Source organism: Pyrus communis, chromosome 14 (genome assembly GCF_041283825.1).
Source record: "Pyrus communis isolate YQ-2024b chromosome 14, ASM4128382v1, whole genome shotgun sequence".
NCBI lineage: Eukaryota > Viridiplantae > Streptophyta > Magnoliopsida > Rosales > Rosaceae > Pyrus > Pyrus communis.
The window spans coordinates 3,378,426-3,612,003 of record NC_142578.1 but is presented as its reverse complement, the minus strand read 5'-3'; the positions used below and the strand labels follow the sequence as shown (position 1 = coordinate 3,612,003).

Genomic DNA, 233,578 nt, shown 5'->3' with positions numbered 1-233,578 from the left:
GGTGCATGTTTTTAGTTCTTTGATGTCCTGATTGAACTTGGTTGCCATGAGGCAAGATACTTGACAAAATACTTAATAAAACTGGAAATAATCAACACAGTGTCGTACCAATTATACACAAGATCAACACTTCATATTGAGAAATTAGGATAACATTGTTGAAGTTGAATTATACGTGATGATTAAGAAGATGATTGATCAAAATTGTAGAGTGAACCTACCTTAAAAGTTTGTAACCTACGGGATCCCATCCCTATCCGTCATATATGCAGTGAAGACGTCGAACAAGACATTTAATATTGATGTCGATCAAAATATTTAAGATTTTAAAAAATACATTGCATAATAAAATAAGAATAATTTTACACTTAACATCTATTTGTTTAATCTTTAATAGAGATAAGACTCGTAAACACATAAAAATCTCATTTTTACTAATGAGACGATATAAATAATTGGTAAAAATAATATTTTTGATAAATAGCCGGCATTGAGTTGAGAGAGTCTTTTGACCAGTGGTAGTAGGCATAATTTTCCCCAATTCCAGGATGTTCGAGCTTTTGCTAGCTTGTTGCCTATTACAACGTGAATCAAAATTTCATATTTAAGGAAGGAAAAAAATATATTAAAAATGGCTTAAAAATTTTAAGTTTTAACGAAAATGATAAAATAAAGGGTAAAGTGAATAGTACCATGATTGATTTTTTTAGTGTAAAAATATGATTTTTCGTTAATGTAAACAGTATCGGAAACTTCTCGTTAAAGTTCAAAAAAAAAAAAAAAAAAAAAAAGGGAAGGGACATAGTAGCACTTTTGGAAGGAAAGAGATCCTCTCCGAATCTCTTCCACCAAATTTCACGAATTAAGTGATTTAGACCCTTGAAATTTGATTTAACGGCTAAAATTATTATAATTTTTAAAAAGGGCATCTGTTTCTAACCGTTAGATCAAATTTTAAGAATCCGGATCACTTAATCTGTGAACTTTGATGGAAGAGATTCGGAGATGATCTCTTTCTCTTTTGGAATAATCAATCACAAAAACAAATTTACAAATTGTTTTAAGTAATGGCTCAAAAAGTGTAAATATTGAAATAAAAGAAATACGAAGGAGTTTTTTAAAGTGAGTTCCTTCCCGTTAAGTTTTCCGACAGAATATCTGTTAATTAATGACGTGGCGCTTACCTGGACAATAACTTGGCGCCACGTGACCCACTTAAATCCTAAAAAATTATAAACTTCAAAAAAAAAAAAAAAAAAAAAACTTTTCTGGGCATCTTGCCTCCCTTCCCGATCCTTCTCCCTCCCTTCTCTTCCCTGCACCCACCTCCCCGCACACTAACCCATCTACCCCGCTCCCTCCCTTCCATCTTTTGCACCTACCAAGTACCCACCCCCAACCTCTGTACGGTACCCACCTCCACCCTAGCTATCAGTCCCCAAAACTTTTTTTTTTTTTGGGGGCCGCTGCTCACCCCCACGACCCCCTCCCTCCCTTCTCTCCTTTCTCTCCTCTGCACACACCTCGTGGACCCAGAGATCCGGGTCGTCGGAGACAGAGTCGGCGCTGCTGACACTGCTGGTCCGCTCCTCCGTCGACTCTTCTTCTTGTGATGAATATCGCAGAGGGTGCGTCTGGTGGATTTGAGCCTGGTGAAGAGCGAAAGTGAACAGAGCTCCGGCGGTGTACCGCTGCGTCGTCGTCAGATACGACGGCGTGGCCATGAGCGATGCCCCCATGGGTGAGATGATTGGATTGCTAGAGTTTGGGGGTGGAGCAGCGGATTCTAGCAAGGGAGAGGGGCGGTTGTTAACCTGAGCAAGGGGGGAGGGCGGATGCGCTGGAGGCGAGAGCTGATCTGGGGCTTGGGCTAGTGGACGGGCGGCGGGGCATGTGGCGCCAAGTCATTGTCTACGTAGGCGCCTCATCAGGGTTTAGGGTTTAGGGTTTAGGGAAGGCTCATGTAGTCTCTTTCCTTTTCACACACTTTTCATCCTCACAAACACACTACGATAGTTGCTGTTTCTTTGAGATTGGTTTGGTGTCATTCTGGATCTACATGGATTCGTGGTACAGGAAAAGCTTGTTGATGCAGTTTAGTCGAGATTGGCATTGCCTGGGTCTTCTTTGAGCTACAAAATTAAGACTTGAGGTATGACTATAGGATGAAAAAAAACTTCATGTAACAAATGTAAAAAATCATTAAATTTCAGAATAGTAAACTGAGATTAACCCTAAATATTTTGTCACATTCATTCAGTTTAACATTAACTTATACTGTAATATCATAAACTAAACTATTGTATAAAAAATAAGAGGTAGCAGAGAGCTCGTATAAACTCTCATTTTGAAAGTCATGGACATGCATACCACCCACAACACCAATCCCATCGTCGCCCTTCACCATTTCAACGTTCTCATACCACCCACAACCCCGATATCGCAACCCATGGCCACCATCGGCCACCACCACATCTCTCCGGTTCTCTTTGCCACCCAAAAAGTACCCAGCCACCGAATCCCACGGAAAACCCAGATCTGTCCTTTTCTCTCTCTTTCTTTCTTTCTTCTGATTTGGTTTTGAGAAAATGGGTTTGGGGTGCGGGGTTTGCTGGGCAAGGTTTCTGGGGGTGGTGACTGGGGAAGGAGGGGAGATGGTAGCGGTGAGCGAGCGAACGGGCTTGAGGGGTTGATGAGAGTGGGGTTTTTAATAATTAATAATAGGGTTAGGCTGCCGGCGGTGAGGGGAGCGAGGAAAGGCCGCCGTCGGCCGGTATTGGGTGGTTAGCACGACTGTTAGAGAAATTGGGCGTGGTCGCGCTCCGTCTCTTGTTCTGCGCTTTGTGTGAGTTCTTTAAAGAGTAATCCTTGGGCTGGGCTTTTTTTTAAGATTTTGATTGGCCCAAACTTTAAGCAAGTTTTCTAAATCTTTGGATGGGAAAATTCTTGGGGCCCCAAAAACAAATTTTGGGTCAATAAAATCATGACCCAAAAAAAAAAAAAAAATCCCTTTGAATTCAAGTCAAATTAATTTTGTTTGGTTTAGATCAACCTGTTGAATTGTCCCTGTCCTATTAGTTCACCTCTCCATTTCAAATCCAACCACAAAATTATGCTGTCAACCCAGCCAACAAGTTGAAGGCAATTTTGGGCATGTGTATGCATCTCATTGTGTAGGGTTCTATGAGTAGTTAGATCTGATGTTGAAGGCCAAAAGTTAGGGAAAATGAAGTTTGGACTACCACACCTAGCAATCTTGTGGTCCTCAAATGTTGACCATGGCCAAATCCCAAATTACATGAAGTGACTAAAAAACAAAAACATTAAACTTTTGTGCTAAAGATAATGTTTAGACTTGATACCATTAGAGCCATAAATTTGGGTGAGATTGTCGGGATTAGTCGCTCACGCATTGTTTTATCAGATGTATATCATTGATGGAGTTAGTTGCTCACATATTGTTTTATCAATGAGTGAGTTAGATTGTTAATTGGTCACCGACACGCTATTTTATCTAATCACTTATCCATTAAACCAAACAAGTGGGTTTTGTTTAACCTACATATCGAAACCTAAGAATTGCTTAGAAATGAAGAAAATAATTTAACTCCATTACTCCAAAGATGGTGTATTTAGTACACTATTTTCTAGTAAAATTCTTCTCTATTTGTAAGTTGAAGGTTTTAGATTTAATTTATGTGAATGGCACATTGGACTCAAATTATTGTGGTTCGCTCATTCGTATAATTTAGCGCTCACTCGTATGATTTAACCCAAATTCTTTAACTCTTAGTGTGCATATATCAATGTATTAAAAAAAAAAAATAGTGCATTTTGGGACCAAATTCGTGCATTAATGTATATGGAGGAGATGCATCTACTCAACTACCTGTAAAAGAGTAATCGTAAGATCACGTTGGTACCGATGGGATAGAAACCAAGACTTTGTGGCGGTCAAGTCAATAAGCAATTTAAGACTCAAGCAATGGGCATGATATAGAATCCGTATTAAACCGAGAGAATCCCGGAAGATATGTAGGAGTAGATATTGCATCCTCTTAGGAGTGTGATTATTTGGGCGCATGCCAATCACTAAACTATAAGAATCTCCAAAAATATATGAAACTTATCTGATCTCAATCAGATAAGGTCTCTGTACCTTGCAAAATAAGAATGATCAATCTCAACAAAGTCCACATACTTCGCCTACCTTTCCAGAACATAGGATGATGGTGGCATCGTTGATCCATTTGTGCATCTCAATCTGATAAGAATTGTTGATTCCATGACCGAATTTATGAGATGTTTGTATTCTGATCCGTTTTACTCCTGCTCTTAAAATCATGGTCCCACAGTACCAAATACATTTGCTTTTTTCTTTTAATTCCTTCTCTTTGAAAGCCAAAGGCCACCACCTAATTGTCCTCTTCCTTTGCATGTGGAATTATGAGGAGTGATGATAACCTTATGTAAAAGCACCTTATATAAACAAGGCATGAATGATGATACATCATATACAGGGTACACAATAATTTTAAATTTTAATATTAATTGCTATAATGCCACTCAAGCTAATTTTAAGTCCACATCCCATGTGGGAATACAACACATTGCAAACCCTATACTTCAAATTAAACTCTTTTTCTTTATTTTTAAGTCACCCATCTATATCTAAAAACAATATGATACTACTTCAACGAAATTCCCAACTCGATTTTTCTTTCTTACGTCTTCGCTAAATTGTCTCGTTCTTGAGTTTTATGATATTATAAATTCTCGCGTTCTATGCGAAGAAATTAAGAAAGAAGTTAACTTATGAAGAATAAATTCTTCCGTAAGTTATCGACTAATCTTCCCACGTATTTTCAAAGACGTGATGGAAAAAATTTCTTCTTGGCAAAAAACCATGATCCATACGATATCATTGTTCTTCGACTTGTTAATATATGTTGTGATTTAAGGTTGAAATAATGATCAAAAATCAAATTTATAATCCTCCCAAACTGCGACTTGGTACGATGAAATTGTGAATTCTTCAACTTAACTTCCTCTTAAGCTTGTGGCATCAAAAAACTAATGATTATGTATGTGGTCTAATATTTTAGTAGATAGAATATTGAGTTTTCATTCATACGTTATGGGTTTAAAACTTTCTCTTTTAAATTATAATAGTTTTGAATCCCCCCTCCGTTCTCTTAATAATAATGAATTTAAAAACAAAATTTACATGAAAATTTAGATATATAAATTATGACGTGCCAAACAAGCATAGCAGCATGCAGTACCCTAACTAAAAGAATGTTTTTATCTTGGCAGTATCTACTACATTCTCTGTATATATACTGTTATATTATTATATTATATTGTGTCTATATTACTCCTTGAATACTTAAACGACATATGTATTGAGCTTGGAAACTTCACGTTATGTGTCGTACCACATACAAAGCAAATTGCACATGGCCTGCCCCCTGCAAATAGGACCGAATTGAGTCCAGACCAAGTTCTCATTCTCTGTGCATGAGACATTTGGAATAAGGCTTAATTGTTCTCACCTTCAATACATATATGAGGAAAACTTGATAACGTCGGTTTCATGCACCAGTTATATGTTGCGGAAGGCAGACATATTTGACGTATAAAATTGGGAAGGCAGACATATTTGACATATAAAATTAGGAAGATAGACATATTTAGCGTATAAAACTGAGATAAGACATCTCTTTTACATGTATGAAGGTCGGTTTAGAGTTTCTTGAAAGTTGAAATTCATATGTCATCGTGTTGGTTTCTGTTTTTTATTCTAGCAAGGGTGATTATATATTATTTCACATAAATTTTCTCGTTACAACACCTTTTTTTCTTTTCAAAATACGATTAGAGCATTAATATTATTAATATTGTCAATACTTATACCTGACAACTGTCGATACGTCATTGATATAGTTGTCAGTATGATCTTGATGAATGTGATGACCATGTAACCAAATTTCACATGGCCAACATGCCAAATTTGCTTCACTTTGGTACATGATTCAATCAAATTGGAGTTGTCATTACAATTGCCCTTATTTTCTGTATGAATTTTGCTTCTTCCTTGTCCACAATCATTGCCGTTCATCGAATTGAGGTAAGCAATTATTTAACTTCAGAAACCATTTAGCTTTCCTTTGAGGTGTGAAGTGTAAGCAGATTGGTAAGGAGAGGTTGAGAGCTGAGACGACCCACATTTTTAGTACGGTTCTAATTCTAAAACATACATTTCTTGGCCCACAATTAATTAACAAATTGCATTTCTGATTTGATTTTGTTGGTCGACTAACAGTTTTCAAGAACTAGTAAGTCAGATATTTCACGTTCAGCTCATGTGGATGATGATGAGTTTATTGTGTGACGCAGTCTAATTTCGCTCCTTCTAAAGTAGAATCTCGTTGTATAAAAAAAATACCAAAACTATAAATATTATAGTTGAATTAGGGTTAGTTTGGAAGTGTTTTTAAAATGATAGAAAATACTTTTAGTGAAAATGTTCTTCAATTCCAAAAGTACTTGAAATGCTTTATGCAAGAAGCAATTCAAGTGCTATTCAGTTGCATTTTTACTAAGAATTAATTCTAAAAACGCTCTCATAAAAAAACGTTTGCAACTATTTTAAAAGCAATTTCAAACGAACCCTTAAAAATCGACACCCTCTTATAAATTATCTGATGCACATGGTCAGAAATTTTATAATTTTGTATCCATTAGCATGCCAATACGCTAACATATTAAATCTTTAATTAGTTCAACCCCTCCTATTGGTAGGTGCAACAAACAAAGGATTAATCGAAAATTTAGTTTAATAATCTTTAATTAATTAGTTCTTAAACATGATCAAGTAAACCACTACGTATTATGTTATGATTTACTTGCATATCAAATGTATTACCAGATCTCTTTCACTACAAGTGTAATCATTTATTACTAGAACTATTTCATTTAGTACTACGGTCTAGTGATATTCTTCTTTATTTGTAAGTAACAGGTCATAGGTTCGATTCTCGTCAAAAACGAATTTGAACCATATTATTGCTATCCGATTCTTGTCAAAAACGAATTTGAACCACATTATTGCTATCATATTGTGAGGTTAAGTCTATCATCTCACTCTTTGTATAGATAATATCGTTTATTTAAAAAAAAAAAAAAAAAAAAAAAATTTGTAGGCACAACGGTCACGTGACCACCTTAATGCTAGGCCCAAAATTAACCCACCCACGTACCAACCATAACAATTTACTGCCGGCGTTATAATTATTCACGTGCTATCTTGTCCCCTAAATCTAATTCACTTCCCCCGAATTCAGGTCCTCGGATCCTTTTTGGAAGGATCTAGAGAACCTTTTAATCGTGTTTGTTCATCATAAATTGTGTGATCAATTTTTATCAAATATTATTTGTATTCAATTTTAAATATAAGATTTAAAATAATTTCTAATTGTATAATGTACGATAAATAGATACGATTATATGATCTCCAGAATCCTTACAATGAAGATCCGAAGAGGATCCTCGTTCACTTCTCCCTCCATCCTTTTCTTGAAGTTACCCAATTGGACCAATCCGATTCTAGCATGGTGTCGAGCTCACGTGAACCACTCCCTATCAGATGGAGAAATTTTTCAGTTTGTCGTAAATAAGACCCAATGCACCAAATGTTATAATACAAGTTGTTGTAAAGTTTTTTTCAAGTATCCAACCACTTGTGTTATTACATTTAATCTATCAGATCGCGATCCAACACATTGAAAAATCTCTTCATTTACTTGAATAATATTTTGTAAACCACATGATGTGACCGTTGATGGTTGAACTCATTTTGTAAATTATAAAAAATAATTTAACCATCGACCGTCACATCATATAATCTATTAAAATAAATCGATTTCACAGTTTGATTTCTTTCTTGTGTTCTTTTATTTCTTTTGTCTTTTATTTACTTAGAGAATGCGGAAATAAATAAATATATGATACTCATAATATAATCCGTAATCTGATACATAAATAAAAATCCGATTTCAGATTAATTCGTAAAGTTAGTTAATCACGTTCCCATTCTTTGTCCCCTAAATTCACGACTTTTTGTTTCCCTTGTTGCAAGTAAACATACTGATTGAAGGTGATTTGGAAATCCAGCAAGGTTTAATGACTAAATTATCCTTGAGTGAAGTAAAAAACTGGTAATCCTTCACCCTGCCAGTCATTAATCATAATCACTCTCTTAAACAGGAAATTAACGAATAACGACTTCATCCCCTTACCGAAACGACACCGTCATCATTACCCTCCTGAAAACTTCCGCGCACCGACTCCTTTTTCTCTTTCAGTTTAAAAAGCGTAAAGCCTCGAACCACCTTTCTCTCCAAAAACACACCGACAGAACCACCATCAGCTCCACCGGCAATGCTGCTGGAGATTCCGGAAGCTCCGCCGCCGGAACCGTAAACTCGACTCGACTCCACCAAACTGGCTTCATCCACAATGCCTCCCGCCCAGAACCTCAAGCACCGGGTCTTTATCTGCCTGAATAAGCTCTCCGACCGTGACACGTACTCCCTCGCAGCTTCCGAACTCGAATCCATCGCCCGAACCCTCGACCCGACGTCCGTACCCGTTTTCCTCTCCTGCATCCAGGCCACCGACGCCTCCGACAAGTCTCCTGTCCGCCGACAATGCGTCCACATGATCACCGTCCTTTCCGAAACCCACGGCGACTCGCTGTCCCCGCACCTCACCAAAATGCTCAACAGCATCACCAAGCGCCTCCGCGACCCGGACTCCGCTGTCCGATCTGCCTGCCAAACCGCCGTCGCTTCCCTCTCCTGCCATGTCACCAAGCCCTCTTCTTTCGGCTCTTTTCTGAAGCCGTTAACAGACGCGCTTTTCACGGAGCAGGACCCGAACTCGCAGATCGGGTCGGCCCTCTGCCTGGCGTCGGGAATCGACTCCGCCCCTGACCCGGAACCCGCGAAGCTGTCGAGGCTGCTGCCTAGGCTCGAGAAACTGGTAAAGTGCGACGGGTATAAAGCGAAGCCGGCGGTGCTGACGTTGATCGGGTCGGTGATCGGGTCGGGCGGGGCGTCGGGTCACGGAGCTTTGAGGAGCTTGGTTCCTTGCCTCGTCGGGTTCCTGAGCAGCGAGGACTGGGCCGCGAGGAAGGCCGCGGCGGAAGCGCTGGCCAAGCTGGCGGTTGTGGAGAGAGACGAGTTGTCGGAGTTCAAAGCTGGGTCTTTGAGAACGTTCGAGGCTCGGAAGTTCGATAAGGTAATTTTAATTCCTTTGTTTTCATAAATAATTATTTAATTATTGAGTTTCTAGCGTACTTAATTTTGTTTAATTTGCTAATGTGGGTGATTTGGAAATGGCTTGCAATAGGTGAAGGGTGTTAGGGAGGTTATGAATCAGATGATGGAAGCATGGAAGCAGATTCCTGATCTCTCCGATGAGGCTTCGCCGCCGCCGCAATCGATTGCTTCCTCCAAAGGTATTACTAGATTTGAATCATTGATTGCTCATACCAATGGATGATTAATCGATCTAAGTTTTATGTAAATTCATTGGATTAGTAGGTATTATAGTCTTTGATATGATTTTATCTGATGTTCTTTTGTTTATTGGATTCGGGTTCTTTGATGAATCCAGAGAATGCAGGTGATGGACGCCAGCCGGCTAGGTCCAGAAACTGCAACGTTCCTGGTTCCGGTGCTCGCCAATTGAAGAAGAAACCTACTCCGGCTAGTATATCAACTCCGCCTGATAGTTCTTATGCTACCACTGCTAGGAACAGAAGTACTTTGATGAGTAATGACAAGAAAGTGAATCCAGGAATGTTTCGGAAACCAGGTCATAAGAAGCCTTCAGATTGGGAAGCTGAGATTAGTGTGCTTAGCGCTCCCTCATCGGCTGGGGCTTTTAATGACGGTTTTAAGGAGACAGATGAGAATATCCCAGAAAGAAGGATCGACGGGAACACAAAACGGGCCTTGTTCCATAGGAGTTCTGATAACAAAGTGCACAAATTTGGTGGGTCAAGGTCAGGATCTCGTGTGGCTCCATATCATGAGGAGAGAGCGGAATCTCCCGTTGTAGTCAGTAATGTTACCGAGAATAGTCATAAGAACCGCAGAGAATGCGAGGATTTATCCCTGATCCGCAATCAACTTCTTCAGATTGAAAAGCAGCAGTCCAGTTTACTTGATCTCGTGCAGGTTTGTTTCCACGGCTTGAAATCGAGTTTACTCTTAAGTAATTTGTGTTATTTTCCTGGATAATTGCAGCACTAAATATGCCTATATTATATTTAATCTGTTGTTAACAAGTATAACCAACTCTTGTAGTGCATTTTGGTGTAGGGCTTATTCTAATCATTTTCTTCATTTCACTTCTTACATTAGAAATTCATGGGTAGCTCGCAAACTGGAATGCGTTCGTTGGAGACCCGTGTGCATGGGCTAGAGCTAGCACTGGATGGGATCTCATATGATTTGGCCTTGTCAAGTGGAAGGATGACCAAAGTTGACTCACGCCGCAGCTCATGTTGCCTGCTACCTGGTGCCGATTTTTGGAGTTCCAAGTTCTGGAGGAAAACAGAAGGCAGGTACTCAACCTCAAGGTATCCTAATTCCAGTGGCATTGCTCCGGCAGCAGCTATGCGCTACAGAGCCGATGACAATGGCAATGCTGAAACATCGGAGAGCCTTAGGTTTCCGCTCCAGGATAGGAGTGGATTCATTGTAAACCCTTTGGCAGAGATTCGGAGTGGCTCAAGGGGTGTATCTGAAGGAGCACGTCGCTAGCCAGTCAAATCAGCAGGTACTGCACAAATGTTTCCGCACGTAATAACTCGTTTCTTGTACTGCTAGGCATTAACTTAATTCGCATTTCCCTTCTCCAGATTATGTTTACCAGTCCCTGCAGCATAATTTCAGCCGGAAAGTTTGAGTTTGTCACCGGCCTGGTGTGATCGATGCATGAATCCATGATCAAGGCAAAGTGAAGGTAATAGGTTTGTGCTATATTCTCGCCTTCTCGGTTTATCATAAGAGCAGCCTCCAGGAAAATTTGCAACCGTCGTACTCTTGAGTATACCGACGATAGTAGTCTTTCATACGATTAAACGAAGATACAGAAAGGAATATATTGCGTGCTATTCGGTAAGTGCACCTCTTATTGTTCTTTGCAGTAAGATTTCAAAGGAGTGTGATATATCAACAAATGCCATTTTTCTTGGTAGTTGGTACAGAGAATGTATTGTGTACAGAGGAGTAGAGTATCATTTTGTAGCTTTCTTCTCACTGATTACTACTTGCTCTTAAAGAGTTTTAAGATATGATGATGATGAATTCTATACTTTTCGAGTACCGTTGTTTGTTTCGTTACAAATTTATACAGTTCCAAGTAAAAACCATAGTTCATAAGTGCTCTCAATCGTCTACTCGTTTCGGAATTGGACAACGCCAACTCAACCCGACCCGAGCCGACCTTTAATTTGATGTACGCAACTATGTTTCATCATTAGGGCTATAATTCTTGAAAGGCCAGGTATATGCGAAAATTCTTGAATGGACCGGCCTGAATCGAAGATCCAATGGCTAAGGATCCAACGGCCACGAATCCCGATCAATGCCGGTCCATTCTGAACAAACTCAGGGCATATGAAAAGGTCTGGCTTGTCACCAAAGGAATTCCAAGAACATACGAATCGATGAATTTCCAATTCAGAAAAGTTTATTTAGTAAATATTGAAAAACAGTTACATATTCGAGTTATCGAAATCACATAGAAATAAAACGCGTCATCCGAATCACAAATATCTCCATAGCATTTGGAAGTAAAGCCAACTGATGGCTCTACTGGTTCAAAATCTAATTCCATTACTTAAAACGCGAAGGACAAAGACCAACACTGTAATGTTCATAGAGGATAAGGTTCCCGGACGCACCTGACTGCCGTGAAAACTCAAAATTAAGGGGCTTGCTCAGCAGTAGCACCCTCTTTCTCGATTTTCTGCGCAGAAAAAGAAACTCGGTTGGGGAGCTACTGAAAAAGGGTTAAACAAGAAGCCTACGAAAGCATTATATACGACGCCATTTTCTGCTAGAAACACAAAAGACACGGATTTAACTAGTAACTGTATCGTCATCTTTTTTACAGTTTTGATGACAAGATAGATAACACTCAACAGATTTGAATAGCATCTTAAGCACTTGATCAAAACTCCGAAAATCTATACTATGAAAACTGCGGCCTTATTGCATATTTCCGTCGAAAGGATTCGCGTATGTATAATCGTGCTAGGTTGTGGTTTTCTCGGGTACTTATATTATAGAAGCAGTTGTACCATTTTGTTAAGGGATTGGTATAACAATCACACCAATCGCACTGGAGCCAAACAAAAGCGACGGCACATACCAGCACTCACATATTTCCAATTTGCAGTCATTCACATTGATCAATCCTTACTCTAACAAAGCAACGGGAATAGCTACTGTTCATTAGGGCGCGCGGTTAGGGGTTCAAAAGCTTTTCACTATCGAAATGTGGGAATAATAACCCGCCCTGAATACAGGAAATCGGCCCCTGCAACGATTTTCGCAAAATATCCGGTTATCTAACATAGTCGGGGATGCATAAACTTCATCAAACAGATACATTTCTGGTTCCAAATCTACCCAAGTGCTTATTTTGGATCAGTTAAGCTGAGGTTCATCATCCTCTCAAGTTATAATTCCCAATAAACCCTATCATTCTATTCTGCTAGAGCTCCCATCAGAATTCAATTCACACATACCTACCCAGAGCCAGAGATGCAATTTGTGTAATGTTAATCCAATAATTAAACTGCTAATACAACCTAACATCTTATAAATTTATGTAATTACAGAAAAATTAGGGTAGGTTTAAACGAAAAGGGACGATCTTTCATGCTTCATACGAGATCACAGAGCATAGAAATTATCCCCAATAATTGAACGCATAAAGGAAACCCTAGCTGGAGAGAGAGAGAGAGAGAGAGAGAGAGAGAGAGAGAGAGAGAGGTGTTAGAGTTACCGATTGAGCTTTGTGCCAGGCGAGGCCTTTGTAGACATTGGCGGAGAAGGTGGCGGTGAGGTATAAAGTGGTGACGCCGAGCCCCGCCGTGAACGCCTTGAATGCCCAATCCCCTGCCTTGCTCACTATCCCCATTTCTCTCTCAGTCTCTCTCTCTCTCTGCGAGTTTTTTTGGTATCGTCTGTGTGTGGGGGGAGTGTGCTGCGCGCAAGCTCCGACTGCTTGAGGTCTTCAATAAGCTCCACAACTAATTCAAAGCCTCTTTTTCTATATTTTACTATTTAAACCCCAAATTTTGTCCCTTCATATTGAAGGTGAAATAGCGTGAGTTTGTAACTAAACAAGTAATTAAGGTGTGTGATAGAGCTGAATTCAAGTAAGTAAGGGTATTTTTGGAATTGGATTTGAGATGACTAAAAACATTATGTGACAATAAAAAACGTTTCTGACTATGTTTGACATAAAAACTTAAATGTTTACAAGTCGGGAAATGTTTTTAGGAGAAACACCTGTTGCGAACTTCCTTTGGAAAAATCCATCTTTTTATTGTATATTGTTACGTGTTTATAATAAAAAGCACTTCTAGCAGAAAACGCTTATGAATAGAAGTACTTTTGATATAAAGAGCCAAAAACACTTTGTAAAAGTGCTATCCTCTATTGACAACCGTTTGACCTATGAGGTGAATTATGTACGCCCTAAATTACTCGGGTTAGTAAGCCACTATTTCATCAAGGATGCATAGCAAATGAGTGAATTCCAAAATCTATTTACCCAAAAGGAACAAGAGAGGAGGTAAATTCCCAATTAAAACTAGTAATTACCAGCTATGATAATCAGTTTCATTCATAATTTAGTGACTCACTAAGTGAGATTTGAGCAGCATTTACAAATACACAAAAAGAAGCATTCTGAATGAAAAAAAAATTGCAATTTAATCATTTAGTATATGCTGCAATTTGGAAAACATTGCCAATTTGTTACTACTAATTCGAACAATGGAACTGTCCATTCTTCTGATTCTCTTATACCAGATGCAGTTCATCTGGCATTCTTTCTAATTCGACTTCAATATCCTCGCCATTACTCTGCAAAGTCCGTCAAGAGCTCTATCACCTCCACTTCTTCTCCGACAAAGATATAAGCTGTGCAACAGAAAACGCACAAGGCATCGTAAGTAACGTTATTCGATTCTCATCCAACTTCCCAACAGGTAAAGTTGTTCAAAGCGACAAGATTGTTGACTGTTAACATTCATTTCTAAACAAAGAAAACTTCAGGCTGCTCAATCCCTCGGCTGAGGAAATTAGGGATAAACCAAAAACAAGTTGAAAGTAATGCAGGCTCCTATTAAGGTGAAAGAAAGAGTTGATGAATAGGTAAGCACAATGCCCTAGGATATCCAAAAAAAAGACGGAGGCAAATCACTCCGAGGCATCTGAAACTTCAGTGAAACAGACAAACAAGAACGACAACGGGACAAGTGTAATGCAATAAAAGTTGATCTTCAAGAATCTGAAAAACACAATGAAAAACTTGATAGAAGGAGATTTTACATGGCAATTGATCATTTTTGGAAAGATATAAATCTCTTGGCGAATGTTATGAATCTTTTAGGGTCGTGATCAGGGCGAATGACAATCTTACACAACTATGGTCATTGGCATCCTATTCCAGGTTATTGATATGGCAACACCAAACAGCATTTCAACATCGAACCAGCTTGAGTTCGGCTCAAATTCACAATATTTTTCAGGGTAATACAGACATACTTAATCTTTTGCGGGGAAGAACAGAAGACAAACTAGGCAAACACTCAGATTGACCTTCTCAGTATTCACCACTAAAAAGTTACTCTTGCTTCTTGCATAACTTTTACTAATTCTACCAGTAGTTTTCATATACAACAATGTAAGCCAGAGGTGACACAAGCACACTTACATGCAAAGAAACACACATGACAAGAAGTAAACACTAATATCATGATTATCCCTACCTGACGAGCAACCTGTGCTAGTCGTCGACTTTCCCGGGATGATTCAATCAACAAGCTCGATTTCTGTGGCTCTATAGAACCATTTTGTTCCTCGCCTGTGTTCCTTTCCAAAGTGTCATTGTCAAGAAGAGACTTGCTTTCATGGTTGCTCAACGTGTCCTTCTTGCGCTTTCTGCAGAATGTATATTTGAGAAATTTATTGTTTTCAGGTTGACTGGCAGTGCCATCATCTAAATCGGATACTTTCGTATCTGACTTATCTAATGGATAATCTTTTTCAACATCTGTTTTGCATGCCAGAACCTTCAAGCTCTCAGCAGATATACACGCCTGTCCGGTCAATCTGGATTCTTCAATAAACGTCTTGTCATCATTCGTTGCCTTATGAACACTATCATTTTCAGTAACATTACCACATTCCGACTGTATACTCGTTTCAGTTTTATCCGGGAGTATTTTTGAGGTTGAAATGGATGATGTGACTTTTTGAATTTCATCTTCAGACTTCTTGGAAGCATTATCTGCGAGAACACTGTTATTGAGTGAAGAAGCAGAAGTTCTAGTGCATGATAAATCAGATACTTGGCGCATTTCCATCAACTGATGAGGATCAAGATACCTGCATGAGGGAGCTTTACTTCTCCTAAATCTAGCTGCTCTCTTTCTCTTCTTCTGAAAGGACGTAAAGGCAGGTGCTTGAATATGGCTACCATCTGCCTGCATCACTTTCAGTTCTTCCAGGTTCTCCTCTACCCCATTCGTATTATCACCGTTTATTTTAGGGGTTTTACACAGTTGTTCATCATCTCCTCCGATGAGTGTTACATTCTTCCCATCATCAAGTCCAGAAAGAGAGAATTTTTCATCCAACAGGTTTCTTTCAAATGCACGAATTCTCTGAGTGCATCCATTTCTGTATAACTCAGGATCTTTACTTCTCATTACTAACGAGGCGAAATCAGGATTTTGAACATAGTAATTATCCTTAAGAGAATCATTTCCACCGTAACACCCTTTCCTCTCATATGTCCCATTCGAAATTGAATTCGTTTCTTGAGTTGCAATTGCATCTAGCTGCAAATTCAATTGCGATGTTATTGACCCTCGAGCTGCAGTATCACTCTCTAAATTTTGCCCATCCGGCTGTCTTGGATTGCTTCTCGCCTTCTCCAGTTGAGCCTGCACTTCACTCAACTCTTCCCTAAGCTCCTTCACTATATCCTCAGCTTCCTGCAGCTGCGCTTCGAGTTCGTCAATCTTTTCTTGTTGACTCAAGGACATCATCTTTGCCTCACCAGCCTGAACACACGGCGAAATCAATCAAACCCTCATTCATTTCATCAGTAAATTAACAACAAGCATGTCTTTTTCTCCAAGAAATCCCCTTTCAAATGAAAACAAATATATCCTTAACCAAACAACTGATCATAAAACACAACCTTAACCAAACAAAAATTACACTAACTTAGTTCACAAAACACAGCCTTGACCAATCCAAACTGCAAAAACCACATTACTGAATCCACAAAAAATCAAGGACAGTTAAACCCAACATCCAAACATACAAAAGCGCAATCCCATATTTCCCATTTGAGACAAAAACAGGTTACCGTCGAATCCAACATTTGTTTGAGCCTAAGAAGCATCCGAAAGGCTTCGTCTTTCGCCGTAAAGAGCTCCCTCTGGAACCGCAGAGCTTTCCTCTCCGACACCACAATTCGAGCCGCCGCCTCTTTCGCCGTGTTGAGGATTATCTCGGCGTACGCCTTCTTCAGCGCCGTCAATTTCTGATACAAAACCCAAAACCCACCAAGCAAAGTCAAACAAAATTCGACAGCAAACCGAACACAATACAAGATCATAGACCCCCAAAAAAAAAGTAGTTAGTTGGTGGGAGAGTTCAGAGTTCAAGGGGAAGAGTCGAAATTACAACCTCGGACTCGTCCATTTCCACCAATGCATTCAATCCCGACGCCGTCGCAGGTTTAAAACGAAGTCGTTTTTGGGTCTGAGTAAAAAGAAGAAAGAAGGGGAGGAATAAGAAGAAGCAGACGCGAGACGCGGAGGTTTTTCAGTTTGCCCCCCTCACTTCGCAGCAGCTGTCTGTTAGGAACTGAATGTTTTTATCGTATTACCGATTTACCCTTGTTGCCCTCCTTGAATTGCGATGTTTGCCACGGACCCTGACGAGCCGCAGACCCCGGTGCGGTTTTTTTGTTTTTTTTGCGTTTTCAGTTAACTGTATTGAGGTTTGTGGGTCTCGATCCATAATCACGGTCCCACTTTTGGTGACGTGGACGTCTATTAGGCGCGTACGTGGTGAGCAAACACGTGGCTCGATGACATGCATTTGGGCTTGTTGCGGGAGGAAAGAGATTTTCCCCAGATTTCTTTCATCAAAATTATTGCTTCAAATGATTCGGGTTTTTTAAATTTCATTCAACGGTTTATTTGTTTTGATTTCTTAAAAGTTATGATAATTTTTTACCATTAAATGAAATTTAAAAAATCTGAATCACTTGATTTAGTGATTTTAATAGAACGAGATCCAGAGAAGATTTATTTACATTGTGGGAAAAGTGAGCTTTCAAATGCGTGGTGCGACAGTTGGGTTGGGTGGCGGCGATTGCGGGCCTGCTTACTTACTTACTGTGGGCGCGGTTCGGGTGGATAACCGGTTATAATTGGACCCGACCCACTATCTGTACACGCCTTCTTCCCCCTGTTATCCACAACCGCTTCCACGTGTCCTTCTTCAAGCTCAGTCTTCTCCCACCCGCTCTCCCCTTCTGTTATCTCCTGTAACTTTCTCGAGAATTTCACAGAGAAAATCCAATCCGAAGCTCCGAGAGGCTCATGCGAGCCTACTTACCGAAATGTCCTTCTCCCCCACGCTCTCCATTTCCAGCTCTTCGCCTCTCTCCACCTCAATTTCCAAAATTAACCCCAAGTCCCACCACCTCACCGTTCTCACCAACTCATCAACCCACCGGAGATTCCTCTCCGGCCGCACGACCTTCCTCTCCGGCGACCGCCGGCTGGAGTTCTTGTCCAGGGCGAAGCCGAAGGACCTCATCCTCGGGAACCCGTCGGTGACGGTGGAGAAGGGGAAGTACAGCTACGACGTCGAAACCCTAATCAACAAGCTCAGCAGCCTCCCTCCGCGCGGCAGCATCGCTCGGTGCCTCGACATCTTCAAGAACAAGCTGTCACTAAACGACTTCGCTTTGGTGTTCAAGGAGTTCGCGGCGCGCGGCGATTGGCAGCGGTCGCTTCGCCTCTTCAAGTATATGCAGCGCCAGATATGGTGCAAGCCGAACGAGCACATATACACGATAATGATCAGCTTGCTCGGCCGCGAGGGGCTGCTGGATAAGTGCGCCGAGGTGTTCGACGAAATGCCTAGCCAGGGCGTGGTCCGCAGCGTCTTCAGCTACACCGCATTGATCAATGCCTACGGGCGTAACGGTCAGTATGAAACATCCCTTGAATTTCTTGATCGAATGAAGAAAGATAAGGTTCCGCCGAGTATTTTGACTTACAATACTGTGCTCAATGCCTGTGCTAGAGGTGGGCTGGATTGGGAAGGGTTATTAGGATTGTTTGCCGAAATGCGGCACGAAGGAATACAGCCTGACCTTGTTACTTATAATACTTTGCTTAGTGCTTGTGCTGGTAGAGGGTTAGGCGATGAGGCAGAGATGGTGTTCAGGACTATGAATGAGGGTGGGATTGTTCCAGATATGACCACGTATCGTTACCTTGTTGAAACTTTTGGTAAATTGGACAAGCTCGAGAAAGTCTCGGAGCTTCTTAAAGAGATGGAAGCTGAAGGGAATTTGCCTGATATTACGTCGTATAATGTGTTACTGGAGGCATATGCTGAATTGGGGTCGATTAGAGAGTCAATGGGTGTGTTTAGGCAGATGCAGGCTGCGGGGTGTATGCCGAATGCTGCTACTTATAGTATTTTGCTGAATTTGTATGGGAGGCATGGAAGGTATGATGATGTTCGAGAGCTTTTTCTTGAGATGAAAGTGAGCAATACGGAGCCAGATGCAGCTACATATAACATTCTTATACAGGTGTTTGGGGAGGGTGGGTATTTTAAGGAAGTAGTGACTTTGTTTCATGATATGGTGGAGGAGAAAATCGAGCCGAATATGGAGACGTATGAAGGGTTGATATATGCTTGTGGAAAGGGAGGACTCCATGAGGATTCCAAGAAAATTTTACATCACATGCACGAGAATGGAATAGTGCCTAGTACCAAGGCTTATACAGGGGTTATTGAAGCATATGGGCAAGCGGCATTGTATGACGAAGCTCTTGTTGCCTTCAACACAATGAATGAAGTGGGAAGCAAACCATCCGTTGAAAGCTACAACTCACTGATATATGCATTTGCAAGAGGCGGACTATACAGGGAGACTGAAGCAGTCTTGTTAATAATGGGCAAGGCTGGTGTTGCCCGGAATGTCCATACAGTCAATGGCATGATAGAAGCTTTTAGGCAAGGAGGTCAATTTGAAGAAGCTATCAAGGCATACGTTGAGATGGAAAAGACAAGATGCGATCCCGATGAGTGGACCCTTGAGGCAGTTTTAAGCGTTTACTGCGTTGCAGGTCTTGTTAATGAGTGTGAGGAGCACTTCCAAGAGATTAAAGCCTCAGGAATATTACCCAGTGTCATGTGCTACTGCATGATGCTTGCTGTTTATGCAAGGAGTGACAGGTCAGTATTCATTCAATAGTTTCACAGTTTTTTTGCTTTCATTTGTTATAGTAAACCATCAATTTTTAAGCTAATGGTTACGCTTACAATTATCCAACATCATATGTTCCCTGGAGCACATAAGATATGTATTTGCTAAGAGGAGTGGCAATGAAGGATTTAGGATTACTGAGCTTCAGTAACTAACCTACCAGTCTTATTATGTTCATAAATTCTTAATTTATGTTACATTAGTATCGTAAAATCTGTCTTCCTAAACTCTTAATTCTTAATAAGTCCATGTTATATTAGTTGCTTGCACTGCTCCAGACAATACATACTCTCTATCACAGAATCCAACAACTAAGAGAACTGGCAATAAATATGTGCAGTATGGCCTCTGCAACCTTAAAGATGTACCCGTCATTCTCCATTCACTACATTGTTAATCTTATAGCCTTTAGCAATTGGTCACAGGAGAACTTCAAATCAAGGGTACTTTGATTACTCTTGAAGCTTTCATGAGTATCATTGGTCCATGGGATTTTGAAAGTTTTGAAAGTCTTCTTCTTGCTTTCAGGTGGGATGATGCCAATGTGTTGCTGAATGAGATGCTTACAAACAGGGCATCGAATATTCATCAAGTGATTGGGCAGATGATCAAGGGAGATTATGATGATGACTCTAACTGGCAGATGGTAGAGTATGTTTTTGACAAATTAAAATCCGAAGGATGCGGCTTGGGAATGAGGTTCTACAACACGCTACTAGAAGCACTTTGGTGGTTGGGTCAGAAACAAAGAGCTGCGCGAGTTCTTAATGAAGCAACACAGCGGGGGCTTTTTCCTGAACTTTTTCGTAAAAATAAACTTGTGGTGTCTGTTGATGTGCACAGGTATTTGGAGAATTTGTTTCTTTCTAGCCATGTTCTTTGTCAGCTTTATTTCAATCTTGACGTTGGCCATTTTGCAGAATGTGGCAAGGCGGTGCATATACAGCAATGTCAGTTTGGCTAAACAATATGTATGAGATGTTCCTCAATGGCGAGGATCTACCCCATCTTGCAACTGTTGTTGTAGTGTAAGCTGCTCTTTTCATTCTACATTTCTTTTCTGATGTTCTTGTTCTGAAAGCCTCTTGATTAAATAGTAGGGTTTATATGGTCTGGGTATGCTAGGATTTATGTAAAAATTACATATTCCCAGTTTCTCGTTGTTAGGTCTATTGTTGAATGCTGCATATATCGCTGCTTGTGTGCATTTGACGATATTGATGACGTGCTGTTACTCCTTAACAAAAAAAATTCCGCTTTGACTTTAACATAACAAGCATGAGAAATAAAAGTTAAAACTCGAAACATAATCTATACATGGGCAGGTCTGACGTATGTTTTTTTCTTTCAGCAAAATAGGCTATACTTAAACATGCCATTAGGTGTCATTTGGCGTATTCTTAAACTTGCATAAATACAGCTATTTTATATTGCATTAGAATTCACAGATCAAAGTATTTTGTTGGGGACGGATACAAAAGGGGGAAAAACAAAAGGAGAAAAAAGCACGAAATGCTATTTTTAAAATTACGACACATTACATTCCAGAAATAGAATTTGAAGTGTTTCTAACGCTGTTATTGGTATTGCATTCATCAACTTGTCTGACTGCGGTTGATCTGTTTTTTATCTATCAGACGAGGGAAGATGGAGAAAAGCTCAATAACACAAGATCTACCGATCGCAAAGTCTGCTTATACATTTCTGCAGGATAATATGCCAGCTTCCTTTTCTTTCCCAAAATGGAACAATGGTCGAATTCTCTGTCAGCGCCCTCAGCTCAAGCGGATCCTATCAAGCATCGAACCATACACAGATGAGTCCGAAAGGAATAATATTATCACGTTAAGTAACTCCCCGTTTCCTCCTCCCGGAACAAAGACATCCTCCAGTGCTGTCAATAGCGGACGGTATAATGATGCCGGTTCTGATGAAAGAATTAGGACAAGAACGGAGGTTTTGACAAGCATGGTTTAAACACACACTAGATATATCCGTCACTTACTAGGGTTCGAAAGTTTTTGCTCACTTATTTCCCAAATCAGTGGAAGAATGGGAATGCTGCTGCTCCAGTTTTGTGGAGAATGATTTTCGGGTCATTACCAATACAAGTGTTGGCTAATAGCTTGCCGGAGAAGGCAGCTTCGGTCGCACTGCAAAAAGCTCTGTTCGACGTTGTTTGCAGCTTTTTTTTAGGAAGGCGTCGAGGATAGTGGTTTTGTAGCCGTAGGTTATTCTTTTTCATGTGTAAATGGACGATAGAATTTTGCGTCGAAATATTTGTAGACGAGTTAACAGATTTGCTTTTAGTTCACAAAGTAAATGACCTGCAAATGCTTATGTATTAAGGGGTGTTCATGCATCTATTTCTGGGGAGTCTTGAATTATTGATCTTAACAAACGAAAAACATAAATTGGGACCGTTTGAAATGCTTTTTCAAAAAGAACTTTGGCTCAAAAACGTTTTACCGAAAGCTCTTCTGTAGCATATCAAAAGTTATAATAAAAATGCAAGTTCTTATTGAAAGAAGCACGAGGCTGATTCATCTATCTCTCTTTGGAGACTTATAGACATCTATCTCGGTTTCTCCATCATTTTTTTTGAGACTAAGAAGACACTCACGGGAATACAAAGAGATATCACATGGTCCCAACAGTACGCCATATACCTACTTGCTAGGATTGAGATTCTTTCCGGAGATCAAATTCCGAACCCTACAGATTTCGACAGTTCAATTTAAATCACGCAGTTTCATTAGTATATTCTCACTGACCCACCACACACACACACAATCTGTCTCAAACGCTGAAGTATCTCTCTCTTGAATAGTTAGAATTACTCAATCCTTGAGCTCAAGAGCGTGAGATCCGAAGAGGATCTCAAGGGTTGAAGTGATAAAGTACCAAGAAAAGATGGACATTGCCGTATCGATTCGAATAATAAAAGCAAAAGCAGATTTAAATTCAACCACGTTTATCTAAAAGCCATAAAGTAAAAAAAAAAAAAAAAAAAGGGTCCCAAGTTAGAAGTAGAGACACTTGCTTCCGTTGGAAGTGCATTCTTTGATGGGATCCCTCACTTGCTGCCTGACATTTTTAATCCATGGGCTCTAGAGCTGGAGATCCGAAGAGGATCTCAAGGTTGAAGTGATAGAGTACCAAAAAAAGAGAGACATTGTTGTATCAATGAGAATAATAAAAGCAAACGCAGATTTAAATTCAACCACGCTTATCTAGAGCCATAAAGTCAAAAAAGTTATGTCCAAGTTAGAAGTAGAGACATTTGCTTCCATTGGAAGTGCTTTCTTTGATGGGATCCATCACTTGCTACCTGGCATTTTTAACCAATTCCCCTTTTATTCCAAAATAAGCAGTTGAGGTGATGGCTTCTAATTTCATCCAATGATACATCCTTATGACGCGTGAAGGAAAATTCTGTCGTATAACATTACACATTGTAAAATGTAAATATTAGTTTGTTTTAACTATTGTTATCAGAAATAGCCTTCAACATATATACCGATACTAAATAGATAAGGAGGGCCTTGTGCACCATTTGAGTGCATGTGTGGAATTAAAATTTAACATGATATCGTCTTTGGATCTCTACCTCTATAGCAGACAGACTCAAAAATTCGGATCATTCAATTTAAATTTTGCAACCTCCATTGTTTATTTAACATGCTCATCTTATACACAAAATCACACCCTCATCTCTTCATCTCCCTCGAATGATCCAGATTTTCAAGTCCATCTACTCCCAAGATAGAGATCCAAAGAATGAGGCCAAGAAGAAGAAGATAGAGTGCAGCAAATAGATGATGGAGCCCCACAAAAACCTTATCTTTGGTGTTATCCTAGCTGCTCACAGAAGCACTCTTACCCCACTATCAAAGTGATTAGTTTATCTATACATATAATTTATAAACGCATATGCATCTATATATGAAATCAACACTAAAGGTGAACAATGTTTTTGGTGTCACCAAACTTCAACAAAAAAAAAAAATTGAACAAAAATGTCTGCAAAACAAAAAAACTTTAAAAGCATCCCAAAATAATGTATCAAATAATGTAGGGGCATTTTCGTCGTTTTAACAATGTTTTTGAAATAATTAATTTTTTTTGTACTTTTATTTGTTTATTAGTACCTCACAATGGGCTAGCAAAATGTGATTCAAGCAGCTGTTCATTCAATATTATTTTCTCTATTTTTAAATACATTCAAAACATCTTAAGAGGCGTGTAATGCCAGTTATAAAAAAAAGTCTTTCACACACAGATAATAATGTGATTAAATTAGTTGTCAAATGATTGGTTTATTTTTTTTATTTTTTTACAAACGATATTATCTACACTAAGGGAGAGGGGATGAGCTTAACCTCACAATGAAAATAATGTGATTCAATCAATTGTTTATTAAATATTATTTTCTCTATTCTTAATGTAACTTTATAGAGACCGATTTCATTATGTGGATTTAACTGTTTTAATTGGTTTATGAAGGGTTTTTTCTAGCATGATCTAAGATTATTCATTTACTTTGTCAATTTACTCATATAAATATATTTAAAACGTGTAAATCGTACATGTTGTGATTCAAAAAATACATTATGCGTGTTCATGAAGGCTTGTATATAATAAAGTGTACGAGCTTAAGGGATAACGAAAAAAAATCTACCCCTTATTTTCAATGGACTAAAAGCGAATATGCCAACTGGAAGGTCCATATAGCATCTCTTAATATTTTAATTAACTTTATAATACATCCAAGATATATAAGTTAAATAATCATAGATTGATAACTACTATAAGCATAAAGATTAGCATTGAGCTGGTTTAATTAATAACTAATTGCAATTTGCAAGTAAGTTAAGATTTGGAAAGTGGGGTGTCACTCCTTCGGGTTATTGAATTAATACTCCGTCACTTAAAGCACTAAATTTTAATTTTTAATCTAATAGATGTTCTATTTTTGTTTTGACAACCATTGAATTTGACCAAAAAGTTTTAAGTTACAACAAATTTACAGAGTAATATAAAATTTTAGTTCATTTTGAGATTGCTTTTCAACAATAACATTGAATAATACGAGAAATATTGATTGAGATTAAGAATAAGTGATTAAAAAAATCTGTTGTTTTGACTACCTTGAACTCGTTTGGGAGTTGTTTTTAAAATAACTGAAAGCACTTGTGAAAATATTTTTGGAATTAATTCTCAATAAAAATGCAAGTGAACGTTGTGCAAGAATGATATAACTGAAACTTCTTGCAAGAAATACTTAAATTACTTTGAAAACCCAAAAAACTTTCTCTAAAAATACTTTTAATCATTTAAAAAATACTTACAAACGAACCTATAATACCGTGACAACTCTCTTGTGCATGCGTGTGAGGTTTAGGATGTGGATAATTAAAAATGTAATTATTTGTGTTATCTCCACTGCTTTGGATAACAAGTTGGGTTCGACCGGATAAAGAAAAGGGGTGCAGAAAACATATAATATTTTGTGACAGCATGAATGGGTGGTTGAGTGGGGTCCCATTGCCGAGTGAGGATTCTGATCAGATTCTTTTTGTGAGAATTCTGAAAATCTTTTAATCACATCCGTTCATTATATATTATACGATTAATTTTTGTCAAGTAATGTTTATATTCAATTTTAAATAAAAAATTTACAATAATTTTTTATTATACGATATACAATGAACGGATGTGATTGGATGATTTCTAAAATCTTCACAAAGAGGATCATGCGAGGATCCTTCGGGCTCATTGCCTCTCTCTAGTAATTTCTTATTCCCTTTTTAACTTTTTCTAATTTTTAATAGCTAGGGTGGCAAGTAACCCATATGGCATTAGATGATTCGGATTGTGAAAAAAATCCAATGAAATGTGGAATCTTTGTGTACAAATTTATCACCAAGCAACATTTGGTTGTCACGTCCCTTCCATCCCATTTTCATGTATATAATATTATCCATAACTGTTTGGAAAAATCGGATCACGTTTTTCAGATAATAAAATAAATAAATATTAACTCACATCAAACGGCGTATGTAAGATCCCACATCGGCGACGCGAGGGCTGATCTTGAGCCTTATATGTCCATGCCCAGGGCTTTAACTTCAAGGAGGCCTTTTGGGGCTGCGGCCTGCAAAAACAAACCAGTGAGTAGCCTGGGGTCCGCGACATAGTCCGGCCCAGGAATGCAAAGCGGACAATATCCTTGGAGGAGGAGACCGGGATGTGACAATTTGGTATCAGAGCCAGACTCGCGGCCGTTCGGTGTGCCGACGAGGACGTCGGTCTCCCTAAGGGGGGTGGATTGTAAGATCCCACATCGGCGATGCGAGGGCTGATCTTGAGCCTTATATGTCCATGCCCAGGGCTTTAACTTCAAGGAGGCCTTTTGGGGCTGCGGCCTGCAAAAACAAACCCGTGAGTAGCCTGGGGTCCGCGACATAGTCCGGCCCAGGAATGCAAAGCGGATAATATCCTTGGAGGAGACTGAGATGTGACAGCGTAGCTAGAATTTTGATAATTTGACAAAAGATTGAGATGGTGATCAGTTAAAAATAAAAGCATTATATATTGAAGGGCAATATTTAGTCATACAAATATCCTCATGTTTCATGTGACTAAGTTTCTTTCTTGGTTCATTTTAACATTGTAAGATAAATGCTAATATTCCTAATTATAATATGGTCTATTAATTCTCAAAATTATCATCACTAACACTACGCATATCCACTTACTAATGTTGAAATGCACGAGTCAATAATTCCTAATTTTTCAAATATTAGATTACAAAATACAACGTCAGAGCTAGATAAGATACGTGTTAATAGATTTAAAAACATAGAAAGCCAAAATAACTCCAACTCCATACTATATAAGTAGTGTTTAAATATCAATATGCATGTTTATAAAAACGTCAAGGAATATACTAGTATTAATACATGTTGCCGTTGATGAAAATTATGAAAATTTACAATAAATGGATATATCAATTCATTAAGATTTAATCGAAATTAAAGAAATATTTAAAAAAAAAAAATTAAAAGTTCGAAATCTGATGCTCATGAATTAATTAAAATTTGCAAGGAAGGAGAAAATGTGGATGCGGAGGTGGAAAGCATTACTAGGGCTATAGGCTATAGCCAATGAAGTTGGCACGGTAGGGCCATAGGCTATAGGTTATAGCCAATGAAGTTGGCACGGTAAGGAGGGCAATCAAGGGGCGCATTCCGAGGCGTTTATTAAAAACATAGAGGTTCTTTTAGTTGGGATCATATTAGTCCCGAATTCTTCTTTAATATATTAGTGGAAGACGGAAATATTTCAATTAGAATAAAGTTTATCTCTAGACAAATAAGAAAAAAAAAAAAAAACTTGGTTTAAATAAGTAAGAGTAATTTGTAACAATAGTCACTCAATTTTAATCAAATTAAAGCGATGATCTCTCAACTAAAAATTCATTACCATTTGTCTCTCAACTCATCAAAATGTGTAGTTATAGTCATTTTCATCAACTTCGTCAAAATTTGTCAGAATAAGTTATGTTGGAAGGACCATTGCTACAATTAGGATCCCTCAACTCATCAAAATATGTAATCAAAATATGTAATTATGGTCATTTTCGTCAACTTCGTCATAATTTTGTCAAAACGAGTTATGTTGAAAGGACAATTGCTACAATTATAGTTAAAGTTAAGGGATCATTGCTCGAATTTGGTTGAAGTTGAGGGACCATTTCTCTAGTTTGATTAAAGTTGAGGGACCAATGATAATTGATTTTTAGTTAAGAGACCATAACTGCACGTTTTGATGAGTTGAGGGACCAATGATAATGAATTTTTAGTTGATGAATTATTGCTCTAATTGAGTTAAAATTAAGTAACGTAGCAACAATTTACTCAATAAGTAAAGATGTCCGTTCGACGATCCACATGGTGCCACCTCATCCCCGTCGTCTCCCACGTATATAGATAAACCTTTCCCGCACATAACTCTTCGCTCCATCTTTTTTATTCGCTCTCTTTTTCTTCTCCGAATCGTACGGCCCCAGATCCATCGTCGCCGAAGAAACAGAGACTGATCGACCGGAAACGTCGTCGTCGCGGTCGGTGAAGATGTCGTCCGGCACGTGCTCCACCGTCGAGCCCGCGGGCGCGGGAGAGATCATGCTGTTCGGCGTGCGCTTGGTGGTCGATTCCATGAGGAAGAGCGTCAGTTTGAACAATCTCTCGCAGTACGAGCAGCCTCAGGAGGCCGCCTCTAACAACGGCAATAACGGCACCGCCGCCGGAAAGGATGACGCGGCGCCCGGTTACGCCTCCGAGAACGACGTCGTTCACAATTCTGGCGGGAATCGCGAGCGCGAACGCAAGCGAGGTCAGTCTCTCTATCCTTCTCCCCGAAATCTCGGATCAGTGATTCTAAACTCATCAATCATTCAGTCAATTATATTTGTTGTATTGGATTCATAAAAAACTGGAACAAATTTGAATAGTGTTTTGGTCGTCGGTAACAAAATTTGCGTTTTTTGTACATAACATTTGAATTTTGCATGTTCTAAATTAATCAAATTGCTAATTTTGTTTATCTGTGTTAATCGATCATTTTCGATATCGGAAAAAGAAGAAATTTCACTTGAATTTAGTTAATTTTGGTTGAAGAATGTGTATTTATTGTATATTGTTCTGATCAGGGGTTCCATGGACGGAGGAAGAGCACAAGCTTTTCTTGTTTGGATTGCAGAAAGTAGGGAAGGGAGATTGGAGAGGGATCTCAAGAAACTTCGTGAAGACTCGCACCCCGACTCAGGTTGCCAGCCACGCACAGAAATACTTTCTGCGCCGGAGCAACCTCAATCGCCGGCGCCGCAGGTCTAGCCTCTTCGACATCACCACTGATACGGTAACGATTTAATACCCTCTAGTTCTGTAACAATTTAATCCAATTCAATTCATGTATTTTGAGTTTTGTTGGAGCTCAATATGTTCATATGGATCTTAAAAGTAGTTGGTTTGCAGTCATTTGAATTGGCGGACCTTGTTTATAAGTGCTTTAGTGCATAAAATGGGTATGCAATTAGTGAAATTTCGATGCGATTTTCTCCCTGATGAGTTTCTAGTGTGAGCATAAGATTATTTACATTTTGGCAGTTCAAGATTCGGATTGCTTTTGCTAGCTCAACAAAGTTAAGAAAACGAAATCAGATTGTGGATTTGTTATTCTGCTGAGTGGATGATATAATTTCGTTTGTCTAATCAGTTGTTTTCGACAGTTTTTCACCACCACCAATGGAAAAAGTAAGCTTATCATGATAACTTCTTTTTCTTGTGTGTTAGGTCGCTCCAACTCCAATGGTTGAAGAGCAAGTACAGCATCAAGATAACATATCTCAGTCTCAGTTGCATCCGTTGCCACCCCCGCCACCATCCGAGTCTCGCAATACTGGTGGTTTTTCGATGGTGCCAAATTTTCCAATGACTGTAGGTCCAGCTGTCTTGCCAGTTCACATTGAGAACCCAATGGGAAATCTAGCTCTTCGACAAGCAAATCCCGAGAATAGTACTTCGGCCAAGCTCGTCCATCCAGTTGCCCTTCATTTGGCCCCTCATGCAACCGCAATATCTGACCTAAACTTGAACTCAACAACATCGACCCTAACTCTCAACCTCTCCTTGTCAGTGGACTCGAGCGAACCATCGTCAAGGCATTCGGCTTTCCAGACAATGCCAGGATTCAGCAACGGGGATAGCATGATCAGTGTCGCTTGAGAGTGTCGATTTGGGGGAATAGTTTATAATTTAGGCATGGTAAATTAGGTGACTGAACTGTTTTTCTTCTTCTAGATTGTTGTACAGACCCTTCAAGATAATATTATGTCCTTTTCTTGCTGTTTTTCTGCTGTTATTATTCAGATTCTTGGTTTCATTTGGGTGTTTTTGTTACTGGTGTGTTGGTCCCCTCCCCTTGCTGGGGCCTTGTCTAACTAGTGGCTTTCATAGCTTTTTAAGGTGGGAAAAAAAAAAAAATGTGAAGTTTGGAAAGCATCGTTTGGTATACCAAGTGTTTTAATACAGGTGGTTGGATATTTAAAATTTTTTAGCTTGTATTATAATACTTAGTGTATTGAGTCGCACCAAAAATTTTCTCCTCCGGCACCCCATGGTGATGTCACCAAAATGTATTGGACTCACGGGGATGTCACTGCATCGAGAACAACTTACGTAGTATAGGTATACTGTCTCTCCGGTGTTGTATGTCAACGAAATAGGAATTACATGGACAAAAATTTATACGTCTTGTACAGGATGTCACTATGGTGATGTACCCCAACTATGTAAGTCGTCTATCATAGCGTTATGAACTAGTACAAAAACGTGTCTTAATAATCACGTGCTAATGATACGACATTTGTCTAGTATAACATTCGCTTGGGATACTACCACAACGTTCCGTCTCATGTAGGTCTTTCTTCGTGAGTGGAGAGCATTCTCTTATCCCTTACTTATTTTGGATGGACAAATTTAATTTTGCGATTGTGGATTGAATGTGGCATGGCCGTCAATAATGGATGATGGTGGTTGTGTATAGAAACGTGCATGCGACATTGGCGAATGCCTTATCAAAACGAAATGTCTCAGATGAATTCAAGGTGTCAACTTTAATGAGTTAGGTCGGCTTTTGGCACCATTGGATTAGGCAGAAAAATGGTTGCTTTCACCGCCACTGTTTGAATAGGCGGAAAGCACTTTTTCGAATGCTTTTAAAACGTTTCTATCAAATTTTAATAAAAATAACCGAATATATTTTTGAATTTTAAAACTACTTTTTATTCTTGATGCTATATGGAGAAGCATTTCCAAGTGTCTCGAGGATTATTTTGATAATAATCCTTGTGAATCGTAATATTGATACATAATTCGTTTGGAAATATTTTTAAAATGAATAAAAGCGCTTTTAATTAAAATTTGAAACCAATTCTTATTAAAAATTCAAGTAGATCTTGAAAAGCACTACAAGTGCTTCCTACAAAAGCAAATATCTAGTGCTTCTTTCAAAAAATATTTAAAGTGCTTTTAGGACCCAAAATCCATTTCACCAAAAACACTTTAATTTTCAATCACTTTAAAAGTAATTTCAAACGAGCCCAAACATATTTTACTTTTTCGGGTCAAAAAAGGGATTCACTGTGACCAGAATTCATGGTATCCACCGAAGAATTTGATATCAAGTGTCCTTTCCTCAAACCATAAGGACTATTGAAAGTGGAATAAAATGTGCATGTTAAACACACTCTGAAAGTCAAAACTTCCACCGAGTTTTCCTTCCTGTCCTTTGACTCTCCAGTTTTCCGCTTTCGAGCAGAGCCTTCAGGTCGGTTTATACAGACGAAAGCCGCGGTTTAGGTGCCACGAAAGTATATCCGCGGAAGTGCTCACCCGCGGTCGGTGTCGGAGCGGGTGAGTCGTCCAGAGTCATTGCAGTCCGGCACCGGTCAAAGTTGGGAGCACTTCTCTGGCCTCCAACTTCTTCCAGTTGATCGATCGAATAATGGATCAATGCTCAAGAGCCTACAAGTATACACAATGAAATTCACATAGAACGGTTCACAGGGTAAGCAGTCAAAAGGCAGTCACTAAATTTCTAACTACATATAATTTCTAAAGGAAAGCAAAGACAGGATCTTTGGCATTAACGCCTCGTTTCGCGTCTCTACTCGGATAAGATTAGATAACTCACTAGATTCAATATTCGTCAAATGAAAATATGGACCAACCGTGAAGCAGACTCCCTTACAATTGTAACAATTCTACCGTTTTTCTCGGGATTCGAAGGGCTAAGTTTCCTTAACAACTAATGCATCTATTACATTTAACTGGGACGAACTTTCGAAGTGGCATTCATTTCTTTGTTCAATACACGAGTTATCCGATCCAATCCTAAACACCAAACAAGGCCATAAAGACTGAGATTTAAAATCCCAGCAAGTTTTTTCTAGCAATTTTCAATTTAAATTCACTAAAATAAATTAAAAGAAAATAAAAATCACAAAAAAAGTACTGCAAGTTTCTTCTAGCAATTTAATTTGACAAATGATGTGGAACATGAACGATTCAACGGTCTAGATCACAACATATGAATCAAAGAAAGCTTTCAATATAATTTGTTCCTTTATCAAAGCATCGGTAACCAATTGAAAAAACCTCCGAAACCTAAACAATGCAACTGTCTGGATTACAAAATACTGAAGCTTTCAATATAATTTGTACAACCACTGACCACCGCCGCCGCCACCACCACAGCTTCCGATATCTGACGACATGAAAGGACGGAATACTCCTAAAGAATGCCTAAATTTTTCTTTCCTTCAGTAATCTACAACTCTATACCCATGCCATCCTACCCCAAAAAATGACAATGCCAAGGAAACCAACCACTCATACAGAAACCGGCCGCTCTCTTCGATCCTTGTGTAGGGCATTGAATCTCCTTAAAAATTGGAGAATCAAAGTAAAACACTGAAACAATATGAGAAAAATACACAGTAGACAACTCATTTGACCGTCGACAGGCAAGGCATTGGCAAAATGGCCACTCTAGGATGACTAATCTCTCCTTCACGATACAGGTGCTATGCTCAACTCAAGTGGCCTCAATGATTGTTGAACAATCTCCGTAACTGTTCTATTACGGCGGCAAACATCCGATAGGTCCTCAATTGGAACAGATAGAGCATTAAAGTTAGACCCAGACGCAGCATCTGACAATGCTTTCAAGAATCTCGAACGCTCAACTTCTGTCACAGCCGTCAAAGGAATTAAAGAAACACTCTCCTTGGCCCACTCTACTGACTGTGGCCCATAAGCTCGAGATAAAGATAGTAGTGTGTAGGTTACCTGTACGATGGGAAAGCACAGTGAAATTCCAGACATGTATCGAAACACATACGATCAATACTCATGCAGTTAACAGTGAGCGTAACAGTCGATGTTGATAATACAAGTGAAAAATTACCAGTTCTAGTCGGGAGCTTGGCAGTGCTCCTGTTAGTGAAGCAATTAAGATTCTTGTGATGCTGGACCCTCGAGGAATAATGACAGAATTCCTGATTGGTAAGTATTGTTTTCTCTCGGCAGAGTTTGCAAGATCAAATATATCGGATAAAAACGTTAATATTGACTTTGATGCCTCTCTGCAAAGAAGAGAATGAAAAGGTAAATAGCCATGCTCAACCAAAAAGATAATTGATATCAAACACGGAAAGAAAATGTCTCTGACGTTTAAGGACATAGTAACACCATGTACCAAAGATCACTTGATACATGCAGAATCAGAAATCTAACAAGGCTAAGTAGGAAGCTTCGACAGAGAAAAACTTCTAAATAAATAACAACAAACTTGAGATACAAAAACGGGAAGGCAAAGTTGTTGTGAAACAACAATAATTTCTTCAAAAAAGATCTCAGACTCAACTGCAACCAGATATTTAACTGAACATGGTAAAAACTAATTTTACTGAAAAAGTTGAGGTTGAGTTGAAATTACTACACATACAGTGATCTCTTGGAAATTGTTTGAATTTTCAAACTTCTATTTACATGGAGAGAGAGAGAGAGAGAGAGAGAGAGAGAGAGAGAGAGAGTACCTGTGCTGCACTGTAATCCCAATCAGCGAGCAATCTACTAATGATGGAAATACAGCAGATGGAATAAATAATTGAGGACAATAGCGAATGCATCTTGATGCCAACAGAAAACAATCATCTGCTATATCAGGTCTTGCAGTAAATTCCTGCAATATTTGTGCAAGTTAACTACAAGAAAGATAATATTTGAAAGAAAAAACAATTGCAGGCTCCAGCTCAATGAAAACTTACCTGAATGCTAGTGAGAAGATGTGTGGTGTGCACAAAAAGTGCTTCAATCAAACTTTTCAAATAATTTGCACAAGATGGGTCAGAACCAAATATCTGCAGCATAAGAAGCAACAAATGCACCAATTTTAATTTAAAAAAAAACAACAAAAAAGAAAAGGAAACAAAAATTCAGGTTTTTGGGTTTTAGCGGATGGCTTGCCTTTATAACTTCACTAGATAAATAGAGGAAGCATGGTTGGTGATGCTGTTGATATAAACCTTGAATCTCCTCCAGCATTGCTCCAATTGTAAATTTCATGTACCTTCCAGAAGTCCTCACCTATAGAAGGACAATGAGTAAGACAAGAAAGATTTCAATAATACACTACCAGACAATCAAATTAATATGGCTCACACAAGCCGCTAATGATAGAAAAAAGGGACACTCTCTAGATTAACTCTTCATCACATCATGTAAGGCAATGGAAAAAATTTTAAAGACCCACACACGAGGCGGCAGGCAAAAAGACAGGTACCATAGTTGAATCACATAACGCAATGCATTCAATGTATACAGTAGCAGGCAAAAATTCAAGTCTACAATAGCTTTAGTGAATTAAGTTTTAACATTTTAGAAGCTGGATCAATGAACTCACAGCATATTTGCAAGCTCGGCACAGAGACTCCATTGTCGGCATATCCCAAGCACGACTTCACCATAAACATTCAAAACATGCATAAGAATAAATAGAGATTAAGATATCAATACTGTAATGTGTTACACTACTAGGAATGTAGAAATACTTACATATCAAATATGGCTTTAAAAAGTGGCCATAGTCTTTGAATTGCATCTGCCACAGCTTCTGCATGATTCACATACCTAACGATGTATCCAAATCGATCGATGTGAACGGTTAAATCACGAGCAGGTTTGCTATTTAGCGTGTCTGGGCCTTGGCGGACAGCTTCCTGGTTATTGACAGCAGTAAATCAGCATATCACCAACACAAGGATTCATACGTAGATTTCCTTCTAAAACTGAAACACACCTGTAAAGGAGTAACAACAGGCAAGCACAAGGCCTCCAAAGCCCTCTTAGCTTGATCTGGGGGAAGTTCAGTAATGACCTTGCTGCATGCGATAGTCAAATAGACACTTGGATCAGCTGTATCATGCAAAACTACATAGATCATGCAACATTGGACGATGCAAAAAATAGTTACCTTAAGGCTTCAACTAGATGTAGTGAATCATCAGCAGAGACCTTAAAACTGCCTTCACCATTCACTGCCCTATGGTATATATGGAAGAGTCCATCCAAACATCCAGAGAGCTTTAACCGGCAATCTGCATCCAAATATAAAGCATCCATAGAGATAGAATTATCAACTATGAGGCTGACTAGGTTAGACAAAAAACTAAGGAAATTTTTTCTATTGGACTTATTCGATTTAGTACCATCACAAATCTGTCTAAATGCTACAGCTGCAGCTGCTGCAGAATCTTCAGATATACCCATGCCACTCATGAGGATATGTAGAACTGAAGGCAGTATGGACAGTCCGCCGGATGCAGCATCAAGCCACTTTGAATATGCTCCAATAGTTAAGCAAACTGCAACACTCTCCACGTGCAGGTAAAATGAATTTAGCACACCATATTAGACAGACTGGTGAAATATAACTTCTATAAAACATAACCACTCACGACAGATGGGACTATAACTAATAAAAATACATTACCTGTCTGAAGTAGTTGAGGATGCTGAGGTAGTTTTAGCAGCCTATCCATAACCTGTGCACATCAAAGAAAGCAAAATAGAAGTGAGTTTATGAGATCATAACTTTGGCATTAATTCAGTTTCAACTTCTATAGGACAATGGTGAAACTAGAAAAGATGTAGACATGAATTTGCACAACATCATACCTTGGGCATTACTTCAGCTTCTACTGTTGAAACATAAGTTGATATAGCCCGGATGCCGAACAAAGCAGCTTCCGCTGGGCGCCATTCACTTTGCTCATTGTGACAGCAAGCTGCAGCCTTAATAAAATGAAAATATCATGTCCAAAATGTAGCAGAAAAATAAAAAACGAATCTTACACAAAGAAACTAAAACAGCTAAAGCAGTAAAGGACCACTACGTCAGAGAGAAGACTAAGCATTCTTCAATGTATTAAATATTTTCCAAACATACCAGTTCTTTACAAGTTAATAAAATTTCAATGAACCCACATATAATTGATGTTTCAACAGAATATTTAATGAACTTTACATAAAATTGGAGTTACAATTAGAAAAAATCAAAACACACCTCATCAAGCTTCATGTAAAGAATTCTAAGTGTTGCATCACCCCCTAAAACTGATGCTGCATCAATTAAGACATCTGCAACAGCTGGGAACAATACAGATTCAGTCATGCTACATTCGAGGTCTCATCAAGAAGAGTATGAATGTGGAAGAGGCAAATAAACTGACATTCACATAAAATTAAAATTTAATATAAACAAAAACAAAAGACCAACTTTCTAGTGGGACTGTGATCTCCAACACCAGTGGTTTGGAAGAGGTTCAACATGAACATGCCTTTAATATATTTATAAGAAATTCACACATGGATGCACATTTTATCGGCTAGAAGTTGCCTTGCTTAAGGTTCCCAACAACAAAAATATATACTGCTATCCGATGCAAAATTAGGCAAGAAGTTGTGTTGCTTTCTATGCACTTCAATAATGAGAACAACTGCATAAAACTTTAGGCCAATTTTTTAGGGAAACTATAAGACAATGTCACACACCAAACAGAACAACTAGGAATTACCATATCTAGTCTGCTTAAACTCCTTAAGATCTTCATATGAAAGGTCCCGATAATCTTGAGGATATTGAATCCGAAAGCTTACCTGTCAATAGTTTCAGTTTCTCAAAGTTTAGTACAATAAAAGAATGTCAAAATGCATGTAATGTGGTATTTCATTAAGTTGAAGCTCAGTTTTAGGATAATTGACCATTTTCCCATAATGTACTTTTTATGATATATGAGAATCTTAATTCTCCAATATCTGCACACCCATTTAATTTATGTGACAAACGGTAATCACCCTGTATCAGATAATCATTTCTTTGGAGAACCACTAAGCAGAACACAGATACAAATATCAACACTAAAGAACAAATGTGGTTCTCTTTAGATGAATCCTAGGTTAACAAACTAAACTATTAGCTTGGTAAAATCACTTAATTATCATGAGAACAATTCAACACATAGTGGTATCATTACATTCAGAAAACAACACACATTACATTCAGATATTATCAATAGGTGTTTGAAACTAATGCCACAAATTACAATTTTAAAGCTTCTAAGAAAAAGAACTTACTAAGGATACAAGTGACTCATAAGCTGGACGAAAAACTTGCAGCCTTCTATTTCTCTCAGCTTCAATGGAAGATTCATTCACAAACGAAATATACGATTCCCTGGAAGGTTAGAGTTCTTATATTGAATGTCTTTTTAGTTTTAGACACAACCAAGTAGACTGTGATTCTAAAATGACTCACCTTCTGGTCAAGTTTACCTGGAGACTCTGCCAAAAGTTGAATGTCATGGAAGCAATATAGTACTCTGGGTGTGAAGCAACTTCCAATAATGCATGTACAATCAACATTGATTCATGTGAGCCTGAAGAAAAGATGTTATCAACCAAAAAGAAACAGATCAGACAAAGTTCAAAAAATTCAGGGCTCATAAGAGACGAAAAACATCCAACAATTCCTCGGAGAAGTTTTTGATAGCTGCTAAATATGTATACCAGTTGCAATAAGTTCAACATATGAATCACCCATGTCCGAAAATAAGCGAGCAATGGCCTTCACATCTTCCTCATCCTGAAAACAAGAATCGAGATAGGGGCAAAATAACCATCAATGAAGTTACTATTTTGCACTTAATTTTAATGATTAAGGGGTTGTTTGTTGAGCCTTATTTGTATTTTGTAGGTAAAAAAACACTTTTTAACCCAACTCCACACATGAAATACCTTTGAAGAATCTCTTAGCTGTCCCTTAAGATTCATTACTTGAGGGACAAGCACTTGAATTAAGGGCATCTGCACAGAAACACCACCAGAGCTTCCAGCTGCTGTATAGTGTATCAATTCAGATATAACTGCAATGAAAAAGAAACCAAGAGGGGAAGCAAAATAAGAAAATCCACCCGAGGGTAAGGCAGAAATTGATGAACACACACAGTAACTGAATAAAATTTACAATATGGCTTTGACAGAGAAGCAATGTGAAGGACATAAACTAGAGAGCTGAGTAAACAGATTTCGATACTACACCATCCATGCAGAGACAAATGCTAAAACATTGACAAGAAATAATTTGACGATAATATTGAACTGAATGTCAGAACATAACAAGGATTATAGACGACTTAAAAAGAAACATCGTTAAGCACATTCTATTCAAGGAAATGTAATATATTTACAATAGTACTTTCAGTCCCATATTTGCCACATCTTTGATGTAAGAAAATTTAACATGCAATCAGAACAATGCCCATTACTAACATTCTGCATTACCTACAAATTGATTGGCAACTTTCTAGATAATACCTACTTCAAAAAATTGACATACTAAGCAACAAAAAAATTCAAACTACCCTTTTAAATATCTTTAGATATAGAACCTCCAAATGTTGAAATTGAAACACTTTACAGAGCCAAATCGATCCAAAAAAAGTCTGTTGGAAGTTCTACCACGAAATTTACACCTCAACAAATTATAGAACTACATCATAAAAAAGAACTATAACACTATTAAAAAAAGAGCAAGATGTTATGAAAGCATATTCAAAATTCAAACAAGTTGGATTTATTGGGTGCTTGTATCACTGCTATAAAATTGTCATAGTAAAACAAGCTGAAAACACAAAAGTATCATACAGTTTTCATCAGCTTATCAAACTTGTTTTTACCATTTACTGCGGCCTCTGAAAGTAGCTCAGAATTCAAGCTTGAGAGGGCTGTGAGCACCAATGGATGGGATGCAAGCACAGATCCAGGGATCCTGAAACCCACAATAGTTCATTTAAGTACCATGAATTTCTATCAGTCACCCTGTAAGAGGAGAAGTCATACCACAACACAAGATGAAATTTGGGACTATCATATCAACAGCCACAAACTATACCAATTTTATAAGAACAACAATTACACTGATGTGACATGTGTAGATCTATGGATATTGAAGAACAGGCTTCAACTATAACAAGCATTGCATAAATCTCAACTTGCAAAATGTACTGCAGTATGTGCCACTACAAAAATGATTTCCAATTTCAGTATTATAACCAACACGTGCAGGGAAGTACAATGCATGTTTGATACCATATGGAAATAAGCGCACACATGCAAGAACTTGAAAGGACTTCTTCTCAAGTTTAATGCCTGAATTGTACAACCAATTATGCACTCATATACACTAGAAGGATGTAATATATGATCCACAAATTGGCTATTGGTGAATCCACAGATTCAAGGCACTCCACATACAAATGCCCACAGTAAAACTTCACATCGCAGATCATTGAGGTATATTCAAGTGAGATCTTTGTAATAAGGCAGTAAGATCCTAGCAAGTGATCTTTTCCATGGAAGAGACCTCCAACCTCCACATTACAAGACGTTTGGAATCATCTCTCCAAACAACCGCTCAAACCAAAATTGTTTTGTCACTTGGGTGTCACTGTGATGCCTTAATTAATATTCCAATAGACTATACAGCCTCTAGACACGACTCCTATAGGAAACCACATTATCTCAGATATGCAAAGCCTTGATATGTTAAAAATGACAAAGCTCTAACATATCTAATTACATTCCTTACACAAAAGGTTATATATCTATATATGTTATACATACACATATATAAAAGGCGGGAGAGAGAGAGAGAGTGAGAGAGAGAGTTCATACCCATGCTTCAGTCGAAGCCAAGAAGCAAATGCCTCAAGAACCTGAAAAACCAACCAGCAAAACGATTAAAAAAAGGCACTCTACCAGCCATTAGAAGCAAGTCTCAAATATCAGCAAAGTGTAACTTATACAATTCTGAATAAATAATTACCTGCTCCTTAAGCTCATTAATATTCAAACAGGCTGTCAGGATGTTTAGAGCAATCTCCATTTGTGAAGTAAGCTCTTTTTCAAATTGGCGGCGTCTTTCCGGGCGAGCTGCAATTTTGTAATTGAATACTTCCTGATTTTAAATCCCAGAAGAAAACAAACATGGTGAAAAGGTAGGCATCTGTCAATCAACTAAAGTTTTAAGAAAACATACATTGTTTGGACTAATATATGAGACCACTACATGAATTCTCCCCAGCAAAAAGTAATGAAAAGACAGAAGAGCATGATGCTGAACATCATAGGAATCATTACGAAGGGAACGGTATGCTTTAGAAAGGACATCCATTATTTCTGGAAGTGTACAAAACACTTTCATCATATTACACACAGAAGGTTTAAATCAGCCTTGTCACACACGGTTGCACACTACAGTGCAAATATAAAGTCAGCAAGCATCATATTTATATAGTTATATACCTCAGGCAAAACTGTTAGTAACTCCAAAAATCCTGGTATAAACTCTGGATGCAAATTCATCTCCTCACGAAGCCACTTCACAATACCACCATCCCCCCAATCTTCAGTGCTAACATGTACAGCCAAAGCAGCCACAGCAATGCTAATCTACAAAGACAGATAGTTGAGCTTAATATCCTCTTGGGATCATAAAATCTGATGAAACAGCATCAGAGAGAGTTCTAGATGGTACCTGAGTTCTGACTTTAGGGGGGCCTTTGTGGAATTTTCTCAATAAGTTCTGCATTCAAAACATTTGAAACTTTCAATACTGTAAACAAACAATTGAACCATTTTTCATATAGATAAAACAGGTCCATGACACCGACAAAAGACACAATCGAACCATTCTTCATATAGACAAGCAATCAAACCATAGCTTACTCAATTCTCACTGAAATTGTCAATGGATAGTGGATACTCACTCACATTTAACGAATCACGTAATGGGCAAAAAGCTTCAGACTGTAGTTCTTCAAAATCTTGTTGTACCTAGACACGATACAAAATGAACTAAGAATCTATACATACGCAACCAATACAACATAAACAAGGTGTACACATTTTGAACATAAGATCTTTTAAGCATCTATGGAAACAGGACCCAATAAAGCATGTGCATGAACATTGACAGGCAACTCTAAGGAGAAGAGAAATACCTTGCTTCTAAGGGTCTGCGAACAAAATATTAAAGTTTCTAGATTGCTAGTTGCATCATGAAGCAAGTTATCAGCAACCTAAGAAAAAGAAGCACAGTAATGTTCAGAAAACTCAACAGTAGCAAATTCAGCTAACAAAACCCATATACAAAAAAATAAAAAATAAAGAGAATAAATTCAACTTTTGTTTTGGCCTCAAGTAATTAATTCAACTTAGAGAGCAAAATTTCGTATAATCTAACAGGTACAAGGATAGAATTGAAACACCAATAACCATTAAAACAGTAATTTGTGCAAGAAACTTTACATGGAAACCACAAAATTAAAAGAAAATAAGGACTTAGGGAAATAAATTTAATATATCTAGTTGCATAAAAGAAAAAAAGACTAAACTGCTGGTTTACCTTTACCCTCATATACAAAAAGTGAAAATTTTGAAAGAGATATTTATCATTGATTAAGAAAAAGGTTAAGGGTATAGATTTAAAGCTTACTAGCTGTGTACAATAAATGATCAGTTCACTGTTCAAATATACTTGTAAACTCACATCATCTTTGTTTCTTAAGCTCAGTATTTGAGTATATTTCGTTTTACGTTGTTCTCAGGCTCATAGATGAGCTTCCCATTATAGATATAAAGAGATGCCACAACCAAAATCGATCGATTCTGCAAGGTAAAACCTTTCGGATCAAAATTTTCTCACAAACCAACGAGAGCAACAAATTGCTTCCCTCTCGCATATTAAAAATGAAATACATAAGAAAATAAGTAATGCTTCTGACCCAAAGCATACCCCTCAACTCAGATGATTGACCAAAACCCTAAAATTGAACTCATTTAATTCAAATGGAACGAACTAGGGATTCCAAACTACTCAAAATCCAATCCCATCACGAGTGACAAAAACACCAAACTAATCACAGAAATTCCAGCATATACTAAGCGAAAATCGAAACGAGAACCGAACATCAAACTCTCACAAGCTACAGCCACCGATCAAAAACTTCAAAAAGCCGAAAGGAGAATTCAAATCAACAAAAACAGAAAGTGAACGGAAAAGCACCTGCCAGGCGTCGAGCGTCCGCTGGAAGTCCTGCAGCCAGCGATCGGCCTGCAGGCGGACGCCGTCGTCGGGGTGATGGTAGAGTGCGTTGAGGGCGTCTTTCACTGTGTTCTGGAGCTCCATGGTTCGTCGTCGCACCTGCTCTCCGAGCTCCCTCTTCGCACTTGTTCGATTCGTTCCTCTTTCTTGTCTTTTTTCTACCCCCCCAAAAAAAGTGAGAAGTCGAGGGGTTTTTTGGAGCTGCCTTGGCCGTCGGATCTGCGTGCCGATGTTTGACTCTTGGTCAATACGATTAATCGGGTAGAGGGCTGTGTGTGTAAATATGTGTTTTTTGGGTCAATTTGTGTAAATATATTATTAGCTTGTTTGAATTAAAAGAGATGTTTGGTCGATGGGGACACGTGTCGCGTGATTCGGATGTAACTAGGAGATCAAGATCCTCTCCTGATCTAAGGATGAGGATCTTCCTGACCAATAAGTGTGGGCAGTTGGATGAAAATCCAACGGCTACAAGCAGGGGGTTCCTTTAAAGTTATAATAATTATAACCGTTGGATTTTCATCCAACGGCCCACATTTCTTGATCAGGAGGATCATCATCCTTAGATCAGGAGAGGATCCTGATCCGTAACTAAGTGATCGGATTTGGGTCCCATTGGTCAGATCACAGATTGGTCCATGTGAAAAATCAACAACAATAATCAAACTTTATTCCACTAAATTCCTCAATGGTTTAGAACCGAACAACAACCAAACCGCACCAGTTTGAATATTTTGCGGTGGCTAAAAACGAACATAAAATTGCTCATCAAATATTATAATATATTGTTATTTCTCTTTCTTGTAAATAAAAAATTGTATGTTCGGATATCATTAATGGTATTTAAAACCTAAAACTCAAGAAACCTAAACGTAGTTGAGTTGGTTCGAGTTGTATATTATTTTTATGCATTCGAATATTCATTTGTCTCAATAGACTCATCTATTAGTAACATCTAAGTAATAATATCCTACCTTTGCTAAAGGGTCACAAAACAATATTTTAGGAGAAATTTTTCTATATGGTTGTCTGTATGCTACACCTTTTATATAGGTGAGACCACGAGGACGAAATTATGTGCTTAAATTAACGAGGAGATTCCTAGTTTGTGAATACGGACGATGGCGAAAACGTAATTTACTTAAATATAACAAAAAAAAAATTAAATGCATTCGATCACATAAAATGCATGAATGATTGTCTCCAATGCGTTTTGTATGAAATTTTAGAAGAATTTCTGTAAAATTATATGTGCAAAACAATAATCTTTTTTTTAGTAAAATAGTTTTTAATAGCAGTAGGCCTGTTTGCTGAGGAGGAGGCCCAATATGTGACTCAGGTCAGGCCTTCTCTGCTACAGTCTTTTTGGGCTTCGGCTGTTCGGCCCACCGACTGTCCAACCCGAAAATGAATCCGAACCGGAATCACGGGTCAAACCAAGTAAAATGCTTTTTTATCCGTTTGGAAAATTAACGAAACCAGCATGCGCCGTAGCAATTTTGCCTCCAACCCGCTCTTCTTCTGCTCCAGAGCAACACAGTAGAGAGAGAGAGAGAGAGAGAGAGAGAGAGAGAGAGTTAGAGAGAGAAAAAGAGAGAGGAATGGCTTCGCCGACCGAAACTCCATCGGCGAACATCTACATATCGCCGGAGTGGTCCGAGGCAGTAGACTGTATAGCGTACGATTCAGTCACTTCGCGGCCTCCCATTGCCTTAGTATGTGGTGCCAAAAACTGCGGAAAATCCACCTTTTCCCGCCACCTCCTCAACATTCTTCTCCGGAGGTCAGTCAGCTGCTCAGCTCCCTTCCCCCTCTTTGTACTCGTTGATTAAATTCACGGCTCAGATGATCAGTTTTTAGTAAAAGTTGATTTCTTTGTGTTTGTTTTCGTGTTAGCTGAATTGGGTCACCTTATTTACCTGAATTTTATCTAATTTGGAAGCAAAATTTACTGAAAGTTTTCATCTTTTTTTACTGAGTTTGTTCTGAATTTGAATTTTGATTGGGGCATTTTTACCATGTTTTTTTCTGTAATTTTGTTTTCAGGTATAAAAAAGTTGGTTACTTGGATACAGATGTTGGTCAACCTGAGTTCAGTCCTCCTGGTTTTTTGTCTCTCACTGTAGTAGATGAAGTCACTCCAGGCAATTGCTTATTTTCTGCACTTATTGTGAATAATTTGCTCTGGAATTTAAAAGGATTGTTAATCATGTATTCATGTTAGATGAGCGGTTTTGTTCGGTTTGATTGCTAATCGAGTGTCCTTTTCTTTTTTGGTTAAAATTAGATTTGACAATCCCGCATCTGAAGACACCGAAGAGGTATGAACAGTTTTCTGCCTTGTTATGGTTTTGAACTTGTTAGAAGAAGTGGTTATAGTACTTACCATGTAGTAGATGACAATTATATAGGGCTGAATACTTGTTATTTGAGACTGCATGAATATGACCTTCCTTTGGAGCAAGGTTACTTTGTTTTTTGCTAGTTTCAAGCTGAGAAAAGGGTTTGTCATATTCTTTACCATAAAGATTTCAATTTAGCTCATCAGTGTTGTAGCAGATTTTGGTTCTTTATATAGTATTTGGAATAGTAGTGTAGAAGCTTGAGAAAAATTGAGGAATTTAGGAGCAAGACAATTGGTATGAAAATTAGGACTTACTAAGGGTTCAGTGAAGAGTTTAGTTGCTCTATAGTCAAAGCTGTATGCATTCGTAAAGATCACAAAGTATCAACTAGACTTGGAGTTAAAATTATAATTACAAAGCTGGAAAGGTTCTGTTCACGAAATTTGAAATGGGAAGTAGCTGCAACAACTACGAATCTGTTATCAACATTCCATGTAACTAGGATTAGTTAGCCTGAGTTCAGTCCTCCTGGTTTTGTATCTCTCTCTCTCTCTCTCTCTCTCTCTCTCTCTTTCTCCCCCCCCCCCAACTGCTATGCACGGATTTTGTGATGCTAGGTCTGATGTAATGGACGAAAGGAATCTTGGAATCTGATGACTTATCATTTCTTCCTTTTTCTCAGATGTCTTTTCTTTGGTGATGTTTCTTCGAAGACGAATCCTACAACATACTTGAATTCTATATTCGCTTTATATGATTATTATAAGAAGGAATACTGCTTGTTTAACCAGAGTGATAGACCTACCAAGAAGATCGGATTGCCTCTTGTTGTGAATACACCTGGCTGGGTGAAAGGTATGCTCTTTTACTTGGCCAATTACTCCTCTTTTTTAATTGTCATTGAACACGTTCTCCCAATCTGTAGTTTTGTTTGCTTGTTTGTTTGTCTTTCGCTTGGTCAATTGCCCCCCTCTTTGGTTCTTTCGGTAGATTATATTATGAACTAAGATTTGTGCAAGTTCCACCCTAGCCATGTACCATTTGAGGCAAAGGCCAAGTGGCTATTTTATGAATCTTCTTTTGATGATTATTGCCTGGTTGGATATGAATATTATATATGATTTTCTTATTCCTCTTGTGTACTAGGTGTTGGTTATGATATATTGGTGGATATGTTGAGGTATATTGCCCCTACCCATGTTGTTAAAATAAACATATCGGCCGAGAGTAAGAATCTACCAAGTGGGGTATTCTGGTTAGATGAGGATCATGACGCTATGCTCAAGCTGATAGAGATCAATTCAGCTCGTCAGGACTCTTTCAATAGATCGTAAGTTCTTAGCGTCTTCAAGAATATCTGGAAACTTTTATTTTTGATGCTGCTTATTTGTACTGTTTTTTTTAATTTCTTTTCCACGATTCCAGTGCATTGATTAATTTTAATTTCATTATCATTATTATTATTTTTTTAATTCGAGAATCATTTATCGATTGATTAATTTTACTTTCATTATTATTATATCTAAATTCTCATTAGTTTCAGATCAAGTACCAAATCTCTTTAGTATGTTCCTTAACGTATTTGTAGGAGGTGATCACTTATAGTTAAGCTTAGAAGAATTCCTCTTTTATACAAGATCATTGAATCAAGTTATCAAGTGTCAGTCATTTGCATAAATTATTTTGCTTCTTAAGTAGCATATGCTGGCTAGAAGACATGGGATTGTATGGATGTGCTGGACGTCTCTGTGACATATTAGCTTTGTTGTGCTGCAGGATTCTAGTACAAAAGGATGCACACCTGTTGCGTGATGTACGAATAATGGCTTATTTCAGGCAGTGCTTTTCAAGTGGCCTGAACATTACTACAATCAAAGAACTTGCTAATGCTTTGGCCTCTCAACCTCCTTATGAAGTTCCAATATCTAGCATTAAGATTAGACATCTCCATTGTCAGGTCAGTTCTAAGTTCTGACTGTTGATCTGCTCACTGCAGATTTTAGAAATTTTAAAATCTTGGTTTCTTTTCCGTGTACTAGTAAATTTTGCATTTATACCTGTTTTCTGTAAGGTTGTTTAGAACATTTAAGAGAGAGCCTTACTGGTGATTACTTTTATACCTTGTATCCTTGATTTTTGTATCAACAACCAAGGGAATTACTGTTAATTGTTATTATTATTATTTTCAATTAAGGCTTGTAATAATTAGTTCTTTTATGCTAGGTCCCAGGTGCTGAGATCTTCTACAGTTTGAACGCAACCATTGTTGGGTTGGCAGTTAGCTCTGAAGGATCAAAGGATTTACCTTGGTGTGTTGGTCTTGGTAGGTTTCTTTGTTTTGCAACATTTTGTCAATTATATTTCATCTAATATATAGGTGTGGATTTAATTGCAAATTTGCAGAAAAATTAAGAAACTTGGTTTAGTGGTGGCAGTAAAGTCCATCCTGTAGGTTTTTATGTTTATGTTATTAGAGATCCAGGTTTGTATTGTTGGTGCGATGCAGATATATAGATAGGTCGAAGCAATCAATGTGAACTAAGGTTCTTATGCATTTCAGTTGATGCCCTTCTTAATTAGGAATTGTGAGAGGCATTGACACTTTCAAAGGCTTGCTATATGTGATAACACCGGTTCCAAGAGGCACTCTGGAGAAGGTCGATCTATTTCTGCAAGGTTATATCCAAATTCCTATGGTGTTGTTGCAGGTAACTGAACCCCTCCCATGTAATAGATGTTTTAGACGTTTGCTTCTTTGTAGTCTCTCACATGCATTAAAATTTGGATTCTTTTCCCTTTTCCCAGTACAATATGATCTTATAGCAGGATGAAACGTTCTTGTTACATGGATAGTCAATCAATCAGTTTCCCACTATTAGAGGGGATGCTATGAGCATAGGAAAACACCGACTGGCGTGTACCATACCCTTCACAGAATTTCACTGGGACAATATTGCTATATTGATTAGCATCATGTTAGGGGAGTTTATACAAACAGCTAGGAGAATGTTATGGGCATGTCCTCAGTAGTATACACATAAGCACTCACAGTCTCACACACACTGAACAAAATCAGAATCCTTTCGTTGGCCAGCTACATTTTGCTTTATTGGAAATCTAACGAAAAACTTGATTTCTGATATTATCTGAACCGTAAAAGACTCAATGACCTTCTAACTTCCTTGACCTGCATTCATATCTCCAAATGAAAGGTATCCCTTACATTCAATGAAACAGGACTGGCGTAAGGCCTCACCTAACACATATATCTTCTATCTCATCCAATCTTATCGAAGTGCTAATTCTGTAAAAATCTTCGGAGGAGCAAGATTCATAAAAGTTGATCTGTTCCTCTTGTTGAATCAACTGAATTTTCAGGTCCAGGGATGCATATCGCCTTATATGTCTGCGAATGTTCTGTCTACAAGCTAAAGCTCATCCACAGTTCACAGTTGATTGGGGTTATAACAATTAAGCGAAGTAGTTGCCCACTGTGCAAGCGACGTCAAGCAACAGGGCAGCTTCCTGCATTATGTAATTCCAAATTGATGCTTACACAATTAAACAAATGTATAACAAACTTAAAGTATCTGTTGAAACTCTTACACTTACCTAAAAACATTCTCATTATCGATACTTGACTTGTAATGTTGTTGCTGTGAGTTGCCGAATTGCAATTTCAAATTTACTGTCGTTATACTCTTCTGTACAGTTCGGTTAGCAAATTACTGGGCGGTACAGAAAGGCAACGTAAATGCCGAATGGGTCGGTTGAAGTTTCATCATCGACATTCTACATTTCTACTGGAGTAAGTAGCATGGCTGTATTGTATAGAAGCCATGTTTCGTAGATGACAAATCTATAAGCAATTTGCAGTAGGGTGTGAATGAATGTATGTCTGATCTCTAATGTTTTGGTGGAGCTATGTATGGAGTAGAAGCTACATACGGGAATTTAACATGTTTTTCTGATCCCTAATTTTTCCCGTTAATGTGAAGAGAATAACGAATCTGGCTATAATACTTGCATATTTATATTCTTCGATTTTGTTTACTTTTTATTTCCATATAATTCTTAATTTCGAGGCTAAATTGCATTGGTAGTCTGCGTATGAGAAACTTAAAAAACACATTGTATTATTGGTCTGGAATGCCACATCGAACATTTTGAAATTCGAGAAATGGCCCAAGGCTTTAGGATAGACTTACATCCCTAACACCCCAAGATTTCTTTCTGGAACACAGAGCATTCCAAGTTGGACAAATCAGTGGCTCAAAACTCCCTTCCCAGAAAACGCTGATGTTTAAGACAAATCCAGTTGGTTGGAAAGTGCATGATAGACCGTTATTTCAGGTACACGCTAAGCCTAAGAACCGCCATTTTTGTCAAATCCAAATTTTCTTGTATTTTTCTATGTATAGGCAGCAAAATTCCACCACCCAAAATTTAAAACCTTGATTTGGAAAACCTAGCCCTCTCCTTCTTTTAGACACTTTACACACAGACAGAGAGAGAGAGGTCATGATCTCGGAACGCTTTCGTGCTCCGCCAAGGTCATGATCTTCCATCTCGCCACCGCCCAATAAGCACTTTTGAGAGGAAGCACTTTTGACACCATTTTCGCATTCTCCTTCTAGCTTCCAAACGAATTCAGATACGGATTAGGCCAGCATTTGTTTGGTTTTATGGTTGTTTTCGTGTTTGAAGAGCGCGAAAGCAACATGACAAAGCGATCTTTTACTCGTTATGTTGAGCAAGAGCTGGGCAGGCTGCCACATTTCGTGGTCTACGCTTTGCTCGAATGGACGCTGATCATTCTGCTCTTCGTTGACGGGTTCCTTGCGTTTGCTGCCAATGAATTCTCCAAGTTCTTCGAGCTGCAAATCCCCTGCTGGCTCTGCACCAGAATCGATCACATTCTCGTACATAGAGACCAAGATTTCTATTACAATGACTCCATTTGTGAGGCTCATAGGAAAGATGTTTCGTATCTTGCTTATTGCCACAACCACAAGAAACTGTCTGATATAAGAAAAATGTGCGAGGCGTGCCTTCTTTCGTTTGCTACGGAGAAAGAATCTGACTGCGATACGTACAAGTCCTTAGTTGGGATCTTGCACAAGGATCTTGAGTGCTTCGTCGAGGATGATCACCACCAAATTCAGCTGAGTGTGCCTGCGGCAAGGACGTGGGAGGAGGGGGCAGGGCAGGTTGAGAAGAGCAACAGCATTGTTTGCATTTCATGTTCGTGTTGTGGCGTGCCATTGAAGATGAGCTCCACTTCCAACTCCTACCCGAAGGGGAAAAATGGCAGCGCATTAGCACAAGCTCCCGCGCCTTCTCCACGAGCACCCTTGAGAAGTGATGATCGCAGCTTGGACTTGCCCCACATTCGGTACACTGAACTCAAACTCATGTCGGACAATGAGTCCGAGCTTCCAGAGGACGAGTATGAATCACAACCACCTAATCGTGTCTCTCAGTGTGAGTTAAACGTAAAAACTTGACATACATTATCTGCTCAAGTCCTTGTAAATTTATTTATATGCCTTCATTCTCTTTTGATTTATTCAGTCGAAAGGCCATATTCATTTTCTTTTGATTTATTCAGTCGAAAGGCCATATACAAGCATAGCCGTGCAAAAATTACTTCCCAAACTTGTTTAAGTGTCGTTTTTTTCTTTTCTTTTTTTCTGATTTTCGCAACCATGAACTGATTCGGAGGATGGAATTTGTGCAGCAGTCAAGGAAGATCCCAAAGCTGCAACAGTGCCATTGTTGACAGAAGGTGAAGATTTGGCTGATGATGCAAACAGGACTCCTCTTTTTGGTAAAGGAAATAGGTTTTTCGGAATCCCACTTACAGATTCAGCTACAAACAGTCCTAGGGTGGCAATGAGGATTTCAAGGAAATCGCCACTTGAAAAAACCGGCGAGTATGCCTTAGAATCTGTCGAGGGAAGCACTTCAAATGAGGCAGAGTGTGATTCCATTTTGCACCGGTTGAAGAGGCAGGTCCGGTTAGATAGGAAGTCGCTGATAGCATTGTACATGGAGCTAGACGAAGAAAGAAGCGCTTCGGCTGTGGCAGCGAACAATGCAATGGCTATGATCACCCGGCTACAAGCAGAGAAGGCTGCTGTTCAGATGGAAGCCTTGCAGTATCAAAGAATGATGGAGGAACAGGCGGAGTACGACCAAGAAGCACTGGAAGCGACGTATGATCTGCTTGCCAAGAGAGAGGAGGAGCTCAGACTTATAGAAGCTGAAGTAGAGGCGTATAGAGAAAAATACGGATTGCTGAAGGAATTCACCTACGAATCTGGTGATGAGGGCAGAGGGAAAAATGACTGCGGCAGTTCTCCCGGCGAGCCTAATGGCGAAAACACACAAAATGATCAATCAAAGGAGGAGAACTTAGAGGGAGCCCTTGCTGAATCTTTGAAGCCTCTGAAGGGGGAGAAAACCTACCTCCTGGGTCGGTTGAAGAAACTCGATAAGAAAACCAACTCCGCTAAGGGGTTCTATTCTTTGCAGGGCCCTGACGGTCTGAATCATACGGATGATGAGATAGGTAACATATTCGAACATACACACATGAGGTCACGCGTACACATTACATACATATTTATGTACACGCACACGCTTACACGCGCAGAAGTACAATACGAGCATGTCATCTCTTTTGTATTTCGAACAAATGACCGATTTATGCTTCGAATATGGCAGGAAATGGAAGTAAAGCTGCTCTAACAAGGCAATTGTCGTTGTTGTCTCATCTTAGTGAAAGGGTGAAGGCCCTTGAGTCAGACACAGGATTCCTAGAGCATGCAGCTAAGACACTTGAGAAACATAGTGAAGGAACAAAACTTTTGACAGAGATAACTCAAAACTTACAGAAGCTTCGGCATCTCGTCATGATGCCCCCGGAGGAAAACAGCGGGTTACCGTAAATATTTCGTCGTCCTAATAGTCCCGAACTTCCGATGGTAAAATTGCTTATAATCCTCTTACCAATTCTACTACTTCTACATGGTTTACAGGATAGCATTTTTCTCTTTGATCGGATAGCTTGAAATTTCAACTCATTTGTAATTGTTTTGCGTTTATAAGGATGCAAGGATATTGTTGGCCATGCCAGAGAAGGTAGAAAAGGTGAGGCCAAAACGTCACAGCTGAGGAGCAAACCCCGCCGCGGAGGACCAGGCGAACCTCCGCAGACGGATCGCTCGAAGTATACATGTTTCTTGTCCACCAGAGAGTTTTTCTGTTACACTAGAGTTGTTGCTTCATGTATGGATCCCAAAGCATATGAATTTTCTGTGCTCGTATTCTCTTTCTAAATAGAGTTTTTCTCTCTCCATGGAGCCACGTCGGTATCCCGACAAGTAAATCTTGAAAAAACACTTGGATAACCACCTAATTCGACAGCTTAAGAACATAATTGAAAATGGAAACAATCTTTCCGTTCACCCAAAACTGAAAGCATCTCATAAAGAATATGTTATTGCTGTTTCCGTCGTTCGTTTCAACTATTTTGGTACATGACACAAGTCTTACTTGAAATAATCCTATAACTCACATGAATTAAGCAGCAGGAACAACTTTAACCAAAAGAATGATATGTTTTCTTTCCGTCTCTTTCTCAACTAAACATCAAAACTCATCTTCTTTGTGAGACAAATCTACAAAAAGCAACACGACACGAGAAGATTGCTAATAGGCGGTAAGCTATGAGGATTACAAAAAATAATCTGGAGTTCTGCGTGTTGTATCAGGTTCGACCTGACGCGGTGCTGGGTCAAACTGAAGGAAATTCTGGTCCATATTCTCTCCTATCTCAAGAATTGCAGCCATATTTCCACAGCGATAGCAGTAATTTGGAGCACTAAACACCGTCACAACGTTCTTTTCCTAAAATAGTTAAACAACAATCAGAACATATCTTTGAAAGCATAATTTGATACGAGACTTCTGCTTCTTAGGCACTAACCTGGCACCAATTGTAACCCTCCATAACAAGCTGGTGAGCTCTAGAAATAAGACTTAGCCCATTAGTGTGGTTAAATTGGGCTGCTATATCTTGTCCAAATGTATACCCTGCACCCCGAGGAGATATTCCCCACCCACATCGATCATCCGGGTCAGACCACAACAGATCACACATTGGACCCTCGTGAGGAACCTGCTCCATTCAGACGAGGGAAGACTAGAATTACCACAAATCTTCTAAACATATACCATGAAATAAAAATGCCACACCAGTATACAAGAGATGCCTATGCCAGCAGTAGGTACATTAATATCTTGAAAAATGTCTTACATGGAAGACTTTAATACAAGCCTAGAGTAAGTGACGTGCTACTTGAATATGTTCGAGCAGAGTTTAGTAGGCAATTTCTCTCCACACTAATAGTGTTCAATGCACTTAATATTGCACGACTCACAGACAAGTGAGTTCAATATTGGAAAATCAGGACCACTCGAGTCTTATTTCATAAACAAGTTAACAGGCAAGTGGATCCCAAGAACCAAAGTGACCTAGAACATGCAGAACGAAAACAGGAATGGGGCAATTTTTCCCTTCAAGAAAAAAATATTAGAGAATATGAAGATGAAATTGGATTTTAATCAGGTGGAAACCTTAGAGTACCTCTTGTATCCGGTCCAGAGCACGAATATTGTCTAATGTATCTAATGAAGGAGAGAGTCCGCCGTGTAAGCAAAAGATCTAGGAGGAGGAAACAACGCTTGTTAAACGAGATAATGGGGATAACAAGTTAAGATAACGATGTAGGACATAAGATCTTCAAAATTCAAACCTGACTCTCAATCAAGGCTGTGAGCGGCAAATAATCAAAAAGGTCAGTGAAAAACTTCCAGACATTAGCATTTCCATATTTCCTCAAGCACTCATCATAGAAACCATACCTGAAAAGGCAACAGTGTACAGATATAAATAAGGATTTGAAGTTTAAGAATCACTATTAAAAACACTTGAAGCAAATAAAAGTTATCTACAACATATAAATGGCTTCTTTTACGTGACTAATTGAAACCTCCTTCGAATCAGTGGAAAAATTCCACGACTTTGTTTTCACTATCAATACTTGTAAGGTTGCACCTTAGGAGTTTGGAATGAAAACATTTGAGAAGAATGTCTTACACTTGAGTTATTTGCCGACTCTCATGATTTCCTCTAAGAATTGTAATTCTATCTCTGTAACGTACTTTCAGGGCCACTAGAAGTGTGACAGTCTCCACAGAGTAGTATCCTCGATCTGTATAAGAAAAAGGAAACAAGACAATTACTGAAAAAAGGTTGCACAGGCAAATTCTGGTCAAACAAAATGATTTAACAGTCTAAAATAGTGGAACAGTAAGTTACATCTCTGGCAACTACATCGTCAGAGAGCAAATGGCTTTCAATTACAGGTTATATGCAAACATGTCTAATTATCATCTTCATCAACCAGAAAAAATTGATAGCATGCTCATTGCTGACACTACTCATAAATTCCAAAAAAACAAAGATACAATGAAGAGAAAGAGCAAAAACTATGAACATATTATAGAAAATGGCGTGCTCAGTCAAATGATCTAAACCTAAGTTTTAGGTTTGCATTGTAAAAATATATGAAAGTCACTGGGTTAGACAGAGGAACTAGAAAAGACATTAAATTTAGCCTAGTCTGGTTGAAAACTACTTGTGCCTACTCTGCTCCTTCCAGTAGACCGAAAACAAGTAAAATCTAGCGACCCAAACAAGCACCCTCGAAACTCATCCTTAATAGCGTAAAGCACTCACGAATCTCATATTCTACTGAAACAGCTCGTGGACTGCCCAAATCCCTAGACTACCATAAATAACCAGCTAAAAACTCCTCTTTGTTAAAACCCACCAGCCTGCTGCACCTTACTGCATTTGCAAATTAACTAACTTCTTAACCATATCAACTAAATACTTAAAATTCACTGAAAGGAACATATCCATGTTCCCAAACAAACCACATTATCCAAAAATTCAATAAATTTCTAAATCTCAACAACACATAAACTAAATTAGTTATTTAATTACTTGATTAAACAGCAAGGTTATGTGAAAATGCTCGAACTGACCTACATAATCGCCCATGAAGAGGTAATTGGTATCGGGGGCGTGGCCGCCGATCCGAAAGAGCTCGACGAGGTCGTGGAACTGGCCATGGATGTCTCCGCAAACCGTGACGGGGCACTTCACCGGCTGCACGTTCCACTCCTCGACCAAGATCGTCCTCGCCTGCTCGCACAGCGTCTTCACCTCCGCCTCCTGCAGAGGCTTGCACTGCATCAGGTGCTCAATCTGACGGTCCAGATCGGCGTGTGGTGGCATCGTCGCGGATTTTGTTCGGTGCTCGTTGATTGGTGCACGGTCTGAGCTAAACTCGCCGGGAATGGAGGGGTATCTAGGTCATATCGTCGAAGCGCGGTGGTGGAAATTAGGGTTAGGGTTAGAGGGAGAGAGAGAGGGGATTTGGGGATTGGGTGCTGAAGCTCAATTTTTGTTGCTGGTGACTGCTGCGTACATTGTGTCAGAGATTGACAGTTGGGAGCTTCCCGGTGGCGGTCCCTATGGTTTCGTGTATTTACGTAGTTGTCTTCTATTTTTGGGGGTCTTTGGATTATGGCCAACACTGTAGCCATTAATTCCAGATGTACCATTTACATATTTCATTTTGTTAGCCCTCCAAAGTAGAAGAGATTTTTCATTATGCCGGAACACGAGACAGTACAAGTGCCTATACAAGTGGTGAGATAATCCCCATGGTTATCTCTTGTCACTACTTCTCTAGGTGTCAAGGGTTTATTAGACGTATGGTGCATTTTTTGAACATATGGCAAGCATCTATTAAATGAATGTCACTAGGACTGTATTTCAGTTTTCAAGAGAGAATTTCTTCTTTTCATAATATATATGATATTTGTGAAAAACATGCTGATGCGAAAAATGAATAGTATACATCGAAGGATATAATGCATTTATATAGGAATCGATTAAAACTTTGTTAGAATTTTCAATCTAGTCGAAGAGGAAAAGTGTTATGGGCCAATTTTACATATAATGGCTATGCTCATGATATATGACATTGAGATTTTTCCTTGTAACTTTGATGACGATGACGACGATAATAACGACTATGATGAGGAGGAGCAATGATGGGTATGATGATGGATATTATGATCACGATGAGGAGAATGACGAAAACGATGACGATGATGAGGAGTGGGACAACGACGGTCCCAATGCCAAGGAGGAAGAGGGTTTATCACCATCCAACGGCCTGTATAACACTACTAAAATCTCTAGATTGTCTGATCCTAATTGATCATTCCTATCATGGTCGCACACCACAGCAAATTCTATGTTCCATGTCAGAAAAGTAGAAGAACGTCGGCCAATCCGTCGGCCAACCCTTTGCGAGGTTTTTTATTCCGATACTCGATTGGGGAACGTTCATCCAAATCCCCAAATTTGCCCATGTTTCTTTAGGTGGTACTTATGTCTCTCGTCGACACATTGCATGGGGCTGCATGCTCGCTGTTTTCTCCTTGGAGGAGAAATTGTACATTTTCGACACTTGTGAAGATGAATGGGAGGATGCAAACTCCCTACAGATCAATGTAACTATAAGTACACTAGTAATGCTAGAAAGGAATAATTTTCAATCGACTCTCATCAGTCGTGTCATACATAATGTTCGGCTTGTAAAGTTCGGTTTCTTTTGCTTGATAAAAACAAAAACTTCAGTACTGAGCTAACCAAGATTTTTTTCAATGTCGCCTCTTCCTAAAATGAAAAAAATGAAAATGTAGGAAAAAGGAAACAACAACCGACAAATATGAGATAAAAATTTGACCATAAACAATCCATCCATCTCTTCACGACTCGCTTAATTCCTTGAGTTATAATCCAAAGCAAATCTTTGGTTACACGACAACTGAGTAAATCTCTGGATCCTCAACTCCATCGCTAGCATGGTTTAAATAATAAGTCTCGACAGCCGCCTCTCTCCTTGCATAGATCCTCCATCCATCTTTTTCAGACTCGTCTGTGAAAATTCGGAACAACCCTACACTTAGTCGCACCCCACGTGATCCACCAATACCATAATAGATAAAGCACATGAGGCCATCACCACCGACATTGATGGTGAAGATTGGCTCAAAGATTTCCTCAAACTCATAAGCATGATAGAACATGTCATCACGCTCGGTGAGCACCCGATACAAATTGGGGATACCATTTGAATCCAGTTCATAAGCAACAAGTTGTAGGCACTTATAACAGCTTGCAGACATTAACACGCCAATTAGAAAGTCCCTGTATTGTGCAAAACCATTGACATTGCCGATGTCCCGTTCCAGGTACTGTGTGTACTCCCACTTCTTTTTGCGAGTGTCAAAGATACACGGTTCACGATCATCTCGGCCTAACAGGTAAACGACGAGCTTGTGGCCACAAGCAAGATGGAGGTTGATATACAAACCATCTAAATGACCACAGGCGAAGGGGGGATTTGGAAGAACATTCCACAATCGGGTGTTAGGATTGAAAACCTCAAAAAGAGTCGGCCAGTATACTTGTACGTCTCCACGATGCCCTTGAGAAAGGACATAGATTTTGTCCCCGAGGGTGAGCACAATAGGATCGATCTTGGGACCAGACAAACTAGGAATGGTACTACTCTTGCAGAGGCGGATGGACGATAATGGTGATGGACCCTCTTCCTCTGCCTCCGCCTTTGCCTCCTCTTCCTCAGCCTTTGGAGTACCATCACCATCACCATCACCTTCGATGGGTTCACATGCATAGACATCTAGGTTAGCCCACCCAGCTGCAGTCTCATTAACGTGCATATTCTTCCAATAACCCCCAACCATATGCAGTTTTGAATCCACCAGCATACATTTCATTCCGAAGGGCAAACGTCCCCTGGGACCTTCTGGATGTCCTTCATGATATTGATAATTACACAAAAATTCAAACTCGGGCCTCGGCCACGGAGTCTCTTCTTTTGGCCTTGGAGTTGGCGGCCGCTGCAATAATTTACAAACATCCAGACTCCATAGTTGATCTGGCATCTGTACATACACAAGGCCATGATTCTCCTCACCATAGCTTATCAATAGTCAGGATATATATTGGCAGGCACCAAAGCAATCCAACGTGTCCCAGTGTGCGTCAATACTCAAGAGATGATCAGATTGGTTTGGTTATACAAGCCAGATGGATCCATGTGTTTAAAACCTAGAGGAATAATATGAGCAAATCAGATCAGTAAGAAAGTCGATCGTCGAAAACTCAAATCAAGACCGAGGAGAGAGGTTTGCGTTTGAGAGGCTGGGTGTGGGAGGGTTAAAAAAAAAATAAAAAAAAAAAAAAAAAAAAAAAAAAGGTTTTTACAAAAAGTCACAGTATTGTTTACTTTAACAAAAAAAACCACATTTTAGAGACTAAGGTCAACGGTTTCTGTTCTGGATTTGGGCTTGGATTTGTAGGTCAGTTATTTCATTTTTGAACTTAAAATTAGAATTATAGTTGCCTATGTTTTAAGCAAAAATAGTACTCTTGCCATCTATTAACATCATGGAATCCATATGTGTTGGCAGACTCTATCTTTATTAGAAAGATGATATCATATCCTATCGTACATTATACGGTCAGCTTTGGTTATGTATTATGTTTAATTTTAGATGAAAAATTTCAAATAATTTATGACCGCATGAATGTAATCAAATAATTTTAGCAACAACAAAACACAGAGTTATCCCTTAAACGTGAATGAAGATACAGTACAGTCTTTTGACCTTTTTATATTTGATACTTTTTTTTTTCATACCTATAGTGATACAAGGAAAGAGATCCTTTCCATATCTCTTCCACCAAGGTCATCGGATCAAGTGATCAGGACCCTTGAAATTTGATCCAACAACTAAAAACAGGAGACCCCTTTAAAAGTTATAATAACTTTAGCCGTTAGATCAAATTTCAAGGGTCCGGATTACTTGATTCGGTGGCTTTGGTGGAAGAGATCCGGAGATGATCTCTTTCCGTGATACAATTGGTTAAATGTGATATGACATATGATTTCTGTTTCGTAGATATTAGTGGGAGTTTATGAAATTATTGAGTATGAGATCGAAAATAATTATGCTTTCTACTTCACTATCTGAATTTGTTGTGAAAGTAACAAAAGATTGACGGTGCCTTTTTTTAAATTTGCGAATGAAACTTTTTTCCGAACTTCTAAATGCAGTCATTTAAGGATCCTAAAGCCTTACTTTGTCACCTATAGTGAGCTTAAAAATATCCAAATAATTTGCTATGAGTGGTTTGGTAACCTTCTAGCTAGGTTCTAAAAAGTTTAAAAGGATACAAGTATTAACAAATTAAAGATATGCAATTATGCATTAGTGGTGGCGAAATGCTAGTATATTACATAAAAATGCAGAATTGCATACTTTTATTAATATTTGTATCCCTTCAGTCTTTTCATAACCTAGAAGATGATCAAAGTCACTCAAATTATCCAAATGTCCAAATATTTTTAGGGTTTAGTAGGTGACAAAGTATTGACTTTCGAATACTTAAATGACTGTTTAGAAGTTTGGAAAAAAGTTATTTGCGAGTATTTCATTTGCAAATTTAAAAAAATGACCTTCAATCTTTTGTTATCCTCAGACAATGAAGTAGAAACAAGAATCGTCTTCGATCTCATACTCAATTATCTCATAACATCTCACTAATATGTGCGAAATAGAAATCATATATCATAGTCAACCAATTTATCATTATAAGTATGAAAAGAAAAGAAAATTACATCAAACATAAAAAAGGCAAATACCGTATTATTTCTTCACTCATGTTTATGGGATAACTTTGTGTTTTGTAATCCCTCACTCAACCTTTTTTTGGATTTCTAACAATCTCCTTGAATCAAACATGGTAAGAACTCAATATTTTTATACTGTTAAGAAGGATTCAAACAAATACTTTGAATTTGGTGTGTGTGTGTGTGTGTGAGCTTTAGGTTGGGGGAGATTATATTTACACACTCCAAATTACTTCTCTCACACATTTTTTATTTTTTAATTTTTTTTATCTAGTGTTAGTGGTGTGTAAAAAATATTAAAAACTTAAAAGGGTGTGAGAGAAGTAAATGGAGGTGCTTGAATATAATCTCTCTTAGGTTGGATGTAGGGTTTACATATAGAAAAAGGGGGGTGCTATTCACACACCCCATTTTACTTCTCACACACCCCTTGATAATTTCTGTCTGTTGATCTTCTTCAATTCATCTGATCCGATAGCCGAAAATTAAAAAAATGTGTGAGAAGTAAAATGGGATGTGTAGATATCACATCCCTAGAAAAAAGATAGGATGATGTTGTGCATAATGCCACGTGATGTGGTGTGATTGGTTGAAAATCTCATTGAAAATCTATTCGTAAGTATTCTGAACGGATAATGACACATGGAGCAACCAAATTGGTTAAAAATCTTATTTGAAATATATCCATAAAATTATTACCTGATCATAACATGTGACGCTAGGAGATTGGTTAGAAATCTTATTGAAATTTTATCTATAAAAATCTTATAGGATCACACCACGGTAGTGAGGTTGTACTAGCACATGAGAGTTAATCTCCACCAAGTAAATATGAGAAATAATCTCCACCATGTAAAAATGTGGTGTGTGAGAAAAGCCAAGTAGATAGATTTTTCCTATAAAGGAAAAGCTACCCTTGTAAAAAGAAAACAATATCTCTCTCCAATATGAAAATACAAACAGGTTTTGAGGGATAGCGAAGAGCACCTCTTTACCAAATTGTCAAAATATTTCTTCTTCTCTTGTTGCCTAAATTCTAACAACAACGACCTCTGGGACGCTATCTGCATTAGAATCCTTACTAATTTTGATTTCTCTGACCCTCATGACAGCGCCACCGCCTCCATTCTCGCGCGCCACCGCTTCCATCCTCGTTGTAATGTTTTTTTAAGTGTTTTATACTAAATAGTTTTTTGAAAAATTAGAGCATAAATATATTGAATTGAAATATTTCATTTTACTGAAAATTCTGAACTTTGTAGTGAATTTGTATTGTTATAAAGTCGTTTTTTTAACAATACTTTGAAAGTTCCTCTTCTAAACATAGCTTAAGAACATTGTGTGTTGTTAATCGGGTTCGTAGTTTTCCCAAATCCTTAACTTTTATAATATAGCCATCGAATTTGCAGTGTCTAAATTATATATTTCCCATATTCCTAAATACAAAAGTTAAAAGCATTAAGAACACACATGGTTCCTTAACCTATGTTTGGAAGACGGACTTTCAAAGTATTGTTAAAAATCGACTCTATAACAATACAAATTCACTATTAAGTTCAAAACTTTCAGTAAAATGAAATATTTCAATTCAATCTATTTATCCTCTAATTTTTTGAAAAACCATCCAATATAAAACACTAAAAAAAATTACAGCGAGGATGGAAGCAGCGGCACGCTAGGATCGAGGCGGCGGCACTAACATGAGGGTTGGAGAAGTCAAGATTAGTAAAGATTCCGATGCAGACGGCATCCCAGAGGTCGCAGTTAATGGAATTTAGAGAACAAGAAATATTTTGACAATTTGGTATTCTTCAAACCTGTTTGTATTTTCATATTGGAGATAAACATTGTTTTCTCTCTCAGGTTTTATACGGGTAGCTTTTCCTTTATAGGAAAAATCTATCTACTTGGCTTTTCTCACACACCACATTTTTACATGGTGGAGATTAGCTCTCATATTTACTTGTTGCTTGTTGCTGTCTTTGTAGCTTGCCTTCTGTTGTCTTCTTTGTTCGTTTGGCTTCGGCCGTGGTTCTATGATATCCAGTTCTTCTTCAAAAAAAAAGAAGAAGATTAGCTCTCGTATTTACTTGGTGGAGATTAACTCTCACATGCTAGTACAACTTCACTACTGTGGCGTGATCCTATAAGATTTTTATAAATAGATTTTCGATAAGATTTTTAACCAATTTCGTAACGTCACGTGTTATAATCAGGTAATAGTTTCACGGATATATTTCAAATAAGATTTTTAACCAATTCGGTTGCTTCATGTGTCATTATCTGTTCGGAATACTTACGAATAGATTTTCAATGAGATTTTCAACCAATCACACCACATAGCATTATGCTTCTAGCCTTCTAACTTAGCCTTCGAATTTGCAGTATCCAATTATGCTAGGGCAGCACTCCATTTTACATATTTCGCATAACCCTAAATAAAAAAGTTAAAACCATTAACAACACACATTGTTTCTTAAGCTATGTTTGGAAGAGGGACTTTCAAAGTCTCAAGAAACTTTGGACTCTATTGTTACAAAAATGCTACTAGTGAACCACAAAGCAATTCTATAACAATACAAAGACACTAAGCCAAAGACTTTCAACCTTAAAACGTGTCATTTGAGAGTTCTCTCAAACGTGTACGTAGCATATATAGTCATTTTTAAAGTCCCTCCTAATTTTTGTAGTGCATTCCAAACTAATTTCGGCCTAGGAATCCAACTTCAATTATTTTAAAATCTTTAGAGCTCACCAAAGATTGAAAGCATGCGATAAAACGACACTACAACTAGCCGTAATGCGAAGAAGTTTAACATCATTAAGGTCAGTAAATCTGAAAATGTGATGAATTTGGAGCGCTGGTATTTCTTATAGCAGCAAATTCTAAAACCAGTATCAACGCTACCATGGTGATGTCCACGTTTAATCATCCCCCCTCAGAATCCAGTAGCTTAACAGTGGCAGAAAACTCTTTATTTGGTATTTGCTCACGCAAATAAATTGTCATCAGCTCCTTCAAATCAATTCAAAATTTGTACACTCTTTACATATCAAATCCTTTATCGGTGTAATTTCGAAGTAGAAGGCAAACGTAAACTTCAAGAATTTTAAATATTCACTTTTCTTGAAACAAAAAACCGATGTTTGTGGTTGTGACTCACACTCTTCTTTGCTCGGCGCAAAGAACCATTTCCACCATACTGAACAAGGGCAATGTCACCTGACATGCGATTGCAGGTACCAAGCTCGTGAGCTAGCGGATTCAAGTTACCAAGCTTTTCCAGTGTACGGTTGTTGAGTGTATATGGTTATCCTTTTCTGCTCACAGGACTAGCATTTGATAGATTTCGAAGTTTGAATCATGAATCCTCTGTCACTTCATGGCTAAACGTTACTTCTCGTGCCAATATTATTAAAGAAAAATTAAAGAAAATAGTTTGAAAACTTTGAGTTTTAACGATAAAGATAAAATCAAGGGTAAAGTGAATACTACTAGGATTGACTTTTTAGTATAAAAATATGATTTTTCGTTAAAATGAATAGTACCGAGAAATTTTCGATTAAATTTCCTATTATTAAACATTGTGTCTAATGCATGAGATGACAGAGAGTACCACTTTTGAGTCTCCTTAGCATTTTTTTTTTTTTTTACAAATCATGTTTGATTCATGTGTGGATGGATCCTGAGATTATGCATTACGAGGCCCTAGGTTTGAATCAAGGATCTGGGTCTCGGGTCTCGGATCCCGGACCAATACCCTTCCCCAATCCTACGAAAAACTAACAACAAGGGCCTAGAGAAACATGAAATAAAACACGTCGGGCCCTCCAACTCAAAGCCCAACCCACAAAATGTCGGGGCTGGTACGGCTTCTTTTCATAAACACGATCGTTGGCGAGCCGGCGATTCCAACCAGCTGAACCAGTTGAACCGCCCCACCATTCCCAATTTCTTCCTCACACGCTGAAACCAAATTCTACTGGCTCAATTCGAACTCTCTCTCTAACTCTCAAATGTCCGAAGTTCCCAAATCCTAACGAACATCATCAGAACGACGAAGTTGATCTCATATGGACATATTCTTCGCCCAGAGTCAAGAGGACCTCTGCTCCAACGACTAAAAACATAAGATCCCTTTAAAAGTTATAATAACTTTAACCGTTAGATCAAATTTCAAGAGTCCGGATTACTTGATCCGGTGACTTTGGTGGAAGAGATCCGGAGATGATCTCTTTCTGTGATACAATTGGTTAAATATGATATGACATGATTTTTGTTTCATAGATATTAGCGGGAGTTTATGAAATTATTGAGTATGAGATCAAAAATAATTATGGTTTCTACTTCACTATCTGAATTTGTTGTGAAAATAACAAAAGATTGACGGTCCTTTTTTTTTTTAATTTGCGAATGAAATTTTTTCCCGAACTTCTAAATGCAGTCATTTAAAGATCCTAAAGCCTTACTTTGTCACCTATAGTGAGCCTAAAAATATCCAAATAATTTGCTATGAGTGGTTTGGTAACCTTCTGGCTAGGTTCTAAAAAGTTTAAAAGGATACAAGTATTAACAAATTAAAGATATGCAATTATGCATTAGTGGTGGCGAAATGCTAGTATATTACATAAAAAATGCAGAATTGCATATTTTTATTAATACTTGTATCCTTTCAGTCTTTTCATAACCTAGAAGATGATCAAAGTCACTCAAATTATCCAAATATCCAAATAATTTTAGGGTTTAGTAGGTGACAAAGTATGACTTTCGATGACTGTGTTTAGAAGTTTGGAAAAAAGTTATTTGCGAGTATTTTATTCGTAGATTTTAAAAAATGACCTTCAATATTTTGTTATCCTCATAACGAATTATGACAGTGAAGTAGAAACAAGAATCGTCTTCGATCTCATACTCACACTGGCGGAGCCAGGTTAAGGGTTGTCATGGGCTATAGCCCAGGTGGCTTATGGAGAAAAAATAAAATTTTACATGTAATTTTGATTGATTTTCGAATGTAACCCACCATATATTTAGTCACTAATTCAAATTCTCTAGGTTTAACTATATAAAATTATATAATATAGTTTACAAACCCTTTTTTTTCTTAAATTATTTTTCTCATCGCTTCTTGTACATGTATAAGTTTGGATTTGTTTAATTTTAACACATATTTGTTTAATTACAAAATTTTTTTACTCACCTTGTGATATTTTTTTAAGCTAGCTGATACTATGAAAAATACGGTATCAAATTTCTTTATTTATAAAGATTTAAATTTTTAAGTTAGCCCATCTGATAAAAATTTTCAAACTCTGCTATTACATACTCAATTACCTCATAACATCTCACTAATATATGCGAAATAGAAATCATATATCATGGTTAACCAATTTATCATTATAAGTATGAAAAGAAAATAAAAGTATATCAAACATTAAAAAGGCAAATTCCGTATTATTTCTTCACTCATGTTTATGGGATAACTTTGTGTTTTGTTATCCCTCACTCAACCTTTTTTTGGATTTCTAACAATCTCCTTGAATCAAATATTGTAAGAACTCAATATTTTCATATTGTTAAGAAGGATTCAAACAAATACTTTGAATTTGGTGTGTGTGTGAGCTTTAGGTTGGGGGAGATTATATTCATACATACCAAATTACTTTTCTCACACTTTTTTAATTTTTTAATATTTTTTATCTAGTGTTGTGGTGTGTAAAAAATATTAAAAACTTAAATGGGCATGGGAGAAGTAAATTGGGGTGCGTGAATATAATCTCTCTTAGGTTGGATGTAGGGTTTATATATAGAAAAAAGATAGGATGATGTTGTGCATAATGCCACGTGATGTGGTGTGAATGGTTGAAAATCTCATTGAAAATCTATTCGTAAGTATTCTGAATGGATAATGACACATGGAACAACCGAATTGGTTAAAAATCTTATTTGAAATATATCCATAAAATTATTACCTGATCATAACACGTGATGCTATGAGATTGGTTAAAAATTTTATTGAAAATTTATCTATAAAAATCTTATAGAATCACGCCACGGTAGTGAGGTTGTACTAGCATGTGAGAGTTAATCCCACCAAGTAAATATGAGAGATAATCTCCACCATGTAAAAATGTTGTGTGTGAGAAAAGCCAAGTAGATAGATTTTTCCTATAAAGGAAAAGCTACCCGGGTAAAACCTAAGAGAGAAAACAATGTCTCTCTCCAATATGAAAATACAAACAGGTTTGAGGGATAGCGAAGAGCACCTCCTTACCAAATTGTCAAAATATTTCTTCTTCTCTTGTTGCCTAAATTCTAACAACAGCGATCTTTGGGACGATATCTGCACTGGAATCCTTACTAATCTTGATTTCTCTAACCCTCATGACAGCGCCACCGCCTCCATCCTCGCGTGCCGTCGCTTCCATCCTCGCTGTAAATTTTTTTTTAAGTTTTTTATACTGAATAGTTTTTTGAAAAATTAGAGCATAAATAGATTGAATTGTAATATTTCATTTTACTGAAATTTCTGAACTTGATAGTGAATTTGTACTATTATAAAGTCACTTTTTTAACAATACCTTGAAAATCCCTCTTCTAAACATAGCTTAAGAAACAATATGTGTTGTTAATCGGGTTCGTAGTTTTCCCAAATCCTTAACTTTTATAATATAGCCATCGAATTTGCAGTCTCTAAATTACTGTAGGGCTGCACTCCATTTTATATATTTCCCATATTCCTAAATACAAAAGTTAAAAGCATTAAGAACACACATGGTTCCTTAACCTATGTTTGGAAGATGGACTTTCAAAGTATGGTTAAAAAATCAACTCTATAACAATACAAATTCACTATCAAGTTCAGAACTTTCAGTAAAATGAAATATTTCAATTCAATCTATTTATGCTCTAAGTTTTCAAAAAAACCATCCAATATAAAACACTTAAAAAAAAATTACAGCGAGGATGGAAGCAGCAGCGCGCTAAAAAAATCTATCTACTTGACTTTTCTCACACACCACATTTTTACATGGTGGAGATTAGCTCTCATATTTACTTGGTGGAGATTAACTCTCACATGCTAGTACAACCTCATTGTCGTGGTGTGATCCTATAAGATTTTTAACCAATTCGGTTGCTCCATGTGTCATTATCTGTTCGGAATACTTACGAATAGATTTTCAATGAGATTTTCAACCAATCACACTACGTAACATTATGCTTCTAACTTAGCCTCGAATTTGCAGTATCCAATTATGCTAGGGCAGCACTCCATTTTACATATTTTGCATAACCCTAAATAAAAAAGTTAAAACCATTAACAACACACATTGTTTCTTAAGCTATGTTTGGAAGGGGGACTTTCAAAGTCTCAAGAAACTTTGGACTCTATTGTTACAAAAATGCTACTAGTGAACCACAGAGCAATTCTATAACAATACAAAGACACTAAGCCAAAGACTTTCAACCTTAAAACGTGTCATTTGAGAGTTCTTTCAAACGTGTAAGTAGCATATATAGTAATTTTCAAAGTCCCTCCTAATTTTTGTAGTGCATTCCAAACTAATTTTAGCCTAGGAATCCAACTTCAATTTTTTAACAGTGGCAGAAAACTCTTTATTTGGTATTTGCTCGCGCAAATAAATTGTCTTCAGCTCCTTCAAATCAATTCAAAATCTGTACAGTCTTTACATATCAAATCCTTTATTGGTGTAATTTCGTAGTAGAATCCAAACGTAAACTTCAAGAATTTTAAATATTCACTTTTCTTGAAACAAAAAGCTGATGTTTGTGGTTGTGACTCACACTCTTCCTTGCTCGGCGCAAAGAACCATTTCCACCAGACTGAACAAGGACAATATCACCCGACTCGAGATTGCAAGTACCAAGCTCGTGAGCTAGCGGATTCAAGTTACCAATATCCTTTTCTGCTCATAGGACTAGCATTTGACAGATTTTGAAGTTTGAATCATAGACTTTATGTCACCTCATAGTTAAACGTTAATTCTCGTGCCAATATTATTAAATATTCTATCAAACACGTAAAGTGGTAAAGAGTCCCACTTTTGAATTTCTTTAGCATTTTTCTTTTACAAATCATGTTTGATTCATGGGTTGACGGATCCTGAGATCCTAGGATTGAATCAAGAGTCTGGGTCTCGGATCCCGGACCAATACCCTTCCCGAATCCTACGAAAAACTAACAAGAAGGGCCTAGAGAAACAAGCCCAACCCACAAAATGTTGGGGCTGGTTCGGCTTCTTTTCAAAAAACTCGACCGTTGGCGACCCGGCGATTCCAACCAACTGAACCAGTTGAACCGCCAAGCCTGACATTTGACTAGGGGTGGAAAAAATTCCCAAAAATCCCGAACCGAACCGAAAAAATCCCGATCCCAAACCAAAAATTTCCCAAACCGAAATTCCCGAAATTTTCGGGATGCTATCCCGAACCGATTCCAAAATTTCGGTATGAGATTCGGGATTGGCTTCTCAATATTTCGGGAATCCCATACCGAACCGAAAATATATAATGTTAATTATTATATATATATTTATACATATATATATATATTATTCTTTTATAATTGATGCTAGTAGTTTCTAATTCATGCTCTGCAACCTGGAATGCCCTACACCTTGCATATTTTTCATGTTCTGTTTGATATTCATGTGGATTTTATTATTGCTGCTGCCATGGCTGATGATTTCAGAAGACTTGATTCTTTTGTCTCTCAACAGATTGCAAAAAGGGTTTAATTAATTTGAATTTTGACTATGATAAAAACAGTCAGGCATGCCAGTGTTCAATTAAATGGTAGTGTGAATAAAATGAAATTCCTAGTTCATGAATGTGTTCTTGAATTATATATTTGAAGAACAATTCATAATTTTATATTTCAATTTGGGATTCCCGATTTGTCCCAAAATCCCGAAAATATTTCGGGATTCCCGAAATTTGGGATTCCCGAAAATTTGGTTTGGGATTGGTCTTCAAATTCCCTTCCCAAAAAATTTTGGTTTGGGATTCGGGATACTAGTTTCGGTATGGTATCCCATACCGAACCGCCCCTACATTTGACCACCATCCCCATTTTCTACTTGACTCTCTCTCTCTAACTCTCAAATGTCCGAAGTTCCCAAATCCTAACGAACATCATCAGAAAGACGAGGTTGATCTTAAATGGATATACTCTTCGCCCAGATTCAAGCGGACCTCCGCTCCAACGACGCCCTCCGCCAGTCCGGCGCACTTCTCCAGGCTCTCCAGCAATCCGCCGCCGGCCGCGACATCTCCGTCATCGCCAAGACCGCCGTCGAAGAGATCGTCGCCTCCCCCTCCTCCGCCGTCTCCAAAAAACTCGCCTTTGACCTCATTCGTTCCACCCGCCTCACTGCCGACCTCTGGGACACCGTCTGCACGGGAGTTCTCACCGATCTCGACTTCCCCGATCCCGACGTCAGCGCTGCCGCTGTCTCCATCCTCGCCGCAATCCCTTCCTACCGCCTCTCCAAGCTCATTACCGACGCTCAGAAGGAAATCAACAGTTGCTTCGATTCGCCTAGCGACAATCTCCGGTTCTCCATTACTGAAACTCTCGGATGCATTCTGGCGCGCGATGACCTCGTCACGCTCTGTGAAAACAATGTCAATTTGCTCGACAAGGTGTCGAATTGGTGGTCCCGCATTGGCCAGAACATGCTCGACGGATCCGACGCCGTTTCAAAGGTCGCGTTCGAGTCGGTGGGGCGGTTGTTTCAGGAGTTCGATTCCAAGAGGATGAGCAGACTGGCTGGTGATAAGTTAGTGGACAGTGAGAACTCGCTGGCGATTCGATCCAATTGGGTATCGTCGATGGTCGACTTCGTGTGGAAGAAGCGGAGTGCGTTAATGGCCAGGTCGTTGGTTCTGCCAGTGGAGAGCATCCGGGCCACAGTGTTTCCGATCGTGTACGCGGTCAAGGCCATGGCTTCAGGTTCAGTGGAGGTCATAAGGAAGCTGTCAAAGTCGTCCAAGGGCTCCAATGGGACGGTTGTGGATACCAATGCGGAGAGGTTGGTGGGAGTTTCGGATGTGGTCACGCATTTGGTGCCATTCTTGGCCTCGTCATTGGATCCGGCTTTGATTTTCGAAGTTGGGATTGATATGCTGTATCTGGCTGATGTGCCTGGTGGGAAGCCTGAGTGGGCTTCACAGTCGATGATCGCAATTCTCACACTTTGGGATAGGCAAGAGTTTGCTTCTGCAAGAGAGAGTATTGTTAGAGCTGTGGTTACCAATCTGCACCTGCTTGATCTTCATATGCAGGTAAATATGGTTACTTCCTTTTAGCTTGCTATAACGTGCAGTATGCATCATTTGGTTCGTTATTTTAATTCGCCTGAGTTCTAGTTTTAAGGAAAGGAATTGTTCGTATTTAGGTTTCGTTGTTTAAGAGGCTGCTTCTTATGGTGAGAAATTTGAGGGCAGAATCAGATCGTATGCATGCTTTAGCTTGTATTTGTCGAACAGCGCTTTGTGTTGATCTCTTTGCAAAGGAGAGCGTCCGAAGAGGCCAGAAACCTCTTGCCGGAACTGATATAGCTTCACTTTTTGAGGATGCAAGAATCAAAGATGATCTTAATAGTGTTACAAGCAAGACCTTATTTAGGGAGGAGTTAGTGGCATCATTAGTTGAAAGTTGTTTTCAGTTGTCTCTGCCTTTGCCTGAACAAAAGAACACAGGGATGGAGAGCAGGGTTATAGGAGCCTTGGCTTATGGAACTGGTTATGGTGCACTAAATTGGACAGAGCCTGCTTTGGAAGTGGTGGAGGTTTGCCGGCCTTGTGTCAAATGGGATTGTGATGGCCGGACCTATGCAATTGATTGCTATTTGAAGTTGCTTGTGAGGCTTTGTCATATTTATGATACTAGGGGAGGTGTAAAAAGAGTTAAAGATGGGGCTTCACAGGACCAAATTTTAAATGAGACAAGATTGCAGAATTTGCAACGTGAACTTGTGAAAGATCTACGCGAGGTATGCACACTCTTCTTTTATTAATATGGTTTAACATGTTGGCTATGCATATACATTGTAGGCAAGGACAGTTACTGAATCATATTATACATTATGCTGGAACTGTTTATGTAGACCATTTATGAGTTTCATTGCATTGATATGATTTTTTTTTTTTGGTCAAGCGTTGCATTAATATGATATGTTAATAGAATTTGATAGTTGGTAGCACTAGAAGTATCAAAGGAACTTTCAATATGTTACTGAATATTTGAACCTTTGGAAATGGACTTCTAGACAGCTAGCTGTTGAATCGGAACTTCAATATAGAAAAAGGCTTCTGGTGGTGGATAAACATAAAATCCGAAGTAGTTTTCTTCTTCCTTTCATAGACCTCACAAACTCGAACATAGTTATTTCTAGAAACAAGTCGATTTTCATTGCACTAGGGTGCATTATATAGCATAGCATTCCACTGCTGAAGGAATGAAGTTATAAAGTAACAAGAAACTGAGGCAATCTGGTATCAGCAAATGGACATTTTAATGTCAGCAGATTGTTTACATCTCAGTGAATTGAATGTATAAATTTGACAATTTCTACATCTGAATTCCTCTATCCAAGTGATATTTGGGACTGGAAAGAGACTGCAATATATGTTCTTTTTTTGAGCTAGAGAACAGTGAAAACTCCCTACCTTTCACATAACCAGTATTTTGTGCCAGCTGAGGAAAAAAGAAGAAAAACACTGTATTTGATATTGTCTCACACAGACTCCAAGTTTTGAAAGATCATAACAAATGGGCTAGACACCAACCTTTCTATATCCTGATTACCAGCAGTTACTATGGAAGTTTCCAAGTTTCATTCTTTTATGACTACTGCCTCCCATATTATTTTCTTGCTTGTTTTCTCGTTTTTCACTTCTTTATTTCTTTGTAGTACTAGAACTTCCAAGGTTCCAAGCTAATTATGCTCTTTTATCTCTTGTTTTGACAACTGGCTGAATTCGTGTTTTTTTTTCTCCTACTTGTTATCTTGCACCTCTGTCAATTTTACAGGTACATACCCCAAGAATATGTGCTCGCCTTATTTGGGCTATTTCAGAGCACATAGATCTAGAAGGTCTGGACCCACTTCTTGCTGATGATCCTGAGGATCCATTGAACATGATTATTTCGAACATCCACAAGGTTTTGTTCAATATAGATTCATCTGCTGATTCAGCAAACAGGCTTCTAGATGTTCAGGCAATTCTTTTATGTGCTCAGCGGTTGGGATCACGCAACCCAAGGGCTGGGCAATTACTGACTAAAGAACTTGAAGAGTTCAGGAATGGTAGTACTGCGGACTCTGTTAACAAGCATCAGTGCCGTTTGATATTGCAGAGAATCAAGTATGTTACAAGTCATCCAGAAAGCAGGTGAGCATATTATATATTTTTGTGAACCTGTGATGGTCAGCCATGTGTCATAGAGTTTGGGTGGTCTGGATCGAATTTTTAATGAAATTTCTTGTTACACCAATATATGCTTATAGTAATTTACATCCATGTTGTCTACTTTCAAGAGGTGTTCTTCCCCCCATGTGGTCTGATGCTATTTTATGTGGTGATTACCGTGATTTGCATTCTATGATGGGTTATCTTATCTTTTCTATATCTTCATCTGTGTTGACTTATATCGAATATCCACAAGGTTCTGATTGCTGGATCCAGATATTAGAAAGAAATCTGTGTAGATATAGATTTTCAGCCTATGTCAAAAGACTCAAAACTTACTTCATCAGGAAGGAGAGAATGACTTAGATCAAAGTGGAAGCACGTCTCTTCAGTACGAAATTACACACCATTGTCGAATGCATATATATGCATGAACAAATATATACATCACATATGCGTGGCATATATAACAACATGACATGAATATTGAATTGTGTTTTTATGTTTTCCTCGCTTTAAAGAAACATGTTATTACTGCAGAGGTGATTATGCATTTGTACACACGAAGTAAAACAGTGATAATTGTTTTACAGGTGGGCAGGGGTGAGTGAAGCCAGAGGTGATTACCCATTTAGCCACCATAAACTAACTGTCCAGTTCTACGAAGCAGCTGCAGCTCAGGATAGAAAGTTAGAAGGATTGGTTCATAAGGCTATTCTAGAACTTTGGAGGCCGGATCCTAGTGAACTAACCCTTCTTCTGACTAAAGGAGTTGACTCCACCTTACTCAAAGTTCCTCCCAGTGCAATTACTTTGACTGGTAGCAGTGATCCCTGCTACATCGAAGCATATCATTTGGCAGATTCTAGTGATGGAAGGATATCTCTCCACTTGAAGGTTAAATTTGCATCTTACTTTTTTTACGTGCCCATTAAATGGCCTCTATGTTCTTGGCAGACTCCAGTTTCCTGTTTCTGTTAATAGTTCTTATTCCTTATTGATGAACGCGCAGGTCTTAAATTTAACCGAGCTTGAGCTCAACCGGGTTGATATTCGAGTTGGGTTATCTGGTGCATTATATTTTATGGATGGGTCTCCTCAAGCAGTACGGCAGTTGCGTAGCCTTGTTTCACAGGTTTCCTTTCTACCTCTATAATGAATTCATTCTTTGTCCTCTTTTCCTTGTCTTCTTTTGCAATGCATCTTGTTTTTGGTTGTAATCTGCTAGTCAAGAATCACCATTCTTCTAAAATTGCATTCTAGAGTCAGTAATTGCCTTTAGAAAGTTAAACTGTTAGTCTGTTAGTGTTTCTGGGAGGAGGATCTATAGCTTCTTGTATACAAATGTTTATCAGTTTATGTCTCAAAGAGTGAAATTGATATCCTTATCTTGCCCTTTGTCTTGGTATATTGCTTGACTCAGTGGGATGCCCTTTTTCTTCAGTCACCCTTGCTAATGTTTTCCCTAATTTCTGTCAATCTATGAAGCTTTGTTATGTATAGTATGTGCTCTCTGCCATCTCTCCCCCTCTCCTGTTTCTGGACAAATATTTCGGGCTGGAGAATGGCTTTAGGATGTTAATATTCATGTGATGTAGTACATAGGTGAACACGATATGCTGTTTGACATTAGTGTTCAAGCATCATTGGGCTCTCGTTGTTTTTTCTTTAATTTTATGTATTTTGTTTGCACTTTTGTCTTCCGTGTTATAATTTTCTCTTTGACAATCAGATGTTCTGATTTTACTTGTTTTTCTTGTTGCTAGGATCCAGTACTTTGCAGCGTAACTGTGGGTGTTTCCCATTTTGAAAGGTGTGCCCTTTGGGTTCAAGTCTTATACTACCCCTTTTATGGAAGTGCTGCTATAGAATATGAAGGTGACTACACTGAAGAAGATCCGCAAATCATGAGACAAAAGAGAAGTTTAAGGCCAGAACTGGGAGAACCTGTCATTTTAAGGTGTCAACCTTACAAAATTCCGCTGACCGAGCTTCTTTTGCCTCATAAGATCTCCCCCGTTGAATTTTTCCGCCTATGGCCCAGTTTACCAGCCATAGTAGAGTACACTGGTACATATACTTATGAAGGAAGTGGCTTCAAGGCTACCGCTGCACAGCAGTATGGGGCATCTCCTTTCCTGAGTGGGCTAAAATCCTTGTCATCCAAGCCATTCCACAGAGTTTGTTCACATGTTATCCGAACGGTGGCAGGATTTCAGGTATTGTCTCTCGCTCTCTATTACTATTTTATTTGCATCTCTCTTTTGTTATTCGTTGTTTGCTTCTATTATGGAAATTCTATAGACTGATTGCGAATGTAACCGGTAAGCCAAACTTGGCAAATCATGGCCTTACTTTTCCTGCTTGGAAAAGTAGAATTGGCAATCAAATTCGAGTAGAAATTATTTTCAAGTATCCTTGATTTTTATCGAAATTAAGCTACCGGTATTTGGCTAGATGTTATTTTGGTAAAATTATTCAATGGTAGTGCTTTTGACCTTCTAATCAACCACACAATATCATGTTGAATTCTTTGTCCCGAGACAGCTGTGCTTTGCTGCAAAAACCTGGTATGGTGGCTTCTTGGGCCTGATGATCTTTGGAGCCAGTGAAGTGAGCCGAAACGTTGACCTGGGCGATGAGACTACGACCATGATATGCAAATTTGTGGTTCGAGCTTCTGATGCATCGATTACAAAGGAGATAGGATCAGATCTACAGGGCTGGTTGGATGACCTCACAGATGGGGGTGTTGAGTACATGCCTGAAGACGAAGTGAAGGTGGCGGCTGCCGAGAGGCTTAGGATCTCGATGGAACGGATAGCTTTGCTAAAGGCAGCCCAACCTAAGAAAAAGATTCCGAAATCTGATGATGACGACGACGAAGAAGAAGAAGAGGACGACGAAAGCGATGAAGGCGAGGAGGATAAAATGAAGAAAAAGAAGGAAAAGAAAAAAGATGGCGAGGAAAATGGGAAACCAAAGGGACCTACAACCCTGTCAAAGTTGACAGCAGAGGAGGCTGAACACCGTGCTCTTCAAACAGCAGTGCTTCAAGAGTGGCATGTGTTGTGTAAGGATAGAAGTGCTAAAGTTAATTGACGGACCGACACAATCTTTTTCCAAGTGAAACCAACAGCCGGGAATTTCCTTCGCATTTCGCGGCTCAACGCGTATGGGATATCAATCAACAGAGTTAACTTTCCTCCATGCGGATTGCATCCAAATCCACCAGAGTCATGCGCTTGCACAAGTGAGTCTGGAGTGGTTAGCGAAGGGGGAGCTACTTGCGGGGGTTGTGACAACTAACCATGTGTGTAACTCCAAGGTTTTTGAGTGCTTGGCAGACGCTTGCGATTTCCACGGGATTTCTTCGCCTTCGACTAAATTCAATGGTCACTTGGCCAGGTCTTGTGTGCTTCATCACACCTTCAATCCCGGCCCGAGCATTAACAGAGGCATTCAAGTAGATGTAGATGTTAAATTTTAGGAAATCAATTGGTTTTTGTGTGAAAATTGTAACTATTAAACCGGGGTTTGTCTCTCTTCCCCCCTAATCTGTTGTTTTATTTTATTTTTTTCTGTTTCTTGGCCCATTACTCATATCGAATTATACAGGAGAGGAGAGAGGTTGAGTTCTTCATATTGTAAAACGACGTTTGTAAAATTTGAGAATTATGTATTTTCGTTCATACCATGCATTCTAATTGATTCTTGATTCCGTTGTAAATCGAGATTTGAAGTAAATTGAAAATCCCAAAATATAATTTATAAATCGTTGGACTCTGCGAGGTTCTTGTAAATAAAACGAGAACCACCAAAACTTTCAGTGTATTGAGACATATTAATCTCATCGTTTGCATATATATATAACACGATGAATGGTTACACCACGTAGAGATGTTTATGATACCAAAATATTGCCAAGAACCACGCACATTTTGGAATAAAATGCAAATGAAACTATTTGGGTTTGGGGAACATTAAATAATGGGCCGAAACAAAAACCTAACGGTCGGCCTGGTTTGATTTAATGCAAATAAGCCCAATAACAAAGTTGGCACGATGGTTTCTCATTTTCAGCAAGGTTTAAAGCTTTAAATTAAGGAAATTTTAACAAAAAGTTTCAAATTAATGAAAAGTTTTGCACCTGTTACTTTAACGAAAAATCACATTTTTACATTAAAATGTTAATCTTGGTACTATTCATTATCCTTTATTTTATCCTTATCGTTAAACTCAAAGTTTTCAAATTATTCTTATTAGTTTTCTTTTAAATTAAAGCAAAGGTGGATGCATACTGTGACGATGACTGATTCAACTGTGACGATGACTGATACATATGCATCTTTCATTTTTGGCCGAGTCAATGCTTACGAGTCATGAGGAGAAAATAGAGATAAAGGGAGGAGCTTTGTCAAAGTTTTAACCAGTCAAGTAGCGCGAGTTTTCAACCACTGCAGCCTTGTTTGGCGGGCTGGATGATACGTTGCTCGCTATGAGCATTAAAATAGATTTAAGTTCAGTTCATTGTTTATTTTGTTTATATTTGAGGCGAACAAAACTAGACATAGTGAGTTACGAGTCCACAATAGTGTTTTCTTTAACATATTTTTATAGATGGGTTACAAGTCCTATTTGACAAGTCTCTGTTAATTCAATCATATTCCTAAAGTTCAATCTTATCCAGCTCACCAAACCAGCCATACAAGATCACAATTCCAAAAGAAAAATAAAAAATTACAAGACGTGCCACAAAACAATGCATCCACTCTTTGCGCTCAAATTTGAATGATTTTTTGCGTACATTAAAGTCGTTTAAAATATTGCATTGTTAGAAAAAATAAAATAGCTATTCAAAATTGTACCAAGTACCAACACCGTTTATGGTACTGGGGTGAGCAGTGTGCAAGTACGAAGAGATTTATTGAATTAGTTAGAAGTGTACTACAAACATTTGGTAGGGAGATTTGAAATGGACAAAAGGGTTGTCTGCCCTCCACTTCCGGTGGCCTTTCTGTACTTTTCTGTTTGTGTGGTCACACGTCAACATTTTATATTATTATTCATTTTTATCTTATTATATCTATAAAAAAAAAATATAAAATGTTGACATGACTTAACCGTGACCACATAAAATAAGAAGGCACAAGAAGGACACCGAAAGTGGAGGGCAGACAATCCTTGTCCATTTGAGATGACCAAACACAACACCGTCATCTGTGAATCATTTGTTTATATATTTATATTGCTCTTGAGCTGCATTTCAACTCCCCGTCTAATTCGTTTCTAACTAATTTATTCTAAAACCCTTAGTATTTGCAAATCTCCCTTACATGTGGTGGACAGGATGAGATATGTTGTGATAAATTAAAAATGGACTTATCCGGTTCGTTGTTTGTTGTGTCAAATATGAGATAAACATAATTAAACATGATGAGTTATAAGTCCACAATAGAGTATTTTATCTAATATATTCTCATACATAGGTTACCAGTTTTGTCTTACAAGTGCCTACTAATCTAATTATATCGTAAACCCTAATCTCATCCAGCCTACTAAACAAAACCCACTTGTGGGATTGGATGATGCTGGTTCACCAAGAAAAAGATTGACAAGGAATTAATGTTGCTATCAGGGTAATCATTTTCAAACCCAACTAACATCCACCAGCAATGCAATTATGATTGTGGTCAATACAAAGACTATCAGTTTTTGAACATTCCAACCCCCCTCCCCTTCTTCCAAGCTGCTGCTGCTTTTGTAGTTTTTTGATGAATTCAACAACAAAAGCCATCATTTTTAATACAGTGCCTCAGCATATAGTGAAAAGATAAATAGAACCAAAATCTACAACTCCAACAGCTTGCTTTGTTTTGAACATAACAAAAGTCTACTATTCCAGCCATGAACATTATCAGCCTCATACTCTGCCTCGTTGTTTTGACGCTCCTTTTTCCCTTACCCTCCAATTCTGCTGATCCTGATCCATTACAAGACTTCTGCGTGGCGGATTTGAGCGCGTCCGAGGCAGTTAACGGCTTTCCCTGCAAACCCGTCTCGAAAGCTACTTCAGATGACTTTTTCTTTGATGGACTGAGCAAAAAAGGGAACACAAGCAATGTCTTTGGGGCGAAGGTAACATCTGCGAATGTCCTTACATTTCCTGGCCTCAATACTCTTGGGCTATCAATGAACAGGGTTGACTTTGCCCGCGGCGGTCTTAATCCGCCTCACTGGCACCCTCGTGCGAGTGAGTCGGGCGTGGTCATCAAGGGGAAGCTCCTCGTAGGGTTTGTGACAACGAGAAACGTGTACTACTCCAAGGTTTTGAGTGCTGGGCAGATGTTTGTGATTCCACGAGGACTCGTTCACTTTCAGCTCAATGTTGGAGAAGGTAAGGCTCTGGCCTTCACAGCTTTCAACAGTCACTTGCCCGGTTCTGCTGTACTGCCTTTAAATCTGTTCGCTTCGACGCCTTTGGTCCCCGACCAAGTGTTAACTAAGGCCTTCCAAGTAGATGAAGATGTCATCAACGGCATTCGATCCAAGTTCGGGGTTTAAAATACTGTGAAGTTAATTTGGTATTGGTTTTTGTTTTGGTTCTCTCTTCCCCTGCTTTCTGCTTTCTTTGTTGTTGTATATGTGCATCGATATGTTTCTAGGTCAGTTGGTCACCAACGGATCATACAGTAACTGGTTTCACTTGTTCATATTCTACTTAAACTGAATACTAAAACTTTCACTTTCGTTCGAGGTATGCCACCGATGGGTGTAATTAGGCGTCTCCGGCCATGACACCATGAGCCGAGGGAGGCGAAGGAGCTGAGTTTTTTTTCTTTCGAGTTTTTAAGATACAAAATTAAACCTGAATTTTTCCTTTGAATCTGAACCAAAAGTTCGTGAAACGAAGAAATATCATGTAAAAACAATCGGATATATTATAAATAAAATCTCGAAAGCAAGCACAAGACTTCTGTTACACGTTTGAACGAAGCTGTTCTAATATATTTTCTACGGGACTAATACAACAAAGTAGAGTATAATATTATCTAGTCAGATGATAAGTACGACAATTAGATGCATCTCCTACGGAATAGTCACATCTGCCACCAGTTACGACTTGAAGAATTATCCCCTGAAGTTACGTTGCTCTTTCGAAACTACCACCAACCTGCATATGTAGCCATTCGGGCTGTGAGCTTTGGGCGTATTCCCTTGGTGTGTGCAAGCTGAACAACAACCCCGCAGCATCAAATGGCTGTGCACCAAGCTGAAACACCAGGTCAACCCGTAAGAAACTCATATAGCATATACCTAGAACATAGTTATCGTTCCGTGCATGGAAAGAAATTTTATTCATCAATGACCAACTTATTCAAGCGATGAGATAGTAAATCATTGCAATATGAGTTAAAGGGATGATAATATACAGAAAAGGGACTGTGATCCGGAGAATTAGGAGGCAGCATAATGGTGATAGCCTTTATATTCGAAATGGGAAACGAAATCAGTACTTTATACTTCAAGGGAAATCAAGGAGTAAGAAAATATGTCATCACAAATAATACAAGAGATTTCCTGGAATCTTTATGCATATAGCATGGGTTAGGTTATGGAAAACGATGAGCCTAGAAGTGCCTTGCTCTCTGTTCATTCCCTTAGCAATGCAATAAGAAACGCACAAATACAAATCTTGGAAAACCAAGAGCAACACTGGTGTCCAGTGGCCAACTTTACGACAAGCACACTCCTTGGTTGACAGACATTTACATTCCTAGATGCATCCCTACGATTGATTGATAAGTTGTACAAAAATAATTCCCTAGGCAAAGGTTTAAGATTGACAAGTTGTACCAAAAAATCCCGAGACAAAGGTTTACATTCTAAAAAGCAGTAGTGTCTTCAGAAATCTATTGAACCGGAAATAACAAAGCATCTCAAGGATTATATATTGGAAAATAGTTCCAAAAAGAGTAGGTCCATGGGTTTTATGAAGGTAATAGAAGTGCAGAGTACTTACATCTTTTGGAGGAAATGCTTCAATTGTGGGATTCATGTTCATCCTTGAATTGACTGCTTCCAGCTTCATCGAAAGGAACTACAGAGTAGAATAACCAGATTACAGTCTTAGGTTAATCAGTTTAAAGCAAAACCGTGTAACCAAGTAGCACAAGATAGAGTCAGAAGGAATAGATACCTCGACCTGGTGCTGCAGTGATTGGATGTAATTAATAATCTCATCAAGGACGAGTGCTTTCCCAATAACCTTTTCAGAAGAAAAGTACAACATGCGTAAGGGAAACATACTTGGTGAAACAAAATTGATTTCAGAATTCAGATCACTAGATAATTACCCAAGATGTTTAGAATAAATCTAGTAATGAAATTGGAAACAACACATTACATAAGAAAGATTTCCTATACTAACTACGTCGATCATATGCTAAGTAAATATTATGACTAACATAAAGACAACTAAACAACATCGAATACCTTATTGCATCCGGGAACCAAATCTTGGAGAACTTTCATCCTTTCGCTGATCTTCTCTCTCCTAGCCTGCCAAAACAGGTGTGGTACGCACACGTTGAAAGAGTGAATGAATCACACTGATTTACCGAACATGTCAATAAAACAGAAACCTATTCCCTATTGAGATCTACAGAGCTTGAATAAGAACATGTAAACCGTAATTGATGTTCTAGATTCTCATATTGTAAATTCAAAAGGACCAAAAGGGCATTACTCTCTCGGCTAGACTGTGGCTATCTGTAGCTTGGCCCCTTCTTGCCCTCACATGGATATAGTCTTGCTTGGGTGGCTCGGAAGGTTTAGTGCTTTCTTCAGCTGGCTTGTTGTCGCCAGCAGCTGAACTTTCTTCAACTTCAGCCTTCAAATTGTCATTTTCGTTTCTGGATACCGCTAATTTCATCCGTTTACCCAAATCTTTCTGTTCGATAAACAACAACACAAAAATTCAAGAACAAGCAAACGACATACAGGCAGGCATCATTAACTGAAAATCATGCAGCTTAACTCGCTTAACGACACACATCACGCCACTTTCGGATGCTTTAACATCCAAAACCAAGTCTTTACAGTTTACAGATTGCTGAGATAGCACAATCGCAATTACACAAACTAACCGCTTCACTCAATTATTTGCAACAAAATTTTCACTAAATTAAGTTCAAATATAAGGACCCTTGACTTAAAATTCGTTCTTTTTCTTATTATTTCCATCCATTTTCCACAATCCAGCTAATTTATAAAAGCCCACAAATAAAGTTCATTGCTTTAGCATTAATTTGCAACATTTTCTCAGAAACCAAACATAAAATCGAGCCAAGCAATCAAATTTCACGTAAAAGAGTGAAAATTACGAACCAAGCCATTGCCACTACGAGTGGAAACCCGCTTCGAAGACTCGTCCTCAAAGTTCACATCCCTTCTCTTCCTTCTACCACCGCCGCCGCCGCTTTGCTCAGTCACTGTCGATTCCTCCAACGACCCATCTCTGTTCACAGAGCTATCTCCAAGCCCACCCATACTCTGACCCAAGTTACCCACTCGGAGCCCCAACCCTCCACCACTGCCACCCGGTTCGCCGCTGAAGGGCCAACTCTCTGCCAGGCTGTAGGATGCTGGGTTAGCTACTGAGGAGGAAGACTCGTTGATCAGTGGAGGATCCATTTTCTCAACAACCCGAACTCATCCGACCCGAACCCGAACCCAAATCCAAAACCGAAACTTGAGATACCAAACGAGAGAGAGAGAGTAGCGAGTGAGTGAGCTTTTGAAGAGCTAGTGGGTTTAGTGAACTGATGGGTTATTTAACAAGTGATTTTAATTAGAGAAAGGTTTTTAGAGAGAGAGAGAGAGAGAGAGAGAGAGAGAGAGAAAGAGGAAGAGCATTAATGGAGGATGAAGAAAGTTAGAGAGAGAAAGGGAGGGGAGTGGCAGCAGAGGGTGATCCTTTTGGCTGGACCGGTATAGTGCGCAGTGCGCCCACTGTGCATTTTAACCCGACAGCAGGACACTGAAAGCTGTAGCCTTTAGAGAGAGAGAGAGAGAGAGGCGGCTGCGTAGCCGGATATCCAGAAAGAGTAATGCTATGCTACCACGGCGTGTTAGGCTACTCGCTCTTCTGCAAGAGACACGTGGCACTGAGCATTGTTCTGGGTTTTCATTAATTTGTTATTTAATTTTTTGTGCGAGTTACTTAATTGGTTGATCTAAACCATACATTATTACAACGGATAAATTTTTAGCTATGAAGGGAACATAAGTGAGTGGTGAAAAATTTTATTTTTTAAGTTATTAATTTTTTAGCACACATATCTCATTATTTGTATAATTACACGTGATGTATCATTTCGTGTATCGATTACACTGAAAAATCTCTCATTACAAAAAATGGTTGATCTAAACCATACATTTTTTGTATGAGTTGCTTAATTTTTTTGTGGGATCAAGTGCCTAACCAATACCTTATTACGAGGAAAGTGGAGATCAGGGGATCCAAACCCACCTGTACTTCAAATAACTTAATATTCCATTGGCTATATTTCTTCATTTTCGAAAAAAATGATATTTTAATATAATTATGATTTACAGTGAAAATAAATTATCTTAGTGTAACAGAGTGCAAACACTATTATGACCACGTTGATCAGATTAATTAACCTAATTTATATATGCATATTTAAAGACATCACTAATTAGATTTTTATTGTTTCAATCTATTCTAATTGACGTTAATCAGGAATCAAATTTCAATGCACGTTGTTTTGACCAGTTGACCTAATTTTACATTTGAGCAATTTACAACCATGTTGAAGTAACGTGCCAAATTTCCGTAGTAAATGGAAATTACCCTATGTAGACTTGTGGCTAGAAAGTGAAAGCAACTGTTCATGTGTGGAAATTTTCAAATTGGGGTATCATATTCTCTTCAATAGAGAGATTGGGTGGTAAAAAGCAAGGGTTGGTGGGGTACTTGCAATAGTGAACAACACAAACCCTCCAAATTTATTGCTCAAAGAATTTTTATGTTGGGGAAAAAATGCTTTTCCCTTTCTAATTTCCTTTATTTTAAGAGCTAAGTATCTTGGATAATTGGAAATATGGCACCATCAATACCTAACCATTCTTTTTCTCATTTTTCACAAGTATTAATGGTGGTGTCTAACTTTCTTAGCAAAAAAAATGGTAGCAAGAATAGTTACACTTGAGAAAGTGTTTTTGAGATTATGCTCAAGATAGTTTTGTACTTTGCCAAACTCATGTGCCTTTGTGGAATCTTGGGCATTTGCCAAAAGTTGACTTGAGTGGCTTAGGGTTGGTTGGAATTACTTTTAAAATGACTGAAAACGCTTTTAGAGAAAATACTTTTGCGTTTTGAAAGCATTTCAAGTGCTTTTTCAAGATTTATTTGCGTTTTTGTTAAGGATTGGTTTAAAAAAAATTTCCACTAAAAACGCTTTCAGTTATTTTAAAAGCACTTCCAAACAAGTTAATTTCCCTCTTAAAGGCTCCTACTCCTAATTTGGTTATCAAAACGTGATGCATTATCATGGATTTGCCCATTTCATTTTCATGTCCACCTCATATAATGTTGTACCTGCCTCACTTCAAAACCGATGTCTATTCCTCGAGAGATTTACATACACACTCTCTAAAATCATTTTAGCATTTCAGGCCAATAATATAATATTATGTGTTTTAATTTCACATGGCATCGCTCCATTGTTCTGAAATGCTACGGTGGTGTACCGAGAGGTGCAATGAAGCCGTCATCCAAATTGCCATGAAGCAACAAACTTGGCTGTTTTGAAGTTGTTGCTGGATAATATTTGGGTTGCTTGAAATTGAAGTGCCTTCATAATTTTGAACAGGAAAGATAAACGTAGACAAAGAAGAAAACAGTACAAACTGTACCATGCCAACTATTTTGTGTAAGAACTTCAACTTCCTGTTGGGTTGGGAAATTACCAGGTCAACTTTATTCTGCAGTCCCTAGTACATGGAACTGTTACAAATTATGTTCTGCTACCTTTGCTATACATGTGGCTACTTTTTCAATGCTCTCGAACAAAATCTCTGCCCTTCTGCATGTGATTGCCGTAAAATCCACCGCACTCAATTTCTTCTTCTCAATCATTGTTCCTTCTACATTTTGGGGTTTTTTTAGTATGAATCGGAACATAGTATGGAACGAAAATCTTTAATTGTTGAATTTTCAACCGCACAATCCGTCATTCGTTCACCTGGTGAGCTTGGTCTACTCTAAATTTTTTGCTCCATCCTTACTAAGAGTAGAAGGGTTTATTTGCATAATTATCATTATCGAAATTTCCATTTGTGACCATCAAGATTAATAAGTGGAGGATAAAGAACGCCTAAATGAGGTTTTTTTTTCTTTTTGACAAGGGCGGTAATCTAAACTACTCTAATTCATAGGAAGAGAAATTCAAACTTAGGAGCAAGGGACCGGAAATCCATTCTTAATCAGCTGACCTAACCTATATGTACACAAAAACGGGATTTCAATTTTATTCCAATACAAAGTAGTTTAAGTATTTCAGTTTGTGTTGATGTTCATTCGGAAATCAAACGCTCGGATTTGCTTGGATGCAGAATGGGCCAGTTACTCACTCACTGCTATCAGAAATTAATTTTGGGCTGGGTATGGCATGCCCGAATTTGAAGTCCAAACTGATAGAGATGAAAAGACAATTTTGGTCAAGCCAAATTATTCAGGACTCCCTTTTACAACGGTCCCATGTCTCCACTTCAAACTCCTGTCAAGTTGATATTCCTCTTTGATTGTAAATAAAATGTCTTAAGTTCGATTCTCGCTCAAAGCAAATTTAAACTACATTATTACTAGCCAATTGTGAGTTCAGTTGTGAGGCTGAACTCATTCCCCACCCCCATATCGTTTGTTCCAAAAAAAAAAAAAAAAAAAAAAAAAAAAAAAGTCCATGTCCTACTGTTTGCTGGAACAAAAGTCCCCAATTTACAAGCAAGAGTAAATGATTTGGGGGGTAGGGGGGCCGTTCTCTGAGTCTCAGACCAAGCTACCAATAATATAGGATGAGATACAAATATAATACAAGTTTGGAAAACAGAACACATTTTTGGATATGATGGATTGAGTACTACTTTCCATACTTCTGTAATCATAATGCACTAAAGATCCGATGAGCGAAATCTGTTTTGTCACCGGTTGTACAATTATGCGTTGTACCTCATGTGATGAGAGAGAGATACGTGATTGTTTAAACCGGTAACACCTAAGAACAAAACGAACACAGAAAGCGAAAAATGTAACAGATATATTTATGGTTTTATAAGAGTGATGATTACACTGGAAAGAAGAAGAATGCAGAGACTTAATTCTTGAGCTTTCCAGAACTTTCTTCCTAACCTAAAAAAAGTCTTAAACTTTTCAGATTTTCAGTCCGCTCTTTGTACAGTGGTCTTAAACAAGAGGATGTACAACTTTTGATCCATTGAGAAATACAGAAACCCACTTACAGAGTGTGTCACAAAAGACCCAAAACTTGTTCCTACAATGCAGTGCCATGCTGGCCCATATACCCCATCAAATTCCTGCATAACAATTACCCAACCCTGTCAATATTTGCACATAACGACTCACTACGGTTTTATCACAAAAGAACTCGATGCCATTAATGGTAGAACCATTTATTATATCTTGTGGTTTTGAAGTGGGACTTTTTGAGTTCTTTAAACCCCACAAAAATAATTACCACCTAATCATAAAACTCACAAAACCCACATCACATAATCACCAAAATCCTAAGCAAAATCAAAAGTTAACATCCTAATCATGATAATTAAGCTCATAATTAAGTTACCTTCTTGAGAGTCAAAGCAAGAGTCTTGGAGGTGAACTTTTCCAGGCTATCATGTGTCTTTCTTGCATACTCCACAGCATGGATCTGCATAAACGGCGGCATATCAGCTGAAACAACTCTCACCCCATTACTTGCTAACACATCCGCCAACTGCACCTGCGGCTCAGACAGGGATCTCCTCCTTCCTCCGCCGCCGCTTGCGGCGAACGAAACCGACAGCCTTCTCCCGCTATCCAACTCCTTCTCTTTCTCAAAATCCACCAAGCCCTTTTGAGCTTCCTTCTTCTTCACCACGACGACGACATCCTTATTGGGTTTTCTAGATTTTTCTGATTCCTTTGTTTTCTTGCTCTGTTTTTCGATTCTGGGGTCGAATGATTTGAGCTGAGGATTCGATTTGAGGGAAGACTTGGAGGAAGCCATGGACGCCGACATCGATTTGGCCTGCAAACGACTGTCAACGAGGCTCTGAGAAGTGCGGGGTCGTTGACTTGCGATGACTCTTGAGGTGGGGTTGGAGGTGGAAGAGGGTTTAGCGGGCAGGGAAGGAGGATCTAGGTAAGTGGAGGGCTTGGAGTGTTTTGGCTCTGTCGCTGCTAGCATGCGCCGGTGGGTGGCACCGTTGGACATGGCGGTGTTTTATGGGCGGTTTAGGGCAGTGGTGGGTAGATGAATGGGAGGAAATGGGAGGGGAGGTATGGATTTTGTGTTGATATGTTTTTGGGTCAGTGGTGGGGTTGGGGTGAATTGGGACTTGTGTGGTGAGATCTAGTCACTTTTGAGTTCTAAAATGCGCCGTTGGCGGAGGAAAAGGGAGGGAGGGTCCCTGGTGATGTTTTGACCGTTGACTCACCCAACCATATAAATCCGTATGGGCTTTTAGTGTTAAGTTGCCTAGCTAGGGCAAACATTTTTGGGATCTTGTCTCGCAATTTTAGCATAGGGGAAGGAATTTGGGTTGCTACCCTACAAATTCTATTTTTTTGTTGAAGGATGTCTCAAGTTTAACTTATAGGGTGCGAGAATGATTTATATTTGTAGTGAGTTCGATACTAAGTTGTGGTTAGTATAACTTTGTTGTAAGTAAGTTAACGCTCCAGTAAAAGTATTGTTGAGTCACTTTAACGCACAAGATATGACCTCATACAAAATTAGTTAATCAAGATTGATTTTTACTTGAAACTTAATAATAATACTAACGGAAACAATAAACAACATTAAGTAGTCTTTTTTTTTTTTAATACATCAATATTTTTACAGTAAAGGGAAGAAGAGTTCGGCTAAATCACACAGTTGGAAGCGGTATTAAGTTTAGCTTGGTAAATGCTATGTCGGTATATACTTGTGATGAATTCGATTTATAACTGTGGCTGTACTTGTCAAGAGTTAAATAACTCATTTATTACAGCTAGTCCATTCTAGCGTCCAAGTTTTGTTGTGAAATACACTATAGTTTCTCAAGAATGTGTTCCATAAATTCACCAAAATTATCCGTACGCATGTTGCAGGCTAAAGAAATTCAATACAGCTTTAATTGGACAAGCTTTACTAATTTACAAAGATACAAGGAGACAAGACAATTTGGCCGTGCCAGGGACGAGGAGGAAGAGGAAAACCGAAAAGAGATGCCAACTGAGACAGTTTTCTGATCCTTGAAAGCCACCCGGATTTGAATACGAGGGCGATAGGGCCACACATATCAAATATCGATCCACCAGACACTGGTGTTCAGAACAGAGTCCCATTGTAAACAAAGGGAGTACACAGCCCGAATCTAATTCCATGGACTTGGCAATCGAGCGTCTCTGAAAGCAGAAGTGCCGCCAGATGTTGCAGGGGATGGAGAGGATGCCATGTAATTTGTTCCTGATACGGATAACGTGGGTAGATTTGCAGGATGCCCCAGTTGCCCTATGGGAGCAAAGCGTGATGGACTAGTACCGGTTGCCCCTAAACTTGCTCGAGAGGGGTGTGGAACCTGCACAGAAATTTGATAACTGAAAATGAGTTCACGAAATAATAGCAAAGCAAAGAGACATCAATTGCAAAATAGTTCCTCGTATTTCTAATCTCTCACGAAAACTGCTTTTGCTAGTCCAACACTTGAAATTCAAAAGATTCTTAATTTATATGCTCCCACAAGATAATCGAAAACCATCAACACAGTAGTCGACACCAATGAAAACAAAAACGATATGTAGAAGCAGAAGCAGTAACCAAAATGCATTACCACATTGTGCTGAATATGAGCTGGCCTTCTGAGAGGAGACTCTGAAGATGGGGATGTGCTGTTCATCCGGAACATATGGCGAGATTGAATGTTATGATTTGAAAGCTCATCGCCCTCAACCCCTTCCATCTCAAGGTTTGCCTCCGAGCCCAACCTAGCAGCAGCGTGCCTAGTCATTGAACCGGAGTCATTTGTTACATCCACTTGAAGTGATACAGACGGGCGAACCACCACTCCTTGCATGGAATTTCGTCTCTTTATCTCCTCCTCTGCATTTAAGATCTGTAAACCAACACGAAAGAACTCCCTAGTATCGATCCCTCCCAATGTAACATAAACAAACACACAAATCGACTATGGACCCAAAACTTACCTGCTTCAACACTTGAACTAGATTATGTTTCTTTTGATCCAAAACCTGCAGCTTCTCCTCAACTTCTCTTTTCCTCTTTTGATTGTCACTTAACTCCTCCTCATCTTTGTTGCATCTCTATCATATAAACAAACAATTTCAGTTACTAAACACGAATCGAAACTACGCTAAACAGTTCAGCAAATCAAAATGCATGCTTGTGCTGTATACATTTAAGTTGTTCTTTCTCCACACATTACAGTTTAAAATCCAATTTTCATACTTCAATTTAAGAACACAAACCCATAAAAATGCCCAATTCAAAAACAAAACTTTCCAAACCAATTCAGAATCCAATTGAAAAGAAGATATAAATACACATATAGATATAGATATACCTCAGAATTAGGGTTTGCCACTTCATCCAATTTATCAGCATTCACAGCCAGTGAACTCGCACCAACATCCGCAACATCCGACTCTTTCTCGATCAAATCGGGCTTAAGAGCAGGCAGCGAATCGAACGCACCGCCGGATTTCACCGCAGAATCAGCACCGTCCGATTGCTTCCCATCCTTCTTCTCCCCGGACGGCCCAGCTTCGCAATCAGCATCAACATTCTCCGGCGCTTCAAATTTAATCGTGGGGTGAGACAAATTTCCCGCCTTTGGAGCTTCGTTGAGCTGGTCGCGGACAAAATCAGTGTCAGGGTTAGAGGAGGCGGCGTCGGGGAGGGCGGAGCGGAGGCGGGAGAGAGCTACAGAGCGGCGGGTTAAAAGGGATTTGAAGTCCTTGAGGGAAATTTTAGGGGTTGGCATAAGCCACCGACGCGGTACGTCGGGAACTCTGTGGAGGTTTCCTCTGTACAACGAAATCGCCACCATTTTTGTAGGATTTTTTATCTTCTTCGGCAATTTCTCTGTTGCTCTCTGCTCTTTGTTTTTTGAATTAATGATGAGTTATCAGAATTAATAAATAAGTAAAAAAATAAACGACTTGTAGTGAAAAGCAAACAAGGACCACTCACTAATCGAGAGGTGAAGTTAATTACTTGAGGCTTATGGTCGACTGTCCTTAATTATAGATTACTAATTTTGATTAAGATAGAATAGTTATTTCTTTTTTAAGTAACGCGTATTTGAGCGGTACTCACATGTCATAATATAAGTAAATAAAATAATATTTTTTTCATCTTTCTCTATTTATTTTATGGCATTGTGAAGTATCTGTTTGAATACCGATCTCTTAAAAAAGTTTCCCATTGAAGTTGGTGTATGCTAAAAAGGAAAAAAGACAAAACTTCAGATACCTAACTTGGCTCTATTTCTGCAAAAGCGGTTAAATTAACACAAATATCTTGAAAGCAATTTCATTGTTAACCAAACAATGTTTTTTATGTGTGGCCTAACGTTTATTGTTAGTTATCAATTAGTATTACAAGAATTGAGATTCTTTTTGAATCTTTATATCTAGAATACTAGTCTCAATGATCAGGAGATTTAAACCATTCATTTTAAATTATGCGGGAGGAAACACAGAAATTCGAAGAGAATCTTAATTCGTATTATAAATCTCATGTTTGACTTAGATACAAATATAATTACTTTTGGTTATTCAATGCAATTAAAACTATATTTTCGAAGCACAAGTATTAGTTAACAGTCAAATCACCACCAAATGAGAAAATCAAGGAAACTGAGTGTGTTATTGAAACGTAATTAAGGAAACAAACAAAATCTTCATTAACTAGTTTAATTGTATCATGCAAGGCATAAAGTTCCAACACAAGGCCCTATATATAAGCTAGTTCTTATGACTTTCATCTTATACAAAGAATCTTATTGTTTGCAAAATTAGTACCATAACTTTGGAGTAAATTTTAACTCAGTAGTAGAATGGTTCTTCCATGAGTTCAGGAAACTCCAAGAACATCTCATTCTCTCTAGCTACCATGGCTTCCACAAACGAACCGTCACATGCCGCCGATGTAGCTTCAACTTCGTTTGTTGAGATTGCATAATCCACGTCGATTTGGCTTTGTTGTATTGCTACTTGTGCTTGGTCCTTCGATGAATACTCAGCCTTGTTTTCGTGTTCTTGGGTGTCACCAATTGGCATAAACGCGTCTTCAAGGAGAAAATCGCTCCAGCTAAACGCCTGCAGGGTTGCCTGCTCTTGTGTTGCAGATGAAGTAGAAGACGATGATGACAATGTTCCTTCGTGACTGTAAAAATTTGGTGCAGAAGATTGGGATTCGGTGGATTTGAAGGCTTCTGTCACCAATTTTATGGCCTGCAGCTGTGTGAGAAGATCCGGGGGTTGGCTGCCAGGTTGAGTGTGGCCCAAGAAACTGTCTAGAATTGGCTCCGCTTTGGTTGGTATCATTGTAATTGGCATCAAATGGCTGTTGATGTTGGAAAACCCTTGTGCTGGCAATGAGTATGGCTCTGCTGGCTTCATCAGCATAAAGTTCCTCAAGTCCTTGTTGAGGGAACCTATCCCGATTCTCATTCCAACTTTCGGGAGGCCACCGATGTTTCCATAATCCGCTAAGATTTGAGAGAAGGGCTTATGAGTAACATGATCAATTCCCATTTCTGAGAGCTTCTTCTTCAGCTTAGTGTTCCAGTAGTTCTTTACATCATTGTCTGTTCTCCCAGGAAGGTGTTGAGCTATTGTTGGCCATCTGCACCACAGAAATCATAAGCTTATACTTCTTCTAACTTAGGCACTTTTGGTTGTCAAAAAGCGCTTTTAGCTCTTCCATGAGATCTACAAACTCTGGTAGTTGAAACGGAAGACATCACAGATCGGTTCGGATACAATAAAACCAAGACTAATGCAGTGAAAATTTTCTTCTTCCAAGATCAGCTAGAAATTTGCATAAATACTAACCTGCTACCTATTGTGGCATGAAGCCTGACAATCAATTCCTCCTCATGGGGCGTGAAGGATTCATGCTTCAGATTAGACTTGAGGTGATTAGTCCACCTAAGCTTGCAGCTCCTTCCACATCTTGTAACTCCTGTAAACACTCTTACATTAGGTTAATTAATTATTCTGGAAATGCACTATTTAATCCAACACTACCCCCGGAAACCCAATAACGAAAGAATTCAGAGAAGAAAGCATCCGAATTAACCTGTTTTTTTGGGAACAGAAGTCCAGTTACTGGGGCCATGCTTCGACACATGCGCAAGTATCTTTGCATCTTCCTCCGCAGTACAAAGAGTGCCCCTTTTCACATGCAGCTTGTCACAACAAGCAGGTCTCACCATCCTTATTAATTATCTGTGTGATTCAAAACTTGCACATGAAATCATAAAAAGGAAAAAGATTGAAAAGAAAACAAAAAGGAAATGATAAACAAAAGTTGTCGGATTTAAAAGAGAGATGAAACCGATTCACCTTCGTTTAATTAGTTCTGCTTATGCAGATGCTCATTGAGAGAGGTATGAGATGAGATGAGGAAAGGTACTGGTTAAAAGTATGACAAGCGTGGAAAGGCAAGAAAAACATGAGGGTTTTGCTTCCATTTAACTAAGTTGCATGATGAATGACATCTTCACGTACATTAACGGTAATAAAAATCAGTCTTTCCGTATGCTCACATGCTTGGCTCCTAGGGACCCTTCTGAATCTGGTTCAAATTGGGTGAATTATTTGGTTAAACTTAGATTCAATCCAAGTAAAATAGCATAGTTAATTGATTATTTAAATTAATTTGCCTTTGTGTAAAAGGCAATGACTACTGACTACTGTTTGATGATCACAAGTTTGATGATTCTAACTATTTTAAACAAAAAGCTCAACTAATTAAGAAACTTCAGACTCGATGAGGCAGAAAATTATAGAATATATAGCAAAAATATGTTTCTTCTTGAATTTACGTTGAAATCAATAAGCTAGTAGCGCTTTATGTAATTATTTCTTCAGATGGTCAATCAGAACTATTTTTGGGAGTTATGTCATTAATTTGAATCATTTGTGTGTATTTAAAGGGGTTTAGGGATGTGGTGTGGTGTTTTATTTTTGTTAAAATGTGATTTTATAGAAGAAAAAAAACTCCGCCTTACACTACCGGTCCCAAGCCTGGATAAATGGGGAGGGAGAGGGCATCAGATAGTTGACAAACGACACTCCGTTTTTACGTCGAATTCTTATGTGCTTTTATAGAAAGTAGAAGGCAAATCCAAAAGGAGCCAAACTAGGTCTCCCGATCCCGCCATATGAGGAAAAATACAGAGGTTCCTTTACATCAATGATGGTACTCGGGTCTGTGTTGTTATTGGTAGAGACTCGCATCCCAGCTCCTTCAACATCGACCTGCAACAAAATATTGGCAGGTGCAGTGCAACCACCACCTCCTCATGATGTTGATGAAGAACTTGAGCCTCACAAACCAGTAAGATTGGACATGCATAGAAATGCCAAGCCGCTTCACTCTTTTGAGTTGCACTTTGAAAATTAAGGTCTCGTTTGGCATGCCATATAAAGTATCAGATAAGATAAATTGTACAAAACCAATTGTTAGGTGTATTTTTGTATTAAATAGCCACCTGACTAATAATTCGGACCCATTTTGTTTTATCTAGTTCACACCTGCTAACTAATACAGTTTGTAAAGCATTTAGTAAATTACGATTGAAGTACTGAAATCCTTGTCTTGGTAGTAGCTCACCTTCCTTAGAGGGATGTCAAAGAAATAACGGATTAGTCTTCCCGTAACTTGCAAGCTTACCTATACTCTTGTGACAATTCTAACCCATCTAACATAAACTCCAATAATATGTTAGCCAAAATTAACAACTCTAACAAATATATATGTTGACCAGAGAAAAAAAAAAAAAAAATTCTCTAACCATATGACAACACTTCTATCCGGAAACCAGGAGTTAGTGACAGACTTTGATTTATTGGTGATGATGATGATGCTGATGATCGCTGAAGTTTAAATTTTTTTGTGATTCTGAATCCATCTTTGTTGCCGGTGGCCTGTCTTAATTCATCAAACATCTATATCTAGGTCGACTAATCGATTTCAATATCTACATTTATGTTACGAAAGTTGCTTTACTGTTCGTGGCCTATTTTAGCTTAGTCAAACATTACCATACTTAAACTTGTTGCGCTTGTATTATGAAGGTTGCTTTATTACCTGTTGCCTATCTTAACTTAGTCAAGCATCATCATACTTAAACTGGTTGCGCTTGTGTTATGAAAGTTGCTCTGCTGCCAATAATCAAACATCGCCATACTTAAGCGGGTTACACTTGTGTTATGAAAGTTGCTCTACTGCCCGTGACCTATCTTAACTTAGTCAAAAATCACCATACTTAAACTGGTTAAACACAAAATAAAATCAGAAAACTAATATATAATTGTCGGTGAAGCATTTTCCTCTTTCAAAGTGTCGATGAAAAAAATGTTAACAAAAGAAATATGAAAGCAAAAGGACAAGCTAAATTATGATCAAAGATACCGTTCAGCTAAATTATGATCAAAGCCAAATTAGAATCGCAATATCGCATAAAGATAATTGTAACGTTTTTTAATCATCCGGTTTGTTCTCTTTTCAGCAAAAACCTGCAAACATGTGCAACACAGCTAATAGCGGCTTTTGGATTTTGGCCTCAAATTTAGAAGTCACGCTTTCCAGAGTAAGAGAGACTCAAGAGAAAGTTATTGGTATCGCCGACCAACTTAAGGTTCATGTAATCGTACTTTGAATTTTTTGATTGCTTTGCTCCAAAAACTCTCTCTATAATGGAAGATGAACAACTAGGTCTATGCTGAAAGATGGTCAAAGTTCGAATCGCCTTCTCTATTAATACAAACTAACAAAGTGTGTGAGAAAATTTTTTATTTTTGTTTTTGAAATAAAAGGAGAGAGGAAGAGGGTGATAGAGAATGTGGGGGTGGGAAATTTTTTTTTTATTTTAATGAGAGATATGTTAGGATTACATGTATGATGTTTTGAAGAAAGAAAAAAACAGTAAAATTTGATTATGTGAAATTACATTTTTGCCTCATATTTTTTATTCATGTTCTGTTTTAATTAGAAGGTTAAACTGGTAATTTCATAAAATTTTAGTTGATAATGAGTGTTTTATTAATTAATAAAGATAAAGGACGAAAACTGAATTTATAATGAAAAAGTGTTTAAGTTCGAATTGCCTTATGTGATGTCGATTTCTTGATCACCTTTTTCTTTTCCCTGGATCAATTTCTTTTCAGCTTGATAAAGTACTTCATCACTTTATTTTTTTTATTTTATTTTTATCAAAGTTAGTGGTGCTCCAACGTAAACCTAGCTAACTTTTGTGCTGGCTAATGGAGGAGATCGACCCTCATTTTAAGAGCTGTTACAACGCATGCAGTATGCGAGTGACATAAACTGAAACAGAAAAGTTTGACCCAAAAAAATAAACAGAGAAGAGGGGTGGGGTGCGGTGGGGTGGGTCTGAAATAGTCAAAATGTCATTCCATGCATGGTGTCACACTTATGCGTTGTCAAACTTTAAATGTGCCATGCAAGCATTCATGCATGTTCAACTTTTGCACTCACTTTTGTGTTGACGTTCCTCTGTAAATATTTCAGCTATAAATATTAAAGAAAACTAATAAAAAAAATTTGAAAATTTTGAGTTTTAACGATAGAGGTAAAATAAATGGCAAAGTGAATAGTATCATGATTAATTTTTTAGTATAAAAATATAATTTTTCGTTAAAGTGAATAATACTGAGAGTTTTTCATTTAAATTCCTTAAATATTATCGGTCAAATTTATAATATTTAGTGGTATCAATAAATATCATATTGGATTGTAAAGGTTAAAGTTTGGTGATTTGTTTTGGACAAAAGATAAAAAATTTACCATCATGGTTTTACGAAAAGTCAGTACCCCAACAATATCACAAAACCCTAATCAAAACTAAATATTTAGTTTTGATGTCGGTTTTTAGCATAGTAAACAAGGGACTTTGACGGGATCAAAGTCAGAGAGCAGGACTTTGAAGGGGTCGAAGTCAGAAAGATGAGCTCGTCAATAGGCCGAGGTGAGGTGAGCTTTTGCGGCTGGCAGACGTTCATTTATCACTCAAAGCTCTGCTAGCTAGTGATTAAAAAGGTAAGGTCAGGTCAGTAGTTGTGGTAACCGACCTGATCTGGGCATGTAAAGCTCTCTTCCTTGTTTCCCCAAGCTGACACATAAATGTTATCAGATCGGTAGTGGTTGTGTAGGGTTCCTCAATCTTAAGATATTACGTGATGTGGAGTAGAGGACCTTTTATCTGAGGTGTGCCATTTAATTTTAACGTGATTGTTTTCTATTGATGCATTCAGCTTGAAAAGATACAGGTGTAAACATTGGTGATATTTGAATATCATAATAGTGCAATGTTTTCTTTATGAAGGATAAGAAAATAACAGATGAAGGGGATAACGTGCATTTTTCCCTTCATTTTTCTTTTCTTTTTATTTTTTTTATTTTTTAAATAAGAGGACTAGCTAATAGCTTCTCATGAAAGTTCATCATTCTAGGAGTCGGGAAGACTCACAAAAACATTTCAACCTCCTCTTGACCACCATCGTGCAATTCATCAATGCCAGAAATCAAACTCAGAATGTACCGTGTGGAATACGAATATGAAATTCATCTGCAATCACTAATATTTTAACTTTGTCAAAATTGTAATAAATCTGTCCTTGACAGAGAGAAAAAAATATACCTTGAAAGCGAAATTGTCGAATTATCAAACCACTTGAAAGGGACCATCGAATTCCATAACATAATATATCATGTGTGATGGAAATACTTCACCTCATCTCTTGTCTGTGATAGGTGTATTTAAGCACATTTTTATATATGTTGAAGGAGTGCTTCAACTTCAAGTTTTGAATTGAGTTAGTTTAACGTACCGAAATGTGATCTTTGCTACTCTGCATGCGATCTCTACAAAGCTTTCAATGATACTTAAGTTGTCCCTCGTTGCCGTGTCAAATCATTTGACATCACTGTCTTCAATTAACCCAAGGGCCTTTGCAAAACCTAGTCTTTGACACTCTCGAATCTCTATATTTGGAGGAGTAATGTTATTCATAGCATGTTTTTGTACCACATTTTCATATCATCTTATGTGACATTTGACGTGGACAATTCATATCATTTGAATTAATCAGATTTTTAAATTTAGTTCATTATTTAATAAAATAATAATTAAGAAAAACTAGTTAATTAAATGATGATTATGGTATACGAGGTGTCTTTCTCCTTCATTTCCTTGGGTTTTGCAAATTTTTCAAATGATGTGGCTGTCCACATCAGATGTCACCTAATGTGGTATAAAAATATGGTATAAAAACATGGTATAGAATTACTCATATTTGGAGGGACTTGCTAGTTCCTTTCACTATGGTTGGGAATAGGATTTATCATTTGCAAAAGCAACCTTTTTCCAAAGCACCTTGCCAAATACACAAACATTTGTGGCCTCTTTTCAATGAGATAGTATCAATGTAGAATCGTAGTGGCAACACCATTAACGAGTGCGTATCACCTATTTGAAAATTAAAAATGAGATAATACAAAGTCGATACTAGAAAGACACTGCGTGATCCTTAAATGAGCAATAAGTTGATAGTAGATAGATACTAGAAAGCGCTATGTGGGGTAGTGATTATAGACAAAGATGGTATCTTCCATTTTGAAAATTGGACGATTTGGTGGTTTCGCTACGACATTCCAACATTTTTTTTTTAAGGGGGGGTGGGGTGGTCAGGAAGATTTATAGAGGCATTTCCGCCTATCTCTAGTCACCATTATGTGATTCACCAACGCCGAAAATCAAACTCATGACATAACGTGTGAAATACGAACGTATAATTCATCACCAACCATTGGCTATCCCGTGATGGTTACCAAGATGGTATCTTAATTACAATACAAATTTTGCCATATTCACTTGGTAATTAGTTACATTAGACAAACCTTGACCTAGATAGTGAATGTATATTCTCTTCATCTAAAACATGACCCCAAGTTTTTTAGTTTGGTATCTACAACTCCTTTGTTCATAAAATTAAAGTAACTTCATACATTTTCTTTTATTATTTAACTAATACATTTAAAAGATAAATAGTATGATGAGTTTTGCATTCAAATTAGTGGTCCATTCAAATTAATTAGATTAAGAAACCATGCGTTCTTGTGGAGGGCAAAAAACAAACAACTCCGGTAAATTAATGTTCGTTTCGAGATTTTAGCACTGAAGAATAGGTATAACATTTATTCTTTTAGTGCACATAATCTTCCCAATAATCCCAATATTAGAAGAAAGAGGTGGATTTTCTGATTATTTTATTACCAATAATCTCAATATCTTTTGTAGGTTTGATAATTTTAATAGTTTGTTTTGAGAAGTGAATTCGAACTTAGAACCTTTATTGTAATAAATAATAATCTTATTTAACTGAATTTTTTTTTTTTTTACAAGAAACGATTCATTAATCAACACTAACAATTATAAGGGTGTCATTGGGTACAAAGCTCCAGTGACCAATAAATTGGTATGGAGTGAATTTGCGCAAATAGATAAATAAGAGTAAACCCTTAGCAGACTACCACAAGCGCGAACACACAATCGCCAAAAGCACAAGTGCCACCATTACAGATCTGTCACAATGAACTATAGCGGCAACAGGCAGCCACAATGGTCATCGTTGAGTAACAAGGCCACATAAAGTCATCGCGATAGAGCGAGACTACATCAAGTCATTGTTGACAGATAAGACTACATAACGCATCGCACAAAGGCGAAGACCAATCTAGCCAAAATAAATAGCTCCACCATGGTGCACATAAGGTGAGTGAAAAACAACTACACTACTCCGAGAAGGGATTCGCATAAGCCGAGCCGCTAGATCAAGCCGAGTTGCCAGAACAAGCCGAGCCACCAGATCAGAGTGCACATGTCAGTGTAGCCAACAAACCTAGGCTAGGAAGGTGACACCACCATGGAAACAAGTTGACGAAGGTGGATCCATCCTACCTGCAACACGAGTCCACCCTACACCAAGAAAATCGAGTGCCAAATCAAAGGAATTTTTGAAAAGGGCATGGCCCAAATCAAGGTATTAGGCAAAATCCAAGGAACGCTGCACACAAAATGGTGGGAGAGAAGCACGAGAGGGGAGATGAGGTAGGTGAAGGCCGGGGATGAGTAGTCGGTTTAAGGTCGAGGGGGCGGGGGGGTGAGGGAAGAAGGTCGTGTATGGTGAGGGGGGAGAAAACTGGGATGGGGAAGAAGGGGAAGGGCTAGGAGGGAAGCTACCATCGGCCCTTAGTTATAGCCAGAGGCTGGCGACGATGGAGGTAGCCGGCTAGGGTTAGGGTTTTGTAGAGGGAGAGAGCTTTTTGAGAGAGAGGAGAAAGGTGCATTTAGAATTAGAGTTTTTAACTGAACTATAAATTCCTCACGTAATCTTAAAAAATGGGTATAAAATTCAAGGCTTAAATGTCAAATGGTTTTTGTATTTTACCGTATCAGTCAATTTTAATTTTTGTGTTTTTAATTTGGCCAAATTAATTTCCATGTTCACCTATGTTAGCCAATCCAAACAATCCATTAAAGGACCATTAAAATTGACATGTGCCTTACACGGGAGATCGTCATCGTTGATCATTTGATCTTGTCTAGGTTTAAGAGGTTTACAATGAAGTTACATTTTTGTCCTCTCACTTGCAAGACACATGTCAATTTGAATGATCCTTTAATTGATTGTCTAAGATTGACTAACGAAAGTAAATACGGAGATCAAATTGAATAAAATACAGAGACTATTTTAACGTTTAAGCCAAAATTCAGTACACAATCATTACACTACATAAGGACTATAAATTGTTATAGGACTTAATTCTGATGATGGAAATTAAATAGAGGGATTTTAGAAATCTTGGAGATGCATCATAGCACAGGTTATGAAATTCAAACACACCTGGCTATGGCCATGCTTGCCAAATGCCACCTAATCGCAATGAGTTCATGCAAGGGAAAGGTATTCAAAATTCAAAGGCGGACCACTCAACAGCATTTCTCTCCCAACACCTTTCATTAATCTAATCCAAAATTAACCTTTTAATCTTTTAGATTAACCTTTTAATCTCTCTCTCTCTCTCTCATCCTTTGCAACGGTCGCTTTTCTGTTCCTCTTCCACCCATTTCCTGATTATAACCTTTTAATATTATTTCTATCTTTTAAATATGTTGGTGGGTGACGTTATAAAAGTTGTTGTTTATATTTTTTTATTAATTAAAGGTAAAGATGGGAGTGAATAAGTTCAAAGAGAAATGAATATAAATCCACTACTAAAATTATAGTTCTCATGACAAGTATTTTTAATTGTTTATTAATACACAAATAAAACATAAAAATATTAATATGTAAATTTGTGAAAATATTGATGGATTTATCGATACTAATTTGATGGAAATGATGAAAGTCTACTAAAAAAACGCATAAATTTAAAATGAAAATATTTTATGACAGTTTGTCAAGATTTAAGTATCAGAAATATGAATGAAATATGTCAATTTTGGTCGAAATTTGAGAAATTCTTCCATATGGAGTGATGTTTAACCTTCTACCCCCTTTCCATATCTTCTTATGACTTTTGATATATTCGCAAAAATATCGACCATATTAAGAAAATTTCAAACATTGTGGTTTGGAGAAGGTTTTTCTTCTCCCACTTAGTAATGGTTTAATAGTATTTTTCACCTGATTTTGCCAACTCTCATTTAATTGCAGATAATTGCTCCACAAGATAGAATTTACTCCCAGTAAAAGTAAATGGGTAAACAGTAACAGTCAGTTCTCCTCACCGGCGAAGTGGCGGGTTGGGTAGTGTTTGATTACCGGATCCCAACCCCACCCACAACATTTTTATTCAATAATTTCCGCTCCAAACCAATAAAACGTCTCTTTTTATTTCAAGTTCACTTCTTTCCAAATTTTCCATTTGAAAAACGAGAGAAAACAAAATCGAAAACGAAAATCGGAAAACGAAATTATTTTCTCATCTTCCAGGAAAAAGCTCGCGCACACCGACCTCGATTGGAATCAAGTTTCACTTTTTCTTTTTCCCAAAACTTCTGGACGTGTCGGTGGGTTCAAGTTGCCGACTCGTTCTCCAACTTCGTGTATTTGAATCAAAGACTCGATTTTTCGCAAAACCCAGGATTCAAATTTACATTCTTCGCAAAACCCAGAATTCAAGTTATTATTTTTTTGTGTGGTTGATCTCTGCTTACTGGTAAATTCTGTAGTTTTGAATTTTTTTACGAAATTGGGGATGAGGAGGGCCAAATTGGATAGATTGGGCACCTTCTTCTCTGTCAATAGGAAAAGATCGATTCAGATTCTGATCGCTATCGGACTTCTGTATCTACTTTTAGTTACGGTTGAAATCCCCTTCGTGTTCAAAACTGGGTTCAGTACAATCTCGCCGGACTCGTTGTCTCGACCCAACAGGCTCCATAGCAAGGAAGACGTGGAGGAAAAGGACGCCCCAAGTCGCCCTCTTGAGCAAGTTTCGCATAACTCGTACCAGCCGACTCAGAGTCGGCGACCCAGGGAGCCCAATTTTGTTTCGGGTTTAGTTTTCGACCCGAAAACTTTTGATTCGGAGCTTTACAAGCCAGCGAAGGTTGCCTGGGAAGTGGGAAGGAAGTTCTGGGGAGAGGTGGAATCTGGAAAGGTGCAGATAGATGCTGGAAAGGTGGAGAACCGATCCGAGGCATGCAAGCATTCGATTTCGGTATCTGGGTCGGAGTTTTCGGCACAGGGGAGGGTGATAGTGCTGCCGTGTGGGCTGACATTGGGTTCGCACGTAACGCTTGTGGGGAGGCCGAGGGCGGCGCACGAGGAGTTTCAGCCCAAGATTGCCCTGCTGAGGGACGGTGAGTCGGCGATGGTTTCACAGTTTAAGGTGGAGTTGCTGGGGTTGAAGACTGTGGAGGGTGAGGAGCCACCGAGACTTTTGCATTTCAATCCAAGGTTGATGGGGGATTGGAGTGGAAGGCCTGTGATTGAACTCAACACTTGTTACAGGATGCAGTGGGGCTCGGCGCTTCGATGCGAGGGCTGGAAATCTAAGGCTGATGAAGAAACTGGTGAGTGATTATCAATGTCCTATAACATTAGATATGAAACTTGTAAATTGTTCTGTTTATGTTGGTTTGGTGCATTAGTTTCTGTTTTGAGCTTTTCGCATTCATTGGATTTGGAGCATTGCAAGTAAGCTACTGAAATGGGAATAAAAACAGCATTTGAATTTGTATGAAGTGTGGTATTGTGCCAGCTTGATATGCAGAATGCGGTGTCGATTTTGAAAGTTCAAAGTGTGTTTGAGCTGTTATGTTAATAGTGCTTAACTGCTCATTGATAATATGTTCCAGAAGAATGATATGAAAATGATACTTCGTTTTCCTATTCAGGAAGAAATTTATTGTTTTGGGTTGTTGGCTCGTTATCTTGCATGTTTCGATTTTGGCCATTTTTCTCATTATTCCCCGAGTTAATTCATCTTTGATGCCGCACCACCAAGTTGTGTAATTCTTTAGACTGGTTTTAGTTGATGGTCAGGTGAAGTGCGAGAAATGGATTCGTGATGACGACAATCACTCAGCGGAGACCAAGGCAACATGGTGGTTGAGCCGGTTAGTAGGCAGAACTAAAAGGGTACCTGTTGACTGGCCATACCCGTTTGCAGAGGAGAAATTGTTTGTTTTAACTCTTAGTGCTGGCTTGGAGGGTTATCATGTTAATGTTGATGGGAGGCATATCGCTTCTTTTCCTTATCATAATGTGAGTAATATTCTGGTACCTCTACCGCGTGATGATTGAGGATTCTTTGCTAAGCATTTAGTTGTGATGTCGACAGGGATTTTCTCTTGAGGACGCCACTGGGCTGTCTCTGAGTGGGGATGTTGATCTGCACTCGGTATTTGCCGCTTCTTTGCCCTCATCCCATCCTAGTTTTGCTCCACAGAAGCATCTTGAGATGTCAACCAGATGGCGGGCCCCGCCTCTTTCTGGTAGCGGTGTTGAACTCTTCATTGGTATCCTTTCTGCAGGCAACCATTTTGCCGAGAGGATGGCGGTAAGGAAGTCTTGGATGCAGCACAATCTTATCAGATCATCAAAAGTGGTCGCTCGTTTCTTTGTAGCATTGGTAAGCAATAGCAATATGACACTTGAAAATTTGTAGTTGGTTGTTGTACAATGTTTAAGTGGGAGACTCTCAATCTTTTCTATTGATACTTGGACAGCATGCTAAAAAGGAAGTGAATGTTGAGCTAAAGAAAGAAGCGGAGTTTTTTGGCGATATTGTTGTAGTGCCGTACATGGATAACTACGACTTGGTCGTCTTGAAAACTGTTGCTATCTGCGAGTATGGGGTGAGTTTTGGAATAAACGCATAAATGAAGATTCGATACTGTACAGTATTTTCCCGGAAATGGTTTTGTAATAATGGTGTTGCTTCTGTTTCAGGTTCGTACCATGGCCGCTAAGTACATTATGAAGTGCGATGATGACACTTTTGTTAGAGTAGGTGCCGTTATCAGAGAGGCACATAAAGTACCAGAGGGAAGGAGCTTGTATGTGGGGAACATAAATTACTACCATAAGCCTCTGCGCTATGGTAAATGGGCTGTCACATATGAGGTACATACAAACTTATTGTTTCTGATACCTGCTGGGTAGTGAGATTGTCGACCCTACTTCTACACGTAGTCAGTTCTCATTTTCTTCAGTTTACCGACATTCTTTTCGCTTTGGATTTTTGGGCGGGGGATTAAAATTATATCAGATTTATAGTCTGTGATATTGACTTGTAAGAATCTTTCTTTTGTTGAAATCTTGTTAAAGAGCGTCAATGTTGTACTATGTTCAATTTCTTGCATTGTTTTGCGCCGATGCTTGCTTTTGATATTAGTATTCATAGCCATTTGTTCTCTGTTTTCTTGCTTCAGGAGTGGCCAGAAGAAGACTATCCACCTTACGCAAATGGACCAGGTTACATCTTGTCATCTGACATTGCAAAGTTCATTGTATCCGAGTTCGAAGGGCGTCAATTAAGGGTAAGTAACATCCACGCCCTCTCTCTACTGATAATGTAATGGGTGGTTGATTCTAAATAATTTGATCTTTGTGCAGTTGTTTAAGATGGAAGATGTGAGCATGGGAATGTGGGTTGAGAAATTCAACAGCTCAAAACCAGTCGAGTACAGGCACAGCTTGAAGTTCTGCCAATTCGGGTGCATCGAAGATTATTACACCGCCCATTACCAGTCTCCGAGACAGATGATGTGCATGTGGGGCAAATTGAAACAACTCGGACGACCGCAGTGCTGCAGCATGAGATAGTATATGCGGTATTTCATGACCCCATCTCGAGAATCTAGGACATTGAAGCTTTTTGCAGTTATAGCACCGTATGATCTGGTCCCTGTACAAAAAGAAATGGCCTGTATAAAAAGAAATTTGAGTTTCCATATTCATTCATTGGTACTGCTCTTCGTCATTCATCGTCGTTTTCCTCCCGAGATTCTTTCATCGGTACTGCTCTTAGTTTCTTTCTTTTTTGACCTGATGTTCCGGACTCCCGGGAGGAAGACGACGATGAAAGACGAAGAGGTCGAGGTCGATGTCGACCGGATGTGTGTGCAGGGAGCATTTCCAGACAAAGAGCTAGACATGTGCCAACTGAAAAGTATATTTGCTTCACATGGACATGGATCTTCAAACGACAAATCGTACTGGTGTTTTTGGCTGTCAACGAGTTTGGTACCAGTGCTTGACAACCTTGGTCGTCAAGTTTCTCCAACCAGTTTAATTAACAAAAACACAAGTTGGTTTCATATTTTTATTGCTTATGGAGTCACCAACTGTTTATAATATGATCTGTCTTTTATTCTTTGGTATTATACTGTTAACGTTTGATGGCGATTTCGTGTTCGAACCCGCATATCGGGCATTTTATATAAAGTCCATTGGGCTGCACACTCCATTTTTAGGAGGGAATTCCGTTCGTGTACAATTAAGGCTAATCACCTGAGGAGAGAGATAAAAATTGTAATTAGATGTAACTGGTGACACCAAATACTGAAACTCTAGGGTTTATTATAAGAAGAAATAAATGGAAATCTTGGATACTTTTCCCAGTTTTAATTACCATCAATGAACAATACTAAGAAATCTGAATTATCTCCCTCTTCCTTTTGTATTGTACTGAGAGTTTTTTGTTAAAATTTTCTTATTAGGGAAAACTAATGAAAATGACTTTAACATTTTGAGTTTTAACAATAAGCACAAAATAAATGATAAAGTGAATAGTATCATGATTAACTTTTTAGTATAAAAGTATGGTTTTTCGTTAAAGTAAATAGTACATGAGCTTTTCGTTAAAGTTCCCTTACTATTATGTACTTGTTTTTTTTTGGGTCAATATAATTATGTACTTACTAATCGTATAACATATATTCAATTATTTATTATTATTATTATTATTATTATCAAACTCAATACTATTGTCTATTGGTATTCATCTTCGCTTAGAAGTCGATACTAAATTAAGCTGACCATTATGTGATTTAGCCGAATTCTTCCTCTTTAATATGAAAATATCGATATACTAAAAAAATTGAATATATAACATTAAATCCGATGTGACGTGTCAAATATATATATATTTTTTCCGGACAACAGACCCTAGATCCTTATATGCCAGATCAACCTTTTTTTTTTTTTTTTTTGGTATCTTTTGAGAAACTCTAGAATTATTTTTGTTGATAACAACGTACTAGAAGGGGAGTGAAATATTGAAAAATCCGAAATAATCCTGTCACATGACTTATTTTGTATGAAAATTTTAACAAATTGAAGGTGTGATGACAGATTAATAAATTCATAAAGTTGATACAACAAATCATTTAAATTTTTGTCATATAACAAATTAATATATATATATATATAAATTCAAATAACATTTCAAAAATTCTCCGAATCAGATATGCAATTAAATTCCGTATCCAAATCCTTATTCCAGCTAATTTGTTCATTGAACCTACCCCCATCAAATCCAAAATAAACCCCTACCCCCTATCCAAACATTAAATTTGTTGGATAAAGTTGCAAAAAAAAAAAAAAAAAAAATTAAATAAATAAAAGCCATCCCTAAAATTACCACATACACCTCTCCTTCCTCCTCCTTCCCCTCCAAACGTCTATAAAAACCCTCCCCTTACCGCTCAAGATTTACAGTTTCACAGCAAACAAAAGAATTTGAAAAATCATAACGGTCTGAAGGGCTCCGACAAAACAAAAATCCTTAAAAAATCGAAAAAAATAACGTTGTTTTGGTGGAGTTATGTCGGACACGTTTTGCCGCGACTGTAATAGTCTGACGGAGGTTGTCTTCGACCACAGAGCGGGCGATGCGATATGCTCCGAGTGCGGCCTCGTACTGGAGGCGCATACCGTCGACGAGACCGCTGAGTGGCGCTCCTTCGCAGACGATTCCAACGACAACGACCCGAACCGTGTCGGGGGACCTGTTAACCCGCTTTTGTCAGAAGCTGGGCTTTCCACCGTCATCGCCAGGCCCAGAAATGGCGGCTCCTCCTCCGAAGCCTTACCCCCCTCCGTCGGGAAGTGGCAAGGCCGCGCCTCTAAGCCCGACCGTAATCTTCTCGACGTCTTCGGTGCAATTGCCGTGATGGCCGACAGGTTTGGTATTTTTGATTTGCATGCTCTAATTTTACTATTTTTTGTTAATTAACTTAATTTGTATTTGTTTGGTTGCTCGGAAAGTGAAAGGAAAAAGGAAGAAATTTTTTGTTTGGATTGTATTTTCGAAAGGAGGAGGATTCTCTCTTCCTTTCCCTCATTTCTTATTTAAACTGTTATAATCGAAGAAAAATTAACAAAAAATCCAAAAAAATTCCATTTTAATGAAAAATCATTTTTAAAGATATAATAAATAGTACCAGGGAAAGTATTGTTAATCCTAAAAATTACAAAGCCTACGTGCCAACTTGTCGGCCGAGCTCGGTTGAGGAGTAAAATTTGTTGATGTTGCGTTGAGCGCGTTGCTGATTTCTTTATCTTGCGACTGCGGCCGAGGAAGGAACAAATCTCGGCCTTTGGATTCTCGAGCCTGAAGACAAGGCTGCTAGTTCTGCGATGTTCACAAATTGTCGGTGCCGGATTCGGTCATAGTGATTATATTCTTGAGAGTATAAGCACTTCGAATTGACACCAGACTGTACGAACACAAGTATTCAAAGGTGATGTATGTCTTGATGGTGAATATGGTTCGGCCGTCAGAATGCGAACTCTGAAACTCACTTATGAGCATCTAATCATAAAATTACTCGACGCTCAATGCGTCGAATGTCGTAACTTGTAACATCTTACTTCTCTGAGAAGGCTAATAAGATGATCTCTGCCAATAAGGATTCGGAAACCCTTCTCGACCGAGACTTGGATAGGTAACCAGTTAGCCTCGACGCAGTGCTGTTTATCCAAATTGAAGGTGCTTCTCAATTAGCTGATTCTATGGCAACATTGCTGTTTATCCAAACCGAAGGTGTTCGCCGGTTGCCTTCACAGTGCTGTTTATCCAAACTAAAGATATGTCGGCGGAAAAAAGAAAGTAAAAAATCTCAAAATGTTTGAGAGGTTCCCTTGGAGGTCCTTGAATTGCACCCTCATTTCTCTATTTATAGCAGCAAATCCTCCTTGAGGTCGAGTCAAAATCGTATCTGGATTGGGACTTCTCATTCTGTTTCAACTCCACTTCGACCAATCCTACCCCTATTAGAACTTTCAACTCACCCCTTTTTTGAGGCCATATTCATTGTTAGTCGAGAATCCAAATCGCACTAGGACTTCTTTGACCCCTTTGCTCATCCGACCTACTCCTTCTTGCGATAGGACTCGACCATCCTTGTTGAATGGCCCGGGACCACTAGACAGCCCATAGTGTATTTGAAACAGCTTTGGGCCGAACATAAACCTGCACTCGGCCCAACACTATTATTTTGGGCCCAAACAGGTATAAATGTAATTTTTCGTTAAAAATGAATAGTACCAAAAGTGTTTTTATTAAAATTTCCAATAATTAAGTCACGTCAACATATTTTGAACTTTTTATATAAAGAAAGACAAAAAAAGTGTGAAAGAAGAAAAAAAAGAAGAGAATGATAATAAGAGGGAAAAAAATCCTACTCATTTTTTAAAAGCATTGCGTCACTATCATGTCATCAATAGTGGGCCCATGTGGGATTGTGTTCCTAGAAAACACTTACGCTCAAAAGTGCTTTTATGATAAACATGTTGACTTGTTTTAAAAAAAATCTAGAGTTTTGTTAAAAGGCATTTGAAAGTACTTTTTAGCATGTGCTTCTTTATAGAGCACTTCTACGAGTGATAAGTATTTACATTTAAATTTTTTTAACAAACATAGTTAAAAGCGTTTTTGGCTTGTAGGATGTACTTGCTCTTCTGGCTGTCAATTGGGAACATAATTTGATTCAATGTGTTGGGTTTTCACTGCAGGTTGGGACTTGTTACAACCATAAAGGTACATCAGTTAATATTTTAGCATCATTTTCTTTGCGTTTTGGTTTTGTCAATTGATTTATTTTCAACTGGAAATGTGTAAAATGCATTTTTGGTCACTGTCCCATTTTGTGGCTAATTACAAGGATGTTAGGTAATGAATGGTTTGTTCTTTCAGTTTATGATTGGTTGAGGCTAGTTGATGGGTTGAAACAATGAAAAATGGCAACTCTTATAATGATTTACGATCTGAGTTGAACGAAAAGCTATCGTTTTTGTCCAGCTATTTCATCAAGTTTTGAAAAGATATCGTTTTTGTCGTGCTATTTCATCAAAATTTCCCTTATCATCCCTTAGTCGTATCCTGCATTTGACTAAATGCAGTATATATAAAGCTAATTCCTTGATGTAATTATGTTAGTGTTGTATGATGAAGAATTTCATTTCATTTTGAATCGATGGGATGAATCTATATTTACCATTTTCATGGTTTAGTGACCTGTCTGTGACTTCTTTGTGCATGTCCGAGGACCTCGTTTTGAGATTGATTGCGCACAATTTCTTGAATCTATTTAGTATTTGGTCATTAGTTTTTGCTTGGTAACTCGGTATTCCAACACATTCATTGAAGTTGCAATTTTTCAGTGTTTCTGATGTAGAATTATTGTGTGATCTCACATATTAGTTTCAACTTCTTAATAGGGGGTTTATGCTCACAGCATTTGAAATTAATATTTATTTGACTAAAAGTCTAAAGCCTTCTGTTTCGGATTGGTAATCTTTATGGCTTTCTAATTCTGACTACCAGGATCGAGCCAATGAAATATACAAGAAGGTAGAAGATCAAAAACCTCTCCGAGGGAGAAATCAAGATGCAGTTGTGGCTGCTTGCCTTTACATTGCCTGTAGACAAGAAAATAAGGCTCGTACTATGAAAGGTAGAAGCGCATGTTTATGTTCGTAATGATTTAAATTGGTTTGCTTATGTTTATTCGCACGGGATTTACTAAACTTGTGTTCCGACCAGAAATATGCACTGCAGTCAGTGGAGCTACCAAGAAGGAAATTGGACGGGCAAAAGAGTTCATTTTGAAACACCTGGAGGCCGAGCTTGGTCAGGAAATGGGAACTATCCATGCTGGAGATTATTTGGTGAGTTTTTTATTTTATTTATTTTTTATATTACCCGTCTCTTCGCGTTTCAATATTTTATTTTCTTGTTGGAATGTGTTTTGCTTGAGAACATAATTATCGCATTTTCTCTGCAGAGACGCTTTTGTTCCAATCTTGGAATGCAGAATCGAGATGTCAAGGCTGCCCAAGAAATGGTGCAGAACATTGAAGAGCTTGTTATAAGGTTGTCCTCCGCCAGTTCACAACAATCTTGTTACATAATTCATGATTTTTTAGCTTGAACCTTTTGTCATAAATCTGACAAGAGGAGAGTCCTTACATATTTCGCAGTAACGAATTTTCTTAGACCGAGTCTAAGAATTTCCTCCTTCGGATACAATTTTGGATATGAAGTATTGCGAATACTTCAATCCAATGGAAATTGTACCCAACCAAAATCCCTGGATTTCAAAACTTTCAACCGAATCGAAGCATTAACAGCATTAGATGGCTTCTTTTCAACTTCATAGAAGTAATTGAGGTCCTGTCTTCTGCAGGAGGAGCCCCATATCGGTGGCAGCTGCCGTTATTTATACCATTAATCAACTATCAGATGAGAAAATGTCTCTTAAAGGTTAGGAATCTATGTGACCTATCGATTATTCTCCTGGAAAAGCCTGTATTAATTTTGTTTTGTTGCAGAGATCTCGGTTGCTACTCAAGTTGCTGAAGCGACGATCAAGAACTCCTACAAAGACCTGCATCCTCATCTAGCAAGGATAATACCGAACTGGTTCGCCAACGAGGAATGTGTCAAGAATCTGCAGCCCTAGAACTTGAAGGTGGTGATCATAGACTCATACTTAAATTAAGTAGGAACAATTTGAAATCAATAATATATGCAGGAAGCATCAGAAAGTGTAGTATTTTTAATATTTCGTTGTATGAAGCGGTTAGGAATTCGTTCTTTCTGCCTTTTCCTTGTACTGTTTTTTCATTTCTTTGTGAGTAGAATGAAGTAGGGTTTTCCTTGATGAGTTTTATAGCTAGCTGCCCAAATTAGGCTCCAAATTTTACTTCATGACCAGGAGATTTACATTTCTCTCCTTGCGTCCTTTGCCTCTTACAGAATTCAAAGGCATATGATCAAAAAGTAAATGTAACAGTCTCAAAGGCATTCTTTAAGAAGCTTTTGGAAAGGGATCCTCTCCGGATCTCTTCTACCAAGTCCTCGTCATCAATTAATTCGAGCTTTTGAAATTTGATTCAACGGTTACAAACAGAGGTTCACTTTAAAAGTTATAATAATTTTAACCGTTGGATCAAATTTCAAGAGTTTGAATTGTTTGATGGGAAATACTTGATGGAAGGGATCTAGAAAGGATCCCCTTCCGAAGCTTTTAAGTATGACGGTCATACTGAAAAAAATTAGAAAAACTAATGAAAAAGATTTGAAAACTTTGAGTTTTAATGGAAAAAAAACAAAATAAAAGGTAAAATGAATATTATCAAAATTGATTTTTTAGTGTAAAAACTTGATTTATAAAATGAACACTATCAAAAAAATTTCAGTTAAAGTTCTAAAAAAAAATTTTGTGCGAACGAGAGTTCAATGTTTTTGTTCTATTGTGAGTTATTATGTTACAAAGACGTACCGTCATGGCCAGTCCAATAATTTCAAATTTTGGGGGAATCAATCATGGCAGTTGTTGGCAAATTTCTGCGAATCCATATCATGCAATGTTGCCACGTGAGTGACGTGATTTGTGACCTGAAAGTCTGTAACTACTTGTCTTCTTCTTTCTCCTTCACCAACCATGTGAGAAGGCTTAACAAATGCCACATAAATATTTTCCTTGGAGTTCTGATGTGAACGATAGAGTTTTAAGAGCACTTCCAATGTAGGAGGGTTTTTTTTGGCAATAGACAACTTAATCTCTTTAAATGAATGATATTATTTATAATAAACAGTAATTGCTCAAGCATATTTTTACTCTTAAATTGAATAGCTCAGATAATTTGTATAAAATATTAGTATTTTTTTATTTTATAAAATAATAAAAATTAACTTTATTCTTAATTATGGACAATAATAAAAGATTAGTTGAAAGTACTCAAAAATATTGAAATGTAATGTAATGTGAGAGAACATGGTTACGTATTTATGGAAAATAAATTATAAACTTTTATATTTTTAATTAGTTTTTTTTTATAATTTTTAATAATTTAAATCGTGGCATCATGATAACATTAGTCTTACGTCACATAGGCAGAGTGCTGGACTAGCCGATTATTGCCTGAATTTTCCATCGGACTTGCCTTGGGTCCAATTGCTCGAGTGGGCTGGAGTGTTTTGAAGAGGGAGAATAGTGGATTTGATTGCCTATCCCCAAAATCTAATTAGTAAAAAGATGATTTTCCACAAAAGAAGGTGTAAGGCTAAGCTAAAAGAAGAAACATTAAGAAGACAGGGACCCCACAATCCTTTTCAAAAGAAAGTGTATGGCCTGATACACTAAGGGCCAGTTTGGGATTATTGTGCTTTTTTAAAAAACTATTTCTACTGTGTTTTAAGAATAATCAGCTATAAAATAAAGCTGACGAGCGTTTGGCTCAGTGTTCTAAAAAATGCCCTTGGCGGCCCCTTAGGCGCTAGGCACCTTGGAACCCAGGCGATTTTGTGCAAAACGGCTGGAAAAATCGGGGTGGCTCTAGGCGGCTGGGTGGTTTTTTTTTTTTATTTTATTTTTTTTTTTATGTAAAATTTGTTTAAAGTCTAAGTTCTAATTATACCTTGAAATTTTAATTTTATACAATAGGTGTGTTGTGTATCAACTTAAATTCCAGGATGCTAAAGATAAGTATCTTACATTACTAAATTTCCTTATTTTCCTCTTATTTTCCATTTTATGTTGTTTTAAATTGTAAACTTGTTGTACATGTGTCATCCTACAATACTTCTCATTATGGTTATATGGCATATATGCTTAATGTGTTTTTAAATTTTGGACTTGTTGGATACTCTTTTTGCATTTTATCATTCTTTTATTATCTTATCCATGGATTTCATACAAGTATAATTTTTTGTAAGTGTCAATATGCACTTATTTACAAGATATACAAGAAATTTACCTAAATCCGCCTAGGCCGCCTAAGAACTAGCCCACCGCCCGACTAGCGCCTAGCGTTTTTTAGAACCTTGGTTTGGCTAATTGAATTTTAAAAGTGCTGCGAGTATAAAAAGCAACGTAAAAGCGTTTGGTAAAATTTAATGTAAAAGTGATATAATTGTATACAATAACAAATGGACATAGTAGTAGGAGTGGGGATGACAACATCAGTGGTGGTAATGATGGTGGTGGTTGTGGTGGAGGTGTAGTGGTGATGCTAATAGTGGGATGTTTTGGTTGGGATGGAGAGGTAACAATGGTGGTAAGGCGGTGGTAGCACCGATAATGGTGGTTATGGTGGTAGTGGCAGTGGCGATGGCGGCAATGATTGTGGTAGTGGCGGCTGCGAAAATGATGGTGGTAGTGGCAGTTATGGCTGTGGTGGTTGTTGCAATAATGATGCATGGTGGTGGCAGTGGCGATGGCAACATCGATGGTGGTAACAATGGTGGCAGTAGTGGCGGCAACAATGGTGGCGGTGGAGGTAATAATGGTGGTGACAGTGGTGGAGGTTGTGGTTATGGCGGCCGTGATGGCAAAAATGGTGGTTGTAATGGTGGTGATGGTGTAAGGTTAGTATTTGAAGTGGTAGGAGGTATCGTTTACTTTTCTTACTAAAGGAAAAAATGTGTGTGGAAAGCTAAATAATGTCACTTAAAAAGAATTAATGAAGGTCTACAACAATTGAATATATTTATTAAAAACTCAACTCTAATTTTTATTAAAGTAGCTTTTAAAAGCAACCTACATATTGTTTTTAAAAGCTACTGTATGGAGCTCGTTGTTATTAAAATAAGCAGGATATATTAATTTTACCAAACATTTTTTTTACTATATACTATTTTTAGCAAACATTTTTTTTACTATTTAACTTTAAAGTGAAACAGTTTTTAGTAAAAAAAAAAAAAACAATACCAAACGTGGCCTAAGTGTCATACTGTAAATAGTTAGATTTTTTTTTTTTATATACATCTAACTACTTGTATTGTGATACGTGATGTATTGGGTCGTGTTTTTAATACACTAAAAAAATCTCCTTATGAAGTTATCATTTTGTTTCATAAACAATTGATCAAAGTCCCTCCAATATTTCTAATCCCATTCGGAGACCCACTTTCTTTCGTCTGAGTGTCTTATGTGCGTGACACGTGTTCAATAATTGACTCCTTTTAGCGTTGGATTAGTCACCTCCCATCCCATGCAGGTACTTTAATTAATTTGGTGCACACTGCACGTAGACCCACCAAACAATGAGTGTAATCCTCAAATTTGAGATTGTTCTAATCCTCATCTCCCCCATCTCTCTTTGCGAACTTGTTCTTTGCCAATTTGTTTACATTATTTTGCTTGCTTTCTGTCACTTGTTTATACAAAAATGTTTAAAAGGTTCACATTGTGACCATCCATTAAAACATAATATTTTAAACTATTCTAATTTAAGATGGTAGCCACACAAAATTAAGACCTCTATGTACTTCTGTATCATTTAAGCCTATAGGTGGCCCCACTTGTGTAAATTCGGACTTGTGTGCAAACAGGGTGACATATTAACCTGATCAACTTATCTAACGTACATAATTCGCACCTGACACATTTTGACCATATTCGTTCACGAGTAATGTAAGTTGGTTCACGAGTAATGTAAGATACCTAGTTGTTTAATCATATTGCCTGGACGCCAATTGTTGAATGAAAGAAGGAAGTGATTTTAACAAATCACTTTTTGCTTATTATACATCCTTCTTTATTTATGGTCACCAGATTGAATAAATCAAACGAAATCAATAGTTGAGATTATACTAAGATGTGTGAGAAGCTAAAAAAAATATGTTAAAATCACTTCTCTAAGAAAAATCTAATAGTCACATACAAATCACATTCTAACATAGTGTTTTTTACTGTAATATTAAATTAAATTTTTTTCATTCTATATATGTCAAATTATAATTGGCAAATACGTAAAAAGCCAGTAATCACGTTGTGAATGTGATTTTTTTCAAAAAGGAGGTTCCTCGTAGGACTAGCTGATCTTGTTTATAACCTCCACCATCATCTCATTATCCACCTACCCCTTTGTATTCACAGTCCCCATTCTGATCATCAACACAAAAACCATGAAAATTAAAGGTGCAGAGTTTAGCCAGTGAAACCCTAGACAGCCCCATCCCAAACTCTAAAACAAGACCTAGCAAGCTTCAGAAATGTTGCCACCAACAATGATGAGCCAGCAGATGTGGGCAACAATGGGCTCAACCCTAGCAAGCTTCATGTTCATCTGGGCAATCATCCGCCAGTACTGTCCGTACGAACTCCGCCACTTCCTGGAGCGATACTCCCACAGAGTCACCGGCTACTTCTACCCCTACATCGAAATTTCCATCCACGAGTTCACCGGCGACCGCCTCAAGCGAAGCGAGGCCTACTCCGCTGTGGAGGCCTACCTCAGCTCCAACACCTCCAAGAGCGCCAAGCGGCTCAAGGCGGAGATGGTGAAGGACAGCGGCAACCTCATCCTCAGCATGGACGAGTACGAGAGAGCGACGGATGATTTCAAGGGGACCAAAGTCTGGTGGGTTTTGTTCAAATCCGTGTCCCCTGGCGGGAGTTCTATGTCCATGGCCTATTATCCCGACCAGGAGAAACGATTTTACAAGTTGACTTTTCACAAAAAGTACCGGGACATAATCACGGTGGACTATTTAAACCATGTCGTTAATGAAGGGAAGGAGATCCGTGTAAGAAATCGGCAGAGGAAGCTGTACACAAATAGTCCGGGGTACAAATGGCCGAGCTACAAGCAGACGATGTGGAGCCACATTGTGTTCGAGCACCCGGCAACGTTTGAGACAATGGCGTTGGATCCGGAGAAGAAGAAGGAGATCATCGAAGATCTGGTGACTTTCAGCAAAAGCAAGGACTTTTATGCAAGGATTGGGAAAGCTTGGAAGAGGGGTTACTTGCTGTACGGTCCTCCGGGGACCGGGAAGTCCACGATGATAGCCGCGATGGCGAATCTGTTGGGGTACGATATTTATGACTTGGAGCTCACCGCGGTGAAGGACAATACGGAGCTGAGGAAGCTTTTGATTGAGACGACGAGTAAGAGTATTATTGTGATCGAGGACATAGACTGTTCGCTTGATTTGACAGGGCAGATGAAGAAGAGGGGGGCGGCGGAGAAGGGTTTTCTGGAGGAGGAGGTGAAAGGTGGAGGAGCCTGGAAGGAGCGGATTAAGGAGCCGAAAGAGGAAGTGTACGGCGGCAGCAGCAAGGTGACGCTTTCGGGGCTGTTGAACTTCATTGATGGGTTATGGTCTGCTTGCGGAGGTGAGAGGCTGGTTGTTTTTACTACTAATTATGTTGAGAAGCTTGATCCGGCATTGATTCGGAGGGGTAGAATGGACAAACACATTGCCCTTTCTTACTGTACTTTTGATGGGTTTAGGGTTTTGGCCAAGAATTACTTGAGGATTGAGAGGCATGAGACGTTTGATGAGATAGAAAAGCTGATTGGAGTGACGAAAATGACCCCGGCCGACGTTGCTGAGAATCTCATGCCAAAGTCACCAAATGATGATCCGGAGAAATGTCTTTTGAATTTTATCCAAGCTCTTGAGGAAGTGAAGGGGGAAGCTGCAAAGAAAAAGTATGAGGAGATCAAAGAGATTGATACAAGCAAGGAGGAGGAGGTGGCGGTCGAGGAGGAGGAGGGAGGAGGAAACAAAGAGGTTGAAGGTAAGAGAGATCTGGTTGCCAATATAATTAGGGCAGCTAGGGCAAGTGGGTGATTATTTGGGGTTTTTGAGTTTGATGATGTCAATTAAGATTACTAATCTCATTATTTGGATAAAAAAAGTTGAGAGTTCAAGCAAAAAGATTCTAATTAGAGTTGATCTAACCCAAAGCCTTTTCGCTTATTTTTTTCATTTGGTTGATCTAATCCAAACACCCTTTATTGTTAATTTCTATTCTTTCATCTTCTTCAAATCATTCGATCCGATGATCAGAAATTTTTTTTCTTTGATCTTCTTTGAAGATGCATACTTTACTAAAATGGTGATTATAAAACTTAGTCTTTTGAGGTTATTCGGATGCGATGGCAAAAGCATTGTCAGGGGCTACCACCACTTTTAGCAATTTGTCACTATATACTCATACTTCAATGAGGAAAAAAAAAATAGTCAGATCAAAATTTATTTTTTACCAACGATAGCGTTAATGAATTAAATTATTAAATGTTTGGAGGGAGGGATCAGAGTTAATTAGATCAAACAAAAAGATTGTAACTAGAGTTGATCTAATCCAAAACTTTTGCTCACTTTTAATTTGGGTGATATAATAATAAGTAAAGTTGTTTTTGTTAACAATAACAAGTACATAAAGTTTTGTAGGAGTGCTCTAACACATTTTGACTCCCATTGGTACGACTTAAAAATATATTTTTCCTTTTCGTCCAACCAAAATATGTGGCGGACACTCCAAAAGACTCCCTCTCTCCATCAAAAAGCTTTGGTACCGCTCCAAAATTACCTCCGCCGGTTCGAGAGTTGTGAGCATGCTTTCTCGACGCTTATCGTCGTTTTTCCGGGCGTCTTTCGACGTCTCTCCTGTTCTTATGCCCTCCATCCTTCTCCTCTTACTTTGTTGGTGTGGAATTGGACCTCCCACTGTTTGTCTTGAGCCGTTGTGAGACTTTGTAATAGGTTTTAAGTTTAATGAATTTCAGCTTTTCGATCAAACATGGGGACGATACACAAAGCTAATGAGACACTACCAAATACAAAACTTAAAAAAGGCATGATGGATGGACGAGTGAAAGGACAAAAGACCACGTGGTGAGTGATGTGGAGTTTCCATGGATTGGTTGCTTGATGATCGTTTTGGATTTTCTTGTTTCACCGGGCGAACGAAAGTGAACCCAAAACTCATCCATTTCGAAAGAAATTAAGCCACTTTATGCAGTGGCCACACAATTACACCACTTTTGTCTCACCAAAGTGATCCGATCCAATCTATACTATACTCTAACACAGGGCTGGTCCTGAGAATTTGGGGGCCCTAGGCGAGCTTTCGAAGTGGGACCTTAAAATTCTCGGATTTCCGATTCTTTGTATATTGATTTGTATAAAAAAGAATTCGCTAAATACGTAAAAAGTTTTATTTTCACATCAAATATCATTAAAAATTAATATCAAAAGAAGATAAATATAAAAACATTATTTAAACATTACATGATTCACGTTTTTAGACACAAATGTACTAAATGTTTGCAGTCAACAATCTAAGATTGAGAGTGAAGAACGATAAAACTTGATGATCAAGAGAGTAAATAACAATAAAACTTGATTGACGAGTATAATAAATTCAACGCCAATTGTTTGTCTTGTGTTTTTTTTTTTTCGTTTAAATTCAACGTCACACTAACGAATTGAATATTAAAATAATCCATTGAATAAAAAGTTATTGAAAAGAAAAATATAAATTCAAAGTTTTGATTACCTTAAAGTACAATCTTTAAGACCATATGATAGTTGGTTTAAACATTCAATAGAAATAGAGAGAATGAGAAGTTGGTTTGAACATTCGATAGAAATGGAGATAATGAGAAGTTGAAAAAAAAAATTGCAAAGAGACTTGAGTTTTATAACTTTATATGCATTTGGACAGATGAATTGGAAGTAAATTTGAAAAACAAGAAAAATCTAGTGATTGAAAGATAGTTTCGTGTTTTGAACTCAACACCCTAAAAGAAAAATGAAGCCAACATTTCTACTGCACTAACAAATGAATTATGATATTTCTTACTTTTTTTTTTTTTTTTTTTTGTATTTATATGTTAATTACATAATATAAATTTTTTTTAGGGGCCCTTCCGAAGTGGGGGCCCTAGGCAGGCGCTTACTTGGGCTACCCTTAAGGTCGGCCCTGCTCTAACTCTATTATCGTAAATAACTTATATAACACGAGTACATTGTTATTATTACACGTTTTTGTTATATTATTAACACATGATGCTACAGTTGCGACCGCAATGTACATGTACGAGTACAAGTCGTTTTCCAATCTCACTGACTCGCTGACTTGCTGAGTTGTGATGCAACAGTTTAGACCAATTCATCAGATAAAACCCAAAAAAGTACCATAAAAAAATCAGATGGTTTAAAGCAATCGAAGCCCACCACGGGCCTATGCCAACCGGAATCCAGGAAAACTTTTTTTGTTGTTTTTCGGAGTGGAATATTTCAAAGCGTCTAGGATTCAAGCGAGTACTTTACTTGTTATAAAATAAATAGAGGGATACAGAAAAATATGTTATTTTCTTCATTTGTATTATAATATGTGAAGTATCACTTGAATACTTGGTACTTGAAAAAATCTCTCATTAAATAGTGGTGGTTAGGGATGATTTTTGTTCGGCTCAAATCTGAAACAAGCATTCCAATACCAATTAAAAAAGTTACGAAATCAAATATTAGTTCCAATTTCGGAGTTTTAGATTATCAAAAATTTCGAAATCAATTTTAGGTTAGAGTTTTTGAAACATAATTCTAATCTCTTATATTTTGCCAGACTTTGAAATCTTCAAACTTTTGTAATGGCATTCAATATTTTTTCTCAATTTTTTGCAATATTTGTAAGCATTTATGTGTATATGACATAAAAGCATATAGACAAGATAAAAGAGTACGTATGATTATATTCCTTATTTATAATATATAATAGTATGATTAAATATACAAAATTCAAATAAAGTATAGCTAAATATAATAATAAACATGCTAAAATAAGAATATGTATGGGTTTATTTATAGTACTACATTTGAGGCCGAGCCTGATAGCATAGACTTGTAACTAAGTAGGACATTAAAGTGATTAATTGGTGATGGAGCCTGGGTCCAAGTGAGGCATGATGATTGAAATCTGTTTATCACCATATGTTGGTGAGATCACTCTAAGCATGCCATAAGCTATTCATGTTAGTAGGGCACCCCCCCCTCACTGTGAGCAGGTAGCAAACAAAAAAAAAAAAAAGTACTAAGTTTGATAAATTAAAGATCAAAATTTCAGAATTTTGAATCAGTAGGTACATTTCAATCACCATCCAAAATTTCAAAAATATTCGAACTCAAAATGGAAATAGATTGAAATTTCCAATTCAGCTTGCACCGTGGTGGTGAGTATCGGGCATAGGACAACTTTTACATGAAAATAGTAAGCTTGATTTTTTAATGTGTGACATGATGAATCTTTTCTTTTCCATCATAGGAACATAATATTAAAGGCATTATAAAGAATGAGCTGGCTTTTGGCTTGGCTCTCCTTCTTGAACATTATTTATTCAAACTTTCTTATGATGTTTCAATTCTCTTGTCATTTTCTTCCAATAATCAATTATAGCTCTCGTGTGTTTGGGAAAAGTATGATGCTTGGACAAAGACATTTCCTGGTAGCGCAGGGTTATCAACACATATCTTTTTACTTCCCGCATTTTTATATTAATTTTCATTTATTAATCTTCTTCAATCTATTTGATTTTATAATCGAAAATTGAAAGACGTATGTGAGAAGTAAAAATGAGTGTGCGAATAGCAGTACCCGTATGCCTAGTAACTTTTGAGTTCAATAGTATTTTCAAAACCAGTTAGAATATCGACTTGTTGAAAACGAAAGAAGCGTTTCCATTGTTAAATCCAAACATTAGACCTTATGGTGATAGTTTCTCTACACTTACTATTTGGATCCCTAAACTACTCGTGCTAAGATGAGTATACATTTAAGAATCATTTGAAAGTATTTTTGAAATGATTGAAAGTGTTTTTAGGTTCTAAAAGCACTAAAAGCACTCCCTACAAGAAGCACTAGTTATACGTTTTTTATAGAAAACACTTATAATAATTTTCCAGGATTTACTTGTATATTTTTGTACCACAATTGTATACCATCTTAGATGACATCTGATGTGGATAGCCACATTATCTAAATTAATTAGCATTAATTTCAAAATGTTAATCAATAATTAATAAAAAGATTGTTAATTAAATGATGATTGTCGTATACCAGGAGTCTCATTCTTTTACCTAAGATTATTTAAGTGTTTTAATTAATAAAAAGATTGAAATTAAATGATATAGCTTATCTAACTCATCTGCCACCTAAGATGGTAAAAAAATGTGATATAAAATTATTTGCTTTACTCTTTTATTAATGATTGGTTCCAAAAACATTTTCACAAAAAGCATTTTTAACCATTTTAAAAACAGTTCCAAATAAACACTAAATAAGAGAGTAAACTGCTGAAATCTACCTTAAACTTGTCCTGGACTTTCGATTTTCCCTCTGAAAAACTAATTTTTTTTAACCAATTTCCCTTGATATTGTCCACATTTCATCCAAAATAAAGTTATGTGCAGAACATGTGAATGCCTTCACTCAACAGAAAATTGGATTAAATATGAAGAAAATAAACAATAGGAAGAAAATGGCTAAAAAAATTAGTTTGAGTCCTTAATTTTCTTAAAAAAAAGGATTAAGGGTGAAAATCGAAAGTTGAGTAAGATACGTAGAATCATATGAAAACTAATGTTCACATTTCAAATATGCCACACGAATGCTGGCATTTCAGAGCAGAGCTTTTCGTGCTCCACTCATAAACTCCAGACTCCGGTGCAGGAGCGCCGGCGTGCATAACGCACTCCCGGACTCTGAGATAGTCACCGGTGACTTGGAACTGTGCCGAGAAAGAGCTAAGAAATCTAAAAGTTTTGGTAAAATGAAATGACAAATAAGAAATAAGCCAATCTGAATACAAGATAAGAGCAGTTACCTTCTAAGGGAGGGAGGATGGTTCCATTACAACACAGCCAACCCTAATATGCTCTCGGACTTGCACGGGAGATCACCATATTGGCGGATACACGAGCACGAGAGATAATAATAATACTATACTACAAATGATTTCGACTTTGAACATCTAAGGCCAAATCTTTCAGTTACAATATTTAGCTGAGGGTTATTGTACATTGATCGGATGAACTAAGCAACTCCCAAACAACTTCTTCCATTCACCGGTCCTAGCTCCATAGGTTTCTTTCGACGTTGACATACTAAAAAAAATGACTATCTCATCTACATACCTCTCCGCCTCATGTCGCTACCTTGTTGCAAATCTCGCACCAAGGTTGTTGCTGCGTAAATACACCTAGGAGAACTCTGGCCGCAGCTTTCTCCATGGGAATAACGCACAAAATTTATAAATTTTACAATCGTACACCTCGGCTTCCTTGCAAATCACACCTGTGCTATCCAGCAGGGGAGGAAGCCTCCAATCACAAATCATCCGCATCATCTTTCATTATTGAGTTTGGACCGTCGTCAAAACCTGAACCAGGGGCTAGCTCATTTAGGTCGAGGAAACGTCTTTTCTGCACACCTTCGACTTCATCTTCCCCTGGGCTATTTGGTTTTTCAGGTGGCTGGTTTTGCTCTTTCTCAACTGTTGTCTCAGGGTAATTTTCAACTGCCTGACCAACTTTCATTTCTTGGTCCTCAATATTACCATCTGAATCATGACTTTCCATTGAATAATCCCCGTTTTCACTGGCATCATAATGTCCATCCGATGCATTTGATTTCTCAGGTTTCATAGGCTCCGGTTCCGACTCTGAGAACTCATATTGTCGATAATCAATACGATTTCTGGTGGCCCTCTTACTGCGTCTCAAACCTGACTGGAGCTCATCAACAGACCTCAATTTAGCTTCCCTCCTAGTACGGCCTGGCAACTTCTTAAATTTTTGGGGTTCATCACTATCCTCACTGGCACTTGCGGAATCTTCCATTTCCTCTTCTTCCTCTTCTTCAGCATTTTCTTCCTCAAAATGATACTCCTCATCTCCTTCAGAGCTACTAGAAAACTTTCTTCTCTCTTTACGTTTCTTCAAGTATTCCTCATCGTATACAGCCTCACCAACTATGTCATCATCACTGTCAAAGTCTGCATCATTATCTGAAACTGCTTCAACAAAGTCTTTCGCAGAATACCGTTGGGGCCTCTGTCTTCGCCGATTGCTACATGTAATAAGTAAAAATCAATCTATAAAAAAGTTCAAGGATTTAAAGAATACTGAAGACAAACATTTTAATAAGAAAAAGAAGAAACTTGCTCACCTTCGATCCAATTGTTCAGACTTGTTATCTTCTTCGCCATCATCATCATCATCATCATAATCAGGTGATTTAGGCGATGCAGCACTAAATCCTACATGTTCATAGGAATTTGTAGTAGCACTCCATTTACCATTACTAGAAGCTTCAGGTCTCCCAACTAGCTCTCGTTTCTGTAAAGGATCCGGAGATGGCTGCTTCTTTCTGACACAGAAGAACAATAAAAATAAGTCAAAAGTCCTATATATTGGTATTAAAAGGTGTGTGTGTGTGTGTGTGTGAGAGTGAGAGAGAGAGAGAGAGAGAGAGAGAGAGAGCATGAAACCCATACTTAGTTACTTTGATTGCCTCATTGATGGACCGGTCATAATCATCTGCAAAATTATTTGACAAAACAATCAGATTCCATATACCCATTGACACATGGGAATAACAGTAAGTGTAAACATCCTGCCCTGATGTGGCCATCCTTGAATTCCCAGAGTTGCTATTAAAATCTAGAGCATTCAGGTAAAACTCAAATATAAAAGTCATGGGATATTTCTCAAGAGTAAGGCAGAGATATTGCTCAAGAGTAACCATGGAATATTGCTCAAGCAATCAATTAGGAATTTGTATCACTAGACCACATTTGATAATACGTTAAACTGATCAGTTGATCTCAATCCATCACCAGTAATCCAGAAATACAACCACATAAGCCGGTGCCTCACCAACAGCCACATTTCTCTAATTATTATTTTAAACAATAACCGGCGTTGAGTTATTCAATATGCAACAGAATGACACCCAAGATCTCAATGGTTAAATCCTCTATTATGGTTAGTACAAGATTGGCTTTTAAGCAGAGCAACTGTTATTGGGAAAACGAAAACAAAGGTAGAAGTTTGTTTCCTTACCAAAAGTGTAGGTTACAGGTTTTCTGTCACGAAGAGAGCGCCCTGGACCAAGCCCATCCACAGTCAAAAAATTATCAAGGAGGAGAGCTTGTCTGTGTTGCTTCTTCATCTGCCTCTCTTTCCTCTGTGCAAGTAGAATTGTAAAAATAGTATATGCGATACAATTTTTCCTACAGAATCTCTATTTGAAAAATTATTCTTCATCCACATAGAAGACATAAACCTAAGAAGGTTGAAGGGTGGGTCAACCATCACTGTTGCATACCTTGTGAACCTTCTCAATCTCTGCAAGCATGTCTCCTTTCAACTTCTTCCCTAGAGAAGCCTCCGTTCTATTCTTACTCGAGAAAAGTTTCTCCTGCGACAGTAGATGCTTTTAGATTTGGAGCAGCAACAAATTCATCCAAAGTATTAATAATACACTTTTCTTGAATAAGTTATCTCCCATATACAAGATACAATCTGATAAATCTAATGCTGTTTCCTCAACATTATTTGTTTCATAATCTGTGCATATGCATCTGTTTCCTCAACATTATTGGTTTCAGAGGTTTCGGATCCCAGAAATACTTGAATACAAACCAAGTCAAAAGTTCAACCCTAAAAGTGTGCAAGGAAGTACTAATACACGGCACAAAAGCACATACAGATGGGCTGAGAAATTTAGTATCTTACAGAAACATCTTGGAATTCATCGAAATTGGTTGCTACTGTTTCCCACTGATATGACGCACTAGGAAGGACATGGGAACCTTTTCCTTTTACTTTCTTCATATCAACCTTCCTGATCTCCCGATATAACCGATAACCAATTATTGGATCATCTTCATACCTGCAGCAACCACAAACACCCAGTAAATAAACACTCAAACGCAACAATTCAATTTACATTTTACAAAAAAACCCTCCAAAAAGAGAGTTGTACTATATCTCTACAACAGTGGAAAGGATACTTGATGAACATTTCATATGAACCAAACAAAAGTAAACTAATATGGATATGATAAGAAACTTCATTATATTACCAGTAAGATATTCCTTGTGAATCACCTCCAACACGTTCTTTGCGAAATGCTGAAAGTTGAACTCCATGCTTCAGTGAGTTGTCAATATAGTTCCGAATATCTTCTTGCTGCAATACATCACTCAGATTTAATCCTTCTCATAAAGCAACAGAAGCATAGAAACATGATCCAGGAAGTAGGTAATACCAAATCAATTTTCTAGTTAAAAAAAAATGATTTCCTTGTCGTAATTCTAAGATTCAATTCTGAAAAAAAAGACTCAAGAATATTAAAAAAATACTATGTCAATGTAGAAACCGAACTATCATCTCGGTTTTCAGCTCATGTGAAGTCTTTGGTATTATCCAAGGACTTGATAGGGAATCTCCTGTCATCACCTATTAGAGGGGACACCTGCTCGGAAGCATGCATTGGGTCTCCAATAGATTTTTCATTTCAATTTTAAAGTAGTGGCTCTATATTAAGAGTTTGGACGAACAGACTATCATCTTGCTTAGGCAGTTGACCAAAAGGTTACTAAAAAAATATTCAACGGATTCTACGAATCTACATTAACTTTTACAGAAAGTCAATAACAAGTTTAAATCTTATTAACAATAACAATACCTCAACGCGGATATCACAAAGTGCTTTCAAGATGACCACACGAACCCCAGGCTCAAGTGTTTTATATGCCTCAATCTCCGCCCTATCAAATTAGCATCATGTGATATTTTTATAAATGAAAAAGATTCATATGTAAGAATAGACAAATACACATGACTGCTCACCCATGTGAAGCAACAATGGGTAGATCCCCCTCTGCAACCTGCAATTAGATATCCAAATTAATAAATATGATTCCGCAGAAATACAAAACAAGTTGGCACCAGCCAAAATATTGCCAAAAACAAGTTACCCAATGCCACCAGTCTCTCAACTTTCTGCATAAAACAGTGATCCAAGTATCACGTGTAAGTGCCATTCGCGTAATTGGAGGAATTGCCTGTAGAATAAACCAATTAAAATTCAGGGGCAAGCCAGTAGCAGTTGCATTGACAAACTATCAACAAAACATTAATTTTCCAGCAACATCAGCATTCCACGGGTTATATAAGATTATATTACAAGGAGACATTTTCTACTCCATTAGCAACAATATGACTTAAAGCATCCACATTTATGCAGTACAATGGAAAAACTTAAAATTCCAGACTTATTACGATTTTGAAACCCAAAAATTACCAAATAAATAGATTAAAGCATAAAAAATATCATCTGGCCAAGAGATCCTTCCTTTTCCAGAGTGTTGACATATTCTGAAAAGTTCAATTAAATCGTGAACAATAAGTAGACACTGAGTAATATATAATCAATAAACTTGTAACCATGACTACGATCCTCTACCACGACAGAAATAGCAGTGGCTATGCGCTAGTGTGAATAAGTAATTAAGTTCACGTATACACAGAAAAACAGATGAGAGAATTAAGGAGGCCTGAGTAACAAAGAATTAATAGCAAAGATGGTCTTAGATTTTTTTTTTTTTTTTGGGGGGGTGGGGGGGGGGGGGGTTGGGGTTTGTGGGGGGGGGGGGGGGGGGGAAGAAAGAGGATCCACATAATCAACTTTACCCATTGGGGTAATGGTTTTGATTAACTTAAGCCAACTTGTCTAACCACATTATTCTTTGGCAAAGGATTGACTACAACATTAGTTCTCGCATAGGACATGTCTTCTGCAGATTTTAGACAAGACTCAAACAAAAATTATGCCATAAAAGACTAAAAGTTTAGTCATTCGAGATTATATGACATGATACATGTCACTTGCATTAATATTTTCACAGAATATTTAACAACAGCTGATACAAACCACTCCAATCACACCATAAGTGTGTTGCCTAAAAGAAAACTCCAAACTCTTCTTTTATATGGATTTCTTTGAGCTTTAAAGAGTTGTTTGAAATGAAAAGGACTCGAGTGTTAAGGTGTTTCATGAATTGAGGTTGCTGTTAACACTTAGAAAACCGCCCCTTCGGGGACATCCAATAACAGATGGAAGATCCATAAAACAATTTTAATAGCAGAAATAATCACCTCCTAGAAAGCAGCTGACTTCATTCCTACCTACATTTTAAAGGGGACCTAAAGCTTATGTACAGACTAAGTTTTCCACTAAGAAACAAGCTATGAAAACTCTAAATGGGACTGCTAAGCGAATTTAACTTTCCGAAGAAATGCTTCCAAACTTTAAGCAATAACAACTAAAAATTTAAAAGCTTTATACTAAATATGAACTAATGAAAACTAACAATGCACAAAGTTACAAGCCTTTTCGACCAACCTTCAACAATGGAATGTGAATGTCACTCAAAGTATCGTTTGGTGTGATCAAAGCCGTCTCCAACTCCTCCACCGAGAACTCAGCCGAAATATTCAGCAGCGGCCGAAAAGCCTGAGAAGCACACAACAAAACGAAAAACACATAAGCCCTCAAACACCATGAAACCAACCACAAAACCCTAAAACGGAAAAAAAATCGAAGCTTTCGAGAGCTCACGTGCAAGAAATTGAGTAGGGAAGCCAATTCCCACATGGAGCGGAGGGTCCAGCGCGGCAATTGCGAGGGCGGGGGAGGTCCCACCAGCGGCGTCACAATCTTGCTGGCGCTGCTGCATTGCGGCGACGACGACTCGTCGTCTCTCTGCTGCAGCTGCTGCTGTTCCTTTTTGTTGACGGCTCGCCGTTTCTCGGCGGGTTGGTTCTGCTGCTGCTGGAACTGCTGCTGTATCCGAGCGGCGGCGCGTATGGTGCAGGCGCGGGAGGGGCGGTTGCTCCTGGACAGGGGAGGCGTGGGGGCCGGGGCTGATGTCGCTTTTTCGTTCTGAGGGGGCTGTTCTTGCTGTAGGGGCTCCGGTGAGGATCGGACGGCTGGGATCGGAGGAAGGGAAGATTCCAGAGACATGGTTTTGGGGAGATCGAAGAAAGAAAGTGGGTTTAGGATGAGATTACATGTAGAGGATCAGCAACATTGGGGGTTAGGGTTTGTGGGTTAATTTCGTTTTTGGTTTTTTAGAGTGAGAAACACAGAGGACAGAGAAAGGGAGGAGAGAGAAGAAGAAGGGCATGGAGGAGGAGAAGGGACCAAAAGCTCCAAACCACCATTCACATACCACTCAGGGGTTTATTATTTTCTGGTTAATATTGGTATTATTATTAATTTTGGGATAATTGGTTAATTAATTCATTTAAATATTTGTGCTTTGGATATTAGGGCTGCAGTGGAGATATAAGAGATTATATAAAAAGGATAAAATTACACAAATTTAATTTAATTTAAGATTTTATAAATAAATGTGAATCTGATCAGTTGTATCTATCTTTTTACACTTTTGTTTAATTGTTTTATTAAAGTAATTTAGAATGAAATATCTTCTTTTAGATTAAATAATAAAGTAATGCGATGGTTCATCAGTTTATTCCCATTTTTTGTTTTTTGTTTTTTTTTAGGTTTTGTTTTTGCAAGAAACACTATAAATATGGGCAATTTTTTATGCACTAAGAACACTGCCACTTAGTGTTTTTGTTCAACTAAAATTTTCATACATGTATTTTTTAAATTTTAATATGTGCTGGAAATATGACTTATGAATCTTGTCGTCCATTGGTGTATAAGCCATCGTATAACATATGAAATGATACATTACATGACAAGTATTCCCAATACACGTAAAAGTTCTCCGGAAATAAAGATAAAATCTCCCATTTTAACACTTAAAACATACAATTACAAAGAAAAGTTCTGAAATTTCTTTTGCACAAAACAATGAAACATCCACCCCATCACATGGTACCAAAAGTCTACAAAATACTAGACAAAACTGAGGAGAAGCAACACTAGAGAAGAAAACATGAGCACTGCATTCTTAGATGGGTGGCTTAACCAGCAAGCATGAGATTTAGGCAAACCACCGGCGGTCGCATTCTCCTTTGAGCATGTGTAACCACACCGGCTAGGCCGAACAACTCTGTAAACGCCACTGCTGGCTAGAACGAAGATGTCCTTGCGGTTGTCCTCCCCGAATGAGAAAATGTAGCCTAGTGCTGGAAGACTACTGTCCGGGACAGAGCTGCAAGCTATCGGAGAGTCACGCGCACAGCTGAAAGGGATTTTGCTCGAGCTGAAGTTCCCGCTGTTTTCTGGATCTTCGGAACCTGCCCATATTGCACCAGCGTACAAATCTCCATACACATACCTGAAGATCAAAATTTTATCAAGATCAATAGTTCAATAGTACTGGTGCAAAAATGTGTAGTCCAAGAAAATTCTTCAGTTCTCTAGCTTGGTCAAGTTTCGAGAGGAGAAAGAACAATTTTCGGTTACCTTCCATACATGCAGGGATCAGTCTCAGACCGATAGATATAGCCCCCGGTTATAGATGCCGAACCTTCTTTCTTGTTCACTTCAGAATGGTTGTACCCCATGATGGGAAAAATTGTGTCTGTAGGTTTTGTGGATGTGTTTCCAGCAAGTGACTTTGGAGGAGTGAAATCGTACGGGCCTTCGTAGAAATGCCAGCCGTAGTTTCCACCCTTGGTGATCACATCCACCTCTTCATACAGATTCTGTTAGATAAGCAAATCAGTATCAAGAGGACGTAATGTCATGGGGAGGAAAGAGAGTATTTCTCTTTAGTTCATGTCGAAAAACGGAACATTTCAAGGACTTGGGGGTCTTCTGGCAGACAGGAATTGCATGCAAAAAACTTACATGTGAAAAATTAAATTTATACCTCCCCGACGTCTGCGCATATAAAGTAGGAACCTTTCTGAATCGAAACTGCAGCGCCACGGATTTCTTAGTCCTACAGCCCAAATTTCCGGCCTCAGTTCTGGATCTTCAGCGAATGGATTGTCTTTGGGAATGGAGTAGTTTCCCCATAGAACAAGTTTATCAATTTCTGCTGCACCTGAAAATACATTGCAAGGTTATCAAATGTGCAATAGGTTACAGTTTGATTTTGGTAACAGAGATGCTGATACTCACTTGGTACGTTATCAACATCGAGCCTCATAATCTTTCCGAGCAAAGACTTCTTGTTTTGAGAGAAATTGTATGGATCTCCTACACCGCCTCCATCTCCCATCATGAAGTATAAGTACCCATCTTCCGGTCCAAAGAGTATCTGTCCTCCATGCTGAGATGTGAAAGGAAGGCCCATGGTAAATATCCTCCTTACTTCCGATGGTTTGGCACTCGTTGCCTGGCAGTAGAATCCATTGGGAGGAGCATTGTGGTCAGTTTTCACGAGAAAAAAAAAAAAAAAAAAAAAAAAAAAAGCACCACAGGAAGTATGAAAACTTAAAGCAATCAGCGAGTTAAAGTAACCGAAATTGATAAAAGAGTGTATGTAGAGGTGTACCAAGGAAGGCTGGGATGCTGTACCATTAGCAGTATATTCTGCGATAACAGTTTGGTACTGGCATGGCTGAGCACCATTTTCCGAAACTAGCTTCGATGGATCACAATCGACATCTGAATTACACGAACATCTTCCAGTGCATCCTGGCCACTTAACCTTATCACAGTTGAACGAAGCAAAAAACCGGCCATTTTGAGCAAAATTGGGATGAAACGCCATCCCCATCATTCCAAATGCAGTATCGAAATGAACCTCATCGGTTAGATCCATAAAGGGACTTGACTCACCAAGCTCCATTACTCCTCCTGATCCCTCTTCAGGAATTGTTGCCAGCCAAATTTTGCCTTGCTGGTTCGAGAAAAATGCGCGGTTGGAGCCATCCGGATGAGCAACCATGTTAAGGTAAGATCCATTTCCAATTTTCTCAAGGCACAAACCATGTGGGGGGATGGGAGTGCTCAAATCATTTAGTGTGACCGGTTCGCCATTGAAACATACTGATTCGTCACTCGAGGTTCCACCAAATGCGCTGCAGAAATCGGATTTTGATTGCCAAAGTTCAGTTAGATCATTAGCATTGTTCTTGGCAGGCACTCCACCTTGTAATGAAGGGGCAAAGGGGGAGTTCAAAATAGACACGTTTTGGCATGTGTCCCATACGTTAGAGCAAAAATTGGTCACTGCTTCTTTAGACTGGGATGAATTTGATGAAACAGTTGAGTTGCAAAGAACCGGAACAAGGCGAGGCACAGAATCAACGGTAAAAAGCTCACCCGAAAATGGATCACACCTCTAAAAACCATGACAGAAAAGAAATCAGGAATTGAAGGTTTTTATGCATCATGGTCTCACTATAAGTACAGAATTTTAAAATTGGAAACGTTGTATTTTTTTGATACAACCAATACTTGGATAAACGCTCCTACTCACTTGAGCTACAAACCTCTTGCGGAAACATAGAAAAGGGAAAGAAAAGGACTTACTGCACAAAGTACTGATTTCAAAAGGGAAGCACAGTCAGAATTGGAGATGTTCATGGTTTGGAATTGCTTCTGGATTATTGAATCTTCAGTGGAGTTGCAGCAAGCAGTTTCATTGTAAGGACAAAACTTGAGTGGATCACTCAGAGTAGAAGGTGCCCCTGCAATCAACTAAACCATTTTAATACGAGCGATATTTTTCTTTGAACTAATCTAAACCGCTGGGAAGAGGATTCGAATGTAAAGCAGCAAACTTTGCAATACAAAATTAACAAAAAGGAAGTATAGAGAAAAACCCACTTGAATCAATACATAAAGGATGTGACGCTGAAGGATTGAACAGCAGCAGCAAGCTGCAAAGGAGAATGCCAATGGCAAGAACTCTACCCATCCCCACACCAGAAGAAAGAGAGAGAGAGAGAGAGAGAGAGAGAGAGAGAGTAAGAGAGGGGAGAGAGAAAAAGATTTAATGATTGTTTTCCTGTCCCTCCTGTATAAATTCTCTTCCTTTTAATCTACTTTAAGAGAATCCGATTAGCCACACTGTTGCTTTCATTGACTTAGAGAAATTCAAATTAAAAGTTCACTGAATTATCAACATTCTGCAAATCCAGTCACCCCCATCTTCTCCTGGTATGCTTCTCCATTATTAGCACATCGACATGTTCCTCTCTCTCTCTCTCTCTCTCCCCCCCCCCCCCCTAAAGACCAAAATTTTAATATTCAGCTTCCAAAAGGGAGATCATTTTAAATCTCTCTCCCTCCTTACTAAAACCAAACTCTCTCTCTCTCTCTCTCAGCTGCAGAAATGGATTTGTTTTCAATATATGTCCGACTGTCCCTCTCTCTTTTCACAGCCCTTTTAACAAATTCTCATTTGTCAACTCATCGATTCAAAGAATGAAGCTTTACGAACAACTTGCCATTTTTAGATGTTGGGGGTTGACTTTTGTGCTGAATTGTTTATCTAAATGGATTTGTTTTCAATATCTGTCCGACTGTCCCTCTCTCTTTTCACAGCCCTTTTAACAAATTCTCATTTGTCAACTCATCGATTCAAAGAATGAAGCTTTACGAACAACTTGCCATTTTTAGATGTTGGGGGTTGACTTTTGTGCTGAATAGTTTATCTGAATTGATGAGGGTTGTCGGTAAGATAGATAAATCAGATGCCCACTTGTTCTGTTGTTTGCATAGAAAATTGGACAGATTACAAGAACCATATATTAGCACGACCAAAGGTAGCTGAAACTCTTCTCCCAAAACGCGGGAAATTAATCGCCGAAACAGTGTTTTTTTTTTTGAATATATTGATATTTTTACATTAAGGAAATGGGGAGTTCGGTTAAGCCAGACAATGATCAACCTAATTTGGTATCGATTTCTTCATCCATGAGATTCAAACTTAAGACCTTTTACTTCCAAACGAAAATGAATACTACCAGACAGTAGTACTAGTTGACTTTGAGAAAACAGTTTTTACTTTTAACTTTTACTTTTTGTTCCTGTTTTCTGGTAAAAGTCAACCCTGAAGCTTTCCGTTTGTTGTTGATGCTGGCAACAACAACATCTAATCTTACTCAGCAACACTCTGTCTTTAATTGTCAGTTTTTGACTTTTTTCACTAACGTGTTTTTCCTGTTCGTCAGCTAAAGTCAACGACAACGTTGTTCAGAAACTAAGAAATGTTAGCGCATGTACTTAAACCAAAGTCGTTTTCCTACGACTTATAAACATCCCGTGTCATCGATAAATTGGCACTAGGGCCGGTTGCTCGACACGGGCAAAACATTTGCCGACCGGCCTTTGTGATACTTTGCTAGCCTTGATCTATTTTGTGACATGGTTGCTCGACCGGCCTTCATGATACTTTACTAACTTTGATCTATTTTGTGACATGGTTGCATAATTAGTTTTTTTATGGAAGAATCGAGAATTAAAACCTAAGATCTAACCCTATTGACATGTGTAAGGTGATCGGACAACAAAGACTAGAACTCGTTGGCACCAACTGCCACCACTAGTCGACCTACTGCCATGTCAAGAGACACAACGTCTTGTTGAGAGAACGACACATATAGAACTAGTTACAAACTTTTAAACAGAAACAAAGATCGATAAACAGCACTAAAGCGTACTCTATATACAACTTACTGTCGTTTTAGTCACCGAAAACTAGAGTTTCTTCAGTTCGTTTACATCCCCTGTTTACTTCGGTGTTGAAACTTTGGTAAACGTGCGTTGCAAGTTTCAATTGTTAGGTTTATTTTTAGTCTTTGGGTTTCCTCAAACAACATATTGAAGAGTGAAGAAAAGTATTGGAAGCAGCAGTCCTGAGTTTTTACATTGCATAAAAGCAGCCATAAGTAAAGGTCACTAGGGTTTTACCGTTTTTCCCGGATCTCAAGCAGACAAAGGCAATACCAGGTTGCTTAACAAGATGAAGTTGTGTCTGCTTCAGCACGACAAGAAGTCCGTAGTTCGCGCAATTGTAAAATGCATTTGGATTCAAAAACAGGGATATGGGGAAAAACTGCTCCGCAATTGCTTTGATAGTAAGAATCTTCTTTTAACCTCTTACGCTGCGAAGAAGAGCAAGCAACGCTTACCCCTTCATAAGAACGAGCAGTGCGAAATTATTTTAAATAAAAGATTGCTACAAATTGTACATCCTGAATTTCTAACCCATTACACCCATCTCAACATCTGATATTGTTTTGAATTCACCGTGAAACGATGCATCAGGAAACTAAGTTGATGCCAACGGCAAGAAAAAGGAATACCACCGGTCTCCATCTCGACTTCAATGGCCTGTGCATTTGTGTTTCCTTTGGCTACACGCATGCCATCCTTTTTCGATGTTCTTTCTCTTTCTTCGTTTCTATCTTGGTGCTGACTAACCAGCTGGATGTCTACCTTCAAGTGCTCCGAGCACCTTCATGTCCTCCAGGAAAGCCATATAAGAGTCATCTAAGCTCTTGCCTTTTGGTGCTGACGACGAGTTTGCTGACTCTGGTTTAACAGGAGGAGTTGCTGACTGGGTAGGTGCTGCTGTGGTTGGGAGTGAAGGTTTTGCTTTTGCTTTTGGGGCGGCCATCTCTCTCCTTACCCGAACAGATGCAGGAACCTAAATCCAGAACCAAGAAACAGGCTGGGGTCATGGAAGGAAATTGGCATCTTGCAATATTATAGAAACAAAATTATTAGATAACATGAAACAAGTGCTAACCCAATACCAATGTCTCATAAATCTACCGATTTTGTTGGCACTGACGAAGCTTGTCTATAAAATTTGATAGAAGTTTAAACTTACCACCTCTAATTATAACAACAATAAACCTCTAACCCACCACGGCCATCTCACCACTCCAATAATCTTCCTTTAAAAGGTTAAAATTTTAAAGCAGAAATTAGACACTACATTGCTTATCAAGTTAGGTGTTACTTGTAAAAACATGCAAAGCAATAGAGACTTGCGTTGCATCTTACTGACAGCGAAAGAGAATAAACTCACCATGGACGTAAGTTCTGGAGTGTGCTGAGCCAGAGGCCTCTTAACAACAGTAGATGCTGCAGATTTAACATATGAAGGCTTCTGATGGGCAGCCACTCGAGCAGCATAATCATCTTCTTGATAAGTAGGAGGGGGGCCCAGGTGGAAGTGGTGGTCTCATCATTGGGGGAGGTCCAGGGGGAGGACCGTATGGGGGCCTGGGGATCATTGGGACCATCATTCCCGGGGGACCTGGTCGAGTGGGAAGTCCAGGAGTGGACAATGGTGGCCGCATATCTGGTGGAGGTGGGGGTGGAGGAAAATGTGAGATACCTGGGGGCAATACATCAGGATGTAAATTTGGAATAAGGGTGGGTCCAGGAACTGGAGGTTGTTGTCTTGGAGGAGGAGGAGGAGGTGGTGGAACCTTGGTTCCAATAATTCTTATTCCTTTTAAAATATAAGATTATCTCTTAGATAATCTTATAAGATTATTCACTGTACAAGGGTTTAAAGCAGATTATCTCTTAGATGCTACATTTATAAGTTTAAAACTATCTACTTTATAAAACCCATGTTATTTCGGCAATTTATAGAAGCAACAAGGACAACCACATAAGGAAAAAAATACACGAAGGTGCATCTGCATGGTGGATGAACAGAGTGGCTTCTGAATATCCTAATTTTCTGGCAGGGGAAATTTTTAGCTAGACAGGATACTGATTTTGAAATAAAGCTATCCACAAACTTTACCTATTATTTGAGATGGAGTTAATATTAAAATCATGAGCGTGGGCATACACCTTTCGGCATCTTGTATGAGCAATGTCTTCAATGTCAGCAACCTAGTCACATAAACAAGTTATAAATAGTAAATTTGAACACTCTGCAAAACTGATTCTAACAAGTTACAACACAAGAGCTATGCCAACAGATAAAAACAAACTTTACTAAAACGCACGGGTATTAACCTTCGTATGCATGTCTTCAGAAGATGACATGTTTTTAGCCATCTTCTCTATCCATTCCTGACGACAGCCATTAGGAAAAGGTGGTTTATCTTCTCTGCCGATGAAACTCCTTTCCGCCAGAAGCAGATTATCCGAACATGCCAGCGGATAAGGGTTCATTTCTTTTACTTTCTTCCCCTTCGATTCCTTAACCTGTTCCCAGAAACAAGAAAACGAACAAGTCAAAAGTGGACAAGCAATATTAAAAGAGCTGTGATATTCCTCTAATTCGGTTGTGATAATTTCTTTTTGTTGGACGATAAAACACGTAAAGTGGCATTCTTTTCAACACAAACTGCTCTATCTTTGTTTCTTCACTGTTGTTTTGTCATGTATGATCACCTGGCACATTATTTTCTCTGATTTTTAGTTTTCTGATGCATCTTTTCCTTCAAGAACACAACTCCATTGGCTAGCAGAAAGTGTCCACCACTTTAAGTAAAATTGATTTAATTAGAAAAGTTCATACCTTCCACAGTTTTATCGTCTTGTCATTTGTTGAAAGCATGAACTGGGATCCACTAGATGTTGCACACCATCTTACTTTGTTGACCTTCTCTTCAATCTCCCCACTCTTTAAGTAGTCAAACTGAGTAAAACGTAATAGCACGATAACGTAATCATCCCCATTGCACAAATACAAGTGACAGAAGAAGACACATGCACCGGTATTACCCAATTTAGTATCCGCACGTATCATACATGGTACATCATTAAATACAAGATTTTAAAACATACCTCAGGTTCACGACTCTGAAACTCAGTCTTAAACTGAAATTCAGGATGCTGGGTGGACGTGAAATCCAACTGCTCCAATTCATGTCGAGAATGTTGCTGATTTAAAGTCTATGAAGCCAATTAACAATTAACGGTAAAAAGAAGGTAAACCCAATTTCATCCAACATTAGATGCCAGCCTAACAAGGAAGATAGCCCGAAGTGAATTCAAAAGTTTTCATATTTGAAAAATATCCATTTAAAATTTCCTGAACGATATAAAAGCGTGTTGGCAGTTCTCACATGTTTCCCATCCTTCCTCTCGAATATCAATCTCCAATGGCAAGGAAATCACCACTCCTGTCGAATCCAATTGCGAATGTCATATCACCTACATGAAAAAGCATCACTTCTGAGTTCATTTCTTTACTTCTCTATGTAATCAACGCAACAAAAATATATTTGAAACAAAATGAACCCAAGTTCTTCATCTGGTTCCGAAAAGAATGAATCTTTGGAAAATTAAAACCGAAATCTACATTCCCATTTAAACCAAGAAATCAACATACTAAAACCATATTTTAAAAGTAATTTATACATCTTCCCAGCTCAAAAGAAGCAACAAAGTAAAATTATCGCAATTGATCTCCATTTTCCCGAACTTTCTCAGTAACCAAACACAGCATATAAGCAAGCAGAAAAACTGAATATTTCAATCAAAAACACAACATACATACATACATACATACACATACATATATACAGAGAGAGAGAGAGAGAGAGAGTATAACCAGTGCCCCTATTTTTTTTGAAAAATGGGGATCCATCCCCTTAGGAGCAACTCCACCGTTGCAAGGGCTCTCTCAGACTATTTAATCCACTTAGTGAACAGTAACTGCTCTTAATAACAGTAACTGTCTTTTACATCTCTCCACCCTTACACTGAATAGTCCTAACAATAAACAATAAAATATTAGTATTTTATTTATTTATAATTAATATTATATTATTAATTTATCTCCGCATCCTCCTCATTCTTCCTTCTTCTCTGCAGATTTGGTTCTACTTCTTCTTCAATTCTTCTTCATTTCCTTCTTCCTTCTTTGTTTGTTTATCGGAAAACTTCTTCTTCAATTATGCATTTTTTGCATCTTCTCCAACAACCATCTTCGAGGAAGTCACTATGCCGGCTTCAGGAAAGCACGACACCGACTCCGAGAAAGCCCACGATGCCAAGTTAGTCTTTAAAGAAGACGGATCCAGATGCTCTAGTGGGTTTGGGTCCGGAGAGGATCATCTCCCCAGCTTCCAAGGACGACAGAGGTCGAGTAGTTGTAAGATTGAGGCCCAGAAATGCAGAGGAGATGATGGCCGACGTCGGCCAAACATCAACCTTGCGTCACGTTGCCTTTAGGCTCTCGGGCTGGCAACTCGGGCCTACTCGGGCTCCCTCGCCAGCACACGCTGGGCTTGCTTGCTCAGGCTCTCTGCCACTGTTCGCAGACCTGTCCCTCGGGCTCTAGCACACGCTGGAGATACTCTAAAGGCTTCCTATATAGATATATATATATATATATGCATAAATATATATATATATATATGCATAAAATATCCTGAAGTTAGATCGTCTATGAGTACTGCGGTGTCGCCATTCTCCATTAGTCAAAACTGATCAGAGGTGAAAGAATAACAACAGTACTTTGGAGTGGTTGACGAGGATTTGAAGCTTTTGATTTATTTAAAGAGCTATGGTCAACCTTCACAAATATACTCCTCCCATGGCAATGACTTGGACTTTTAATCACATTTTGATAAGGAGAATAGTAAAGTGAGACTTTTTATGGATTTTCTATTATTTTATGCTTTTGGGATAATTTATGTGTCAACATTATAAAATATTGTAAAAAAAAAAACATGAAATGGTGGAGAGTCCACGAAGAATTCCACTTTTGTGAGAGTCTCTTTAACATTCCTCTTACTTACATAAGATGAAAACTAAATTATTCTTCTTTTTTATACACTTGTGTTCATTAACACATGGATATCGAATTCATTCAAATTCCTTTCTTATGTATCTAGCAACAAAAGAACTAAAAACGAACAGATTAAGTGTGTGTTTCAACTTTAAATTCGTAATACAATACTCGAAAAAATCAAGAATCAGATCGAGTAGCTCGAGAGAACTAATTGATCTCATTTATATATTTTTTTTCTTGTGCGACGTGTATACATGGGGCTATTCATTTATTAGATGCGTTGGGTCTAGATAAACCTTAACAAGACAGGCACCATATGTTCACATACAAGCTCAATATATTTATTTCTTGACTTGCTTAGAAAACGACATTGTTGCCTCTCGGCCGTTGCCATATGCTCAACGTTAGACAACATGACATAGTATTGACTATTCACATTATAATACGAAGTTCATTTTTTCTATACGTTGGAAGCACTACGTTCGATATTATTAGTCTCACAATTAAGTATGGAAGTCTTGTGTGTAATGAGTCAATTTGTAACTCATTTAGGGGCTATTTGATGGGCTGAGATGGATTGTAAGCAATTATAATGGACTTGAATCCAGTCATTTGTTTGTTGCGTCAAAATATGAGCTAGACAGAACTAAAAATGATGGGTTATGAATTCACAATAGAGTGAGTTATCTAACATGTTCTTATACGTGAGTTATCTAACATGTTCTTATACATGAGTTACAAGTCTTGCCTTACATGTTCATGATAATACAATTGTATTCTTAAAACCCAATCTCATCCAACTCACCAAATGAACGCTTAAGATATGTGTAACTAACTAGGTACGGACCACAATGTACCCACCTACCTCAATTCTTCAAACCACCTCAATTCTCATTTCTCATCTTAGTTTCATCCTCGGAATGTAATTAGGATTAAGTTACTTGTAAGTAACAACTAACACTGCACTTACTGCTGTGCTAATTAAGCTTAAGTGGATTGGGAAGAGGCTTAACTAGCTAGAGGGTGCATGTCAATTTGAAGTAGCTACTTGGATGGTTCAGTGTTTGGTAGCAAATTGGTGGTCGGTGGAGATATGCATGCACATTGTATCATTACTGAAAACACAAAGCCAAGAACAAATATATCTACATATTATATATATATATATATATATATATATATATATGTATATAGTCCTCCTTGGAGACATCACCATTCAATATAATGCCACGGTTGACATTCTTTGGACGTCTCCTCAATCTAGGCTTGGTCTATCTCTGCGTTTTAGATAAAAAAATCACCGCCTATTTATTAATGGGATCGGAACACATGGTGGTACATCACATATCATTATATAAATAAATAAAGAATTTATTTTTCAACTGTCTAGCCACTTATATAATAACTCGTAGGGTAACAGTCCGCATTCCGACACATTAAAAAATCTCTTGACAAAATTAGTGTTGCTGATGACTCGTGGGGTAATGCTATCATCACATTATAATTATGCATGATTAAATATTAGTCATTGGTTGGAGACACTAGTTTTACAATCTAGCGGTACATCTCTGGATTTGGTTACAGAAAGAAGAAGAAGAAGCAATGGCAATGAAAGCAGCTGCTTCCGCATGTAAAATTGGAGGGAGACAAAGAAACCCTTCTCTCTCATCAATTCCTCTCTCTCTCCAACAACTCAAAGTTCATCAGATTCATCATCCCCAAAGATTCATCTCAGCTCCTATTCACCAACATGGTTTGTTACCAAACTCGAGGACACGAAACAGACACTAAGCTGGATGGTGCTCCATATTATCTGTTTAGCGTCTTACTAGTTATGCTATTGATTTAAAGTTTGTGACCAGTTTTATTTGTGCGTATTTTTTTAACTTTTTTTTATCGTTGCCAATTAGTTTATGATGTATCCATTTCAGTGGTAACTAATTAATCATTATATATGCTCACATAAATACACAACCCTATGTCATTCTCATTTAATTCCTACTTTTTCGTCAAGATATGTGCGTATAAATTTTCATTATCTGTATTTGTTTGAGTTGTTTATGCATATGTGTCAGACTGTGATTCTTGCCGAACAATGTCTGAGGGTTATCGGGTTTAGTCTATTATTGTTGGTTGCTTTATATGATGCATATGTATGTATCTATCTGTAGGGTTTAAGTCTTCAACAAGGGCTATTAGCGGGGCAGCTGCAGACCCCATGACTCCAAATACAAAAAATGGTCAAGAACAAACACCTCAGAATTGGAAGATTAAAATGCTCCTTGATGGGGATTGCCCTTTATGCATGCGAGAGGTCTATCCGTACCTTCAAACGTCTATCTGGATATTCCTGTTGTTATTTTGCTGATTTTAATGTAATTAGCGTTTGTTTGATGAGTTTCGTGAGAGTGAAGCTACGGATTCTTTTTGTTCTTGATGGATTCGGGTGTATTGAAGTTTTCGTTACATTGGCAGGTGGACATGCTGCGAGAGAGAAATAAGCGTTATGGTACTATCAAGTTTGTTGACATAAGTTCAGATGATTACTCCCCGGAGGAGAATCAGGTGGGGCTCGGATGGGTATATGCCATAACTAAATACGAGCCTGTGAGACTCCTCTTTCAATTCTTATGTTACCTGCATCGATATTCATCAATTTCCATCTTGTAAACTGAATGGTCTACAAAGTTTGTCTTGTTTTATCTGGAGGACTAATGGGAAAGCACTTTATGCACAGATTGCAACAATAGCAGGTGCTGTATATGGCGTTTGGGCTAAATATCGTCTTCAAATCACAGGTATGCTAATTTGTTAACACTGCTGCCTCATATATATTATGAGTAATATGAACTTATGTTATATGATGCCGATATCCTGTTTTTGTTTTAGGCCGGCCACCTCTAGAAGAGGTTTTGGAGTTGCGAAAGAAGAACAAGGTAAGCACCATTTGATCGCATGGATTTCATTTCTACTACCGTTCAATGCCTCTAATTGAATCTGAATGGGACTTGAACCATTTGCTTATGTTAGACATCAAACAGGTCTGCTGACTGAATTTCATACAAAAATGCTTAAGACAGAGAAATATTTGAACAATTTGGTGCTAATAAGCATCTTGTTATCTGTTTTCTGATGCAGGGAGAAGTATGTAAAGATCCAAAAGATTGTAAACTCCCAGAGTAACTGGTACCAGTCCGGATTTTAAAGGTTCCATTGTCCTCCAAACTTTTGGCGTTATACGAGCCTATATCATATACCAAGGGTTTTTTTTCCTCTTTTAGCTAACATCTAAGACTCGTATGCTATATAAAGGTGAACAGATGTATAAATTTCACACTCGTACATTCTTTCATAGTTATATGTAAACAATGATGATGAATGTAAAATGTCGATACGCTGAGTTTCTACAATGCTTGAGTTTATTGTTGCTTAATTAGCCTTCTTTCGGCATTGAAAGCTTGGCTACAAATTCATTGATGTTGTCATCTGAGTTGCCCCCTACACTAACAGATCTCTTTGCAGCCTCTCTCCACTTCAAGGCATTCCTTTTGATCTCCCCACTTCTCTCTCCTCCCATGACTTCCCTCACACACATCTCTATCTCTTCCCTACTCACGATCCCCTCTTCATTTTTCTTAACTCTCACTCCAACCCCCCACAACTCCAAGAATTTGGCATTAGTCGGCTGGTCACTCCACTGCGGCATCACCACCATCGGTACGCCTAGGCTCAGCCCTTCCAATGTCGAATTCCATCCTCCATGCGTCACGAAACAACCCACCGATCGGTGTCCTAGAACCTCCAGTTGGTTGCACCATGGCACGACCAATCCAGCTTGACCTACTGACTCCAAAAACTCATCTGGCAATTTTTCTTCAGGATCTTTCACAACCCACAGGAAATTCAGACCACTTGCTTTCAATCCCCATGCAATTTCTTCAACCTGTTTAGCTGCAATCTCTGCCATGCTTCCAAATGAGACATAAATCACACTTTTAAGTGCTTTTTCCTCCAGCCATTTCATGCACTGGTCCGCTTTTGGCTCCCAGAGACTTGCTCCATAAGCTACGTCTCCTTCCATTTGTTGATCCAGGTAGGCCGATGGCACCATGAGCCCCACCATCACCAGGGGCCATAGACCCTGCATTTCATTCAACAGCTTTTCCACAAGTATATTAATTAATTAATTGAAATAAGAACAATTAATTAGAATTTTGCAATTGATTTACAAATTGGATAAGTAAAACACTGATGACATTGATCCTTGCCTCTTTTGTCAATCGAACCAAACTCAATTGAATTTTATATCCTCATCTAATAAGCAATAATACTCAACTTCTGTGATATGCAGGGAATTTCACAAACGCAACAAAACAATCAGATGCACTAAACCTTGGTTTATATACGGATTTATTGTTGGGCAGTGATCGAACTTCCCTATCATTTCCATGCTCTCCTCCCTCTGACTTTTGAACTGAATAAATCAAAGGGAAGAAGTGCAGAAGGGGAAAACGAAAGTTCTACAAAAACTTTGTCATCGTTACTATTTGTGCATATTTCTTCATAAATATTCAGTTTCCACCAGTCTGATTCTTCTTTATTTTGTTTTTCTAAATTCTAGTTCAATTTTAGCAGATAATACCAAAATCCCATGTCACTAATTTCACTACTTGAAAACAAAAAAAAAAAAAAAAAAACCTTTATTTTCAGCTAAATAATATCAAGATCTGGGAGAATATTAACTCAATTACCTCAGTTTCCAACTCTTGGAAAGAACTACAGAAGACCCAATCATTTTCCTCCAGCTTGCTAGTCTTCTCCAGGATCAGAGCAATATAAGGAGAGTGAGTCTCACTCTCAGGCTGTGAAAGAAGAAATGGCAGCTCAGAAGGAGCAAGTGGAGGAAGGCCAGGCATATTCACCAAACCCCGATCGTCATCAGTTTCTTGCAACGTAAGCAACGACAGACCGCGATTTACGACACACCAGAACATGGAGGAGACAGAGGCTGAGACGGTTAAAAATACAGCTCCGTAGATTTTAAACTCCTTGGCCACATCAAGTGCCCATGGAAACAGCGAATCATACACAATACAACTGACAGGTGGTGAGCCTGCTGAGGCATTGAGCTTCAGTATGAGCTCTGCTAGGGTTTTCGAGCCAACCGTTTTGAATGAGTCTAGGTAGGCTGCTAGGCTTGGTGCTTGGTTGAATCCGCTTTGATTGTAGCCGTCGGAGATGGGTTCGATTCGTACGGTGGGTGCATAGATGGATTTGATGGTGTAAGGGGTGGTGGCTAGGGTGGTTTTTAGGCCTTTGGAGGCTAAGCGTTTGGCAAATTGGAGGAGTGGGTTTATGTGGCCTTGAGCTGGATATGCGACCACAATTACTTGCCCTTTTGGGTTCTCCATTTTTTGGGTTTGGTTTTGGTGATCAATGGAGGAAATATTTATAGGTAAAGTTTGAGGTTTACTTTACCAAGTTTCCATGGAAAATGGTGGCTGAGAGTTGGAAAAACGGTTCCCCAGTTGAAATTATTGGGCATGTTAAGACTGTTAGTTGCTTCTGTTGTTTGCACTTTGCACTGTAGTCACTCTGATTCTTGACGTCACTTCGATCATTAGAACGTGGGTATTGTAATTATTTCGATTCCGGACATTCTATGTGTTCGTGGGATAAACAATAACGCAAGCTCCACGTTAATTTCCGTAATCAAATACATGAATATAATTAGGAATCAAATCAAATAGGAGAAGCTATGGTTGATCCCAATCCATTGTTTTTATTCCTTACACGAATCATGACTTCCCTCGCTCCAGGCAAGTAAAGATGAATGACAGATTATTTTGCACCGATTTGGGGTTGCTTCCACTTATGTAAGAAGCACTTCAGCGCTTCTATTAGAAGCACATTTCAGAATCTAGAAGCCCTTTTTTCTACGGAACACTGTTAATAAGCTAGGAAAAGGATACCTTTATTGAACAAACCTACATAGATACAAGCTAACAACTTGATTGAGAGTTTATTTCTCTGGCCACTCAGAACTAAGAAACTAGTAAAAAAAAACTACCAGATATATTTACATCTAACAAAACCTGCAAGAGATCTCACTCTACCTGCACACGTAAGTTACTATACGGGCAGCGCTAAACGGTATTTGCAACTGTAACCAAACAATCTTTTCACACGTGATTACTAGTATCTCTGAATATCTTGAACTCTTCGTTTCAAAGCCACGATCCTCCATATTGAGAACCACTGCAGCACACTGAATAGCTTTGTCCATCCCCTCAGAGCCTTATCAGATATGGCAACAGCTGAACTCGGCAAGAAGCGATCCACAGCGCTATGTAGATCTTGTGGTTCTGAACTCATGTTCTGGGACTGAAGATCAGCATCGGAAAACTGCAGATGATCCTCAACAAATAAAGCATGAGCCATGGGGTCGGTGTCAAAGATCAGGGAGTTGGTGACTTGACCTGGGAAACTCAGAGGCTGATCATATCTAAGACCGAAGCCGTCAATGTTGTGCAAGGCATAATCATCCAAGCCACTGGTGCTACCCACGGAATAGATGGATGAGATGATATCTGGAGAAGAGGCAGATGGCTGTGCATAATCAAATCCACCAATCTTTTGTGAAGCCAAAAACTTGCTTCCGTCAAGATCCTCTGCCCTTGGTGAGCTCGATGTGTGAAGAACATTAGTGAAGTTGGAAGATGCAGCTATAAGAGAGGCTTCATCTTCAAACAGGACTACTTCTTCCCAGTGGTCAAATGCAGAAATGACCAGGTGGTGGCCATCAGCCTAAAAACAATATTTGACCATATGATATTAGACATGACTTAAGAAAATACAACAGAAAAAAGATAAAAGCGAGTGGACTGAGGTGATAGGTAGCATGCCTTTTGTGTTTCAGACAGCTTACTAACAGAAACATATTCATGTTCCAACAGAAGTCCCATCGCTTGCCCTACAATGTTGAATACGGTTAAGAGAGCACAACCCTGACAATGGAAAGTGAAAGAACACTCCATCTTAGTATCAGTACTCTAGCAATAACCTTAGAGACAATTTACTTATAAATAAACCAAATAAGAAGCACTCAGATTCTCCCCGATGATCCCTGACAATAAAGGATTCTGTCCTTGCTTCTCTTATTCTAGTTCCATCGAAGTTATCTGAAACTCTTGCTCCTAGCCTGAACTTACGGCTCCTTGTCCAGCTTGAATTATCAGTAAAAGAAATCTCACCCACAGGTGCAACTCCGTCTTTAAGATTCAAAACTACCTCTCCTGTAAGAAGAGGTTTCTTTCCATCCCTCTCTCTTCTTTTCATGGGTGATATTTTTGTGTTCTTCTCTCCAAATTCGTTCCTTTAATGGAGGTATATTATATCATATTTATATTAATCTAGTAATTCTTCTAATTTGTCACTGTGCACACGCACAATTACTGTTTAGGCCTTACTTTGGGGTTTTTTTTTTTTTTTTTTTTTTTTTTGTTATTTTATATTTTCGGGACCCATGCGGAGGTCCACGTGATGACAGTAGTATAAATAGAGTAAGTGGCCCCATCAAAATTTGTAACTCTCAAAAAGCTTCCAACCAATTTCCGCGATAAAAAATTAAGCTTCCTGCCATAGACTCCTCCCTTCCGGAGTCCGTTGAGACGTCGACAGGTTCTTGGTTGGAAAATGTTGTTAATGACGCTCCGACCCATGCTCTGCCGAGGACCGTGAACCCTGAGTCGGAGATGCACCGCGAGCTCATTACCAATGAATCGCCGGAGCCGACCGACCAAGAATCGCCTGTGAAGGCGGGCGCAGTGGCCGTGAACCATGAGTCGGAGATGCACCGCGAGGCCATTACCAAAGAATCGCTGGAGTAGAAGCACCTCGGCCAAGAGTCGCCGGTGAAGGCGGGCGCAGTTGCCGTGAACCCTGAGTCGGAAATGCACCGCAAGGTCATTACCAAAGAATCGCCGGAGGAGAAGCACCTCGGCCAAGAGTCACCGGTGAAGGTGGGCGCAGTTGCCAAAGAATCGCCGGAGGAGAAGCACCTCGGCCAAGAGTCGCCGGTGAAGGCGGGCGCAGTTGCCGTGAACCCTGAGTCGAAGATGCACCGCAAGGTCATTACCAAAGAATCGCCGGAGGAGAAGCACCTCGGCCAAGAGTCACCGGTGAAGGTGGGCGCAGTTGCCAAAGAATCGCCGGAGGAGAAGCACCTCGGCCAAGAGTCGCCGGTGAAGGCGGGCGCAGTTGCCGTGAACCCTGAGTCGGAGATGCACCGCGAGGTCATTACCCAAGAATCACCAGTGAACGCGGGCGCCGTCGCCGTCAATATCCACGATCCGCACCCCGTGAGCCTGCCCGTGAAATTTCCGCATTCTCCTGGATTGTCCAAAATTTGATGCAAGCATCCAGGTTCTTGGTAGGACTGATCTCATTTGTGGAAAGCTGGGAAGCCTTTCCACAACTCACCACCGCAAAGGCATTCTTGCTCCCTAAACTGGTGGCGGTTAAAACCATCGTGGACCTCTTGCTTCTTGTGTTAGGGGTATAGGTGAGTAAAGTACTTCGTCTGTCTTCTCCTCAGGTATCCACCTTCTTGTCCATATAGGGTATCTAGGTGAAAGAAAAGAAAGTAAAAAGTACTTCGTCCCTTCTTGTATATCCAGCAGGTGTATCCTTCTTGTGTATACAAGAAGGGACGAAGTACTTTTTACCTTATTTTCTTTCACCTAGATACCCTATATGGACAAGAAGGTGGATACTTGAGGAGAAGACGGATGAAGTACTTTACTCACCTATACCCCTAACACAAGAAGCAAGAGGTACACGATGGTTTTAACCGCCACCAGTTTAGGGAGCAAGAATGCCTTTGCGGCGGCGAGTTGTGGAAAGGCTTCCCAGCTTTCCACAAATGCGATCAGTCCTGCCAAGAACCTGGATGCTTGCATCAAATTTTGGACAATCCAGGAGAATGCGGAAATTTCACGGGCGGGCTCACGGGGCGCTGGGTGCGGATCGTGGATATTGACGGCGACGGCGCCCGCGTTCACCGGTGATTCTTGGGTAATGACCTCGCGGTGCATCTCCGACTCAGGGTTCACGGCAACTGCGCCCGCCTTCACCGTGCTTCCTGAGTTCTTGATAAGCACTGGCGAGAAAGAAGTCCTTCATCCAATGGTTATTGAGCTTAAGGCTATTCAAGACATCAACTGTAGTGCACAACGACTGCAGCTCCGACCAGGCACTCCAGTGTCAAGGGTAGCTATTAACAGACTCCACAAGAACTGTAAGAGCAAGACTCTTGCTGCCTTTGTCTTTGAGCACAAGGCCATACAAGTAGAGTCCAGAAGGATCAATATGGGATTCTTGCGAAGGGTTGATAACTCCCTCTCGAGAGAAACCAGTTCACCATTCACAACATCGCTCTTTCCTAGGGGCCCCTCAAGTTCCATCATTTCTTCCTCTTTCCGCTTTTCTCCAGCCTTCATGAAGCAATAAAAACAAAGAAAAATATACAATTATAAAATCTGAATAAGTAGGTTCATAAAAATCAAGGATTTTTTAACAAAAGCCTGTTGACTAACAAGCTTGTTTTGCACAAAGCATTGTGTGGCTTTCAAGTGCCACGTCAGTCTTGTTCACGGGATGTTCTCGGCCTAGTTTTTCTTTGGCTTTATGGATACACTTCTCGGAGAGTGTTGTTTAGGTTATTGTGGATGTTGCACAGCTTATTTGAATTGGAGAAAACAAAATTTCTCGTTTCTCATTTGATTTAGTGAGCGAGTGAGCTTGGGTGTATTTGGGTCATAGGGTTCTCGAGTGATACACACTCGTCAGTGCTCTCTTAGAAGACTCCGTCCTCTCCGACTGGACATAGGCTTGCTAACGCCGAACCAGTATAATTGTTGGTGGTGTTCTTGGTTAGATTACCTATATACTACGTATTCTCAACAATTTCAAACTTGTGAAGATTCAAATTCATGGGCGATACACACCGAAAAATCAAAAGACTAAAACTTTGATTTCCAGAGAGTGAAAGAACAGAGAAAGTTACAAACCAGATAAAGAGCACGACTTCTTTCCGTTCTGATCACGAAGCACATGAGCAGCTCTTCTGTACTCCCTGCAGTCAAAATGCCGTCCACAATGTCATCTTCCTCCATCACCGGAGTGGACACATACGACACGCCGGCAGCCGACGTCGGGGTGATGTCGTTGGTGCGGAATCTGCGCCGGATGCTGGAGCTCCCGCGCTGGAATCTCGTGTTCGCACGCGTGAACTTAACCGGGTCTTGCTCGATGATGCCGACGAGCTGCTCTGCCGCCCTGCATAATTATTGAAACGACGACGCATCAATTGGATGTAAAAAATTGAAATTTGAAATGCGGATTTAGGGTTTTAGGGTTTTGGGAGGTACCATTTGGAAGCGGCGTAGAGGCAGCGATCGCTCAGCTGTCGAATCGCAGTTCGAAGCTCGATTCTGTACTTCTCTTTCGAACTCATCTAATCGACTGACTCGCTCACTCACTGACTCAGCCAATGCTGCAACAGTTTGCCGGGGGCATCTAACGTGCGCCGTGAATGACGGTCGCCGCTGACAGCTGCGCCACCCCGCGCTCTCTGTTTTCAGATTTTTCAAAAACAGGACTTTGGGTTCTGGGAGGGCTTTTTAGTATTTTAACTTGGATGGGCTGGGCTGGTATTTTTGTACCCGTTTCTGCGTAAGCCTGTTTTAAATTTACAACCGTTCATATGGATCTAGCGGTCTAAAACGGGTACCCACCTCGACCATTCGTCAAGAGAAATTCTTAGATACAACCAGCGGACCTTCCTTTGGGATTTATTAGATAAAAAGAAAACAATTGTGAATTTTGAACCACTGATTTCCCGCAATTAAACACGATTGATTTCATTCGATGTTTCCCAGCTTGTACATGCATTTGTTGGGCTGCAAGCCTGCAATTCATTTTTTAGGAAGAAAATATTCAACCCTTAAATTAAGACATGAAAGCAAAGCCCAACGGGAATTAACTAAACATAAAATTAATTACAATATTTATCCTTAAACGTATATTTGTTGGATATTCATGGTTGGCTTTTACAATATCTATAAAGTGAGCGTTGTGAACTATTTGCTTCGAAAAGATAACTTTTAATAGTTTTTCAAATATGTTATGTGACTCACTTTAACTGTTATGTCATACTTTTGTTAGTTTGATTGTTGACTAAAATATCCGGCTCAAGTACAATAAAACATTTTAAGAAAATGACCTTACTTTAGTCTAAAGTTGGGGAGGGGTAGCATTGGAATCGTAGAATTCAAAGCCAGATGGGTAAAACCGTCATTTCGACACTCAAGCGGGCCTAAGCGCTGGAGGCGGAAACGGGCCTGCAAAGAAGGCCTGCAAAATGCACAGTCCGTCCAAAGCACAAACCCAGCCCCCCAAACCAATGGCAATTCCGCCAAAAAACTAAAAAAATGCCCATTTGTTTGGCTGCTTTAAGAACATGTTTATGCTCATTTTCTTTTGTTTGGGTTATGCTCTTCTATCCTCCATGTGTCTCTGTTTTGTGGGGTTTTGGTTTCATTGCATCTTTCAATTTTTCTTTTTTTCCTCTGGTCTTCATGTGCCACTATTGTGAAATTCCGTTTCTAGATTTCGCTGTTATAATCTACGTATTTGTATTATTGAGATTTTATATTATTTTTCAAGAATTTATTTTAATTTGTTTGAATTTAGATTTTTTTATTAAACTAGTTATGAAAAGAGAAGTTTGGAAATTATTTATTTAAAACTCGTAGACATTTTGAGGTCACAATTTATATCTTTGGATAGAGCTCGATCTCACAAACGCGTAGACACAAACCGTTCGTGAAACGAAGCTATAACGAATAAAGTAGAGACGTTTTGGTATTTAAAAAAGAAAAAAAGAAAAGGAGGGACTGGATGCTGCCAGGTGGCAGCGGGAGCGAGAAGAAGATGAGGTTGTGGGAGAGAAAAGGACGGGAGTGACCAAAGAGAGGGGGGAGAAAGGAGGGGAAATGAGAGACCCCAAATGGGTCATTTTTGACATGTGAACCACCATTTTTGATCCGGCCATATCTCCTTCATCTGACTTCTGTTTTGGGTGATCTTGGTGTCCATGGAAAACTCTTGACGAGTCCTACATCTCTGTAGTGTTAGATTTCCATTCGTGTTTTCCCATTTTTCTAGGTCGAAGCCATAAAGTGCCGAGGGGGCCAACGATGTGCTTCTAAGTTCAATTAGATGTCCTGAATTTTTATTTGATATTCGTATGACGTGGTTTGATCGTTTGAACCTAATTTCACTATGATACATTACTTGATCAAAATATGAATCGACGATTCGACTGTTGGATAGTCTCCAAACTTTCATACAAAATAGAACATAATTTTTGAGGATATTAGGAACTGACGGATCGGGAATCCGACTTACGGATCTTCCCGAATTGGATTTCTAAGTTTGCAAAACAAATTGTTAATCCCCACCTAATTCTAGCAATTGGCGGAGATCCGACCGTCGGATCGTGGTGAAATTTTAGTATGTTGTTCTAGAAGTATAATGTGTATTTCAGGAAGTTACGAATCTGATATTCGATGTGCGGATCTGTCGGATCAAATTACATAGGGTTGTGGGCCTCACCGTCGATCGAGAGTTGACTTTTGGTCAACATTTCTCAAATCATTTATAAAACTAAAATTAGTATTAATAGAGGCATAGTGATGCTATGCGGGCTTATCTCAGTGAGTGACTTTAATATATGTGATATGGTGATTACCCGATTCTTTATATTAATATCCTTTGTGGATATGACTTGATTTTATAAATGTGCTTTCTGTTAAAATGTGATTTTTTATAATTGGCCATCGATCTATTTTTATTAAATGTGATTAGATTCATGGATTGGTAATATTGGTGAAAAAGTGATTCGAATTGCATATTGAAATGTTTGTTAAATTGAGGGCTAGTAAGGGACTATGACTCTGCTTGGTTAATCTGCGATTGGGGGGTCATTAGTGCACCTGCTTGGTTAATCCGCGATAGGGGACCATATTATTTATGGATCGTGCTTGGTTAATATGCGATGGGTAATCACTGCCTATGACCCTGCTCGGTTAATCCGCGATAGGGGGTCACTAGTGGTCGTGCTTGGTTAATCCGCAATAGGGGATCAATTTTCTATGGATTGTGCTTGGTTAATCCGCGATAGGCGATCCTTACATCTTTGATATGACCATACACACACACACATAGGGGTGATCATGTTTGGTTAATCCAGGATAGGTGATCACTGCCTAACAGATGCGTAGGAGTGACTCTACTTGGTTAATCCGCTATAGGGGGTTACTGCCTACGTGGTTGCTGCAGGGGTGGTTCTGCTTGGATAATCCGCGATAGGGGGCCACTTTCTGTTTGGTTACTTATGTAGGCTTCGGCCGAACTGCGTCCTTCTAGCCCTAGTTTTTAATGTACATATGAACAATTATTTTTAAGAATCTTGTGGTTTGAATTAGAAAAATCGTTGGATGTCTGGGTGACTCCTACGGAGTTTTCAACGACTTGATTATGATTCCATAAAGCATGATTCTATACTTGATGTTTATAAATTGTGATCGATGGTTTGTTTTAATTAAATATCATATACTTGTATTATTGTCACTCACCCGAGCTTCGCAGCTTATCCAAGTGTCTAATTTGCCTAATGTGCCATCTCCTTGATGTAGGCATGATTGTACAATGACAGGTCTGGGTAGATTACGAAGAGCAGCTTGGTAATTTAGTTTCGTTGAGTGGTCCGGAACCCAAGATTGTTGGATTCTGTTAAGTGGTTCGGAATCGTTGCTCTTGCTCATTTCCATAAGGTTAGTCTAGAGCCCTAGGTTCGAGTGAATGGGAATTACCCCTAATAGATGTTGTGAATGTAAATTAGAATTTCCATGTTTATTACTCATAATCCAAGTAGGGAATTATATAGAGTTCCTTAGTTAAATTCGTGAAATGATACGTTATCGCATTGATTGATTAACATAAATAAATGCTAAGATCATGCATTTTTGATTCATGAATTGATTAATTGACGGGGTTGCATAATGACTTTGGAAATGGATGTTATTATTATTATTATTTTAGTTGATCAATGTGGCTTGAGAAGAATATTGTGCTTCATCATTGGTTCTTTGACATATTGCATGGTATGCATTGTGATATATTGTTGAGACATAGCGATTTATATGATGGATGCTCAAGTGTAGTGAAATGACGAACTACGAATGACTTGATCCCTATTGAGGGTACGTAGGCAGTCTAACGAGAGGTTAGATGCAGTCATAAAGTGTACGAAAAATTACTACACAATTCGAGGCATGGGATGTGCTTGGTACATATCCCGGAGGCGGGTATGTTAGATATACGGTTATTTGATGACGACATGCGTCGATCCTGGACATATGTCGGGATCGGGGCATGACAACTATAATAGTTTTCGTTAACTTTCCATTTGCACGTCCTTTTGATAAGTGATGTATAGGAGTTATGGCTTCCTACAATTCAAAGGCAGTGGCATTAGCATATACTTAGGTATTATGCTTGGGTAAAATGAATGTTCCAAGTGAATGAAATGAGCAATGCATTGTCCTTAGCACTATTGTTTTGTTTATTTTGGCATTAGAATAAATAGAGATATGTTCTCCCAAACGATTCTGATTTGTTTGGTGTGCATGCTCTTTGTCTGGATTGATCATAAGTTGTTGTAGGGATAGTTTCTTTGCTTCTCTTAATTATGTTCATGGCTTATATCTCCAATTTGATTGCATATAAGATTTATTGAAGCTTTGAATTTTCTGATATTTTCTTCTTTCCTAAAGAAATGAAATTTATTAATGTATTTGTGAAAAAGCTTTATATTTGTTTGGGCTTATGTCTTTATAGTTAGTTGAAATGATGTTGCCATTTCTGTAGGTACTTTGAAAGAAACAAGGTTCATGGCGTGATCGTATACGTGACAAAAGGAATTGACATGGATGACTTGGGATAGGTCTTCTCAAATCCGGTTCATATACCAGATGCAGAAGTCATGTCGACATAATCTGAAGTCAAGTTGAGATCTGAAATGGCGATGAAAGGGGCGGACATGGATATCGGCATGGAACATTCTAATACTACCGTTTTGAGTTTTGATATGAAGTTACATGATGGAGTTGACAACGAGGATGCACTGAAGTTAGTGGAAAGAATCTTCTGCAGTGAAGTTAGAGGCCGAAGAACTTCCTTTGTGGGATCATTTATTCTGAGTCATCCCTCTGTTAAAAAACAGCACTTCCAGAGGGTATCCCCAAGTCCATGCTCCTTGATAGAAAGAGCTTGAGTATATTGCCTGTAGTTGACCAGTTCTTCATCAAAGGGAAATTGGAAGGGAAGATAATTGAGATACTGGCAATATATAAGAACGGAAGATCAGTTGGCAGATATCCTCACAAAAACTGTTTCAAGTCATAAGTTTTCAAGTTTCTTACACAAGTTGGGCATGTGTGACATATATGCACCAATTTGAGGGGGACTGTTGACTTTTTGTGTATATTCCTGTAATCTTGCGATTTTTCGTTTAAAATGATTTTATGTCAATTATTTCTTTCCTTATTTATAGGATTGTAACATCTTATAAATCCGTCCTTGAGAGATGAATAGAACACACAATTATTCCAAAATGGCATTCTCTTCTGGAAGCACTAAGGTTTTTAATTTTCGACCAGTTCATAATAAAAGTACTTCTAGTATTCAAAGGGGAGGCCATTTTCCTGAATCAAACTCATTGTTACCATGCATTTTAATCTGAATTGGTAGCATGATTTTCGAAATCTCGAGGCCAACTCAGAATGATAGCCATTGTGGAAACATGCTGATTGAGTATACCTCTATAAATCTATCCAAAGATGTTAGCTTTGTGCAATCATCATGCATTTCTGTTTGCAGTTGTATTGTCCCAGAGTATAGCTTTCTCGACACCCGTGGATTGGGGGGGGCTTATGAAGGAAGAACCTAGAAGCTGTTTTAGAAGTACCATTTCCAATGAACATCCACATTTTTTTTTTATCTCGCAACGGAGTAGAATATATAGTCATTGACAGGCGAAGCAAGTATGATGAGTAATTTTGTTAGTGCACCTCAGGTATATGCATCAGATTCAGACAATTTGACTGTCCTTCAAGCTGGTATAATTAGACTTGACTTGCGCAGGTAACTCGAGGCTCTCTTCCTTAACACGATCGCTATTGTCATAACAAGAATATGTGATTGTTATCGAGGATTGTAAATGCTAAGATGTCATGATTTTTTTTAGTTTCAGGCACAGGGTACTTTCTTTTGCACAAGGAGAAGTCAGATTTGTTAATACCAATAGTGTACCTCCTTACAAGCAACCTGCGTCAGTTGTGTATAAATGCCTAAAACCACCAAATTGTAACCAACGTTATTTCTTTTGATAGACTGAACTTTACCGGGCTTGCAAGAGGCTTGTATCTCATTTGGTTAAGAGTATTTACTCTTGCCCAGTTGCATTCGAGGTCCTAAGTTCGATTCTCCCATCCCCAATTTTGCTCGCATAAACAAGAGTAATGCCCTAGGGTTCTGATTCTAGACAATTTCGTAATAGAAATCCAATTATGATTGTCCTCAATCGTACTTCTCCTCAATTCAACTCCCCTTATTCCGATTCCGGATTAGTGAACCCCTCCACTCACGGCAGTGTGCACTCATATGTTTCTTCGTTGATTAGATTTGAACAAAAACTTAAAGTCATGACTTAAAACTATTACTATGGGATTTTTCTTTCAGAATAATTGGATATTCCTTTCTTTTTAATCCTTTTTGCTTAGAAAAGAATCTAAAGGATGTTGGATAGGCCGGGCCTATTCTTGTCTCTCTTTGGCACCACCAGTAAAGTTCACACATAGGGCCAAGTACAAGGCTCCATTAAGCTATAGCATAGGGGGAGTTTTAGTTCATTAAGCTAAAAAAATACTAATTGTTTGACCTATTTTATGATTTTTTTAATTGTCGTAGCCCACCTAAAAAATGAAAAGTCTGAATCGTAGAAGTGTTTTTAGGGAAAATAAGAGTTAATAAATGATAAATAAACTCATCACTTTAACCAACACTAAAATTTAATGAATTAAAACTTCAATACAATAGTATATTCATTTGAAAGTTTGAAGGTTAGAACCTAAAAGCAGACTATAAAGTTCTTACTGAAATGAAACTACATAGCTTTACGTAGGCAACGAAAAAAATTGAGCATTTGATTTCGTAGTAATAATTTTAACTTAGGCCACCAACCTAATAATTCCTGGCTCCGCCGTTCCGTCTCATCATCCCTGTTGCTGCTTGGTCTTCTAGAGGTCTCCCGTAGTTGTTTGCGTTTAGGATGTGGCGTCGGCCACCATGGGTGCATATATGGAAAGACAACTTGTCGGTAAAGAATATGATCATAAATGAGCTCAGTTTTCCAAACCACTTTTACCGTTTTTGCGCCAATGTTATACATAACAACGTATCCAGATACTTGTAGATACAAGATATCCTCATTATTTGGGTCAAAACCGAGATTCCTGATCTTTTTCCCCTTCGATTCCATGGTCAATGGATTTTGCGAAATAATCCAGTCCAGGGAAACTCTGCCTAATAAACACCAATATTTGCCAGCGTTATTGGCCTCTTCATCTTCCAAGTACTCCCAAACACTCAGAAAAATTGGACAGTTTCGATTTTGAGCGAACTGGCACATTCGCATACAATATCCTTTTCGAGTTCTTGCTTTAATGGAATCTAGGATTTGAAAATGTGAATGGATGGGAGTGATGAACTGATCATCTTGAGGCCTACGAATGCAACGCCATTTAAGATGTTCAATATCCAAACCGATCGCCCAGCCAGCATCAAAGTTCCACCAATACAGATTTCCATTGTAAGCAACCGCTGTGCGATTCAAACTACTAAGTGAAATTCCTAATACAATATGTTCTGTCCATTTACCAGTCTCGGAAGCGAAAATCTCGAGCTTTATTTTCGAGGGCTGCGGCAAGGATGAATGAGTTAATCGCACGATCCTGTACCAACTCTCAACGTTAAGTTGGAATGTATTACTTTTTTCCTTTCGGCTATCGTTGCCATCTTCCCTGCATTCCTTCTTATAGTAGTAGGGTTCGCAGATGAATCCGACCCACGCTTCCTCTTGGCAGCATTGATGAGAAAGGGAAGGAATAGCGTCCCATTGCTTGGCGGATGGATTGCAGACGTAGTAGTCCGAACTAGTCTTGGCTGCGCAGCATAATACTAAGTCCCGACATGCCGCTACTACAATTGGCTCCTTGTCTGGTGTGTCGACAGGCCTTTGAAAACAAGGGAGGAAACTCAATGAAAAGCTGCGGCGGCGGCGGCCTTGGTTTTCGGGCACCAGAGGCTGCTCGGACATGGTAAAGAAATCCCTCGCATCCCTTGGATTCATGAAGATCAGAGTAGTTGGCTCCGGCGTCTGCTTTTTATCTTGGACACACAAAAAGCATAAACGAAAGTAATCATCAGAGAGGAGACTGAACCAACGCTTGGAAACACACCTGCATTGAACTGCGGATTCGAGGGGAAGTCGACAAAGGATTTCCACCAATACAAAATCAGGGAGATCATCAATATAAAACATGATCCTTATCGTTTGATCGACGTAGTTGTGATTGTGCAGATTGTTTGATTGATTGCTAATGGCACTTACTAATATATAGCGTGTTTGTAATGCTGGTCATCTTTGGAAAGATATCCGTTATGAAATAGGATTATGAAGAACAATCAAATTAGAATACAAATTGGAAACAACTAATCGAGGATTACATATTATTTATTTATTAGGCTAAACTAGATCCGAACGATTCGTCAAATCCTAATTCAATAAAAATTCAATAAAAATTCTTCTTTGTGCGCACTAGGTTGCCACGTCAAAATAAAAGAAAGTTGCAACAGTTGCGCAAAAGCAAGCAAATACAAGCTCCACAATTTTGATTGGTAACGACGGTACTGTGACTTAATATGTGAGATCCTGTCAAAAGGGCATACCTCATACCTATGAGACCCAGTTGCAAAATGAAGTCCATCTCCACTGAAACAGCATCCAAATTTAACAAATATGCGATCATTGTTATACAACTCTGAAATTTTCTCAAAATTCAATTCTCTGAAAACACAGAAATTTTAATCTTCTCATCTCAAGTGTTTTTTTTTTAATATATTGATATTTTTACATTAAGGAAATGGGGAGTTCGGTTAAACCACACAATGATCAACCTCATTTGGTATCGATTTCGTCATCCATGAGATTCAAACCTAAGACCTTTTACTTCCAAACGAAAAGGAATACCACCAGACAGTAGTACTGGTTGATTTTGAGAAAACAGTTTTAACTTTTAACTTTTACTTTTTGTTCCTGTTTTCTGGTAAAAGTCAACCCTGAAGCTTTCCGTTTGTTGTTGATGCTGGCAACAACAACATCTAATCTTTCTCAGCAACACTCTTTGTCTTTAATTGTCAGTTTTTGACTTTTTTCACTAACATGTTTTTCCTGTTCGGCAGCTAAAGGAAGTCAACGACAACGTTGTTCAGAAACTTAGAAACGTTAGCGCATGTGCTTAAACCAAAGTCGTTTTCCTACGACTTATAAACATCCCGTGTCATCGATAAATCGGCACTAGGACCGGTTGCTCGACACGGGCAAAACATTTGCCGACCGGCCTTCGTGATACTTTGCTAGCTTTGATCTATTTTGTGACATGGTTGCTCGACCGGCCTTCATGATACTTTACTAACTTTGATCTATTTTGTGACATGGTTGCATAATTAGTTTTTTTATGGAAGAATCGAGAATAAAAACCTAAGATCTAACCCTATTGACATGTGTCAGGCGATTGGACAACAAAGACTAGAACTCGTTGGCACCAACTACCACCACTTAGTCGACCTACTGCCATGTCAAGAGACACAACATCTTGTTGAGAGAACGACACATATAGAACTAGTTACAAACTTTTAAACAGAAACAAAGCTCGATAAACAGCACTAAAGCGTACTCTATATACAACTTACTGTCGTTTTAGTCAACCCGAAAACTAGAGTTTCTTCAGTTCGTTTACATCCCCTGTTTACTTCGGTGCTAAAACTTTGGTAAACGTGCATTGCAAGTTTCAATTGTTAGGTTTATTTTTAGTCTTTGGGTTTCCTCAAACAATATATTGAAGAGTGAAGAAAAGCATTGGAAGCAGCAGTCCGAGTTTGTACATTGCATAAAAGCAGCCATACAAAGTAAAGGTCACTAGGGTTTTCACCGTTTTTCCCGGATCTCAAGCAGACAAGGGCAATACCAGGTTGCTTAACAAGATGAAGTTATGTCTGCTTCAGCCCGACAAGAAGTCCGCTGTTCGTGCTATTGTAAAATGCATTTGGATTCAAAAACAGGGATACGGGGAAAAACTGCTCCGGCAATTGCTTTGGTAGTAAGAATCTTCTTTTAACCTTTTACACTGCGAAGAAGAGCAAGCAATGCTTACCCTTTCATAAGAACGAAATTATTTTAAATAAAAGATTGCTACAAATTGTACATCCTGAATTTCTAACTCATTACACCCATCTCAACATCTGATATTGTTTTGAATTCACCGTGAAACGATGCATTAGGAAACTAAGTTAATGACAATGGCAACAAAAAGGAATACCACCAGTCTCCGTCTCGACTTCAATAGCCTGTGCATTTGTGTTTCCTTTGGCTACACGCATGCCATGCTTTTTCGATGTTCTTTCTCTTTTTTCGTTTCTATCTTGGTGCCGACTAACCAGCTGGATGTCAACCTTCAAGTGCTCCAAGCGCCTTCATGTCCTCCAGGAAAGCCATATACGAGTCATCTATGCTCTTGCCTTTTGGTGCTGACGACGAGTTTGCTGACTCTGGTTTAACAGGAGGAGTTGCTGACTGGGTAGGTGCTGCTGTGGTTGGGAGTGAAGGTTTTGCTTTTGCTTTTGGGGCGGCCATCTCTCTCCTTACCCGAACAGATGCAGGAACCTAAATCCAGAACCAAGAAACAGGCTGGGGTCATAGAAGGAAATTGGCATCTTGCAATATTATAGAAACAAAATTATTAGATAACATGAAACAAGTGCTAACCCAATACCAATGTCTCATAAATCTACCGATTTTGTTGGCACTGACGAAGCTTGTCTATAAAATTTGATAGAAGTTTAAACTTACCACCTCTAATTATAACAACAATAAACCTCTAACCCACCACGGCCATCTCACCACTCCAATAATCTTCCTTTAAAAGGTTAAAATTTTAAAGCAGAAATTAGACACTACATTGCTTATCAAGCTATGTGTTACTTGTAAAAACATGCAAAGCAATAGAGACTTGCGTTGCATCTTACTGACAGTGAAAGAGAATAAACTCACCATGGATGTAAGTTCTGGAGTGTGCTGAGCCAGAGGCCTCTTCACAACAGTAGATGCTGCAGATTTAACATATGAAGGTTTCTGATGGGCAGCCACTCGAGCAGCATAATCATCTTCTTGATAAGTAGGAGGCCCAGGTGGAAGTGGTGGTCTCATCATTGGGGGAGGTCCAGGGGGAGGACCGTATGGGGGCCTGGGGATCATTGGGACCATCATTCCCGGGGGACCTGGTCGAGTGGGAAGTCCAGGAGTGGACAATGGTGGCCGCATATCTGGTGGAGGTGGGGGTGGAGGAAAACGTGAGATACCTGGGGGCAATACATCAGGATGTAAATTTGGAATAAGGGTGGGTCCAGGAACTGGAGGTTGTTGTCTTGGAGGAGGAGGAGGAGGAGGAAGAGGTGGTGGAACCATGTTAGTAAAATCCTTGGTAAGTTGAGCATTATTGGTTTCAGCGTCAGATGTTGCACCTCCCGACTGATTATTTGTTGACTTCAGTAAACCTGGAGGTGGAGGAGGAGGAGGAGGAAGCATGGTATGCACCTACAAGAGGAGGAGGCATTAATTTCACAAATATAAAAACTTAATAAAAATATTTTTGGCCTACAAGTTTGAGATAAGCCTGGCAACGGCCACACCCTTTTTTTGGGCATACCAGTCATGTATATGCAAGTAACTTCCATAATTTGCTATAAATAATATCACCCACTATTTTACGCCTCTAATAATTCTTATTCCTTTTAAAATATAAGATATCGGTCAGTGGACAATAAAAGAAGCTTACCTGTGTGGAGTCCTTAGAGGTTAGATCAGACAATGAAGATTGATTTTGTTCCTTCTCATTTCCGCTGATACCAGGAGGAGGAGGCTGGGCGGACTGTTGAAAAGGTGGAGGGGGAAGTCGGGGGTGATTAGAAATCTGCTCTTTAGGCAGGGGTCCTGGAGGTGGGGGTGGTGGTGGTGGCGGCAATGAGATACCTGGGTTTGTAGCTGCAGGGTTAGGCGGCAATGGAGGCGGAGGAGGTAGCGGCAAGGACTCAGGTATGACAGAGCCATCACCAGGGCCATTGTCACCAGATTCAGCCAGAGGTACAGCGTCCTCTGACTCCATTTTAGAGGATGATGCAGCACCACTTGACGAAGCCGCAGGTAAGGGAATTCTTGGTCCTGCAATTCAAATTCCAGAACTGAATAAGCGAGAGAAAGTAAAGCGGTCACAACAATACACAAAATTAGGGTGGGAGTGGGGCTGATCCAGACCTATTGACGATTTAAACATTGGAGGCTTTCCAGGTGGTGGGGCACCAGTAGGATTCAGGGTCGGATGGAAGTAAACTGAGTCCTGCAGGAGAAAAAAGAAAGAAATGTTGAGTTTTATATATTGAAAAAGAAAATGAAAGGACGGAAAATAGCATTTAGAAACCAGTTATATCTTACCTCAGGCATCGGATGCTTCGCTCTCTCCTCTTCTTCTGCAGTCTTTCGTCTTTTAGGCGGCCCCAAATGACTGACCAGAAAAAAAAAAAAAAAAAAAAAAAAAAGAACTATAGTTCATAAATCAAAACAAACAATTACAGAAAATGTATTTAGAGTTTGACCACTAGCACAGAAATACAATGGGAAAACAGAATGTTCACCTGAACATAACTGGGACCTCGCCCTTTTCTTTCTGTTTCTCTACATATTCCTGTACAAAAGCGTCTGATCATTGGATGTATGAAACTTATTCTAACAAAAAGGCCCACGGGATTAATGTGAAGTGAACATAGAGGACCCTGAACGACTATGTGGCCAATCGAAGATCACAGCGCAGCATTATAAAACAACATGTCTAGTTCAATTAGAAAGAAATACATATAATGAAAAACAACAATCATGTTGTAAGTGACAATTACCTTCTGCTTCTTTATAACAAGGTTAAGTGTATCCTCTAGTTGCCTCTTCTTGTGTTTTCTTGCCTTGTCAAGAGCGCCATCAGCCTCTGCGCCAATCAGTGAAATACATCAGTGTGTATGAACAGGAAAAGCAGCATGATATGGCTGCAGATCAAAATCAAACTAGTGAAAATAAAAAATCTAGACAAACTGAAGCAAGAAGTAAGGCATAATAAAGCATGAGCTGAAATTTTCCTCCAAGAAAAAATACATTCTTTTCTACATGAATACTATTCCGAGCATTCAAAGTTCAAACAATCAACTTTCAATAAATTTGAGCATAAAAAAGATCCAGTATTACACTCTATAGATATATAACAGCTATAAGTTATAATCATTCTTTCTATAAATAAAAAAGGCTCCATAACCAGAAGCCCGTAAGCAAACTGTGACTTACTCATCATTTCCAGCTTATCAATCTGCTCTTTCAAAGTATCGGGATCCTTCTTCAAGATCCCCACCTCTCTCACCTTCTTTCGTTCTTTTTTATTCTGTTTGTCATATACAAAGTCAGAAGTGTAAATAAGGATTTAATCAATGCAATATGCTTGTCAAGAACACCAAAAGAAACATATAAAGGGAGTTTATTTTGGAATTGCATAATTAAGAAGAGGAGGCACAAGCATACGCTATCAAACACACTTAACAGAAAGAAAAAAAAGTCTCGCAAACATAAGGTAATACTGATTAAGCATCATGGTCATGCATCCGCTTCCCATATACGTCTGCGTGTGCACATATATATACTATTCTCGACCTTTCGGCTAAGAACAAAGTGTGTGAAGCTGTGCAAACTGCCTGGTATAACTTTTAGATGGTAATACGAAATAAAAGCATCAGCCTTTCACGAACTTAATGCTATCAAGTCCATTTACAATAAGCCAATGCCTGCTTCAGTATGCTTACATCTTTCTTTCAGAAACAACAATGGTAAATTGGTAATGGAGATGCCAAATCCAATCCCAAATAAAATTACATTAAAAAAAATTTACTAACTCTAAATTGTGGTAAAAAATTTGAAATTTCAATTGAAGTTTTACTTATTCTAATCTCATGAGAATTAGGGCAACACTGAAATTAGACACAATGGAGTACCAAATTGAGAAAATCGAACGAATACAAACGAAAACGAACAACCCAATTGCGAATTGAGCACGGAATCAAGGAGTTAACAGAAGAAAAAGAGCACAAAACGGCGTAGTTTTCAGAGAAGTAATCGTTACCCGTTTCAATTCCTTCTTCCGGAGCTCCTTCCGGTAAGCGTCCGTAGGGTTCATCACCTTCCCTCCCTTCGTCGTCTTCATCTTGAATTCGCTTCAAAGCTCTTCTCTTTTTGCTGATTCCAACTCGAATTTCAGGAAATCTGCGGAAAACTCAAATTACAGAGAGAAGCGTGGATGATGAAGGGAAAATGTTTTGGGTATTTTTTGCTCAAAAGAGTGATGAATTAAACCCCGACGAGAGCCCAAACCCCCACCTTGTTTGTTTTCTGTTGATTTTGTTAGAGCAACTTCACCCCTAAATATGTTTAATCCACTCAGATAAGTAATGATTAACTCCAATAAATAATAATTAGACAAATGTACCTCCATCCTTGAAAAATACGGTGGTATAAAATTAAAAAAATATGCTGTCACAAATGCATCTCTATCTTTATAAAATACGTTAGTATCAAGTCCATTTAAAATATTATTAATTTTTTTTATAAAATGATAAAGAAAAATTTTAATTTTAATTTTAATTTTGGATAGGATTTTTAACCAATCTTGTCACGACACGTGTCATTATCCGAAAGTACTATTTTGTGGATAGATTTCCAATAAGATTTTCAATCAATCCCGACGCGCCACGTGTCACTATATGTTTACAATAATTTAGCCAAGATTTCCAATAAGATTTTCAACAAATCCCGACATGTCACGTGTCACTATTTGTTTACAATAATTTAGCCAAAATTTCGATAAGATTTTCAACCAATCACTTAGTGCCACGTGACATTGTCCAGAACCTCATCCTTTCTTTTTTTGTCCATATAAACATACATCCATCCTCATGCATACACCAAACTCAATCCTTCTTTTTTAGCTCAAAATCCTTCTTCATCGTTTTTAAATCTTGAGTTCTTACGATGTCTTCTTCAAGGAGATTGTATGAAATCGATGAGCAAAAGAAAAAATTGTTGGCACAACAGGAAGAATTGTTCAATCTCGAGAAAGGTAAAGATAAGGCTTTCGCAATGGAAGAGGATGAGGATGATGAACATAAAAGGCAGAGGGCCTCACATTTCCGTCATGTCATGGAAGCTGTGGGTCAGATATCCAAACCCAGACGTGCCACAAACTTGGATAGAAAGAGGTAAAGATCTCTTGGAAAATTATTTTATCCCCAACAGTTTATTCCCGGATCATATTTTTAGACGTCGTTTTAGAATACAATGAAGTTTGTTTGACAAAATTATGAGTGCTATTTGCAACCATAATCCATACTTTGTGCAAAAAAAAGATGCTTTTCATGAATGTCACATTCTTGAGCAAAAAATTACTACTGTCTTGCGAATGCTTGCATATGAAGCATCTGTAGATCAAGTGGATAAGATTATGAGAATGAAAAAATCAACTGTTCTGGAATCCCTGATGCGGTTTTGCTCTGCAATCGAAACCCTGTACATAATGAGCACATCCGGAAAAACTCACTCCTTTATCTCTAATAGAGGAGAGTGTAATTAAAATGGTAGATTATAGGAAATTTGTTACAATATAATGTGCATATAGTACCAAAATTATGACAAAAAAAAAAGTTTAATTAAATCATTAAAAGACATGGATGTTTGATATAAAAAATTCAAAACTATAGAAAATTCAAAACTAAGGCGTCTCTATAAAAATATCTCATAATTTATATGGAATTTATACCAATTATATTCCGATTTCAGAAATATTAATAAACAATCATCTCCATTTCAAGTCTTTATCAATCCAATTCCTCTCATTTTGATTACGGATTAGTAAACGAGTCATAATTGTGTTGGAGAGAAATCAGACTAAATCAGAGACGGGATCGACTGATGTATCAAACTAGACTGAAGCCTCCTTCATGCGAGGGGCCACAGCTGCGGCGGCAACGGCACAGACCAATCCTAAATTGTAATGCAGTTGCCAAAGTCCAATCCCAAATAAAATTACACAAAAAAAAATTACCAACTCTAAATTGTAGTAAAAAATTTCAAATTTCAATTAAGGTATTACTTATTCTAATCTCCTGAGAAATAGGGCAACCAAAACGTAGGGCACATAGTGCTTTAAGGCTTTGAGCACAAAGAGCTGGCAATTGGGGGCTTCATCAATCTCTCTACCGTCTGTTTCATCTTGTTTTGACAGCAACAAGGTCAGTGACAAATTGATCATGCAAAAGTCTAGACAAAGAAGTTGTCGTGACTAAAAGCAAATACAATAATAATTTCATCAAAATCATACATTAATTTAGAAAAAAATAAAAATAAAAAGTAATTAGCATAGATTTTTGTTGGATTAGTATTCCAAAGATTTGCTACATAACTCCATGTCTATCTATGAGATCAGCTTTTTGGCATTCATTTTGTGTGTGACCTTTTCGTAACATTTACTATTGGTCGACACTTATTAAGTTTATTACAGCAAAATAAAAGCGTGTTAATTTTATTACCACGTGTCAATCAATAATGAAGACCACCAAAAAAAAAAAAAAAAAAAACTTCAAATGAGTGCAGAAGATTTGAACTCGTGATTTCCGTTGATCCATTTGGTGCGTTGGTTCGTCTTCAAGGTGGTGGTGCGGCTTGATATGGTAGAGGTGGCTGTTTGCTTTTTTCAGTTCTAGGGTTTTTTGCTTTTGTGTTAGTATGAGCTGCCTCTTTTGGGCCTATTTCATCGTAATTTCTTTACGTGAAGTTGAAGCATTTGCTTAGCTGTTTTTTTTTTTTTAATTTTATTTTTTATATTGGAAACGCATTTGCTTGGCTGTTTGAACTCTTCTTTTGGATCATCCTTACCTTCTTATTACCTTTCTCTTTTGATGAAGTTTATTTTGATTGAAAAAAAAGGGCGAAGCTCCCAGTCATAAAACTATCTTCTCTTCATTATTACTGCTTTATTTTAATGCTTTTTTATTATACAAAATAATAAATATAAAAATTAATCAATAGAGACGTAAGTACAAGAAAAGATGGTAGTTGAAAGCTTGAAAGTAGCAGTGGCTTGTAACCAAGGACACAATAATTATATATGTGTACTACAACTGAAGGCAATGGAAAAATCAGAAAACAGCGACGAAGATGAGAACACACAAAACTCGCCACATCATCGATCCTCCAAGAAACACAACCCCTAATTCAAGCCACACCATGGATAGCTGCTCTTGAAGCCGTCGATTACTCCGAATCCAACAGCCCACACATTACCACCTTGCAGCTCCATTTAGAGCAACTCCACCCCTATCCACTTTGCGTCAGCACCCAGCCCATTTATCCACTTAATTGAACAGTAATAGACTCAATGAACAGTAATAGGCCAAAACATCTCCACCCCAAAAAAAATGTGCTGGCACCTAGTCTAAAAATGCGCTGGCACAAACGATCTCCACCCTTACAAAATGCGCTGGCACCCAGTCCATTTAAAATATTAAATAATTTTTTTATAAAATAATTAAAAAAAAATAGTTTTAATTTCGGATAGGATTTTTAACCAATCTCGTCACGCCACGTGTCATTATCCGAACGTACTATTTTTTGAATAGATTTCCGCTAAGATTTTCAACCAATCCCGACATTCACACAACGTAACATCTTCACTGAGCTTCCACGAAGTCATTTTTTCTCTCAAAGTGTACAAAATATTCAAATGTAGAAAGTGTAGAAAATATTGAAATGTGGTGTAAGGTGGAAGATGAGGGTTAGGTATTTATAGAAAAAAAAAATTAATTTTTTAAAATTTTTCTGTATTTTTTAAAAAAATTTTGACATTTTTAATTAATTTTTAATAAATTTTAATGTTGTAATTAATCTGGACCGTTGGATTTGAAAAATAATCAAATCCAACAGCCAACACGCCGCCACGTGGCCAACGGTCAAATTTCTGATCGTTGGGCCTTTTTTTTTTTTTTTTTTTTTTTTGGTGAAAAAAACATGGACCGTTGATCTGTGATCGTACGGTCCAATTTAAAAGTGAAATTGAAATTTTTTTTACCGTTGGAAATCCAACGGCTCTGAGGAGGGCCACGTAGCCCCTTCACAGACGCAGCCCACTTGCCCTGCACCGCAGGCCCCACTGCTGCAGACGCTGTCGGCTACTCGCGCTTTCCACCGCGTGTGTTGCACGCTCCAGCACACGGACCGGCCTCTGGGTCTGTCCATTTTGGGCTGGCCTCTTGACTGGCACGGGCTGGGTGCCAGCTTATTTTTCGGGCTGGAGCTGATGGACACAGTGCCGGGCCATTGAAGAAGGGCTGGACTTGCTCTTACTATACTCACCTGGGCACCAAGATGAACATTAAAACCCTAACCTAAGCTCTTCACCCTCCTTCTCTCCCAACCACAAGACAAATGCTTGGGTGGTTGCAAATATCTTCAACCATGTGATTTCTATATATGAGAGAACAGAGAGGAAAGATAGTGTCTGCTTGTCACCAGAAACTACAGAGTTGAAAACAAGTCTGAACTCCATTGAAGTCGGTCTCGAAATTCATAGTTTATATTTTTTTTCCTTGCTTTGAAAATTCCACCACACCTAACCCTAAAGTCCTGGTGGTACTCTACGATCAACCCATTTGGATCAGCCAACTCCAAAATCCCATCATCCATCAAAACCCTAGAGGCTACATTCAGGGCTGGATCTTGAAGGTCAGTAATCCTCCTTTTTCCTTTTCCATTTTTTATTCTCTAGCAGTGCCCGATCTGACAGCAATGCTCTCATTCTTTCTTTCTTTTGTATAAATAATTAAATATGATTCTCCTAATTTATTTATTTTTTCACAATCTTCAATCGTGGTGGTTTGGTTAACTGTGTTTATGTACCTGTAAATCATATGTGGCAGATTTCGCATGACTAATACTTGCATAAGTTAGTGTCTTGCTTGACTAATTATGTTTTGTTTACTATCTAATCGTTAAATTAATTATTACAGTAGGCATGCTATACATCAATGTTTTAAAGAACTCGTCTCGGGGCGCGCCTAGGGCACCCTTGAGGCTGGGTGGAGAGGCAAATGCCTCAGTTTTGCTGGAGTAGGCGAAATGCTTCGTCGGAGACGCCGAGGAGGCGGAGGCACGCCTCAAGGCGTCTGGACGCCTTGTCAGACCTTTTTTTTTTTTTTTTTAGAAAAATAAAATAAAAATAAAAATAAAAATAAAAAACCATCCAAACCCAAGATGACGTCGTTTAGGTAAGGATTTTCAGTCTTCATACCATACCTTCGAATTTGATCCCGTTTTTCTACCTCTACCTTTTGCCTTCTGCCTTCTTGCTTCTTCTTCTCCCACGAGCCAGAAGCTTAGAACACTGGTCCGGTCGCCACGCCACCACGCCGCCATCACCCCGCCGCCATCAGCCCAGCACCATCAGCCCAGCCCCAGCGCCGTCAGCAAGATCCCAAAGGTTAGGGTTTCTGAAATTAGGGATTTAGTTTTCTAGGGAATGTTTTGCTATAATAGAGGGGTTAATAGTTAGACAGAAAATTTATTAATCTGCCTCTGCGTGCTACCTAACTAAGATTGATTGAAAATTTGCATGTAGTGAAGAAGTTTTCTGGGGAGGGTTTTTCAAAAGCTTTATGCAAAACATCAATTGAGACTTGAGAGAGAGAAAGAGAGAGAGAGAGAATCAGAGAAGAAAACCGACCCACTGTTCTGTGTGCCATAAAGTGTTCTGTACTGGCAGTCTGGCACTTAGATAAATCAACAATTTAATGCTACTGCTACACCGTGTGCCATAAATTGGCACTTAGATACAATTGGCTGAACCCAAACCGACCCACCTAATTAATAAATTGTTGGAAATTGTTGGTATATAAATTAATTAATAAATTGTTGGTTCATCAACTGTATGCATGCATCTATTGTTTATTGTTTAGGGTATTGAAGAATATGGCTTCTTCTTCTAAGAAAGATTTTGCTTGGCGATGGACAAAAGATTTGGATCCTGTCACCAAGCACTTCTATTGTGTTTTTTGTAACCACAAATGCACGAGTTCAATTTCTAGATTCAAACATCACTTGGGTGGTGTAAGTTCGAGAGGAATGATAAGTTGTCAAAAAGTCCCACCCAATGTGAAGGAAGAATGTTTTGCTAATGTTATGGGAACTAAAGAAAAGAAGAAAGCTAGTCATGAGTTTTGCCATGGTCGTGGAGAAGAAAGTGAAAGTGTCGATATGGGCACAACAAGGACAACATATGTAAGTAGTGGGAGTGGGAGTGGGAGTGGGAGTGCCACACATTCACAACAAACCGGTTCTTTTCTACCACCTAGGTCAAGGGGACCACTTGATAGGTATGTTACATCGGAAGCTCGTCAAACCACGTTGAATACACCTTTCAAAAAAGAGGAAAGAAGACAAGCATCCCGAGCACTTGCCCGATGGTTCTACACTAGTGCCATTCCATTCAATGTGGCAAACAATGAATATTATGTTAATGCAATGAAATTGGTATCCAATTTTGGTCCTGGCTTTGATGCTCCTACAAGCCATGAATATAGAACTTGGATGCTCAAAGAAGAAGTTGATGATATAAAAAGTATGATGAAAGAACATCAAAAGGCTTGGAAGAGATATGGATGCACTATTATATCAGATGGATGGTCAGATGGCAAAAGTAGGTGTTTAATCAACTTTCTTGTCAATAGCCCGCAAGGTACTTGGTTCTTGAAATCGGTTGATGCACCGGCCTCTATTAAGAATGGAGATTTGTTGTATGGCTATTTGGATGACGTTATTCAAGAAATTGGGGAGGAGAATGTGGTTCAAGTTATATCCGACAATGCTTCGAACTACAAGAATGCTGGGGAAAAACTTATGGAGAGGAAAGAGAAGGTGTGGTGGACTCCATGTGCGGCTCATTACATTGATTTGATGTTAGAAGATATTTCTAAGATGGCATGGTTTGATGACACACTCAAACGTGCTAGGTGTAGGTGTTCTTCCTCTTGTTTGTGTTTTGAGAGAGGTTGATTCGGAAGAGAGACCCCCCATGGGTTTTATATATGAGTTGATGGATGCCACAAAAGAGAAAATTGCAAGCAATATTAACAAAGTGGAGAAAAAATATATGCCTATTTGGAGAAAGATAGATCGTAGATGGGACGATCAACTTCATCAACCACTACATGCGGCGGGCTATTACTTAAACCCACAATTTCGATATGAGGATAATTTCTCAAATACTGATGAAGTGCGAAATAGGTTGTTTGCTTGTATGGATAGGATGCTTGGGAAAGGGAAAGAACGTGAAGAGGCCGATGTTCAATTGGATTTATTTACTAATAAGCGTGGTCCATTTGCGGATTCTATGGCTATGCAAACTAGGAAAAAGCGAACACCAAGTAAGATTTAATTAGTCAATTGTTAATATCTTTTTATTATTAACCCTTAAATTACTTACCTTATTAATATTGTTTTTTGAGCAGCTTGGTGGGAGCGTTTTGGGCATAAAACACCCAAGTTAACGAAGTTTGCTATCCGAGTTCTAAGCCTTACTTGTAGTGCATCGGGATGTGAGAGGAATTGGAGCACACTTTCAGTAAATATATTATTAGTATCTTAAGTGTCATTTTTGCTTAAGATGATTAGACTTGAATAATATAATTGATTTATTTGTAGATTCATACAAAAAGAAGGAATAGGTTTGAACACAAAAGGCTTAATGCTTTAGCCTATGTCAAGTACAATTTGGCTTTACAACAAAAAAGTAAGAAAATGATGGAGAAGTATGATCCTATTGTTGTGGAAGAAATTGCCTCCGATGATGAATGGATAACAGAGATAGAAGATCCTGTTCTTCCCGAAGATCCTACATGGCTTAAGGATGAGTTATTGTATAATGTTGAGGCCGTAAGGAATGTGCTACCCCCGGTTTATGAAGGTGGCTCATACATTCGAGAGCCTAGAGAGTCTTCTCCTCCTCCTCCTCCTCCTCCTCGCGAGCCTACTCAAACTCGGGGTCCTATTACATACAAAAGAAAACGGGGTAATGAAGAATCCTCAAGTAGAATTAGAAGAAATGTGGAATATGATTCGGAAGATTCTTTTGATGAAATGATCACATACCCGACAAGTTCATCTAGAGTTGGCATTGAAGAGGATGATGTTGCCTTTTATTTAGATGAAGAGGATTTAGATGAATGATTTATATCTTTGTTTGTATTTTGATTTATATGAAGATGATTTGGATGAATGATTGTTTTCTTTGTTTGCATTACCTTTTGAATGATGAATTTGGGTGATATTACCTTTGAATGATGAATTTAAATGATATTATCTTTTGAATGACTATGGATTTGAATGAAAAATTAAGAATGGATGTTTATTTTACATAGTATTATTTTTTATACAATTATATGTATAATATATAAAACATATATATAAAAAAAATTAAATCTTGTAAAGCTTCGTCTCACGCCTCACGTCTCACGCCTAAGCCGGGCTTCGCCTCGAACGCCTTGCCCACGCTTCATGCTTTTAATACATTGCTATACATAATCTTCAAATGCCACCCATCACTGGATTCTTTTTGCATTGAGCATCGCGGCCTTTTCTTCCCTTTAATGGCACATAAATTTAAACAAAACCATTAACAACTCCAAAGCACACTAACAAAAACTAAAATTAACCTACTTTTGGGAACGATATGATTGTCCTTTAATCTCTAGCGTGAAACTAACATAACACAATAGTGATGATACCAAATATTCACCAACACAATCATATCAGTAGTTTTCTAAGAAAATTTGAGTGTTTGGCCACAATGCTAATTAACTAGCCAACGTAATTGCATGCATGATCATTCACGAGAAGATCATCAGCAGCTTGTCAATTGTATGTTTGCGTATGTAGTGTTAAATGTGTTCTTTAGCATGTGTAGTTATCATTTATTAGTATGTGTAGGAAGATAATTGAGATGTTGGAGTACCTGCACAACAAAAATTAAACACATGGAAGCTTACATAAAGCATCAGTTACGTGATTGTAGGTGGTGATCTGAACATTGAAAATGTAAATGAGAGCCAAAAGTTCCAAGATGTGACGGACTTTGGCGAATTTTGGACATGACGCATCTCTTGATTGTTTCAAAATTGATGGACCGGTTTACTTATTTAAGTAAACAAGTTTATTATGCAGTAAAACTATTTGCACACTAAACAGACAAATCATTAAAACTAAACAGCACCTTGAACTCTTTCAGGGTATACATGAATCCAAAGAAACTCCCAAGATTTTTAAGTCTTTACAAATTCACCTGCTATGATGAGAAGCTAGATGTACACATAAAATCACTAGAACAATGCACAAACCATAAAAACAACACCTGATGCATGCTTTGTTCAGAGTATTTCCTCCACCTTCTTAATCCTTAAGTTGCATGTATACGACTCAGTAAACTAGGAAAGCACATGTTTATCTCCTCGTTGATATTGTTGAACTCTCCATCCTTGACGTAGTGGACATAAACATTTTGTATTACTCGGATCAAATCCTCAAAGCTATTCCCCATTTAATTTTCTCTTTTCTCTTTTTGTGTAAATTTTTTTTACTTGTCCAGATAACCATCTATGACTATCTTGTTGTCCCAATTTTTGAATTTTCAAAATCAGGGCCTTTAATTTTCGTATCAAAACAAGGACCATTGAGCCTTGTTTTTGTGCTTCTTTGATTCGTGAAATCAAAGTAACATTTGAGCCTGCTGAATTTACTCTTCAAAGTTGGGTGACCGATGAGCATAGAGGCAAACCTGTCATAACTAGGACACGGAAAAAACATTAAGTTTTCAGGTATACGAATAATATGCCAAATAATTTAATTGAACAATAAATCGATCGTTTGGAAGTGCTTTTAGAGAAAATGTTTTTAGGTTATAAAAGCACTCGAAGTGCTTTTCCTGGATTGTTTCCAAAAACATTTCCACAAAAAGTGTTTTCGGTCATTTTAAAAGCATTTCCAAACAAGCCTAAACTTGTTTACTTACTTCCACGAGTAAGCCGGCCCACCATTTTTTAAGCAATCGAGAAATTGTGTTCTATCCACTATCGTTGGTAGGAATTTATCAGTGATAAATTTGCCAAGATCTGACAAGTCTTGGAACCTTTGCATGTGGCTGTCATTCCCGCCCTTTATGTTAAAAATCATCACATCATCGCCTAAGATCGCATAGCTGGATGCTTTTTTTAATTCCCCATAAATCTGATCCTTCTTGTGCATATATTGTATCGTCTTGAGTGTCTTCCTACACAAGTAAGCAACTTTAATAAGTTCCACGTACACGTAGTCACACACAAAGAAACACATGAACACTAAACGAACATTCTCCACCTACAATCAGTGGACAGACATAAACAATTGCACCGACCTGTGGTGGAGAATGGTCATTAAGTAAGTGTTCATGTGTTTCTTTGTGTGTGCATGTGTGTGACTATACATGTACGTGGAACTTATTAAAGTTGCTTACTTGTGTAGGAAGACACTCAAGACGATACAGTATATGCACAAGAAGGATCAGATTCATGGGGAATTAAAGAAAGCATCCAGCTATGCAATCTTAGGCAATGATGTGATAATTTTTAACATTAAGGACGGGAATGACAGTCACATGCAAAGGTTTTCAAGACTTGTCAGATTTTGGAGAATTTATCACTGATAAATTCCCATTGACGATAGCGGATAGGACACAATTTCTCGATTGCTTCAAAAATGGTGGGCCGACTTATTCGTGGAAGTAAGTAAACAAGTTTAGGCTTGTTTGGAAGTGCTTTTAAAATGACCAAAAGCGTTTTTTGTGGAAATGTTTTTGGAAACAATCTAGTAAAAGCATTTCAAGTACTTTTGGAACCTAAAAACATTTTCTTTAAAAGCACTTCCAAACGATCGATTTGTTGTTCAATTAAATTATTTGGCATATTATTCTTATACCTGAAAACTTGTTTTTTCTATTGCCTAGTTATGACAAGTTTGTCTCTATGCTCATCGATCACCAAACTTTGAAGAGTGAGTTCAGTAGGTCCTTGTTTTGATACAAAAATTAAAGGCCTGGTTTTGAAGATTTCAAAAATTGGGACACCAAAAGAGTCATAGATGGTTATCTGGACAAGTAAAAAAAATTTACACAAAAAAAGAAAGGAGAAAAATTGAATGGGAATAGCGTTGAGGATTTGAGTAATACGAAATGTTTATGTCCACTACGTCAAGGATGGAGAGTTCGACAATATCAACGAGGAGATAAACGCGTGCTTTCCCGGTTTACTGAGTCGTATACATGCAACCTTAAGGACCAAGAAGGTGGAGGAAATACTCTGAACAAAGCATGCATCAGGTGTTGTTTTTTTGGTTTGTCCATTGTTCTAGTGATTTTATGTGTACACCTAGCTTCTCATAGCAGGTGAATTTGTAAAGACTTAAAAATCTTGGGAGTTTCTTTGGATGCATGTATACCCTGAAGAGTTCAAGGTGCTGTTTAGTTTTATGGTTGCATGCTGTTTTACGGAAGAATTGAGACTTAAAACCTAAGATCGAAATGCTGCCCTTATCGGACGCAAAGAGTTTGGAGTTAAGCATACTTTCATACTTCAAGCTTGAGTTGTTTTAGAAGTGCATCGCGGCCGTTCTTTTAAGTTTCCTGGGTATTGCACCAAGCTAGACAGGTTGAAGGTCTACAAATCATCGTAAAGAATATCGAAGCGTATAGTAGCTTTGAGATTCTAATTCAGCCACAATCTTCCATTTCTCCTCGAACTTTAACTTCCTCTTTACGTCCTCCCTCTCGCTATGTTTTCTCTTCTTGGAAGCTATTAATTTCCTCGGCTAAACCTTACTGCCATTGCCACGGTCTAGCACCCTCCGCCTCCCGCCGGCATACGAATTCCTCGAAGATACAAAGAATGGAAGCAACCCATTTCCATGATGAACTGTGGGGTTTTCTATGTTCCTCTTCACACGGTACATGGCACATTTTATGTTATTTAGTTAAAAAGATTGTTAGTCTTTTTAAGTTTGTGGGTTAACATATATGTTCACTCAATTTTATTTTTTGCAAAACTTTATCTCAGATCGTATTTTAACAATCCGAATTGATCATTTTTTAGGAATTCTTCAAAGATCACACATAAATGCAGAAGCATTTACCATTTGATTACGTGATTGTCATTTTTACTCGTGTTTTCTTGAAATACCGTACGTGTAGTAAGTTCTCAAGCTAATCAAAGAAAATCATCTGTGTTAATTTGTCTTCGTAATAGTGCATGATTTGCTTAAAAACTCGTCACGATGATATCCATATTGCATGGGAGTTATCCTCAATCAAACATACATGAACAAATAAACAAGAACTGAATCGACTTGCTTTCACTACGCCCTCTTAATTTAGAACTCTTCCAACTAATTAATGGAGTTGATCAAAATTTACACAGATAATATGAACAATATGCCTAAAGAAAACTGCCCCTTCTACAAAAATTGAAACCCAACTTGTTACATATGTAAAACAATTGTACACCTACAACATCTGTAACAATAAGCCACGAATTCACAACAAAAAGGCCAAGAGATCACAATCTCAAACTACATTACCTCTTGCCCATCTGCACAAAATGCTCACGTTCACTGTTTCGGAGAAGAATGCCGCAGTCTCTTGATCACGATTGTATGATAGAATCTCCTCGTCCGAAAGAACAAAGCAAGAGCTACAAGAAACCCAAAGAAAGCAACAGAAGCCATGATAAAAAACGACAGCATGAAGCAGTGAGTGCCGCTGCAGGAGTCATCATCTTCTCCGGAAGCTTCTCTATCATATATGAACCCGATTACTCTCACGGAGAAGATATAAGAACCAACAGGACTGGCTATTGCGATCGTGTTGAAAATAGTCCCCATGTGTCTAATTCCAAAGATTTCAGAAGTGATTGTGGGCATAAGTGACCACTGTGAGCCATAGCAAATCCCAACTAGGATCGAACCCACATATAAATTCCCGGGAAAGCCAGATGAAATCACAATGTGGCCGGCTGCCATGGTTGCTAGTGTGACAGCCATCAGCAATGGCCTTGCCCATCCTTTCTTATGTAGCAAGTAATCTGAGACATACCCAGCTCCAAACCGGCCTAGAAAATTCCATATGCTCCACAGGGAAACAAAAGAATTGATCTCAATTGTTGTGTAGCCAAGAGATTCCCCTATTTGACCCATGTTGTTTATGGTGGCCAATCCAGACCCCATCCCACATATCATAGCAATAAACAACAACCAGAAATCAACACAAATCATAGCTTTCAATAAATTCATATCTTCATGGTCTGTAGGGGTTTCTGATGCTGATACATTGGAGGATGCTAAAACTGGCTCGGGGTTTTCGAGTAAAGGATCATTGGGTGTCTCAGGGAGTTTCTTGGGTTGCAAGTTCTGTGCTTTGATGGCTATTCCGAGGGGCGAGACAAGTAAACACAGAAGAAGTGGTGTAACAGTGAGAACACTTGCCCATGATGGGAAAGTGAAGATGGTTCGGAATATGATTAGGACCATGAGATAAGCAGCCGTAAGCAGAGCAAAAGCAGAGAAGATGTTTAAGTACTTTTTGTCAATAGCACTTCTACCAGCTTCGTAGATTTTGACCAGAGGCATGAACAAGATGGTGACAGATGTGGGCAACAATGCCAGCAGGAGAATGAAGGTGCTGGGGTTGCCATTGCAGAATGTGTCATAGACTTGGACTAGAACTGCTGAACTTAGACCAAGAAATCCCTGCTTAAAAAATAATCATCATTGGAAAATAGCATGTTTTTTTTTTTCTTTCGATACTCTAATCTACGAAGAGAGGAATCAAACTCGCCCCTGCCCCAGTTTACTAGCCGAACCCACATATGCAACTATGAAAACATGGTTTTAAGAAAAAGAAATGCTACGGAGACTCGTAAAGTGAGACTCTCCATTAACTCTCTGTCATCTCATAGTTTTCCCTGCCAACGTTATAAACCGGTGCTAAAAAAATATGAGGTGGCTGAGACTTTATGGAGAGGCTCATTTTTTAGAGTACTTCATGGAGAGTCTCATTTTTTAGAGTCCATTAACTCTCTGTCATCTCATAGTTTTCCCTGCCAACGTTATAAACCGGTGCTAAAAAAATATGAGGTGGCTGAGACTTCATGGAGAGGCTCATTTTTTAGAGTACTTCATGGAGAGTCTCATTTTTTAGAGTCTCCTCAACATTTCCCTTTTAAGAAATAAACCCTAATGATCGTATGGTCAATAAAAACATAACCATCCAATTTTTTATGGAAGAAATATAACTAAATCATCAATATCAAACACATGCCATCTTTTTAAAAGATTGGAAAAATGCACAAATATAACTTAATACCACTCCAATAAAAAGTTACACTTTTTCACTAAAGATGCACAAAACAGACAATGACATGTGTTTTAGCGTCCGTATAATGTCACGATATTGTCCATTTAGCGTCTTTAGTGGAAAAAATAAAAAATAAAAAATCCTGTATAGTATCAAAAATTTGTAAAAAAGTTATACATTATGCAATAATGTGATGAATATCTATAACTAACTAACTAACTAACTATGTAAGTCTCAAATCATGCGTGAACAATGTAACGAAGTAAAGAAAAACAAAACGACGTCGTGCGAGGAAAGTAAGTGACCAGTGCAGTGACAAGCGTTACTTACCTTCATGATGCCGACGATGGTCCCACCGTAATCAGAGAAGTTGTGGACCCCAGTCACCACGTTGGCGGTGTTGAAGAAAGTCTGAGCGTGGGCCGCCAGCAACATGAACAAGCACACCACCGCGACCGGCGGCCTCTCCACCAATCCGGTGACAGCAGCCCACAGGAAGAAGTACCCCACGAAGCACTGGATTGCCCCCACCAGAAGCACCACCCAGGGCCCACCAATTCGGCGACGGTTAAGCGCCACAGCGGAGTACAAAATTCCCGATAAGACACCGACGTTGCCGCCTATGTCTTTGAAGACGGAAACCGTGTCGAGCGTTGATTGGTCGTAGCCCTGGCTCGACTTGATCGCCGGGGAGTAGATGCTGAAGGCGTAGGGAGAGCCGCCGGTGTACTGGATCAATATGCTCGCCGCCGTGGCTGTCCACTTGCTGCTGCTCAGCCTTTCCATCTCTGCCAGTTTTTTGGCTGTCACCTTCTTCTTTTGAAGAAATGAAATTTGTGCAATAATCCTCGAATTTTTATGGCGAATTTCCGAATTTGGTGTGCAATAAACCTCGAATTTTTATGACGAATTTCCGAATTTAGTGTGCAATAAACCTCGAATTTTCAAGATTACCATCACACTTCGTCACATCCTATTTTCAGACCAACAAAAAAAAAAAAAAAATTACTTTTATCATATTTTTTATACAACGTTTATACTACCTCTTTAATAAACGTGAGGCCCACTAATTACGGAACACTCTCACAGATCAGGGAGAGTGAAGATGTCTAAAACACTGGCTACACACATGCATGGAGATCTACACCGACTCTCCTCCACCTCTCGCCAACCAAATCGTTAAGAAATCCTCAAAAGACCGTCACATGTATAAACATTTCTCTGACCTTCGGAAGGCTCTACGGCCACCGGGTGGATCCGCCCCTGATTAAAGTGTAAAGCCAACTACAAACACGCTTTCAATGTTTTATAATAGATAGCATGTCGTCGCCGTATGACATCTTCCCAATTATTATGCTCTAAGAATAGACTTCACTCAGTACTACGGTTTGATGGTTTAGTCGAACTTCACATTTTTTTAGTGTAAAAATATCGATATACTTAAAAAAATATATAAAATAAAAATAAAATAAAAGAACAGAAGCCACTTTAATAAATATGTTGGTGTGCTAGGACCAGGATGCATTGTGCTGTTGGACTTATTTTGTTTGTTCGAGCTGTGCTTGAGTAAGTCGTCTATGTTCGGGTGAGCAAGTTCTCGTAACTTGTTCACTTGATTATGATTTATGATCTTAAGAATTTATCTATTTTCTTTTTTGTATTGCTTATTTTCAATTCAATTATATTCTACATTTGGAATGAGAGATTTGATTATGTCACACAATGAACTATTCATAGGAATTAAATTTTGATTTAACTATCTAATTGAGTAAACCTAAGCAGACACGTTACAAGTAAAATGATAAAAAAAAAAAATAACATCAAACTGTAGTGCCGTTCGTGAATTAAAAACTGAGTTTTTTTAAGTTTCCACATTTATAACATAGTGGGGGCCAATACGGCTTTGGGCTCACTTTTTAAACTTTTCACCTTTGGATATCATTCTAAATTTGTTATGGCCCAAAACCTTTTTTTTGTATGGGTAATTGAATGATTATATTAAAAGAGAACCAAAATAAACAACAAACTACAACATAATGGCAACAAAAGCCAAGCTAAAATAAACAAAAAAAAAGCAGGAGGTTGTAAAAATCAACAACAACCCAACATAATAACCAGCACCAAAAGGAGAACTACATAGGAATTCTTCATTCTTGAAAAATAGGTACATTTACAGTAGAAACCGAAATCTACAAAAAACATAACCGTAAGCGTATAGAGTTAACAATGGCTTTAAAGGTAACAAAAGAGTGGAGAGATGTTCATTTATGAACTTACAGTTATTCCTTTCTTTCCAAATAGCATAGACAACAGCTTGTAGGCACAACTTCTTAGTGCAAAGATCTAACGACTTACTTGTCAAATTATTAGCAGCCCAAGCGATAAACTCATACCAATCCAAAGGAGGAGGATCGCAACCAAACTTAAAAAACACATGAGACAAAATATTGGTACTATGATTGTGAGACTCATTATCGGTCAAGCAAAGATAGCAAATAGGCGAAGCATGAGGGGTAAAGACCATCACCCGATCCATATTACATAACTTACCCCTTATCGCTAGCCGAAGAATGAAGCTTCACCTTGGGATGTGCTTACCAAACCAGAAAAGACTAGCCCATAGGACCTTCGGATGAGACAGTGGTATCCAATTTAGTAAGTTTTTTATTTTCAATGTTAATTAAATGTCTCAAACATATGCAGATTTAAACTTAATTAAATTGCCTAGAATATAATATTTTTCCATCTCCGCTCAAATTTGAATATTCATCCACATGACTTAGATGAGTTCTTTATAGAAAATAGCTTGTATGAAAAAACAACTCAAACGTAAAGAGCTTTTGGCTTCATGATACTCGTGTTTATTTAATTAGAAAATGTGTCAAGTTCAATATATATTAACACGAAAATGATGGAGGTTTATGATATGCTTGGTACCATTTGTGCTGGAGCGGATTCACTTTGGGCCAAGGTGGGTTAGTTGATCATTCCAACCTCAGAAATCCTCCATGGAAAAGTTTTGTGCTGCCCTTTGAAATCTTTTGGGCTGTCCTTGAAAACTATCTTTTATCTACTCGATAAATTGTCTTTATAGACATTGGTATGGTAACTGTTAACTTTATGTCTTTGTATGCATTGATATGAGCATCTTTGATAAGCTCACTTGACATATGTTGGCATTTGTCGGCATGCTCACTCAAAGATATTGACATCAGTCGACATGTTTGTTTAGAAGCTATTGGCATTCTGTTGACTGGTGTGCAATCTAACTTGACAAATGACCTTAGGCCTATAGGTAATGCTATGAGACCAAATTTTAAAACCAAATAGTGTAAACCAAATGATATGGTTGTTAGTGATTAGATTATTAATTAACTGTCATTTAACATGCATAGTTTCTATTAGTTACACATCATTTGATTTACAAATTTAGTTTAAAAATTTAGTCTTTCTAACATTATCCTTCTTATAAAACCCCCATAATATTACTCAGATGATTGGATCTGCCACTGCATTTGTGACCATCCTTTCATCCTTTTGTGTTGTTAATAAACAATTAAACGTTTATATTTTGATTAATACGATTACTAATTATTCATTTTAACCATGATTATTGATGTTAATTCATGAATTTGTACTTTGAGTAAATTGTAGCAATTGTCCCTTAACTTTAACTTAATTGAAGCAATGATCCTTCAACTAAAAATCCATTACCATTAGTCCCCCAACCCATCAAAACATGCAGCTATCGTCATTTAACTAAAAATTCATTACCATTGGTCCTTCAACTTTAATCCAACTGGAGAAATGGTCCATCAACCTTAACCCAATTGGAGCAATGGTCCATCGACTTTAACCCAATTGTTGCAATAGTCATTCAACTTTAACCCAATTGTAGCAATGGTCTTTACAACATAACTCATTTTGACAAAATTCTAACGAATTTGACGAAAATAAGCATAGCTACACGTTTTGATGAGTTGAGAAACCCCAATTGTAACAATGATCTTTCCAACATAATTTATTTTGACAAAATTTTGACGAAGTTGACGAAAATGATTATACCTAGTTTAGGGACCAATGGTAATGAATTTTTAATTACATGATTATTGCTCTAATTTGATTAAAATTAAGAGATCATTGTTACAATTTACTTTTGTAGTTTGGCTTTTCATCGTTGAGAAAAGCCGGGGTTGCCGTGGCACCAAAAGCTGGGGCGGGAACGTGCAGACACATGGAAGCCACACGCCGGAGGCATTGACGCACGTGCACATCTGGACAAAAGGATTTGTAACTTCGACGGTTGACCAGCCGCACGTGACGACAATCCCCGCACCGAAACGCAGCGTTTAACTCCACAAGAAGACGGAGCCAGAAGCAGGACGGCATGAAGAAGGCCGTTCGGCCCACCCCAGTCAAACTGATCTAATTACGATTAAACAATTGGAGGGCAGGATTAAGCGGTTGGAGGGTGAGGTTGTCAAGGCCACCCACTTTGGACTCTTGTAACGGGAAATATGTACACAAAAATGGAGACAAATAAAAACTTGTATCTTTTTCAATAAATAAAATCACCCCTGCTTTCATCATGGTAATTTATTTTTTTAGGAGCAGGAAAGAGTTATAAAGTCATTTCAATTTTTTTTTATTATCATCGTGATATTCGTGAACGCCATTACTAGAGTAGGGTAGTTGAGATGGTAGTGTCAAAATATTATTGTCTAATTGTAAACTATAAAAAATTTATGGTGTTCAGAAGTATAAAATATTTTGAGTTTTAACTGTTAAATTTTGATTTTTGTGTTGTTGACTAAAGATCTAAACAGCTAAAAACTTTGCAAAACATCTAATATTTTGTAGCAAAAAATTCTCATACATTATCAAGAGTTTGACTTTTATACATAGTATTAGCAACATTGTCAATTACGCATTGTCATGTGTTTAGCTTTTATACGTAGCAATATGTTATTCAATTAAAATAGAGAAGTGATTTTTTCACATTCACTCTCTCATTTTACGTTATTGTTTTATTAAACATATAACTGATGCTCTTGTATAGTGTTACAAAGCAGTTAAGTACCAAAGGCATCACAAATCAATTAAGCATACGTATCATTAAAGCCAAATTCGAGTATTTGATAACCCAAACTCGAGCAAGATAGGGAAACAATAACATCCCTAACTGTAAAAGAAATTTTTTAATGTGCTGGAAACATGATTGATTACAATAAGAGTTATAATACATCATATGGTTGGGTAGAATGACAAAAAGGCCCACAACTTTTTTTTCCCGCGTGTTTTCCAGTCTCCGGTTGGCGCGCTTGTGGTTGGTATACTATGCAGCATTGGGCCTTCAGTACGACGTCGCAATCACCGGCCGTGGGGAAAAGTACTAAATAAAAAATTCACAAAAAATTTAAAATAAATAAATAAATTTGAATGTGTGTGTGATGGCTGGGGAACGGAGAGAGAGAGAGGAGAGAGAGGGAGGAGTCTTGTGGGAGCCTTCAAAACCAGAGTGCTTAAAATCCCAAGACCTTCGCAATGACGAACTTCCCTTTCTCTCTCTCAACCTTCATGGTTCTTGAACGACGTCGTCGTCTCACGGTGGATGGGCGGCGACGACGAATCTCCCCAATGCCTCCTCCTCCCTTCGCAAAACGATGCCCAGCCGGAGTCCTCCGCATCCGCGACACGTGTCCCGCTAGCTCAGACGCCGATCCTCCTGCTCGTCTGCTTCCACAAGGCGCTGCTGGCCGAGCTCCTCGATCTCCGCCTCGTGACCACCGCCGCCTTGGAGAGTGGCTCACGTGACCGCCTAGACCGCGACTTCGTTCTCCTGCTTCTGCGGCGGTTTGAGTTCCTCAAGCTCGCGTATGAGTACCACTGCTCTTCAGAGGACGAGGTCAGCTCAAAGTTTCCGAATTGATGAACAGTTCCTAATTTTTCGTAATTTAACTAATTAACTAAATCAAATTCTTTAAAGCTGAATTCTTTAGTTCCGAATTAGCTAATTGTTTCTAATTTCTAATTAGAAATTAGAATTGCATAATTTGATTAGTTAATTGCTTGAGCAAACTGTTTTAAAGATGAAAACATTAGTCAAATTTTGATTAGTTAAAATGTGAGAAGCTGCATTAAATGTGCAATGCAATTTGAATTTGAATTTTTAATTTCGTTGGCAGATAATCTTTTTAGCGTTAGATGGGCGAACAAAAAATGTAGCTAGTACATATTCACTAGAACATAGGAGTATAGACGGTCTCTTCGACTCGATTTTCAATCGCTTGGATGTTTTGTTAGAGGAAAACGAGAATGAGAATTTTCCCAAGCAATTTCAAGAACTTGTGTTTGGCATCGGGACACTGAAGGAATTCGTTTCCCAGCATATGCTGAAAGAAGAACAGCAGGTACTAGCCGAAATCTTTATTGAAGCAGATTCGAAATGTTATTTGCAACAATGTAGTTTGAGTAAATATTTGATTGTTTTGCTTTGCATTACCGAATTTTGAGTGTGTGTGTTGTAGGTTTTTCCCTTGATCCTGCAGCAGTTCTGTCGCGAAGAACAGGCTGCACTTGTGTGGCAGTTCATGTGTAGTGTTCCTTTATTGCTGCTTGAGGATCTACTTCCGTGGACGATCTCCTTTCTTCCACCTGATGAACAAGAGGAAGTTAGACATTGCATAAAAGCAATTGTACCTGATGAAAAATCACTTCAAGAGGTAGATCCTGACCGATGGTATTACCCTAGTATGAACGAACTTCTTGGTAGTTACTAGTTTAAATATTTGTGAAGGTGGTAAATTCTTGGCTTGCTAGCAATGAACAATCCTCCTTTGGGGCCTCCAAGAATTCTAGAGGAGCTCAACAAGCCGGCGAATATGCAGACATGAAAAAGTTACTGACGTCTCATTCGCCCAAAAGGTTTTTAGAAGAACATAAAAGACACATTAAGGCAGATTGCATCCACTCTGATATTGGATACAATCCGGTTGATGGCCTTCCTCTTTGGCATGGAGTCATTAGAAAAGATTTGACGACAATTCTGGAGGAGCTATATCAAATAAGAAGCGCAAGCAGTTTTTTGAATCTTGATTCAGTAGTTGTCCAGCTAAAATTCTTTGTAGATGTCCTTAATTTCTACAGGTAATTAATGTGGTTGTTGACGTCCGTATGTGCTTATCTTTTTTCTGTTCAGTTAATTAATTCTTCAGCGAATATTTTCCGATTTGCTGCAGTGCATTGGAGAAGTTATATCATCCTGTGTTGAATGAACATTTCAACGGCTGCCTTTACCCCTACAGTGAACAATTTCCAAATGAAAACCACGTTGAAGGTTTGCAGAGGTTGCTATACTATGAGCCTCAAGATGGAACACCTTTGAGCAAATTTGTTGAGAAGCTTTGCTGGGAACTGGAGTCTTTTGTGGTGGGAATTAACAAGTACTTTGCTTTCCAAGAAACCAAGGTACTCTATGTTTGTTGAAGATTATTATAAATTGAAATATCAGCACGCTAGGCTCTCTTTCTGATGATATAGGGCACCTAGTTTAACTCTACTCTTGATGAAAAACTTCGAGAATTCTTTGTGGGGCAATATGCTACTAAATAATCATTAATCATTAAAAAAATATTTTCTATATTGATTGCAAATTAACACCTACAGTTTGTACCAGGTAGTTCCCATTGTAAAGAAGAATTGCAGTCATGATATGCAGCTGCAACTCTTGTATGCGAGCCTTCATATTCTGCCACTTGGGTTGCTAAAGTGCATGACTACTTGGTTTTCGGCTTGCTTATCTGAGGACGAATCCAGGTCCATCCTTAGCAACTTGAAGGAGGGAGATTCTTTAATCAATAAATCATTTGCATCCCTCTTACATGAGTGGTTCCGCATTGGTCATTCAGGTAAGACCTCTGTTGAAAAGTTTCGTGAGGAGTTGCAGCAAATATTCAAGAGCAGATGCACTTCCTTAAAGCAATTCTATAATACTAGTGGATCTTCCTCCTTAAGTTCCATTATGAAACCTATTGAGGCATCAAACACTAAGGTAATGGAGCTAATCTCTTCAGATAAGGGCAAGAATTCTCTGTCATACTCTTCATCTTGTGCCTCTGACTCTGCCAGGAATTATAGGACGTCATATTCCAGCAGAAATAAACTTCACTTATATTTCACTGGAACAGTGAAAACATCGTATCACTTTCCTGAAAGTCTTAGTGGAGAGAACCATCCTGGTTACGCTCTTCATGAACCAAAACCAATAGATCTCATATTTTTCATCCACAAGGCTCTCAAGAAAGATTTGGAATACCTTGTATTTGGCTCGGCTCAGTTGGATGACAATGCTGATTTTCTCTCAGAGTTTTGCCGGCGATTCCAACTTATACAGTTTCTAAATCAAATACATAGTGAAGCAGAGGAAGAAGTCGCCTTTCCAGCTTTAGAGGCAAAGGGAAAACTGCAAAACATTAGCCACTCTTACATGATAGACCACAAATTAGAAGTTGAACACTTTCACAAGATATCCCTCGTTCTGGATGAGATGTCTATATTGCATGTTTCTGCTTCTGACGTCGATTCAAATGCAGTGGATAATAAAATGCAGAAGCACCATCAGCTGTGCAGGAGGCTTCATGACATGTGCACATCAACCTGCAAGTTACTGACTGAACATGTTCATCGTGAAGAATTTGAGCTCTGGCCCTTGTTTAAAGAATGCTTCTCCATTGAAGAGCAAGAGAGGATTGTAGGATGCATACTTGGTAGAACAGAAGCAAAAATATTGCAAGATATGTTACCTTGGCTAATGGACGCTTTGACACAAGAAGAACAGCAAGTCATGATTACTCTATGGCGCCAGGTCACACGAAACACAATGTTTGATGAGTGGTTGAGAGAATGGTGGGAGGGATATGAGACAGCTAAGTTGGTAGAGGAGTCCATTGTACCTCCTTCATTTACTGAAGATCCATTGGAGGTTGTCTCTGCCTATCTGTGTGGATCGAGTGAACAAGAAGGAAGATGCTGTAACAAAAGTGTCAATTTTCCAGAAAAAGATTCCCATAGTGCTAATACCGAGCCATTGGAAAATAGTGAGGTGGGTTATAAGCCAAAAGGTCCCGGAGGTGACCAATGTATTTCCACTGATACAGAATGTACAAGACTTTGTGATGAAGGTAACAAGAAGAAATTACAAGAAGTTGAAAATGCCACAAATCAAATCAATGATATAGGTCACCTTTTGCAAAGAAGCCAGAAATCCAAGTACTGTGAGTGCCTGCTGACACTTAGTCAAGAGGATATGCAGGCTGCAGTAATAAAAATCTCCCGTGACTCTTCCTTGGATCCTCAGAAGAAACCACATATGATCCAGAACCTGATAATGAGGTTGGTCAATTCCTGTCCTAATTTTCATTCTGTTATTGTTTTCCGTCCTTGTTTAGGAGGAACGTAGAATTTCAATTTATACATGTCAGAGTAAACTGAGTACACCATTGACATGGATATTCCTTATAAGAGGCAAAAATACCTTGGTATGTGTACAAGGTATTTGAGTATCATCAATTACCAATGTGTTCTATTGCTAGTGTAAGAGTCAAATCCTCTATGGCTACTAGGTTTCTCCTATTTGTTGAAGCAAGAGTGTCATGCTACTTGATTTCTCCTATTTGTTACGTTACCATCGATCCCAATTAACAAGAACTTAAGCTGTTAGGAAGGGTGTCCAACTATCAAGTGAAATCAACAACACGCACACACGTACACACACACACACACACACACACGCACGCACGCACGCACACCCCTTTAGATGACAGCCTACAATACAACTTATTTAAGTCCGACCACACACATGATCACAAAAATTACCAGAAACAGGGTTCAACAAGATTCTAACACAAGATCAAACAAAAACTGATACTATGTTAATGTATTGTTAATCCCAAAACTTAAGCTGTTAAGAAATGAGATAATAAGAATGTGTATGCAGCTCAACTTAACAACAAACACTAACGCTAATTGATAATTTTCTATAATCTTATTGATGGTCCTGATGACCAGATAATATATACTCTGTGCTTTTTGTAGCTTATTTGATTTCACTAAAGTTGCTAAGACTTGTTAGTGCTTTTTCTTACTTTGTAATATGTCTCTCTGTCTGCTACATGCCCGTGAAATGTGACATAAACTAAATGACAAACTTTCAATATTTATACTGTACCAGCCGTTGGATAGCCAGACAGAACTCTGAATTAACAGTTGCAAGTAATGGGAAAGAATTTCCTGGTCAGCATCCATCCTATCATGACCCTCTTGGAGTAACCTATGGTTGTAAACACTATAAGAGGAACTGTAAGCTTTTTGCTGCCTGTTGCAACCAACTTTACACTTGCATACGCTGCCATGATGAGATGGCTGATCATGAGATAGATAGGTATAAACATTATGAGTTATACAGTGCCTATGAATATTAATTTTATAGTTTTCGTTCTTGTTTAATTTTTTTCTGCTTATGCAGGAAATCTATAACAGAGATGATGTGCATGAAATGCTTGAAGATGCAGACAGTTGGGCCCACATGCTCAACTGCATCCTGCAGTAACTTTTCTATGGCAAAATACTTTTGCAGGATCTGCAAAATATTTGATAACGAACGGTGATTATCCTGATTGGCCTGCTTTATTGTAGCTCTTTTCTCATAAGGTTATATATAACTTGTTGAATGGGTGACTTTAAGTTGAACCATAGATGGTACTATGCTGAATTGTATGCTAGGATAGTCTATAATCTCAGTACTTCATTAGGCAATTTTGTTCTATCTATGGACTAGTCACCACAATGACAACCTTAAAGGATTTAAGTATTTGGTATATAAAATTATGCTACCTTCCCATGCCAATTGGCTATCTTAATTTAAACTTACCGGTTCCAGATTTTTAATGGTTCTCATGAAGAAGCTGTTTAACAGGGTCATCTACCATTGTCCTTACTGTAACTTGTGCCGAGTTGGAAAGGGATTGGGTATTGACTACTTCCATTGCATGACATGTAATGCCTGCATGTCCCGTTCTCTATTGAAGCACACATGCAGAGAGAAATGCTTTATGGATAACTGCCCTATTTGCAATGAAGACATCTTCACCTCAAATTCTCCAGTGAAGTCCCTTCCATGCGGTCATTTGATGCACTCAACATGTTTTGAGGTATTTCCCTTTCATAATTTCTTGCCTTTCTCCCTAGAGGTTTTGCAGACTTCTTTAATGGTACTTCTGTTCCTGCTCCTAGGCCTACACCTTTACGAATTATACTTGCCCAATCTGTGGCAAGTCACTCGGGGACATGCAGGTCAGTTACCAAATACCTTATATAGTCTTTTGCAGTTTCCTTACTTTTAAATTGTTAGGATTGAAGTGGTGAGCTGACAATATGGAATTTATTTTGCCGCAATATATTCCTGCGTACTATGATTGGATGAGGGACTTCCAAGTACCAAGGAATTTTAGACTCAATTGTAAACACGCACTACAAGAACAGTACCAATGAACTACTTCGGCACTACAAAACTACTACTAGTACACTACAAATGCACTACAAAGACGCTAAACAAAGGACTTTCAAAATAACACCTTTCAAAGTTCCCTCAAATGTATTTCATCTAGCCATTTCAAGTCCCTCTATTTAATTTTTGCAGTGCAAACATGACAATTCTACCAAAGGTTCCGTGAAACTTTAAAGTCCCCCTTCCAAATGAACTATTAGAAAAAGATATAAACTTAGGAAACAAAAACACTGGTCTACAAAATATGTGGAGGAAGATGTTAGAATTATCACCAATCTTTGTGATTGTTCTTTATGATTTGAAGAAACTTTAGCCATGTGAATTCTATGCAGACGTAACTCGAGTTTGTCTTGAGCTTAAGCTTTGAATTGTATCCAACTGAGTTGTGTGATGTCTTGTGGCCCTCGAACCATATGATTGTCTTGCAGGTGTATTTTAGAATGTTGGATGCATTTTTGGCTAAACAGGAAACTCCAGACGAGTACGCGGGCCAAACTCAGGTTTGTCATCCTATTTTTCTTGTGGTACTAATTAGCTTCTAATTGCATCCAAACATAGATGTGCATTGATCTGCTAAACAAATTGCAGGTCATACTCTGCAATGACTGTGAGAAGAGAGGAACTGCTCCCTTTCACTGGCTTTACCACAAGTGCCCCTATTGTGGTTCATACAACACCAGGCTTCTATGACGCAATTCCAAACGGAAGTGCTCCCTTTCACTGGCTTTACCACAAGTGCCCCTATTGCGGAGGCTTCTATGACGCAATTCCAAACGGTACCATGACTGTTTCAAAGCTATTTTATATGTAAATAAAAGCTCGTACTAGTATATAAATCTCACTAGTTATGAATATCTATTAAGTTTCCCCATTTTGAGGAATTTCGTAAAATTTCCAATTAGAATTTGCCTTGTTATCAGATATATTACGCTATAGCTCGTAAAAGTTGAAAAACTAAGTAAAATATTTATTCGAGTAAACAATTTGTCAGTTATAAACTCAGGTGTAGAACATTGAAGCTAAAAGAAACAAGGAGCTCGGTATTGTGGGTTTTTATTAACAAAAACAAAAAGAAGAAAACAAAATTGTTGGTTTCTTGTGTGAATAATCAAATTCGTAACACAGAGTTAAATGAATAATAGAAGAACAACAACCACACTGCTTTATCTAGTTTATGCTTACTGATCATCAGTTGACACTGGTTAGACTAAAGCATGCTGCAGCGTTCTTCAATGCATTCTCTGCATGCTCCATGGACCGTGTTGTGTCCTTGAACGATTCTTCCGAGCTGCAAGTCAATTCTCATCATTTAGTGAATTACAGTTGCATATCCACTTAGATTCAGCACTGCATCTCTTTGAATCGTAAAGATTAAAATTTGAAAAATACATAACCAAAGTGATAAAAAAAAATGTACCTAGAATCATAAGCCTCTTTGGAATCAATGTATGACTGTCTATCATCGATGGTGTCAAAGAACGGATGCAACTCATCGTAATCTTGAACAACTTCAGGTTGGATAGAGAGCGGCTGAAGAACTCCGAGTTCGGATTGAATCGCCTCGGAATTATTATTGTTGTTGTTGCTGTTGTTAGTCATAAAAGGATTCGAAATCCACATCTGATTTCCAGCATCATTATTGTTGTTGTTGGTGTCGTTGTTGATGATGTTGTCTTTGGAGTCAATATTATAAGCAGCAGAGCTGTAGGCAGCATCACTGCTGTTAGAGTAAGACTGCTGTTGGTGCTGATCTATAGGAGCCACCGCGGTGGCATTGTTGTTATTATTGTGATTATAAGGGGGAGGATTGTGATTGAAAAGTGGGAGGGGATTGTTGGGCGGAGCCATCCCTAGCTCTAAGTGTGACGTCACGTATTCCGGCATGGACAAAATCTGGTGCTGGTGCTGGTGGTGCTGTCTGTACACTGCCAGCTGTTGATGAACGGCTTGGAGCTCTTCCTCCGCCACGAGGATTTGGTACTGGATCTGCCAGATCACCTCCCAGCACCCGTAGACCGGAAACTTGTCGCGCACGTTAGCTTGGTATATGATGGACCTCATGGCCTCTAGCTTCTGGCGAGGTTCGAGATTTTTAAGTATTTTCAAAATGTTGCTGACTCCGAAAAGCTTGTGTGCGTTTTGGAACATTTTGGGTTGGTCCGGCGGGAAATAGGGAGCCAAGGGGCACTCCGCCCTGCACTTCCTTCGCTGGTACTTGCACGCGGCGCAGGCCTGGCTGGTGGTGCCCTTCAGGGTCATTTTTTCGATCCCAAAATGAGATTGGAACCAATCAGAGAGCCGGAAAGGCGAAAAACCTCGAAAGCAGTTGGAGAGGAGAGTGATGCAGTGGTTGAGATTGAAGAGGATGAGGAGGAGAGTGGCGGTGAGTTGGAGGAGGAGGAGGAGGGGGAGGAGAAATGGAAGTGGTGATATGGGGAACATTTTTTTGGATCTGAAAAGGTCTGGAAATGTGCGGATTTACTGGAAGCTGGGAGAGACTGAGTAAAAGAAAAGATTGAAGAGAGGAAGCGAAATTGGCGGGGAACTGTGAAGACCGTTGGGGACAAATGTTGGAATTTTGTAAGAGAAAAAGTCCTAAACTTTAGGGACTTTTTTTTTTTTTTTTTTAGTGGTCGTAGCCACTTCACACTGACCCCCTTCCTGAATGACGTGGCAAATCCCAACTTCTAGTTTCTAAATTTGATTTCTTTTGAATTTTTGAGGTCACTATGGTGAAGTTACGACTCTATTGATACGTGGAACATGTCAAAATTATTAAACTATTATCTTGTTTGTCATGTTATGTAGACAAATTTAAATTACATTGAAGGAAACTGAACTCTGACTAGCAGTTAGACAAGTCTCTAGTCAAATGTATGTCAGGGTCTCCTTTGCTTTTGTAAGATTTAGAGAAATATCACGAGTCCATTGCCCCAAATAAGAGAAAGTCGGCCTTAGTGATCTAACAATGCCGAGCAGAAGTGTTGTTTTACTTTGGGGATAACATATCTTCCCCAAGAGTAAGAACTTAGACCTCCTCTACAAGAGAGTGAATACCGCCAAATCGTAGTTCTCGTAAAAACAAAGTTATGGGGAGGATAAAGGGCAATATATCTTCATTTTTAACCTAATTGTAGTATCCAAATGAAGCAACAAATTTACTGTGATCCGCAGTTCCAAAGACCCAAAAGGGGAAGGGCCATAAGGTGATCTATACTATACAAAAACCTTTTCAAAACTTGGGGGAAATTTTATATAAAAATTAAAAAAAGTCTTAAGCAAACACCTTAATTTTCTTAAACCTATATTCCCCAGTTACAACTGTTACATACTCTGAGACCCAACTGGTAATCAAAGCCACTTATCGAAACGGCATATAGTACGCTCCTTAAATTCGCATAAATACGCCCAGACAAGCCATAAATACGCATATATACGCCCAGAGAGGCTGTAAATTCGCATACATACGCCCAGACAGGCCGTAGTAGTTGTTGCTGCCTTCTTCGTCGAAGAGTCCAACCTTAAAGGAAAGTTGCAGGACAGTGACCTGATTGTGCTGAAGACTATTCGAAGGTAAACGTACCAAAAGCTTAGACTTTTCGGCTCTTCGATGGTGAAACTCTTTAGATACACGGTTCTTCGTCAAGGACCAGCTGCTCCCACAAAAATTCTTGATAATATCACAAAACTGTTAATTCTATATCAGAACTCTGAACTTCGACCGGAACATTTATATCCTTCTTTTTTCTGAAACTGACGTTGCATACTTTACTGTCTAACCGGAAGGATGGAATGCGTTTGCTATGAACAATTCCTCGTGGTAGACGACGAAAGGATGTTACAACACCAATGCTCCCTTGCGAAGTCTGAAAACGTAATGAGTTCCAGAAAAAGCCTAGTTTACAGCTTCAAAGAAAAGAACCTGTGGTTGCAAATGCCCTCTTTCACACATGTTAAGAACATCAACCCAGCCACCAATCACCTGTAGACACATCAGACACAAATTATAACGAAGGTGGAAAGAAGAGCAAAATAAGGCATGATTTACACTAGAATAACCGACTTTACCTTGACAGTTTTATCATCGTACATAATCCAGCATCCACGGTCATGACTATAGGCAAAGCAATGGTAATGTTGTCCATAGTAGCAAACCTAAAAGTAAATAGTAGATATGAGATAAAACGAGAGAGCGGTATCCATAAATTCTTGTTGAGATTCAAAAGTTATGCACCGATAACATAGGAGCCAGTTTCCAATTAAACAAACGAAATTGGATATATTAAAAATAAAAAGGCCAGAGGAATCTAAGTTTATGGATAAGAAGTGTAAGCCGTTGTCATTTCACAACCAGAGGAAAAATACGCAATGCAGGTTGCATTTTGGGAAAACAGAACGCTACTATATGCATGACAACAACATTGAGGGTTATCCAAATATGCATACCACAGAAACCAAGTTGTGCGTGGTCTTTGGATCCAGGCCACGATAAAGGACGCTGATATCTATCTCAGTATTAAGAGCTGCCAATGTTGCTTTGATGTCATCAGCACTCTCACATGTCTTCTGCCAGCCCAGAACTGCACGAAGAAACAAAAATGTTGATGAGTTTTCAGGGTAAGCCAGTTTCTCTTTACAAACATAAGTGAGCAATGAATATTCTCATGATAAGTCTTCAAGTCACCTGTTGTGAAAACATGTGGTGGGGTTGAAAGAATGTGATGGATATGGTTGAGCTTCCCGCAGCCACCAGCTTCAGAATCACAGGCTAATTGGTGATTCATCTCCACATGATTTAGAAGCTCGTCATAGGAGCTTTCTGCACACATAACCTGAATAGCAAAGAAAGATAAAAAGAGATAGATGCAATCAGTTACAACGCCGAAACAGTAACAAGTTGCTTAGACTAAGAATTTCAACCATCAAGAAAATAAACAATCATAAAAATTGTTAACTGATACCTTCATTGTTCGCAGAGCACTGGCATTTATGTTATGGAAGAAGGAAGTATACTTGAGATGTCTGGACTCCAAACCACAATTGTAGCAATTCATTCGTTCAAAAATGTCCATGCCAAAGATGGAATGCACTATACAAGCATTGTTTGAACAATCCCAAGACCCTGGACAACCACTTTCCACTGATTCAGCATCGGAAACACTTGAAACAGGAGTAAATGACCGGTGAAGACAATCAAATATGACCACCAAAACTTCAGAAGCATCATTCATCTGAGCCTGTACGGTTGCTAAAATGTTAGTACCAGCTTCCAAAAATGAAGATAAATTCATGACATATGAGCCAAATATGACTTCAGAATAATTGTAGATTTGTACGAGAGGCAAGGGATACAATCAAATTCTCTAAATATACCTCCTGGAAGAAATTACTTTCTGGATACAGGTTGCTTAAAGCTATTCTCAAAGAAGTAGGGGCAACTGCTTCTCTACGAGTATCTGCAGATGCATTGCTCAGAGCAGTAAAGATTTCATACAATGCACAGACAACACAAGGACTCCCCACATGAACGTGCTTTGATGTTGATCTCCGGAGTAACTCATCTCGAAACAGTCTAATATGCCATAAAGACTGCAATGACAAGATTAAAAAGCAATGTTTCAATATCAATAAGATGCTCGGGAAAAATGAACCCACAACATAAATTTGACAAGCACTCTGTATTAATAGACCTGTATAATAACATTCAGAAAGCAGTTGTATTCACCAACTTCATTCTTTAACCCTGTGCCAAATATATCGGTTTCATTCGCATTTTCATTTACAATGTCATTGTGTAAAACACCATTATCTACATCTGGAGATATTCTTCTGGCCATCCTCAAATTTGAAACTACAGGAAACTTCTGACGCTCTTGGAATGTGTCTGCGAAATAGCATGAATAAAAATGGTCAGACAGTTGCACAAAATATTATACTATATGGTAAGTGCTCAGAGCCTCACCTGATGGAAAAAAATGCATCAGTGAGACGGCTAGTAGAAGTACAACTTGACAAGGTTTAGCGTATTTTTTATTAGACTGCATTATACACTCTCCACAAGCCCTCAATTTATCATCAAGGCCTCTATTAATCATACTTAGATCACATACTTGCTGTCAGTATATCTTTTGTTATTCATGCATGATTCCGAACCAGATTATTGCACAGAATTATATTTCAAGACGAAGCAATGCTCTCAATACCTACTTAATGCTTTTTCCTGATGACAATAAATAAAACTAGTGCAAAATCTACCAGAGATGACACCTTTTTGATTTTCCTAAAAAGTCAAGGTTACTGATCTGACTCACTTATAGTTGAACTCTAACATGAACAAATCTGAGACTACTTATCTAGTTCATTCATAGACCATCCGACAGACTAGTCAAACAAATATGGAAATCATCATCTGTTAACTACAAGCATGGAGGCGGAATTTCTTCCTCACATACCTCAGCCCTACCATGGGTTGATCCTAGACCTCCTCTTTATTATAGAGGGGTACCATTGTGACAACCATGGTCAGAGGTTTATACATGTAAAGAATAAGTAACATAACAAAGAGACCACATAAATAAGAGAATAATTTTACCTAGGCTTTGGCGTACGGCCTTTTTAAGGTCAGCTTGGAACCTTTCTTCATCAACTTCCTCTGCTCGTTGCTGTCTCAATTCCTTTGTTCCATTGTCTGCCAAAACAGTATAACCGGTTTTCACTTAACAAAACTCATGCTCATATTAACGCCAAATTTCCCCAAAAAAAAAAAAAAAAAAAAAGATTGATGATCTTTGGTCATATTAGCAGAGCAGTAAAAACAGTGTGTTCAAATGAAAGGACATAAACTTCATGCTAATGAGACCATAGGACGAATCACTACACATAAAATTCCAATTTTATTATAAACTACTAGGCAACATTTTGGATGAGCAAGTAGAGATGAGGTTACCAAATAGAAATTCATACTACAAAAGAAATATCTTTTTATAAAGATATTACCAACAATCTTAGGTAAACATTTTCACTTAACTATAAAATGAGAATACGCGAAAGGACAAAATTGGCTAGTCAACAAGCAAACAATGACAGGGCCACTAATGTTGACATTGTTCAACGTACTGTCAAAATAATCAATCATCGAGACTAGAGTGGAAACAGTGGAAACCATGAAGGATATGCAAAACTTACTGTTGGTAAGAAGATTGTCATTTGAACCCTCCACACTCGACCTCCCAACTTCAACATTTTCCTTTCCAGATGACAAGCCTTGAGACTTTCCATCAAGCACTTTTGTGGAACTCCTCTGTCTTCGGTTTTTCCTTCCTGTCCGTCGATCAGAAGGCAAATAACCATCATCTTCTAGAATTCCTCCATTTGGCAGGCCTGCTCAAGAAAATACACAATGACAACATCTCCTATTATTAAATTAACCCCAATCTCATACAACGAAATCCTACACCAACCTTGGTTAACTTTAGCTTGATGAGCACTAGAAACGGTAGGAGAATTGACTGGCACTGCAGAACCATTTGCCAGGTTAACAGGCACGCCTTCTAAATTGTTGGTGAATCCAGTCTTCTGTGCCAACTGCTCCTAGAAAACATTTTCATTAGTTTTCCTACTTTCTCTAAATATCCTCTAATTTAGACAGTATTCCTCTTCAAATATCTTTAGTATTCAGTTCAATATACCAATTATTTATTAAATTTAACCTAGAAATAAGGAAACAGATACGAGAAGGGCACAACCAAACAATGATTACCTGGACAGAACGCTTGAATGGCTCATTAACATCTTGACCATTAGCACAAGGCTCCAAGTTAACATCATGCGGTCCCTCCACCACCTTCTCTGGATGAAATTGAGTAGATTTCTTATTTTGCTCAGCAAGGTGCTTCTGCTTAGCTTCCTTTTCAATTTTTCTTTGAAACTTTAACGTTTCTTCCAGCTTTCTTTCCTCTTCTTCAAGTTCAATTCTCCGTTTGCATTCCTCTTCCAGCTGTTTCAAGTCATTGCCATTCAAAGAAATCACCAGCTCAGAATCTGGAAATGCACTATCAGATGCCCCTGGAAAGGAACTGCAGCAAGAGACACATCAGATATACATCAAAAATAAACTATAGCCAGTGCCCACCAATTATAATGGAAGGATAACATTATGAGGATAGAGTCAATACAAATGTGCATGTTAGGAGCAAGGAGACATACAGCTCAGAAGTCTCATCATGATGATAGTACTCATCCGAAACCCCACTACCCTACAGAAGTAAGAAAAAAAAATCGGATATAAGGATGTCTTCGTGGATTTGTAACATACATATAAACACCACAAAGAAAATAACAACCAGAAAACAGGATTAAAACCTTTGAATCTTTTGCTTTTCTAAACTCCTTGTTCTTCTTCTTATCCTTTGTTTTTTCCTGTGAATGTCTCAAATTATCGTTTCCTCCTCTGACACCTTTCTTAGAATCAAGTGCAAGTTCTGCCAAAAATGCTTCCCTTGCAGCATCGGACTTTTCTGTGGCATCTTTCTCAGCCAGATCCTCCAAATGTGCCTATAGATATAGACACAAGAATACATACTGTTAAACTCAGAAGCCTTAAACATGGCACAAAGATTAAATTTGTTTAATACATACCCGCAGGTATGACTTCACTAGAGGCAACAGTATCGACCGATAATCATGGGCAGAAATATGTTCAAGCTTAACTTCCATTTGCTGCATTCCAGTAACATTTTGCATAATCCGTGCATCTATTTTGCTAAGCTGCATGAGAAAACAGCTGAGGTAAAATGGCAACGATCAATATCATTATTTTAATTAAAAGGTAAGCCAACTTAGAATCTATCAACTGACCTCTACATATAATTGTTCTTTCCGTCTCTGAATTGCAACTTCTACACATGTGTCCAGCTGATGTACATAATCCTTGGCTCTCCGATCATCATCTTCCCCAAGTTCCAAGACACATAACTGAGAAGTCACACCACCATAAGTTTCCTCATATCCAAACTGATTAATATTTAGAGCTTCAGATTCTTTTAACACATTTGATATGGCATCTAATTCAGTCCTATTGCTGAGGAACATCACATCATTCTCTCTCCTGAGAAGCTCTTCTCTCCTCTTCTTTAGAATGGACTCAAAGCTTCGGTGGGCAAACTCTGTGACACTTTCCCTCTTCTTACCTTCTTCAATACAAAGATCCTCCACTGCCTGTAATGCTTCTTCATAGTTTAAATGCTCACACTTTTTCTCACAGAGAGACCGCAGGTGGTAAAACTCCTTTTCAAGCATCTGAAGGATTTCCATCCCTTGTTTTGTTTTCTCTTCTTTTGTGTGTACCCAGGATGTCAGTTGTTCCCCACTAGTTGGACCTGCAAATATCCAGGATAGCAGAGCATCGGAATCAGGAGGAACCCCATTTTCCTTACCAACGACAACAACAGGAGCAGCGTCAGTGACAGGATGATGACCAACATCACATGTACATTCAGATGACAATAGACACTCATCCAAAATGAGGCAGGATGCATCTCCATTGAGAACAATCCTCTCCTTAATCTCTACACCCTTATTTGCGTTATTCGCATCATCCGCAGGACTGCTACTTTTGTCAGAATATCTACCTAAACCACAAGCATGGGACAGGTCCTGCAAGAACTTGAGGATTTTCGTAAGCTGGGTAGCTCCTAGAAAGCAAATGCACAGAGGTGTTTGCTCCACACCGTGGTTGAGAAGCTGAGAACAGGAAGCCTGTAGCTCATCCATTGTAAATTGTATCACCCTGTTAAGATGGCTTGCAGCAAGATATTTGTGCCTGATAAGCACCTCAAATAAGGCATGAATTCTTTCAAGAAGCTTTTCGCGCTCAGAATCATCAGATACTGGCCAACCATTAGCAACAGAAGAATAAGCAATCGACCCATTGTCCTCCTCGCACTCCCCACACTCAACATGGGCAAGTTTCTTATGGTTATTTCCCTCAACAGTACAGCCACTAGGACTATCCCCAAGCATTTCCTTCTCAGGCGAAGAATCCCACGCATCTTTGAAGCACTCATCACAATCCTTGTTATGATTCCCAGAGTAGAAATCCTCAACCACCTCAGGCTCCTTGCATTTTCTTTGATCCGTAAGCATTCCAACTGCAGACGACGCATCCAACGGTTTCCAAGAACTACTAAGCAGCATCTCAGTCCATTCATTTTCAACCTTTTGAGGCAAAACTGACTGCATTTTGGGGATAAGGTTTCCCACATGCTCTTGCACAACATGGTGCATATGGGACTCACAATCCACAAACTTCTCATTACATCTACAACAAACCCAGAACTTCCAGCTCCTATTACTCTCCGCAAATGTCAATGCCTCTGATATAACCTCATTTGCCAAACCATCCTTAGACGAACTAAACTTCGCCTTAAGATCGCTAACTCTAAACTTAAGTAACTCTTTCTTCATATCAACAGTCAATGATTTCCAAAATGACCGAACCAAATCCTTCCTCTCCGCTGAGGACCCATTTTTCCTCAAGTTCCCAAACTTTCTCCTCTCACTACCTCTCTGACTAGACCCCGATGACGAATCTAATCCCCTATCACTCTTCTCACCCTCATTTCCCAATTGAGGCACATCAGACTTCTGCTGCAAGAGCCTCGCCGCTGCCACTCTCACTTCAATCTCTTTCCTTCTCTCCTCCGGCGTCTTAGTGGCCTTCTTAATCTCATTAGGCCGCCTGGTCTGCACCAGCCTCACCTCCATTGGGTCCTCCGTGGCCCTCCGAATAGGAATCAACCGAAACTTCTCCTCCCCATTGCCCAAATTCTTCATCCAAGTCGAAATCGAAGCGATATTGGACTTCTGAATAAGCTGCCTCAGCTCATTCTGCACGTGCCCAATTCGAGCATCGGCCGTTGATATCTTCTGCTGGCTCTCCTCCTGCAAGCTCTCCCTGGCGGGATCGACCGGCTTCTCGATCGCCAGCGCCCGCTCGCACTCCGCCACCACTTCCTCGTACTCCTTCCCGTCGTTGGCCGCCTCATAGAGCAAATTGGCGTAGAAGTGCGCGAACTCGATCGAGTTTGGCGAAAGCTCGACGGCTCGGCGCGCTGAGTCCATCGCGTTTCGCAAATGCCGCTGCTTCGAGTTGGGGTCGTCGATAATCGAGGCGACCTTGACGCACACAGTTCCCTGGACTCGGTGAATCAGCGCCGAGTGAGCCGAGTTCTCGTACCGCTGGCACGACTCCTTCATCAGCCGCAGCGCCTTGGTGTGGTTCCCCCGCCGCAGAGCGGTCAGGGCACGCTCGCATTCCACCTTCGCCGCCCCGCCGTCCGATTCGATCATCGGCAACGGCGAGGATTCGATCTTGTTATTCGAGAGGAGTAGGGCATCGGGCTCAGCTTCGACGAGAGCCAGAGTGGTGTCTGATTGGGACGAAAAGACGGCGTCTCCATCGGCCACCGGGAGTGGCTGAACAGCCGCCGGCGACTGCTTGGGTCGCGGAGCAGCGTTTCGCTTCTTATTACCCATGTATCGAACTCTCTCCCAATCCCCAACTCACATGCATATGTATATATATATAATTCTCTCTCTATTTTATCTGTATATATGTGCACCTATACATATATGCCGATGTATAAAGTTGTAAGGGTTCTTACAGGGGGAGGATGGTTGGGGAAGGACTGGAATTTCACAAGGGGGACGGCGGCGATGAGTGATCGGCGGCGATTTTTAGAGAGACAGAATGGAGAGAGAGAGAGAGAGAGACGCTACCTACTAGTAGAAGTGGCCATGGAACAAGAAAAGGCCATTAGAGGTTTGATGAGGAAATAAGCAAAGGGGAGAAAGGCGGATTAAGGTTATTTATATTATATGTGTGTGGGGATTGTGATTAGACTCTCTTAAAAATGTTGTTAATTATGGTTTTGTTTTGGTTTTAGAATATGGTTTGAGGGACGCTATTCGTAAAAGTGATACTCTTTATAAATTATCTGTTATTTTACCGTTTAATATTATTTTTCATATTAATATTATAAAATATTAGGTTCAAAAATTAAGGTGAGAGAAAGTTCTTTCAATTTTGAGAGATTCAATTTAGCATTTCTCATATGATTTTAAACAGGATAGTGGTTCCAAGTTGGAAATTTAGGTAAACTATAAAAACACAAGTCTCGTGTAATAATAAGATTTGAATTGTTATAAATAAGGAAAACTAATAAAAGGGTTTGAAAATTTTAAGTTTTAACGATAAGGACAAAATAAAGGTAAAGTGAATAGTACCATGATTAACTTTTTAATGTAAAAATATAATTTTTCGTTAAAATAAATAGTACTAAAAGCTTTTCGTTAAAATCTACTTATTAATAATGTCGAACTTAGAACTTATTATTAATTTAATTTTTAGCTGTCGCAAGTGAGTTCACATAGCTTCTCAATAAATAGTGTCTTTTGAGTACTTCCTTGAGAAGGTTAATATTTTTTTTTTTAATCAAAAATATAGCTTAATTCCCCAAGAAAAAGTAGGATATGCAATAATCGATAAAATAAATAAATAAATCTTTTGATTACTTCCTCGAGAAGGCTATCTTTACTTTTCTTTATTGTGTTGGGTGGAATCTTTGTAAGTGAGGTCTTTTGATGACTTGGAAATCAAAATGACTGAAACTCTTTTATTTCAGCCCACAAATTTAAGATTGAATGAGTTACAAAACATTCATGGGTGAAATAACGACTTGAATGAGTGGCAAAACATTGATTTTGAGTTTTAGTTTTCGAAATCAATGTAAAGATAAATTACATATTGAATCGGATATGTGAGAGTAATTTAGATAGTAAATTTAAGTTTGAAGAAACATCTGATATTTTAATTTAAATTTAATATGATGCAGAAGGCAGGTTGAGAGTAGAAAGAAGTTAAATGAGAATAAAGTATGTAAATCTTGATTGGGTGCACAAACTTTTGTGTGCTCCGAAGTACCGATTACCAACAATTAAATCTTAATTGTAGATTTTTATATAGAAATCTAAAGGTTAAACTCCGGAATAGCCAAAAAAATATCTTCTATGGTACATATCTCTCGATTTATTATTTATGTGACAAAAGAAGATTACGAATAAACATCCAGAAATAGCTAAGAATTTGTGTACACAAGTTCTCAGCATTTTTATCGCACCTTTTTTTTTTTTATGTTCTCTTGAGTCTCGATGGAATCGGACCACACCAACTTCAGTCCAAAAGAAAAAGGAAGCTCACCAACTTAACGGTCAATCCGAAACTACCAAACACTTGAAAACATTTTTCAACTGATTTATGTCCGTTGAATCTCTGCAGGGGTGTTTGGAGAGTTGAAAAACCATCCCCATTTCCATCAGAAGCATGTCCTGTTCCACGGAAGGGATCCTCTCCCTCCTAATCCATCAAGTTCGGGAATCTACACCGTTGAAATTTGATCCAATGACTACATACAGAAGCCTACTTTAAAGGTTATAATAATTTTAACCGTTAAATCAAATTTTAACGGCCCGTATCTCCTGACTTGATGGATTAGGAGGAAGGAATCCAGAGAGGATCCCTTTCCCTGTTCCACTACTTAACAAAATCCAAATTAGGGTTTCTGCTAAACAATTTTATTTGTTCTGTAAACAGCTGCACATGAGAACATAAGTACATTGTCATAATACATAAGAGGCCTCAATCAACCCCAACCTGCTCATCATCTTCCCCGCCGAGAAGGAAAACAAAAAATCGTGCGGTAGTGACAGAGCGGAAGAAGTGCTACCGCCTACAGTAAATGCATTCGCTCCACATAAGATTGGAGCAACCACCTGTTAAGAGGCTCCCCACATCCTATAAAACAACCAGAATTGCCGTTTTCAGTGAAGAATGGGGAGCGAAAAACTTTCAGCAGTTCCTGCACCGCCTGCCTAACCAAAGAAGCTCCTGTAACCCTACTCCGCCGGCCCCATCCTGTCACTATATCAATCCGGCTTGGACAAATCCCGGATATTAGCATTTGTTGGCGAAACCAAGCAAGTGTTCTTGATAGTGCTGTGACAGCAGTACCATCAGACATAACGTGCAGGTTTATAAGCCAATAGCATGAGCTTTTCTCTGTGATGGCATCTGGATAGACATTCTTTTGTGCAGCCACCTCCCATACATAACCCGCCTCCTCCTTTAGCCCCGCCTTGTGAAGAAAATCCACTACCGCATCTACTAGTCCCCTCTTGCTTTCTCTATCCTCGCTATGCATCAGATCCAAGAACCTGCACATGTGATCTCGCACGTTTTGACCATCTGGTCCTGCCGATGGCATAGACAGTAAGAATGTATGTGCAGGATGGCCTGTGACTGCCATAAGCTCACCGCAAAATCTCATGTCATATGGTGATTGTGCTTCTGTGCAACAACTGATAAGCAATGTATATGTCTGCAGAGAAGGGTTTAGACCTAAACCCATCATGCTCTGCAGCAAGTGATAGGCATCTGAGAGCTGGTGCACCCTAAGAAACGCACTGAGCAGAGAATTGCAAGTAGGCACATTAGGACGTAAACCTGCATGAAGCATTGCTTGATACCAATTCCAGGCTTTTTCCACATTACCAGCCTTACCCCACAAATCCACCAAAAGACCATAAACAGGCTCATCAGGTACCCAGTTCTTGCGTTTCATTTCATGAAAAATCGCCTCGGCTTCCTCAAGATATCCACAATGGCCAAGGACCTCCATTATTATGCTATAAGTTACTTTATCTGGTTCAAATCCCGCACCCTGCATGTCACGGTAGAGCTTTAAAGAAGTTTCATAATTCCTTGCCTTGGCCTGCAAAGCTATCATGATATTATACGTGACTAAATTGGGAACACAACCATGATTAAACATCTCACAAAACAGCCGATGAGCAGGAGCTAAATGACCAGCTTTCCCAAGACAGTTAATCATAACACTGTACGTGAATGTGTCAGGAGCAAGACCAGCCACTTGCATCCTGTCATACAATCCTAGGGCAACATCAAGAAACCCAGCTTTTGCATGGATGTCAATTAATGTGCAGTAGGTGACACGGTCAGGTTCACATCCCGCTTCTTGCATTTGATTAAACACATTCATTGCTTCTTTTAAATAGTTTGCACGGCCATAACTATGAATTAGACGGTTATATGTCACAACATTTGGCTGGCAACCTTCTTTCAGCATCTGATTAAGCAATTTGTTAATGGCACCAAACTGCCTGGAACGGCCAAGGATCCCAACCATGGTGGTATAAGTGTGCCCATCATGCTTGAATCCTGCTTGCCGCTTAAGCCAATAAAAAAATCCAAGAGCAACGGAATGATCTTGAAGTTGCTTTAAAATTTGGTTTGCTTGATATGCATCCATTGAACAGTTGAGATTTCCAAGAGCGGCCTCTGCAGCAGGACCCCATCTCATCTGTTGCAGTATGTGAGAAACATTATGAACAACATTCCCGGTGTGAGCATACTGTCTGTTGATTTGGGGAGCTATTCCTGTTGGCATTTTCACATCTCTTATGGGCCTGTTGAAACTTTTAGAGGCACGACCCATGGTCTCTGCATCAGAAGCCTGCACACTGGAACTGTAATTTGGAATGAAGTTTGAATGAGGTTTTGATTTCGGTGGCATAGATCTGTTCTCATGACGGTCGGAATATACAACATGAGGTACCGCTGAGCTTTCCGTCCTAGTATATGGAACATGATTTAGACCTTTAACGAAACTGGATTTCTCACCTTTGCCCTTTTGACCATGATTATTACTTGTAGGCTTTGATGCAGCTGATACCTCAGTAGATTGTTTTGGATGTACACTAGTGAAATGCTCTTTTTTTATTTGTTTCACGTGTGATGGCTTGATACCACTGAGGGGTCTGGTCGGATCAACCATACAGTTATTAAGGATTCCAAGCCCATCACATAAAGGAAGCTTGCCATTTACTATATCAGACAGAAAATTTACAGCAGCAACTCCTGCCTTAGCAAACTGGTCTGCAATGAGAGGTGATGAGTGCACCACATCCGTGGTACTAGCATAACTTACAGTCTCCGATCTCCCAAAAGATCGTGGTGCTGTTGCAACCTTATTAATAGAAGCTGTATGGTCAACACTTTCGGCTTTACGAAGACCTGCCACTTTTACTGCATCTCCCAAAAGGATGGTTCCTGCCCTTGCTGAAGGTTTAGATAACATGGTCAATGGATTTTGGGCAAGTGCTAGCTGCCTTTGCGAAACACAAGTTTCATCTTCAGAGCAAGAGCATGAATTTCCATCTGTGGCACTACATCGTGGCCCGGTAAGGAAGAATGACCTCGCACCACTTGAAAGGTTACTTAATTGCTTTGCTCGCAACATAATTTACTGAGAGGGTATCACCTGCATAAAAAGAATGGATATGAATTAGTAACATAAGAACAATTCTAGGTTTCTAACATCTTAAAAGAAAAGCTAGTGAGTACTGAGTAAGGAGTGACAGGCAGTCAACCACAAGTCAATTCCAGCTTTTCTAATCTACCCAACAGATAATTGATGTGAATCACCTTGGTCAGACACGATATCATATCAAACTTGCATCAAAACTATATAGTCGATTATCATGAACCCTTAATACCTGGAATACACGTCCCTAGATAAGACGAACTGCTCCACAGGGAAGATATCACTCATTCCCGTCAATAAGAAATGAACTCGTTAGATAAGAAAATTAATAGCATGGTCAGACTTCATTTCCAATTTGTTAACAAGTAGTCTTGAAATCCTCAAAGTGCTCAGTGATCCCAAATGGAGGTTGCACTCTATACCATTCCACTCCAGCAATGGTAATGACTAAACCAATTCCTTGTGATTCTGAGATCATTGGTTAGTAGAACCTCTTAGAAACACGATGTTAGATTTGAATGTGATTTGTAAGGACTTCTTCAGGAAGACAAGTGTGAACAAGACACTCTATATTGTAACAATTCCATGAAGCACGTCCTGCACAGAATAGCACCAAACAAAATTACTTCAATACTCCTATCAGCAATAATTCTTCTTCGAGCGTATTTACTCAACAAAAAATTCCTAAACATACACATGTTGGACTTTATGATCAGCATTTCCATAGATTACAAATACACATGAATATAAGAGCTAACTAAGAATCTATCGAATTAGCACAGACAAGTGAGCAAGCAAGAAAGAACCTGATGAAGCCACTGATGAAAACCTAAAGATAAATCTTCTACTCACTCAGAACCCTTATGTTCAATCCAGTAGATAGGACTAGTATCATGTAAGCGAACGTATTTTTCTAACGAGCAAGGCCTTCTCTTATATTGACATAACCATAACCGCCTCCTTCCTATCATGGGATTGCAGTTGGTTACCGTAGAGTCTACGTTTTCTAACCAAGCCGTCCTATAAATCCTCCAAAAAAAGCAAGTGATCAACAGCTATATTGCCTCTAATTAACATGTAATTAGGGTTCCAACAACACAGAGAGTCTTCGGCATCTCTCTCGAAATCAATAAACTGGCTTGCTTTGAATGTTTCACGGGCGGAACTATATATACATTTCATCATTCAATTATACAACATCTCACTGGCATACCTAGAACTCAGCAGATACTATAGTTGCAAAAATTTCATTTTCTCTTTCTACTGTTAACATTTCTAGTACTAAAATTTATTTGTTTTATTTTCTTAATGACAAACAAAAGATCAAGACATACAAGCAATCCATAACCTTAAATCCACATTTTCCGAAGAAAATCCTCAATTCCCACACACAAATGAACACAAAGATTGAAACTTCCAGACCAGCAAAGCCACCCTCCAACGTTAATCAAAACAAAAACGCACAAAAACACAAAAAAAGAACCAATCTTCACGACATCTCAGACTTCTCCAACAAAACCCATGTTCTCAATTACCACAAAACACAGAAAAAAACACTAAAAATTCATCAAAAATCCAAACAACGAAGAAAAAAACTCAGAGAGGGAGAGTGAGAGAGAGGCACCTGCAATGGTGAACGGGCTTCTGGGTTCTTAACGCGTGTGTAGAGAGAGAGAGAGGAGAGAGAGAAGGGATGGCAGCGTCTCTGCTCTCTCCGCCGTCAAGACTGGAGCTTTATTACTTTTCCAACCAAGTTGGGGAGAAGGAGGCTACATACCATCAGCTGTTTTTTCTCTTCGCCCTACTTTGTATTTTCCCCGACGTGTACTGTGGGATGTTCGGTACACGTGTCAGAGCCTTCATGGTTAGCACGTGACCTGAATCCGGATCCTCACCGAATTTTCTCTGTGAGAATCTCAAAGATTCGTGAATCGTGTCCGTTCATCGTATATCGTGCGATCAGAAATTATTTTAAATATTTTTATTTAAAAATAAATATAAATAATACTTCATAAAAATTAACCACATGATATACGATAAATGAACACAATTCACGAATTCCTAAAATCATCATCAAAAGAATCCGGAGAGGATCCGGTTGGCTGATGAAAACCCTACTTCTACAGATTTCCTTCGGTTCAGAATTTTTATTTGATTTTAATACTTTTGGGAGGATTCAGTCCGGTTGGCTGTTCTTGTCACCATTGTTCTCCTGGACATACTATTTTATGCTTTTTATGATCCATAAATAATTATAAAATAATATAGAAACAAATAGACATAAAATTTGGTTGGTCGAACGGTTATGATGGTGCAGGTGTAAAGTAGAAAGTTGAGGAAGAAGCTGGGGATTGCACCTGATGGCTGTGTCTACGTGGACGGAGACACGCCCCTTAGTCGGACTACGAACGGTCAAGTCAAAAACCCAAATGTAAAGTATGTTTTTTTTCAAACATAAATTTTGTATTTTCAAAAGTTTGTTTTGATTTTTGATTTACGGTCACATATTCATTGTTTTGTTCCTTAGTACTATGATCTGATAATATTTATTTTTACTTGTAAAAAAATATTTTAAATTTGAATCTCATGAATAACAAATTCGATACCAAATTAGATTGTTCGTTGTGTGACTTAACCGAAATCCCTCTTCTTATAGTATAAAATATATTATTGTACTCTATAAAAAAAATGTTCTTTGTTTTTTATTTTTTTTAAGAGGACCAGTTGGTAATTTCGCCACAGCAATCCACCATTTTGGAGGCCAAAGAGACTCTTAGAGACATTTCAGTCTCTTTTGCCCACCATCGTGCTATTCACTAACATCAAGAATCGAACCTGGGATATGCAGTGTGAAATATGAGCCTGAATCTCATCATTAATCATTAAGTCACCCAGTGATGATTAAAATGTTCCTCATTTTTTAATTTAATTGTTTGTTTGAACTAACGGCAACGGGAATTAAATAAATGAAAATAATTTGATTTTTTATTTTGAGAAAACAAAACCAAACCACTTTGCCAAAGTTCAGTTTATGAAAAGTTTTAGATTTGAATATCATAGATAACAAATTTGATACCAAAATAGATTGTTCCTTGTGTGACTCAACCGAAGTCCCTCTCCTTATAGTATAAAATATATCGTTGTACTCCATAAAAAAAATGTTCTTTGTTTTTTATTTTTTATAAGAGGACCAGTTGGTGATTTCACCACAGCAGTCCACCATTTTGGAGCCCAAAGAGACTCTTAGAGACATTTCAGCCTCTCTTGCCCACCATCGCGCGATTCACTAGCACCAAAAATTGAACCTGGGATATGCAGTGTGAAATACGGGCCTGAAACTCATCGTTAATCATTGAGTCACCCAGTGATGATTAAAATGTTCCTCATTTTTTAATTTAATTGTTTGTTTGAACTGACGACAACGGTAATTAAATAAATGAAAATAATTTGATTTTCTATTTTGAGAAAACAAAACCAAACCGCTTTGCCAAAGTTCAGTTCATCATCGTACCAAAATTGAAGAAAATACCGTAGCAACGGTTCGGTTCGGTTTTGGTTTCGGTTTCGGTTTTCGGCTTGACCTGCCCTCTCCCGTGTTGCTAAAGCAGATAATCTTGGTCAAATGAGTAATTAAATTCAGATAGCTAATTACTCTAATTACTTTCCCTAATTATTCCGTTAGTTATAAACGGACCTCCCTATGTATTATCCGTTACCGATTCTAGAAATAGGATCTGGGCCGTTATCATGGGCCTTTGGTCTTCAGGCTTCACATTAGTTTCGACCATGGTATGATTTCAGACCAGGCCCACACTATGTTTGTAAAACTCTTTTAATTTTTGTGGGTCAGTTACATGTAGAAAATCATGTTCCTTTAGACTCAACGATTTAAGAAAATTATGGTTATCTACTATTCAATCTTAATCCAACAATAAAGCTGAAAGTATAATAAATAAGTAAATGACAGGACCACCTACCATTGGACCAAGATCGAACTCATCATTTTGGACCTATGCAACAGTTAGGTTGGTCTGTGTTTATTTGATACTTAGCAAAAACAGCACTTTAAAGTTAAAGCATAGAGTGAAAGTGAATGATCTTTACCTTAACCAAAAATTAGGAAGCATTGAACTATTGATTCTTTTTGTTGAGAATAAATCTCATATTGACAAGAGAATGAAATGTGCGTGTGTTTATAAGTAATTTGGGCTGCTCCCTATATTGGCAATATTGGTTTTATGGTAGAACCTCTACTTTCTTCACTTCCGTCAGTCTAACTGTCAAATTAACCGCTTTTTATTTGACGTAACACTTAAAATCGCTCATTCTTTGCTTACATGGGTGCTACTTCGTGATACGCGGATTATTCATTAACATATGTGCATTATGTGTGAAAAAGAAGGGAAGGAAAATGGTATGCGTACCCTTAATCCCTCAGTATCCCTCCCTAGTATGAACTATGAAGATAGTATGAAATAATGGTGAAATTCAATTATGTACACAGCCGGATCAGTTCCTTCTAAGATTGTCTGTACATACGTACCAGCGTGCACTAGGTTGTTCTTGTTCATGGAGAATCGTCGAAGCTTTACGATCACGACGTGAGTTGTGAGTTTAGCAGTTTAAAAACGGAATTAGCAGCTAGTTAGCTCATTAATCCTCATGTGATTAGGTAATGAACAATGATGGAAAAGCTTTCTTTCACTCATGCACGTAGACCACTTTAAACCCTAGCATGTGGGAATGTGGCATGAAATATAATAATTTAATTCATGAACTAAATAGTGCGTAGTAGGCCAAGTTCTTCTGCAATTTTGATTGAAAAGGATTGAAAAGGGAGAATGAAAGGCCATGTTTGGGAGCATGATTTTGTCTGGCGATACCTTCAAGAAAAGCATGTGTTCTTTCCCAGCTCACCCTCCACGCCTACTGCATCAAAAGCAAAGTTTATCAACTCTTTCCAGCTTTCCTTTTCAATTTTAATTTCAAAATTACTTTTGGCCACTGCTAGCTGTAGCTGTTTGATATAAACAAAATTATATGAGGGTCCCTTCATTACGATTAATTAATAATATATACTTGTGGATTAAGTAAAGAGATAGGGTTAATGAGAGAGATTGTATCTTGCTTGCAGTAAAAGAGAAAAGACTTTTTCTGTGTAACATCATGCATTATTAACAAATGGCAATCAGATAGTTGCAAGTTAGAATGCTTGATTGGTGAATTAGAGGGGCCTCAAGTGAGAAATAAGTCAAAGGAACCTTGATTTTACTTTCCTTCCCCCACACGCATAACCTTTAGACAAAAAAATATCATGGAGTTAGATTTGTTGGGTTTTATGATGTTTTGGAAAAATGTTAATCTTTTAGATTTGCTATGTTATATGTCTAAAGTGTGTGAAATTGTTAATATGAACAATGTTAGAGAGATTATATATATTATATTGATATTGATGTGATAAATGATACGCATAACCAACATCTAATCAGCTATTTAAATTCATTATTTGTTACATCAAATGATACATCAAATTAATATAAAAATGTAATCTTCATATCATTTTTTATTAATTAATATTGACCATTGTTCTAATGAAAAACACAAATTTAGAACATGATTTTAATATGCATATTATTGGCTTCTTAGTTAAAATTGTTTTTGAGATTCGCATAATCTCTCATTTTAGTCCTTGAGATTTAAAATCGATAAAACTGGTCTCTAACAGTTTGTCTACCGTTAATTATTTTGGTCATTCTGTAAAAAATTTCCCTTAAATAAGAATAAAATGATAAAAATGCCCATACTTTTTGTCAAATCATTTTGGCCCATTGTTTATTAAATTAAGAGTATTTTTGTTATTTTGTTCTTTTTTTTAACATATATTTTTAGGGAATGACTAAACTAATTGATGGTGGACAAACTTATAAACCACTTTTATCGACTTCAAATCTTAGGGACTAAAGTGAAGAGTTATGACAATCTCAAGTATCATTTTGACTAGAATATCTACATTATTGTTTACTTAATGAGATAGCAATATAATGTACCATATATTTTGATTAGATTAGCATGTAGCAATGTTTCGATTAGATTAACTAGCAAGTTCAGTAGCAATACATTCATACCAACTTTTGCATGATATTATCCATGTATGCTGCTGCATGGACCTTTTGAGTGGTGGAGAGTGTAATTTACTGTATACAACCCACGATATAAGACAGATTTTTTCTACAAGTGAAAAGACACGTATAATCATGGGCGAAGCTACAGAGGAGCGAGGAGGGGCGGACGCCCCTCCCCTCACCGGAAATCAAGCCCAGAAGCAATGGTTTAGCCCTTCTGATCCTGCCGGAAGTGGAGTTCCGGTTGTAGCTCTGGTTTCTTTGCTACTGCACGCAGCATCACCAAAGGCTTATAAGTTTTTTTCTGAAAATTCTTAGACAAAACGACGCCGTTTCGGTCAATTGAGTTAAAAAAATGATTGTAGTGAGGACCACTGGTCCCCCATTTCCTCTTCACACTCACACCCCGACCCTTTTAAGAGAGCAGCAAAGTATGCCCCCAAAAACTCACAATTCACAAATATACCATATCTAGTTTTGACTTGTTAAATTATATATTGGCAATGTATTTAATTTTGTATTTATGAATATAAATTTTAGTCTTCAATCACCTAATGTAGATTAATAGTTAGCACATAATTTAGTCTCTTACTTATATATAAATATTAGATAATTGGTAGCGTTCATTTTGATCATTTTCAAAGTAGTGTTCATTTTGATCTTTTCAAATGAGTAAAAAAATGAAGAACTTATGGATTTGGAGTTTACCTTAAAAAAATAGGTCAACCACAATTTACACTCTTCACGTTTGGAATGATTTCTAAAATGAACCATAAAGTGTTAAAATTCTCATAATGCATCATTAGATATATTATAAGTGTATTAATTTTTATCTTCGCCCTAATTGTACAATAATTTATTAAATTGATGACATTGTGAGCTTGATACCTTTATATGAGCTAACTTGTAAACTATATTTGCACCGATTGACTAAAAAACCTCTTTAATTTAGGATTATTAATCTTTTTAAAATTCGATTTTGACGAAGATTTAACTGAAACCAAAGGGTGATTGGCATCGAAAATGTGTTTTTTTTTTTGGACGACTAGACAAAAGAAAAAAAAAGGGCATTTTGAATGGAAGAATTTGCAACGACCAATGACAAATTTTTTCTCTCGAAAAGTTTTTCCGATGACTTAATACCTTTTCCCACAACATGTTACCCTTGCTAATAACGTTTCATTATGCAATGAATGAGCACATCATGAAATGTTTTTATGACACAAAACCTCGTCGGTAACAATTTTTACCTATTCAAATTTTACCCCTCCTTCCAATAATTCTTAACTTCGCCACTGCGTATAATCTTCATTAATTCGTGCATGCATGAGAAAGCACATATGTGAAAGAACACGTCGTGGAAAATACTTAGCCTTTAAATTTGTGCATGTCATATATAAAATGGACCACATGTTAAAGATATCACGAAGGAAACTTAGCTAGGGTGTGTTAACAAATGGAAGCCTTGACAGCAAAACCTGAAAGCACAAGTCGACTTCAACACACCATCTATCTTTGCAGCTATATGCATGTAATTCAAGGCTAAAAGCTGATAGTTCGACCCAACGATCTCCTCCCCAACTAATTATTTGGTTACATATTGAACCATATTTATAGCTACTTAGAGCATCTCTAACACAAGAAAGAAAGAAAAAGCATCTGTAACTGTTTGGGCCCAAAATATTTTGGTTAGGCCGAGCAGTCAGATGTGCTCGGCCCAAGGTAATAACAGATGCTATGGGCCGAATAATAAAACCCCGGCCAGCTGGCAGGGTCAGCCGAATCCTATCTCAAGAGGTCCAGATAAGTAGGAAAGATTGAGGAAATCCTGGTGCGACCAGGATTCTCGACCAGCAAGAAATAAAGCCTCAAAATGAGGAAGATTCAGAATCCCAGTGGGAGTAGGTTTGTTCGAACCAGAATCGAAATGGGACAAGGACTCCCAATCTAAATCAGAGGAGGTTTCAAGGAATGGGGTACTATAAATACACGAGATCATGCAACATTCAAGGCCTGAAAATCATCATACAATTGCCCTGCGCAAAACCTCTCAAACACCTTGAGATTTTTCCTTTTCTTTTTCTGCCGACACACCTTCAGTTTGGATAAACAGCACTGTGGAAGCGCCCGGCGAGCACCTTCAGTTTGGATAAACAGCACTGCGTCGAGGTCGACCGGTTAGCTATCTAAGTCTCGGCCGAGAAGGGTTTTCGAACCTTTATTGGCAGAGGTCACCTTGCTAGCCTTCTCGGCAAAGTCAGGTGTTACGAATCACATTGCTCGGCGTACAGGGCGCCGAGTGGCTTTATGATTGGATACTCGCAAGTGGGTTTCAGGGTTCGGCATTCTGACGGCCGAACGACGTTTACCATCAAGACCTACATCACGTTTGAGTATCTGTGCCCATACAGTTTGGTCTCGATTCGACGTGCTTTTACTCTCACGAATAAAATCATAGTGACCGAATCGGGCTCTGACGATTTGTGAACTCCGCAGAATTAGCAGCCTTGTCTTCAGGCTATAGAACCCAGAGACCGAGAGTGTTCCTTCCTCGGTCGCAATCGCAAGATAGAGAAGTCAGCAACGCGCTCAGAGCGACATCAGCAAATTTTACTCCTCGGCCGAGCTCGGCCGACGAGTTGGCACGCCCCGCATTCAACCGAAGGACATAGTTAGCTTATTAGTTACTCGGCCTGCGCGCCATGTAGGTTTTGTAATTTTTTAGAGTCAACATTTTGGCACGCCCGGTGGGACCTTTGTGCTAAACCTTCGGAGTTCATGACCATTGAGACACGGTCCACGAAGCAGAAAACAACCATGGGAAAGTCAACGACTGACTTGCCAGTGCAAGGCCTTGGGCAGGATTTGCACTCTACAAAAAATCCGATCACAGTTGCGCCGCCCGAGGCCACAAGTGTAATACGCTGAGAGAATGAAATCTATCTCGGCGGGCAACCTCACAACCCAGCAGTCCCGAATCAAACGGCTGGAATGTTCATGGAAGGGATTGTGGAAGATTGTGACGACGATGGTGGAGAAGGTTCCGATCCACCAACTAGGACATTCCTTCGGCGACGACTGGAGGAACAATATCGTCAGGTCGAGCAGTCGATCGGTCAGAAGATGAATGATTTGCTAGAAGCAATACGTAGTAACAGCGATACACAGACCAGAATGCTCGAACTATTGGTTAGTAAAGCTTTCGAAGATGGCCAGGTCGGCCCACCTCGGCAGCTTTCGACGAATGTGCCAATACCAGCCGAGAGAGGGCCCGCCCGACCGCAACCAATCACTTTAGAAAGAAGAGGTGGACCAGGAATTAGATCCGATGGACCAAGCCAGGGAGAAGAAGCCGCTTCCGTAAACATGACCGAAGTCCAGAGAATGATTGATTCGGCCCTGAAGAAAGGGCCGAAGTTTCCAAAATTCATTCATCCATACCCGGCTTATGTAGAAAGGTTTGAATACCCACGAGGATTTAAGATCCCTGATTTCAGCCTCTTTGCCGGGGAGTCGTCTTTATCCTCATTAGAACATGTGGCTCGGTTCACAGCGCAGTGTGGAGACGTCAATAGCGACTTCTACAAACTACGTTTGTTTAATTTTTCACTAACAGGTTCAGCTTTCGCCTGGTACATTAATCTTCCACCCAATTCTGTGCAGAGTTGGGAAGAGTTGGTCGAAAAATTCCATGAACAATTCTATCGGCCAGGGATGGAGATATCCGTATCATCCTTGGCCAGGATGGCTCAAGCATCCGACGAGTCTCCAATGGAGTACTTAACAAGGTTTAAGTCGGCCAGGAATTGGTGCCGAGTACCACTCCCCGAAGTGGAGTTCGTCAGGATCGCCCTTAACGGATTAGACGTGGAGTACAAAAAGAAGTTTCTGGGGGCAAATATTCGGGATATGTACGAACTTGCTCAACATGTCGAACAATATGATTATCTGCTCCGAGAAGAAAAGATATCGAAGTCACCATCCCGGGGGACGTTGTATAAGAACCCCACGGTGAGCTATGCATCGGCCGAAAGTGAAGACCCTCAGTATGTTAGTGTGGACGCGGCCGAGATAATAATAGACAAACCTTATGTTTGCAAGGCTTTGGCGCAAGTAAATACCAAAGACGCCAAAACCCGTTTGACCGTCGAGGAAACGGGCAAGTCATCAAAAGTATACATTTTTGATATCACCAAAGCTGATGCAATTTTCGATCAGTTATTGGCAGCAAAGATCATCAAGCTTCGGCCAGGACATACTATCCCTAAGGCCGATGAATTAAAAGGAAATATATACTGCAAGTATCATAATTCTAATAAGCATGCAACCAATAATTGTGTTGTGTTCCGGGACACAATTCAAAGCTGGATCGAAAAAGGAAAGTTGAAATTTCCGGAAAAGATGGCGGTCGGTGTTAATCCTTTCCCTTCGACGACGATTGGTATGGTGGATGCTCACCTTCCTAAAAACAAAGGGAAGGCCGAATACGTATCGGTGCAACATGTCCATAAACGGAATGGTCGCACAAGACTACAGCTCGATATCTTTTCGAATGCACCACCAGCGGAACAATCGGGGCCACCCGCCGATGAGCCTATGACAAGGTCAAGTTCCGACGAGGCTCATGGATCAAAGTTGTTATGTGACCATTGTAAAACACCAGTTGAGCCTGGGAGGAAGACATCTTCAACACCACCCGCGGCCCCTACAACATCGTCGACAGGGTTAAGTCCACGACATCAAGTGTTTGATCGACTCGGCCCACAAGTACGGCCGAAAGACCAGACCTCGGTCAGGCGGCGTCTGGATTTCGACGCACCTTTCTACAATGAGGATTATTACTCGCGCAATGCTAATAGTTCGGCCTCACCAGTCGATCGCAAAACTTTCAAACCACCAAGGACATCGGATCAACGTTGGTACAATTACAATTCTCCGACTGGCTTATATACGGCGTTATCTAAATCTCAAAAACGTCGCCGCCAACGGATAGATTGCATGGCTCGGCGACGAGAAGCGCAGGCCAGCCCGGCCAACCAGTGGCAGCCAAAAAAGGCCGTGGAAGATATTAGCGAACGGCCAACCCCGACTATCATGACCGAGTTAGCCGAAGGGAAGAAAGTGGCGGATGTTGGTTTCGAAACCACCATTAAGGAGGCTGAGAAACGTATTAAGATCCTTCTCCGGCCTGGGGAAACTAGAGCTCGGCTAGAACACTTCACGCAAGAGACCGAAAGAAAACTTTCCCCGTTACCACCGCGCGAGCCGTTTATTAAAATTCGGCGCAACTTACACCCCCCATTCCTCGGTGAATCCTTGGAATACATGCGAGAGTTTCATAAGAAATACTCCGCCAATGACTTGTACGGACTACCCAAGGCGTGTCAGGAAGCCCTCAGCCTAGCTCTCACTTGCCCCGACGCCGAGCAAATCATTCAGAAAACCTCTGACCCAGCGATTAAGGCAAGGTTCCAACATATACGGGAGACTCGGGTACTTGGTTTTGAAGTCGATCCCTATACAGATATCGACACCTCTGAATTACCTTTTTCGCTTGATGACCTTCAGCATTTGCGCTATCATTTCGAAGTTTTTTCGGCTGTATCCCTCTTCGGCCTCACGGCCGACGAGGAAAAACGGATAGCACGGTTGGATGCATATCTAGACACGAGGAACGCCCGTATTGCCTATGAAGAACGAGCCCGAATAACGAAGGACCACCATAAGTCTTCAGCAGTCAACATGGTCGAGGAAAATAGCCAAACCACACTCGACGTGGTTAACACGTCTCAGACACCGGCTCTTACCGCGGAACTCAAAAGTCTGATCGAGGATGTTCCGACGACCGATGCTATGGTTAGTTCTGCAGAAGACGACGACCACGATCCAATGGGTCCCTCGGTCCTCGAACAAATGGAGATCAGTATGGTCCACGTCCTACCAGCCGAATTCCAACCAAGTGCCCCCCAGTCGAATTTCTTGGATGGGGACGTGGTCACCGAGGAGGCAACACAAGTAGATTTCGTCGCAAACGACGACGACCGAGAAACCCGAAGCACGGACAACCTTAAGGCGGCTTTGGCCGAGCTATTTCCTCGCTCCCCTTCGGTTAATCTCCAACACCTGAAGCCGTTGTACGTCACGGCTCACATCGAAGGATTCCCTATTTCCAAAGTGTTTGTCGACTGTGGAGCCACAGTCAACATTATGCCAATATCTGTCATGAAGGCTTTACGCCGTTCTGATAATGAACTCATTCCGTCAGGGATCACTATGAGCAGCTTCGTTGGTGACAAGTCTCAAACCAAATGAGTGCTACCTTTGGAAGTTAGCATTGCCGGTCGTCAACACATGACGGCATTCTTCATAATTGATTCCAAGACCGACTACAACGCATTACTTGGCCGAGACTGGATCCACCAAACCAGTTGCATTCCTTCATCACTATACCAAGTTCTCATCTTTTGGGACGGCAAATCGGTCACCGTCCATCCGGCTGATAATCAACCATTTGAGACCAACATGATTCAGGCTCGCTATTATGACGATCACGTCGGCTACGTCACCCTCCAGGGCCTCAACGAGGATGGGCGGCCGACGAGAATTTCGGTACAAAAAGTGATTGACGTCGGCGCCGAGACTGTCCAACAGGATTCGGCGAGACTTGGTTTGGCGAACTTGGACATCAATGCCGATGATTGAGCACACCACGCAAGAACGGCGTCAGGCCGCGGTTTCATCTACAATGGAACGTCTGCTGGCCCATTGGTACGCCATTACCAAGCAACCACATTCTGGCATCAATTTGGTCGAATTTCTGGCCGAAGCAGATGACGGCCCCGTTCTAACTTTCGATAAAGTTCAGGCTGCGCCGGCCGAACTCGAAGACCATCGGCCTCAAGTCAAGGACCCGTTAGAAGAAGTTAACGTAGGCACGGCCGATGACCCTCGAACATTGTTTATTAGTGCATTACTTCCCCCGGCCATGAAGGTCGAACTCCGTGAGCTACTCCATGAATTTAGAGATTGCTTCGCGTGGAGCTATCATGAAATGCCAGGCCTCGACCGAAACCTTGTGGAGCATGAGCTACGCATCAAGGAAGGGTGTAAGCCTTTTCGACAGCCTCTCGCCGATTTTCGAACGAAGTACAACTCGACATTAAGGAAGAATTAGTTCGGCTTCTAAAAGCCGGGTTTATTCGGACCGCTCGGTATGTCGAATGGTTGGCCAATATCGTCCCTGTGTTAAAGAAAAACGGTGCCCTTCGCATTTGCATCGATTTCCGTAATATAAATCTGGCTACTCCCAAGGACGAATATACAATGCCGATCTCAGATTTATTAATTGATGCCGCAGCTAATCATGAACTATTATCTTTCATGGACGGTCATGCGGGTTACAACCAGATTTTCATCGCCGACGCTGACGTCCATAAGACGGCTTTCCGTTGCCCGGGGGCACTTGGTACTTACGAATGGGTAGTCATGCCTTTCGGCCTTAAGAACGCCGGCGCCACATATCAACGAGCCATGAATATGATCTTCCACGACTTAATCGGTACAATCGTCGAAGTTTATATCGATGATGTGGTCGTGAAGTCCAAACGTCGTCAAACACACCTGGACGACCTGAGGCAAGCATTCCTTCGAATGCGCAAGAACAACCTCAAGATGAACCCGGCCAAGTGTGCTTTCGGTGTTTCGGCCGGTAATTTCCTAGGATTTTTGGTGCACCATCGCGGCATCGAGGTCGACGAGAATAAAGCCCGCGCCATCATCAGCGCCCCACCTCCAACGACAAAGAAACAGCTCCAGCGTTACTCGGGCAGATAAATTTCCTCCGTCGTTTCATCGCCAATTCGGCCGGTAAAATGAAAGCATTCTCTACGCTCCTTAAGCTGAAGGAAACCGACCGATTCGAATGGCGCAAGGAGCATCAAACTGCGTTTACGCAAATCAAGGTGGCCCTTTCTACTCCACCCGTGCTCGTTCCACCTTGTCGCAACAAACCCCTTAAATTATACATTTCGGCAGCCGCCGAATCCATTGGTTGTCTCCTCGCGCAAGATAATAATGTCGGGCGCGAACAAGCTATCTTTTACCTTAGCCGAAACTTGAATTCCCCAGAGCTCAATTATTCACCCGTCGAAAAACTTTGCTTAGCTTTGTTTTTCGCCGCATCCAAGCTTCGGCATTACATGCTCCCCACAGTTACGCAGGTCATCGCCCAAACCGACGTAATTCGTTACATGCTGACTCGGCCTATTGTCAAAGGACGAATCGGGAAATGGACACTCGCCTTATCCGAGTTTAGCCTTCAGTATGTACCCCAAAAGGCCGTCAAGGGACAAGCCCTCGCCGATTTCCTGGCACAACACCCATCCCCTTATGGTTTTGAGGGGGGCGACGTCGACATCGGTTTCGTCACCACACGCGATAACCATTGGACTATGCATTTCGATGGCTCCAGCACTTCGACTTCGGCGGGTGTCGGCATTGCAATTCAGTCGCCCGACCACTGCCGATGGTATTTTTCTCTCAAGTTGGATTTCAGCTGCACGAATAATCAGGCCGAATATGAAGCCCTCATTATCGGCCTACACGTTTTACACGATCTGCGGGCCTCTCGTGTTCTTGTCCTCGGTGATTCCGAACTTGTGATTAACCAATTAAACGACATTTTTCGTTGCATGAGTTGTACTTTAGCGCCATATCACATGGTCGCCACCTACCTGGCCGAGTCATTCGAACGGATCACGTTTGAACATATTTCACGAACCCACAATACCGATGCCGATGAACTCGCCCAGATCGCCTCCGGAGCACAACTCATGGGGGGCAAGCTCGGCCGAATCGCAGCCACAGGCCTGCAATCGTACCCGGCCTTGATCGATCGGCAAAACTTCCAGCGCACACACGTAATACGTACTAGAGTAATGTCACTCTCATCCCTACTAGAACGAGGTGACCCCGTGGAAGTTTGTGCTGTCGAGGTAGAACCAGATGATTGGAGAAAGACGATGTTACGATACCTCGATAATCCCAACGGGAAACACGACCGGAGAACGAAGGTCCTTGCCACAAACTACGTGTCGTACCAAAATGAGTTGTACCGCAAAGGCGAGGACGGGTTACTACTATTGTGCCTCGGCCCACATGAGGCCGACCAAGCAATGGCCGAGGTACATGAAGGTATTTGTGGGGCACACCAGTCTGGACGAAAGATGCGCTGGCTGCTTCGACGACACGGTTATTTTTGGCCCAGTATATTAAAAGATTGTATCGAATATGCACGAAGATGCGTACCATGCCAAATTCATGGACATGTGCAGAGAGCCCCGGCCGAATTACTACACTCGGTTACTAAACCATGGCCATTCAAAGGTTGGGCAATGGACGTAATTGGCAAAATCACGCCATCATCGGGGGCAGCAAAACACGCGTGGATAATGGTAGCAACTGACTATTTCACTAAGTGGGTTGAGGCAAGATCATACGCCGAATTAACGGCCAAGGAAGTATGCGATTTCGTAGAAGAAAATATTGTGACCAGATTCGGCGTGCCAGAAACGATCATAACTGATAATGGCACTATATTCACGGCCGATAGGTTTAGGGAGTACGCGGCAAGATTGAACATCCGACTCGAACAATCTACGCCGTACTACCCACAGGCAAACGGGCAGGCCGAGGTAAGCAATAAAGTGTTGATTGGCATCCTTGAAAAAATGGTAAAAGAGAAACTTGGTTTGTGGCATTTGAGGTTGAATGAAGCATTATGGGCATACCGAACCTCACCTCGGTCGGCTACTGGAACCACCCTTTACGCGTTAACTTATGGACACGACGCGATGTTACCAGTCGAGTTAAGTATAAGCTCGTTACGAGTAATCGAGCAGAGCGATTTGTTCAGTATTGAGTATTGTCAAGCGATGCGGCAGGAATTAGAAGATTTAGAAGAAAGTCGAATCGACGCGGGTAACTTATTGGTAGCGCAAAAGAAAATTGCCGAGCGAGCGTATAACCAGCGTGTAAGACGAAAAACGTTCGGCGAAGGTGAATTGGTTTGGCAAACTGTGTTGCCTATCGGGATTAAAGACCCCAGATTTGGGAAGTGGTCGCCGAATTGGGAAGGGCCATTCATCGTTCACAAAGTCCTCGGCAATGGGGCATATCATCTAAGAGATCGGACGGGTTCAGTTCATAAATTACCGATTAATGGAAAGTTTTTAAAGAAGTACTATCCAATTACATGGGAAATGCAGGAGTGAAAAAACATTGTATTAATAGCAAAACGACCATTGTATTAATATCAAAAGTCATTGCAAGAAAATAAATACTAATACAATGATAGGGTTCTAAGGGGTCGATGGGAGGAAGGTCTCGAGGGCAGCTTTTAGCTCCAGCCACTTGGCTTCGCTCAAAATTATCTCAGCCTGCCGGGTCTTCTTGTTGCATTGCAGTTGCTGGATACGCCGTGCACCGGCAGCGAAGGCCGTTAGCCGAGTCTTGTTGGCCTCAAAGTCCTTCTCAAGCTCAGAAGCAGCGGCCGACCTTTGCCGTTGAAGGTCAGAAATCTGACGGTGGAGGTCAGAGATCTGACGATCGAACTTGAACAGCTTGGCTTTCTTCGCCTTGAGTGCCTCCATCTCCACTCGGCCGGCCTCATGCGCGACCTTGGCCACCTTCAAGTCGTCCTCGGCCTGCAAGGCTCGCTCGAAGACAAGAAAGTGTTGCCGAGTTCGCTCCAAGAGGTCGGTAAGGAAAGAGATACCTTCTGGGCTCAGATGACCACCGCTGGCGAGGTCATTGAGACACTCTCCAACAGAGTCAAGGCCTTTGCACCGGAGAGCTTGAGAAGCAGTCAGAGATAAAACTTCGTGCAGCTTCACGAAGACTTCGGCGGGCGTGGCTCCCACCGATTCGGCCGGAGCAGCAGAGGAGCCGGCCTCACCGGTCGTGCTCTGGAGTAGAGCGTCAAGCTCCATTCCCCACGACGGCTGCACATAAGAGGAAAATTTGGTGAAGAACAGTAAAGACGTGATGTAGTGCATAAAGGAAAAAGGAGAATGTTTTAGACCTGCCGAGAGGAGACTTCGGCCATGCCCTTTGGGTCATTGCTCGAACCCAGGGAACTTAATGGCCGAGCCCAGTGCCTCAGACCGCTACGCAATTCACGCGGCCGATGGAGGTCATCTACATTTGATGGCCACGATGGCGGCCAGGAAATATAAACAACGCCCCTCGGCGCATAAAATTACCGGTGAAATGAATGTTCGGGCACTTGACATTTAATGGTCTTAAAAACATGTATCAAAAGAGAAAATCAACACAAAAGAAGAAAGACTTACAAAGGCCGAAGAGACTTCCTGCGGAGGAATGGGGAGATCTGCATCCTGCGGATGAATCGGCGACTCGGCCGTGGCCTCAGGATCGGCCATGGGTCTCTTGCCGCGATCCGCCGCAGGAGGAGTCGGTCGAGCGGCCGCCTCGACAACCGGAGGAGGACAGACGGGAAGAGAGCTGACTGGTCGGCGACGGCGTTCCAGGGGGACCTCTTCGCTCTCGCTCTCGACATCCTGGACAAAAAGAGATTATTTTACGACCAAAAAACCTGAAGGAACAAGAGTAGAAGCAGAATTATACCTCCAAAACGACCGTTGGAGTCGGGGGTGTTTTGGCAGGAGCAGCCGATTTCCCCATTTCGGGCGCCACGACCGGCTCTGAAATTGGAGCGGATGCGGGTGCGACGATTGGATCGGCCTGGGAGACGGCTGGAGGATTCGAGGTTGGAGGTGCCTGGGCAGCCGGCACAGATGGAGAGCCGGCAGGAGCGGGCGTCCCAGTAGTGTCACTGGGGACGACATGAATCTCCCGGTCGCCCTTCTTCGCCAATTTCTTGACGCGTTTAGAAGGACGAGGGGCCTCTTCCGCCGGCTCGGCCCCTTGGTGGGGGCGTTTGGCAGGGATCGACCGCTCGGTGACAAGGGTCCTCTTCATAGGCGCTTTCTTCGCCTTTGCCACCGCGGCGACCACTTCCACCATCCTCGGCACGCGAACCCCTTAAAAGTGAAGTAATTAGCAACGAGGATCAAGTGGTAAAACAAAGGAGGAAAGAAGAACGGAAAAACTACCTTGGGTCGACTCCTTAGGCTGTGTCGAGGATGTTGACCTAGGGCGGTCGCCGAAGATCTTCTTCGCCAGATCTTCGGCCGGGGCGCCGAAGAAGTTGCCGGTATACTCCTCCCACCAGTCCTCGAAGGTATCAGTTCCCAGAGATTCAGGGACCGCCGGCCGAATCCGGAATTTCCTGCACTTCTCTTGGAACTCCTGGTCGGACGTCTTGCACTCCCTCTCAGAGGAACCGGTAAGACGCCCCCGACTTAGGAGTGACCGAGAAGCGAGCAGGGGGACGGGGCTGCCTTGAATATAGCCGAGCTGCCGGGCGACAAAATGGGGGTGGTAGACCTCCCAGCCAGCTCGGCGGGCATCGCAACCCAGTGGAAGGTCGCGAGCCAAAACAAACGACCCCCATCGCTGACGAATGTCCGCATTCTCGGACGCGGCCCACGCGGCCGTAGGAAGCTTGAGCGAGGAAGGGTACTCCTGGCGCCGGCACACCAGGAACTCGTCGGCCCGGTGAGGTGGTGCCGGTCGAGATGCCAGTTGAAAACCGAGGGCGGCCGTTCGCTGGAAGGCAGGGACCTCAGGTCGAAGAGTAGAGAAGTAAACCTGCAACCAGAGTTGGAACACCCAGAGGGGTCCGTTCTGATGCAGGTCGATCTTGCCAATGGTCGCCTCGGCCAGGCAATGGTAGAGATTGGCGAGTACGGCTGGACTGAGCGCCAGCAAGCGTCCATTAGCCAGTGCCTGGGCCACCGGCATGTTCTCCACCAGGCATTTGTTCGACCGAGTACAACAAATGAATTTGTTGTACCAGTAGAAGAGGAATGCCTCGTGCTCTCCCTTCCTAAGGCTTTCCTCGCCTCGGCCGGCGAAATGAAGAATGAGAGTATTGTAGTTGAAGAAGTTCTTGTGGAGCTTCTGAACTTCTTCCCTTGGGGGCTCCCGATCACCCCGGCTTAGCGTCTCGACGGCCCTTTCGTCGAATAGTGCCTTCAGGTCGAGAGGAGAAGGGTATCCGGAAAGGGCGGCGTCAATAGGAAGGCCGGTCGAGGAAGTCCCAAGGATGGCCGAGACGTCGAGGATGGTGGGGCCGAGAGGGCCGAAAGGCAGGACCATGGTGTTGGTGGCCGAACACCATAAACTCAGGGCCGCCATGAGCAGCTCCTTATCCATGGCAATCTCCATGGTTGACAGAATAATGGCATCGTAGATGCCGAGAGCCTTCCACTCCTTGGAGGAGAAGGAGCTCATTCGATCGACCCAGGCGGCCCAGGCCGTGGTGGTCGAGGGCCAAGCTCCTTGAGGACGAGCCAAGCACCATTTCGTCCAGTCAAACCCTTGAAGCAGGGGGGTTAGACATTGCTCCTTGAGCAAGTTGGTGACAGACGACGGCACTGCGTCTTTAAAGAGGGGACCCAGAATCTGGTGGGTGGTGGCCATATCCTCTTGAAATCGCAGCGTCTTGACGGCGCTTCGATCGATGAATGACTTGCACTTATTGATCTCATCGGAAAGCTTCGAAATAAAGGAGGCCATTTGCAGAAGGAAGAACTGAACAAAAAAATTACAGAAAGGCTGGAAGGTTTGATTTGAGCAAACAAAGATGAGAAATTAGGGATTCTGGAGTTTCTGAAGGCGTAAGAGGCGAATGGCAGAAATGTGGGTATTTATAGGCTTTTCAGAATGAATATCAAACGTCTGGAATTCAAAAGCGCTGGTTCAGATTGGGGGGAAATGTAACCGGGAAAGTCTGCAATCATTTCGGATATTTTGGGAACCTGCGAAAATGGGATCGAGGAGTCGAAAATCCAGGATGCACGATGGCGTGTGGCGACAGGTTCAATGCATTTAATAAGGATGAGACGGTTCAATTAGTGCACGGTTTCGAGGCCCATGAGTGAAGCTTTTGAGAACGGCGGAGAATCGACACGTGGCCACTCGTTGGGGGCAACGAGGAAAGTGCGATCATGTCTCATAAATATGCAGGAATAATGATCATTAAGGGAGAAAAGTTCAAAAAAGCAATAAATGTTTTCGCTTCTTCAAGGTCGAGGCCCGACCAAGAGGTGACAGTCGGCGACCTCAGAAGCGAGGGGGCAATGTTTGGGCCCAAAATATTTTGGTTAGGCCGAGCAGTCAGATGTGCTCGGCCCAAGGTAATAACAGATGCTATGGGCCGAATAATAAAACCCGGGCCAGCTGGCAGGGTCAGCCGAATCCTATCTCAAGAGGTCCAGATAAGTAGGAAAGATTGAGGAAATCCTGGTGCGACCAGGATTCTCGACCAGCAAGAAATAAAGCCTCAAAATGAGGAAGATTCAGAATCCCAGTGGGAGTAGGTTTGTTCGAACCAGAATCGAAATGGGACAAGGACTCCCAATCCAAATCAGAGGAGGTTTCAAGGAATGGGGTACTATAAATACACGAGATCATGCAACATTTAAGGCCTGAAAATCATCATACAATTGCCCTGCGCAAAACCTCTCAAACACCTTGAGATTTTTCCTTTTCTTTTTCTGCCGACACACCTTCAGTTTGGATAAACAGCACTGTGGAAGCGCCCGGCGAGCACCTTCAGTTTGGATAAACAGCACTGCTGCCGCAGAACCAGCCGACCGAGAAGCACCTTCAGTTTGGATAAACAGCACTGCGTCGAGGTCGACCGGTTATCTATCTAAGTCTCGGCCGAGAAGGGTTTTCGAACCTTTATTGGCAGAGGTCACCTTGCTATCCTTCTCGGCAAAGTCAGGTGTTACGAATCACATTGCTCGGCGTACAGGGCGCCGAGTGGCTTTATGATTGGATACTCGCAAGTGGGTTTCAGGGTTCGGCATTCTGACGGCCGAACGACGTTTACCATCAAGACCTACATCACGTTTGAGTATCTGTGCCCATACAGTTTGGTCTCGATTCGACGTGCTTTTACTCTCACGAATAAAATCATAGTGACCGAATCGGGCTCTGACGATTTGTGAACTCCACAGAATTAGCAGCCTTGTCTTCAGGCTATAGAACCCAGAGACCGAGAGTGTTCCTTCCTCGGTCGCAATCGCAAGATAGAGAAGTCAGCAACGCGCTCAGAGCGACATCAGCAAATTTTACTCCTCGGCCGAGCTCGGCCGACGAGTTGGCACGCCCCGCATTCAACCGAAGGACATAGTTAGCTTATTAGTTACTCGGCCTGCGCGCCACGTAGGTTTTGTAATTTTTAGAGTCAACAGTAACAGATAATACAAATTTAGCTCTCTAAATATAAATAGGCTTTTTAGTCAAAATAACCTCTGTAATTATCAAAACTCACTTTGGTTCTTAAAATTTAAAATAGATAGAAGTGTGGTACTTGAGATTGTTCCCTGTCAATCATTTTGGTTATTCTGTGAAAAACCTCCGTTAAATGAAAGAAACTACTAGTTAAAAGAGAGGGATCAATTTGACAAAAATGCTCTCGATTTAACGGAGATTTCTTATAGAATTACCAAAATGATTGACTGTAAACAATCTCAAGGACCATTTTTAGCGATTTAAATCTCAGGGAGCAAAGTGAGAAGCTATACAATTTCAATGACTATTTTAGATAAAAAGCCATATAAATTTGTTGACTTGCATGGCATTTTGAAGACTAAAATTTACTTTTCAAAAATTTACATTTTAACGAATTCTTCAAATTTCAATACTTTATTTCACAAAAACAAAGTTCCGAAATTTCAGCAGTATGAAAAAGAATATCAAGAAGTAAAAGTTGAAAAGCACTTTTATTTACTTGGGTTTTTACTTAGAACAAAAGTGATCGTGATTGTGAATTTGTGATTGCCCTTCTGCTTGGACTCCTTTCCCCTGCTAATTACTTTTAAGGTAAAGGAAGAACTTATTTGGGAAGAAGGAAAAAAACAAATCATATTACAAGCTTTCCTTTTAGAAAAGACGATACGCGTGCCATCATCTTGTTGACTTCGGTGGTGGAATCTTAAGTTTTCCATGTTTGTGGCCTTTCAATGACTTCTTCATGTCGACCAAGTCACCACCTTATCACTTTCACACTTTCCTCTCTTGATTTTCATATATATTTCTTCCCCAAGTCCATAGCCATAGTTTGGGTTTTGCTTCCTCTCCGGACCTCACAGTCCGGAATTCAAGGACTAGAGAATTTGGACTGTTCAAGGTTCTTGGTTTGTATGAGATGAGTCAACGGAATGAGTTAAAATGAATTGTCGAATTCAATTTGAGATGTTCGGATTACCTATTCCTTGAACTCCGAACAATGAGATCAGGAGAATCTTTTTTTTTTCCGTATTTTTATTTCAATTCATCTCACAACATGATGTAATTTTGTTCAGTACTTAAAATTTTTCTCCAATTACATTGAAAGAAATCGAACTCTTGGTTTATTATAGTTCGAACCCTAATCTCATTTGAATTACCTCAACACAGTACTTACTTATATTTTGTTTCTATAAACAACGAATTTGATACTAATTTACCATAATGGATCAAAAACGCTCTCTACGCTCAAAGACTTTGTATTAATCAAACTTTCAGTGTAAAACGTTCACTCATAATTGTCATTTCGTGTGTGAATGAGGATCACAAGAAGTCAATTGGGAATTTGGAAGAGTGGTTCGTAGTTCATACCTGCAGGTTGATTGTATTCAACCTCACCATGACCAATGAATTTTTTCAGATAGAGTTTACTAGTTGTACAACCAACCCCACTTCTTGACTAATTAAGCAAAAATTTCAATCCAATAACACAAAAAATAAAGCATATTTGCTACGCAAACTTCTGATGACATTTGTGGCTTAAGTCGCACCGTTCTCAACTGTCAAAGAAATGTGCTCAGAAAGAAGATATCTCTCGTCCACGTGACAAATCCGAGAAGTACGCATTCACCAAGAACAAATTTCAAATATCACGACAAGTAGTCCAGTAAAAAAGTAGGAACAACAGTTCTCTAAAGAAGGAAAAACGGAAGGTTCTAAGTTCGGTACTTTGTAAGCTGTGAATCTGCTTGATCGTGATCACATGTAGGATGTAACTCTCATCTAGGCTCTTGCGAACTCGAAACGAATGAATAACCGTAATTTATCATCAATTGTTTTACATATGTTAAAGAAACAATCATGCAGATTATATCCATAGAGGAAGAGTGCCGGCATTATTTTAGTCCCTTTTTTTTTTTATAGCTTCAAACGATGGGAACAGTTTACTTTTTATATTTATTTTTTTGGAAGTAAAAAAATATTTAGCGCGCCAAATGTAACGGACAGAAGAGCTAATCGTAATTAATTGTCTAATTAATTTAATTTAATTTATTTTGATTGGGTTGAATACAAATACAATGGGCTGCCGACCAATTAAAATATTCACAGTCATTGCGTGAACTCTAACTTGTCAACCGTTCAACAACTAGTGTCCATAGGATTCGATCCCTCCACGTCATCTAAAACCCACACATCAACGGATGAGATCATTTGGAGCATTAGTATTATTATTAATCCAAATTACCTTCCTTATCTTTAAGCAATTGTTAATCCTTTTTTAAACAAAAACAATTGTGAATCTAATTAAGTAGTAGTTGGTGTTTTATTTAAGAGATAATCATGTGAAGTAGTTGGTTGCAGAGAGATCTAGCTTAAATATGACATTCTGATTAACTCAGTTTAATTTGTTAATTAGAAGGTGAAGTTTGATGTGTTTTCTAGTCACGCTATAAAAGAGCTAATTGTTTGTTTCGATCACACTTTTGATTATAAATTTATAAATTCATAATATATCTTCTTTAAAAACAGTTCAAAAACTCGCTCTAAGTTTGATGTGTTTTCTAGTTTCACTAAAGGAGAGCTTGGCAGCATGCAAATTGTCCTAAGTGTGGTTTTCAATATAAACATGTGATGTTATGTCGATATATATATCTATATCGGTGTTATTTAGGTAGTTGAATAGAAGATTTCGTATTTTGTTAGTTGCCAACATTCACTGTAAGTTACTAGTGGATTAGAGTTCGTTTTCAGTAATTAACTGTAATAAGTATGTCTCAATTGTTATTATTATTATTATTATTTTTTTTTTTTGACCGAAGGTATTGTTAATTTCCAATGGGACCGAGACGATGATAAAAGATGGGCTGTATTTTAACATCATGCCAAATGCTTAGAGATTGGCATCTTAACTTCCCACAACTTGAAATTTCTTTCTTTTTAATAATGTTAGACGCATCACATCTCATCGAAAAAATTCTTAAATCCGACATCAAAGTATATCAACTTTAGTAACAATCAACACACGTCTCCCCGATGTTTTTAACCACGAAATAACCCGTATTTTTTTCCGGTTTCGTACCTCGAAACTCAAAACCAAGGAACATACATGATTTAGAATTTTACCCGCATTGCAACTGTAAAATTACCCTAATCACAAATGTCCAAATCACTTCGCGGCACACCGCACTCTATGTTCCCTACAACACTAGATTCCTCCATCTCCGAAATGACAGAAAATTCCACTGACTGACGACGACGACAACGACAACGTTTCTGGGAAAATTAATCCCAAACCCCCCCAACTCGAATTCAACACAAACGCAGAGGATTAATCAATTTAAATTAAATCTAAAAAAAACCCTTTGAAATTTTATTTTTTGAAAAAGCCCCAGTTTTTTCAGTTTCTTTTCTTTCTAACCTGATGATCCCGCGTTCTCTCTCTCCTCTCTCTCCCACCTGTCACGCACGCCCGGCGGCACCACCCCGACCCACCACCACCTCCCCTCCTAAACGCACCGTTTTGGTATAAAGCCAAAAGGAGAAACCTTGTTCTTTCTTCTTTCTTCCCTTCTGTTTCTGCTCTGACAAGCTCGCGCCTTCCTGCTGGAAGAAGAGGGAGACTAAATTTTGAGCTACCCGAAACGCAGCGTTTTGGTGCACGGCCATGGGGAACTGCAACGTCTGCGTGAGAGCTGACGTCATAACTAGCGACGACAAGAATTCCAGCGATAAACAAAAGAAGAAGGCACGGGAGCGGCGGCCCAACCCGTTCTCCGACGACCCGATCCGGTCCCCGGCTCCGATCCGAGTTCTCAAGGATGTGATCCCGCTCGGCCACCGGACCCGGATCGGCGACAAGTACGTGCTGGGTCGGGAACTGGGTCGGGGCGAGTTCGGCATCACGTACCTGTGCACGGACCGCGAGACAAAGCAGGCACTCGCCTGCAAGTCCATATCGAAACGCAAGCTTCGAACGGCGGTACGCACGACGGCGCAGAGATCTGAAATCGGAGAAATCGGACATGCCGTTTGGTTTTGGTGGGTTTTTTTATGATTTGGGTTTTTTGTTTGGTTCAGGTGGATATAGAGGATGTGCGGCGGGAGGTGGCGATAATGTCGACGCTGCCGGAGCACCCGAACATTGTGAAGCTGAGGGCGACGTACGAGGACAACGAGAACGTCCATTTGGTCATGGAGCTCTGCGAGGGCGGCGAGCTTTTCGATAGGATTGTGGCCAGAGGGCATTACAGTGAGCGGGCGGCGGCGAACGTCGCCAGGACGGTGGCAGAGGTGGTGAGGATGTGCCATGCTAATGGGGTTATGCACAGGGACTTGAAGCCTGAGAACTTTCTCTTCTCGAACAAGAAGGAGCACTCGCCCCTTAAAGCCATCGACTTTGGGCTCTCTGTGTTCTTCAAGCCTGGTACTTTTCTGGGATTTTGTTGAATTCTAGATGGATTTTCGGGTTTGTACGGATTTATTTGGTTTTATTTGTGTTTGAATTTCATGGATTTTGATTTAGATTTTGTTTGTGTGGGGGTTTAGGGGAGAGGTTTATGGAGATTGTGGGCAGTCCGTACTACATGGCACCGGAGGTTTTGAAACGAAATTATGGGCCGGAGGTTGATATATGGAGCGCCGGAGTGATACTTTACATTTTGTTATGTGGAGTTCCTCCATTTTGGGCAGGTATTCTATTGAATTTAGCTCCTAAAATATGTTTAAACCCAATTGATTTTTCGTTATCTGGGCCGTTTGATTTTGGTTTGGGATTGTAACGCTGGTTCTTTGTTTGAATTTTCAATGCGACAGAGTCTGAACAGGGTGTGGCTCTTGCAATCTTGAGGGGGGTGATTGATTTCAAGAGAGAACCCTGGCCTCAGATTTCGGAGAGTGCTAAAAGCCTTGTTCGACAGATGCTGGAGCCGGATCCCAGAAAGCGCTTGACCGCCCAACAGGTGCTTGGTAAGTCTTCAGCAGTGTGTCTCTGAATCTTTATCTGATGGCATTTCAAGGGAGTTGCATAGTTGGTCATGCTTCAACATTTAGATGGCAATAGCATTGCGTTAGTTGGTGCGATGGATGATTATACACTTCTTCTCACTAAATGCGTAATGAATTATAAGGCATCTTGTTTTAGGAATTGGAAAATTAGGGATTTTATATTCCGTGGCATTATGTGAATCTAAGCGAAATAGCTTGATGTTAAGAGAACATGCATTATAGTCGTTTTCACAAGAACATGCCTTAGTAAACATCAAACTGTATGAACAAGATCCTGTATAGTAGCAATTCGGGCTCCAAATGACATAATGCATTAGATAAGAGGCGCATTCGTTTTTCCATTATATCATTTTAACTGCGAGTAGGGGTAAATTTTAGAATAAGTCATAGAATCGGCTTATTTATTTAATAGAGCACGCTACTGGAACTAGAGATGCTGATTGGAAGCTTCCCTCCAACTATTAGTCATTATTTCCAATCATTAGGATTTCTCTATGTTTTTTTTACCTTATTTTTCAGTTGAGGTTTCTGTTTTGTTGTTAGAGTTTGTTCTTTCATTTTCCCCCTCAGTAGTTTGGTTGTACAGCTCTGTAGAGTGATGATATTTTGATTAAATGAACTCTTATTGATCTAAAAAAAGAGAAGAAATGATCAATACCATAAAGTTTATGGCTTTATGAAAATCAATTTAATTTTAAATGATTTAGATAAGAAATTGTGTATCCTATTGGATTTAGAGTCCTAGCCAAGGTAAACATTTGAGAATGTTTTCGGTCTTTGACCAAATTGGAGTAACCCCTTTTTTGTGTGCATCAGTTTAGCATTAAACAAGAAAGAAATGAAACTTATGAGTGTGTTTTGGCATGTCTATGCTGAATGACTAGCTCTACAACTTAACTTGCATTTTGTAAAATAGGTGAATTGAGTTGTGCTTTGCGTTTTGTGATTACAGAACATCCATGGCTACAAAATGCGAAGAAAGCTCCAAACGTTCCATTAGGTGATATAGTGAGGCCAAGACTCAAGCAGTTCTCAGTAATGAATAGATTCAAAAAGAAGGCCCTAAGGGTAAGCATCAGTAACCGGTACTTTATGAGTGTCAGTTGAAGTACTGGCTACTATTTCAACGATGTGTTTTTTACGAAGTATTTGGCATTTGGTGATTCATTTTTCTTCCAATCAAATACTGTAGGTAATTGCTGAACACTTATCTGTTAAAGAAGTGGAAGTAATCAGAGACATGTTCACATTGATGGACACTGACAAAGATGGCAGAGTAACATATGAGGAATTGAAGTTGGGGCTTCACAAAGTTGGTTCACAATTGGCTGAACCGGAGATTAAGATGTTGATGGAAGTGGTAGGTACTGCAGTTTTGATTCATTCGTTGAGTTTTTAATACGTCTTTTCATTTTTAATTTAACAAACAAAACGATGCCTTCTGTGGTATTTTTCTTTCTATAGGCTGATGTTGACGGGAATGGCGTTCTGGACTATGGAGAGTTTGCAGCAGTAACAATTCACTTGCAGAAGATGGAGAATGATGAGCATCTCCGCAGAGCGTTTGTGTTCTTTGACAAAGATGGAAGTGGATACATTGAATTAGGTGAGCTAAGGGAAAGTTTACAAGATGAATCTGGTGAAACCGATATTGAGGTGCTGAATGACATCATGCGTGAGGTCGACACTGACAAGGTTTGACTTTCAAGCCTTTTCATCTCTTCTATTGTTTATACTTGCTCCTTACATCCCGCATTTTCCAGTATTTTTGTACAAATGCTCCATTTGTTATTATTTATTGTTCATTTTCGCAAACCATCAGGATGGACGCATCAGTTATGAGGAGTTTGTTGCGATGATGAAAACTGGAACCGATTGGAGAAAGGCATCTCGACAGTATTCAAGGGAGAGATTCAAGAGCTTAAGCCTCAACCTAATGAAAGATGGTTCGTTGCAGCTTCACGACGGGCTAACTGGTCAAGCCATTGCCGTATAACTCCTATTCTTCTTTAGATTGTGCATGCTTGCCGGGGGCTACTTCTCCTTTACTGTCGATACACCTGAAATTCACGGCGGATGGGGTTTGGTAAACTGAGATTTGGGGGCAGATACTGGATCAATCCTCTCGGACTCCATCGGCTTGACTTATTGGTAGGTTGTTAGCTTGTGGCTTCAAGGACTGCATGGTTGTCGGGATCATCGAGGCTCGTGTATACATACGTAGTACGTAGTTC

General features: G+C 39.2%; 30 protein-coding genes and 2 pseudogenes across 45 annotated transcripts in view; 14 read left to right on the top strand and 18 right to left on the bottom strand.

The window, feature by feature from the left end:
• Window positions 1-8,244: 8,244 nt before the first annotated feature.
• Window positions 8,245-11,388, top strand: LOC137712728 (TORTIFOLIA1-like protein 3). Its single transcript, XM_068451872.2, has 5 exons — window positions 8,245-9,303; window positions 9,415-9,523; window positions 9,682-10,247; window positions 10,434-10,851; window positions 10,934-11,388. The coding sequence occupies exons 1-4, from the start codon at window positions 8,521-8,523 to the stop codon at window positions 10,833-10,835; spliced, it is 1,860 nt and encodes a 619-aa protein (XP_068307973.2). The 5' UTR covers window positions 8,245-8,520; the 3' UTR covers window positions 10,836-10,851; window positions 10,934-11,388.
• Window positions 11,389-13,889: 2,501 nt separating this feature from the next.
• On the bottom strand, window positions 13,890-17,292 carry LOC137713838 (uncharacterized). Its single transcript, XM_068453193.2, has 4 exons — window positions 17,019-17,292; window positions 16,696-16,872; window positions 15,086-16,384; window positions 13,890-14,234 (listed from the first exon to the last, which is right to left on the bottom strand). Exons 1-4 carry the CDS (start codon window positions 17,031-17,033, stop codon window positions 14,202-14,204), a joined length of 1,524 nt encoding a protein of 507 aa, XP_068309294.2. The 5' UTR covers window positions 17,034-17,292; the 3' UTR covers window positions 13,890-14,201.
• A 469-nt stretch (window positions 17,293-17,761) lies between these two features.
• PTAC2 (plastid transcriptionally active 2) lies at window positions 17,762-22,217 on the top strand. The gene is made up of 4 exons (XM_068452113.2): window positions 17,762-19,820; window positions 20,380-20,694; window positions 20,772-20,879; window positions 21,489-22,217. Exons 1-4 carry the CDS (start codon window positions 17,962-17,964, stop codon window positions 21,826-21,828), a joined length of 2,622 nt encoding a protein of 873 aa, XP_068308214.2. The 5' UTR covers window positions 17,762-17,961; the 3' UTR covers window positions 21,829-22,217.
• A 5,650-nt stretch (window positions 22,218-27,867) lies between these two features.
• Window positions 27,868-29,766, top strand: LOC137713017 (transcription factor MYB1R1). The gene is made up of 3 exons (XM_068452245.2): window positions 27,868-28,251; window positions 28,568-28,776; window positions 29,211-29,766. The coding sequence occupies exons 1-3, from the start codon at window positions 27,990-27,992 to the stop codon at window positions 29,640-29,642; spliced, it is 903 nt and encodes a 300-aa protein (XP_068308346.2). The 5' UTR covers window positions 27,868-27,989; the 3' UTR covers window positions 29,643-29,766.
• A 2,242-nt stretch (window positions 29,767-32,008) lies between these two features.
• On the bottom strand, window positions 32,009-42,353 carry LOC137712984 (transportin MOS14). 4 transcript variants are annotated; one of them, XR_015955747.1, is made up of 27 exons: window positions 42,106-42,318; window positions 41,042-41,119; window positions 40,812-40,874; window positions 40,576-40,623; window positions 40,344-40,490; window positions 39,865-39,996; window positions 39,714-39,754; window positions 38,717-38,808; window positions 37,776-37,903; window positions 37,548-37,623; window positions 37,297-37,417; window positions 37,116-37,215; window positions 36,557-36,638; window positions 36,046-36,128; window positions 35,658-35,774; window positions 35,473-35,524; window positions 35,189-35,344; window positions 34,954-35,077; window positions 34,780-34,861; window positions 34,536-34,699; window positions 34,384-34,438; window positions 33,948-34,067; window positions 33,749-33,841; window positions 33,518-33,663; window positions 32,887-33,064; window positions 32,435-32,768; window positions 32,009-32,361 (listed from the first exon to the last, which is right to left on the bottom strand). XR_015955747.1 is itself a non-coding variant. In XM_068452205.2 (26 exons), the coding sequence occupies exons 1-26, from the start codon at window positions 42,226-42,228 to the stop codon at window positions 32,490-32,492; spliced, it is 2,880 nt and encodes a 959-aa protein (XP_068308306.1). In that variant the 5' UTR covers window positions 42,229-42,353; the 3' UTR covers window positions 32,009-32,489. The 4 variants fall into 4 exon arrangements, 3 of the variants coding, with proteins under 3 accessions (XP_068308306.1, XP_068308307.1, XP_068308308.1); XM_068452205.2 differs by having other exon boundaries at window positions 32,009-32,768; window positions 42,106-42,353; XM_068452206.2 differs by having other exon boundaries at window positions 32,009-32,768; window positions 36,046-36,119.
• A 1,230-nt stretch (window positions 42,354-43,583) lies between these two features.
• Window positions 43,584-48,270, top strand: LOC137712586 (polynucleotide 5'-hydroxyl-kinase NOL9). Its single transcript, XM_068451682.2, has 9 exons — window positions 43,584-43,927; window positions 44,191-44,288; window positions 44,432-44,465; window positions 45,172-45,344; window positions 45,636-45,819; window positions 46,266-46,446; window positions 46,713-46,812; window positions 47,070-47,197; window positions 47,868-48,270. The coding sequence occupies exons 1-9, from the start codon at window positions 43,590-43,592 to the stop codon at window positions 47,919-47,921; spliced, it is 1,290 nt and encodes a 429-aa protein (XP_068307783.2). The 5' UTR covers window positions 43,584-43,589; the 3' UTR covers window positions 47,922-48,270.
• Window positions 48,271-48,926: 656 nt separating this feature from the next.
• LOC137712585 (putative myosin-binding protein 5) lies at window positions 48,927-51,848 on the top strand. 2 transcript variants are annotated; one of them, XM_068451680.2, is made up of 4 exons: window positions 48,927-49,973; window positions 50,230-51,063; window positions 51,219-51,478; window positions 51,603-51,848. In XM_068451680.2, the coding sequence occupies exons 1-3, from the start codon at window positions 49,175-49,177 to the stop codon at window positions 51,440-51,442; spliced, it is 1,857 nt and encodes a 618-aa protein (XP_068307781.1). In that variant the 5' UTR covers window positions 48,927-49,174; the 3' UTR covers window positions 51,443-51,478; window positions 51,603-51,848. The 2 variants fall into 2 exon arrangements, with proteins under 2 accessions (XP_068307781.1, XP_068307782.1); XM_068451681.2 differs by having other exon boundaries at window positions 48,946-49,973; window positions 50,233-51,063.
• A 109-nt stretch (window positions 51,849-51,957) lies between these two features.
• LOC137712587 (serine/threonine-protein phosphatase PP2A catalytic subunit) lies at window positions 51,958-55,087 on the bottom strand. Its single transcript, XM_068451684.2, has 6 exons — window positions 54,609-55,087; window positions 53,656-53,770; window positions 53,312-53,420; window positions 53,143-53,220; window positions 52,483-52,674; window positions 51,958-52,403 (listed from the first exon to the last, which is right to left on the bottom strand). The coding sequence occupies exons 1-6, from the start codon at window positions 54,859-54,861 to the stop codon at window positions 52,230-52,232; spliced, it is 921 nt and encodes a 306-aa protein (XP_068307785.1). The 5' UTR covers window positions 54,862-55,087; the 3' UTR covers window positions 51,958-52,229.
• A 13,349-nt stretch (window positions 55,088-68,436) lies between these two features.
• LOC137713067 (protein TPLATE) lies at window positions 68,437-75,498 on the top strand. Its single transcript, XM_068452310.2, has 7 exons — window positions 68,437-69,671; window positions 69,785-70,381; window positions 71,422-71,783; window positions 72,395-72,698; window positions 72,814-72,936; window positions 73,568-74,020; window positions 74,349-75,498. The coding sequence occupies exons 1-7, from the start codon at window positions 68,547-68,549 to the stop codon at window positions 74,901-74,903; spliced, it is 3,519 nt and encodes a 1,172-aa protein (XP_068308411.1). The 5' UTR covers window positions 68,437-68,546; the 3' UTR covers window positions 74,904-75,498.
• A 2,070-nt stretch (window positions 75,499-77,568) lies between these two features.
• Window positions 77,569-78,551, top strand: LOC137712589 (germin-like protein subfamily T member 2). Its single transcript, XM_068451687.2, has one exon. It carries the CDS (start codon window positions 77,709-77,711, stop codon window positions 78,363-78,365), a length of 657 nt encoding a protein of 218 aa, XP_068307788.2. The 5' UTR covers window positions 77,569-77,708; the 3' UTR covers window positions 78,366-78,551.
• Window positions 78,552-78,724: 173 nt separating this feature from the next.
• On the bottom strand, window positions 78,725-81,976 carry LOC137712588 (transcription factor bHLH79). Of its 2 annotated transcripts, XM_068451685.2 has the most exons (7): window positions 81,192-81,895; window positions 80,551-80,754; window positions 80,298-80,363; window positions 80,002-80,070; window positions 79,825-79,902; window positions 79,235-79,285; window positions 78,725-79,074 (listed from the first exon to the last, which is right to left on the bottom strand). In XM_068451685.2, the coding sequence occupies exons 1-7, from the start codon at window positions 81,495-81,497 to the stop codon at window positions 78,946-78,948; spliced, it is 903 nt and encodes a 300-aa protein (XP_068307786.2). In that variant the 5' UTR covers window positions 81,498-81,895; the 3' UTR covers window positions 78,725-78,945. The 2 variants fall into 2 exon arrangements, with proteins under 2 accessions (XP_068307786.2, XP_068307787.2); XM_068451686.2 differs by lacking the exon at window positions 79,235-79,285 and having other exon boundaries at window positions 81,192-81,976.
• Window positions 81,977-85,128: 3,152 nt separating this feature from the next.
• On the bottom strand, window positions 85,129-86,453 carry LOC137713839 (uncharacterized). Its single transcript, XM_068453194.2, has 2 exons — window positions 85,691-86,453; window positions 85,129-85,421 (listed from the first exon to the last, which is right to left on the bottom strand). Exons 1-2 carry the CDS (start codon window positions 86,318-86,320, stop codon window positions 85,266-85,268), a joined length of 786 nt encoding a protein of 261 aa, XP_068309295.2. The 5' UTR covers window positions 86,321-86,453; the 3' UTR covers window positions 85,129-85,265.
• Window positions 86,454-87,143: 690 nt separating this feature from the next.
• LOC137713742 (uncharacterized) lies at window positions 87,144-89,241 on the bottom strand. The gene is made up of 4 exons (XM_068453089.2): window positions 88,671-89,241; window positions 88,294-88,410; window positions 87,921-88,202; window positions 87,144-87,668 (listed from the first exon to the last, which is right to left on the bottom strand). The coding sequence occupies exons 1-4, from the start codon at window positions 89,154-89,156 to the stop codon at window positions 87,465-87,467; spliced, it is 1,089 nt and encodes a 362-aa protein (XP_068309190.1). The 5' UTR covers window positions 89,157-89,241; the 3' UTR covers window positions 87,144-87,464.
• Window positions 89,242-89,958: 717 nt separating this feature from the next.
• Window positions 89,959-91,821, bottom strand: LOC137712095 (transcription factor MYB80-like). The gene is made up of 4 exons (XM_068451239.2): window positions 91,681-91,821; window positions 91,415-91,563; window positions 91,168-91,297; window positions 89,959-90,958 (listed from the first exon to the last, which is right to left on the bottom strand). Exons 2-4 carry the CDS (start codon window positions 91,548-91,550, stop codon window positions 90,157-90,159), a joined length of 1,068 nt encoding a protein of 355 aa, XP_068307340.2. The 5' UTR covers window positions 91,551-91,563; window positions 91,681-91,821; the 3' UTR covers window positions 89,959-90,156.
• An 8,423-nt stretch (window positions 91,822-100,244) lies between these two features.
• LOC137712981 (hydroxyproline O-galactosyltransferase GALT6) lies at window positions 100,245-104,358 on the top strand. Its single transcript, XM_068452201.2, has 7 exons — window positions 100,245-101,444; window positions 101,906-102,138; window positions 102,215-102,505; window positions 102,603-102,731; window positions 102,826-102,999; window positions 103,308-103,415; window positions 103,492-104,358. Exons 1-7 carry the CDS (start codon window positions 100,625-100,627, stop codon window positions 103,699-103,701), a joined length of 1,965 nt encoding a protein of 654 aa, XP_068308302.2. The 5' UTR covers window positions 100,245-100,624; the 3' UTR covers window positions 103,702-104,358.
• Window positions 104,359-105,563: 1,205 nt separating this feature from the next.
• LOC137711852 (transcription initiation factor IIB-like) lies at window positions 105,564-110,045 on the top strand. The gene is made up of 7 exons (XM_068451011.2): window positions 105,564-106,062; window positions 107,896-107,920; window positions 108,707-108,836; window positions 108,926-109,050; window positions 109,167-109,255; window positions 109,569-109,645; window positions 109,714-110,045. The coding sequence occupies exons 1-7, from the start codon at window positions 105,704-105,706 to the stop codon at window positions 109,842-109,844; spliced, it is 936 nt and encodes a 311-aa protein (XP_068307112.2). The 5' UTR covers window positions 105,564-105,703; the 3' UTR covers window positions 109,845-110,045.
• Window positions 110,046-114,120: 4,075 nt separating this feature from the next.
• Window positions 114,121-116,056, top strand: LOC137713136 (AAA-ATPase ASD, mitochondrial-like). Of its 2 annotated transcripts, XM_088684818.1 has the most exons (2): window positions 114,249-115,508; window positions 115,627-116,056. In XM_088684818.1, the coding sequence occupies exons 1-2, from the start codon at window positions 114,383-114,385 to the stop codon at window positions 115,647-115,649; spliced, it is 1,149 nt and encodes a 382-aa protein (XP_088540944.1). In that variant the 5' UTR covers window positions 114,249-114,382; the 3' UTR covers window positions 115,650-116,056. The 2 variants fall into 2 exon arrangements, with proteins under 2 accessions (XP_068308496.2, XP_088540944.1); XM_068452395.2 differs by having other exon boundaries at window positions 114,121-116,056.
• Window positions 116,057-120,941: 4,885 nt separating this feature from the next.
• On the bottom strand, window positions 120,942-127,443 carry LOC137712636 (DDT domain-containing protein DDR4). The gene is made up of 12 exons (XM_068451749.2): window positions 126,811-127,443; window positions 126,595-126,705; window positions 125,168-125,254; window positions 125,040-125,077; window positions 124,876-124,957; window positions 124,270-124,376; window positions 123,920-124,076; window positions 123,510-123,602; window positions 123,245-123,368; window positions 122,677-122,719; window positions 122,349-122,549; window positions 120,942-122,249 (listed from the first exon to the last, which is right to left on the bottom strand). The coding sequence occupies exons 1-12, from the start codon at window positions 127,213-127,215 to the stop codon at window positions 121,508-121,510; spliced, it is 2,190 nt and encodes a 729-aa protein (XP_068307850.1). The 5' UTR covers window positions 127,216-127,443; the 3' UTR covers window positions 120,942-121,507.
• A 471-nt stretch (window positions 127,444-127,914) lies between these two features.
• On the bottom strand, window positions 127,915-131,103 carry LOC137711996 (HIPL1 protein-like). Its single transcript, XM_068451151.2, is given in 8 exon segments — window positions 127,915-128,506; window positions 128,635-128,876; window positions 129,044-129,074; window positions 129,076-129,220; window positions 129,298-129,514; window positions 129,674-130,465; window positions 130,657-130,814; window positions 130,954-131,103. Coding segments are annotated over 8 exon segments (2,061 nt in total). The 5' UTR covers window positions 131,045-131,103; the 3' UTR covers window positions 127,915-128,121.
• Window positions 131,104-134,754: 3,651 nt separating this feature from the next.
• Window positions 134,755-136,753, bottom strand: LOC137711927 (serine/threonine protein phosphatase 2A 55 kDa regulatory subunit B alpha isoform-like). 4 transcript variants are annotated; one of them, XM_088683787.1, is made up of 6 exons: window positions 136,664-136,753; window positions 136,176-136,263; window positions 135,895-136,002; window positions 135,626-135,745; window positions 135,118-135,309; window positions 134,755-134,991 (listed from the first exon to the last, which is right to left on the bottom strand). In XM_088683787.1, exons 4-6 carry the CDS (start codon window positions 135,662-135,664, stop codon window positions 134,896-134,898), a joined length of 327 nt encoding a protein of 108 aa, XP_088539913.1. In that variant the 5' UTR covers window positions 135,665-135,745; window positions 135,895-136,002; window positions 136,176-136,263; window positions 136,664-136,753; the 3' UTR covers window positions 134,755-134,895. The 4 variants fall into 4 exon arrangements, with proteins under 4 accessions (XP_088539913.1, XP_068307183.1, XP_088539912.1 ...); XM_068451082.2 differs by lacking the exon at window positions 136,664-136,753 and having other exon boundaries at window positions 136,176-136,314; XM_088683786.1 differs by lacking the exons at window positions 135,895-136,002; window positions 136,176-136,263; window positions 136,664-136,753 and having other exon boundaries at window positions 135,626-135,888.
• Window positions 136,754-139,419: 2,666 nt separating this feature from the next.
• On the top strand, window positions 139,420-141,258 carry LOC137713603 (uncharacterized protein At5g50100, chloroplastic-like). The gene is made up of 6 exons (XM_088684445.1): window positions 139,420-139,601; window positions 140,020-140,162; window positions 140,324-140,455; window positions 140,586-140,646; window positions 140,738-140,784; window positions 140,987-141,258. Exons 1-6 carry the CDS (start codon window positions 139,451-139,453, stop codon window positions 141,029-141,031), a joined length of 579 nt encoding a protein of 192 aa, XP_088540571.1. The 5' UTR covers window positions 139,420-139,450; the 3' UTR covers window positions 141,032-141,258.
• Window positions 141,172-148,521, bottom strand: LOC137713808 (mogroside I-E synthase-like). 3 transcript variants are annotated; one of them, XM_088684443.1, is made up of 3 exons: window positions 148,279-148,521; window positions 147,919-148,186; window positions 141,172-142,007 (listed from the first exon to the last, which is right to left on the bottom strand). In XM_088684443.1, the coding sequence occupies exons 1-3, from the start codon at window positions 148,362-148,364 to the stop codon at window positions 141,282-141,284; spliced, it is 1,080 nt and encodes a 359-aa protein (XP_088540569.1). In that variant the 5' UTR covers window positions 148,365-148,521; the 3' UTR covers window positions 141,172-141,281. The 3 variants fall into 3 exon arrangements, with proteins under 3 accessions (XP_088540569.1, XP_068309025.2, XP_088540568.1); XM_068452924.2 differs by lacking the exons at window positions 147,919-148,186; window positions 148,279-148,521 and adding an exon at window positions 142,600-143,376; XM_088684442.1 differs by lacking the exons at window positions 147,919-148,186; window positions 148,279-148,521 and adding an exon at window positions 142,600-143,375 and having other exon boundaries at window positions 141,172-141,989.
• Window positions 143,802-145,203, bottom strand: LOC137713726 (calmodulin-binding protein 60 A). The gene is made up of 2 exons (XM_068453069.2): window positions 144,754-145,203; window positions 143,802-144,655 (listed from the first exon to the last, which is right to left on the bottom strand). The coding sequence occupies exons 1-2, from the start codon at window positions 144,883-144,885 to the stop codon at window positions 144,044-144,046; spliced, it is 744 nt and encodes a 247-aa protein (XP_068309170.1). The 5' UTR covers window positions 144,886-145,203; the 3' UTR covers window positions 143,802-144,043.
• Window positions 145,407-146,180, bottom strand: LOC148691090 (uncharacterized). The gene is made up of 2 exons (XM_088684444.1): window positions 145,909-146,180; window positions 145,407-145,845 (listed from the first exon to the last, which is right to left on the bottom strand). The coding sequence occupies exons 1-2, from the start codon at window positions 146,145-146,147 to the stop codon at window positions 145,440-145,442; spliced, it is 645 nt and encodes a 214-aa protein (XP_088540570.1). The 5' UTR covers window positions 146,148-146,180; the 3' UTR covers window positions 145,407-145,439.
• Window positions 148,522-158,479: 9,958 nt separating the features above from the next.
• Window positions 158,480-162,831, bottom strand: LOC137713807 (protein EARLY FLOWERING 5-like). The gene is made up of 9 exons (XM_068453164.2): window positions 162,520-162,831; window positions 161,694-161,787; window positions 161,258-161,343; window positions 161,000-161,049; window positions 160,800-160,869; window positions 160,623-160,704; window positions 160,147-160,529; window positions 159,363-159,905; window positions 158,480-158,975 (listed from the first exon to the last, which is right to left on the bottom strand). Exons 1-9 carry the CDS (start codon window positions 162,598-162,600, stop codon window positions 158,760-158,762), a joined length of 1,605 nt encoding a protein of 534 aa, XP_068309265.1. The 5' UTR covers window positions 162,601-162,831; the 3' UTR covers window positions 158,480-158,759.
• A 5,849-nt stretch (window positions 162,832-168,680) lies between these two features.
• LOC148691089 (uncharacterized) lies at window positions 168,681-170,715 on the top strand (annotated as a pseudogene).
• A 4,170-nt stretch (window positions 170,716-174,885) lies between these two features.
• Window positions 174,886-177,869, bottom strand: LOC137713546 (protein NUCLEAR FUSION DEFECTIVE 4-like). Its single transcript, XM_088684841.1, has 3 exons — window positions 177,807-177,869; window positions 177,202-177,762; window positions 174,886-176,264 (listed from the first exon to the last, which is right to left on the bottom strand). Exons 2-3 carry the CDS (start codon window positions 177,655-177,657, stop codon window positions 175,128-175,130), a joined length of 1,593 nt encoding a protein of 530 aa, XP_088540967.1. The 5' UTR covers window positions 177,658-177,762; window positions 177,807-177,869; the 3' UTR covers window positions 174,886-175,127.
• Window positions 177,870-182,294: 4,425 nt separating this feature from the next.
• Window positions 182,295-189,325, top strand: LOC137712848 (zinc finger protein BRUTUS-like At1g74770). Of its 2 annotated transcripts, none has more exons than XM_068452022.2 (12): window positions 182,295-182,776; window positions 183,057-183,281; window positions 183,399-183,593; window positions 183,668-184,017; window positions 184,110-184,338; window positions 184,547-186,261; window positions 187,100-187,309; window positions 187,394-187,531; window positions 187,844-188,078; window positions 188,161-188,220; window positions 188,863-188,934; window positions 189,023-189,325. In XM_068452022.2, the coding sequence occupies exons 1-12, from the start codon at window positions 182,483-182,485 to the stop codon at window positions 189,122-189,124; spliced, it is 3,825 nt and encodes a 1,274-aa protein (XP_068308123.1). In that variant the 5' UTR covers window positions 182,295-182,482; the 3' UTR covers window positions 189,125-189,325. The 2 variants fall into 2 exon arrangements, with proteins under 2 accessions (XP_068308123.1, XP_088540699.1); XM_088684573.1 differs by having other exon boundaries at window positions 182,413-182,776; window positions 183,175-183,281.
• Window positions 189,326-189,454: 129 nt separating this feature from the next.
• Window positions 189,455-191,003, bottom strand: LOC137712053 (LOB domain-containing protein 27-like). The gene is made up of 2 exons (XM_068451202.2): window positions 189,852-191,003; window positions 189,455-189,722 (listed from the first exon to the last, which is right to left on the bottom strand). Exons 1-2 carry the CDS (start codon window positions 190,874-190,876, stop codon window positions 189,623-189,625), a joined length of 1,125 nt encoding a protein of 374 aa, XP_068307303.2. The 5' UTR covers window positions 190,877-191,003; the 3' UTR covers window positions 189,455-189,622.
• Window positions 191,004-191,521: 518 nt separating this feature from the next.
• On the bottom strand, window positions 191,522-200,268 carry LOC137712595 (uncharacterized). 2 transcript variants are annotated; one of them, XM_068451692.2, is made up of 15 exons: window positions 197,291-200,268; window positions 197,072-197,200; window positions 196,796-196,987; window positions 196,640-196,689; window positions 196,194-196,509; window positions 195,895-196,024; window positions 195,620-195,814; window positions 195,027-195,122; window positions 194,125-194,318; window positions 193,808-194,023; window positions 193,396-193,671; window positions 193,119-193,266; window positions 192,881-193,014; window positions 192,503-192,589; window positions 191,522-192,416 (listed from the first exon to the last, which is right to left on the bottom strand). In XM_068451692.2, the coding sequence occupies exons 1-15, from the start codon at window positions 199,967-199,969 to the stop codon at window positions 192,330-192,332; spliced, it is 4,929 nt and encodes a 1,642-aa protein (XP_068307793.2). In that variant the 5' UTR covers window positions 199,970-200,268; the 3' UTR covers window positions 191,522-192,329. The 2 variants fall into 2 exon arrangements, with proteins under 2 accessions (XP_068307793.2, XP_068307794.2); XM_068451693.2 differs by having other exon boundaries at window positions 195,895-196,018.
• Window positions 200,269-202,050: 1,782 nt separating this feature from the next.
• Window positions 202,051-206,644, bottom strand: LOC137712572 (pentatricopeptide repeat-containing protein At1g18900 pseudogene; annotated as a pseudogene). Of its 2 annotated transcripts, XR_015955751.1 has the most exons (3): window positions 206,459-206,644; window positions 205,067-205,431; window positions 202,051-204,831 (listed from the first exon to the last, which is right to left on the bottom strand). The product of XR_015955751.1 is annotated as a pentatricopeptide repeat-containing protein At1g18900 pseudogene, transcript variant X1 (transcript). The 2 variants fall into 2 exon arrangements; XR_015955752.1 differs by lacking the exon at window positions 205,067-205,431 and having other exon boundaries at window positions 206,459-206,632.
• A 22,913-nt stretch (window positions 206,645-229,557) lies between these two features.
• Window positions 229,558-233,578, top strand: part of LOC137712738 (calcium-dependent protein kinase 10) — a 4,194-nt gene continuing 173 nt past the window's right edge. Inside the window, exons 1-8 of the mRNA XM_068451885.2 lie at window positions 229,558-230,319; window positions 230,418-230,763; window positions 230,886-231,029; window positions 231,153-231,305; window positions 232,297-232,412; window positions 232,537-232,704; window positions 232,809-233,039; window positions 233,167-233,578. The exon at window positions 233,167-233,578 is cut by the window's right edge and continues 173 nt beyond it. Of these exons, the coding sequence (XP_068307986.1) occupies window positions 230,005-230,319; window positions 230,418-230,763; window positions 230,886-231,029; window positions 231,153-231,305; window positions 232,297-232,412; window positions 232,537-232,704; window positions 232,809-233,039; window positions 233,167-233,340 (1,647 nt within the window). The 5' untranslated portion in view covers window positions 229,558-230,004 and the 3' untranslated portion in view covers window positions 233,341-233,578. The remainder of the gene's footprint in view (window positions 230,320-230,417; window positions 230,764-230,885; window positions 231,030-231,152; window positions 231,306-232,296; window positions 232,413-232,536; window positions 232,705-232,808; window positions 233,040-233,166) is intronic.

What these genes read in the sequence shown, in the direction of transcription:
- LOC137712728 (XM_068451872.2), top strand. Translation starts at nt 8,521, where the DNA reads ATGCCTCCCGCCCAGAACCTCAAGCACCGGGTCTTTATCTGCCTGAAT. An exon ending in ATCGATTGCTTCCTCCAAAG is followed by an intron (nt 9,524 to 9,681) that starts GTATTACTAGAT and finishes TGATGAATCCAG; the next exon opens with AGAATGCAGGTGATGGACGC. An exon ending in GTTTACTTGATCTCGTGCAG is followed by an intron (nt 10,248 to 10,433) that starts GTTTGTTTCCAC and finishes TTCTTACATTAG; the next exon opens with AAATTCATGGGTAGCTCGCA.
- LOC137713838 (XM_068453193.2), bottom strand. An exon ending in AACAAATGTTGGATTCGACG is followed by an intron (nt 16,385 to 16,695) that starts GTAACCTGTTTT and finishes CCGTGTGTTCAG; the next exon opens with GCTGGTGAGGCAAAGATGAT. An exon ending in TAGCACAGGTTGCTCGTCAG is followed by an intron (nt 14,235 to 15,085) that starts GTAGGGATAATC and finishes TCTGTTGCACAG; the next exon opens with CTTATATCTTTGTCGGAGAA.
- PTAC2 (XM_068452113.2), top strand. Translation starts at nt 17,962, where the DNA reads ATGTCCTTCTCCCCCACGCTCTCCATTTCCAGCTCTTCGCCTCTCTCC. An exon ending in GTTTATGCAAGGAGTGACAG is followed by an intron (nt 19,821 to 20,379) that starts GTCAGTATTCAT and finishes TCTTGCTTTCAG; the next exon opens with GTGGGATGATGCCAATGTGT. An exon ending in GTGTCTGTTGATGTGCACAG is followed by an intron (nt 20,695 to 20,771) that starts GTATTTGGAGAA and finishes GCCATTTTGCAG; the next exon opens with AATGTGGCAAGGCGGTGCAT.
- LOC137713017 (XM_068452245.2), top strand. Translation starts at nt 27,990, where the DNA reads ATGTCGTCCGGCACGTGCTCCACCGTCGAGCCCGCGGGCGCGGGAGAG. An exon ending in CGAGCGCGAACGCAAGCGAG is followed by an intron (nt 28,252 to 28,567) that starts GTCAGTCTCTCT and finishes TGTTCTGATCAG; the next exon opens with GGGTTCCATGGACGGAGGAA. An exon ending in TCGACATCACCACTGATACG is followed by an intron (nt 28,777 to 29,210) that starts GTAACGATTTAA and finishes CTTGTGTGTTAG; the next exon opens with GTCGCTCCAACTCCAATGGT.
- LOC137712984 (XM_068452205.2), bottom strand. Translation starts at nt 42,228, where the DNA reads ATGGAGCTCCAGAACACAGTGAAAGACGCCCTCAACGCACTCTACCAT. An exon ending in CGCAGACCCTTAGAAGCAAG is followed by an intron (nt 40,875 to 41,041) that starts GTATTTCTCTTC and finishes TATCGTGTCTAG; the next exon opens with GTACAACAAGATTTTGAAGA. An exon ending in CAAGCTCCCGACTAGAACTG is followed by an intron (nt 32,769 to 32,886) that starts GTAATTTTTCAC and finishes CCCATCGTACAG; the next exon opens with GTAACCTACACACTACTATC.
- LOC137712586 (XM_068451682.2), top strand. Translation starts at nt 43,590, where the DNA reads ATGCTTTTTTATCCGTTTGGAAAATTAACGAAACCAGCATGCGCCGTA. An exon ending in AGTAGATGAAGTCACTCCAG is followed by an intron (nt 44,289 to 44,431) that starts GCAATTGCTTAT and finishes GGTTAAAATTAG; the next exon opens with ATTTGACAATCCCGCATCTG. An exon ending in TTAGACATCTCCATTGTCAG is followed by an intron (nt 46,447 to 46,712) that starts GTCAGTTCTAAG and finishes CTTTTATGCTAG; the next exon opens with GTCCCAGGTGCTGAGATCTT.
- LOC137712585 (XM_068451680.2), top strand. Translation starts at nt 49,175, where the DNA reads ATGGTTGTTTTCGTGTTTGAAGAGCGCGAAAGCAACATGACAAAGCGA. An exon ending in ACCTAATCGTGTCTCTCAGT is followed by an intron (nt 49,974 to 50,229) that starts GTGAGTTAAACG and finishes GAATTTGTGCAG; the next exon opens with CAGTCAAGGAAGATCCCAAA. An exon ending in TCATACGGATGATGAGATAG is followed by an intron (nt 51,064 to 51,218) that starts GTAACATATTCG and finishes CGAATATGGCAG; the next exon opens with GAAATGGAAGTAAAGCTGCT.
- LOC137712587 (XM_068451684.2), bottom strand. Translation starts at nt 54,861, where the DNA reads ATGCCACCACACGCCGATCTGGACCGTCAGATTGAGCACCTGATGCAG. An exon ending in AGTCGGCAAATAACTCAAGT is followed by an intron (nt 53,421 to 53,655) that starts GTAAGACATTCT and finishes TTGCCTTTTCAG; the next exon opens with GTATGGTTTCTATGATGAGT. An exon ending in CAGCCTTGATTGAGAGTCAG is followed by an intron (nt 53,221 to 53,311) that starts GTTTGAATTTTG and finishes TCCTCCTCCTAG; the next exon opens with ATCTTTTGCTTACACGGCGG.
- LOC137713067 (XM_068452310.2), top strand. Translation starts at nt 68,547, where the DNA reads ATGGATATACTCTTCGCCCAGATTCAAGCGGACCTCCGCTCCAACGAC. An exon ending in ACAAGTCATCCAGAAAGCAG is followed by an intron (nt 71,784 to 72,394) that starts GTGAGCATATTA and finishes ATTGTTTTACAG; the next exon opens with GTGGGCAGGGGTGAGTGAAG. An exon ending in TGCGTAGCCTTGTTTCACAG is followed by an intron (nt 72,937 to 73,567) that starts GTTTCCTTTCTA and finishes TCTTGTTGCTAG; the next exon opens with GATCCAGTACTTTGCAGCGT.
- LOC137712589 (XM_068451687.2), top strand. Translation starts at nt 77,709, where the DNA reads ATGAACATTATCAGCCTCATACTCTGCCTCGTTGTTTTGACGCTCCTT.
- LOC137712588 (XM_068451685.2), bottom strand. Translation starts at nt 81,497, where the DNA reads ATGGATCCTCCACTGATCAACGAGTCTTCCTCCTCAGTAGCTAACCCA. An exon ending in TGGTTCCCGGATGCAATAAG is followed by an intron (nt 80,071 to 80,297) that starts GTATTCGATGTT and finishes TCTTCTGAAAAG; the next exon opens with GTTATTGGGAAAGCACTCGT. An exon ending in CACTGCAGCACCAGGTCGAG is followed by an intron (nt 79,903 to 80,001) that starts GTATCTATTCCT and finishes TCTACTCTGTAG; the next exon opens with TTCCTTTCGATGAAGCTGGA.
- LOC137713839 (XM_068453194.2), bottom strand. Translation starts at nt 86,320, where the DNA reads ATGTCCAACGGTGCCACCCACCGGCGCATGCTAGCAGCGACAGAGCCA. An exon ending in TTGCTTTGACTCTCAAGAAG is followed by an intron (nt 85,422 to 85,690) that starts GTAACTTAATTA and finishes ATTGTTATGCAG; the next exon opens with GAATTTGATGGGGTATATGG.
- LOC137713742 (XM_068453089.2), bottom strand. Translation starts at nt 89,156, where the DNA reads ATGGTGGCGATTTCGTTGTACAGAGGAAACCTCCACAGAGTTCCCGAC. An exon ending in TGGCAAACCCTAATTCTGAG is followed by an intron (nt 88,411 to 88,670) that starts GTATATCTATAT and finishes TTTATATGATAG; the next exon opens with AGATGCAACAAAGATGAGGA. An exon ending in TAGTTCAAGTGTTGAAGCAG is followed by an intron (nt 88,203 to 88,293) that starts GTAAGTTTTGGG and finishes GTTGGTTTACAG; the next exon opens with ATCTTAAATGCAGAGGAGGA.
- LOC137712095 (XM_068451239.2), bottom strand. Translation starts at nt 91,550, where the DNA reads ATGGTGAGACCTGCTTGTTGTGACAAGCTGCATGTGAAAAGGGGCACT. An exon ending in TTCTGTTCCCAAAAAAACAG is followed by an intron (nt 91,298 to 91,414) that starts GTTAATTCGGAT and finishes GAGTGTTTACAG; the next exon opens with GAGTTACAAGATGTGGAAGG. An exon ending in CATGCCACAATAGGTAGCAG is followed by an intron (nt 90,959 to 91,167) that starts GTTAGTATTTAT and finishes TCTGTGGTGCAG; the next exon opens with ATGGCCAACAATAGCTCAAC.
- LOC137712981 (XM_068452201.2), top strand. Translation starts at nt 100,625, where the DNA reads ATGAGGAGGGCCAAATTGGATAGATTGGGCACCTTCTTCTCTGTCAAT. An exon ending in CTTCTTTTCCTTATCATAAT is followed by an intron (nt 102,139 to 102,214) that starts GTGAGTAATATT and finishes TGATGTCGACAG; the next exon opens with GGATTTTCTCTTGAGGACGC. An exon ending in AATGGGCTGTCACATATGAG is followed by an intron (nt 103,000 to 103,307) that starts GTACATACAAAC and finishes TTCTTGCTTCAG; the next exon opens with GAGTGGCCAGAAGAAGACTA.
- LOC137711852 (XM_068451011.2), top strand. Translation starts at nt 105,704, where the DNA reads ATGTCGGACACGTTTTGCCGCGACTGTAATAGTCTGACGGAGGTTGTC. An exon ending in ATTGCCGTGATGGCCGACAG is followed by an intron (nt 106,063 to 107,895) that starts GTTTGGTATTTT and finishes TTTTCACTGCAG; the next exon opens with GTTGGGACTTGTTACAACCA. An exon ending in GACTTGTTACAACCATAAAG is followed by an intron (nt 107,921 to 108,706) that starts GTACATCAGTTA and finishes TCTGACTACCAG; the next exon opens with GATCGAGCCAATGAAATATA.
- LOC137713136 (XM_068452395.2), top strand. Translation starts at nt 114,383, where the DNA reads ATGTTGCCACCAACAATGATGAGCCAGCAGATGTGGGCAACAATGGGC.
- LOC137712636 (XM_068451749.2), bottom strand. Translation starts at nt 127,215, where the DNA reads ATGTCTCTGGAATCTTCCCTTCCTCCGATCCCAGCCGTCCGATCCTCA. An exon ending in TTTGTGATATCCGCGTTGAG is followed by an intron (nt 124,377 to 124,875) that starts GTATTGTTATTG and finishes GATGTATTGCAG; the next exon opens with CAAGAAGATATTCGGAACTA. An exon ending in TCTGAACAATTGGATCGAAG is followed by an intron (nt 122,250 to 122,348) that starts GTGAGCAAGTTT and finishes TATTACATGTAG; the next exon opens with CAATCGGCGAAGACAGAGGC.
- LOC137711927 (XM_088683786.1), bottom strand. Translation starts at nt 135,856, where the DNA reads ATGATACGTGCGGATACTAAATTGGGTAATACCGGTGCATGTGTCTTC. An exon ending in AGACGATAAAACTGTGGAAG is followed by an intron (nt 135,310 to 135,625) that starts GTATGAACTTTT and finishes TTCTGGGAACAG; the next exon opens with GTTAAGGAATCGAAGGGGAA. An exon ending in CTGAAGACATGCATACGAAG is followed by an intron (nt 134,992 to 135,117) that starts GTTAATACCCGT and finishes TTATGTGACTAG; the next exon opens with GTTGCTGACATTGAAGACAT.
- LOC137713603 (XM_088684445.1), top strand. Translation starts at nt 139,451, where the DNA reads ATGGCAATGAAAGCAGCTGCTTCCGCATGTAAAATTGGAGGGAGACAA. An exon ending in AGCTCCTATTCACCAACATG is followed by an intron (nt 139,602 to 140,019) that starts GTTTGTTACCAA and finishes ATCTATCTGTAG; the next exon opens with GGTTTAAGTCTTCAACAAGG. An exon ending in GCCCTTTATGCATGCGAGAG is followed by an intron (nt 140,163 to 140,323) that starts GTCTATCCGTAC and finishes TTACATTGGCAG; the next exon opens with GTGGACATGCTGCGAGAGAG.
- LOC137713808 (XM_068452924.2), bottom strand. Translation starts at nt 143,259, where the DNA reads ATGGAGAACCCAAAAGGGCAAGTAATTGTGGTCGCATATCCAGCTCAA. An exon ending in TCCAAGAGTTGGAAACTGAG is followed by an intron (nt 142,008 to 142,599) that starts GTAATTGAGTTA and finishes CTTGTGGAAAAG; the next exon opens with CTGTTGAATGAAATGCAGGG.
- LOC137713726 (XM_068453069.2), bottom strand. Translation starts at nt 144,885, where the DNA reads ATGGAGTGTTCTTTCACTTTCCATTGTCAGGGTTGTGCTCTCTTAACC. An exon ending in AGCTGTCTGAAACACAAAAG is followed by an intron (nt 144,656 to 144,753) that starts GCATGCTACCTA and finishes TATTGTTTTTAG; the next exon opens with GCTGATGGCCACCACCTGGT.
- LOC148691090 (XM_088684444.1), bottom strand. Translation starts at nt 146,147, where the DNA reads ATGACCTCGCGGTGCATCTCCGACTCAGGGTTCACGGCAACTGCGCCC. An exon ending in ACCGGCGACTCTTGGCCGAG is followed by an intron (nt 145,846 to 145,908) that starts GTGCTTCTCCTC and finishes CTCTTGGCCGAG; the next exon opens with GTGCTTCTCCTCCGGCGATT.
- LOC137713807 (XM_068453164.2), bottom strand. Translation starts at nt 162,600, where the DNA reads ATGAAGACGACGAAGGGAGGGAAGGTGATGAACCCTACGGACGCTTAC. An exon ending in AATGTTTAAATCGTCAATAG is followed by an intron (nt 160,530 to 160,622) that starts GTCTGGATCAGC and finishes TTTGAATTGCAG; the next exon opens with GACCAAGAATTCCCTTACCT. An exon ending in CCTCTAAGGACTCCACACAG is followed by an intron (nt 159,906 to 160,146) that starts GTAAGCTTCTTT and finishes CTCCTCTTGTAG; the next exon opens with GTGCATACCATGCTTCCTCC.
- LOC137713546 (XM_088684841.1), bottom strand. Translation starts at nt 177,657, where the DNA reads ATGGAAAGGCTGAGCAGCAGCAAGTGGACAGCCACGGCGGCGAGCATA. An exon ending in CCATCGTCGGCATCATGAAG is followed by an intron (nt 176,265 to 177,201) that starts GTAAGTAACGCT and finishes TTTTTTAAGCAG; the next exon opens with GGATTTCTTGGTCTAAGTTC.
- LOC137712848 (XM_068452022.2), top strand. Translation starts at nt 182,483, where the DNA reads ATGGGCGGCGACGACGAATCTCCCCAATGCCTCCTCCTCCCTTCGCAA. An exon ending in ATGAAAAATCACTTCAAGAG is followed by an intron (nt 183,594 to 183,667) that starts GTAGATCCTGAC and finishes ATATTTGTGAAG; the next exon opens with GTGGTAAATTCTTGGCTTGC. An exon ending in AGTACGCGGGCCAAACTCAG is followed by an intron (nt 188,935 to 189,022) that starts GTTTGTCATCCT and finishes AACAAATTGCAG; the next exon opens with GTCATACTCTGCAATGACTG.
- LOC137712053 (XM_068451202.2), bottom strand. Translation starts at nt 190,876, where the DNA reads ATGTTCCCCATATCACCACTTCCATTTCTCCTCCCCCTCCTCCTCCTC. An exon ending in AAAGAGGCTTATGATTCTAG is followed by an intron (nt 189,723 to 189,851) that starts GTACATTTTTTT and finishes ATTGACTTGCAG; the next exon opens with CTCGGAAGAATCGTTCAAGG.
- LOC137712595 (XM_068451692.2), bottom strand. Translation starts at nt 199,969, where the DNA reads ATGGGTAATAAGAAGCGAAACGCTGCTCCGCGACCCAAGCAGTCGCCG. An exon ending in GAAAAGCAAAAGATTCAAAG is followed by an intron (nt 196,690 to 196,795) that starts GTTTTAATCCTG and finishes TTACTTCTGTAG; the next exon opens with GGTAGTGGGGTTTCGGATGA. An exon ending in CATGATGAGACTTCTGAGCT is followed by an intron (nt 196,510 to 196,639) that starts GTATGTCTCCTT and finishes CTCTTGCTGCAG; the next exon opens with TTCCTTTCCAGGGGCATCTG.